Source organism: Jaculus jaculus, chromosome 6, assembly GCF_020740685.1.
Source record: "Jaculus jaculus isolate mJacJac1 chromosome 6, mJacJac1.mat.Y.cur, whole genome shotgun sequence".
NCBI classification, from domain to species: domain Eukaryota; kingdom Metazoa; phylum Chordata; class Mammalia; order Rodentia; family Dipodidae; genus Jaculus; species Jaculus jaculus.
In genome coordinates, this window is record NC_059107.1 from 66,249,036 (window position 1) to 66,537,393 (window position 288,358).

The following is a 288,358-nucleotide window of genomic DNA, read 5'->3' on the forward strand; positions in this document are numbered from 1 at the left end:
ACAGGTGTGCATCACCATGCCTAGCTAGGTTCCCCACCCCCACCCCGTTTGGTTTTCAATATATGAAGGTGTATGAAGATATGTTTTACCTCTTGTTCAATCAACCCTTTCTGTACTTGGTAGGTTGACCTAATCAAAGGTTAATGCTAAAAACATAGATGCATTTTCCCCCTATGAAATCCAGTGGTTATTCCAGACTTACAGCACTTTTAGGGCTAAAAGCCCCCAGGATGCTTCAGGCCTGTTAACTTGTGAGAAATCTTAATATTCAGTAGTTGAGGATTCCACAAATATGAACCTGAGGCAGAATCAAAAGTCTAAGCTGGATTTGATGGAAATACAGTTTCTTCAAATAGCACTGCCTGTTTTGGGGCTGGACACAGGAAACATTAGAGAGCGAGCTCCCTCAAAATTCTGAACATTGGGGGGCTGGAAAGTTGGCTCAGTGGTTAAAGGCGCTTGCTTGCAATGTCTGATTCCCCAGTGTCCATATAAAGCTAGATGCACATGGTGGAACAAGCATCTGGAGGAGTTCTGCAGTGGCAGGAGTCCCTGGCCTGCCCATACTCTCTCAAACATTTATTAAACATCTTATGAGCCAGGAAAATAACATGAATGTTAGGGAAGGTAACATTAATTCTCACATCTTTTTTTTTTTTTTTTTTTTGAGGTATGGTCTCGCTCTAATCCTGGCTGACCTAGAATTCATGTAGTCTCAGGGTGGCCTCGAACTAGCGGCGATCCTCGTACCTTTGCCTCTGGAATTAAATAGGCGTGCGCCACCACGCCTGGCTCTCACTTCAAAATTTCAAAGTACTATTATCTCCAGTGATTATGGAAGTAAGACTCAGACAGTTGGGTGGATTTGTGCACCATCACCCTGAAATTAACCCAAGGAACTGTGGTCCAAAACCCTAATTCAGAGGAAAACAAAACACAAAATGCTGCCCCCAAAACGAGGGTCGGGACTTCAGAGTGGAGGGCGCGGCCTTCGTCGCTATCTCCCTCGGGAGGAAAAGGCCGTACTTCCCGTTACCCTGGAGCTCAAAATTCAGGGTGAGCCTGCGACCGGGTCCTCTGGTCCTCGGTCCCCGAGGCTTTTGGACTCACCCCTCCGCGGGGAGCGGCTGCGACTGCGACCCATCGAAGCACTACTCCACCGATCGTCCTGGGAAAACCCGCGCAACAACTTCCGGGGCAACCGGACACGGAATCTTGATCACCGACTGGAAACGGTCGCTAGGAGCCGCTAGGGTTCCGGCTCCTGGAGAAAGCGGCTGTGTGAGCCCGCCCGGAGTCCAGGGCCCCGCCGCCCAGGCTGCGCTAGAACCAGTGTGCTGCTTTCTCACCCCTCTGCCTCGTTTTTGCCGCAACTTCCACCGCTTTGTACACTGTAGGCATTAAAAACACGCTGGTGTTCTTAGGAAAATGCATATAACTCATGAGGAAAGAATGCACTAAAGCTCACTGTCTGCCAACTGTAAGTAAAGAGCAGGGCTGGAGAGATGGCTTAGTGGTTTAGGCACTTTGCTTGCAAATTCGAAGGAGCCAGAACCCACGTAAGCCAGATGTGTAAGAATTGATAAGTCTGGGTCCCAGCAATCATTAAAGTCACAGAAATTACTGGGACATGTTGGCCTTGGAACGGCCTTTAGTACAGAGGAAATTAGTTTGGGTTGTAAATAACTTCCCAAACCACAACCGGATAAGGTCAGCCTCTTGCAGTAGCCATGCAAACCTGCTATCATCAAAGAACTAGTTAAAACCTAATAGTCCTACCTGGGAAAACAAGTCAACAATGGAAATGGCCCTGTTACATCCTTTTTCCCTCTTCCTCTCCCCATTCCCTGCCCTGCTTGTCGCTTTCCTTTAAAAATCTAGCTCAGCTGCTTCTGAGCCCAACAGCTTCAATCCCATGGGGAAGGCTTGCCATCCTTCAATATTTCCCTGCTCTCCAATAAGGAATAGCCTGTTGTATATTCTCTCTCTCTCTAACTCTAGGCTGTCCTAGTTGCTTCAGCCCCTATTCTAGTAACAAGATACACATGGTGGCACATGCATCTAGAGTTCATTTGCAGTGGCTGGAGGTGCTGGTGTGCCCATTCTCTCTATCTGCCTCTTTCTCTCTTATAAATAAATAAATACAATATTAAAAAAAAATAAGAAAGGGCTGGAGAGATCGCTTAGCAGTTAAGGCACTTCCCTGCAAAGCCAAAAGACCTCGGTTCAATTCCTCAGGACCCACATAAGCCAGATGCTCAAAGTAGCACATCCATCTGGAGTTCCTTTGTAGCAGCTGGAGGCCATAGCATCCCCATTCTTCCTCTTTATCTGCCTCTTTCTCTCCCTCTCTCTCTCTCTCTCTCTCAAATAAATAAAAATTACACACACACACACACATACATATTTTTTGGTTGTTTGTTTTTTTGAGGTAGGGTCTCACTCTAGCTCAGACTGATCTGGAATTCACTATGGAGTCTCAGGATAGTCTTGAATTCACAGCAACCCTCCTACCTCTGCCATCCAAGTGCTGGTATTAAGGCTTGTGCCACCATGCCTGCCTTTTTCTGTTTTTTTTTTTTTTTTTTTGAGGTAGGGTCTCACACTAGCCCAGGCTGACCTGGAATTCACTATGGATTCTCAGGGTGGCCTCGAACTCATGGCAATCCTCCTACCTCTGCCTCCCGAGTGCTGGGATTAAAGGCGTGAACCACCACGCCCGGCACCTGGCTTATTTGTAAGAAAGAGAAGCAAATGCTCTAACACACCATCCTACTACCGCAAAGTACCTCCCAGAAGACGCCAAAGCCTTCAAAGGCTCCTATGAAGCAGAGAAACAAAAGAATGGCTCTCTTGTCCTCACAAAGGCGAACCCTCTGCAGTATAACATAAATTTGAAACACCCAGATAGCTTAACCTAAGGAAAGCCATCTTAAGAGGCCCCCCACCACCATTTTCATAATAATAAAAGAAGACCTAGACTGGAGAGATGGCTTAGCAGTTAGGGCACTTCCCAAATACCCATGTAAGCCAGATACACAATGTGGCGCATGTATCTGGAGTTTGTTTGCAGTGGCTGGAAGCCCTGGAGCGCCCATTCTCTCTCCCTTTTCCCCTCTCTCAAATAAATAAATAAATAAATAATTTTTTTTTTTTAAAAAAAAAGGATCTCACCTAGGTTAAAGTTCTACACGGAGCCACATAAACAAGAGGATGTAGTGTCAGTTAAAATATTTGTTATTTGGTATTTGTTCCACCCCCTGTGCTAACTGCAAAATTCTGCTTTTTGTAATCATGCTTGCTTGCATTGATAAATAGGATTATTGGGAGGGGGTTGCTGGGGACTTTCCAGATCACTGTAAATGAATGGTTTTGTTTCTGACCATTGTAAAAGAATGTGGATTTTGGGCTGGAGAGATGGCTTAGCGGTAAAGCACTTGCCTGTGAAGCCTAAGGACCCTGGTTCGAGGCTCGATTCCCAGGACCCACGTTAGCCAGATGCACAAGAGGGTGCATGTGTCTGGAGTTCATTTGCAGTGGCAGGAGGCCCTGGCACGCCCGTTCTCTCTGTCTCTATCTGCCTCTTTATCTCTCTGTCACTTTCGAATAAATAAATAAAAATTTTAAAAAAAGAATGGATTTTTGCTCTGTAAACTCACTGATAAATTAAGATGGGGCTGCTCTCGACCTCAGTGGTTTGCTGTGAAGGGACACTCACCAGCTGGCTAATAAAGACTCTTCTTTTAAAATCCTTATTTGGGTGGTCTTGAACTTGATTTCTGGTCTAGGACTCGCTACAAATGTGCAAACCAGGACAGTCTTTAACCTCTACCTCTAATAGAATGAACTCTTTTTTTCCAGCTTTCCTTAGAAAAGCTGACAGCCTGGATTTTAGAATAAAGAACTAAGAAACAACCTGTCTACTAGTCTTGGGTGTGTCAGTTAAATGCATACTTTCCTTTCTGCTCTCTAGAAAGGAACCTGACTGCATTAACACCCAGGATTTCACAATAAGACCTGATTCCCAGACTCCCAAGAATTATCCTAGAATAAAAGTACTGTGCACTATGATGTGGAATAGGTTTCAAGGGATTAGGAGTTCCAGGCTTCAATGAGGAAGATATTCCTGAAGAAACACACCACTGATGATAGAAGACATTGTCCATAGAAAAGACAGGGGAAGTACGCAAAGTCAAGGGGACTGTACACTAAAGATTTAATAGTAAAGCAACATAGTGGTCAAAACACTTTTTCCCCTTTCTTTTTTCCTTGCCAGGGCGTTGGTCTCATCTGATGAAAACACTTCCAGAAACCCCTCTAGAACTTTCAAAAATGACTGGGTGTGGTAGGGCAAAAAACCCAGCTCTCACCTCAAACAGAATAAGACACTTTATTCTGGAACCAAATATGAGTGACCATCACCCAGGAACACAGTTTTAGTTGCTTCAAATTCCATGGTCCAATGTAATAACAATTTCATGAGGCTTTTATATTAATACAACAAAGAAAGTCACAAATCAAAACACTTTTCAAATACATTAGTGGAATTGTCAGGTAGGTGAGTTATGGTAAAGCAGTGAATTCTGCATTGTGAGGGGCAGGGTGCTGCTGACAGGTCTGACAAGTCTCTGTGAAAAAACCTCTAATGAGCAGACCTAAGAGAAGCCATCTTAGGCCACTCAGCCATCTTGACTTTCCCAAGGAACCATAAGAGATTAATAATTAGCACAGAACATTAATTACAAGAATGAGGATGTGGTCCCAGTAAGGTACCTGGTGTTTGCTCTTACCCTGAGGTCAAGATGTCCTGATATTTGGTATCTTCTTTGTAGCCTGTGCTAACTGCAAAAATTCTGCTTTTGTAATCATGCTTGCTTGCTTGCTCTTGCTAAAGACAATTGTGTGTGGAGGGGGTGGCTGGGTTTTTTCCAGATCACTGTAAAGGAATGTGGTTTTTGCCTTTAAAAACTCACTGTATAAGTAGGACTGGGCTGTTCTCCTTGCTATGAGGGGACAGATGCCAGCCAGCTTAATAAAGACTCTCATTGTTTAATTTAATTTGGGTAGTCTGTTCATTTCTGGTCTTGGACTCCCTGCATTTGGAGGCCCCTATGAGTCATTATATTCTTCTCCTTAAACTGACCCCCAAATCTGGTTTCACAGAGTCTTGACTCTACTCAGACTGTGGTTGGAGGCCCTAGGGGGAAGCTGCTCCAGAGAAGTTCCTCAGCCCAGGGACATTCTCCAGGCCTCAGGAGAAAGGAGTGGCACTCAGAAGATATCAACCCCGTGAGCAGATAATCATATGGTCTGAAAACCTCCAGAGGCAAGGGGGATTCAGTGGAAGGCTGGACTCAACACTACTTCCCGAATCCCGGGCAGTAGTGAGACATTGCCCCAACCCCTGGTGTGTCTGTTTTAGGTCTGTGTGACCACATGTCCGCATCTTTCTGTTTAGTGTTTGTTTTTCCCTTTTGTGCTTAACATTTTCAGATCCTCCTAGGAAACCAGCTGCAGAATCAAAACTTCAGCACAGGATAGACTAAGTGAGGTCAGGGGAAGACATTAGTAAAGGAAAGTGGAGGGAGGGCTAATCAAAACCTAAGAGGATATAAATAAGTCATATGGAAATCTACTTTTTTGAACAATGGAACACTCAGAAGCCATAGATTGTTACTAGAAAATTTTCAGTGCCAGGGATGGGATACCTTCCAGTGAGTTGTTGTCCAGGGAGGTCACTGATATCCCCCAAACATTACAGGGTATTGCTGAGGCTCTTGGTTTCCAACCAGGAATAGATGATAAGGCCTTATTGCTGAAGACTCCACACACATGGGTTGCAAGGTCACTGAGAAATCCTCCTGGAACTGAGCTGATAACTTCCTCCGTGTAGAACAGCTGACAGAAAGCTGAAAAAGCCAAGCTGCATGCAGCTCAATGGGAAAGAGAGAAATCACCAGTGAAGATACTGAACAGTAGACACTGAAAGCCTTAAATTTGGCCAGGCAGGCTAAATGAGCCAACGGATGCAATAGTGGCTTGTCTGCTATGGGAGGAACCAACCACTCTCTAATTGGACTGGAGGCCTGCTCCATGGGAGGGATTATATCCTTGATACTGAAAACCTCCAACAGGGGTTATCATGAGCCCTAGAGGTATAATGTCTGCTGGTGTGTAACTAAATGTATATACTATGCTCACCAAACTGCCTGGTAAGTGCTTCTCTTAATGTTCATACCAATATATTAATGCTACTTTCACTTTTGGTGAGAGAAGCTTCTCTTTTCAGATGGCAGTGACCTTGGGATGACACAGAAGGCACCATATTGCTGAGAAGAAGTAACAGAGGAGTGCTCAGCACTCTATCACATCTTCTAAGGCTCAGGGTTCATTGTGGAAGAGGTGGCAAAAAGAATGTAAGAGCCTAAGATAAGGTAGGACTCCTTACAACATGCTCATACCCATCAGCCAAGGAGTATAAATTCATCACACCAGAGTCCAAAGGACAGTGTCCTCAGCCAATTGTAGCAGCTAAAAGGTCACCAGGGACCCAGAGGTTTTGTTCCAAGTCAAGGTTCTGAGGACACCTGCCCCTGACAAAGATTACAGCCCTACTCTAGTCACTCCAGAAACTGACTAGTCTATGCATGGCAGAAGCTTGAGGAATTCAATGTGAGGTATAAAAACAAAAAGGACATGATATACACTGCCTGGTTGGGAAAGTTACATGTTAAAACATAGGGATTATGACTGGAAAGAGGAGAAAAAAATGTAATAAAAAAACCTAAAATCTGGACTGATACACTAAGCCACTATAAGAGTTAACTGATAAGGAGCTGAACTCCTTATGATGAATGGGTCAGTGAAGAAATCAAGAAGGTAATCAACAATTTAATTGAATAAAATTCTAATGAGAACACAACATACTGAAACTTTTGGGACACAATGAAGGCAGTGATAAGAGGGACATTTATAGCTTTAGGTGCCTATATTAAGAAATCAGAAAGGGGGCTGGAGAGATGGCTTAGCAGCTAAGGTACTTGCCTGCAAAGCCAAAGGACCTTTGTTTCATTCCCCAGGACCCAAGTAAGTCAGATGCTCACAGTGATGCATGTATCTGGAGTTCATTTACAGTAACTGAAGGCCCTTCACCCTTTCTCTCTCTCTCTCTTTGCCTCTTTCTCTCTTCTCAAATAAATACATAAAAATATTTTTAAAAATAAAATGAAAAAAAAACTAAAATAAAATAAAGGAAATTAGGAAGGTTGCAAGTAAACAACTTAATGCTTCACCTTAAGGTCTTGGAAAAAGAACAAGGCAAACCAAAAATCCATACATGGGAAGAAATAATAAAGATTAGAGCAGAAATTAGTGAAATAGAACCCCCCCAAAGTCCAAAGATTATATGAAACAAAAAGTTGGTTCTTTGAAAGAATAAACAAGATTGATAAACCCAGGATAGCAAATTGGACCAAAAGAGAGAAGAGACACAAATTAATAAAATTAGAGATGAAAAAGGCACCATCCAAACAGATACCAGAGAAATTTTAAAAAATCATAAGGACATATTCTAAGAATATATACTCTACTAAGTTTGAAAATCTGAAAGAAATGGCTGATTTCCTTGATTTATATGACCTACCAAAATTAAATCAAGATGAGATTAAACACTAAAATAGACCTATAACAAGTATGGAGACCTGAGCAGTTATCAAAATCTTCCAACTTGAAAAAAAAAAAAAAAAATTCAGGCCCAGATAGATTCACTTGTGAATTTTACCAGACCTTCATGGAATAACTAACACCAATGCTTCTCAAACTTTTCCATAAAATAGGAAAGGCAGGAATCCTACCAAACTCCTATGAAGCCAGCATCACCCTGATACCAAAAACCAGACAAGATAGATGAAAAAAAAGAAAAATTATACATCAAATTCTCTCATGAACATAGATACAAAAATTCTCAAAAAGTTATCGGCAAACAGAATACAAGAATATATTAGTAAGATCATTCACCCCGACCAAGTAAGCTTTATCCCAGAGATGCAAGGATGATTCAACATATGCATATTGATAAATGCTATTATATAAACATTATATAAATGGACTGAAAGACAAAATTCACATGATCATCTTAGTAGATGAAAAAGGCAGTTGACAAAATTCAACATGCCTTTATGATGAAAAGGCCTACTGAAACTGGGAATAGAAGGAACATATCTCAACATAATAAAGGCTATTTATGACAAACCTATAGCCAACATAATACTAAATGGAGAAAAACCTGAAGCCTTTCCACTAAAATCAGGAACAAGACAAGAGTATCAACTGTCTTTTATTTAATATAGTACTGGAAGTCTTAGCCATAGCAGTAAGGCAAGAGACACAGATACAACTGATACAAATTGGAAAGGAAAAGAGCAAGTTATCATTATTTGCAGATGATAAGATTCTATACATAAAGGACCCTAAAGACTCTACCAGGAAACTGTTAGAGCTGATAAACAACTATAGCCATGTAGCAGGATACAAAATTAACACACAGAAATCAATAGCCTTCCTATATGCTAATAACAAACACACAGAGGATGAAATAAGAGAAACATTCCCATTCACAATTACATAAAAAAAACAACAAAGTACCTTGGAATAAACCTAACCAAGATAGTGAAAGATCTCTAAAATGAAAGCTTTAAAACACTCAAGACAGAAATTGCAGAAGACACTAGGAAAAAGAAAGACATCCCTTGTTATTGGATTGGAAGAATCAATGTCAATCTTACCAAAAGCAATCTACACATTTAATGCAATCCCAATCAAAATTCCAATGGCATTCTTCACAAAAATAGAAAAAACAATCAATCCTAAATTTCACTTGGAAGCACAAAGAACCTTGAATGGCCAAAATAATTTTGAGCAAAAAAAATAAAGCTGGTGGTATCACCATACCTGATTTTAAGCTATATGATGGAGCAACAGTAACAAAAATACTGGCACAAAAGCAGACAAGTAGATTAGTGGAATAGAATAGAGGACCCTGATATAAGTCCAGGTAGCTACACCATCTGATCTTTGACAAAAATGCCAAAATACTCCAAAATACTCAATAAAAAGATAGCCTCTTCAGCAAATTGTGCTGGGAAAACTGGATATGTATCTATAGAAGGAATAAAATAGATCCTTATCTCTCTCCATGCTCAATAATTAAGTCCAAGTGGATCAAATACCTTAATCTCAAACTGCTAGAGGACAAAGTAGCAGAAACCCTTGAACACATTGGTATTGGCAAAGACTTTCTGGATATATCCCCAATTGCTCAGGAATTGCTTGGTCAACCACTGGGACCTCATGAAGTTACAATGCTTTTGCACAGCATAGGACTCTGTGAATAGTGCAAAGAGGCAACCTACAGAGTAGGATAAAATCTTTACCAATAATTCATCTGACAGAGGATAAATATCCAGAATATATAAAGAACTCAAAAAACCCAAATAATTAGAAATCAAACAACACAATGGGCGATGGAAATAAGTAGAGAGTTCTCAAAAGAAGAAATACAGATGTCATATAAACATCTAAAAATATGTTCTCCATCCCTAGCCATTAGGTAAATGCAAATTAAAACTTCTCTGAGATTCCATCTCACTCCTGTCAGAATGGCTACCATCATGAAAACAAATGACAATAATTGCTGGTGAGGATGTGGAAAAAGAGGAATCCTTCTACACTGATTGTGGGAATGTAATCTGGTACAGTCATTGTGGAAATCAGTGTAGAGGTTCTTAAGACACTTAAAAATAGTTTTACCATATGACCCAGCTATAGCACTCTTAGGGATATATCCTAAGAACTTGTCTCACTACCTTAGAGATAACTTGCTCAACCATGTTTTCTGCTGCTCTATTTACAATAGCTAGGAAATGGAACCAGCCTAGATGTCCCTCAGCTGATAAGTGGATAATGAAAATGTGGCACATTTATACAATGTAGTTATGCTCAGCAGTAAAGAAAAATGAAGTTATGAAATTTGCAGGAAACTGGATGGTCTGGAAGGGATTATACTTAGTGAGGTAATCCAGGCCCAGAAAGCCAAACATCACATGTTCTCTCTCATATGTGGATCCTAGATACAAATGATTGGACTTCTATCTGAGTTGGAATAAAACTCAGTATCAGAGGCCAGTAAGCTAGAAAGGGGATATAAAGGAAAAAGAAAGGGAGGGAGGGGGACTTAATAGGATGGTATTATATATATATATAAGCAGAAAAACAAATTACTGGGGGTAGAAAGGCCTAAGTGAAGTCAGGGAAAGAGATTAAGTAAATGAAAGGTGGGAGGAGGGCTAATCAAAATCTAAAAGGGTATGAATAAGTCATATGGAAACCTACTTTTCTGGACAGTGGAACACCCAAAAGCCATAGATTGTTACTAGAAAAATTTCAGTGCTAGGGATGGGATACTTTCCAGTGAGTTGTTGGCCAGGGAGGTCCCTGATGCCACCAAAACATTACAGGTTATTGCCAAGGTTCTTGGTTTCCCACCAGGAATAGATGGTAAGACCCTATTTTTGAAGACTCCACATACTTGGGCTGCAAGGTCGCTGAGAAATCCTGCTGGAGCTGAGCTGAAGACCTCCTCCCTGTAGGCCAGCTAACAGAAAGCTGGAAAAAGCTATGCTATATGCCATTTAATGGGAGAGAGAGAAATCACCATTGGAGATACTGAACGCTGGACACTGCAAGGCATAGATTTGGCCAAGCAGGCCATATGAGCCAACAGGTGCAATAGTGTCATGTCTGTTGTGGGGGAAATAAACTGCTATCTAATTGGAATGGAGGCTTGCTCCGTGGGAGGGAATACATACCTGATAATGAAAACTTACAACAGGGGTAGTCATGAACCCAAGGGCTGTAATATCTGCTGGTGTCTGGCTAAATGTATATACTATGCTCACCAAAGTGCCCAGTTCATACCCTTATATTAATGCTACTCTCACTTTTAGATGGCAGTGACCTTGGGATGACTCAGAAGGTACCATAGGGCTGAGAAGAAGTGACAGAGGAGTGCTCAGCACTGAAACACATCTGTCACACCTTCCAAGGCTCAGGGTCCATTGCAGAAAAGTTGGCAGAAAGAATATAAGATCCAAGGGGGGAGGGGTGGGTAGCACTCCTTAGAACGTGCTCTTCCAGGCACAAAATGGCCTGGATATCCATGACCCTGCAGTGCCTGACACTACCTACACAAGACCATCATAATAGCAAGAAAAGATGATGACATCAAAATAAAAGAGAGAGAGTAATTGAGATGGGAAAACATATGATAGAGAGTGGAGTTGCAAAGGGGAAAGTGCAGGGGGGGGGAGGGGGAGGGAGGGAATTACCATGGGTTATTGTCTATAAGTATGGAAGTTTTCAATTAAAAAAAAGTTTTAAAAAGCTGGGCGTGGTGGTGCACACCTTTAATCCCAGCACTTGGGAGGCAGAGGTAGGAGGATCACCATGAGTTCGAGGCCACCCTGAGACTACATAGTGAATTCCAGGTCAGCCTGAGCTACAGCAAGACCTTACCTGGAAAAAACAATAAAAACAAAACAAAAATTTTAAAAAAAGCCTGAGTGTCATCTTATATTTAAGTCTGTAATCCATTTTGAATTAATTTTGTTCAATTCTTAAGGTTTAGGCCAAGACTTACCAAATCTCTTGGTGCTGAATTTTGTCTAATCCCTTTTATTAATACTAGTTTTGATTTTTGTAGTCATTTTTATTATTTATTATACCATGATCATACTTACCTCCCACCACCCTCCCTTTCCCCCTTCCCAAATCCTCCCTTCCTTCTGAATTAAAAAAAAAAATCATAGATAAAGATTTTTTTTACATAGGTTATAGTCTTATATCCCCTCACTTCTAGTTCCCATTTCCCTGAGTACCCTCTTCAGTAGGGTCCTTGGTGTTCACTGAGGTGTAGTTAGGGCCTCTTAGTTACTGAGGAAGGGGGCTGTATCACAGCATCTTTCCACCTATCCTCTTGTTCTTACAATCTTCCTGCCCCCTCTTCTGCAGCAATCCCTAAGCTTTGGATGTGTTAGCAGTTTGTTTTTAGTGTTCAGACCTTTGTGTCCTCTGTATTTTTAAGATATGTTTCAATTCACCTCATGTTTGTTGCTATTTCTCTGGAGGTGCTTGTCAGGCTAGCCTTGGGAGCAATATTAGCATCCTTGCTTCCTCTGTAGTTTCTCTTGGACCCCAATAAATGTGGTAGAGGTGGCACTTTTGTGGAGAGCAGTTAGCTATATTTTGTTTAATTGGTGGATCGTGGGTCTCCCCAGCGTCCTCTTCCATCTGTAATATAAAAGATTCTCCAACCAAGGATGAGAGTAGCTTTGACTAAGGAGTGTATACCCATAAATTTGAGAGACATTTTGGTGAAGATACCCACTCATCTTGTCCAGAGAACAATGTAGGTTTCTCTCGGGGGAGGGGAGGTTGAGTTTCTTTCTGTGGGGCACTGACTTGGTTCCCAGTACCAGATATGGGCTTTGTCCCACTGAGTGTGCTTCATGTCTAATTGGAGGACAGTTGGTTACCTCCATGGGCTGTATGCCACTATTGCACAAGTGTGTTTCTTGTCTGTCTGGTGAGCTATGCAGTCTGCAGAGTCTCCTGCTTATTCATGCCTTCTGTGCACCTACTGAAATGATCATGTGGCTCTTGTGTTTACTTATGTGGTTTATTATGTTTATAGATTTGCATCAACTTTTAAATCTTTAAAAAATTTCCAATTCATTGATTTCAGCTCTGATCTTAACTATTTCTTTCTGAAATTCTTAGGATTGGGTTGTTCCTGTTTTTCCAATGCCTTTAGGTGGTTTGTTATTAATTTAAGATCTGTCTTTGTCATGAAGATGTTTAGTGCTATAAGTTATCCACTTAGGACTGCTTCCTTTGTGTCACATAAGTTCTAGTATGGTGTGTTTTCATTATTGTTCAGTTCTAGAAATTTTACAACTTCCTTTTTCATTTCTTCCATGACCCATTGTTTAATAGTGTGTTGTTCAGTCTCCATGAGTTAGTGGGTTTTTTTTGTTTGTTTGTTTGTTTCTGTTATTGTTTATTTCTAGCTTAAATGCATTGTGGTTGGATTGCAGGAAGTCATGGTCAATTTTTCTAAATTTTCGGGTGCTTGCTTTATGCACTAGGAAATGGTCAATTCTAGAGAAGGTTCTGTGAGAGCTGCTGAGAAGAATGCGTATTCTATGGAATTGGGGTGGAATGTTGTATGGATGTCTATTAGGTTTAATTGGTCTATTGTGTTGTTAAATTCCATTACTTCCCTGTTTATTTTCTGTTTGGATGATATGTCTATTGATGATAGTAGGGTACTGAAGTCCTCTACGAAGATGTTGTTGATATTTATTTCTGATTTGTTGTAAAGTAGGTTTTCTTTATAAAATGTGGTGCTCTTGTGTTTGGTGCATATAAATTTATGATTATCTTCTTGTTGGATCATTCCCTTGATAAGGAAAAAGTGGCCTTCTTTGTCTTTTTTGAAATTTCCTTTGGTTTAATGTCTATTTTGTCAGATATTAGTATAGCCACACCCACTTCTTATTTCCATTTGCTTTGAAGATCATTTCCCATCCTTTCACCCTAAGGAGGTGTCTATCCTTAAAGGTGAGGTGAGTTTTTTTGAAGATAGCAGATGGATAGGTCCATTTTTCTGATCCCTTCCATTATAAGGGATACTTTTGCTGGGTACAGTAGTTTTGGTTGGAAGCCATAATTTTTCAAGATTTGAAGAACTCCATTCCAAGTTCTTTTGGCTTTTAGAGTATCTACTGAAAAACCAGAGGTAATTCTGATGGACTTGCCTTTGTAAGTAATGAGCTTTTTCTTTCTTGCTGCTTCCAGCAGTTTCTCTTTGTTTTCATTGTTTAGAGTTCTAACTATGATGTGTCTTGGAGAGTTTCTTCTTTGGTCCTGTCTGTTTGGTGTTCTGTGAACTTCTTGTATCTGGATGGGTCTCCTTTCTTGGACTAGGGAATTTTTCTTCCCTATTTTTTTTTTTTTGAGGCAAGCCCAAGAGACTGGCCTTTTTTTTTTTTTTTTTTTTTTTTAAATGCAAGAGAGCAAGAGTGTGTGTGTGAGATAGAGAGAGAGACAGAGGCAATGGGCCAGGGCCTCCAGCCAGTGCAATTGAACTCCAGATGTGTGTGCCAGCTTGTGCAAATGTGGAACCTTGTGTGCTTCTGTCTGTGTGTCTGGCTTACATGGGACCTGGAGAGTCAAACATGGGTCCTTAGGCTTTGCAAGCAAGCACCTTAACCACTAAGCAATCTTTCCAGTTCTTTCTTCAATTTTGTTGAAGATGTTCTCTATGCCTGTTGCCTGAATTTATTTCCCTTCTTGTATACCTATAATCCAGATATTTGGTCTTTTTTTTTTTTCCTCTTCAATTCTGTTTTTAATTATTTTTAAAATTTTTATTAACATTTTCCATGATTACAAAATATATCCCATGGTAATTCCCTCCCTCCCCACCCCCACACTTTCCCATTTGAAATTCCATTCTCCATCATATTACCTCCCTATTACAATCATTGTAATTACATATATACAATATCAACCTATTAAGTATCCTCCTCCCTTCCTTTGTCTCCTTTTGGTCTTTTTTTTTTTTTTTTAACGCAAGCTCAACAGACTGGCCTTTTTTTTTTAATGCGAGAGCAAGAGAGAGAGGGGGAAAGGGGGGGGGGAATTGGCATGCCAGGGCCTCCAGCCACTGTAATTGAATTGCAGACACATGCCACCTTGTGCGCATGTATGACCTTGCATATGTCACCTTGTGTGTCTGGCTTATGTGGGATTTGGGGAGTTAAACATGGGTTCTTAGGCTTCACAGGCATATACCTTAACTGCTAAGCCATCTCTCCAGCCTAGATATTTGGTTTTTTAAAGGTATACCTACCACAGTTCCCTTAAATTGTTTGCATGACTTAAAAAAATTTTTATTTGAGAGAGGCAGGGAAAGAGAGAGAAGAGAGAGAGACAATGGAGAATGGGTTTGCCATGGCTTCCAACCGTAGCAAATGAACTCTAGATGCATGTGCCTCTATGTGCATCTGCCTTACATGGGTCCTGAGGAATTGAACCTGGGTCCTTAGGCTTTGCAGGCAAACACCTTAACTGCTAAGCCATCTCTCCTGCTCTCACATGACTTTTTGAACTTATCAAAATTTTTACACTCCTGATCAGTTTGTTTTTTCTTTGAGTTCTGAGGTTCTGTCTTCTACATGATCAACTCTTATTAGTGAGTTTCCAGAGAGGCTTTTACAAGCTCTATTTGACTTATTTCTCTGTTGCATTTTTCTGCATCATAGTCATCCTCTTATTGGGTTCCAATTTCAGGTAGAAGTTTGATTTTTGTGATGTTTCTTAGAATTCATTTTTGAATATGTTAATGTCTTCATTAAACTTAATCAGCTGATTGTTGAGGTCCTCTCTTTGTTACTTCACCTTTAATTCACTATCTGTCTCTTAAGATCTCTGATTTTCTTCAATTATGTTGATTGTTGAGGAGAGCTGTTTGTTGTCACTGATGAATCTGTTGCATTTCATTTATGCATTTGTTTTGTGGTGGTTGGCTTACAATTTTGTAATTCATTTGGTCACAGTCTCATTAATTTTAATAAGCTTTTTGTGCTTTTATTTTGGGAATCTGTGTGGTGTATCCGGTTTTCATTGGAGACTTCCACTGTAGGGCTAGGCATTTTTGGTGGAGACGTCTTGTTTTTTATTTAGTTGCATTGAGGTTTGTCCATCTTAGTGTAGATGTCTTGTTTTCTTATGGATGTAGCAGATGGTGGCTATTGTTCTGGTTAGATCCAGATGAGAGTGGGTTCACATTCTGGTTGGCCCTTGGGTCTGGAGAGGGTCTTCCTTGTGTGGGTTCTCTTAGTGGTGCTGGGTGAGACCCTGGGAGGCCTGGTAAAGTCAGTGGCTGAGCAGGGTTCCCACCCCCTCACCCCATGCTGCTACTTGCTTGCTGGCACTTGGTGATGGGATTGGCTGCAGCTGCTGGTAGCAGGTTCACAGTAGATCTCACTCTTGGGACTGTGCCTTATCAGGGGGTGTGGTTGGTCTCAACTTTGTCCTAACTCACTGAGCTCATGGATTGTCCAGAGGACACTGGTGCTTTGGTGAGGATCCCAACCCTTTGCATGCGTGGGTTATAAAGGGCTCTCACATAAGGTCCTATGGCTTATTGGTCAGTCAGTGTGGGATTCAGGCAGATCACTTGCTTGTGCACATCAACAGGAGAATGTGCAATGGTCTGGCAGCCTTGGCCCCTGTGGTCCCATTGTGCAGTTTGTGGCTGCGTGTTATAGAGCATGGGGGGGGGGTGCGGGAAATGGGATGGCCTTATTCCAGCTACACAACTGTGCGGGGGTTTGGGTCAGGAGACTGAGCCTGTGAGTCCCCAGATATGGCACTGCTGTGTTCAGGAAAGCCCATCTAGCTGTGTGAAGATTGGAATGCAGGCACCCTTTGTGTGGTGGTGCTGCCTTCTGCATGTTCCTAGGACACCACCCTCTGTGCACACACCCTCTACCACTTGTGTGAAGGTTTGGGAGACTTTCAGCACAGTGCCCTTCCAGCTGTGTGCCTCTTGAGGTCATTGATCTAGGGCCACTTGCCCCAGTTGTGTGCTGATCTCCCTTCTAAGAGGAAGGCTGGAAGGCCAATCACTCACCTGCCCTTCCCACCAGTATTTGGTCTGGGCAACTAGCCAAGTTGCATAGCACACTAGATTCTGGGAGATTTCCATTTGTGCACCCCTGTTCCTGTGGGGGGGGGGGTCTTAGACCCCTCTGGTACTGAAGCCCCATGACATTGATCCCTTTCTCAGCTTAAGATTAGTGTGGTTAGGAGTCCACCATCTTGACTGGAAGTAGCCCCCCCCTTTTTAGTATTACACTGAATTACATGAGTTCTTTTTTTTTTTCTTTTGTGTGTGTTACATGTGCATGCTTGTGTATGTGTTGGCACACTTATGTGTGCAGGAGCATGTACAATGTGCATGGGTATAGAGGTCAGTAGATGACATCAAGGCTTCCTCAGATGCTCTCCACCTTATTTTTTTGAGACAGGGTCTTACTAAATCTAGAGCTCACTGATTAGCTAGACTAGCTAGCTAGCAAGTCCTAATAGGCATATCCTAGCTTTGGCATTTTTCTTTTTTTAAGAACAAAACTCATAGCCAGGCATGGTGGCACATGCCTTTAATCCCAGCACTAGGGAGGCAGAGGTGTGGTAGGATTGCCATGAGTTTGAGGCCAGCCTGACACTATGTAGTGAATTCCAGGTCAGCCTGGGCTAGAGGGAGACCCTACCTTGAAAAAACAAAAAAAAAAAAAAAAAAGAAAACAAAACAAAAACCCACAAAATAAAACAAAAACTCATAGGCAAAGACTGGTAAAGGTTGCAAGGCAAGAGAGGACAAATACAAAAGCTCTGAGAAACAATAGTTTATATAATTTTTATTGTTTTTCTTTACAAGGTTGTCTCTCATTCTAGTCCAGGCTAACTAGACTCACTCTGTAGTTCTACGCTGGCCTTGAACTCACAATGACCCACCTACCTCTGCCTCTTGAGTGCTGGGATTAAATATGTGTGCCACCATACCTGGCTTCTCATGACACTATCAACTTCTCAAATGAGAACACAATCTACTTGTTCCAGAAGAAATAATTACCTTGTCTATATACATGGTCACAAACTATATTATACATAGTTCCAATTTGGCCAGCTAATTTAAGCAAAATAATTGTCTTTATTGATACACTCAAACTTTAATGATCTTTACTTCCAAGGTATATAAAAATTTATTCACATATTATTGGTTTTATATTTGAGTAGGTCAGGGTTCAATAGAGAAACAGAACCAATAGAATGTATATAATTACAAAAGCAGATTTATTAGTGTGGCATACAAGATACAGGTTGGAGAGTCCAATAATTGTTGTTTGCAGGCTGCTCAGTCCATGAGACTGGATATCTCAGCAAGTTGCAATCTGGTGCTGAAGGCCTGGAGTATTCCTGGAGAACTGCTAGTCTTCAGTCCATGTTGGCAGGCTAAAGCTGGGTTCTGATGTCAAGAGAATGGCAGCAACAGGGTGGATAAACTTACCAGCAAAGGGGGAAGAGGCAGGCAGGGAAAAGGATGGTTTTCCCTGAGATCTCTTGATATCTAGGCTGCCACAGGATGAGCTACCCACTCTGGGGGAGGTCTTCCTCCTTTAGTTCAATCCTTTTTGGAAACACCCTTACTGACCTGCCCAAGAATCAGGCCTCTTGACACCTGATCCAATCAAATTGGCAAGAGATTAACTGTCATAGTAGTTACAAGTTCACTTAAAATAATTATTTATTTACTTGCACTTGGATGTGCCAGGATCTCTTGCCACTGCAATCAAACACCTGTCCAGATTCATGTGGGTACTGGGGATTGAACTCAGGCCTGCTGAGGCTTTGCAAGCAAGCACTTTTAACCCCGAGCCTTCTCCCCAGATCCATATGCTTACTTTCTTGATATTGGGTTTTACTATGTAGCCCAACCTGCCTCAAACTTTCCATCCTCCTGAATGCTAGGATTACAGGTGTAAACCCTCATGCCCAGCTTTATATACATACATACATACATACATACATATATATATATATATATATATGTATATATATATATATGTATATATAAAGGGTAAAGGATCTCTTATGTTATTAAAAGAAAAAAAGCGTGCTCATCATGAGATGTATAATGGTAGCCAAAGATAAAATTAAAAAGTGAGCCAGGCGTGGTGGTGCACGCCTTTAATCCCAGCATTTGGGAGGTAGAGGTAAGAGGATGGCTGTGAGTTTGAGGCCACCCTGAGACTACAGATGGATTCCAGGTCAGCCTGAGTTAGAGTGGGACCCTACCTCAAATAAATAAACAAACAAAAAGAAATGTATCATTTTGATAGTCCAATCATCATATTAAAACCATATACATTACAGTTTGATGAGGGAGGAAGCATTAAAAGATTTCTTTATCTTTTGCTAAGGCTGCCTGCTTTCTGAGTTGTGGAACATTTTCTTTCCCTCTTTGGGAACCAGCCCAAATCCTAAGCCTGCTTGCCCTGATACTCTGGCACCCTTGCTCTCTCTGAAGACCCCCTTCCCACTATGCAACTACTAGAACACTTACATTGCTGAACCCACCTGCTATACTGATCACAACTTAGAAAGCATAACTTTCCCCCTCTCCTCTTAACCAGCTCCCTCCTCCAGGCAGCTGCTAAGACCTTCAGCTAACTGCCTGGTTTCTCTCTCAAGTTACAGTAAAACTGTCCTTGAGTTAAAACAGACAGACACACAAACAACAAATGAAGCAGGTAGGAGAAAAACCTAACTAGAAATTTTTAAAAATTTGATTTCAATTAAGTTTTTTTTGAGTCTTTTTTTTTTTTTTTAAAGTTTTTTTCAAGGTAGGGTTTCACTCTGGTCCAGGCTGACCTGGAATTCACTATGGAGTCTCAGGGTAGCCTCGAACTCGCGGCGGTCCTCCTACCTCTGCCTCCGGAGTGCTGGGATTAAAGGCGTGCACCACCACACCTGGCATTTTTTTGAGTCTTTTAAAATAAGATCTTTTACTTTTTGCAAATGAGCAGTTTTGAAATTACATAAAAATGATTACCATTTTAAAAACATAGTGAAAAGATACATTAAGCAAAAAAAAATTTACTCTGGAGGGAAAAATAGCATGGCTAGTTTCAAAACAGCTATAAAAATGCTAGCATACATAAATTATGGTGAGCATTACATCCTGTTTCTGAAAAAATAAGTTGTATTTTTATATTAATCCATTACAGCTTCTATATTAGGTCCACCAACTTCATGAAATCTCTATTAGTATGTATAACTCAAAGGCACTCAGTTCAGAGATTATAAAGTCCTGAGCTTAAGTAGGAAACAAAATTCACAAATAAATCTTGAACATAAATAATTCTAAAAATCAGAACATGAAAACGTTAACAATTTAACATTTGTACATAAATAACTCACAACCTAATAATAAAAGTACATAGAATGTCAAAGACAAAACCATGTAAGGCAAAGGAATGTCCTCAGAATCAAACTGATGTTTCCCTTATTCAAGTTTATTTGAAGTTGTAAAGCTGATTTGTTGCTTTTAAGATCCCAAGAAAATTAAGTTAAAAAATATGAAAGTGTTTTAAGTTTAGATTGAAAAATAGTTCCTAAACTTGGTCTCTAAAAGCATGAAAAATGATTTAAAAACAAGCAAAGACTGGAAAGTGATTAGACTAAATGGGGGAATCAAAACAAGCAACTGAAAAAAAAATTAAAGGATGGCTTTTAAAAGGCACAAATTGAAAGAACATTTATACTTGACCATTCAAATTATTCCTTTAACATTCTTTTAACAAAAATATGTCTACAGAAGAATAAATAAATAAAGTTCACTAATATTAGTCAGGATCAAAATTTAAGGTAAAATTTAAATTCATATTTTGTTACAAAGAAATATGAAACTAACCTACTGCAATTTCTTGATATTAAATTAAAAGCAAGAGTTGATATCCTCTAACATACATGGTTTGACAGTTTCTTGGTTTTCACATATGCATAGAAATCTGAGGGTAGAGGCACCTTCTGCATCGTCTGGATAGTTCACAAGGCCTTTTTCATTGTTAAGTCACCTTAGATGTGAATAGCAGTGGGGGCCATTACATTGAAGCTGGCCTAGAAAGTCCTCAAAGTGCTACTGTTTCTACCTGATGCGATCCTCAGTTTTCTGGATTTTCTGGGTGATGATTATTTTCAGTTTTTTTTTCTGGCGATATATACAAGAAGTTACAGCAGATATACAAAGGGAAGATCAGCAGCCTGCTGTCCAAGTTCATCACCACTTGCTCCTACAAGACAGGTTGGTTTGTAGGTTAAATGACAAACTATACAGCAATATTTAAAATATTAATTAAAAATAATCAAGCTTGTTGAAAAGGGATATGGTTCAGTGGTTAAAAGTGCTTGTTGTGCAAGCTGGATGACCAAGTTTAGATCCTCCAAAACCTACACAAAGCTAGATGTACATGCATATATAATCCAGTGCACCTTTAGCAATGGGAGGCAGAGAAAGAAGAATCCTAATGTTTGTAGGCCACCTAGCATGCTGTTCACAGCAGCCTGTCTCCTCAGAAAGACCAATGCTGCATGTTCTCTTCTCATATGTGGACCCTAACAGTTAGTTGCATCTGTTTATAAGTTGTAGTAAGCATCAGTAGCACTGCTAAGGAAGCTAGAATGAGGCTTGAAAAGAGAAGCAGAGGGAACAGAGGAGGCGATAGAAGACAGGCAAGTGAAGGGACTACATACAGCGGGTGGAAGAGCATGGGGTGGGGATGGGGGTGATCTTATGAATCTGTACCACACAAATCTATCTCTTCATTAGCTAATGCAGACTCTCTTAAGGAGGGAGTGAGAGAGATAGATAGTGACAGTTTGGGCAGAAACACCATGCAGGGGTGAAACCATAGGCTGGTAAATCCCAATGCCAGAATTGGGTTATATCCCACAGTGAGCTGTTGGTCAGAGAGGCCCATGAGCGCCCCCCCCCCCCCAGCAATGCAGACCACTGTGAAATCACTTGGTTATTCACCAGATCTCAATGGTAAGACCCTATTATTAAAGATACCACAGGCTGCAGCTGTAGGACATCAAGAGATCATGCCCAAACTGAGATGGAATTCATCTTCCTGATAGCTAGCTCTCATAGTGCTAGAAAGTGCTATGCAAGCAGCTAGGGGATAATGGTCACCAACAGTGTGAGCAAGCAATAAATTCTGCAAGCTACAAAATCAACCAGCCAGGCAAGATGCACACACCTGTACAATAGTGGCACATAGGTTATAGGGACTAATCCACTGCTTTCTGATTGGATATGAGGCCCACTCCATGGGAGGGAATTCATACCTGGTACTGAGAACCAGTCAGAAGCCTATGGATAGGAAGGTCACAGATCCTAGAGGGAAGCCTCCACGTTTTGGTTAAAAAGAGAGGTTATACCCATCAAAAAGTCCTCTATGGGCTTGTTTGATTCCTTATTATTTAACTTTTTGAGTTCTTTGTATATCCTAGATATTAATCCTCTATCAGATATACAGCTGGTGAAGATTTTTTCCCATTCTGTAGGTTGCCTCTTTGCTTTTTTCACTGTGTCCTTTGCAGTGTAAAATCTTTGTAATATCACGAGGTCCCAGTGATTAATCTGTGGTTTTATTGCCTGAGCAATTGGGGTTGTATTCAGAAAGTCTTTGCCAAGACCAATATGTTGAAGGGTTTCCCCTACTTTTTCCTCTAGCAGTTTCAGAGTTTCTGGTCTGATGTTAAGGTCTTTAATCCATTTGGACTTAATTCTTGTGCATTGAGAGAGAGAAGAATCTATTTTCATCTTTCTGCAGATACATATCCAGTTTTCCCAACACCATTTGCTTAAGAGGCTCTTTTCTCTAATGAGTATTTTGGGCATTTTTATCGAATATCAGGTGGCTATAGCTACTTGGGCTTACATCTGGGTCCTCTATTCTGTTCCACTGATCTACATGTCTGCTTTTGTGCCAGTACCACGCTGTTTTTGTTACTATGGCTCTGTAGTATAGGTTAAAATCAGGTATGGTGATACCACCAGCCTTATTTTTGTTGCTCAGTATTATTTTAGATATTCGAGGTTTTTTTGTGATTCCAAATGAATTTTTTGATTGTTTTTTCTATTTCCATGAAGAATGCTTTTGGAATTTTGATAGGGATTGCATTAAATGTGTACATTGCTTTTGGTAAGATTGCCATTTGCACAATATTGATTCTTCTAAAGCAGGAACAGGGGATGTTTCTCCACTTTCTAGTGTCTTCTGCAATTTATCGCTTGAGTGTTTTAAAGTTCTCGTTGTAGAGATCCTTTACTTCCTTCTTTAGGTTTATTCCAAGGTACTTTATTTTTTTTTGACGCAATTGTGAATGGGAGTGATTCTCTGATTCCATCCTCTGTGTGTTTGTTGTTAGCATATATGAAGGCTACTGATTTCTGTGTATTTATTTTGTATCCTGCTACATGGCTATAGGTTTTGATCAGCTCTAACAGTTTGCTAGTAGAGTCTTTAGGGTCCTTTATGTATAGAATCATGTCATCTGCAAATAATGATAACTTGATCTCTTCCTTTCCAATTTGTATCGTTTTTGTGTGTCTCTTGCCTTATTGCTATGGCTAAGACTTCCAGAACTATATTAAATAAAAGTGGGGACAGTGGACACCCTTGTCTTGTTCCTGATTTTAGTGGAAAAGCTTCCAGTTTTTCCCCATTTAGTAATATGTGGGCTGTTGGCTTGTCATAAATAGCTTTTATTATATTGAGATATATTCCTTCTATTCCCATTCTCTGTAGGACTTTCATCATGAAGGGATGTTGGATTTTGTCAAATGCTTTCTCTGCGTCCAATGAGATGATCATGTGATTTTTGTCCTTCAACCTGTTTATATAATGTATTACATTTATAGATTTGTGTATATTGAACCATCCCTGCATCTCTGGGATAAAGCCTACTTGGTCAGGGTGAATGATCTTTTTGATATACTCTTGTATTCTGTTTGCCAATATTTTGTTGAGAATATTTGCATCTATATTCATGAGGGAGATTGGTCTGTAATTTTCTTTTTTTGTTCTCTCTTTGCCTGGTTTTGGTATCAGGGTGATGCTGGCCTCATAGAAGGAATTTGGTAGAATTCTTTCTTTTTCTATTTCCTGGAAAAGCTTAAGAAGCAATGGTGTTAGCTCTTCCTTAAAGGTCTGGTAAAATTCAGCAGTGAATCCATCTGGGCCTGGCCTTTTTTTAGTTGGGAGATTATTGATAACTGTTCGGATCTCCATATTTGTTATAGGTCTATTTAAGTGATTCATCTCATTTTGATTTAATTTAGGTAGGTCACATAAATCAAGGAAATCATCCATTTCTTTCAGATTTTCATAATTTGTGGAGTATATGCTTTTATAGTATGTCCCTATGATTTTTGGAATTTCTCTTTTTCATCTCTGATTTTATTAATTTGTGTCTCTTCTCTCTTTCTTTTGGTCAGATTTGCTAAGGGTTTATCAATCTTGTTTATCCTTTCAGAGAACCAACTCTTTGTTTCATTAATTCTTTGGATTTTTTTTGTTTCTATTTCATTAATTTCTGCCCTAATCTTTATTATTTCTTCCCGCCTCGTGACTTTTGTTTGCCTTGTTCTTCTTTTTCAAAGGCTTTAAGGTGAAGCATTAGATCGTTTACTTGCGACCTTTCTAATTTCTTAATATAGGCACTTAAGGCTATAAATTTACCTCTTAGAACTGCCTTCATTGTGTCCCAGAGATTTTGGTATGTTGTGTTCTCAGTATCATTTGACTCTATAAATTTTTTGATTTCCTTCTTGATTTCTTTGTTGATCCATTCATCATTTAGTAGTGTATTGTTTAGTTTCCATGATTTTGTGTATGCACTATAGCCTTTCTTGTTACTGATTTGTAGTTTAATTCCATTGTGGTCAGATAGAATGCAAGGAATTATTTCAATTTTCCTGAATTTGTGAAGATTTGCTTTGTGTCCTAATATATATTATCTATTTTAGAGAATGTTCCATGTGCTGCTGAAAAGAATGTATATTCTGCAGCCTTTGGATGAAATGTCCTGTATATATCTGTTAGGTCCATTCCTTCTATGACCTCATTTAGTCCAGATGCCTTTCTGTTTATTTTTTCCCAGGATGACCTGTCAATTGATGAGAGTGGAGTGTTAAAGCCACCCACCACCACTGTGTTTGGTGTTATCTGTGACCTTAGTTCTAATGGTGTTTGTTTGATGAATTTGGGAGCCCCCATGTTAGGTGCATATATGTTTAGGATTATAATGTCCTCCTGTTGGAGTGTGCCCTTAATCAATATAAAGTGACCTTCTTTATCTTTTTTGACTAATGTTGGACTAAAGTCTACCTTGTCAGATATTAGGATAGCAACCCCTGCTTGTTTTCTAGGCCCATTTGCTTGAAACACCATCTTCCAACCTTTCACCCTAAGATAATGTCTATCCTTTGTAGAAAGGTGAGTTTCTTGGAGACAACAAATTGTAGGATCCTGCTTTTTAACCCAGTCTGCAAACCTATGTCTCTTCATTGGGGCATTGAGGCTGTTGATATTAAGAGATATTATTGAAAGGTGTGTATTTATGTTTGCCATTTCTTTATGTGTATGGTTTCGGTTCTACCTGTGCTCTCTTGTGTTAACTAGTATTTGAGTAGTGCTTGTTTTTTCTAGGTTCCTTATATGTGTGCTTTTCCTTTTCTTTAGCATGGAGGATTCTATCAAGTATTTTCTATAGAGCTGGTTTTGTCTTCAAATACTCCTTTAACCTGCTTTTGTCATGGAATGTCCTTATTTCTCTGTCTATTTGAATGGATAGCTTTGCAGGATAAAGTAACCTTGGTTGACAGTTGTTATCGTTTAGAAGCTGGAATATATCACAACAAGCCCTTCTGGCTTTAAAAGTTTGTGTTGAATAATCTGCTGTAATCCTGATGGGCTTGCTTTTGTAGGTAACTTGATTTTTCTCTCTAACTGCTTTCAATATATTTTCTTTGGTGTGTGTGTTTGGAAGTTTGATTATAATATGGCGAGGAGAGGTTCTTTCCAGGTTTTGTCTGGCTGGGGTTCTAAAGGCTTCCTGTATCTGCATTGGCACCTCTTTCCCAATTTGGGGAAATTTTTCTTCTATGATTTTTGTTGAAGACGCCTACTACGCCTTTGGCATGGAATTCTTCTCCTTCTACTATGCCCTGAATTCTTATTTTGATCTTTTCATAGTGTCCCAAATATCTTGAAATTCCCACTCATATTTTTCTATAAGTTTGTCTTTCTCTTTGTTGGACTGCATTAGGTCTGCCACCTGGTCTTCTAGCTTAGATATTTTGTGCTCTCCTTCATCCATTCTACTGGTGAGATTTTCTACAGAGTTTTTTATTTCATTAACTGTGTTCTTCATTGCTAGTAATTCTGACTGGTTTTTCTTTATTTTTTCTATTTCCTTATGTATGTCTTGTATTGCCTTCTTTACTTCATGAAATTGGTATCCTACATCTTCTTTGATTCCTTTGATGTCCTCTTTAAGTTCCTCTTTGACTCCTTTGATTTGTTCTCTAACTTCTTTGAACATATTTACAATCATTCTTTTGAAATCTTTCTCAGGCATTTTCTCTAACTCGTTCTAACTGGAGGTCATTTCTGATGCATTAATATTTTTTATTTTTATTTTTTTTGCTTTTTAGTGTTTCTTGTGTTATAATGTATATATTTTTGCATCTTGGATTAAGTTAATGTTTGGATTTTCTAGCTAGCTGGGTATTCTTAGCTGTATCAATTGATTTGATTTTATATATTTTCAGGGTAGAAGCTTAAGGTGTTAGGTGTGGCTCTTAAGATCCTGAGAGTATCTACAAAGGTGCTCCTAGGGGTTGAGTTTCCCTGCTATGGGAGTATTCAAGTAGGCTGAGTGGAATAAAATACAGGTAGATTCTAAAAGTTAACTAAACACTGTACCCATTCAATCAAAAACAGCACCAAGTATGTATGCCAGAGTAGTTATTATAACAACCAGATCCTCTATCAACATAGAGGTTAAGATTTCTGGTCTGTTGAGGGATCCAAGTCAGCTTGTGACCAAGTGAGACCTTTCCCTTGTGCAATCCCAGTTACCTTGGATGATTCTGGTCTCAGTCAAGTTGCCGCCTGGGTCGTCGGGCTGCTGTTCTGATTTCTGGAGCTGGGCACTGACTTTTCCTTCGGGGCAAACTGAGCCTGGCAACTGTGGCACCACAGATAGGCACCCCCGCTGCTGGAACTGCTTCTGCTAAAGCTGCCTGTGCTGGATCTGTCAGCAGATGAAGCTGCTGCTGCTGGGCCCACCAGTGCTGCTGCCTCTGCTGCTGCTGCCGCTACTGGGTCTGCTGTTGCTGGGGCCACTGTTACCGGTGCCGGAGGTGCTGATGTTGCTGCAGGACTCTGCTCCTGCTTGGATACCGCTGTCGGCCCAAATTGGCATGGCCCGGGACGCTGCTGTTTTCTGGAGCTGGGCTCAGGCGATGGGGGAGGGAAGGGAGCCGCAGCTACTCTGGTTCTTTTGCTGTTCCACATGTTCTTCTACCTCGTGGTCTGCTTCTCTGTTGCTCACTGCCACGTTTCCTGAGTTGAGGAGAGCACCGGTGTGAGTGGAAGCTCCCTGCACCTGTCTTTTCCTGCGGCTGGAGCCGAGACTGGAGGCTTTCTGGTGTGCCGCCGCAGCGGTTGGCGGAGCTGCCGGGGCCGCTTTTGCTGGCCTGTGCGGGCTCTGGATGCTCTGGATTTCTTCTATTTCCCGCTGCTGCTTCAATTTCCTATACACCTCACTTTTTAGTAAAAGTGTGTATTTTGCTGGGTTTTTTTTGGTCTTTTACCACCCAGGCTGCTTTAGCGTGGTACCTACGCCGCCGTCTTAACCGGAAGTCCCCCCTTTTTAAGCAAGTTTTAAAAAAATATTTAAAAAATTGTATTTATTCATTTATTTGAGAGGAAGAGGCAGAGAGAGAGAGGGAGGGGAGAGAGAGAGAGAGAGAGACGGACGGAGCGAGGGAGGGAGAGAAGGAGAGAATGGGCACGCCAGGGTCTTCAGCCACTGCAAACAAACTCTAGATCAATGCACCCCTTGTGCACCTGGCTTACATGGGTCCTGGTGAATTGAACCAGGATCCTTTGGCTTTGCAGGCAAGCACCTTAACCGCTAAGCCATCTCTCCAGCCCTAGCTGAGCACCTTTTAAAATCTGCTATTAAAATCTACTACTGGACATAAGGAAAATGAGCAACAGTAGTTGAGGAAAAAAAGGAAATGGCTATAGTATAAGCTCTAGTCCCTTTGAAGTCTACTTCAAACTTTGCTATAATAAAAATATAATAAAAAGGAAGTTTATATTGCTGCTTTTACCAAAGGTCATTCTATTTATTTTCAGAGTAATTCTCATGTTCCCACAAGCAGAGCTGTCACAATATGCACTACCTTAATTTCTTTTTTTTTTAGTTTGTTTGTTTTACGAGGTAATGTCACTAGCTCAGGCTGACATGACCTGAAATTCATGCCTGGTTTAACTGTTTTATTGTCCCCCCCCCCCCCCCCCCAGTTTGAGCTAGTATATTTAGTAACAGTCTTTTACAGTGTTGTATGGGCACCAGAGACACTATAAAAGTTACCTTTTTCAATTGAATGTACACAAATAAAGAGTTTGGGAAAGGTTGAAAAAAAGATGCTATGGTATGTATTTATTGATTAATAAAGCTACATATAACTGGCACACACCTTTACCACCAGAACTTGGGAGGCAGAGGTAGGAGGATCACTGTGACTTCAAGGCCACCCTGAGACTGACTACACAATGAATTCCAGGTCAGCCTGGACAAGGGCAAGACCCTATTTCAAAAAAGGTTACAGCTGGCATATGTCTCGTGCAGCTAAGCTCTCCCCACAGTCAACTACTATGTCACTATCCAGTTCTCAACACTGAGTTGGTCATGTAGAAAGTTAAAAAAAAAGATAAGGCCTACAGTGTGTTCCCATTGGATGTCAAGTCTCACAAGCAGCAGATGACAGAACATGAGAAAACTCTAATGACACTGACAGGGCCAGGGTTATTGTCCTCCTCAGCCTAATGGAGAAAGCTTGCATTCAACTATGTCCTAAGTATGATGCTTTGCATACTGTCACAAAATTGGACTCAGCTAAACTGGGGTCAGTTAGTTAACTCTAAATATTCACCTCATCATAAAAAGAAAATTAGCAGGCTGCAAAATAGTTAACAGTAAAATCCAATTTTGAATAAGGAAAAAAACGCCAGCAGTCAGTGACTTGTGACTTTTGTTTCTATTAAATTTTCTATGTTCCCCAGAACACCTATAACATATGGAAAACATACACATACAACTTCTTCAAACTGCACCCATGTTATGCGTTATGCCTCAGCTCTATCCACATTGAACTCTTCCAACCTCCTTTCAGTTCCAGAGTAGCTCAAAACTCCCTTTTCCCCAGCTCAAGCTTGGCTCTGGAATGCACACACTATTCCAGCACAGGTTTCCCTAAGCTGTCTTCCCTCTCTCCTTCCATCCTCACAACCATCCTTCAAACATACAGCACTGGTTAGGAGCTCTTCTCTATACTGCACTGCTCTGGGCTCATGCTACTTACAGTAGGTTATTCTACCACAAGTTCATGTGTGTTTCCTCCACAACATGCATACAACCCAGCTCTCAGTTGGCAGACAAATGTGTGTTGAATGAATACATCAAGAAATATTTGAGCCATGGCAATATAGACAACACACACACACACACATAGTTCCAGGTAGAAGGCAAAGGAAGGCATTATCCATTCAGTTCCAGAAAGACCAACAGAGAATTCTACAGTGAAAGATGTGAATGTAAACCTTCTTATTACATACCTGCTTTGAAAATAGATTCTCAAATAGTACGTACTATGTCTGTTTTTTTTTTTCTTCTTCTGTCTTTTCTTGTGGTGCTGTCCACTGAGCTACATCTCTAGCCATTCTACCATCTATAGCAATGGCTAAGAACCCTCAGTAAAAATGCAGTTAAGAGTCATTATACAAGACATGTAAGGCTACAGCTACTATTTCTAAGCATTTTTGCAATGCTAACTATGTTCTTTCTAGCTTGGGGAAACCTCTATCTTCTCATAATGCATGCCAATAACTCAGGCTCTGACTTCTTCGATGAGCAGAATGTCCTTTGTAATGCTGGCAAGTTTTTAACAGAAATAAACACTCTAATTTTACTTTCTGAAAATACTTTATCTTCTCATTATCATTTTGAAACTTTTACATACATTTGGATACATATATAGAACATTGTGGATATTTATCATCTTGAAAATCTAACGTTCTATAGAAAACTTTCTCTTTATGTTAGAAGCCATGGAGACAAGATTACTTCAAGACATATGTTGTTAATGTATCAATAAACACACCTATATACAAACTGGACAAGGCACTTAAGGTTCACAACTTTCTGAAGATGCATATGATTGAGTCTTTCTATCCCTCAAATCAAAGGATCCTTATGGGCTAGAGAGATGGCTTAGCAACTAAATTGTTTGCCTGCAAAGTCTAAAGACCCATGTTCTACTCTCCAGATCCCACATAAGCCAGACACACAAGGTGACAGCATATGAGGTCACATGCACACACAAGACGGTACATGTGTCTAGAGTTCAATTGCAGTGGCTGGAGGCCTAAAAAAAAAAAAGATCCTTGAGTTTTTTTGTGGTCCCAGTTATGGTTCTAAAGGTAGAGTATCCCTTATTGGAAGTACTCAAGATCAAATGTTTCAGATTTTACAGTTTTTCAAATTTGGAATATCTTAATTACTACATGATGGGAGGAAAGATTTTATTTTGGCTTAATGTCTCCCGAGGAAGCTTCATGAAGAAGGGCAAAGCATGATGTGACATCATTTCTGCCACAGAGGTGGAAAACAGCAAGAGTGTAAGCTGAACTGTGGTAATTGGGAGCTAGCTAGCTATAACACCCCAAAGCCTGTTCCTGATAACATACATTCTCCAGCAAGGCCCCACCTCCCAAATTGCCACTGGCTGACTTTATGGGAAACATCTGATTCAAACCATCACATTCCACTCCTGACCCCCAAACTAATTAACACCTCAAGATATAAAAATACATTCAGCCCAGTTTTAAAAACATCCATAATTTTTATCAAACCCAAACTGTTCAAAAGTATAAAATCCCAAGTCCCATCTAAGACTCAAAACAGTCCCTTAATTAATTCATTCTTTTCATGTATACTTCAAATACACACTCAAAGTAACTCTATACAATATTGTAAAAATAATCTTGATCATGAAACAGTTTTATACTACTATGCTCCAAAAGGTTTAGACTTGAACATCATTTCAGACCTCATATGTTTGGGTTAAGGACACTCATATAGTGACAGAATCAAGTGGAGATGTCCAGAACCAACCAGGGAAATTTCATCTTTACTTTGAAAAAACGTTGAACAGATCAAAATATCATTTTAATACCAATTCTACCTAGAAAATTTCAAAAGAAGATTCAAACACATAGATTATGAAGCAACAGCTAAATAATAAACATACCTGATCCTTTTCAAGTGTAAGTATTTGATAGCCAGTTGTTCTATTACCTATTAGTTTCCCACTACTATCAAAAGAGGCCAAGCGTAACCTAGAATTAAAAGAAAGCATGTTTTATTTATTATTTTTTTTAAATTTTTATTTATTTATTTATTTGAGAGCGACAGACACAAAGAGAAAGACAGATAGAGGGAGAGAGAGAGAATGGGCGCGCCAGGGCTTCCAGCCTCTGCAGACAAACTCCAGACGTGTGCGCCCCCTTGTGCATCTGGCTAATGTGGGACCTGGGGAACCGAGCCTCGAACCAGGGTCCTTAGGCTTCACAGGCAAGTGCTTAACCGCTAAGCCATCTCTCCAGCCCAGCATGTTTTATTTTTATGTGAAAGAGTGGAGAGATACAAAGAGAGTAATTATAGGTGAGCCAGGGTCTCCTGCTATTGCAAATGAACTTTAGATGCATGTGCCACTTTGTGCATTTGGCTTTACATAGGTACTGGGGAATTGAACCTGGGCTTGTCAGGTTTTGTAAGTGAATGCCTTTAACTACTGGACCACCTCTCCAGTCCCATGAAAGCATCATTAAAACAAAAAATATACACATACATTTATTTTATTTGGGGTGGGGGAGAGAGGAAAATGGGCACATCAGGGCCTCTAGCCACTGCAAATGAACTCGACACATATGCTACCTTGTGCATCTGGCTTTACATGGTTACTGGGAAATTGAACCAGGGTCTTTTGGCTTTGCTGGAAAGTACCTATTAACCTTTAAACCACCTCTCCAGTACAAAAGCATGATTTTTAAATCACAGACTAATCTAAACAAGCTCCCCTTCACAGTAATATTTTTTATTTTCCTAATTTCTTTAAGTTTACTACAAGCATCATCATTACTTTTGGCAATGTTATGGATCAAACCCAAGGCAAATACTCAACATGAGCTCATCCTCAGACCTTGGTTTTTAGAGATAAGGTCTCACTATGTGGCTCAGGCTGGCCTTAAACTTGTGATTCTCCTGAGTTCTCCTCAGGACAGTTGAGTATATATAAATGTGCCACCATGTAAGGCTAGTCCTTTATAAAAACTCTTTGAGGTCATCCCAAACTATAAAATGAATCCATTCAGATTTATAACCCTGTCATTCTATCTGAAATACAAAAATAATTTGTAAATGGCTTTTCATCATGGTAAGACGCAGGGAAACTTTGCCATACTAATCATTTTTGTTTACAACTTGTGACATTAAAAACATTCATGAACTGGAGAGATGGTTTAGTGGTTAAGGTGCTTGCCTGTGAAGCCTAAGGACCCAGATTTGATTCCCCAGAACCCATGTAAGCCAGATGCACAAAGTAGTACATGTATCTGGAGTTCATTTTCAGTGATTAGAGGCCCTGGCACATCCATTTTCTTGCTCTCAAATAAGTAAAAATAAAATATTTTTAAAAATTCATGGGCCAGGCGTGATGGCGCATGCCTTTAATTCCAGCACTTGGGAGGCAGAGGTAGGAGGATCGCCATGAGTTTGAGGCCACCCTGAGACTACATAGTGAATTCCAGGTCAGTGTGGGCTAGAGTAAGACCCTACCTCAAAAAACCAAAAACCAAAAACCAAAAACCAAAAACCAAAAAAAAAAAAAAAAAAAAAAAAAGGGCTCTGAGGAGATGGCTCAGAGGTTCAAAGCCTGTCAGTCTGGGTTAAATTCCCAAGCACCCATTTAAAGCCAGATGTACAAGGCGGCACATGAATCTGAGTTCCGTGTGCAACAAGAAGAGGCCCCAGTGCACCTATTCTCTCTTTCTCTTGAAAAAAGAAATTCCTGATGTTCCGCAGCCACCAATCACTTATCTCCAGATCGCTTCTTCATCTTCAGATGAAATTTTACCTATTAAACATTTTACTCTCTGTCTCTGCATCTGTCTATTCTAGGAACAGAAGTGGAAACACAGAATACATGTGTGACAAGCCTATTTCACTTCAGTGTGTGAGGTTCTTTCAAGTTTAATAAGACATTGAATTCTTTTGTTTTGTTTTGTTTTTCGAGGTAGGTTTTCACTCTTGCCCAAGCTGACCTGGAATTTACTATGCAGTCCTCAGTCTGCCCTTAAACTCAGAGCAATCCTCCTACCTCTGCTTCCCAAGTGCTGGGATTAAAGGTATGTGCCACCACTCTCAGCAAAAAAGGTGAATAATGTTCTACTTCATGTATGTTACCATATTTTAACCATTCATCTGTCAATGCACAAACAGGCAGCTTCCACCTTTTGGCTACTATGACCAATGCTACTACAAAGTGTACAAATATCTGAGTCTCTGCTTTTGATTCTTTTGGATATATACCCAGAAAAGGGACTTTTTATTTTATTTTGGAAAGCATCTTGTTTATTTTACAGTGGCTACAACATTGTCATGGCTACCAGCAGGGACATGGACAGCCTCATCTGTCCTAGTCACTATTTAGAGTAACAGGGGTAAAGTAGCATCTTACTGTGCTTTTAAAAAAAAACAAAAAAAAAACCATTTTATTTATTTATTTGACAGAGAAAGAGGGAGAGAGAGAATGGGCATGCCAGGGCCTTCAGCCACTGAAAACAAACTCCAGATACATGCACCCCCCTTGTGCATCTGGCTAACGTGTGTCCTGGGGAATCAAATCTGGGTCCTTTGGCTTTGCAGGCAAATGCCTTAATAGCTAAGCCATCCCTCCAGCCCTGTTTTTGTTTTTTTGAGGTAGGGTCTCATTCTCTAGCCCAGGCTAAACTGGAATTCACTATGTAGTCTCAGGGTAGCCTCAAACTCACAATGATCCATCTACCTCTGCCTCCTGAGTACTGGGATTAAAGGTGTGCACCACCATGCCCGGCCTTATTGTGGTTTTTATTGTTATTTCTCCAATGATCAATGATGTTGTACACCTTTTTTATTTGCTAGCTATTTGTACCTCTTTGGAGAAATTTTATATAAGTCCTTTGCTGTTTGTTTTGTAGTTTGCTGGGTGCTGAAGACTGGGTCAGAGTCTCATACAATCTGTAACTGTTCTGGCACTGCCTTTATACAGTTTTTCATTTTCATTTACTTTTCTTTTTTGGTTTTCTTTAAAAAGGGGGGGGGGTCTATGTTGCTAGTCTCAAACTTGTGAGCTTAAGTAATCCTCCTACCTCAGCTTCATAAACAGTTGATGCTACAGACCATATCTGACTGACTTTCTTTCCTTCCTTCCTTCCTTCCTTCCTTCCTTCCTTCCTTCCTTTCTCTCTCTCTTTCTTTTTTCCATTGCAGATTTTTAATTCTCTGTATTCTGAACATTAACTCCTATAGATAAGGTCTACAAATCTCTTTTCCAGCTCCACAGGCTGCCTTATCATTGTTGGTAGTTATTATTTGATGTGTAAGCCTTCAATTTTGATCAAGTCCAATTTATCTATTTTTCCTATTGGTATTATGTCTAAGAAATCAATGACAAATCACAAATGTCTGGAAGCCTCTGCCCTCTTTTCCCAAGAGTGTTACAGTATTAGGTCTTATGAAAACATGTTTCTCTCTCTCCAAGTGTTCACATATGTTACCATTCAGTTGCTGATCCATGTGTCTACACTCAGCACCCACTCCAATAAGAGCTTTTAGGCAGACATAGACAGGTGTGGCTTTCTTAGAAGAGCACCTTGTTGTATTTCTAGTTTGTTGTTGGTGATAGCTTCAGGCCCAGTCAGTTCTCTATTATTAATATCTAGCCTGTTCCTCCCTGACATCTCATCTTGATCAAGAATACATGCATAGGAATAAAGTCTCAATCAGTTCCAAGCAGTTTCCTGCCTAAGTATTATATCTTACTGGTGTAATGACCAAGATTTATTACATTTTTTAGCCTTCTTTGGGGTGAGGAGTGGGGTGCCATCCTACCTAAATGCTATGCTCCTTCGGGGCTGTAAACTGACAGATCCGCTACACGGCTGATTCAGTGTATTGCGTTTGAAAATGATGAACCGATTGGTGTAAGTTACAAGAAGGTCGAAGCCAAAGTTAAAACCTGTCCACCGCCAGCAGTACTAAGAAACACAAAAGAGATTTATTTCAGTTATCATATTAGTAATTCAGAAATAAAAGTTCAAGCTTTTTCCCTCTTAGTACACGTATCTCATTCTTTATATTTCTTTTTTAAAAAACTTTATTGACAGGTTCCATAAGTACAATCAACCATGATAATTCCTACTCCCATTATCCCTCTCTCAAATACACCCTGATTACAACAGTAATTCGATATTTCCCTGGTATATATTGAGCATATAGCACAAGTTTATGCTATAGTAGAATTACACATTTGTGTGGTGTGAGAAAAGATGAATGATACATGTGGAATGGAAGAGGCAGCCAGGAGAAAAGACAAGAGAGAGGAGATGACTTGCTGGAGGACAATATACAGAAGTGCCTCTACTTAAAAGGAAGTGACATAATCTAACTTGTATTTTCTTGCTGGTATATGGGAAATAGGATGTAAAGAAGCAAAAGTGAACAGGGAGCAATTGTGGGGCTACTCAGGAAAGGATAGCAACCTGGGCTGGGTGTTAGCAGAGGCATGGAAGGAACTTACACTGGAGACTGACCCTTGAGGGTTTTTTCTTTTGGTGGGGAGGGCTTGTGTATATGTGTTTATGTGTGTGGAGGCAATAGGTTAACACTGAGGTCTTCCTCAGTCACTCCCCACTTTATCCTTAGAGACAGGGTCTCTCATTGAACCTAGCTCTTTAGTTATCATTCAACTAGATGAGCTAGCTAGCCAGTTCTGTGGGTCCTCCTGTCTGCCTCCCAAGGGTTTCAGGAATATGCCACCACACTTGGCTTTTATGTGGGTGCTGTGGAATCTGAGTTCAGGTACTCATGCTTGCATGGCAAGGGATTTACTAACTGAGCCATCTCCCCAGCCCAAGAAATTTTTATGGACAACAAAAGTGGTGGGAAAGAAACAAGAGTCCACATAAATGCACGGCACAGTTTGAAGCCTGTGCAGTGATGAACAGAGGAGCTAGCTATGCAGTGGAGAATTCTTGGGAAATTATTTAGGGATGAAACTCAAGATCTCTACATGGGAATGTTTTAAGATGCTCTAGGTATCTGAAAGATATTCAGATGGATACCCAAATTTAGAGTCAGGAATTGTTCAGTGCATAGGCTATGCCATCAGGGGACTAGAAGAGCTCTCTTACAACTGAACATAGACTAGGACAGAATTCAAGGACTAAAGCTCAGTCACAGCAACATTCATTGAGAGAGAGAAGAATCTAGCAAAGATTTCAGAAGGAGCAACCAATGAGGCAGGAAGAAAACTGTTGAACATGTTACCCTGGAAGCCAAGTGGAAACAACTTTTACGAGTTGCTAAAAGCAACAAGAAGAATAGAACCCTACTTGCACTGGTCTTGTGGGCTCACTGCTGATGGCAGTTTCAGTGGACTCCTGCAAGTTCATTGGCGGGGATTCAGAAGACAGTGGAAAAGAGGAATTACTGAGGAAGAGCTGGAGGGGACTGTATAGCCAATATATTATACGTATATACTGTCAGAGTTACACACAAAATGAGAGTAATGCAATAGAAGAGAAAAGCCAGTGATGCAGGAAAGGAGGTAAAAACTGCAGAAGCAAGGCTTTTGTTAGGTCAGAACAGCAGGATCCAGGACACGGAGAGACTAGGGTGAGAGCCAGTAATTCAACACACAGCTGCAGTGGCAGAAGACTGGTGATAGGAGAGGATACACATAATCTAACTGCTGTAGGAGGTACTGCGAGAGTCATGTGAGAATCAGGGAGTAACACTGCCCTGACGAAAAGAAAAGGCAGAATCAGGGCTGGAGAGATGGCTTAGCAGTTAAGGCGTTTGCCTGAGAAGCCTAAGGACCCCAGTTCCATTGTCTAGGACCCACATAAGCCGGATGCACAAGGGGGCACATGCATTTGAAGTTTGTTTGCAGTGGCTAGAGTCGTTGGTGCGCCCATTTTCTTCCCCTCTCTACCTCCTTCTCTCATAAATAAATAAATAAATTTTAAAAATGCAAAGGCAGCCAGGTGTGGTGGTGCACGCCTTTAATCCCAGCACTCAGGAGAAGTATTATCCATGAGTTCCGAGGCCACCCTGAGACTACATAGTGAATTCCAGGTCAGCCTGAGCTAGAGTGAAACCCTACCTCACCCCCTCCCCCCCCCCAAAAAAAGCAAAGGCAGGATCAGAATGAGGTCAGACAGTGTGAGGATACGCTCACTGGGTGAAGGCAGGAAACTGCAAAAACCAGGTATGATACCTCAAACCTATAATACAAGCACTCTGTGGGTAGAGGCAGGTGAACTGGACATTCAAGGTCATTTCTGACTACACAGAGTTCAAGGTCAGCCTGGGATACATAAGACCCTATCTCAAAAAACCAAAAAGAACCATGTACTGGATATTGCAGTGTGGTCCAAAACTGTTAAGTCCAGGTTTTAGAGGAACAGACCTAGAATGATAAAAAGGAGATGGGATCTATAAGTGGGATGGTTGAAGTGGAGATTTCAAGGTGGACCCAATGATGCAAACACTGAGGAGGTGCTTATGGGAATGAGTGCATGAGCTGAAGAGGATCAAGATCACTGGAGAAGGTCAGGAACAGACAGTCTGAAACTACCAAGGCCAACAGCAGAGCTCATGTGGTAGCAGCAATTGCTTTAAAGGAGCTGTGGTCTAATGGGGGAATGAAAGAAGAAGGTTTGGAAGCAACAAAAAGGAATTATGCTTGTAATTCCTACTCTTTCATACTTTCAGTGTATCATAACTATAAGTAATTAACCTTTAAAAATGTTAAAATGAAGGTGAATTTGGGAGAAAAAGAACCAAAAGAGATTCAAAATAAGCTGAAATCTGTTAAAAGATAAAAACGATTATGGGCTGGGGAGATGGCTCAGCAGCTAAAGTTGCTTGTCTGAAAAGTCTGCCCAAGCTTAATTCCCTAGTACCTACGTAAAGCCAGATGCACCAAGTAGCACATACATCTGGAGCTTGTTTACAGTGTCAAGAGGCCCTAGTACACCCATTCTCATAGCCTCTCCCTCCCCGCTTGCAAATAAATACATAAAAATATCTTTAAAATGTTTAGGTAGGCTGCAAAATTAATTTGATATTACAGTTAGTTTTTAAAAAACACAAATAGAGCCGGGCATGGTGGTGCACGCCTTTAATCCCAGCACTCAAGAGGCAGAGGTAGCAGGATTACCGTTGAGTTCAAGGCCACCCTGAGACTATATAGTCAGGTGGGGTCAGAGTGAGACCCTACCTCAACCCCCCCCCCAAAAAAAAACACCACACAAGTAGAAACGGGATCTCTGGAGAAAGAGATAAATAGATAAATATTTTTTCTTTTGGGCAGGAAGGAGGGAATGTAAAATAAAGTGTATAACCATAAGAATATGACAATTTGCAGCATGTTCATAAAGTTATCAATGAAAGTTTTAAAAAAGGGGGCTAGAGAAGTGGCTCAGTGGATAAGGCACTTGTCTGCAAGGCCTAATGACCTTGGTTTGACTCCCCAGAACCCATATAAGCCATATGCACATGGTGGTACATGCGTCTAGAGTTCATTTGCAGTGGTCAGAGGCCTTGGCACATTCATTTCTTTCTCCCTCCTTGCAAATTCATAAGAATAACATTTTTAAAAAGTTAAAAAAATTTCATCACTTATATAAAACACATGTTGAGTTTGAAAGAACAAACCAATCTTGATATGGGGAGCAGTCCAAGGTGCTGAATATCTGATTTAGGCTGTCAAACAGACCACTTTTACGAATACCTAACAGCTCTCACATAATTTCTCTATGGTGGGAATGTAAACTGAGGGTGCATGTGCAGAGTAGGCTAGAACTCCAGGTTCCTTTCCCACCTCCAGTTCCATGGTCCCAGTATCCCGACTACCGGCTTGGGGCTGCCTGGACCCTGTGCAAGTGCTACTGAAGCAGGCCTTTGCTCCGCTTTCCGGATCGACCTGCCTGTGGGTCCCCAACTGCCAGATCCCTTGCTCCAGAGGGTGCTCACAGGGTGTAAGTAGGCTAGAGCTCCTGGTTCCTTTCTTACCTCCTAGTTCTCTGATCCCAGTACCCCTCCTGCTGGCTTGGGGTGGCTTGAAACTTGCCTGCTTGCTGCTAGAGAGGCCCCTTGCTCTGCCTTCCTGGATGAATGGCCCAGGGTCCCCAAGTCCAAGTTCCCTTGCTCCCGAGGGTGCATGTGCAGTGAGTAGGCCAGAGCTCCTGGTTTGTTCCTCACTTTCCAGTTCCTTGGTCCCAGTATCTATCATGCTGGCTTGGGCCTGCATGGACCCTGTGTAGATGCTGCTGAAGCAGGCCCCTTGCTCTGCCTTCCTGATTGATTCCAGGGTCCCCAACTCCTGGATACCCTGATCTGGAGGGTGCACCTTAGGCCAGAGTTCCTGGTTCCCCAGCTCCTAGTCCCCTGGCCCTAGCACCCCTGCTGCCAGCATGGGGCTGCCTGGGCCCTGTGTGCATGCTGCAGAAAGAAGTAGGCCCCTTATTCTGCTTTCCTGATTGAATGGCCCCTGGATCCCCAACAATGTATCTCCTGCTCCGAAGGGTGCACTCACAGAGCGCACAGCTCCTGGTTCGTTCCTCAATGCCCAGCTCCCTGGTTCAAGTACCCCTGCTGTGTGCTCTGGGTAGCCAGATCCCTGTGTGTGCACTGTGGAAGCAGGCGTTTTGCTCTGGCTCCCTGATTGGCCCCTGGGTCCCTGAATCTCTGTTCTCCATAGCCAGAAGGTGCACAGGCCACTGTGGAAGCTGGGCTCTCACTCCAGGCTCCCCAGTGCTGAAAAGTGAACACAAATGGAGTGAGTAGGCCTGAGCTCCCAGTTCCCCACCCCCTAGTTCCTCAGGTACCTTTGATGTACTTGCAATCTGTACGATCCGTGCCTCTGTGGTTATAACCCCACCCTATACAAATCCAATTCAGATTTCCCCAGGACCCACATAAGGCAGATGCACAAGGTGGCACATGCATCTGGAGTTCCTTTACACTTGCTGAAGGCCCTGGTGTGCCCACTCTCTCTCTCCCTTTATCTGCCTCTTTCTTTCTCCCTCTCTCTCTCTCAAATAAAAACACATTTAAAAAATATAAAAAGAACTACAACACTCACTTAAGATCCTACAAGGATAAATACTTGCTTCCTACTCAATAAAATAAGACTTTTCCCCGAGATGGGGAGACCATAATGCAAAAATACAACAAAATTCAGAAAAGTGAAAGATCTCCACCAAGGATGCCTGGTCCCATATGGAAGCCTCCAATGAAATCATAGAGGAAACAACAGAAGTTGAATCCCAATGAAAACACAACAAGCTATGTGACCCTGATCAAAAGAATTGCTGAAACTATCAAAAAACCAACAATTGCATAAATGAAATTGAGCTGAATCATATCATAGAACACTCAGCTTTTGTCAGTAGGCTTAACTGAAGAAAACCTTAGAAGCCTTAAAAGATATATAAATGAATTGAAAATTAGTCAAGAAATGGAAGATCTCAATAGCAAGCTGATTAAGCTCAACAGAGACTTGATCAAATGCAAGAATGAATTCCAAAAAGCATCAAAGAAATCAGAATTTGAACTAAGATCGTACCTCAAAAATACAGATGCACATGATGCAAAATAACACAACAGAAAACAAAAATCAAAAAGAAATTATAAAAATCTCTCCAGAAAAAAATCTCTCCAGAAACCCTCACTAACAGAGTTACTCATGTGGAAGACAGAAGCTCTGAGCTAGAAGACAAGACAGAAGAAATTGATTGGGAAGGCAGAAACTTTGCTAAGTCCAAAAAAATCAAGTGAATAGAACAAAGGGAACTGTGGGATACCCTAAAACGAACAAATATCCAGATCATGAGTATACCAGAAGGAGCGGGAATCCAGATATGAGGCAGAGAGACCATATTCAACAAAATTATTGAATAAAAATTTCCCAATCTCTCAAAAGGAGGCCCCATCCAGATACAAGAATGTCACCGAACACCAAACAGACAGGACCAAAGAAGAAACTCTCCAAGACACATCATAGTTAAAACTCAACAGTGAAAACAGAGTGTGCTAAAGGCGCAAGAGAGAAACAACTCACTACATACAAAGGCAATCCCATCAGAATCACCTCAGATTTCTCAATGGAAACTTTGAAAGCCAGAAGGGCCTAGAATGGAACACTTCAAAGTCTAAAAAAACTATGCCTTCTAACCCAAGCTACTCTACCCAGCAAAAGTATCCTTCATAATAGATGGTGAAAGGAAAACTTTCCATGATAAAAGCCAGCTCCATGATTATTTGAACACAAAGTCAAACCTACAGAGAATACTTCAGGGAATACTCTACACAGAAGGGTCAATCAATCAATCTCAGGAGCCAACAAGAAGATCACAACAATCAAAACTAGAGCAGGCTTAAAAAAGCACAAAGCCAAAGAAAGTGCACCAAACTCTGTCACCCCATCATGGCAGGGATTAAATCAAACCTCACAATTAGATACTGATGATCTTAATTCACCTACTAAAAGACACAAGTTAACAGTATGGATAAGAAAAATGGACCCTTCTATCTGCTGTCTTCAACAAACACACCTTACCACTAAAGAAAGACACCTCCTCAGGGTGAAAGGATGGAAAATGATATTCCCAGCAAATGGAAATAAGAAACAAATAGGTGTTGCTATATTAATATCTAATAAAATGGACTTCCAACCAAAAGTAATCAAAAAGGACAAAAAAAAAAAAGAAAAAAAAAAGAAAAGGCTACTTCTTACTCATCTAGGGAATGATCCAACATGAGGACACCAGAAACATAAATCAATATGCACCAAACACAGGTGCACCACAGTTTATAAAACAAAACCTACTTGACAACAAAAACAGAAATATACACCAACACCATCATAGTCAGAGACTTCAATACTCCATTATCATCAATAGACCAAAAATCAACAGGGAAATAACAGAGCTAAACACCACCATAGATCAACTAGAGTTAATGGACATCTACAGAACATTCTACCCCAGTTCTACAGAACACGCATTCTTCTCAGCAGCCCATGGAACCTTCTCCAAAATAGATCATATATTAGGCCATAAAGCATGCCTCCATAAATTCAGGAAAGTTGATATAACTTCCTGCATCATATCAGATTCTAATGCTTTAAAGCTAGAACTTAACAACAAGAGACACATCAGGAACTCCATCAGCTCCTGGAGACTAAATGACACACTTTTAAACAATGAATGGGTTGTGGAAGAAATAAAAAAAGAAACTAAAGTTTCTAGAATTGAATGATAATTAAAATACAACTTACCAAAATTAATGGGACACAATGAAGGCAGTTGTAAGGGGTAAATGCATTCATAACAAAGATGGAGACATACCAAATTAATAACCTAACCATTCACCAAAAGGCATTGGGAAAAAAAAAAAAAAGGAAAAATCCAACCCTAAATGCTCCAGACAGAAAGAAATAATCAAGATCAGAGCAGAAATTAATGACTTGGATAGTAAGAAAAGGATGAATGTAGAGCTATCAACAGACCCAGTTATTTTCTTACTAAGCATTTATGTTACATGCTCTATGAATCAATGTAGAGACATTTGTTCAACCATGTTTATAGCTGCTCAATTCATTATAGCCACAAACTGGAATCAACCCAGATGTCCATCACTGGATGAATAGATAATGAAGTTGTAGTACATATACACAATGGAATTCTATTCAGCAGTAAGAAAAAAGCTATACAATGACATTTGTAGAAAAACAGACTTGGAACAGATCATATCAGCGAACTCACACAGTCACAGAAAGACAAATGTCACATGGGGTCACTTATTGGTGGTGCCTAGCCTAACCTGGACCAGCTCGAGTTGCTAACATATCTGATAGGCAACTCAAGGCCCAGTCCATAGGGATGGAAGGGTTTAGGGGAAGGGAAAGTGGGGGGGGGGTGTTAAAAAAAAACACAAAAAACTAAATCTAAAATGAACTGGTACCATAGAAACCTTTATTCTTAGAGATAGACTAAAAGATATAATCCTCAAAAAGAGTAGCCTGAAAAAGGCACCTGAAAAGAAAGGCCCTAGAGAGCCTAAGCTTGAAAGAATTTTTTTTTTTTTCCTGACTCTGGCCTGTAACTCCCAGTACCAGAAACTGGTTGCTACCTACATTGAACTGTTGATCGGAGAGACCTATGAGGTCCTCAAATCAAGATAGCTTTCTGTCAAAGCACTACACTACACACCTGAAGCAAAAGGTAAGACATAATTGCTGAAGACCCCATATGCTGCTGACACAGAGCATGAACATACCTGGTCGGAATTTGGAAGAAAGTCAGTCCCCCAGACAGTTAGCCTGTCTAGTGCTAGAAAGCACTACATGAGCTACTGGGGGACAGTGGCTAACACCAGTCTAAGCAACCAGAGGTCCAAGCTATTCAGAAGCAAACATACTGACAGGATGTACATATGAGTGCAATAGTGGTACAGAACCTCAGTGGGTAATCAATAGTTTTCTGATTGGCTAAGAGATCCACTCAGTGCAAAGGAAACCTATATCTGGAACTGGGAACCACATCAGAATCCTAAGGAGACAATTATGTATGTTCTCCAGTGTCAAGCTTTCATTAGTCTTTGACTAAAAGAGTGGTTACATCCACCAAATTCTCCCCTAAATTAATAATGCTTATCCCATTTAAACTATGCTCACTTCACTCTTAATTGGAGAATATGTTCTTTTTCAGAAGGTAGCAAGACCTGAGGAGATAAACTATCCCTCTCACTTCAGCCAAGCCACAGCTGAAAGTACAGAGGAACTGGGGAGATAAGCAAGAGCGCTGTTTCCACGGTGAGCCTGACAATCAGTTCCAGGGTACAGGAGACAGACCCTGAGGATACTCAACACCTACCAAAGAAGAGATCCAGAAGCTCCTAACAGCTCATCACTGAAGTAGATTTAAACTCACCAACAATGGCTCAGGGAATTTTGCAGAAGTGGAAAGACTGTAATAGCCACAGGTAGACTCATCCTGCCCAGAAACATTCCCTCCCCCCCCAAAACAACTGACTGCTGCTCCCACAATGGATAAACCACAACCCCATAGGGAATACCTGCAACCCCACTAAGGAGGGTCCCCAGTGGAATGGGAGCAGGGATGAGGGAAAAGAGGGTACCAACACATGATGTATCCATACACAATATGTTGATAATAATAATAATAGATGGAAAAAAGAAAAAAAAATGATACAATGAAATTTGTAGGAAAATGGACTTAGAACAGATCATACTCAGTGAACACACAATTATTGAAAGACAAATGCCACATGTTCTCACTCATCTTCACTTCCTAACCTAGATCAGCTTGAGTTGCTGGCATACCTGATTGGCAACTTGAGGCCCAGTCAATAGGAATATGTGGTGGTTTGATTCAGGTGTCTCCCATAAACTTAGGTGTTCTGGATGCTAGTTTCACCAGCTGATGGAAATTGGAAATGAATGCCTCCTGGAGGCACAGAAAAAAATAAAACCTTTGGGTCTAACTGCTGCTTGTTCACCTGCAATTATTTGAGAGATTATATGAAATTGGGTCACTTGATCTGTACTGGGGCAACAGGAAGAATGCAGACTCTTTTGAAGGGGCTTGAGTGCTTAAGAAGTGTCTTGTTTTTAAAAGTCTGCTTTATTTCCCCCTGGATTAATAAACTAGCACCCTACTTGGTATTGTGAAGTATAAGAAATGCAGCAAAGAGGAGGTCATTGAGTGTTTTGGAAATGACCATAGGCAGTGTGAAGCAGGTTTGCTGGATGCCTGCATTGAAACCCCATGGGGCCATGAGGATGAACTGTAAGTTGCAGTGGAGACCAAGTGGATAGGATGGAAACACGAGATGTGATGCTAAGGAAAGATGCTGGCCCCAAATGCAGTTTTCCAGGACTGTAAGTAGCCTAGCTGGAGGTTGGAAGTGGAACTCCAGAGACTTGTTGCTAGTTAGGATTATTGGACTTGGAGACTTGTCACTCACTGGTTAGAGTTGTTGGTCTTGGAACTACAGAGTTTGATGTTTGCTCTATTTTAAATCTTATATTGGTTGAACATTTCTTTCCTATGCCCAATGCCATCTTTTGCAGTGTGAATGTTTATTATGTGTTATTATGGGTTTTAGGGGACTTTTTGGTATTATGGCTCAGTTAAAAGATCTTACGACTATGGAGATGTATAAACATCATTGGAATTGATAAAAACTATGGGGACTTTTAAAGTTGACTGAATGCACTATGTTTTACATCATCATGTGTCAGTTTATGGGGTCCAGGGGCAGAATGTGGTGGTTTGATTCAGGTGTCCCCCATAAACTTGGGTGTTCTGGAGGCTAGGTTCCCCAGCTGATGGAAATTGGAAATGAAAGCCTCCTGGAGGCAGTATATTGTTGGGGGCAGGCTTATGGGTACTATAGCCAGTTTCCCCATGCAGTGTTTGGCATCCTTTCCTGTTGCTATAGTCCACCTTATGTCAGCCAGGGGTGATTTCCACCCTCTGTTCATGCCATTGTTTGTTTTACCATCATGGAGCTTCCCCTTTGAGACTGAAAGCCTAAAATAAACCTCTTTTTTCTCCCACAGGCTGTTTTTGGTTGGGTGATTTCTACCAGCAATGTGAACCTGACTGCAACAGGATAGAAGGGATTGGGGGGAGGGGAAGGGATTATGGGGAGGAAATCAATACAAAACCAAACCCCAAGTGAACTAGTATCATAGAAACCTTTCTCCTTGAAGGTAGACTACAAGATACAGCCCTCAATAGGAATATTGGGGTTGTGACCCAAAAGAAGGGCCCTGGAGAGGGTGATGAAGTCTAACCTTAAAAAACTTTGGCTCTGGTACTCACAGTACCAGAAGTGGGTACTAACCACATTGAGCTATTGGTTGGAGAGACTTATGATGTCCACAAAACAAGACTTTTGCCAAAGTATTCAGTGCCTGAGGTAAAAGATAAATAAGACCCTATTGCTAAAGATAGCATATGCTGCTGACACAGAACATAGCTAGAATCTGGAAGAGAGCCAGTCCCCAGACAGTTAGCCTGTCTAGTGCTGGAAAGCACTACATGAACTACTGGAGAAAGTAGCCAAAAACAATGTGTGCAAGCAGCAGTCTAAGCTACTTAGAAACAACCAGCCTGAGAAGAAGTACACATTAGTACAGTGGTAGCATACAGCCTTGGTGGGTAACCAATGGCTTTCTGATTGGCTAAGAGATCTGGTCAGTGGAAAGGAGCCCATATCTGGAACTGGGGACCAGGTCTGAATCCTATGGAGACAAAGATTATGTTCTCAAATGTCTAGCTTCCACTAGTCTTCGGCTAAAAGAGGGACTACGTCCATCTAACTCTCCCTAAAGTAATAACACTTACTCAATTTAACCTATGCTGACTTTATGTTGGAGAATCTGTTTTTCTTTTTCAGAAGGCAGTAAGACCCGGGGAGATAAACCACCTCTTGCATCTCAGTCAAGGTCCAGGAGAAACCACAAGGGAAGTGGGGCTATGAGCTTCCATGGTGAACCTGACAAGAAGTGCCAGGGTGAAGGAGACAGATGCTGAGAATACTTAACACATAACAAAGCAGAAATCCAGAGGCTCCTAATAAATAGCTCATCACTGAAGTAAACTTAAAACACACCCACCATGCTCAGGGAATTTTGTGGAAGAAGGGTGGAAAGACTGTAAGAGACACAGATTGGGACAGCATGCCCAGAGGCATTCCCTTCCCCCAGTAACTGACTGCTGCTCCCATAATGTATAACTCACAACCCTGTGGAGAATACCAGCAACCCAGCCCACTGAGGAGGGACCCCTGCAGAATTGTGACAGGGAGGGGGAAAAAAAGGGCACCAACATATTATGTATTCATAGAAAGTATGTTCTTTTTTTTTTTTTTGGTTTTTCAAAGTAGGGTCTTGCTCTAGTTCAGGGTGACCTGGAATTCAATATGTAGTCTCAGGGTGGCCTTGAACTCAGGGCGATCCTCCTACCTCTGCCTCCCGAGTGCTTGGATTAAAGGCGTGCACCACCATGCCCGGCCACAGCATGTTCTTAAAAAAAAAAAAAAAAAAAAAAAAAAAAAAAATTTCTCTATCTTCATTTCTGTGTTGCTGAGGGATCCTCCTCTCCAATCTCTTATTTGAGCTCCAAACTTTAAGTTCAAGCTGAGTAACCCCTGAGCATGGTGGCTTTAATTCTTTTCCCAGGCCCTCATGCTACAGAAATGATCAAAGAAGTTTCTGAAGCATGATAGGTGGCATGATTTATATGTAAAGTGCATTATAGTAATTGAAAGTTCCTTGACATTTGCTCTACACTTTTACTAGGAAAAATTGCAAATATATTAAAGTAGAAAGATGAGAGCAAGAAAAAAAAAAAAAAACAAGACAAATTTTCTTAAAAATATGAGATTAAGAGTCACTCATACTTACTTCACCATCCTTGGCAAGCTTTCTACCACACCGCATGCTATTTCCCTCTAGTTCTTCTTTGTTGATTTCTTGAGGCCTAAAATAATACATAAGACATGAGCTTACACAGAAAACAGTCAACTAGTAATTGAAAAAGAAATGTGAAGTTAACAGAATAGAACATCTCACTAAGTTATTTAAGCTTTAAAATCATTACTTTTGGGAGAGATAAGAAAGTACTTGGTTTTGCGTATAACTCAGTGGTTGAAGGTTTGCCTATTATGCACCAACTTTTTATTCAAAAACTCAGTACTAAAACCAAGAAAGAATCAACTGACTAAATCTAGCCTATTACTTATGTTAAACACAAAATCTTCAATGTTTTAACACTTAGTTGTCCTAACTTATAGATTACTTTAGAGAGTTCAACCAAACCAGAGAAGGAAAAAATGTCTATGAGAAATTTTGTTTACTAGTTAAATACCATACTAAAGTCTAACTATGAAGTTAAAAATGGAACTCTGTTATTCCTGAGATAAGACGTAACTTGGGATCATTTACTGCACCCCTTCCCCAACCCTTTTGTTTTGTGTTGCTTTTTTGAGATAATACCTTGCTATCCTCCTCCCCAGGCAGGACTTGAACTCACGATTCCCTCCTACCTCAGTCTCCTAAGTGTTGGAAATATAGGTGTGTACCATCATACCCAGCTTAACACAGTTTACAAATAAACTTTCATGAAGTGTAACTTGACATGACCAATATCTCATAGAGAAGCTGTATAATTTAATCTATTACTCAGTTGGTTCCTTAAAAGCTTTAATCAATGATTTTTATTTGGACTGGAGACTCCATGGTAGAGCACTTAGCTTAGTATGTGCCAAGCCATAGGTTCAATCCCCAACCTTACAGAAACAGTATCATGTCATACACTTACCCCACTTCACTGTCTTGTTCTGCCCGGAGCATAGCAAGCCACTGCTGCTTATACACTGAAGACAGCCATTCTAAAGTATAAACATCAATTAACAAGCAATTGACAAAATAGGTACTTCTACATTTACATGTTAAAAAAAAAACAGCTATTTAAGAAGCAGGTAGAGATATTATACAAACATGCTGTAACAATAGGGCTTAAAAGGATCTTTAACATGGTAAAGGACATCCAGCTTTGCCTCAGATTAGACTATTTAAATAAACTTTTTAAAATTAAAAACATGTGCTTGGGACTGGGGAAAGGCTCAGTGAGTAAAGTGCTTACCATACTAGCATGAGGACCTGAGTTTGGATCTCCAGTATCTATATAAAAGCCAGGCATGGTGGTGCTTACTTGTAATCCTAGCATTGGTGACAGGTGGCTCCCTAGGGTTTGCTGGCTAGCTAGTCTAGTTGAATCAGTGAGCTCTAGATTCAGTGCAAGACTGTGTCAAAAAGTAATGGGGAGAGCAACAGATGAAGACATCCAACATTGACCTCTGGCATGTACACCACACACACATTAAAAATAAACCAACAAAACATGTGCTTGTAGCTGGACATGGTGGGGGTCAAGTGCCCATTGTTCTGCAAAGATGAAGGTTCAGGAGCTGGGATCAAAATAATGAGGTAGAGTATGGTAGTTTGCATTTATGTCCCTCATAGACTCAAGATGTTTTATTATAACTTGTAACTTGGATTCCCAGCTCCCTGACTGGAAAGTTTCACTGGGGATGGATTCTGGTGTCTAGACCTTAGGTGTGTTTTGGGGGTGAATATGAATTTCAGCCTAAAGATATACAGAGAGGTTTTCTTTTTAATTTCTTTAAATAATTTTATTTATTTGAGAGAGACAGAGAGAAAGAGACACAGAGAAAGACAGAATGAGCACACCAGTGCCTCTAGCCACTGCAAACATACTCCAGATGCATGTGCCATCCTATGCATCTGGCTTACATGGGTCCTGGGTAATTGGATCCTTTGGTTTTGCAGGCAAGCACCTTAACTGTTAAGCCATCTCTCTAGCTCTATAGAGGTTGTTTTTAATTTTTTTTTCTGATTTATTTTTATTTATTAGAGACAGAGACAGGGACAGAAGGAGAGAGAGAGGGAGGGAGAATATGGGTATACCAGGGCCTCTAGCCACTACAACTGAACTCCAGATGCATGTGCCACCACGTGCCTCTGGCTCACATGGGACCTGGACCTGGAGAATCAAACCTGGGTCCTCAGCCTTCACAGGCAAGAATCTTAACCAGTAAGCCATCTCTCCAGCCCCCTATAGAGAAGTTTTGAACTCTGGTTATGCTGGCTGTTTGGTGGTGTCTCTCTTCTTGGATTTATGAATGGGAGCCAATTCCTTCAGCCATTTGATGGAACTTCCCCTGGATCTGTAAGCCTGAAATAAACCCCTTCCTCCCATGTGTCTTGTTTGGGTGGTTATTCCAGCAATGTAGAGTTGACTACAACACAGTATTAAAAAGGTTTCTCATACACACCAGATTATGTGATGGGTTTAGGGGGATAGTGGGTTAATCAAGTATTCAAGTCTTACGAACATGGAGAAAGATGAGGAGTCAGGAGAGAAAGGCCTGGGAGTCTGATCACATGTAATATTGGTGTCTGGAAAGGAACCTGAGGTACTAGAAATGTGAATACTTCGATCTCCTGGCCAGCTATTACCTGGTATAAGACTACAAAGTTTTTTACGGAAATAAAAGAACATCTTTGGAGAAAGCAAAATAAAGAGAAAGAAGAGATAACAGATTGAAATTTTGTTGACCCCGATTCCAGGGCAAATAAAAGGAAGGTTTGGAGGCATGGTAATAAGACACAAGCATAAGAGGAAGAGAGATATGGCAATGAGAATACAGAATAAGATAGATAATGACATGACTTAAGGTAAAACTCATAATAAATAGCTAATATAAATATCATGAAGTGGAACAAAATTACACCTAAGTTTTCTAAAAATATTTATTATTTATTTACTTGAGTGTGTGTGTATTAAGAGGGTGGAAGGGACAGAGAGAAAGAGGGAGAGAGAGAGAAAGGGAGGGAGGGAGGGAAAGAGAACACACATGCCAGGGTTTCCTGCCTCTGCAAACTCCAGATACATATAGCACTTGTACATCTGGTTTTATATGGGTACTGGGAAATTGTACCTGGACCACAAGTGCCTTTACCCACTGAGTCATCTCTCCAAGTCCTAATTTTTTTTTTCAATCTATCATCTCCCTTTATCCATCCCTCTATCTTCCTCCCTCTAGCAACTTATGTATATGGGGGAGGGAGGGATGGGGATAGAACCTAGGGTATTGTGCATGATATGCAAGAGCTCTACCACTGAGATATATCCCCAGCTCTCAGTTTATTTCAGAGATGACACTTTTATTTTTTCCCTTAGATAGTGTCTCACTTTATCCCAGGCTTACCTGGGTCTCACTCTGTAGTCTCAGGCTGGCCTTGAACTCATGGTGATCCTCCCACTTCTGCCTCCCAAGTGCTGGGATTAAAGATATACACTAACATGCCCAAGTGACACGTTTTCTTATTAGCAGTATATACTAATCTATGTCTTGAATGTGAGTTCTGCTCCCTCACAAATAGTATGTCATTTAGTTTTAAATTATATATATATATTTTAATTTTTTAAAAAATATTTTATTTTTGTGCCAGACGTGGTGGCACACACCTTTAATCCCAGCACTCGGGAGGCAGAGGTAGGAGGACTGCTGTGAGTTTGAGGCTACCCTGAGACTACAGAGTGAATCAGGTCAGCCTGGGCTACAGTGAGACCTTACCTCGGGAAACAAAACAAAACAAAAATGTTTTATTTTTATTTATTTGAGAGAAAAAAAGAGGCAGAGAGTGAGGGAGGGGATAAAGAGAAAGAGGCAGAGACAGGGAGAGAGAATGGGTGCGCCAGGGCCTCCAGCCACTGCAAACAAACTCCAGGCGCTTATGCTCCCTTGTGCAGCTGGCTTATGTGGGCCCTGGAGAATAGAACCTGGGTCCTTTGGCTTTGGCTTTGCAAGCAAGCACCTTAACTGATAAGCCATCTCTCCAGTCTCATTCTGATTTTAAAACTTTAACTTTTTTTTTTTTTTTTCGAGGTAGGGTCTCACTCTGGTCCAGGCTGACCTGGAATTAACTCTGTAGTCTCAGGGTGGCCTTGAACTCATGGCGATCCTCCTACCTCTGCCTCCCGAGTGCTGGGATTAAAGGCGTGCGCCACCACGCCCGGCAAAACTTTAACTTTTATTTAGATATACAGAAAAACCTGTTTAAATTTGTAAGATGGAATATTGTGAAATTTCTAAAAAGCTTTCTCCTATCATTTTAAATCAGAAAAAAAAAAGCTAAAATCTGGCTACAGATCTAAATTATTATTTTTTAAATTAATTAATTAATTAATTATTTTATTTATTTGAGAGCAACAGACACAGAGAAAGACAGATAGAGGGAGAGAGAGAGAATGGGCGCGACAGGGCTTCCAGCCTCTGCAAATGAACTCCAGACGCGTGCGCCCCCTTGTACATCTGGCTAACATGGGACCTGGGGAACCGAGCCTCGAACCGGGGTCCTTAGGCTTCACAGGCAAGCGCTTAACCACTAAGCCATCTCTCCAGCCCGAGATCTAAATTATTTTTGATTTTCTATCAAATAAAATATTTCATACCAGAGATGCTTGTTCATTTGCACCCAGACATACCTAAAACACTTTAGATCATCCTTTATTTTCCAAGCTTTTAAAACATATTTCTAAAGAGTCAGAAGAAGAAGTTCAATTAGAATGGCATATATAGTGGTTTTGACATGGATTATTACATCACTGCTAAGGCTGGGTGCCTGCCACATACTAAAACCATTACAGAGATGTGGTCTTTCTACTTCTTTTTTGTTTTTGTTTTACGAGGTAGGGTCTTACTCTGGTCCAGGCTAACCTGAAAATCATTATGTAGTTTCAGGGTGGCCTCGAACTCACAGCAATCCTCCTACCTCTGCCTCCCAAGTGCTGGGATTAAAGGTGTGCACCACCACGCCTGGCTTGTCTTTCTACATCTTATTTGCTTATATAGTACTAAGCATTTTTGGAGAGGCTATGTGTATACTACACAGGGTCTTGAACATGCCAGGCAAATACTCATATGATCATATATGACTAAACACAATCTGCCACAAATGCTGAAGATTTAACAGAAAATTAATTTGGTAGTTATTTCAAAAGATTTAAATTATAATTAGCAAATATATTTGATTGAATCTGACATTTAAGACTAATAATAAAAAAAGAAAAGTCAAATATGGTGGTACATTCCTGTAATCCTAATACTTGGGAAGCAGAAATATGAAGATTGTAGCAAATTTCAGGCCACTCTGGTATACATAGAAAATTCCAAGCCATCCAGAGTTACACATCCAGAGTTACCTTGTCTCAGAAAACAAAGCAAATCAAAACAAATAAGAAAAACTGAAAGCCGGGCATGGTGGTGCACGCCTTTAATCCCAGCACTTGGGAGGCAGAGGTAGGAGAATTGCCATGAGTTCAAGGCCACCCTGAGATGACATAGTTAATTCCAGGTCAGCCTGGACCAGAGTGAGACCCTACCTCGAAAAGCCAAAAAAAAAAAAAAGAAAAAAAGGAAAAACTGAAAAATGAGTTAATTTAAAAAAATTATTTGAGAGAGGGAGAATAAGGCAGACACACAGAGAGAATGGGCATGCCACAGCCTCCTGTCACTGCAAACAAACTACAGACGCATGCACCACTTCATGCATTTGGCTTTAGTGGGTACTGTGGGATCAAACTTAGGTCATCAGGCATTGCAAGCAAATACCTTTAACCATTGAGCCATCTCTCCAGCCCCCAAATGAGCAAATTTAAGAACTAATAGAAAAAGCAGGGATGACTTTTTAAAAAAAAAAATTTTTGTTTTATTTATTTGAGAGCGAGCAAGTGAGTGAGTGAGCAAGGGAGAGATAGAATGGGTGCATGCCAGGGCCTCTAGCCACTGCAAACAAACTCCAGATGCGCGCACCCCCTTGTGCATCTGGCTAACATGGCTCCTGGGGAATCGAGCCTCGAACTGGGGTCCTTAGGCTTCACAGGCAAGCGCTTAGCCGCTAAGCCATGTCTCCAGCCCAGGGATGACTTTTAAACACATTAAAAAAAAATTAAAGTCTGATCCAAAAAGTGTACTGGTTTATCAAATGAAAAAAAAAGCAGGCATAGTAGCACATACCTTTACTCTCAGCACCCAGGAAGCAGAGGTAGGAGGAGCATTGTGAGTTTGAGTCTAGCCTAGGACTACAGAGTGAGTTCCAGGTCAGCATGGACTAGAGTGAAGTCCTTATCACAGACAGACAGACAAATAAACAAACAAACAAACAGGCTGGTACTAAGACTCAACTGGTAGACTGCTTGCTTAGCATGCATGGGGCCCTGGGTTTAATCCCTAGTACTATATAAAAACTGGGTGTAGTGCACTGCCTGGAATCCCTGTACTAAAGATATGGAGGCAGGAGAATCAGACATTCAGGGTCACCCTCAGCTATACAGTGAGTACAAAGCCAAACTGAATTACATGCTACTTTGTCTCAACTGAACATACAAACAAAAAACAGATCATATTACAAAATACTAATTGGCCAGTTTTGCTATTTAAGTATTGTGGAGACTATTAATGAAATACAATATGGGAAAATACACAATGTGAGCACAGGAAATTATATACTATGATTTCATTTTGGCATAAAAATGTGGTTTTTTTTTTTGGGGGGGGGTGTTTCAAGGTAATGTCATGGCCTAGCCCAGGCTGACCTGGAATTCACTACGTAGTCTCAGAGTGGTTTCAACTCATGGTAATCTTCCTACCTCTGCTCCCAAGTGCTGGGATTAAAGGCATGTGCCACCATGCTCGGCCTAACTATGTGTACTTTTTAAGGATTAAGATAATTTCTCCATGATTTTTTTCCCTACAACATATAGTAAATAATTTGTTTTTATTTTATTTTATTTTTTTTTTGACGGGGCAGGGCGTGTTTATTATGATAGGAAAGACTACTCCCTAGGAATTTTAACAAACAAGAACATTTTGCTGGGAGAACAAGACACTAGGATACAAAATTACAAGTGTTTTAACACCAGGTCTGTCCCCAGCTCCACCAAGAAGTGGAAAGACAGTTGAAGCAAACAGGCAATTCTGTAAAACTAGACTTAGAAACCCTACAAATCTGATTAAAATCTAAAACTTGTTTTGCTTTAAAAAATTTAGTATATCAAAAGGCCTGCTTTAGTGACATGCTAAAATCCCACCAAAAAATAACCCCAACACCCCCTTGTCAGTAACAAAGTTGACCAGCCAACTCATACTTCTAAACCCACGTGTGGACAAGTGTTGTGTGTCTTCTAGAGTTAGACACGGGGCTCAGAGACTGCAAGTAATGTGTACCTATCGCCTGCAAAAAATAGGCAGGGAAATCCTGGTAAAATGAGGAACAGTCCCAAATAACCAATTTTTCTAGTACTATGTTCCCCACTGCTACTTCCTTTACTTACAAAGGGGACCCTTGAACCAAATAATTTACCTCACATTTGGCACCCAGTGACCAGGATGTTTGTTTTCTTTAGAAAAACACACATATCCACAACCCTTATATAATTTTTTTGTTTTTACATTTAAATATAAAAATACTACTTTGCTTTGTGTTATAAATGGAGGACCAGGCAGTAAAGAACTTTTCTTCTCTTAAGGTAGGACAGCCATCTGTTGTCGCTGAGCTGCTGTTTGGGAAGGGTGTGGGTGGCTCCAAGCAAGAGAAACACAAGAGGTAAACTAACCCCCAGTTCTTGCTCTTCTCCTAAGCTCCACTAGTGAGAGTTGGTTTAATCTTAAGAACTGAAGGAGACATGCCATCCTAAGTAGTCAGGCCTGCCCTTCCAGCTGTCCTTTAGAGGAAGTTCTCCCCTCCTTCACACACTGCTTTGTGCGGAGGTGGCATCTACCAGACAAGCTCACCTCCAGAGAGAAGCAGTCACCACCTTTCCCTGCGCCCACCCACACATCAGAAAGGAAGAAAACGGGGGCTGGGTACATGGAGATTAAGAACTTGACCCCTCTATCCTGACCAAGAAAAGCAAGGTTCACTGGGCATGAGGAATAAAAAGACCTTGAAATCCCACTTTTGAGTAATGAGGATAATTAAGACACCAGGGAGAGGGAGAGTTGCAGTGGGATGAAGAGCTGGGAAGGGCTCAGTCGCTGGAAGCATCGTCCCCTTAGTTTTTATACTGGAAGGGCTCGTGGCCAGTCTCGTTGAGAAGACACGTACGGATGATGGCCTCTGTCACTGCAAAGGGGTCGCAGTTGGCAGAAGGGCGCCGGTCTTCGAAATAACCCCTCTTCTCCTGGCCGACAGACCGGGGAATGCGGATGCTGGCGCTGCGGTTGGCAACACCGGCGGAAAAGTCGTTGATGTTGGAGGTCTCGTGGAAGCCAGTCAGGCGCCGGGCATTGTCCAGGCCTCCCTTGGAATCGTAGGCACGGATGTGGTACTGGTGCCGCTTGCTGAGTTTCTCAATGGCCTCCTCAATGTACTTCAGGCCATTCTCCTCCCGCGTGGCCTTTGTGCTGAAGTTGGTATGGCAGCCTGCGCCGTTCCAGTTCCCAGGAATGGGCTTAGGGTCAAAGGTTGCAATCACGCCAAAGTCTTCACATACACGATGTAAGATAAAGCGGGCCACCCACAGGTGATCTCCCATGCGGATTCCTTCACAGGGTCCAATTTGGAATTCCCACTGGGCAGGCATTTGTTCCTGTGATCTTGACTCCGGCATACAAGCAGGCCCAGTAGTGAGCCTCCACGATTTCTCTGCTATAGGCTTTGTCAGCTCCCACGCCACAGTAATACGGGCCTTGGGGCCCAGGGAAGCCATTGGAAGGCCAACCAAAGGGGTGCCCATCTGTCCCCATGAGAGTGTATTCCTGCTCCATTCCAAACCAGGGGTGCTGGTTGCTGACCATGTCCATGATCCGCTTACAGGTGTGCCTTAAATTGGTCTCAGCAGGCTTCCGATTATACTTGAAAACTTCACAGAATACCAGCTTGTTGGGATCCTTGCGGAAAGGGTCACGGAACATGGCAACTGGGAGGAGGTACATGTCACTGTTGGAGCCTTCAGACTGGAAAGTGCTAGAGCCATCAAAATTCCATTCCAGCAACTCTTCTACACACTCAGGCTCACAGTCCAGGGTGCGGGTCTTGCAGCGCAGCCCTTCTCCGGTACCATCGATCCAGACATACATGGCTTGGACTTTCTTGCCCTGAGGCAGGGCCATGTACATCTGCTTGATGCCTTTGTTCAAGCTGGAACTTGCTGAGGTGGCCATGGTGGAAGGCGTTCTGGGCGGCTGCGGGTCGGCAGGAAGGAAGGTGGGCAGGCGGCGAGAGCGAGGTGGAGAGAGAGCGCGGAGAGGAGATCGATGTACGGTTCAGACGCTGCGCTCGGCTCCCATTCTCGGCTCTGCCTGTTTTTATTCTTATTTATTTATTTGACAGTGACAGACAGAGAAAGAGGCAGATAGAGAAAGAGAATGGGTGTGCCAGGGCCTCCAGCCACTACAAACGAACTCCTGATGTATGCACCCCCTGTGCATCTATCTGGCTAACGTGGATCCTGGGGAAACGAGCCTTGAACTGGGGTCCTTAAGACTTCACAGGCAAGCGCTTAACTGCTAAGCCATCTCTCCAGCCCCAATATATATTAAATGTTATAATAAGAGAAGCATTATTTAACATCAAGAACTCACCATGTTTCCTTACCTGTAGGTACTAAAGAGTCCTGTTCAATGATCCTTGCAGAAGCCAAGTCACTAATAATATACTGTAACCGTAAGTGTCTGAACACCGATATGAATGGTTTTCCTTGCTCAGTTTCAAGAAAGGTCATCCCTTCAAAATCTGTTAAAAAAAAAAAAAAGTTTAAATTAAATAGTATTCTTATCGCGGAAGAGGTGGCAGAAAGAATATAGAAGCCAAAGGAAGGGTAGGACTCCTTATAATGTGCTCCCTGACAGAAAATGGCCTGGATATCCATGACCTCACAGTGCCTGACACTACCTACACAAGACCATCATAATAGGAGGAAAAGATCATGACCTCAAAATAAAAGAGCAACTGATTGAAATGGAGAGAATGGAGTTTCAAAGGGGAAAGTGGGGGGAGGGCAGGTATTACCATGGGGTATTTTTTGTAATCATGGTAGTTGTTAATGAAAAAAAAATTGTTTTGAAAAGAAAAAAAATAGTTATTCTTCTCCAGCTATTCATTTTATGGACATTATTATTATGGCCAGCAAGGTAGGAGAGGCATATGTGAGGAAAGTACTCAGGATTAGACTGTCTCTATGAAGTGCTTTCACAAGGACTGGCACATCAGTGAACCTAGAACCCAGAAGGCTCCTGCTGAGTTTTCACAAAATACCCAGGACAGGACAGCTTCTGATGCTTCTGATTCCATCTAGTTCATATATTCTCTGCTGCAACATCAGATAAGGCAGTTATTAGAGATTTGTAACCTATGAGGAGTATTACTTATTACTAAAATAATTAATGTTTGCAAAATCTATGAGTAATTTTTTTCTCTTATGGAAAGTCGAATGTTATTTTTTTAAAAAATTTTTTATTTATTTATTTGAGAGCGATAGACACAGAGAGAAAGACAGATAGAGGGAGAGAGAGAATGGGCGCGCCAGGGCTTCCAGCCTCTGCAAACGAACTCCAGACGCATGCGCCCCCTTGTGCATCTGGCTAACGTGGGACCTGGGGAACCGAGCCTCGAACCGGGGTCCTTAGGCTTCACAGGCAAGCGCTTAACCGCTAAGCCATCTCTCCAGCCCTCGAATGTTATTTTTAATAATTGCTGCATTCCAACGTGCTCTTATGAATGGGAACAAAATGTCCAGTTACTTCTATCAATTAGGAATTTATACACAATAAACCTTAGTTTGTTTTCTGTTAAACAAAGTATACCCATTGGAGTATATTCAGCCCTGTTGTTATTATTGGTAAGGGAAAAAGGTGAAAGTTGCCATTTCATAGACTCCTATCTCAAACCATGCTTCACATAAACAGTTTCCTTTGAACTAGAAAGGTGTTCTCCACTAAAATATTTTATGAAAATTGTGAAAAGACAACCTATGCAAAAGTTTTCCACAATTTTCAGTTTGAACTAGGATTTCATTATGTACTCTAAACTGGCTTTGAACTCTAGGTCCTCCTACCAGCCTCTAGAGTTCCAAGATTATAGATGTGTTCCACCAGACCCAGCTCTTAATTCTTTTCTTTTTTCCAAGGCAGGGTCTCACTCTGTAGTCCCATGCTGGCCTCAAACTCATGGTGATCCTTCTACCTCTGCCTCATGAGTGCTGGGATTAAGGGTGTGTGCCACCAAGCTAGGGTCAAATTTTTTATCTCATTCTTTTCTACTCCTACGGCATCTTTCAAGAGTCAAGCAGAGCAAGTAAGAAAGTACACTTATTAAACATTGGGGCTGAGTGGACAAAGGCGCTTGCTTCTAAGCTTGCTAGCATGAGTTCAATTTCCCAGTACACACAGAACAGTCTGATACCATGTGATGTATGCATCTATACTTCCAACATACCTATGGCAATGGGTAGTGGAGCCATAAGAATCTGGAAAGCTTGTGGGCCAGTTAAGACATGCACACATGTAGTGGCAAAAACAAGTGAAACCCTGTCTCAAGCAAGGAAGAAGGAGAGAACAAACACCACAAAGCTGTTCTGAGATCCCAACACACATGCTGTAGTACTCAGGTGCCCTCTCCCAAACCATACAAATACATATATACACACATAACAAAACTAACAGTTACTTTGCCCATATATATGTGCAGACTATGACAGGTTTATATCTTGTCTCTTTATCTCATGGGTCCTTTTCAAAGTGGGTAAATCAAAGTGATTAAAGAGACTGAGGTAGAAGAAGGTCTGTGAGTTCAAGGCCAGCCTGGGGCTACAAAGTAAGTTCCAGATCAGCCCCTGAACTACAGTGAGATGTTACCTTGAATTTTAAAAGAAAAAAAAAAGTCTGGAGCAATGGCTCAGAGTTGCTTGTTAGCAAAGTCTGATGGTCTGGGTTTGAAAATTCCCCAGTACCCATGTAAAGCCAGATGCACAAAGTGACACTTGCATCTGGAGTCCATTTGCAGTGGCAGGAGGCCCTAAGGGCATCCATTTCCTCTCTCATTGTTTCCTTGAAAACAAATTTTAAAAAAATGAGGGCTGGAGAGATGGCTCAGAAGTTAAAGATGCTTGCTAGCAAAGCCTGATGGTCTGAGTTTGATTTCTCAGTACCCATTATAAACGTTATAAAGCCTCTGATGCACAAAGTGGTGCATACATCTGGAGTTCATCCGCAGTGGTAAGAGGCCCTGGCATGCCCATACCATCTCTCAAATAAATAAATAAAAATATTAAAAATTATTATTATTATTATTTTTGGTTTTTCAAGGTGGGGTCTCACTCTAGCTCAGGCTGACCTGGAATTCACTATGTAGTCTCAGGGTGGCCTTGAACTCATGGTATCTCCTACCTCTGCCTCCCAAGTGCTGGGATTAAAGGCATGTGCCACCACGCCTGGCAAAAAAATTTATTCTTTTTAAAAATTATTTATTTATTTGAGAAAGCGAGAGAGGGAAAGAAGCTGAGAGAGAGAGAGAGAGGGAGAGAGAGACAATGGGCCTCCAGACACTGCAAATGAACTCCAAATGCATGCACCACCTTGTGCCTCTGGCTTATGTGAGTCCTAGGAAATTGAACCGAGGTCCTTTGGCTTTGTAGGCACATGCCTTAAGCGCTAAGCCATCTCTCCAGACCTCTATTTTTTTTTTTAATTAAGTATATACTTTGTATGGAGACATTTGTGTTGGTAACCTCCTCCCTTACCCCAATTCACTGAGGGCCCGCCTCAGTGGGATTGCTGATATTCCTTAAGGGATTGTGGGTTTTGAGTTATGATAGCAGCAGTTATTGGGGAGGGGGGGTTAAACTTTTTTTTTTTTTTTAATGACTGGCTCATTTACTTTTGTAAGAAATCATGAAATCAAAACAATTATGTTTAAAGATACCTTGCCAGAAACCATGTGGCCATTCTAACTGTATTAGCTGAACCAATGGCAGTCTGAAAAGTCAAATAATGAAGAAAACTTAAAGAGATATGCCAATAGTTAAAGAGTCAGAGACCTTCTATTTCTTGAGTATGCATCATTTATGCAACCTTAGACCTGTTTGATCTCAATGGACTCATAGAGACATACATTGAAAAACAGTGTTGGAGTTAAGGTGGGGAGGACGATTCCAGGCTGAGACCTGAGTTGACCAGAGGTTCCTTTGCTCTTGCAGTGTACCCCTAGAACACAGCAGCTTCTGGTTATGCCAACATTTATCCAGCACCAGTTCCCACTGAATCCTTTGTCTTCCTAACTTTTTCATCTGATGTTTCTTTTAGATGTCTTTCCCTGTTTTAAATTCTTTCTTCTCCTTTATAATTTTTATAATGTAACAATAAAGTATAATTTAAGATATAAATCGTATTTTGTTCTTTAAGTAAATTAGATTTCATTGATATGGTCCTTTACATATTATTAGTCCAGGCACTTAACAGAAAAACAAACAAACAAACATTGGCTTTGAGCTAGGAAACTTATTTATGTAATCTTTTTAAGATCTCATGTAGCTTAGGCTGACCTTGAATTCACCATGCACTTGAGAGTAACCTGATTTGTCTTGCCTCCATCTCTTAAGTGCTGGGATTATAGATGTACAGCCCTTTACCTGGCTTATATAAAATATTTTTTTAAAAAACATTTTGAAAAATATGTATTTAGCTTGAAATCAGGCAATTCAGACTAACCTGTGTCATGAAAAATGCTACAAATCAGAGACTATTTCTCATAGAACACCACAGATATATATGCAAGCAGGACACAGTAACTCATACCTGTAATCCCAGCCCTTCGGAGGGTGAAACAGAAGGACTGCTATTAGTTTTGAGGTCAGCTTAAGCTACATGGTGAGTTCCAGGCCAGCTTGGGCTATAAAATGAGACCTTGTCTCGAAAACAAAGAGCACCCAAAATAAAAACCAAAATAACAAGAAAACAAACAAAAAGCAGTTGATCTTTACCAATCTTTAGTTGTTTCCACTGTGACAGAAAGAAGTTATGGATGCTATTCCTGTAAGACAGCAGTCCACATGCCCATACCTAAGTATCTATTTCTAGTCAATGATACACAGAAGCCTCTCCATAGGCCTCCATGTTAATCTTGCCTGATAGACGGGGCATGAGTTATCAGGGAAAAGTCAGTGAGTTCAAACAAACAACAAATATAATCACCAAGGTCTATTGGTAACAAAAATGGGGAAACCCACAGTTTTAGAGGAATTAAGTACAGTTCAGACATTCCTAGGTAAGGGCATTTTTCTTATCTAGCCTTGATTTTCTCAACAGGCTGAATTAGAAATTTGCTAAGGTCCTTTCTAGCTCTACAAGTCTGTGAACATGTCAGGGCCTGATTTTAATAAAATTTCATCAAAAAGGTGTGGGGGAAGAAAAGTCAATGAAAATTTCAGGCATACCCTTTTTCCATTTGGAAAACCAGACATCTGTTTCTGTCAAAAGCTGTTTTAAAGATCCATTCCAAGAAGGCACCAGTTGAAGGAACATCCACTAGGTTAAAAAAAATCAAAAAAGCTTCATCATCTTATAATTATATTTTCAAGTTGCCCCATCATTAGAGATAGTATCTAACAGACTTCAGTTTTATAAGCAACTGAAATAATGCAGAACTATTTTAAGCTTTAAATTCATCATAACATAAAATTGAAGCCCGGTGATAAAAACCGGATATATATGTACTAAGAAGCAAGCTAGTCCCTGAAAAGCATTAATGATCACAAATGGAACCTGGACCTTCACTATTTTTCAGATAACCCCAGGGGGCCTCCTTTCTCCACCCACCTTCTATACACTGGGGTTACAAGTGTGGCCACCTCTTTAACATGGGTCTTGGGTCTGAACTTGGGCCCTCAGGTTTGCATGGCAAGTGGTATCACTTACTGAGCCCTCCCTTCAGTCCCATCAATACCTTTTTTAAAGCTGTATATACATCCATCTCCACTTGCATCACAAATAAATTAGATGAACCAATGAGCTGTTTCATAACGTTTATACTGGAAAAGACAAAACACAGGAGTGAGCTTTATCATCCACCTGCAGCCTAAAAGACTTTGGTGGAACTAACATCACTGTCTATTATTAAATAAAAATACAGAATTAAAAACAGCAGCAGGCCAGGTGTGGTGGCGCATGTCTTTAATCCCAGCACGTGGGAGGCAGAGGTAGGAGGATCTTGCAGAATTCAAGGCCACCCTGAGACTACACAGTGAATTCTACAGCGAGAACCTAGCCAACCCCACCAAAAAACACCAAGCAAACAAAAAATCCCTGGGCAAACCCATCCAAACATAATGCTTTTAATATAGAAACTGATGAAAGGCCTTGATCTGTTCATTAGTAAGTTTACAGCAAGGGGATGTGCTCCTTCTGGTAAAGCAGCAGCTTTCTATCGTCACATTTCTATGTGAACAATGTAACAAAAGACACTTGTTAAAACTTACTAAGACAACTAAATCTTCAAAGCAATATGTCTTCTTTTTTCCTTTTCTGAGGCACAGTGTTGTTACATAGCCCAGGCTGTCCTCAAGCTCACTATCCTCCTGTCTTACATTTCCCAGTGCTAGAATTATAAGCATGAGCCACTATACCTTACTTGAAATAATCTGTAATCTGTAAAGATTCAGACAAAAAAATGTTTATATGTTTAAATTTGGAGTGGAAATATCACTGGTTGGGTGTTCTGTTTCTCCTTTTATTCCCCTTTCCTTTAAGCTAAATCCACCCTAAAAAGCTTTTGGGTTTTAGATTACTATGACCAGCTTTATTCTGGAAAAAGCTCACTGAGTTGATGAAGGAAAAGTTAGTGTGTGTCTGGCAGTTACTGATCACTTGTTTATGCCATCTCCACATGATGGATGTGTCATATGGCAAAGGAAAGAAAAGAATCCCAAGCACCCCAAGATTGGTGGTCTAGCCATGAAAAAAAAACCCATTTCTATAAACTGTTTTATTTAAAAACTTTGAGTTTCATTTATTCCATAATGTATTTAAACATAAAAACATGTAACTTCATCACACCTTTTCTACCCCAAAATTAAAACCAGCATTTTAGTCAGCTGTAAAACAGTAAGACTTTAGTTTGAGTAATCCTGAAATGTGGACCCTAAAGTCTTTAAAAATCATTTCATCCAGATTTTGTCCACCCTATAACAGATAACTCAGCCTCATTCTACAGAAGACTGGCAGCAGAAAACATGGCACAACCATCTCTGTATTCTTCGTTAACACTGAATAGTGCATCCTTAATCTATAAGGAACATTCAAAAAATGTTCACTGAACAAAGCAAAGAATGAGTGACACATAAGTAGAATTAATTTGTAAGGCCAACTTAACCATGAATTTAATTTCAGTAAACTCAGTAAAAATTTAAAAAATTTCTCAATTTCTCATGATAAAGATGGCTTTCAAATGATAAATTTTAGATTCTCTAAAGGCCTAACTGAAGTAAAGTAGCATCTGAAACTGCTGTCCAGTCTTATAGCTGCAATGGAATTCTCGGTTAAAATAGGGGCTAGAGAGATGGCTTAGCAGTTAAGGCATTTGCCTGAAAAGCCAAAGGACCCAATTTCAATTCCTCAGGACCCACGTAAGCCAGATGCACAGAGGTACATGCATCTGGAGTTCATTTGCAGTGGCTACAGGCCCTCGTGTGCCCATTCTCTCTTTTCTCTCCATCTTTCTCTACTCTCTGCTTGCAAATAAATAATAATAAAAAAATTGGTTAAAGTAATACAAATCAATTTTGCCACTTACAACAAAGAAATATGTATATGTTTCTTCAGTTCAAAGACGACTTAATACCTTTCATTAAATTGTTTACTTTTTCATAAGTAACATTTTTGTATTCTACAAAAACATCTTAAATACTTAAGCAAGGGTGCCCAGCTAGCTCAGTTAGCAGAGAATGAGACTCTTAAATATTTGAACAAACGAAAAGCATTTATTTTAGGATCATTAATGGTAAAGTTATTTAGAATTCAAATACCTGAGTTCTTTAAAAAGTTCAACACTCTGGTGAGTCATCAAATTATTTAGAAGCCACTCAAGGCACCTGAAATAAAACACCTAATTATTATTTTGTGTATCATGTACTTACAATTTACTGAGTAGTGTTAGAGTTAAAAACTATTAATCATGCCATGCTGTGCTCAAACTTTACCTTAATAATCTAAAAGTATTGTTTCTGTCAGTAGTTATGAAAGAAATATTCTTTTTCTATTAATAGAATTATTTCTAATTAGTGAAACAATGTTTGTTACATAGTTTATGAAGGAGCTTACATATTTCTGTAAGTTTCTATAAAACCTAAAATCTATAATTCTCAAGATTTCAAAAAATATTGCTAGTAATTACTAATAATGTCTATTATGCCACTTCTTAAATACTTTTACTAGAATATGGACTATAAAGAGTGGCCACAACTTTTAAAAGCACATATAACCCACCCATGTTACTCACAAAGGCACTTCTGAGGAATTTACTAATTAGTCCAAAAGTGGGGGAGGGGGGGCTTTTAAATTAACAAGATTCTATCCTTTAATCTTCCTTCCCTCCCTCCTTCCTTTTGTTTTCTGAGGTAGGGCCTAGCTCTAGCCCAGGCTGACCTGGAATCCTCAAACTCACAGCAATCCTCCTACCTCTGCCTCCTGAGTGCTGGGATTAATGGCATGCACCACCAAGCCCAGCCTGCTTGCTTCTTTCTCTGTCTCTCTTTACATTCTCTTAAGAAACCAGAGCAACCAAATCCCCATAAGTAGGATGGGAGAAAAACAAAACAAGAAAACCAACTCACTTTTTTTTTACAGAATCTAATCCATAGGTCCCTGCTGATGTGTAATAGCCACACACAGTTTTCACATTAATTGTTTCCTTCATTGTCTCACCACATTGTTGTATTAAACCATCCTGTAAATATAAATAAGTGCTGGAAAAGGCCCATTTCATGTGGAGAAAAAATTAGCTCTAATATGTGCTTTTATGTATTAAAAGAAAACAATGACAACATAATAAAACAGGAAGAAAACTCAGTAAGACTAAGTTTTTTCTAAGTCCATTAAAAATCTGAAAAAAAATCTAGCAAGTATTCAATTAAATACTTGGAATTGAAAAATAGAAAGCAGGGGATAGGGAACAGAGGGAAAGAAATATTTGCTTTTGAACCCAGGCTCACAAGCTTTGCAAACAAGTGTCTTTAACTTCTGAGCCATCTTCCCAGCTCTATTATTCTCTTTATCTTCTATTTTTTTCCTTCTCTCGAGACTTTTGCAGATTTCTTTGGCAGTTTTGCCTGTCCATTTTCCTTCCCTAGTTTTTCAAGGTAGGGTCTCACTCTAGCCCAGGTTGACCTAGAATTCACTATGCATTCTCAGGCTGGCTTCAAATTCATAGCAATCCTCTTACCTCTCTCTCCTGAGTGCTGAGATAAAAGGTGTGCACCACTACACCCAGCTTTGCCTGTCCTTTTTAAGTTAAAAGCATTTTTTATTTTTGCATGTGTGTTTGTGCATATATGAAGACCAGAGGTTGACATCAGATGTCTTCCTCAGTTTCTCTCTACCTTATTATTATAAATACTTTTAAACTTCACTAAGCATTGTTCTATTAATTTATATTATTTGCCTGTCTGGTCCTTGGTTAGCTATAATATAATGTATAGTTTGAGGCCAACCTGAGACTACAGAGTGACTTCCAGGTCAGCCTGTAGGTGAGACCCTACCTCAAAAAAAAAAAAAAAAAAAAAAAAGAACTCACAGCGATCCTCCTACCTCTGCCTCCTGAGTGCTGGGATTAAAGGCGTGCACTATCACACCTGACTTCCACCTTTTTTTTTCTTTTAGTCCACCTCATATTTTGAGATCAGGTCTCTTATTGAACTCTGACCTTACTGTAGCCAGCAAGACCTACGGGATCCCCCTGACTATGCCTCCCTGATGCTGTGATTGCAGGTGTGTGCCATGACACTTGGCATTTATGTAAATGCTGAGGATCCAAACGCAGGTCTTAATGCTTGTGCAGCAAACACCTTATTTACTGAGCCATCTCCCCAGCCTTCAATTAAGAACTTTTTATAAACTTAGCTAACCAAGTGGTTAGCTAACCAAGGGCCTGACAGGCAAAAAATATAAAATTAATAGAGCAGCACTTAGTGAAGTTTAAAAGTATGAGCACATAATAGGCATATCTAAGACAAGCATATTGTAGCTTAAACAATTTAAAAAAATTTAATCTAAGATACTTTAATAAACTAAAGAATGAAAAGAATCAGGGCTGGAGAGATGGCTTAGCAGTTAAGGCATTTGCCTGTAAAGCCAAAGACCTCGGTTCAATTCCCCAGGACCCACATAAGCCAGATGTACAAGGGGGCACATGCATGTGGAGTTTGTTGCAGTGGCTGGAGGCCCTGGCACGCCTTTTCTCTCCCGCTCTCTGCCTCTTTCTCACTCTCAAATAAATAAAGTTTTTTTTTAAAAAAAAGAATGAAAAGAATGCTAGCTTTGGGCTGGAGAGATGGCTTAGTGGTTAAGTGCTTACCTGTGAAGCCTAAGGACCCCGGTTCGAGGCTCGGTTCCCCAGGTCCCACGTTAGCCAGATGCACAAGGGGGCGCATGCGTCTGGAGTTCGTTTGCAGAGGCTGGAAGCCCTGGCGCACCCATTCTCTCTCTCTTCCTCTATCTGTCTTTCTCTCTGTGTCTGTCGCTCTCAAATAAATAAATAAATAAATAAATAGAATGCTAGCGTTAAAAACATATGATTTATTTATTTAATTTATCTGAGAGAGAAAGAGCACACCTCTAGCCACTGCAGACAAACTTCAGATGCACGTGCCACCCTGTGCATTTGGCTTTACACAGGAACTGGGGAATTGAACCTGAGTCCTTTTGGCTTTGCAGGCAAGGGCTTCAAGTGCTAAGACATCTCCCTAGCCTGAAAAAATATATATACATATACATACATACATACATATATATGTGTGTGTGTGTGTATACATATATATATATATATATATATATATATATATATATATATATATATATAGTTTTTTGTTTTTTTTTTTTAGGTAGGGTCTCACTCTGGTCCAGGCTGACCTGGAATTAACTATGTAGCCTCAGGGTGGCCCTGAACTCACAGTGGCGATCCTCCTGCCTCTGCCTCCTGAGTACTGGGATTAAAAGCGTGTGCTACCATGCCTGGCTGAATATTGGTAGTTTTAATTCAAATTTCTGAAATATATTTATCATGCATATATGCTATTAAGAGTAAATTATAAAAATACTGAGAGAGTAGATTTAGAATAAGACCAAAATGATCAGTTAGAAAATAAGATATATTACTTGGAAATAAGTATTACAAAGATAAAAATATTCTGAAAACCAAATAATCTCAGTCACAAATATTGAGCAAGCTATTAATACTTCAAATAGATCGGCATTTATTTATTTGCCAGCAGAGAAGGAACAAAAGAAGGAAAGGAAAGAAGGAAGGGTGTGCTAGGACATCTTGCTGTTGCAAACTCCAGATGCATGAGCCACTTTGTGCATCTGTTTTTTTAATAATATTTTATTTTTCTTTACTTATTTGAGAGAGATAGAAATAGGCAGAGAGGGGGAGAGAGAATGGGTGTGCCAGGGCCTCCAGCTGCTGCAAACGAACTCCAGATGCATGCACCCCCTTGTGCATCTGGCTTACGTGGGTCCTGGGGAATTGAATCTGAGTTCTTTGGCTTTGCAGGCAAGCACCATAACCACTAAGCCATTTCTCCAGTCCCAGTGCATCTGGTTTTAGTGGGGTACTGGGGCGTTGAGCTCAGGCTGACAGGCTTTGCTGAGTCATCTCACCAGTCCCTTAATGGTTTTTTTTTTTTGTTGTTGTTTTTTTTTTTTTTTTTGAGGTAGGGTTTCACTCTAGCTTAAACTGACCTGGAATGTACTATGTAATCTCAGGGTGGCCTCACTGCGATCCTCCTATCTCTGCCTCCAAAATGCTGGGATTAAAGGTGTGTGCCATACCACCACACCACGCCCGGTATCCTAGTCCCTTAACTTTTAAAAGTCTTTTATTTCATTTATTTGCAAGGACAGGGAGAGAATAAATGAATGCACACATGAATGTGTGCCAAGGCCTCCAGCTGCTGCAAATGAACTCCAGATGCATGTGCCACTCTGTGCATCTGGCTCTACGTGGGCACTGGAGATTTGAACTGGGGTCATTAGCCTTTATAGGTGAGTGCCTTAATCACTGAGCAATCTTACCAGCCCAGCCCAACCCATAATTTTCTTTTCATTTTATTTCTTTTCTTTTCTTTTTTTTTTTTTTTTTGAGTAAAACAGAACATTGACTCTATTTGGGTTTTAAACTTACCTTAAGTCATTCTAGCCTCCTTCCTTTCCTCTTAACATGTTAAATGACATCCTAAAGGAGCAGACCTGCTTATTCTCTGGAGCAGCCCTTACTTCTTCTTTGTTTACTGCCACTACATTCATCTAGACTAATGTAGAAAGTTTTCCTTTTTTTTACTGTGTTCATGCATGAGCATGTATGTACATGCATGCACATGAGTGTGCAGTAAGCCATCTACCTTAATTTTATTTTTTGTTCTTTCTGAGGAAGGGTTTCACTCTAGCCCAAGCTATTCACTATGTAGTCTCAGGGTGGCCTCGAACTCAAGACAATCCTCCTACCTCTGTCTGAGTACTGGGATTAAAAGCGTGTGACACCATACCTAGCTTCACTTTGTTTTTTTTATATATATATATTTTTTTTTTGCTCATTTTTTTATTTATTTGAGAGCAATAGAGAGAGAGAGAGAGAGAGAGAGAGAAAGGCAGATAGAGAGAGAGGTAGAGAGAGAGAGAGAGAGAGAAAGAATGGGCGCGCCAGGGCCTCCAGCCACTGCAAACGAACTCCAGACGCATGTGCCACCTTGTGCATCTGGCTAACATGGGTCCTGGGGAACCAAGCCTCGAACCGGGGTCCTTAGGCTTCACAGGCAAGCGCTTAACTGCTAAGCCATCTCTCCAGCCCTTCACTTTGTTTTTTGATTACAGGTTATTTCACTGGTTTGGAGCTTGCTCGTTAGGCTAAACTGACTGGCCAGTGAGTCTCTGAGATTGCCTGTTCCCACTTCTGTAGGGATGGGGTTAAAGGAATATGCCAACATGCCCAGCTTAAAAAAGTTTTTTTTAGAAGAAAACATGGGTTCTGGGGATTAACTCAGGTCCTCATGCATGCATGGCAAGTCCTTTACTGAGCTATCTTCTTAGTCCTAAGTTTTTTTTAAATTTTTTTGGTCTTTAATGTTGTACTTCTCTTTCTTTCAATTCAGATCTTTCACACATTGTTCCTGAAATATTCTTTCATTTTGTTGTGTGGTGCTGGTTATAAAATCCAGGGCTTTGCATATACCAGGAAAGTATTTTATGATGGACCTATGCTCCCATTCCCCTGACATTTTATTTCTAAAATATAACTTTGTCTTTTCCCTAATTAAAATATTTCAAGCAAAGGAGAAAGTGGGGGGGGGGAGGGAATTAACATGGGATTTTTTTTATAATCATGGAAAATGCTAATAAAAATTAAAAAAAAAATATTTCAAGGGCACTTATAGGTAAGGGTTAAACTGCAATGTACAGAGGAGCTTTTTTTTCTCTCCCAAGGTAGGGTCTCACTCTAGCCCAAGCTGACCTGAAATTCACTATGGAGTCTCAGGGTGGCCTTGAACTCCTGACGATCCTCCTACCTCTGCCTCCCCAGTGCTGGGATTAAAGGCATGTGCCACCATGTCTGGCTTCAGAAGAGCTCTTATGATCTGGCTTTGTTCTCTTTCTCTCTAACTCTTCTTATATTTATGCTGGAGATATGGTCTTTAATTTTCCAATCCCCCATCATCTCACATTTCTATGCCTTACTCCGTTCCTTTTGTCTAAAATGCTCTTACTGCCCCCTCTCTTCAAACTTTGCAAACAAGCATATTTTCAAGACTCAATCTGGAAACATCACTTCCTTCTAAGACATCACCAGGTTGAACTGGCCATTCCCTTACTTTTAGGCATCCACTAAACCCTCTAAGATGCTTATTATTAACATCCCTCCAATACTAGAAAGCTCTTATTTCACACTTGGATTTGTGTATCAACCCTTTCACTCCTTCCCCCAAATATACTGTTAGGTTTCTAAGGTAGGAAGTAGATTTTTTTTTAATTGGACACAGATTATACATATTCAGGGAATACATATTCCTTTTCCTTTGGATCTCTATGTCTAGCTTGACATATTGCTCAATAAACTTTTGTTGAATGAATGTCATCTTACCAGTAGATTAAAATATGGTTTTACGTATGATTTCTTAATTAAGAAAAAGTATAAACAGCATTTAAGGGGTTTCTTTGAACCAGTGATCTAAATTGCTAGTTACAATCTGTTAACAGAAATCTGAAAATGAGCTCAAACAAATGAATTTTTCCATACTACAGCCTATTAAGATACATAGAAATGATTTGTATCTATTTCACACAAACATGAAGCCTCCTCAGTTGTAATTAATTGCTTCTGGTTATGGATTTTAAACAATCTATAACAAACAGTACATTCACATATTTAATTTTTACTTTATTTTTAAAATTTTTATTGACATTTTCCATGATTATAAAAAAAATCCCATGGTAATTCCCTCCCTCCCCGCCCCCACTTTCCCCTTTGAAATTCCATTCTCCATCATATTACCTCCCTATCTCAATCATTGTATTTACATATATACAATGTATATATTCATTTTTATTTTAAAAACTGCAAACACTAGTCTTTATTTTTGTTTTGGGGGGTGATATGCTGAAACAAAAATAACATTGTGATTTTTTTTAACAATGTGCAAACTTACCAATTGCAGCATACAAGCTGCTGCCAAAATGGCAACAACTCGACTGGGTTTTATTAAGACGTCATCTCGATACAGTGACCCAAATGCAACCTGCAGTGCTGAAAACCAAAGCACATATGCAGAATGAAGTATTAATTCCATGCAAAAGAATACTGCAGAAACAACTGACTGTCTTCACATGCAAGGACACCTGTTTCAAGCTGGCATGTCCAGAAAAGGGTAAGAGAAGCAGTCCTAATGGCAGTAATGGTGACTGATTGATGGTGTTAGTGACAATGTTGTAAATTATTTTATCAACCCTACCTGTATTCTTCGATATCTAATCTTGACTGTTACTTGTCAGAATTAAGACACCCTTGGAAGTAGTTCTAGAATATTCTCCTAAGTGAGCCAATCATTAAGTATAAATACACATATTCCATCACTCCATAGCAAGGATCTCAATCACTATGTAGCTCAAGCTGACCTTGAATTCATGACAATCACCCTGCCCCAGCCTCCTATGTACTGGAGTTACAGGAATGCACCACAAGGCTAGCTTCCATGACAAGTTTAATGCTCTTTCAGTACTTTACCACTGAGTATGGAAAAGCTCTTGGTTATGTCTATACCACACTAAAGTCCAGCTCCCCACAGCTATCTAAGCCTTTCCATCCTCCTTCCACTGCCACTTTCATCATTATTCTACATGGTTCGCTTTGTAAGTATCTCAAATTTTCTCTCTGCCCATGTATTAGGCACTGGGTACCTCTGTGAGGCACATAAAATAAGGCAAGCGAAAGGAGTTGTGGAATAGGAAAGAATAGTTTGACCTGGAGGCTTGTTAAACAGCTCTGAGATTCAAAACAATGCCTCATCTCCCCCAGCCTCTGCTAAGGATCCTTCCAGCGCCAAAAGAATACTGACTATGATTCATACACTTACTATCCCTAAAAGGATTTCCACATGCAAACTTTTTTCCTTTGTTTTTTGGTTTTTCAAGGTAGGGTCTCAGTCTAGCTCAGACTGACCTGCAATTCACTATGTAGTCTCAGGGTAGCCTTGAATTCATAGTGATCCTTCTACCTCAGCCTCCTGAGCGCTGGGATTAAAGGTGTGTGCCACCATGCCTGGCGGGATTTATTTCTCCCAGTGCTCAAATCCAGGACTCTGCATTGATGGCAAGTGCCCTTACCACTTGGCTACATCTCCATTATTCAATGTATAACTTTTCTTAAAGTAGGTTATGCTTTTTTCCTTTTCTCTACATTTTTCATATCCCAGGCCAACATGATAAAGCTCCCATACTGACAGTGACAAGGAGGAAAGCAACTGATAGCAAAAGAGTTACTGATACAAAACCATCACCGTTACACATAAAATGAAGCTCCTTTTTTCTAACCTACAAATCAGGAATATTTATTTTCTTCCCAAGGAATGAAAAGGTTGTTTTTATGATTTCGTATAATAGTAGTCATAAAGGTAGTACCTTCTACGTCAATATTCTGGTCAGGAATCTCCAGTTCAATAATATTCATGCTGGATTCTTTCCAGGAACCACTGAACATGCTAGAAAAATAGCCAGACTTAAAAAAAAAGGGGGGGGGGAGTCAATGGCTGTCCAGTGCTTTGCTTTCCAAATTATTTTCCCATTTCTAACTCCAAACAATTATCCTATCACAACTACCAACCATATTATTTCAAAAGAAAAAAAAATTGTCAGATAAATGTATAGTAGAAAACATTATCAGCTATATTGAAATACATGTTTAGTTTATACTGCTTTAACAAAACCTACCTCAAATTCTTATATTACTCTCAGAACTGAATTCTCATATTACTATTGAATGTGGTTAGCTTCTTAATTAGTTAAAACAATTTCTGGGCATACTTTCCTTCTTAATGAGGTTTTACATTCAAGGTTAGAAATTAAAACAGGTACTTGCTTGCAAAACCTAATTGACTGAGTTAGACTCCCCAGTATCCAAGTAAAGCCAGATACACAAACTGGAAGATGTGTCTGGAGTTGGTGTGCAGCAGTGGGAGGCCCTGGAACACCCATATTAATTCTCTCAAATACATAAATTAATTAAATTTAAAAAAGAGAAACTGTACTACTATATTTAAGCCTTTCTAACAAATATATGGCAGTGTGCATAATGGATATACAATAATGTACTCGGGAGACAAGAGGAAACTGAAAGTTCTCACAATCTGGTATCCCTACTGCAGCCTTAATGGTAATTAAAGATCCAGTACAGTCCCAAGTCAGTATTAAAGACTGCACACTAAATAAACCAGAGCTGGGCGTGGTGGCACATGCCTTTAATCCCAGCACTTGGGAGGCAGAGGTAGTAGGATCGCTATGAGTTCAAGGCCACCCTGAGACTACATAATGAATTCCAGGTCAGCCTGGGCTAGAGCAAGACCCTACCTTGAAAAACAAAACAAAACAAACAAAATCAGGGAAAATCCACAGTTTGGTTTATCTAACTAGAATGTAATGGACCTGAATTCTAGAATTCATCCCTCATAATTAGAATAACTGTACTTTAAACATTTAATTTTTATTTATTTGATTGGGGGGCCAGATAGATAAAAAATGGGCATGCCAGGGCCTCCAGCCATTGCAAATGAACTCCAGATGCACACGCCACCTTGTGCATCTGGCTTACGAGGGTCCTGCAGAATTAAATCCGGGTCCTTGCAGGTAAGCACCGTAACTGTTAAGCCATCTCCCCAGCCCCATTATTAGATTTTAGAATGGATCAAATATTAACCAGTTGATTTTTAAAGCTTTAGTTATATTCATTCCTTTGTATCTGTAGGGCATCACTTCCAGGGCCCTCTGTCAACAGTAAAACTCAGATGCTCAAGTCCCTTATATTTGCATTAACCTATGTATATCCTCTTATATACTTTATTTTCTTTTAGTATTTTAGTTGCAAATAGAGAGAAAGAGAGAGGTAGAGGGAGAGGGAGAAAAGGAGGGAAGGAGGGAAAGAGGCACGCCTAGGACCTCTTGTCACTACAAACTCTAGATGCATGTGCCACTTTGTGCATCTGGCTTTGCATCAGTACTAAGGAATCAAACCCAGGCTGTCAGGCTTTGTAAGCAAGTGTCTTTAAATGCCGAGCCATCACTCCAGCCCTTCTTGCATACTTTAAATTACTTATAGGCTGCTTATACTACCAAACTAATACAAAGAAAATGCTATATAAATAATTAGCTGGATTTTTAGGGAGTGACAAGTACGTGTTCAGCACAGTTGCAATTTTCTCTTTTCAAGTATTTTTATCTCAGAATTGCATCTGGGGATGTAGGACCTACAGACACTGAGGGCCACCTGTAATCAGAAGGCTCTGTGAGTACAGGAACAGACTTGGTTTCTGTCCACAAAGGACACACATGTATCAAGAGGCCTGAACTTTAATCAACAAAATTTCAACAGGGGTAGTTTTCCAGAGGCTGTCTCATCCTTGGTCAAACACAGATTTCTTTTTCTTTTTGAGACATTTAGAAGAAAGATGTGGCTATGATTAATATTCTGGTAATTCTCTGGAATGTATTCTTTTATTTCTTAAAAAAAATTGACCATATTCTTTTTTAAAATTAAAAAAAATATTTGAGAGAGGGGGAGCAGAGGCAGTGAGAGAAAGAAAAAGAGAGAGAGAACGGGTGCACCAGGGCCTCTAGCCACTGCAAAGAACTCAGGTGCAAGTGCCGCCTTGTATATCTGGATTTACGTGGATACTGGAGCACTGAACCTAGGTCCTTTAGCTTTGCAGGAAAATGTCTAAACCACTAAGCTATCTCCCAAGCCCCTATATTCTTTAAGTCAAAGTAAAGTTGTTTAAAAAGAAATAATTATAATTATGGAAAATGTTAATAAAAATTGTGAAAACAAAACAAAAAAAAGAAATAAACACATTTTGGGCTGGAGAGATGATTCAGTGGTTATGGTGCTTGCCTGCAAAGCCTAAGGACCCAGGTTCAATTCTCTAGTACCCATGTAAGCCAGATGTACAAGGTGGCACATGCATATAGAACTCACTTGCAATGGTTACAAGCCCTGGTGCGCCCATTCCCTCCCTCAAAAATGTGTGTGTGTGTGTGTAAAGAAATCTAACACATTTTGATTAAAATGTGAAAAAAAAATCCCCAAATGTTTTTGCTGGAATATTCTACTCTGTCTTTCTAGTCATTATTCTCCAAACAAAAAACACCTGCTCCACAGGTCCAGAGTTCACTAAGAAGATGAAGATGAAGGAATAAAATACCAAGATTTTAGCAACATTTTATTCTAGTTTAAAAACTCTATGACAGTTTAAAGGTTAAAATGGGTAGCAGACAGGAAAATTTTCAGAACAGAAGTCATATCAGGTACAATGGTTAAATGACAGTTTGCTGGTCTTGTCTTTAATACAACTGGATTTTCTAGAAGAGAAAGAAGGAAAAGTGTTAACTTTCCATTCACTTTCCTCCAAGCAACATTTCAGATCAATGGGTTAATATGAATCATAAACAAAACAAATTTAAAAATCTTAACTTTTAAAAGTATTTTATTTATTTGAGGGGGTGCAGAGAAAGAGTGAACAGGCCACTGCAAACAAACTCTAGATGCATGTGATACCTTGAACATCTGGCTTACATGGGCACTGGGGAATTGAACCTAGGTCCTTAGGCTTCGCAGGCAAGCGCCTTAACCACAAAGCCATCTCTCCAGCCCCAAATTTTAACTTTTAATGTTAAAGACTTTCTCCTCACTTGTCCCATCATATTAGCAGAAGAGGTGATGCGATGGTGGGCAGTGTGACAAAGAAGTGAACTCTAGTGAGACAACAGAACATGACTGAAAATTTTCACTTACTAAAACAGAAAAACAAAATACTTACTTGGCATAAATATATTTTGTGTAGGCTCCATTCTTCTCCAAGAGCACAGATCTTGATATCACTGTTTTCACCATTCAGAAACAATGTTTGATAAATATACTTAGATGTACTCTTTAATTTTTTCCTGTTAAGAAAAATACAAAAGCTATATACACACATACATACACACACACATACATATATAAATGACATATATGTTCAGTGGAAGAAAGCTAGCATGCACAAAGCTCTGGGTTCAATCCTCAGCACCAAAACAAAAAAAAAAAGTTTTTCTGATTTTGCATATATTTCAAAATATTCCTGTTGTTTAATTTCTGTGAGAATCCAGTGTGATATTATACATTCACACTTGACCATGTCTGGAAGAATAAATGATCATGGCAATTATCTCTGTGGCTCTCTACTGACAGCAGGTACACAGGGCAGCAGAAGAGGGAGACTTCTCTATTTGCCTTTTAAAAACTGAATTTTAACCAATTTAATTGTATATTCAATAAATTAAGGTTAAGTAGGCAATCACTTTTTGCTTAGTTATTTAGATACCAGTGCTATGAAGGATTTCAGTATGACTTCCATAATCTGCTATGCAACTAGAAAATGAAAATCCACAGTAAAAAATTCCTTACCCGAGTAATTTTAAAAATAATTTACAGCCAGGTGTGGTGGCACACACTTTTAATCCCAGCACTCAGGAGGCAGAGGTAGGAGGACTGCCACTGAGTTCAAGGCCACCCTGAGACTCCATAGTGAATTCCAGGTCAGCCTGGGCTACAGTGAGACCCTACCTCGAAAAACAAACAAAACACAACAAAACAAAACACAACAAAAAAATTTAGAGAGGCTGGGGAGAAGTCTCAGTTGGTAAAGCACTTGCCACGAGGACACAGTTTGGATGTGGCAGTTTGCCTGTAATCCCAGTGCTCCAGAGGAAAAGACCAGAACCCCAAATCTTGGTTCAAGAGAGAAACCATGTCAATAAAGTAGAGCGCAAACTAGGAAGACACTCAACTTTAACCTCTGGCTTCCAAATGTGTATACACACACATGCATGTGCCACGCATGTGAACAAACATACACTGACCACACATACACATATACACACACAACTCACAAAAAGAACTTCATGGGGCTGGAAATATAGCTCAACTGGTACAGTGTTGACTTTGTATGCATGAGGCATGTTTAATAAACCCCAGTACCTCCAAAACAGAAATGAAATTCACATTTCTTATTTCATTAACAAGTTAAACTAACTAGCTTTAAACTCATTGTTAAACTCATTGTTTCTCCCCCACTCGACAAATGGTCTGCCACCTTAGATCAAAGAAAAAATACTCAAATGAGCTGGGTTGGTGGTGCATGCCTTTAATCCCAGCACTCAGGAAGCAGAGGTAGGAGGATCACTGTGAATTTGAGACCACCCTGACACTGCATAATGAATTCCAGGTCAGCCTGGACTAGTGTGAGACCTTGCCTCGGAAAAAAAAACAACAAAAAAACAAAAAAAACCCACCTTAAATGAGAAATATTTAAGGGGCTACTCAGGAGGGTGAAGCTGCAAACTCTGAGCACCCCACCACTAACTTCATGATGAGCAGAGCCTATGTGAGCAAAGATACTGAATTTTTACATAAGGTTTATTTTCAAAACCCCCTGATTTTAAAAAGTTTGGCAAGGCTGGAGAGATTGCTTAGTGGTTAAGGTGCTTGCCTATGAAGCCTAAGGACCTAGGTTTGATTCCCCAGGAGCCTTGTAAGCCAGACGCACAAACTGGCATGTGTCTGGAGTTCATCTGCAGTGACTAGAGGCCCTGGCATGCCCATTCTCTCTCTGTCCCTCTCTGCCTCTTTCTCTCTCTCAATTAAATAAAGTATTTTTTTAAAGTTTGGTAATCATGGGGCTAGGGACTACTTGCTTACTAAGCATGAAAACCAGCACTGCAGAAACTGGTTGTGTGGCACGTACATACACTCCCAGTACTTGGGAGGTGTAGGCAGGAGGATCTGAAGGTCATCCCTGAAAATGGGTTACAGGAGACCCTACTTAAAAAAAAACAAAAACATACATACATATATGTTGACAACACTGTTGTAAGAAAAAGGGTAGAAGGGATTTATTAATTTTTAAAATGTGATCAATTCTTGTAACTCTCCTAGAAGTTAAAAACCTTATTGTTTCTTTAAAAATTTTTTCTGAGGCAAATCCAACGGACTGGCAAGCAAGAGAGAAAGGGAGAACTGGCACACCAGGGCATCCAGCCACTGCAATCAAACCCCAGATGTGTATGCCCCCTTGTGCTGTGCATCTGCTTATGTGAGACCTGGAAAACTGAACATGAGTCCTCAGGCTTTGCAGACAAGTGCCTTAACTGCTAAGCCATCTCTTCAGCCACAAAACTTATTTTTTAAAGAATTTTTAGGATAATCATTAAATTATTATATTTATTGAGGGAAATAGAGCCACGGAAAGGCATCCATGTGGCTACAGATCCCACATGGAGGGCCTGGGGAAAAATGCATGGAAAGAAAAGAGAAAAGTTCAAGGAGTTTCTGCCATGTGGAGAGCTGGAGGGGATAAAGAACCCATGAAGAGGATAAGGGCTGGGGGGGGGGGGCCTTCCCAGCTGGGCCTGGGTCAAGCCAGCCCAGGCCCAGCTGAAGGAAAAACCAAAGAATTTTTTTTTTCTGAGCATGGTAGTCCACACTAATCTGAGCACTTAGGTGGAGGCAGGAGGATCAGGAATCAGGTCAGCCTTGGCTACCTATGGAGTTTAGGGCCAACATGACACCCTATCAAAAAAAAAAAAAAAGAATGAAATAATTGTTTCATTGTCTGGAGCCTCTTCTTAGCAGTATTAATGTTAATAGCACACGTGACTGGAAGAGATGGCTTACTGTGTAAGCATGAGTACCCTAGTTCTGAGTCCCAACACCCACATAAAAATCTAGGCATGGTGGCATGCACTTGTAATCCTAGTGCTGGGAAGATGGAAATGAGAGAATCCTTGGGGCTACTGGCTAGCTAGTCTAGCCAAATTGCTAAGCTGTGGGTTCAGTGAGAGGCTGTCTTAGAAAATAAAATAGAAAACAATTGAAGAAGCACCTATTATTGACCTCTGGTCTACATATGCATGCATATATGTATGTATAAAATATATATGCATATATATATATAAATAAAAGCTGGGTGTTGTGGTGTGCACGTGTAGTCACAACTGCTTGGGAAGCTGAGCTAGGAATGAACACTTCATCGGTTTTGTCAGAAATAAGTGAGACAAAATATTTTTTGTTTTCTGACAGCAGAATGAGCTCAAATTTATTTTCCATCTTTCCTCAAATCATATTAAAGAATGAAAACATGAGGATACTGCTCAGTGGTGGAGCAGTGCTGGAAAGAGAAAAGTATGGTGGTGGAAAAAAGAAAGAAAAAAAGAACAAAGCATGAAAGAGAGGAAGAGCCAGGTGTGGTGGTGGCTCATGTTGGGGTTTACCCCAGCATCTGGAAGGCTGAGAAAAGGGGACTGTGAGTTCTAGACCAGCCTGGGCCAAGAAGGGAGTCTGTCTCAAAACCAAACAAACAGTAGTAGATGTACAACAGGATAAACATGTGAGTGGGCTGATGACTTGATGAGAGACTTCTAGGGATCTAGAAATCACAAGATAAACTACAATAAGAGCAGTGAATGACACAACCCAAAATACAGTATGAAGTGCTCAGAGGTTCCTATCCACCTTTCAGAACCTGAGGGTGGAGAGGAAGGATAGGGACTGAGCAGAGGTAGTAAATGACACAGGAGATAGGCCACTTGTTCTCCTAGTGGCTTCCCCATCTCCAAAAACACAGAGTATAGGTACCTGGACAAAACAAAACAAAATAAATTCCAAAGCTTTTCTAGAAAGAAATGGAAAGCTAGAAGGAGGAGTAAAGCTCTGGTGTAGGTGCCAGAGTTCTAAACACAACAATCTGTTAGCTGTTAGCTCCCAACTATTCACCCTAAGTAATGGTTCCCAAACTGTGTGTCAAAATACCACAGCGAATTCACACACAGACTTTTACTTTATATCGTGCCTTTTGGAGGCAGGGTCTCATGAAGCTCAGGCTGGTCTTGAACTTAGATCTTCCTGCTTTCACCTCCCTCCAAGTACTAGGATTATAGGTATGTGCTACAATGCCTGGCTGGAATATTTTTAAATTTAAGGAAACAAAACTTCTGTGTTTCAAACAAAATGTAATTTACCACTACTAAGCTGTCTGTTTGGATCTAACCATGAGGTGTTTCTTTTAGATCAGGTGTGCCATGAAAAATACTGAGATGGGGGGGAGGGAATTACCATGGGATTTTTTTTATAATCATGGAAAATGCTAATAAAAATTTTTTAAAAAGAAAAATATTGAGATACTAAAGGCACTGTGAATCAAGAAAGTCTAGCAGTCTATGCTCTAAAACAATGCATACTCCACCCATATCCAAATTAGTCTTCCTACTCAAGATTTACTGAATAGGATTTACTCACCAGACAGACACACACACACACAGAGCTACTCATACTTAATAGAACAAATGACAAAGATTACTACACATAAGAAAAATTAGTAGAGTGGGAGGAAAAGGAAGGGGGAAGGAAAAGGGAAGAAAGAGATGGAAGGAGGGAAGAGAAAAGGAGAGACAGATAGGCAGAAAAGCCCCAGAGGAAATATATAATACAGGGAAATGACAAAAAAAGAAAACACAGCCGGGCGTGGTGGTGCATGCCTTTAATCCCAGCACTTGGGAGGCAGAGGTAGATCAGCCTTGGGTTACAGCAAGACTCAAGACTCTATGGGGGGGGGGGGAAGGAAGGAAGGAAAACACAATCCAGGACTGGAGAGATGGCTCATCAGTTAAGGCACTTGCCTGCAAAGCCTAAGGACCCAGTTTTGATTCCCCAGTACCCATGTAAAGCCAGACAGACTAGGTGGCACATGTGCCTGGAGTTCGTGTGAGGTAGCTAGAGGCCCTGGTGCACCCATTCACTTTGATCTCTGCCTCTCTCTCTCTCTCAAATAAATAAACAATTCTCATCTATGTACTGGGATATGTTAAATTACTACATTTATAAGATAACAGGATGTGGCAATAAAAAACTACTCAGGAGCTGGACGTGGTGGCGCACACCTTTAATCTCAGCACTCGGAAGGCAGAGGCAGGTGGATCGCTGTGAGTTCAAGGTCCCTCTGAGACTGCATAGTGAGTTCCAGGTCAACCTGGACTAGAGTGAGACCCTACCTCGAAAAATCAATCAATCAATCAATCAATCAATCAATTACACAGAACAAGAGTTATTTTATTTGAAAGCTAGTATATAAGTCTCTAGACTGTGAGACTTCACCTATTCCAAAGCTGTCAAAAGACCCACACTTATGGACATTCTAGTTAAACTCTAAAATACCAAAGACAAAATTTCAAAAACCCCAGGAAGGGGGGAAAAAAGCCACCTGAAAGGAAAACAGAATTAGACCAGGACTAAATCTTATATCCACACTCAGGCCAAAGGACAATTAAGCAATATCACCAAAGATATGAAAAGTTACTATAAAGTACCATATCCAGTCAGAAGACAAAAACTAGACTTAGTTTAATATTTAAAGATGCACAAATTACCCCCACTTGCACTTTTTCTTGAGAAAATGCTTGGAAATACAGTACACTAAGATAAGTGAAAAAGATAATTGGCCAGGGAGATGACTTAGAGGATAAGAGCACTTGCCATGCAAGCATGAAGGCCTGATTCACACTGAGTTCAATCACTAGCACCCACACTGACAGCTGGGTTTGGCCATACTCACCTGTAGCCCCAGTCCTGTGGAGTTTTAGAGACCACAGATGCACTGGGGCTTTCTGGTCTGCCAGTCTGACCAAAAACGGCAGCTCCAAGTTTAGCAGGAGACTGTCTCAAGTGAACATGCGGATGAGGGATAGAGGAAGACATTCAATGTTCTCCTCTGGCTTCCTAAGGTGCACACATGGAACATACACACACTCCAAAAAAGAGAGAGATAACAGTAGTTTCAATCTCAGAGATGGTGTGAAGTCAGTCCAAGGATAACAACAGGCAAATCTAGATGGGAACAGGATAGAAGACCCTACAGGGAGCTGCAGGTTTGAGGAGATGGATTCTTCAAAAGATTTTTTTAAGGGGCTGGAGAAATGGCTTAGTGGTTAAGGTACTTGCCTAAAAAGCCAAAGGATCCACGTTCAACTCCCCAGAACCCACATAAGCCAGCTGCACAAGGGGGCGCATGCATCTGGAGTTCGTTAGCAGCGGCTGGAGGCCCTGGCACACTCATTCTTTCTCTCTTTCCCCCTTCCTATTTCTCTCTCTCTCAAATAAAAAAAAGAAAAATAGAATATTTTAAAAAAGTTTTTAAACTTTTAAAAGCTCAAGATATGATGAAAGAAAGAATATTATTATTTTTTAAACACTCAAATAACCCAAGCTGACAGTGAACTGTGATGATGCCCCCTCAGTTTCTAATTGCTGGTGTTATTCATGTCTTTCAACATCTAAACATTAAAGAGAATTATTCTTTTTTGTTTGTTTGTTTTAAGGTAGGGTCTCGCTCTAGTTCAGGCTGTCCTGGAATTCACTATGTAGTCTCAGGGTGGCCTTCCAAGTGCTGGGATTAAAGGTGTGCGCCATCACTCCCGGCTCACCTTCTTTTCTTAACAGGGGAGAAAAAGGGAAGTTGGAAATTCTAGGGCAGAAAGAAGTATATCTAAAAAAGACACTGACCAAATAAACAAATGAAAATGGCCCAACTGCCGGGCGTGGTGGCGCACGCCTTTAATCCCAGCACTCGGGAGGCAGAGGTAGGAGGATCGCCGTGAGTTCAAGGCCACCCTGAGACTCCATAGTGAATTCCAGGTCAGCCTGGACTAGAGTGAGACCCTACCTCGAGAAAAAAAAAAAAAATGGCCCAACCAGAAGCACTTGACAAGATGCAAGAGATTTCAGGAACTGAACATGTACCTTATTGTTTTGCTCTTTTCAGCACCAAATAAACCAAGCATGGTCGCACAGGCCTTGTAATGTCAGCACTCAGCAGGAGGATCAGAAGTTGAAAGTTTTCCTGTGCTATCAAGCAAGTTTGAGGCTGTTTTGGGATACATGACAGCCTGTCTCAAAAAATAAAAAAGATTCCACCTTCTATGAGATTAGAAATGTCTCCCACTTTGAATAGGCAATGGGCATGGGACCCATCAAGTATGACTTGTAATCGTAGCCCACAATCTGCAGTGAACTATATAACAATATATACTGTTTACAAAAATACAAATTTTAGACAAGCTATACTTAGAACAATCAAGACCCAGTGCAGAATAGTTTAACATTTTTGTTAATGTAAAAGACAGGCAATTAGAAAAAGTTGTAAGTGCTGACAGAAAGCTGGAAGAAGCCATTCTACATGTAGTTCAATGGGAGAAATAGATACCACCAGTGAAGATACTCAACAGTGGACACTGCAAGTCTTATAATTGGCCAGCCAGGCCAAATAAGCCAATGGGTGCAATAGTAGCAGGTCTGTCATGGTGGAAACCAACTGCCCTCCAACTGGACTGGAGGCCCACTCCATGGGGGGGGGGGAAACACATCCCTGATACTGAAAACTTAAAACAGGGGTAGTCATGAGCCCTAGGGGTGTAACATCTGCTGATGTCTGGAAAAATGTATATACTATGCTTATCAAACTGCACAGTAAGCCCTTCTCTTAATATTTATACCCTTATATTTACGCTACTCTCACTTTGGGTAGAGAATCTTCTCTTTTCAGATGGCAGGGACCTTGGGATGACTCAGAAGGTATCATAGTGCTGGAAAAGTGACTGGAGTACTGAGTAACATCTCGATCACACCTTCCAAGGCTCAGGGTCTAATGCAGAAGAGGCAGTGGAAAGAATGTAAGAGCCAAAGGCAGAGTAGGACTCCTTACAAAGTGCTCCCTCCACACATAAAATGGCCTGTATATCCATGACCTCGCCATGCCTGATACTACCTACACAAGACCATCATAAGAGGAGGAAAAGATCATGACATCAAAATAAGAGAGAGACTGATTAAGATGGGGAGGGGATATGATGGAGAATGGAATTTCAAAGGGGAAAGTGGGGGGGGAGGGTATTACCATGGGATATTTTTTATAATAATGGAAAACGTTAATAAAAATTGAGAAAAAAAGTTATAAGGTAGAGGGCAGGCTTGGAAGCTGAAGATTTTCATGAGCTACTTGGCTGCGTGGGAGAGAGCACAATATGCAACCTCAGAATGGGACCAGGGCTAACACACAAAAGTACAGGTCCTAATATCTTCTCACATCTACAGCTATATAAAGCCAAGTCATGCAGCTTCCACTAACACGCACATACTAAATTTTGACATGCATTTTTTTTCTTTTTAATGTTTATTTATTTGAGAGACTAAGAGAAAGACAGATGGCAAGAGAGTGAGCGTGGGCCCCACTAGGGCCTCCTGCCTGCAAACGAATTCCATGGACACCGGGGACTTGAACCTGGGCTGTCAAAGGCTTTGCAAGGAAGTGCCTTTAACCGTTAAGCCACCTCTTCAGCCTGCATTTTCTTTTTAAAAAATAGTTTTATTTATTTGATAGACAGACAGACACTTCAGGGGCGCCAAGGCCTTCTGTCACTGAAAAGAACTTCAGAAGCATGCAGTACTTTGTGTATTAGGCTTCACGTGAGTACTGGCGAATCAAACCCAGTCCGTCAGGCTTTGCAAATAAGCACCTTTAACCGATGAGCCATCTCTTTAGCTCCTTTCATTTAAAATCGTGGGTTTTTTTTTTTTTTTTTTTTTTTTGAGGTAGGGTCTTGCTCTAGCTCAGGCTGACCTGCAATTCACTATGTAGTCTCACAGCGACTTCAAACTCTGATCCTCCTACCTCTGCCTCCCAAATGCACCGCCACGCACGGCGAGTGAATTATTTTTGAATGTTTCATTTAAAAAATACTCTGATTCTACCAAGACCTTAAAAGTAAAAGAACAACTTGATTGTTTTTATTAAAATATATCCTGGTGTACATCCTACTTCACAAGTGAATTTTTTTTCATCTTTTCCCGCCAAAAGGTAAACAATCTGCGGCACTAGTACTCAGACCCACTGCCAAGGACTTAAACTGGTGCGTAGTTTGACTTTATTCCTAATTCCAGGAGAATGCATAGTACTGACCATCTAGCTTCACTTTTACAAAAGAAAATGGTGTTTAATTACTTCCTGTTCTTTTAGTAGGTAACAACAAAGGTGACCATCTCAAACACTATGATGTATGTGCCTTATTCCTCTTGATGCAAAACACGATACCTGAGGTTACTCACTTAGAGGGTGAGCTCTCCAGGAGACACAACCCCGGGCTTGGTGTTTCCAGTCTCAGGTTGAGAAAACAACCCGCCGGCGATCTGCGGTTCACGACGCAGAACGCCCCATTTCCCCAACCTCCCCGGAATGAAGCGGGATCTGCTAGGCACAGCAAAAGCTCGCGCACCGACCCCAGGAGGGCTCGGCACAGCGCCCACCCTCAGAGGCCGGACTTGCCCGCATTTCCCGTCAAGGGCACTTCCGCCCTTCACGGACACCGACGTCCTCCGGCCCAGCAGGTGCGGCGCTCCCTGGCGTACCTCCGAGGCGTGTTAAGGAGTCGCTGCTGCTGGTCACCCTCGTCCTCGTCCGTGTCGGAGTCGGGGTGACAGTAGCAGAAGGACCCGCTGCTGCGCTTGCGCTTGCGTCCGCCGGGACAGTAGCAGAAGCTGCGGTCGGCTGCATCGTGGCCAGCCTCCAGCCTCCGAGCGGAGCCCCCCACCCCAGGGCCCGGCTCCGGCTCCGGCTCCGGCTGCGCTCGGGCTCGGCCCGGCTGTCGCAGCACTCGGCTGCTCAGCGCGCCCATGGGAAGCGCGCTTCAGGGAGCGCAGCGACAGCGCTCTGCCGCCATGGCCCCGCCGCCTACGCGGCCACCGCCTCTCGCGCGGCCCCAACGGTTGCCACGAACGCCAGCGTCTCCATCCTCCGCCCCGCGCACTTAGGCCTCCAGCTCTCGCAACCGCGCGGGATGCAGGGCGCGTGCGCGCAGAGCCTCCGGAAGGAGAGCCAGTTACCTCGTGACGGACGGAGCCTGCGCGGGCCGGTGCGCATGCGCAGGAGCGCGCTGCAGTTTCCTCCGCCCTCCCCCCGCCCAGCTCCTCACTCGCAGCCCCCGGGGCGGTCTTCCAAGTTTGGCCTTAGTTCACCCAGGTTCAGTTAACGTGCCTCGGCCTCGGGCATCTTTTGCGGTGGTCCCCGAACAACTATTGTAAAATCTCAGGTGCCTTCCCCAAGTGTAATGTTCACTTATTTACTCAGAAGACAGCTCATCTTCAGTCCCTAAGAATCCAACTTGGCACCTGGGCTTTGGTGGCTGCCGTGAAGCAGCACCAGCAGGTCTAAGCCGTGTTGAGCGGTTCGGTCCTTCCAGGTTTCTCCAGATCGATTCCTAACCACTTTGCTGTGAACTGTGTAACTCACACAGCAGCTTCACATAGAGTTTCGGAAGAACATAAGAGTTGAAGACACTTGCTTTAGAAGTGTCCTAGGGGGCCTCTACTACGCTCTGAATGACCAATTTAATGGCCTCGTCCTTGGGCGCACTTTGGGAGCACTTAGTGCAGCGAATAAGCTGCATGTGCCCGCGGTCTTTCTTGGCTAGACCTTTGTTCCTTTACATTTTTATCATCTTGGAAGCCAGGGCCAGAAAAAAAATTTTTTTTTAAATCTTGGTTTTTGTTTTGTGAGGCTATGCAGACTGACCTTAAATAGGCTGGGATTCCTCCTGCCTCAGCCTTCCGTGAGCTGTGAATTAAGGTGTCAGCCACCATGCCAAACCTTTTGCTGCTTAAGTAAAATGTTTATAATCAGGTATTTTTAAATTTAAAATCTATTTATTTATTAGAGAGAGAAAGAATGGGCGAGCCAGGGCCTCTAGCCATTGCAAAGGAACTCCGGATGCAAGTGTCACCTTGTGCATCTGGTTTATGTTGGTACTAGAGAATTGAACCTGGGTCCTTACACTTCACAGGCAAGTGCCTTAACCACTAAGTCATCTCTCCAACCCATAATCAGGTATTTCAAATGGACTAATATTATCATACTTGAATCACATGCTCCCTACCCATTCAGCTTTTTTTGAGGCATAATGGATGACTCATTTAAAAATAGAATGATAAAAATAAGCCCCTTCTCATCCTCCATTTCTGTCTACCCCTTAGTGGTGGTGATCACAATCTTTAGAAAGAAGTAGATCATCATTCCCTTGCATGTCCTTGTATTATTCCCACACACAATGTATTTTCTTTTGCACATTTGGACATATAATTAAATGCAATCAGACCATTCCTATCATTTGTAACCTTTCTCCTCTTCCAAAATGACACTTTTGATAGTTTCTAGTTAATTTTCACTGCTTATTGTAAGATTGACCCATTATTTATTTACTCTCTTATTTGAAGGACTTAAAGTTAATTCTACTTTAGTGCTTTACAAATCATAAGTGAACATTGTGTGTAAGAGACTCACCAAGAAGGTGCCTAGAAATGGATTTTCCAGGAAATTTTCAACTTTATCAACTCTTGTCAAATTGCTCCAATTTACTCTGCCATTAGCAGTATATGTACTATGGGGGCACCAGAAGGCTGGTGTCTGATTCATCTCTGAGAAATTCCAACTGAGAGCACCTCAGTGAGGGAGCTTGGGTTAGAAATAGAAGAGAATGATGGCTGCAGTGTGATTCACTCAAATGCACAGAATCAACATAAAATGTGCAGAATTCATCTTAAATCTTGTCTGGGTACAAGGGCAAATAGACTTTAAAATGGAGAACCAGAAGACTCACCAAATTCCTAGGGGCTATAAAAGAAGCACATCTGCATTGGCAAAGAAACCTCAGATGAGTAGCTACCTGGGGATGGGACTACCAAGGGAAAACCCAAGATTATCCACAAGTATCAGCTATAAATATCTGCCACAGTTAAACACTGTCTGAGCAGTGATAGGCAAGAACTCTCTCTCTCTCTCTCTCTCTCTCTCTCTCTGTGTGTGTGTGTGTGTGTGTGTGTGTGCGCGCGCATGTGCGAGTGCACAGCCTAAACAGAAAAATAAGAGAAATGAGAAATCTACCATCTCCCCTTCCCATGAGCAACAGCCCGGAATTGAATGAAGGAAGAAGCTTCAACTGTAAACAGTATTTGGAATTTTGACTGGTTTTATTAATTAGTAAAATGACACTCCTTTAGGACCTCAAAGAACCAAAGAACCACACAGTAGGACTTCTTAAAACCTGAGAGCAAAAAAGAAAAGCTGTGACAGTATCCTCTTCATGTGCATCTAAGGACAAGAGGATAACCAGGTTTACTGACTAGATATAAATGGCCACAAGAGAAAAATAAAGCTGTTTCATAATTAGATCTCAAATCCACACTAGTTTAATGTAATCTAGGGTGGCTTTCTCACATATTCTAGAAAGCTTCTGGAAGCTTTAATAAACACAGTGTGTTTTAAATTCCTTTTGTGTGTGTGGGTATTATGTGTGTTTTTTCAGTGCTGGGGATTGAACTCAATCCAGGGACCCATGTATGCTAGAAAAGCACTCTACCACTGACCTATGTATCAGCCCCTGAAATTTGTTGTAAAATTGTTGTTAGTCATTTGTCATCTAAACATAAAACTTCTACTAAAACCAAAAGCAAAAACCTCGTAATACTTCCAAGGCCTAATGAAGTTGATGTGGGATTCCAAGGTGTTGAGGTGGTGCCCTTACTGCCTCTAGTTAAAGTTAATTGGAGTGACTACACTGAACTCACACTAGTCAAACAACCCTAAACTGAAAAGAATGTGATTATTTTACTCACCAAAATGCAATCCATGCTATAGAACAAAGGAGGCACTGACTCCTAGTACAACTAGGTACGCACATACATTTTCTTTATACATCTATAACTTGCTTTCTTTGTGGTTACGGGGGTTAGTCTGGCACATGCTAAGCACAGCTCTACTGTTGAGCTATACCACTAGCCTGACATGTAACAGTTAACACAAATAATCAGAGTAGAACAGAGTAACATTTCCAGAGAATAAGTTATCACTTTCTTCAATATCACTGAGTAGTGTTTGGCACATGTAAATAACCAGGCAAACATAAAACTAAGTGTCACAATTCCTTCAAAATAGGTCCTTCCAGCTGGGCATGGAGGCGCATACCTTTAATTCCAGCACTCCGGAGGCAGAGGTATGCCATGAATTTGAGGCCATCCTGAGACTACATAGTAAATTCCAGGTCAGCCTGGGCTAGACCGAGACCTTACCTTGAGAAAAAAAAAAAAGAATATATGAAGTGGAAAAGTCAATCAGAGAAAGAATACTCTTTACTTTAAAATTGCCAATTTTATTAAAAATATTTTATTTATTTGAGAGGTGTGTGTGTGTGATGTGTGAGCATACATGCGTGTGTACGTCTGGGTGCACTAGGGCCTCTTGCTGCTGCAAACTGTAGTCATATGCACCACATTGTTCATCTGGCTTTACATATGTACTAGAAATTGAACCACAGCAGATTTTGCAAGCAAGCACCTTTTACCTCTGAGCTATTTCCTCAGCCCCAAAGTCACCACTTATATTAAAATGATTTGTCTATGTTGCTTACAAACTAAACTTCTTAATTCAATCCAAGTACCCTTTTAGAATTATTATGAGGTTGAAAAGTCATAATACAAATGTGAGTTACTACAAATTAACAAAATAAAAAATATTCTAAAAATTATTTTTAGCAGAAAACGTTTCAAGCCATACACAATCCAGAAGTTTATACTATTACCAGAATGTCTGTATTTGAATCTTACTTTTTTCCATTCACTTTTAAACTTGCTTAGGACAACCATAATACTGTGGAATATTCAACATTGATAACTAGACATGATCTATTTAATCATATTTGAAATTAAACTTGTTTAGATGAGTTCATGATTTTTGTACACTTTACCTGGATAAAGTGATGTGAGTACAGGGTGAGAGGATGTCTCCCAAACCAAATTTAGGAATAATCAACTAACATTAACAGAACCAAAGAGGACCTTCATGAATGGTTTTGATCTATAACTATGTAAAATACAAAACTGAATGGGTATTCTTTTTAAAAACTATTTTATTTATGTATTTATTTATTTGAGAAAGAGAGACAGAAAGAGGCATATAGAAAGAATGGACACACCAGGGCCTCTAGCCACTGCAAATGAACTCCATACACAAGTGGCTCTGGCTTTATGTGGGCATTGGGGTATGCATCCAAGTCTTTAAGCTTTGGAGGCAAACACCTTAACTGCTGAGCCATCTCTCCAGCCCTGAATGGGTATTCTTACTAATTGATGCTCACAATTTCAAATTATTAACCATTCTAAAAAAGTGGGATCAAGCCGGGCGTGGTGATACACGCCTTTAATCCCAGCACTCGGGAGGCAGAGGTAGAAGGATTGCCATGAGTTCAAGGCCACCCTGAGATGACAGAGTTAATTCCAGGTCAGCCTGGACCAGAGTGAGACCCTACCTCGAAAAACAAAACAAAACAACAAAAAAAAAAAAGTAGGATCAGAGAAGAAAGTGATTCTAGAATAGTCTTATAAATGTACAATTTCTTTTTTTTTGATTTTTTGAGGTATAGCTTCACTGTAGCTCAGGCTGACCTCAAACTCTCACTATGTAGTCTCAGGGCAGGCTTGAACTCATGGCAATCCTCCTTCCTCTGCCTCCCAAGTGCTGGGATTAAAGGCGTGTGCCACCACACCCAGCTGCTTATAAGATTTTTACTGAAAACATGAAAATATAGTATACTTGATTTCTGTAAGATACAAATGAGATTATCTGTTTAAGAAAAAGGAAAACATTTAAATTTCTAATTTTAAAGCTCCATTTAGGACTTGTAAGCAATAATAGGTTTAAAGCAGCAAAATGACTAATTATATCTGATTATAATACAGTCATCATACTAGGAGACAACTGTAGACATTTTAATTGGAAGTTAGTATCTGAGGTAAAGCTTATAGCATTGAAGACAGGTGAAGTAAAAAAAAAAATTAGTGTTTAGAATTCTCCTTTCCTGGGAGTGCATTTCAATCATCTCCTCCACAGAGAATGAGCAGGACTTTCCTGTAGTCTCCGGATGTGTCACCCTGGGGAGGCGAGAGCAAAGTTACGGTCAGATTGAGTTGGTAGATGGCATACACAGTTTAAAGTCATCAATTGCTCTTGATTTGGCTACCTGATCCACTCAGTGGTACTAGACCCATAGCTGGAGCTGGGAAACAAGTCAGCACCATACCCTAACACAAGCCCACTCTACAATATCAAGCTACCATCAATCACGGGGTATAAGAGGGCCTACACCTATCATACTGTCTATCAAAAAAGTAAGTGTTATCTCAATTTTCCGGGTGCTAACTTACTCTCCGTTGGAGAATCTGCTTCTCTTTTCCAGATAGATGCAGATCCTATGGAGAGAGCTGCCCCAACATACCTCAAAAGGGGCCCAACTGAAACTAAGGACAACTGGCGAAGCAAGCAAGGGTGATGTTTTCCTGTGAACCGGATACCAGCACAAAGGGGAAGGAGAACAACGCAGAGAAAAATCAACTCCTACCAAATCAGAGAGCCAGAGCCTCAGAGGCCCCCAACACCTCAGCACTGAAGCAGACCAAAAATGAACCCAACATGGCTCAGGGAAATTTTGCGGAAGAGGGGCCGGAAAGAATGTCAGAGTCACATGTTGGGTCATGATTTGCAGAGATATTTATCATACCAATAACTGGGGGCTAACTCCACAATGCACTACCCATTTTCATCAACAAGGAGGGTCCAATGGGAGGGGGTAGATCACAGATGAGCCTAAACAATGGTACCAAACTGCCTGTATTTACTGAAAAGAAAACTAATAAATTAAATTAAAAAAAAAGTCATCTAAGTTAACTTTTTTGAAGTTTGGTTAGATTTTTCTCAGCATTTTAATTTTGCATTTTAAAAGTAATACTTGAACCTGGTGTGATTGTTCACACTTTTAATCCCAGCAGTGAAGAGGCTAAAGTAGGAGGATTGTCATGCGTTGAGGTCAGCCTGGGCTACAGTGAGACCCTGATTCAAAAAAAAAAAAAAAAAAGTAACAAAAGTAATACTTATTCAGTGTAGAAAATAAAGATATAAAAGGACATAAGAATCATCCACATATAATTCCACTATCTACAGTTTACTTCTGTCAATATTTTGAGTGTGTAAAATACTGGTTTTTTCTGTACATATAGATGTCTGTGTGATGAGACTGTAGTATTCTTCTATGCCCTGTTTTTGTGCTCGTTTTCTCTCTCCCTCTCTCTCTCCCTCCCTCCCTCTCTCTCTCTCTCTCTCTCTCTCTCTCTCTCTCTCTCTCTCTCTCTCTCTCTCTCTCTGTGTGTGTTTGTGTAGCTATGTATTGAATCTAGGGTTTCACACATGCTAGGCAAGTGCTCTATCACTATACTCCTAACCCCTGTATTCTGTCTTCTTTTAACTACAATATTATTTAATGGCTACAGAGTATTCTATAGTATATAGGTAAAAATAACTTATTTGACCATGCCCCCCCTCTTCCCCACTGTTGGATATTTATGCTGTTTCTAGTTTCCCTTTATAGTAAACAATGCCGAACAAGCATATTATAGATACATTTTTAAGCATTTTCTTCTTGATTTGTTTTGAATAACTTTTCTTGAAGTGAAATTAAAGGCTATGGTCTTTAACATTTTATTTATTTTAATTTATTTATGTGTGTGAGAGATAGAGAGAAAGGGAGAGGCACAGATGACAGAGAGAGAGAGAGAGAGAGAGAGAGACAGAGAGAATGGGTATACCAGGGCTTCTCTAGCCACTGCAAACAAACCCCAGATGCATGCACCCCCTTGGGTATCTGGCTTTATGGGTACTGGGGAATTGAACCTGGGTCTTCTGGCTTTGCAGGCAAATGCCTTAACTAAGCCATCTCTCTTGCCCTAGATCATACAGTTTAAGCCTTTTGATATGAGTTGCAAAATGGCCTTTTAGGAAGATCCTACAATTACATTGAAAGTTTGAGCTGGAGAAAGATGGCTCAGTGGTTAAGGTGTTTGCTCTGACACACCCATTCTCTCTATCTACCTCTTTGTCTCCTTCTCTCAAATAAATAAAAATATTTTTAAAGTACTATTTATTAATTTGCAAGGGGACAGAGAGAAAGAAAGAAAACATGAATAAATGAATGAATGAATGGTAGCACCTGGGTGTCTTGGTTTTGCAAACAAACTCCAGATTCATGCAATACTTTGTGCATCCGACTTTACATGGGTACTGGGGGAATCAAACTCAGACAGTTAGGCTTTGTGGGGAAGCACCTGAACTGCTCCTGCCAAACATGGAAATTTTTATGGTCTAATATAATGGATTTTTTTGTCCTTAGGATTGAATAATAATAATACTAATATCACATACTAATAGAGTGACCTACTTCATTTTCTATATTTCCCAAAAGTCCCCCCCCCATGGCCTTAAAAAAACGTTTTCAGGGCTGGAGAGATGGTTTAGTGAGTAAGGTGCTTGCCTGCAAAGCCAAAGGACCCAGGTTCGATTCCCCAGGACCACATAAGCCAGATGCACAAGGTGGCACATGTATCTGGAATTTGTTTGCAGCAGCTGAAGGCCCTGGCACACCCATTCACTCTCTATCTGCCTCTTTCTCTCTCTTTCAAATAATAAAATCAAAAGTTTTAAAAGAAGTTTTCACATGTCACTGTATTTTACTTGTTATTTCTAAACAACATTAAGTTAGATTTTGTATTTTTATGTAATCTGAACATTTATTATTAGGATTTAAGATTTTGTTTCGTTTTGTTTTTCAAGGTAGGGTCTTGCTCTATCTCAGGCAGACCTGGAATTTACTATGTAGTCTCAGGCTGGCCTCAAATTCACAGTGATCCTACCTGTGCCTCCTAAGTGCTAGAATTAAAGGCATTATGCTACCATGCCTGGCTTAGAACTTAGATTTTGTATTTTGTCATTTTAAAAAATAAATTACATGCTCCTATTCTGCTTCTTTTGTTTCTTTATATTATTTTTCAAAGTAGAGTGTCACTCTAGCCCAGGCTGACCTAGCACTAACTCTGTAGTCTTAAGCTAGCCTTGAACTCATAGGGATACTCCTACCTCTGCCTCCCAATTTAATCCTGGGATTTAGTCATGCTACCACGTCTGACTTGTTTCTTCATTTTTTATTAGTATTTTGAGACAGGCCCTCTCTGTGTAACCCAGGTCTTCCTTAAGCTTATGGTCACCCTGCCTCCAGATACTAGGGTTACAGGTTTGTACCACTATGCCCTACATTCTTGTTTCTTTCAATGTTGCTATTTTTCAGGACATTTAATTCACAGGTCCAATTCTATTGTGAAGTTTGCTATGTGGACAGCCCAGACTTCTTGAGAAACTGGTCTGTGTAATGTTTAGAAAACTCCTTGACAAGTCAAAGCCCAATAAGTAGTAAGGGTTCTTAGGGGTGTAAATAACTTTCTACCTATTCCATCTTCAGACTTCTGGATGTTTGGTACCAGGTAAGGAACAGTTATTCGGGTTAAATGACATGTTTTCCCACATTTCCAGCAGACATCAACTGACCTTGCATAGGATTCTGGCTTCAACTGCTTCTTTTATCATTATTAGGTAGACATTGAAATTGTGCTCTTTGAAGGTTTAGGCAACTGTAACCCTGTGGAGGTATAAATGCAATGCCCAGAAGCCATAAGTTGTAACCGAAAAGTTTCAGTGCCAGGATTGGGATACCTCTCATCGAGTATCTGGTCAGGAAGGTCCCTGAGATCCTCAAAACTATAGAGGCTATTACCAAGGTAAGACCTTGTTTCTGAAGGCATCACATACTTTGAATGCGGGACGGTGAGAAATCAAAGCAGAATTGAGCTGGAAGCCTCCTCCCTACTGACAAGTGGTCATAGTGCTGGAAAGTGCCATGCAGCCCGCTAAGGGAGAAAAGTCATTGACAGTCTTAACCAGCAGTGGACCCTGCAAGCTACATAACCGGCTACCTAAGGCAAGATGCATCCGCTAGTGTAAGAGTGGCCTGTCTGTTATGGGTGTAACCAACTGCTCTTTAATTGGATTTGAGGCCTGCTCTATAGGAAGGAATTCATGCCTAACTCTCGGAGGGTCACAAACCTCAGCAGGAAGTTACTACTGTTGTTTGGCTACGTGGATATATTATACCCACTAAATTGCCCTTAAATACTTAAATATGTTTATGCCTATATACTAGTGCTGCTCTAACCTTTGATCAGAGAGAGTTTCTTTTCAAATGGTGGGAGACTCAAAAACACATCAAAGTGCAGAGTGACGGTTGAGCTTATCACACACTTCAGTGCCTCAAGACAGTGGAAGAGGTGGTGGAAAAAATATAAGAATGAAAGGATGGGGAAGAGTGTTTGGGATCTTATCATTCAGATACAAAGTGTACTTAGGACCTCACAGTAGTTATCATTATGTGCACAAGATCTGCATAATACTGGGCTGACCAACAGATTGCTGTGAATGATGAAAGAGGACAGAGACAGTGGGAGAGCAAGTATTATACAGAAGAGGGAATAGTAGGAATAGAGGGGGTTGAGTGAAAAGAAATGGGGAGAGGAGGGAAAACGAGGGTGGTAGGAAGGGATTTCAGTTTTTTTAATTTTAACAAAAATAATGTTAAAAAGGAAATAGATTCTGGGCTACGGGGATGGCTCAGCAAGTAAGAGCTCTTGCTGTGCAAGCATGAGGGCCTGAGAAGGCCTGATTTGCCCTGAATTTGATTTTCTCAATACCCACATAAAAAGCTGTGTGTGAACATGCACACCTGTAACCCTAGTCCTGTGGGGAGCAGAGAGTAGGGGCTTACTGGTTAGCCAGTCTAACTGAATTTAAAAAAACACTAATGAGTTTTAAATATTGAGTACCTTTATTTTAATATAAGTTGCAAGATTATATAACTTTTTGTGGGGAACAGGATATTATTATGAAACCCAGGCTGGCCTTTAATTTATAATATTCCTGTCTCAGTTTCCTGAGACTAGGATGATAGGTCTGTATGACCACTCCTGGAGAATTTAGTGTTTAACAATGATATATTTATTACCTGGTTCACACAACTCAACAACTTAATATTTGTTGAGTAAAAGATTTAACAATTCAGGGCTGGAGAGATGGCCTACCAGCCCAGGTTCAATTTCCCAATACTCATGTCAAGCCAGTTGTACAAAGTGGCACTTGTGTCTGGAATTTGTTTGCAGTGGCAGGAGGCCCTGGTGTGCCTATTCTCATTGTTTTTTTTTTTTTCTCTTTCTCTTTCAAATAAATAATAATAAAACTTAACCATTCATTTTCTCAAACCAGTTACAGTTATACTTGCTAATAAATGCACATGTAAAAAGAGACAAGACAGAGCTGGAATGATGATCCAATGGATAAAATGCTCACCACAAGAATGAGGATCTACATTTAGATCTACTTAAAAAGATGGGCCAGGCATGGTGGCACACGCCTTTAATCCTAGCACCCGGGAGGCAGAGGTAGGAGGACTGCCCTGAGTTCAAGGCCACCCTGAGACTACATAGTGAATTCCAGGTCAGCCTGAGCTAGAGTGAGACCCTACCTCGATAAACCAAAAAAAAAAAAAAAAAAAAAAAAAAGATGGGCGTGATGGCATGAGCCTATATTCTCTTTGCTGAGAAGGCAGAGAAAGGAGAACTCCTATGCTATGACTTACTGGCTAGCTATCCTAGCTGAATCATTCAGTAGTTCTAGGTTCAACAAGATATCCTGTCTCAAAAAAAGAAATTGGGGGCTGGAGAGATAGCTGAGCATCCTGGGTTTAATCCTCCCAGTACTCACATAAAGCCAGATGTACAAAGCATATGTACTGAAGTATGTTTTTAGTGGCTAGAGACCCTGGTATGCTCATTCCCTCTCTCCTTGCAAATAAGCCTTAAGTTTGGCCAGCCAGGCTAAATGACTGAACAGATGCAATAGTGGCATGTCTGTTATGGGAGGAAAACAAATGCTTTCTAATTGGACTGGAGGCCCACTCCAGGAGGGGATACATGTCTGGTACTGAAAATCTAAACAAAAGCCTATGGCAGGGGAGGTCATGAGCCCTAGGAGTCTAATGTCTGATGTTGTATGGCTAAACGTATTATATATGATTCTCATCAAAGTTCCCTATAAGTACTTTTCTTAACATCCATCTGCATATATTAATGCTACTTTCACTTTTGGTTAGAGGAGCTTCTCTTTCCAGATCATGGTGACTACTGAAATGACCCAAAAGGCACCATAGTGCTGAGAAGAAGTGACAGAAGAGTATTCAGCACTGAAACATCTCTATCACACCTTCTAGGGCTCAGGATCCATTGTATAAGAGGTGGTGGAAAGATTGTAAGAGCCAAAGGAAAGGTAGGACTGCTTACAATGCAATTGTTCAGGCATAAATTGGCCTCAATATCCATGACCTTGTAATGCCTGATACCGCTTGCACAAAACCTTCAAAATAGGAAGAAAAGATGTTGACATCAAAATAAAAGAGAGACTAATTGAGAGAGGAAGGAGATATGATGGAGAGTGGATTTTTGAAAGGGAAAAAAAGCGAGGGGAAGGAATTATCATGGGTTATTATAATTATGGAAACTGTCAAGAAAAAACTTTTTAAAAACAAAAAAATTATTTTTATTTCTTACAAAAACCTTTAAAAACAAGACAAATATTTTCTTTTTATTTCTTAGAAAGAGGCAGAGAGAGAAGGAGGGAGAGTACACTAGGTCCTCTAGCTACAACAAACCAACTCCATATGCAGGCATCACCATGTGCATCTGGCTTACACAGATTCTGGGAAATTGAACTTGGGTCCTTAGGCTTTGTAGACAAGCACCTTAAATGCTAATCCATCTCTTCAGCAAGAAACTGTGCTCTTTAAAGTACATGTACAGAGTAACTAGGTCAGAGCTCCCTATTCATTCCCCACCTCCCAGTTCCTTGGTCCTGGTATCTCTGCCTCTGACTTGGGGAGGGCTGGACCCTGCATATGTGCTGCATAAGTAGGCATTTTGCTCTGGCTTCCTGATTGACCAGCCCTTGGGTCCCCCTGTTCCCCTGAGTCAGAGGGTGTATGGGACACTGTGGGAACTGACCTCTTGTTCCTAGCTGCCCATATCCCTGGCTCCTGGTTCCCCAACCCCTGACTCCCCTATGCTAATGAGTGCACAAAAATGGAGTGAGTAGGTCTGAGCTCCCAGTTCCCCACCTCCCAGTTCCTTGGGTACCTTTGATAGACTTGCAATCTCCACAATCTGCACATTTGCAGTTATAACCCCATCATATTCCAATCCACTTCACATTTAAAACAGAACGCTCAATGAAGTTTGTACAAGGACAAATACTTGCTTCCTCCTCAATAAAATAAGACTTTTACCCCAAGATGAGTAGACAATAATGCAAAAACAAACAAAAAACCAACAAAGTCAGATGACTTAGAGATTGCCACCAAAGATTCCAAGTCCTACAATGGAAGCTTCCAGTGAAAATAGAGAAAACAACAGAAATTGAATCCTAAAATAAAAACACAACAACCTGCCAGCTGTGCTGGTGCACGCCTTTAATCCCAGCACTCGGGAGGTAGAGGTAGGAGGATTGCTGTAAATTCGAGGCCACCCTGAGACTACATAGTTAATTCCAGGTCAGCCTGAGCCAAAGTAAAAAATTTGAAAAAAAAATTTTGAAAAAAAAAATACCAACAACCTATGTGACCCTAATTAAGAGAATTACTGAAATAGAAGCAAATGATCCCAAACCCACTAGCCACATAAATAAAATTGAGCAGAATCATCTCTTAGAGCACACAGCTTTTGTCACTAGTGAAGGAAACCAGAAAACCCTCAAAAGTGATATAAATGAACTGAAGATGAGTAAAAAAAAAAAAGAGGATCTCAATAACCAGCTGATTAGCTTAATGAAGGCAAGAATTCCAGGAAGCATCAAGAAAATCAGACCTCAAACTGAGATGGTACTTTAGAAAACAGATGGACATAATAAAAAAATAATAAAACCAAAAAAGGGAACTTTTATTTATTTATTTATTTTTGGTTTTTCAAGGTAGTGTCTCTCTCTAGTCGAGGCTAACCTGGAATTCACTATGCAGTCTCAGGGTGGCCTTGAACTCACGGCAATCCTCCTACCTTTGCCTCCCAAGTGCTGGGATTAAAGGCATGTGCCACCATGCCCAGCTCAAAGGGAACTTTTAAAAACCTCTTTAGAACCCTTCACTAACAGAGTCACTCGTGTGGAGGACAGAATCTCTGAGCTGGAAGACAAGACAGAAGAAATTGATCAGGAGTCCAAAAACTTTGCTAAGTTTAAACAATCATAGAAACAGAATACAAAGGAACTATGGGGTACCCTAAAATGGCCAAACATCTGGATCATGGGTATACCAAAAGGTGAAGAAATGCAGGCCAGAGGCATAGAGCACATGTTCAACAAAATTATTGAAGAAAAATTTCCCAATCTTGCAAAATACAGGCCCATCCAAATATAAGAAGCACACAGAACACCAGACAGGATCAAAGAAGAACCTCTCCAAAGCACATAATAGTTAAAACTCTCAATAATGAAAGCAAAGAGAAAGTGCTAAAAGCAGCAAGAGAGAAACGACTCAAGAAATATAAAGATAATTACATCAAACTTCCCAATGGAAACCCTGAAATCCATTAGGGCCTGGAATGGAGTACTTCAAAACTTAAAAAAATCTATGGCTTCTGACCCAAACTACTGTACCCAGTGAAAATATCCCTCATAGTAGATGGTGAAAGGAAAACTTTCCATGAAAAAAGTCAGCTCTATGATTACATGAACACAAAGCCAAACCTATAGAAAATATTTCAGAGAATACTCCACACAGAAGAGTCAAACAACCAATCTCAAGAGCCTATAAGAAGAAGATCACAATAAACAAAACTAGAGCAGTTCAAAAAAGTACAAAACCCAAGAAAGTATAAAACCCCATAAAGCACCCCTACATGGCAGGGATTAAATCGAATCTCAAAGTTATAATTGTAACTATAAATGGTCTTAACTTGCCCATCAAGAGACACAAGTTAACAGGGTAGATCAACAAAATGGACCCTTCCATCTGCTGTTTTCCAGAAACCCATTTTGGGCTGGAGAGAAGGCTTAATGGTTAAGGCCTATGCCTGTGAAGCCTAAGAACCCGGTTTGATTCTCCAGGTCCCACGTAAGCCAGATGCACATGGTGGCTCATGCATCTGGAGTTCATTTGCAGTGGCTAGAGGCCCTGGCATGCCCATTCTCACTTTCTCTATCTCTCTCTCCCTCTTTCTGTCTCTAATAAATAAATAAAAAATAAAATAATTTTTTTAAAAAAGAAACCCATCTCACCACTAAAGACAGACACCTCTTCATGGTGAAAGGATGAAAAATGATATTCTAAGCAAATGGAAATATGAAACATGCAGGTGTTGCTACATTAATATCTGATAAAATACACAGGTGCACCACAGTTTATAAATCAAAACCTACCTAACAACAAAACAGAAATACACACCAACACCATCATAGTTGGGGACTTCAGTACTCCACTATCATCAATGAAAGATCATCCAAGCAGAAAATCAACAGGGAAATAATAGAGCTCAACATCATCATAGATCAGTAAGATCTAATGGACATCTACAAAATATTCCACTCCAATTCTACAGAATACACATTGTTCTCCACAGCCCATGGGCTCTTCTTCAAAATAAATCACATATTTGGCCATAAAACATACCTCCATAAATTCAGAAAAACTGATGTAACTTCTTGTATTATCCAATTATACAATGTTTTAAAGCTAGAAATTATCAGCAAGAGACACACCAGGAATTCCACCAGCCCCTGGAGACTGAACAACACACTTTTAAACAATGAACGGGTTGTGGAGGAAATAAAAAAAGAAATTGTAAAATTTCTAGAATTGAATAATAGTGAAAACACAACTTACCAAAACTTATGAGACACAATGAAGGCAATCCTAAGGGGAAAATTCATAACACTAAGTGCCTTCATAATAAAGATGGAGAGACTGCAAATCAATCATCCACCTAAAGGCATTGGAAGAATCCAATCCTATGAGCACCAAATGGAAAGAAATAATCAAGAAAAGAGAAGAAATTAATGAATTGGATAGTAAGAAAACAAGTAAGAAAATTGATAAAATGAGCTGCTGGTTCTTTGAAAAAATAAACAAGATTGATAAACCCTTGGCCATCATTAGGACTCACTTACAAAACCTTTGCTCCAAAAATTGGATAATCTGAAAAGAAATGGATGAATTACTAGATACATACCACCTACAAAACTAAACTCAGAGCAGATATATCTCCTAAACTAATCTACCACATTTATAAGATTGAAAAGGTAATCAAAAATCTCCCTAAAAAGAAAAGTCTAGGATTGAATGGCTTTTGGGGGGAATTCTATCAAACCTTCATTGAAGAACTGAAACCAATTTTTCTTAAACTGTTTCATATAATTGTAATCCTTCCCAACTTTTTATGAAGGTAACATCACCCTAATACCAACAGAGATACAACAAGAAAAGAAAACTGTAGGCCTATATCCCTAATGAACTTAGATGCAAAGATCATGAATAAAATCCTGAAAACTGAATTCAACAACACATCAAAAGCATTATCCACCTTGATCAAATAGGACTCATCCCAGGGACACAGGGATGGCTCAACATAATATACCACATAAATAAACTTAATCACAAAAACCACATGATCATTTTAATAGATGCAGAGAAGGCCTTTGATAAAATACAGTATCACTTCATGATCAAACACTGGAGAGAATAGGCATGGACAGTTTATATCTCAATACAATAAAAGCTATGTATATAAAACCCAAATCATACTTAATGGAAAAAGACTCAAGGAATTCCCATTGAGATCAGAAACAAGACAGGGGTGCCCACTCTTATCACTGCTGTTCAACATAGTACTAGAAGTCCTAGCTTAAGCAATAAAAAGAACAAATAAAAGGGATACAAATTGGAAAGAGAGAAATCAAATTAGCCCTATTTTCAGATGACATTATCCTATATATAAGTGATCTGAAAGTCTCCATCTCAAAATGTGTAAGGTGATTAATTCCTTCAGCAAAGTGGTAGGATACAAAATCAACATACAAAATATCAGTAGGCTTTCTATATGCAAAGGACAAATATACAGAGAAAGAAATCAGTGAGACTGTCCCATTTTCACTAGCAATAAAAAATTAAGTACCTTGGAATAATACTAACCAAGGATGCAAAAGACCTATATAATGAAAACATAAAAATACTCAAGAAAGAAAATGAGTGGGACTTGAGGAGATGGAAAGACTTCCCATGCTCCTGGATAGGTAGAACTAGTATTGTGAAAATGGCAATTGTACCAAAAGAAATACACAGATTTAATGCAATACCAATAAAAACCCACCATCATTCTTCACAGAGAGAAAAAAAAATCTTCAAAATTCATATGGAATGGAGCAGGCCTCAGCTATCCTTAGCAAAATAAAAACCTCTGACAGTATCAACATACCTGATCTAAAGCTATATTACAAAGTCATAGAAACAAAAACATCATGGTATTGGCATAAAAACATACACATAGATGAATGGAACAGAACTGAAGACCTGGACCTTAGGTCAATAGCTGCAGCTACTTGATCTTTGACTAAGGTGCCAATAACATGACTTGAGAAAAAAATAGCATGTTCAACAAATGGTGCTGAACAAATTAGTAACCACATACAGAAAAATGAAACTAGACCCAGTCATCTCACCATGCACAAAAATCAAATCCAAATGGATTAAAGACCTCAATATAAGACCTAAACTCTTCAACTTCTGGAAGAACAAATAGGAGGAACTCTCCATGATACAGGAGTGGGGAAGGACTTCCTGAACAATACCTCAGTAGCCCAGGAAATTAAACAATCTCTCAACCAATGGGGTCTCATAACGACAAACAGCTTTTGTACAGACAAACATACCATAAGCAGAGTCAGGAGACTGCTCAGAGAATGGGAAAAAATTTTCATCAGCTATACCATCGACAGAGGCCTAATATCTAGAACCTACCAAGAACTCAAAAAAAAAACACTAAACAATAAACAATCAAACAACCCATTGAAAAAATGGGGCACAGAACTGAATAGGAAGTTCTCAGAGGAAGAAATACAAATGGCAAACACACAATTAAGAAGAGGTTCAATGGGCTGGAGAGATGGCTCAGTGGTTAAGCGCTTGCCTGTGAAGCCTAAGGACCCCGGTTCAAGGCTCAATTCCCCAGAACCCACGTTAGCCAGATGCACAAGGGGGCGCACATGTTTGGAGTTCGTTTACAGTGGCTGGATGCCCTGGCATGCCCATTCTCTCTCTCTCTCTCTCTCTCTCTCTCTCTCTCTCTTTCTTTCTGCCTCTCTCTCTCTCTCTCTCTCTCTCTCTCTATTGCTCTCAAATAAATAAATTTTAAAAAAATTTAAAAAAATAGAAGAGGTTCAATATCCCTAACCATCAGGGTAATACACATTAAAGCAATTGTGAGATTCCACCTTACTCCAGTAAGGATGGCAATCATTAAGAATCAAACAATAACAAATGTTGGTGAGGATGTGGGGAAAGGGAAACCCTCATCCACTTTTGGTGTGAATGGAAACTTGTACAACCACTATGGAAATTAATATGGAGATGCCTGAAAAAGATGAATTAGAACCACAAACAGACCTTGTTATTCCCTTACTGGGCATTTACCCTAAATGCTCCACACTTAACTACAGAGTTATTTGCTCAACCTTATTTATGGCTGCTCAATTCATAATAGCTAAGAACTGGAATCAACCCAAGTGCTCATCATTGGACAAATGGATAATGAAGTTGTAGTAATATACACAATGGAATTTACATTGTGTATATTACAGTGAAATTTGTAGGAAGTTGGATGGATTTAGAACAGATATAATTCAGTGAACACATACAATCACAGAAAAATAAACAACTAGTATTCTCACTCATCTGAGGTTCCTATCCTGGATCAGCTTGAGTGCTGGCATACTACATGGGCAACGTGAGACCCAGACAATAGGGTTGAAAGAGTTTGGAAGGAAAGGAAGAGAGGGTGGGAGTAAATCAACACAAAAGTAAACCCCAAATGAACTGGTACAATAGAAAACTTTCTCCTTGAAGGTAGACTAAAAGATATAACTCCCAAGAGGAGTACAGGGGGATGATCTGAAAACATGTACCCTGGAGATGGTGGGATGAACCCTAATCCTAAAAAGTTTTGGCTGACCTGTAACTTACAGTACCAGAAATAGGTGCTACCCACACTGAGCTGTTAATTTGGAGATCTATGAAGTCCCTAAAACAAGACAAGCTTCTGTCAAAGCACCCAATTACCCACTGAAGGTAAAAGGTAAGACCCTATTGCTTTAGGCACCACACCTTACTGACACACAGCATGAAGATACCTGGCTGGAATCCAAGAGGGAGCCAGTCTTGGACAGCCCAGGTGAAGCAAGACTGCCAGGACTCACCTTGATGAAGGAGTACAGAGACTTTCCGTAGAGTCTCTTGAAGTTTGCCCGTATGTCCAGCATGTCGATCTCTGCTCGGGAAACCATCACTCTGATGAGGGTGCTGTCATCAGTGCCTAAGCCCTAAGGAAGAGATAAGATCCCATGTCAGAGAGGCCAGCTATTCCTCATCCAACATGGTAAGGATGTGGATGACTTTCATGTTGTCCCTTCCTGTATGACTTCAGAAGGCAGAGGACATCCTCACTTCTTATCACAGGAGTCAAGGTTCTACACAGCCCACTTTTCCAGCACTCTATTTTTACCCAAGGATGTTGCTCTTTCTATCTAGAGACACTCTGTGCTGTCTAGACTGCCTACCTCACCTACACCCTTACACCCATCCAGTGAAAAGCTTCTTTGAAGGTCTTGCTTAAATATGTCAACTTTTTTTTTTTTTAATACAGGATTTTGCTATATAGTCCAAGCTGGCCTCAAAATTTCAAACCTGCTGTCTCAACCTCCCAAGTACTAGGACTATAGATGTGTACAATTATGTTTGGCTCCAACTTCATTATATGTTCTTGTTTGCTTTGCTTTTGAGACAGAGTTTCATGTAGCCCAGGATAGCCTTGAACTCTTGTCCTTCTGCCTCACTTCCCAAGTATTAGTATTACAGGCATGTACCACCATGTCTATTCTTATTCTTTTCAAATTCCCCCAAATTCTAGGAAGATAACTCAGTAATTAAAGGTATTTGTTTGCAAAGTCTATCAGCCTGGGTTTGATTCTTCAGATGCAAAAAGTAGCATATGGGAGAGAGCTGTTTACACCAAAACTACTCCTGAAAGTCTTTTACTTTGTGTGCTCACCCACCCCTGCTGCCTGGGCACCTTCAGGGAAACTGTGGCCGGCCCCTGGAGTGAGGACCCAGGAACGCACAGCTGGTGCCTGAACAGGGACCTATGAGATGGACAGGGTAGGTGAGTGTTCTCCCTGAGGGAGTGGGAGACATCAGCCCATGTGGCCTTGCCTCCATGTTTTTGAGGGCTGGTAGGTTTCTCTTTTTCCTCCTTTATTTTCTGTTTATGCCGTTGCATGGGACCAGACACGATGAACTAGAAACTGATGTCTCTTTGCTGAGGCCACTCTTTGGTATTGACTGAAGGTCAGTCATCCTCTGCCCACTGGGTGTTAGCAAAAAACCCTCTATTTCTCTTTCCTCCAACAGACGGAAGCTATTTTTCTCTTTTTCCTCCTTTAATATTGTCTCCCACCAATTACAGGCTTTTCTGAAAGCTAAGGGAATTAAATTCTCCCAGAGGGAGGCCAGCTTCTTTTGGGAAGTCCTCCAGGTTGCCCCCTGGATTATGTCTGGGCATCCATGTGGCCCAGACACATGGACTCGTATAGCTTATCTGGCTAGGAAATGAAAAGTTCAGGAAGCAAATTTCCCCTCACTCCCTTTAAGCAGCCAACCTGCAATCCAGCTTCGCAAGTGCTCCAAAGTGGCTTGAGTCAGAGTCAGGCAGTGGGCTCGCACGTCCCCAGACAATGGTGCCTCAGCCTGTGCAGGGGCCATATCTCTGCCTCCTCTCCCAGCAACTCCCTGCGGCCCCTCTCTTTTCCCAGTGGCTCTCCTGCAGGCCTCCTCCTTCTCCAGTGGCCTCCTGGTAGTCCTGGAGGCCCCCTCTGTTCCCAATAGTCCCTTCTTTCCCCTTTGGATAACCAGAGGACTTGGGCCTGCAGGCCAGCAGTCGCCTCCACCATTACTCCCACATGTACCAGACCAGACTCTGGGTGAGTGCCCAGGAGCTGGGTGGGGCTGATGCAAAGGTGTATGCAAGCCCTGCCCAGCCACTGCAGTGCTGGCACCAAGAAGTGGCAAGAAAAAAAACAAAGGTCACATTTAACTAAAGCCTATGGTGAGCTTAAGTTTTACACAAACAATGCCATACTTTGTTACATGATATCATAAATATAATTACTGAGTTTATGTTTTAGGAAACTTCAACTTACATAGAGGATTACTGAAAACAACAGAATTCTCTCTGAAGTGGTGACTTACAATTTGTCAGGTATCTAAAAGGAGGAGGCAACTGAACTGACTATAGGCCAGCCTGCCTCAACTCAGCAACAAAATTTACCTTAAGTTATTCCTAATAAAAGCATTTCTGCTTCAGCACTACATACCCGCTGGGGAGGATCCCGCCATTTGGCACCTAACGTGGGGCTCTGGTAACCCGGCAGACTAGTGGCCCATGAGAGGCATTCGTTGAGGAGGTAATCAGTGTACATGTGCAGGTGAGCGTACCCTCATAAGTTATGAGGCAGTCTTCATATTTAATGCGTTAAACTTTGCTTCTATAACCTGTACTTGTTTGTGAACATCTCTTCTTTCCCTTTCTCTTTCCTTTCACTTTCAGTTCGCCGGCGGCTTTTATATTTCTAAATGGGGCCTAGCAATCTACATCTGCAGCTTTTGTATTTCTGAAGGCTTGTGCTTCTCTCTCTCTCTGCTTGGGCCTGTGAAGGCAGGCCAGCTTTTTCTGCCATTATGAAACTTCCCCTGGATCTGTAAGCTTCAATAAATATCCCTTTCTCAATAACTGTACCTGGTCTGGAGGTTATCTCAGCAAACCTAAAGCTGTCTGATAAGTGGACTAAAATGAACCTGACCATGTGGATGTTAATCTTATGGAATATTTGTTTGGAGGAATAGGCATGGACTTGGTGCTTGCACCTGAAGGTGTCCTCTGGCGTGGTAAGCCAAATTTTATGGACTATTCTGATGAGAGTCTGAGAATGCTAAATACAGACAGCATTAAACTTCAAGGCTTGGCTTATGAGCTTTCTAAGGGAAAGGAAAGACTGCAGGGGCCTTTGTTGGAACTGTGCTACTGACATTAGGGCTGGCTGCATCCTGTTGCAAAAGCCCAGAGAGTTTAATCAAAGTTAAAGTTGTAATGGACTGATGTGCTTAGCTAGAGATATTGGACTGAGAGATTTAAGATTTTTTTGGTTTGGTTTGGTTTTTCGAGGTAGGGTTTCACTCTAGCCCAGGCTGACCTGTCATTCCCTATGGAGCCTGAGGGTGGCCTAAAACTATGGTAATCCTCCTACCTCTGCCTCCCGAGTACTGGGATTAAAGGGGTGCACCACCACGCCCGGCAGAGATTTAAGATTTTAAGCTAAAAAACCTCAAGCAAGTTAAAATTACAGGCACTGAGACTAAAAATGTTTACTCTGTGCCTTTATATGTTAAAAGTGTTCAACTTGTTTAATTTTACAGATCTTAATATCTTAAATTGGTCAAGACTTTGGGGACCTTTAAAATTAAACTGAGTACAATTTATATATAATGTGTAATGGTTATAAATCTATTGGGAGCCAAGGACAAAATGTGGTAATTTAAATAGATGGCCCCCCTCCTGGCAGTTTGTGCCTGGCCCTCCCCTACTGGGAGTTGGCAGGCAGTCCACCTCCTGGGAGACTGCCAGGTGGCTCCCTTGGACTGACCAAGGTGGAGACAGGGGGAGAAGTCCACCCTCTCATTGTGACTGGGCTCACTGATATTTTTCTTTCAGTTGATACCTTTTCCCATGCCTGCTGGGCATAGGCACACGCCAGGGAAAAATCACATTCCACAGGCATCCCATACAACCCCCCCGGGGCCAAGCTACCCTTAAAAGATATAATCAGACTCTCAAGTCTTAATTACAATAACAAAAGGGGGAATCCTTACTCCCACACGACCAACTAAAAAAGGCATTATTTACCCTAAATATTTTAGATTTTTCTAAAAAGATAAACAATTATCCCCTTTTCAAAAACATTGGTCCTCATTCGTTACCTACAGTTCTATCTGGGAAAGATGGAGGAACCCATTGACCGGGGCCTGGAGAACAGACCCGCTCCTCACAGCAGGGAGAGGGTTTAAATGTGTCTTCCCTCAAGATAAAAAAAGACCCATTTGGATATAGGCTTGTACTTTTTTTTTTTATTTTTTGTTTTTTAATGATTTTATTTTTTCTAATTTTAGAATTTTAATTTCCTGTAGCACCTTGGCAATATTAAAAACAAATACAAATACAGGATATTCAAACATTTTATGCATGGGCATGTGCTATACCATTCATGGGGGACAGCTGTGACAACAGGAACAAATTTAAGCTACGGACAAAATAGAAGGCAGGTAACTGGTTCTGGCATCCTCAACCCCAACACTTAGGAGATGTCACTCAAGGGACACCTGAATTGGTTTAAAAAACAAGAACAAATCAACATTGATGTGAATATTTCTTTATATTACTCATCAGTGTTCTGTGCTGTAAAACTAAAAGTGAAACCATTTCATAATGCAAATAACTCTTTTGGAGTGTCATGTAGATTTTCGATGGACTTGTATTATTACTTCTAGAAAATATAAAGACAGTCAACACCGTTGGAAAATGCATTTAAGAGCTATTTGACATGATAATATTTCCTTGGATCTGATTCAGTTGCATTCAGAGATTTTGTCTTTGCAAAATAATCATCTTATTTTTGATGCAGTTAAAGCTGCTGATGACTTAATATCTGCTTTTAAGTCTGCCTTGCCTGGATGGAATTCTCTCACTTCTTGGGTAGGAAGCTTTACTGCTATGGGTGCTTGTCTTTTACTCATTCTGTGTCTACTGCCCATACTTGTTAAATGCCTTTTGAGATCCATTATGGGTATCCATGCAGAAGTACATGGGATACAGCTACAGACCGACCCCAGCTTCCTGAGACATTATCTTAAAGCCCCTGCAACAGCTGGTAATCAAAGACGGGTAAGATTCTCTTGAGTTAGGTCAACCTAAGACAGGGCATAAATGATGGAATTCATGTACCGATGATTGGTAAGGCCTAAATATCGTAGAGGACAACCTAAGACAGTCTTTCTAAAATGAGGCCCAGAAGGGCCTGGTTCATAAAATAAAATTTAAAAATTTTTAAAAAAAATTAAATTTTAAAAAAAGGGAAAAGGAATTGTCTGGAGCCATTTGGCTGGCATTGTATCCATAGCTCTGGGCCATTTGACAGCAAGACTTTAGCACCTACATGTAAGCAAGATTATACACATTCAGTGTTACTGATAAGAGCTGGCCATTCCTTAAGATTTATGTTTACATGGCTGAGATCAAAGGGTTTGTGTGTTTCCCAACCTTGGGATAATATTTTGTACTGAGAAGTGATTAAAGTGCAAAAACTCTGTAACAGAAAGGAGTTTTTGATAGAAACTTGTGTGAAGCTCATGGAATTTTTGTCCATGGAAAAAGTTTGTAAAAAGAAAAAGACCCATTTGGGTACCAGCTAGAGACCCACAATATCTAGGCCTCCCTGGCTGCTTGCAGTACAGTTGCCCATATGACCTTAAAAATTGCTCAGCCACCTTCCCCATCCCCGTCCAGCTTTTCCCAATGTTTCCTCTGGAACTTGCATTTGGGCCCCACCTTCACCTAATAATTCCAGTATAGATGTGGGGTACATTCATCCTTCCTTACGTACTTTTAACACAACTGAGTCCAGTGCTCAATGCTGCCCGCCTTCTGGAATGGTTTATGTTTGTGGAGGTGGGATGGCCTATAACTTTCTGCCCACCAATTGGATGGGCCTTTGTGCCCCAGCCACCTTAATCCCAGATGTAGATATCATTCCTGGAAGCTAGATTCCCTGGCTGAGGTAGTCCTACTAATGGCTGAAAAGGGAGGCATATACTTGTTTTTACAGGAAAAAATGCTGCTTTTATGCCAATAAATTGGAAATCGTGCAGGACAAGATTAAGAGGCTCCAGGAAGACTTGGAGAGGAAGCGACAGGACCCCCAGGACAGCACACTGTGGACAGGCTTACATGGCTTCTTACCCTACCTCCTCCCTTGTCTTAGGCCCTTCCTTCCCCTCCTCCTTATCCTCATGGTGGGCCTTGTGTAATTAACAAAGTTATACAATTCATTCACCAGTGGCTAGAGGCAAAACTCCTTCAGGTTGAGATATACTACCACAGGCTGGCAACTCAGGAATTGAGATCCTCAGATGACCCACTGCCACCTCCTCTGCCCTCCATGTGACCAATGACAGGTAAGATCTCAGACTGACTGAGACAACCTAAGACAGGCCATGGAATGGGTTCTCGGCAAGCTAAATGCATGGTACCCAGTGACAGATAAGATCCCCAGAGGGGGACAACCTAAGACAGGGGCCATGGTGACTAATGCTCTTACAAAAACAAGAGGGGGAGATGTTGGCCCCTGAAAGGCCTGGGCATGAGGCCTAGTGGAATTTCCTGACCCTAGCTAAAGTTTGGTGATCTGCCTCAGACTCTGAAAGACACCTAATGGCTTCTGGCCTGCTACTTCTGCACAGGAGTTGGAATTATCATTTTAATAGTCACAGTTTACTATTGGCCCTTACCTTTCCCCCCATCCTAAAATCCCCACCTTTGTCCCCAACATCTTATAGGCAACTGCTTATAACAATAAAGTGAATTCCTGCTTCCACAAGGAAAAAAAAAATAATTTCCAAGTGTGTTACTGGTATTAATGATGTAAGATCGTCTTTTAACTACTTGCTTGTCTGTGAGTAATAGGATTAATCAATTTGGTATAGTTTCTCTTAATAGTCTTATAAATAAGATGGTTAATTATTGGGTAAAATGAGTTTATTGAAGGAACTGGGAAGGAATTTTTCAATGTTGGACATAAAATGCTCCTTAAAAATGCTTTTTGAAGCTGGGCATGGTGGCACACATGCCTTTATTCTCAGCACTCAGGAGGCAGAGGTAGGAGGATCTCCATGAGTTCGAGGCCACCCTGAAAGTACATAGTGAATTCCAGGTAAGCCTGGACCACAGAGAGACTCCACCTCAAAAAACAAAAAATGCTTTTTGAGTGGTACTTAAATCAAAACGTTAAAGTATGTGGATAAAGATGTGCATGTGTAGGAAAGAATTTTCAGGCTAAACCTAAACACCATGCCTAAAGTTAGAGATTTTTCTCAACTGTTCACAAACTCTTAAGAAAGAAAAAAACTAATTTTCAAGCTAAAATATGTTGGAATAGTTTGTGTAAGATTTATCAAATTTAAGTCATGGGTAAGACATAAAGTTCTTTTATGTTAATAAAAATTTCTCTGGTACATAAAATCAATAGTTATCAAGATTAAGCCAAAATCATTGGTTGTCAAATGGCCTCTTTTCTTTAAAAAAAAAAAAAAAGATTTGTCAAGGGTTATATTAAAAATTAGCTAGATGTTTTGGCTCAGCAAAGGACTAGATTCTGCTCTATTGTATGTGAAGCAATTGTCTCATTTTTGCCATCTTAAGTCCAGTACTTATAACAAAATTAACTCTTAAGACATATTCCCTACTTTAGAGTACAGCCTCATGTTCAAACAATGGTCTTCATCTGAGAAAAAAAATTTCAAGCTCTGTGGTTCTATTTCCAATATTCTCTGGGTAATTGGTACCCACACAGGTATCTGAACTAATCAATGATGTTTTCAAACACAGGTGCTAAGACTTTATACTGTCTTACTTGTCCTTTTCTGACAATTTCTAGGTTAAATTAATTAGTTTATAAAGTAATTAGTATTGTTTTCAAGACTGGTAACAGGTTTTGCCTGTATTTATAGCTATTAAATATTTAAAGTGTAAGATGTCTCTACTTTCTATGCCTCAGACATATGGCTTATGCTTCCACAGGAAAACAAAAATTTTAAAGGCTGGACAAAATGATTTTAGAAGCTTTGTGCCAGTCTTTAACTAAATCTATTTCAGTAATCAAATGTGCTCTATATGTACATACATCCAGGTTGGTGTAACTTCCTTTCTAAGTGTGTTAATTACCTATGTAAAAGCCAAAGCCAGTTGGAATCATTAGAGCAAAAAGGGACAATATTTTGGCATGTGATCCCAGGTCATGAGGCCATTGGAGATGATGGGACACTTCTACACTGGCCCCCTGCTAAGTCACCTGTTTTCCTGAGTAGGGAAGATACGGAGATCCAAATAAAACTGGTGTACAGTCTAAAACAGGAGAGTCACAATTAAGGAGCAATCAGTCCTCCTGACTTCCCAAAGAAGGAAAAACTAGTTGGCCAGCATGGCCCTGATTCATTCTGACAGAAAACACCAGTAAACTATAGGGCTACTCCTGAGTCCCTAAAGTCTCTTTGGAGAGCCATTAGTGACCTCCAAAATTAATCCTTAATTAAATTTCGGCTATCTGCATGGTCTTAAACACTCAGAGAGAAATGTATAACCAAAGATTAAAAAAACCCTTAAATATTCAAATGGCCTATTAAGTAATACAACAAAAGCTTTCCAAGAGGGGAAACAAAGAAGACATCTTTTTCCCATAGTTCTAATTCTATAATAATAATAATAATAAACCTATACATGTCAAAAGGGTTATTTTCAAATCTAGAATACATAAATAAGTTCTGAGGCCAAAAAATTATATTTATACAGCCTTTAATGACACCCAGTAGCTCTGTATTATCAAGGTTAAATGTTGTGTCTATGTTTCTGATAACTCTGCTAACATCTTGTCTGTTTTACAAACCATGTCGAATCCTACTGTGACATTTGATGAACAGTTCTGGAAGAAAATCTCAGCCAGCTCATGCTCAGATGGTCCTGAGACAATCCAAGCCTGTCTACCTGGATTCCCTTGACCTCAAAAAGGACCAGTTTGTTGTGTGCTTACTTTTCATTAACTCCTTACTTTCATTCTTTCTACCCAATGTTCTCTTCCAAGACTATCTTCCTACACTCTGGGGTCCATTAGCATAGTTCCCCTCTCTGGGAGAGACTCTAAGTACCACAACTTCATGTCCCATTCAGTAGGAAGTAGTAAGGATCTGACATCTTCATGTTCCTTGTCCCCTAACAGCAATTAGAGTGTCTTCTCATGACACGGAGAAATAAAGGGGGATAGAATTCTGGTGACTGGACCCCTGGAGGTAAAAAGGACAAGAAAATTTTTCTTATCTCTTGCCTACTTCCAAAGAACTGTTTTTCCATGTGTGCTTCATGTCCCTGGCTCTGCAAAGGACAGGCCTTGCCCTCTTTGATGCCAGTCAAGTTATGTCTCTGCCTGTCCAGCTCTAAGCCGATCAGAGCTGAATGCCTGCTCAATATTTCCATAATCAGAACCAGTTGTGTCAAGACACCTTCTCTCCTTTGATGCAAAAGGAGTAACCACCCCATGCATATATATTTCCTCAACCACTTATTGTTCTCCAGTCTTGACTGCTTCACAGGTGTATCTCAAAAAAAAAAAAAAAAAAAAATCAGCCTACTCTGCCTGAGCCAAAGGCCAATGCCAACCAAAAAGAGATCTTCATCCCTCTAGAGGCTGGTGGGCCTTGGTGTGACACTGTCTCTGGGTGTCTCCTATGACCAATATCCTCAAATCTCTCCAGAGACAATTGAACTTTCTCGTGGGTGTGGTACTTCAAAACTGCCTAACCTTAGACTTCATTACTGCTGGACATGAATGGTCTTGGAAAAGGAATATTGATTTTTTTGTTGTTAATGAATCAAATGTTGTTAAGTTGATTGACTGCTACAAGCCTGAGGACCCCACCACCTGGTTCTTTAACCCTTTAGTTGCTTGGCTTCTCCTTAGCCCCCTCCTTACTATAGGAACCCTATTGCTTATAGCCCCCTGTCTCATCAAATTTCTCAGATAACAAATGACTAATATTGCTAAGGTTGCTACCAATCAGGTCCTTGTACACCCCCTAACTAGATCTGGACATATGGTAAATTATTAAGAATTCATTTGGGATGACAGTGCCCCATTATAAAAACAAAGGGGGAGTTGTCAGGCACTGCCAGGCACAGGCTGGAACCTTTGGGAGAGGGACCTGAGCTGCCAGGCACAGCTAAGGACTCCCAGGCTACAGGAGGCCACTCCATCTCCAAGCCCGGCACACCTGAACTCAGGTTTTGCCCATAGCCCTGTGACCTTTGGCCAACTGCCTAGGAAAATCCTTATCAGACAGCACCTTCACATAGCCCATCCCCCTGAGACCCTAGATCACCTGACCCTCTCCCCTATCATTGCCTACGTGCTGGAATGAATGTTTCCATAGGAACATTGTACATCAAATCCCCTTAGATGTTTATAAACCCATTTCCCTGACAATAAACTGAGAGAGCTGTTCACACCAAAAGAAAAAAGTGGCATACGGTGGTTTGAATCAGTTATCCCCCATAAACTACTCTGTTCTGAATGCTTTGTCCCAAGCTGGTAGCAATTTGAGTGGGGAGTCTTGCTGAAGGAGGCATGCTATGGGGGGCAGGCTTAGGGGTGTTATAGCCAGCTCCCCCTGCCAGAGTTTGGCTCATTCTCTTGCTGCTGTTTTTTTTTTTTAATATTTTACTTTTATTTATTTATGAGAGAGAGAGAGAGAGAGAGAGAGAGAGAGAGAGAGAGAGAGAGAAGGTATGCCAGGGCCTCTATCCTCAGCAAACTCTAGATGCATGTGCTACCATGTGCATCTGGGCTTACACGGGTTCTGGGAAGTCGAACCTGGGTCCTTAGCCTTCGCAGGGAAGTGCCTTAACTGCTAAGCCATCTCTCTAGCCCATTGCTGCTGCTTTTAATCTGCTGTGATAAAAGTGATATCCAACCTTTGCTCATGCCATGCTTTCCCCTACCATTATGAAACTTCCCCCTTGAAACTATAAAGCAAAATAAAACCTTTTCTCCCAACAGGTACTTTGGGTCAGGTACTTTATCTCAGCAATATGAAGGTAACTGCAACAGGAAATTAGTACAGGTGGAGGGGGGTTGTAGAGTCACTGAGTGTAGGCCCAATGGAGTCATGGGGATAAACCATTATTTGCTGTGGAGACCCTAGCTTTATGGAGATGCCAGAACTATGAGAGAGCTACCAAGAATAGCTGCTGTCTAAGATTGTTTCTCTGGGCAATAAGCAACCCAGATGGAGGGTTAGAATTGGAACCCCAGAGACATTATTTACGGTCCCAGATGGACATGGTTGCTTTTAGATCTTGTATTGATTTAATCTTTCCTTGCTATGCCCAATGCCATCTTTTACAGTGTGAATGTTTACTCTGTGCCATCATGTGCTGTGCATTCTGGTTTTACAGGCTCAAAGTTAAGAGGCCTTGGATTATGGATATGTTTGAATAGCAGCAGGATTATTAAAACTATGGGAACTATTAAAGCTGACTATTTGAATGCATTGCATTTTACATCATGAATGGTCATCAGTTTATGGGTGTCAGGGGTAGAATATGGTGGTTTGAATCAGATGTTCTCCATAAATTCATGTGTTGGGAATGCTTTGTCCTTAGCTGGTGAAAATTTGGGAGGGAGAGTCTTGTTGGAGGGAGGTGTGCTATTGGGGACAGTCTTGGTGGTGTTATAACCAGCTCCCCCTTTCCAGAATTCAGCTCACTATCCTACTGCTGTTTTCTACCTGCTGTGGCAGATGTTATGTCCAGCCTCTTCTCATGCCACACTTTCCCTTGCTATCATGAAGCTTCCCCTCAAGACTACATGCCAAAATAAAAATCAGCTATTTTTGGTCAGGTGCTTTGTCCCAGCAACATTAATGTAACTGCAACATGACACATACATCTGAAATTTGTTTGCATCAGCAAAAGGCCCTTGTGTGCCCATTCTCTCTCTCTCTCTCTTTCTCTCCTTCTATCTCTCCTCGCAAATACAAATATTATAAAAAGAAATTCCACCAAGTACACATTCAAAATACGCCCTTTCCACCATGTTCCTATAATATTTGGAACTTGAACTGCTGTCTTAAATTCTATAGTATTATTGATGTTTTGTACATGATTGTTTTATCTGTAAGACATTCTGTAAGAACAAGGGCTCAACACCAGGCATGGTGCTATAGCCTGTAACCTCAGCACTAGGAAGAATCCTTGGCTACATAGTGAGTTCCAGACCAGCTTGGACTGTATGAGACTGGTCTCAAAACAACAACAACAACAAAAAAAAAAAAAAAAAAAAAAGAGCAGGGGCATAGGCCCATTTTTAGTTTGCACTCTTTCCCCTGATCCACCAATGAATCAAGGTCCTCCATAACATTTAAATGTAACCAGTAAAGCTCATCTTAGCTCGATGCCTAAATTACATGCCCAATGTTATAAGAAAACCTGATCCAGGTCACCATGCAGATGACCTGTTGAGTGAGACCCTCCCAACAACTCAGAGCTTTCTGCTTTACTTAATTTCCTAAAATAAGCCTTGCTTAATTGGCCCTTCTGTTGAGCCCACACTTGTTAATTCTTTGCAAGCTGTAAGACAATGAGTCAGAGCTACTTACTTGAGAGGATCCATCACTCTTAAAACTAGTAGTAGTATGGCAGAGCATGCCTTTAATTATAGCAGTCAAGAGGCTGAATAGGAAGGTCACCATGAGGTCAAGGCCATTCTGGAATACTAGTGAGTTCCAGGTCAGTTTAGGCTACAGTTAGACCCTGATTTAAAACCAACTAGCTAACACACTCATTTACCAACTTTTAACTTTAGATATATACAAAATACAATAAAAATATCAAATTTAGAGTCCAGTCATTGGGCTGCCTGGAAGCAGTTGCAGTTGCACTTGCCACTGCACTTGCTTTGCACGCCTTGTGTTCCACCACTGTGTGTGCTGGAGGAATGGCCCACAAGCAGATTTACTACTCAGACAAGTACTTCAGCAAGCACTACAAGTACCAGCCTGTCATGTTACCCAGAGAACTTTCCAACTAGTACCTAAAATGTCTTATGTCTGAACAGGAGTGGAAGAGACCTGGTGTCCAACAGAGTATAGGATGGGCTCATTACATGATTCATGAACCAGAACCACACATTCTTCTCTTCAGACCTCTTCCAAAGGAACCAAAAAAAAAAATGAAGTACATCTGAGTTCCTCAAATCTTTTTCCAAATGAATGTACATGGTGGGTATTTGACAAATGTACAAATGATTCATCCATACCTGTCATGAGCTGTATTCTTCACAGTAACAGAGCTCAGTAAATGCAACTGCAAGTAGGTTATTATAAGTTGCTTAAGACAGTTTCTTCTATGCAGTTTTTCTCTTAATATAAGTGCCTATTTGACTTTACCTGTTATTTTTTTTAAATAAAAGTTTGTATGTTTCATTAAAAAAACCCTCAAATTTACAAAATTAAAAAAAAAAAAAGAAGCTGGACATAGTAGTGCACATCCTTACTCCCAGCACTTGGGAGGCCTCAGAGGTAAGAAAACTGCTAGTAGTTCAAGGCCAGCCTGGGACTACAGAGTAAGTTCGAGGTTGTCCTGGACTAGAGTGAGACCTTACCTCAGAAAAATAAAAAGGAGCAAGGTCCAATTTTCATCCTTCTTGGCCTCTCCTGGTCCCTGGCAGGAGCGCTTACACATACTACAACTCTGGGTTTCAGAGTATGGCTTGCATCCTTGCTCTACTACTTCCTCTTACCACATCCCAGTTTTCCCACTTGTAAACTGAGATTAAGAGCCACTGCCCCATAGGGCTGTTGTGGGGGTAAAATTAGTCCAAATATATAAAGCATTAAGAACAGGGATTCACATATCATGAATATTCAATATATATCATTTAATATTCTTAGCAGCAATACTCAGTATATAAAAAGTTGAGCTGGATACTTCAGGGTGAAATTTGGGTGGGAATATAGGCAAACCTAAAAAGGTGAACAAAAGATATGTCAAAGTCATTCAGATGCTAAACAAAGTCGTTTACCTTCATAGATTTATAAAGTTTTTCAGCAAAAAAGGCTGGTTTGTTCCTCATGCACTTCACTGAAACAGAAAAACAAACAGAAATGAAAAGATAAAACCTAAGAAAAAAATAAAAGTGGCATGTTCCCTCTATTTCTACCAAGTATCAAGAAATACATCTTGATTGTTTTGCCAGAGAAATTTTAGCTAACCAATGTTTCATGAATATAGACTACATTCTTGGATGGGAAGGAGCCTCAGTTTACCATCTATTTCTTAGAGAGCAATTAATGAATGCCACTGTGGTAGCCTCAAGTGTTTGTGATTAAGTTTTGCTACTTAGTCCCCACTTACTAGAGTCCAACTAGAAGTCCAACCCTGCTTGTTCAGAGACAATTCCTGCTTGTGGGTGCTTGCTTCCTCTCTTTCTTCTGTGGATGGTGAAGTGAGCCAGCTTCTTCTGCCATGATGATGCTTCCCCTGAAAACTATAAGTCTGAAAGAAACCCTTTCTTCCCATAAGCTACTTCTGGTCAGTTGTTTGTCCTCACAATATGAAGGTAACTGCAACAACCCTCAAAGCAGAGGGTGGTCCATAGTTTCAAAATGATTATTATGTATACTACCATATAAGACAGCTATGAGTTCAACCCATTCATAGACTTGTAAGATGCAGCTAATACTGTATTATCTCCCTTATGAAATATAAAAGCATAGAAAATAGAAACATAAAAGCTTCATGGCACAAGAGATCAGGTTGTATGTAATATTTCTTGTTTAAAATTCTATAACATGGGCTGGAGAGATGGCTTAGCGGTTAAGGCGCTTGTCTGCAAAGTTTAAAAACTCATGTTCAGGCATGGCTGGAAGCCAGGAAAGAGTCAGTCCCCAGACAGTCAGCGTGTCTAGTGCCAGAAGGTGCTACATGGGCAACTGGGGGAAATGACCAATATCTGTCCAAGCAACTCATGATCTAGCCTAATTAGCAACAAATAACCTGATGTGATGCTCACAAAAGTGCAATAGTGGCACACAGCCATGGTGGGGAACCAACTGCTCTTGATTTGGATAACTGATCCCCTCAGTGGTATGAGACCCATAGCTGGAGCTGGGAAACAAGTCAGAACCATATCCAAACATAAGCCCACTCTCCAATATCAATCATCATCAATCATCAATCATGGGGTACAAGAGGGCCTACCACTATTAAACTCTCTATAAAAAAAAGTAAGGGCTATCTCATTTGTCCTGGTGCTAACTTGCTCTCCATTGGAGAATCTGCTTCTCTTTTTCAGATAGATGCAGATCCTAAGGAGAGAGCCACCCCATCATACCTCAAAAGTGCCCCAACTGAAACTAAGGAAAATTGGCAAAACAAGCAAGGGTGCTGTTTTCCTGATGAACTGGATACCAGCACAAGGGGGAAGGAGACCAACGCAGAGAAAAATCAACTCCTACCAAATCAGAGAGCCAGAGCCTCAGAGGCCCCCAACACCTCAGCACTGAAGCAGACCAAAAATGAACCCAACATGGCTCAGGGAAATTTTGCGGAAGAGGGGGCGGAAAGAATGTCAGAGTCACATGTTGGGTCATGAGATGCAGAGACATTTATTGTACCAATAACTGTGGACTAACTCCACAATGCACGACCCAATTACATCAACGAGGAGGGTCCATTGGGAGGGGGCAGATCATGGATGAACCTAAACAATGGTACCAAACTGCCTGTATTTGCTGAAAAGAAAACTAGTAAATTAAAAAAAAAACTCATGTTCAAATCTCCAGGTCCCACATAACCCGACTGTCTCTCTCTTTCACATTCTCTCGCTGTCTGCTTCTTTTGTTTTCTCTCTCTCTCAAAAAAAAAAAAAATCTAGAACATTAGCATATATGACGGCAACATCTGTAATTCTAGCTTCTTGGGAGGCTGAGGTGCAGATCATCAGTTGAACCCAGGGAGTTCCAAACCAGCTTAGGAAACTTAGTGAGAATCAATTAAAAAATATCTGTAGACACACAGAAGATCTCGAGGAGTTAGTTTCAGCCTGCTTGCCATTGCAAAGTACACCCTTCCCTTCCTGCTTAGGACATTTCTCAGTTTGCCATAAGCAGTCTCTTCACCAGTCAACCTCTGGGACAGTGAGGTCAGCCCGGGACTACATCTCCCAGCAAGCACAGCTGCAGGGGCCACCCTGGTATTCAGGGGGAGGGCACAGGTTCAAGAAGAGCGCTTGGTTTGGGTGGCATCGGAATGTGGGTCCTTCCAGAGGCTTGGGTCACCCTGAGCCTCGGACTCTGGTTCTCAGATCCAGGGGCTAAGTTACAGGTCTCAGGTGAGTGGAAGAGTTGAAGATGCTGGCAGAGAGGGTTGGATGACACGTGGAACGGAGCTAGCGTGTAGAAAGAACTGTCTTGAGTGTTTACTGATATCTGTGGGACTCCAGAGAAGGCACAGAATTCAATAGCGCAAACCTTACCAGAAAGTTTGACCCCACTTTTGTTATTTATTTTGAGACAAGGTATCATGTAGCCTAAACTGGTCTCGAACTTGCTACCTAAAGGCTGGATGATCTTGAATTCCTTGCCCTCCAGCTCACTAATGTTTGCACCTGTATGCACTTCTGGGGATGAAATCCATTTGCGTGAGTGAATGTCTGTGCCAGAGCACCAGGGTTTCTTGCTGCATTGCTGCAAATAAATGCTGCTAGGTTTTATGGGAGACACGGGTAATGAATCCAAGCCCGCAGCCTTTGCAAACAAGCACCTTTAAGTGCATGATCTTCCTGCCTCTACAACTCTTGCTGTAGCTACCTTAAACTCTGTAGCCTAGGCTGGACTCAAACTCATAATCTTTCTGCCTCATCTTTTTTTTTTTTTTTTTTTGAGGTAGCGTGTCGCTGTAACCAAGCTGACCTGAAACTCATTCACTATGTAGTCTCAGGGTGGCCTTGAACTCACTGCAATCCTCCTATTTCTGCCTCTTGAGTGCTGGGATGAAAGGCATGCACCACCACGCCTGGCTCTGCTCACCACTATCACCACCATTTCCTCCTCTTCCTCCTCCTCCTTTTTTCTGCCTTGACTTCTTAAGTACTATTCTTACCTTGTGATTACTGTTTTAAAAGATTGACTAGAGTTTTACAGGCAAAGAGGAGATGGATAATATAAGTAGATGAGACAGTATGAACATGGAAATGAACATGTTCAATCACTCAACATGTACTATCTGGTGAAGGCAGAAAAAAAATCATTAGTAAATAGAGAGGTGGTACACATCTATAATCCCAGCCCTCAGGAGGTGGAATCACGAGGATCACAAACAAATTTAAGGTCCTCCTTGGCTCTTTAGGGAGTTGAGGGAAGAATGAGACCCTATCTCCAAAACATATATGTATATGTTTGGGGTTGGGGAGATGACTCCAAGGTTAAAAGCACAGCCTGCTCTTGCCCCAGTTTGTTTCCCCAGCACCCATGTGAAGCCAAACAGCCAGTGGTTCATGTATCTGGACTTTATTTGCAATGGTAAGAGAGCTTGGTGCCAACACACACATACATCAAAGAGTTATCTTTCATTCAGGGTATGAATAGGCTTAAGACTTTTAATCTTGGGAAATCACTGGAAGATTTTTAAGAAGACAAGTCATATAACTAGATCTATTTCTCCTCACCACTACTTTATTGCTGTGTTGAGGATTAAACCAAGGGCTTCAAGTTAAGCAAGCGTTCTACTGCTGAGTTACATCCCAAGTCTCCCATCCTTTTATTTAATTTTAATTTTGAGACAAGGTCTCCTTAAGTTGTTCTGGCTAGCCTTAAACTGCCTCCGTAGCCCAGGCAGACCTTGAACTTCCCATCCTCCTGCCTCAAGTGTCCTGAATAACTAGGTTTACAGTTCTGTGCCTGCAAGTCTGGCTGTGGGGCACTTTAAAACTGACAAAGTTTTTGTTTAATCCATATAGTTGTAGCATTGAAGAATAAAATTCAGGAGAGAAAGAAAAGAAAACACCTAAGAAGCACTTGAAGTATTTCAGACAAGAGATAAAGGTTTAAGAGTTCAGGAAACATTTTGCATTTAGAAAGAACCAAGCTGAGTATAGATAGTAGTTGGTATAATAATGAATTGCCTTCCATGCTACAGCTACCCATCTCTCCCTCCTGTTTTCAGGTACCTTCTGCTTAGAGCATCTCCAAGTATACAGACTTTCCTAGCTGAATAAAAATCACATGACTTTTATTTTTAAAAAAATCTGGAATGTACCATTAATGACTGAAATGACTTTAATCTTGGAAAAATACAATTCTATATCTCTTGATAATGAGGAGGAAAATCAATAGATTGTTTCTATAGCCCTTACCAGCTTACCTATGGCCAGCAGAGCATCTTCAAAGCTACCAGATGTTTCAGATTTTATACTCTGTTCAATATCCTTTTGTGATATCCTTTTGTACTCATCGAACACTACAAACAATAACAAAATGGCATAATTAAAAAAAATACAGGAAGTTAAATTTATGGAGAGAATGAACCCACTGAAGCATTTATACTATTTATTATTTGGCAAATTTCAGAACAAAACCAATGAGGACCCAGACAGGATGTAGTCCAGTGGACTGAGTTCTTTTGCAGTAGCTAGAGGCCATGGCATGATCATTCTCTCCCTCTCTTTCTGTAGCCCCCCCACCATAAGTAAAATATTAAAGAAAAGAAGAAGGTATCATTCTGTAACAGCCTTGGCATTCACCCATATGCTAGTCTTCCTTTTGGCTCATCACAAGTACAGCAATGCAGCCTCTTTAAAACTGAGTCACACTGGGTAACAGCTGGCTGTATCTTTTAATATACATTAGCCTTGTGGTTTTTGTTTTTTGGCAAATATTTTTGAATGCTGTGAATATTTTCTCTTGCCAGGGGCCTTCCTTAAGCAGAGATTTGTTTGGTTTATCTCCTTAGTCATCTTCTTTGCCCTTATCCATGTAATCCTCACAGGTAGTCAAGCAAGGGACACCCACATCCAGCAACATATACCATAACCTCTACCAAGCAGGTAAGCAGTTCTCTCAGATAGGACCCTTTAGGACTGCCTTCCTGGGAGTCTTTAAATTGGACAAAAGCACCATCATTTTTACCCTTAAAGAACTTAGACTCACCTGGAACCCTGTCAAACTTCTGGGCATAATGTCTACAGACTATAATTTAGCTAATATGAAGCAGAAGTTAAATATTAGCACTTTAAAAAATACATTTTATTTACTCATTTATTTGAGAGAGAAAAAGGCAGAGAGAGAAAAAGAGTGTATGGGCATTCCAGGGCCTCTAGCCACTACAAACAAACTACAGATGCAGGCACCACCTTGTGTCTCTGGCTTACATGGGTACTGGGGAATTGAATCTGGGTCCTTAGCCTTCACAAGTAAATGCCTTTACTGGTAAGCCATCTCTCTAGCCCCCCAAATTAGCATTTTTATTGGAGCAAGCTCTGCTTATAAATAAAATCCATGACTCGGGATGTCCCCAGAATCACCTCATCACCTTAACTTCTAGTCTTCCTTCAATTTTGCCACTAATATTTTTCATTCTTTGTCTTGTCAACGTATGTTTGCTAGAATAAAAAAAACCCAACTGAAGGACAACTAAACTTGGCCCTTGCTAGAGCTGTTTGCATTCCCCAGTATGCCCAGCCAAGATGCATGTGGAGACTGCCAGTGCACAGGGTAGGTCATTCAGTGTTCAAATCAGAGCTATCTGTCACACCATTCATGCCCATTCAGTCACACAGATATACCCCCAGATCCTGCAAGCCTGTAGTGGGGATCTGGCCCATTTGGCACTGTCCCCTCTCCACTGACCACTCACCAGCCCCCATCCTGAGTATGAACAACTAGACTAGGCCCACTCACACTGCTTGCACCCCTCAATATGCCCAGCCAAGACCCCTATACAGACTGTTCACAAATCTTACAAGAGTGAGGCCTAATACAGGAGGCACACAGAACACCACATAGAGAGATGCAGAGAGGAAATTCCCCATGTCACATTACGGTTAAAACATTAAACACAGAAAACAAAGAATATTAAAAGCTTCTAGAGAAAAACAGCTCATTACTTAGAAAGGTAAACCCATCAGAATTATACCCCATTTTCCAATGGAAACTCTAAAATCCAGAAGGGCTTGGAATGAAGTATTTCAAAATTTCAAAGATCGTGGCTGCCAACCTACTATACCCAAAACTTTATCCTTCATAATAGAAGATTAAAGAAGAACTTTCTATGATAAAAGCCAGATTTATGAATATATATGAGTACTAAGGCAGCCCTATAGAGAATATTGGCTGAAGTACTTCAACTAAAGAAGAGAACAAATATACTCAAGAGGCTACATGAGGGAATAACAATAATCAAAACAAGAATAGACATGAAGCTGGGCATGGTGGCGCACACCTTTACTCCCAGCACTTGGGAGGCAGAGGTAGGAGGATCATGGTGAGTACGAGGCCACCCTAAAACTACATAGTGAATTCCAGGTCAGCCTGGGTTAGTAAGACCCTACCTCAAAAAAAAAAAAAAAAAAAAAGAATAAACATGAAAGTAAATGAAGACTAAAAATAATTCTACAAAATCTTCAACTTGATAGTGATTAACTCACACCTCAATTAAAACTCTGAATATCAATTAACTCAATTCCTCAATCAAAAACAAAACAAATAAACAACAACAACAAAAAAGAAACACAAGTTAACAGGCTGGATCAGAAAACTGGATCCCATCCATTTTCTGTCTAAAAGAAACCCACCTTACCATTAAAGACAGACACCTTTCACCACAGAGTGAAAGAATGGGAAAAGACAGTCCAAGCAAATGAAATTGGAAACAATTAGGTGGGACTTTACTAATATGTGACAAACTAGATTTTAAGCCAAAAGTAATTAAAAGAGAGAAAGAAGGCCACTTTATACTCAACAAGGTAACAATTCACCAAATGTTATAAAGCAAAACCTGGGCTGGAGAGATGGCTTAGCGGTTAAGCGCTTGCCTGTGAAGCCTAAGGACCCTGGTTCGAGGCTCGGTTCCCCAGGTCCCACGTTAGCCAGATGCACAAGGGGGCACACGCATCTGGAGTTCGTTTGCAGTGGCTGGAAGCCCTGGCTTGCCCATTCTCTCTCTCTCCCTCTATCTGTCTTTCTCTCTGTCTGTCACTCTCAAATAAATAAAAAATGAACAAAAAATATTTTTAAAAAAAAAAAAAGCAAAACCTACTAGATATTAAATCAGAAATAAATCCCAACACAGTTGAAACAACCTCAACAGACCTAACGGAAGCCATCTTGACATTCTCCAGGAGCTATAGGAGAATAAAAAATTAACGCAAAACAATAGCTACAAGTCTGAGGGTATTATTCCAATAAAGATATCTGGTGTTAGTCTTACCCTAAAGTCCAGGCTACCTGGTACCCTTATCTTGCCCTTATCTGGTGCTTGCTCTGCATTAACTGCCAAATTCAGCTTTTGTAAACCATGCTTGCTTGCTCTTGCAAAATTAGATGCGACAAAAAAAATTTGCAAATCAAATCCAACAACACATCAAAAGAATCATCTACCTAAATCTAGTAGATTTCATTTCAGGGATGCAGGGATGGTTCAATATGTTGAAATTGGCAAACATAATACAGCATATAAATAGACTTAAGGATAGAAATCACAGAACCATCTCAACAGATGCAGAAAATTCTTTGACAAACTACAGCAGCATCCCTTCGTGATTAAAACATTGGAGAGACTAGGGAGAGAGATCATATCTCGACATAATAAAGACTATATATAACAGACCATATCATAATAAATGGAGAAAAAGCTGAAGAATTTCCACTAAGGTCTGGAATAAGACAGGGGTGTCCACTCTCTACACTGCTATTTAATATAGTACTTGAAGTCTTTGCTAGAGTGATATGGCACAAGAAAGAAATGAAAGGGATAAAAATTAGGAAGGTAGCAATTAAACTATCTTTATTTGAAGATAATATGATTCTGTACTTGAGACCTAAGAAAACTTCTAGAGCTGATAAACTCAGCAAAGTGGTAGAATATAAAATCACACAAAATCAGTAGCCTATTTATCAATGACAAACATATTGAGAAAGAAATCAGAGAAGCAGTCCTATTTATAATAGCCACAAAAAAGTATTTTAGAATATCCCTATCCAGGAAAATGAAAGACTTCTACAGTAAAAATATTCAAACATCCAGGAAAGAAACTGAGGAAGACACAACATGAGAAGATGGAAAGCTCTCCCATGCTGATGGATTAAAAGAAATAATATCATGAAAATGACCATCCTATCAAAAGCAATATACAGATTCATTGCAATTCCAATCAACATTCTAGTACCATTCTTCATAGAAATAGAAAAAATAGGCTCAAAATTCATATGGAAGCACGCACACACCCAAAGCCTTACATAGCCAAAAATTTCTTCACCATGGACTGGAGAAATGGCTCAGTGGTTAAGGCAAATGCTTAATGACTCAGGTTCGATTTCCCGGTACCCACTTACAACCAGATGCACAAAGTGGTGCATGCACCTGGAGTTCATTTGCAGTGGCTAGAGGCTCTGACACATCCATTATTTCTCCTTCCCTCCTTCCCCTCTCTCTCCTTGCAAACAAACAAAATATCTTCAGCAAAAAGAATACTGCTGGTGACATCACCATAACTGATTTCTAGATGTACGACAAAGACATAGTAATAAAAAAAAAAAAAACCATGGCACTTCCACACAGCAGATACATAGATAATGGAATAGAAGATCCAGGTATAAGTTCTAGTAACTACAGTCACCTGATCCTTGACAAAGGGGCCAAAACCGTGCATCAGTAAAACCAACATTTTCAACAAATGGCAGTGGAGAACTGGATAACCACATGTGGAAGAATGAATCTAAACCTTCTCTCACCTTGCATAAAAATCAACTTAAAATGAATCAAGGATGTCAATATAAGACATGAAACCATAAAGTGATTACAGAAGAAAGTAGGGAGACTACTCCAAGATATAGGCATAGGGAAAGACTTTCTAAATATGACCCCAGTACCTCAGGGAATACAAAAATTGTTGGGATCTCATAAAAATGAAAAGCTATTGTATAGCTAAGTAAACCATCAACAGAATCAATAGACAACTACAGAATGAGAGAAAATGTTCACCAGGTACACATCTGATAGAGGTTTAATATACAGAATACATAAAGAACTCAAAAAACTAAGTAATAAAATATCAAACAACTTTAAAAATCAGGGAACTGAACAGAGAATTCTCAAAGCAACAAATACAAATGGCCCATAAATATCTAAAAAGATCTTTAACATCTTTAGGAACCAGGGAAATGCAAACTGAAAACACTATGAGATTCAATCCTTTCAGATTGGTTATCATCAAAAACTCAAATGACAACAAATACTGGTGAAGGTGTGGGGGAAAAGGAACGCCCTGCGAACACTGGTGGGAGGACAAACAGCCACTAGGTAAATTAATGGGGAGGTTCTGCAAAATTCTAATAGTGGATCTACCATTTTATCCAGCTATTCCATTCCTGGGCATATACCTAATGACTCTACTCTTTTTGTTCAGCCATGTTTGTTGCTGCTCTAGTCACAATAGCTAGAAAACAGAATCAGCAGATGCCCATCAGCTGGTGAATGGATAGTGAAGATGTGGACCATATACAATAGAATTCTCAGCAGTAAGGAAAAATGAAATTATGAAAATTTCAGGAAAATAGATGGGCCTTGAAAAAATTATACTAAGTGAGGTTCAAATAGACAAATGCTACATGTTCCCTTTCATATGCAGATCCTAACAGGAAATAGTTTGATTTATTTATAAGTTGTAGTAATCATCACTAGTACTGGTAAGGAAGCTAGAATGAGACTTGAAGAGAGGAGAAGCAGGGAAGAATCAGAGAAGATAGTCAGGCAAGTGGAAGACAAAATAGAGTGAGGAGAAGGGTCTTGGAGAAACAAGTAAGGAAGGAAGGGGATGAGGGAGATATTCAAAACTAAAGATGGCATGAGTCAGTACCATTAAAACGTACCTCTTTGGGGCTGGAGAAATTGCTTAGTGGTTAGCGCTTGCCTGTGAAGCCTAAGGACCCTGGTTTGAGGCTTGATTCCCCAGGACCCACATAAGCCAGATGCACAAAGGGGTGCATGTGTCTGGAGTTCGTTTGCAGTGGCTGGAGGCCCTGATGTGCCTATTCTCTCTCTCTTTCTCTCCCTCTTTCTCTGTCTGTCACTCTCAAATAAATAAAACAAAAGTACCTCTTTGTTAGCTAATTAAAAGATATAACTCTCTTAAAGATACAGATAGGGAACAGAAGTACCCTGCAGGGCTGGAGAAAGCTTTATCCTAAAACTACATGCAATTGCTTATAAATCTCAGTGCCAGAATTGGGCTACTCTCCACAGTGAGCTGTTGGTCAGAGAGGCCCATGAAGCCCCCCAAACAATGCAGACCATTGTCAAAGCACTTGGTTACCCACCAAAACTAAATGGTAAGACCCTACTGCTGAAGACACCACAAACTATGGTCACAAGACATTGAGAGATGAAACTAGAACTGATGGAAGCCACCCCCCCACCCGCTGGCTAGTCTTCATAGCACTGGGAAATACTATGAGAGCTGCTGTGGATGCAAGTGACCAACAGTGTGAACAAGCAGCCAGGCAAGATGTACCCACTGGTACAACAGTGGCACATACATAGGTTATGGTTGTAATCAATTGCTCTCTGACTGGATTTGAGCCCACTCATAGAAGAGAATTCATACAAGTCAGAAGCTTATGGTTTGGAAGGTCATGAACACTAGAGGCAAGCTTCCATTTAGGCTATTTTAGGCTAAGGATGGACTATGAACATTGGTATCTTAGAAACAGGAATGCCAAACTTTTACCAATGTAACCTTTCAGAAATTGGCCCTCCTTCATGTCATTCTATTTACACACTTCTGAGATAATACTATAAGACAGTTTTCTGCACCAAGCAATGGGGGAAGGCTATTGATAATTCTGGCCACATGGTATTCAGTGTCTTTTATCTCTCTGGGAAGTAAAGTGCGTACCATGCAGCAGATGGTTTCGATTCCGGGAGCAGAGGATACTTAGAAATTTCACTTCATCTGTTCCCCATCTCTTCTCTCCAGCTTCATACAGGTCCTGAGCCCAAACAAAACATGAGATTAAACACCAAAGAGGATGTGCCAGGACCCATGCAAATATTTCCAAATCTCCAAGAGTTGAGCTAACTGTGTTCATTTTGTTAGTTGGAAAGAAAAGCAATGAACACTTGCACACATGTGTGCACACACACATGTACACACCATAATTCCCACTTTACCTTTACAATGGTACAGAAAATGTTACACAGTCAATAGAAGCCATACTTTAAATTGTACATTTTGATCTTTTCACAGGCTAGGTATATGCAGTATGGTATTTTTTTCAAAATGGGAGGGCAGCAATGAGTCACAGCTCCTAGTCAGCTACACAATAATAAGGGCAGACAAGGGCTAAGCTCAGATGTTGAGCAGATTCACGTATTAAATGCATCTTCCACTTACAGTAAGTTTATTCATATAAACACATATTCTATTGACTCTGTTTTGGGGATCCCTGCCTAATGCACTAATTACTTCAATTAATGTATGTGGGAGTGATGCTAATTTCCATCACTGAAGCATACATGTAGCTCCTATGAGGTCTATAGGGATGTTGGCTTTTGGAGTGGCCTGTCTACTAAAACCCAGTGGCTAGTCTCTGAGAAGCCCAAGACACACATACTAAACTCTCGTCTAAGGAAAGCAATAGGTTCTTTTCTGCATAAGCCATATTGGTTTATAACTCACACACAGAGTGAAACCAACACTTCATTATGTTTGGGTGTTGGTTAAGAATACAGTTTAGGGCTGGAGAGATTGCTTAGTGGTTAAGGCATTTGCCTGCAAAGCCAAAGGACCCAGGTTTGATTCCCCAGGACCCATGTTAGTCAAATGTACAAGGAGGCACACGTCTGGAGTTCATTTGCAGTGGCTGGAGACTCTGGCATGCCCATTCTCTCTCTCTCTCTCTCTCTCTCTCTCCCTCTCTCTCTCTCTCTCTCTCTCTCTCTCTCTCTCTTTGCCTTCCTCTTCCTCTGTCAAATAAAAAAAAAAAAACATTTTAGAAAAGAATAGTCTACAGCACTTGGGAGACAGAGGTAGGAGGATCACTGTGAGTTTGAAGCGACCCTGAGACTACTTAGTGAATTCCATGTCAGCCTGAGCTAGAGTAAGACCCTACCTCAGAAAACAAAAAAAATTAAAAAAAAATACAGTCTAGATGCAAATCTCAGTTAATCCATTTATTATGTCTGAGTTTGAACAAGAAAATTTTCTCTAAGCCTCAGTTTCCTTATCTGTAAAATGGGGATCCAAACCCTAAGGTTATTGTGAAGATTCAATGCTATACTTTGTATAAAATCATGGGATGGTATTTACTTTTATTGGACAATGGAGAGAGAGAGTGGGGGGGGGGAAGAACAGGTATACACATGCCATAGTATGTGCATGGAGATCAGAGAACAAACCTTTAGTACCTGTCTTCACCTTCTATCTTGTTTGAAGCAGAGTCTCTTGTTCATTGCTCTGAGCTACTTGGGAAATTCTCTGCCTCCCATCTCACCACAAGCATGCCGGAGTTACAGACACTTGGTGCTACTTGCATCTGGCTTTGCATTCTGGGAATCTGAACTCAGGTACTCATGCTTGTGCAGCAAGTACTTTAGTTGCTATGCCATCTCTGCAACCAAATGATCTATTTTATTTTAGTTTAGTTTTCTTATTGACAACTTTGATAATTGTAAAAATAACCAATAGTAATTCCCTCACTCCCCCTGCACCTTCCCCTTTGAAATTCCACTCTCCATCATATCCCCTTCCCCCTCTCAATCAGTCTCTCCTTTATTTCTTCCTATTATGATGATCTTGTGTAGGTAGTTACAGGCACTGTGAGGTCATGGATATCTAGGCAATTTTGTGTCTGGAGAAGCAAGTTGTAAGGAGTCCTACCCTTCCTTTGGCTCTTACATTCTTTCCACCACCTCTTTTGCAATGGACCCTGAGCCTTGGAAGGTGTGATAGAGATATTGCAGTGCTGGCACTCCTCTGTCACTTCTCAGCACCATGGTGCCTTCTGAGTCAACCTAAAGTCACTGCCATCAGAAAAGAGAAGCTTCTTTAACCAAAAGTGAGAGTAGCATTAATATATGGGTATGAACATTAAGAGAAGCTCTTACTGGGCAATTTGGTGAGCATAGTATATACATTTAGCCAGACACCAGCAGATGTTACATGACTACCCCTGTTGTAGGTTTCCAATATCAGGGATGTATTCATTCCCATGGAACAGGCCTCCAGTCAAATTAGAGGGCAGCTGGTTTCCCCCATAACAGATGTGCCACTAGTGCACCCCCGGGCTCATTTGGCCTGGCTGGCTAAATATAAGGCTTGCAGTGTCCACTGTTGAGTATCTTCATGGGTGACTTCTCTCTCTTCCATTTAACTGCATGCAGCATGGCTTTTGGTCAGCTGGTCTACATGTAGGAGGTTTTTAGCTTGGCTCCATTAGGATTTCTTAGTGACCTTGCAGCCAAAGTATGTGGCGTCTTCAGCAATAGGGTCTATTCCTGGTGGGAAAACAAAGGCCTTGGCAATGGCCTATAATGTTTTGGGGGCATCAGGGACCTCCCTGGCCAACAACTCACTGGAAGGTATCCCATCCCTAACACTGAGAATTCCTTAGCAACAGTCTATGGCTCCTGAGTATTGCATTATATAGAAAAGTAGGTTCCCATATGATTTATTTATATCCTCTTAGATTTTGATGAGTCTTCTCTCTCTCTTTCCTTTACTTAGTCTCTTCCCCTGATCTCACTTAGGCCTTTTCACCCCCATTAATCAGTTCTTCTACTTACATATATACAATACCATCCTATTAAGTCCCCCCACTCCCTCCCTTTCTATTCCCTTTACAACTCCTTTCTAGCTTACTGGACTCTGCTACTGAGTTTTCTTCCTACTTAAATAGAAGTCCAATCATGTGTAGCTAGGATCCACATATGAGAGAGAATATGTGACGTTTGGCTTTCTGAGCCTGGATTCTAGCTACTTTCCAGATCCATCCAGTTTCCTGCAAATTTCATAACTTCATTTTTCTTTACTGCTGAGTAGAAATCCATTGTATAAATGTGTGATATCATCATTATCCACTCATCAATTGAGGGACATCTAGGCTGGTTCCATTTCCTAGCTATTGTGAATGGAGTGGCAATCAACATGGTTGAACAAGTATCTCTAAGGTAGTGAGATGAGTCCTTAGGATATATGCCTAGGAGTAGAATAGCTGGGTCATATGGTAGATCTATTTTTAGCTGTCTCAGGAACCTTCACACTTATTTCCACAATGGCTGGATCAGATTGCATTCCCACCAACAGTGTAGAAGGGTTCCTCTTATTCTGCATCCTTGGCAGCATTTATAGTCATTTGTTTTCATCATGGTAACCAATGTCACAGGAGTGAGATGGATTGTCAATGTAGTTTTGATCTGCATTTCACTGATGACTAGGGATGTAGAATTTTTTTTTAAGATGTTTATATGACATCTATATTTCTTCTTTTGAGAACTCTCTAGTTCCATAGCTAATTTTTTAATTGGATTGTTTGATTTCTTATTATTTAATTTTTTGAGTTCCTTGTATATCCGAGATGTTAATCCTCTATCAGATGTACTTCTGGCAAAGACTTTCTCCCATTCTGTATGTTGCCGCTTTGCTCTATTCACAGTGTCTTTTGCTGTACAAAAGCTTTGTAATCTCATGAGGTCCCAGTGGTTGATCTGTGGTTTTAATTGCTGAACAACTGGGGTTATATTCAGAAAGTCTTTGCCAATACCAATATGTTGAAGGGTTCCCCTGCTTTTTCCTCTAGCAGTTTTAGAGTTTCAGGTCTGACATTAAGACCTTTGATCCATCTGGACTTAATTCTTGTGCATGGATAAAGATAAGGATCTACTTTCACCTTTCTACAGGTACATATCCAGTTTTTCCAGCACCGTTTGCTGAAGAGGCTGTCTATTCTCCAATGAGTATTTTTGGTATTTTTTGTCAAAGATCAGGTGGCTATAGCTACCTTACATGTGGGTACTTTATTCTGCTTCATTGATCTACATCAATGCCAGCACCATGCTATTTTTGTTACTATGGCTCTGTAGTATAGGTTAAAATCAGGTATGGTGATACCACCAGCCTTGTTTTTGTTGCTCAAAATTATTTTGGCCATTCAAGGTTCTTTGTGCTTCCAAATGAAATTTAGGATTGCTTTTTCTATTTCCGTAAAGAATGCCATTGGAATTTTGATGGGGACTGCATTAAATGTGTATATGGCTTTTGGTAAGATTGCCATCTTCATCATATTGATTCTTTCAATCATTGCAGAGATCCTTCACATCCTCAGTTAGGTTTATTACAAGGTACTTTTTAAATTTATTTTGATTCATTTGTGCATGGGAGTGATTCTCTGAGTTCATCCTCTGTGTGTTTGTTGTTAGCATATAGGAATGCTACTGATTTCTGTGTGTTTGCATCTTGCTATATGGCTATAGGTGATTATCAGCTCTAACAGTTTGCTGAGTCTTTAGGATCCTTTATGTATAGAACCATTTCATCTGCAAATAATGATAACTTTATCTCTTAATTTCCAATCTACATCCCTTTTATGTGCATCTCTTGCCTTATTGCTATGGCTAAAACTTCCAGTACTGTATTAAATAAAAGTGGGGACATTGGCACCCTTTTCTCATTCCTGATTTTAGTGGAAAATCTTCAAGATTTTCCCATTTAGTAATATGTTGGCTGTAGGCTTGTCATAAGTAGCCTTTATTATATTGAGATATGTTTCTTCTATTCCCAGTCTCTGCAGGACTTTTATCATGGAGGAATGTTGGGTTTTGTCAATGCATTCTCTGCATCTAATGAGAAGATCATGTGATTTTTGTTCTTCAGTCCATTTATATAATATGTTACATTTATTGATTTGTGTATGTTGAACCATCCCTGTATACCTGGAATAAAGCCTACTTGGTCAGGGTGAATGATCTTTCTGATGTATTCTTGTATTCTGTTTGCCAATATTTTGTTCAGAATTTTTGCATCTATGTTCATGAGGGAGATTGATCTGTTATTTTCTCTTTTATTGTTCTATCTTTGCCTACTTTTGGTATCAGGGTGATGCTGGCTTTACAGAGTTTGGTAGGATTCCTTCTTTTTCTATTTTCTGGAATAGTTTAAGAAGAAACAGTGTTAGTTCTTCCCTGAAGGTCTGGTAAAATTTGCCAGTGAATAAATCTGGGCCTGGGCTTTTTTTAGTTGGGAGATTTTTGATAACTGCTGGGATCTCCATACTTGTTATATGTCTATTTAAGTGATTAATCTCATCTTGATTTAATTTTGTAGGTCACATGAATCAATGAAATCATCCTAGTCTTTCAGATTTTCAAACTCAGTGGAGTATATGTACTTATAGTATATCCCTATGATTTTTTGAATTTCTCTGGTATCTGTTGTGATGGTGCCCTTTTCATCTCTAATTTTATTAATTTGTGTCTCTTCTCTCTTTCTTTTGGTCAGATTTGTTAATGGTTTATAATTCTTGTTTATGCTTTTAAAGAACCAACTCTTTGTTTCACTGATTCTTTGGATTTTTTTGTTTTGTTTTGTTTCTATTTCATGAATGTCTGCCCTAATTTTCATTATTTCTTCCCATCTAATGATTTTCAGTTTTTCTTTCTCCAAGCCTTTAAGGTGAAGCATTAAGTTGTTTACTTGCGACCTTTCTAACTTCTTTTCTTTTTCTTTCTTTCTATTTATTTTTATTTTTTAGGTTTTCGAGGTAGGGTCTCATTCTAGGCCAGGCTGACCTGGAATTTACTAGGGGGGCCTTGAACTCACAGCGATCCGCCTACCTCTGCCTCCCGAGTGCTGCGATTAAAAGCGTGCACCACTCCCAGCTTCTAATTTCTTAACATAGGCACTTAAAGCTATAAATTTCCCTCTTAGGACTACCTTCATTATGTCCCAAAGGTTTTGGTATGTTGTGTTCTCATTATCATTTGACTCTATGAATTTTTTGGTATCCTTCTTGATTTCTTCATTGACCCATTCATCATTTAGTAGTGTATTGTTTAGTTTCCATGATTTTGTGTATTCTCTATAGCTTTTCTTGCTATTGATTTGTAGTTTGATCCCACTATGACCAGATAGAGTGCAAGGGATTATTTCAATTTCCATGTATTTGTTAAGATTTGCTTTGCACCCTAATAGATGGCCTATTTTAGAGAATATTCCAAGTGCTGCTGAAAGGAATGTGTATTCTGCAGCATTTGGATTAAATGTCCTGCACATATCTGTTAGGTCCATTTCTTCTATGACCTCATTTAATCCAGATGCCTCTCTGTTCATTTTTTTTCTGGGATGACCTGTCAATTGATGAGAGTGGGGTGTTGAAGTCACCCACTACAACTGTGCTTTGTGTTATCTGTGACCTTACTTCTAATAGTGTTTGTTTGATGAAGTTGGGAACCCCATGTGACCTTCCTTATGTTTTTAATGTTGGACTGAAGTCTACCTTGCCAGATATGAGGATAGCAACCTCTGCTTGTTTTCTAGGTCCATTTGCTTAGAACACTGTTTCTATCTAACCTTTAACCCTAAGATAGTGTGTGTCCTTTGTAGAAAGGTGAGTTTCTTGGAGGCAACAAATTGAAGAATCCTGATTTTTTAATTTATTTTATTTTATTATTATTATTATTATTTTTGGTTTTTCAAGGTAGGGTCTCATTGTTGCCCAGGATGACCTGGAATTCACTCTTAGTCTCAGGGTGGCCTCGAACTCATAGTAATCCTCCTACCTTTGCCTCCCAAGTGCTGGGATTAAAGGCGTGCGCCACCACGCCCAGCAGGATCCTGGTTTTTAACTCAGTCTTCAAACCTATGTCTTGTGTTTGGGGCATTGAGACTATTGATGCTAAGAGTTATTACTGAAAGGTGTGTGTTTATTTTTATCATTTTTCTTGTTTTGTAATTTATTTGATAGAGAAAGAGGCAGATAAGGAAAGAGAAAAAATGGTACATCAGTATCTCCAGCCACTGTAAATGAATGCCATATGCATGTGCCATCTTGTATATCTGGCTTTACGTGAGTACTGGGAAGTTGAACCTGGGTCCTTTAGCTCTGCTGGTGTCATAACCACTGAGGCATCTCTCCAGCCCCAGGATCCATTTTTTTTAAATAAGGTACCATCACCGATGCTATCTGGCCTCAGGGGTTGGCACCAGGTCAACCATCAGTGGGATGGATGCCAGGGCTGCAACTACCTTTTGAGCTTTTACACAGATCCTATCTAACGTTATCTCTGAGGAAGTGTGCACACTGAGCAGAGCGAGGGCAGGTTCCTTCCCCTCTAAGTGACTCAGAAGATACTTAGTAATGTCTGGGTTTATAGCTCAGAGTAAAGCACTTGCCCATCATGGGTCAGGACCTGGGTTTGATCCCTAGCAATACAAAAAGAGAACTCAAAACAAAACCACTAAGTGCTTCTCTGGGATCATCACACAACAAAGAAGCAAGAAGCTTGGAACCCAGGAATGCAGATATGAATGCTGTCCAATTCCACCTCAAGTCCCAGGTACCCTTGCAAGAAGTATGTGTTATTAAGAATTGTCCATGATGTTTTTCACAACATTCTCTAGCTTCACTAATATACTCTGAAACAGAAGAGGCTATCTACCAACTTAAACCTGTATTAGGGAACAAACTAAAAGAAGGAACTTGTACTTCAACCAACCTGGGCATCCTGTCTCATGAGCGTGTCATCCAAGTAATTCCCTTCATCCCTGCCACCCTGAGGACCAAGCAAACAAACAAACAAAATGAGTGAACATTCACATAGATGTTGGGTCACTGTTACACAGAGGCCTGGGAGCCCAAGGTCATGATAATGAGACAAACTGCCATAAGATGTAGGTATTCAGGCTTAAGGAGGCAGAAATAGTGCCCCACAATGTTCTTGCTCTATTACCAGGGCTAGAGTCTGTGCCTGGTGATGGTTCCCAGCAGAGTCAAGCCCCACTGTGAACCCTCATCTTGTACAGATGTCTTACCAGTAAGGGGAGATCCCCTCTTCTTTCCTCCCAGCATCCCCTCACCACAACATATATTCCTAGATGACTCAGTCTTCTCAAATGCTCAGTCTACATTGATCAAGTTCAACCAAAAGGATTAGAAGAGAAGATAAGGGAATGCAGAGCCTGACAATTGGAGCAGATACAGTGCAACCTTCCAAACACAGAAAGCCCACCATGTCACTAGAAAACCTTAGGCTTTAAGTTTCAGAGCAGTGAAACAGGACATCCCCTCCATTTTGCTAGACTAGTCTTACTGATCTCATAATTTTCTATAGTCCAAGCCAGCCTCATAAGGGAAGTAAGTGTGGAAAGAAAGGGGAAAACTTGGAAGAGGAAACTGGAAGACATTGTTTAGGTAAATATCAGAACTGAGAGTGAGGAAGAAATTAAGGACCAACTCCACAGTTTCTTTTTTGGTGTGAGAGGAACAGCAATAGTATTACCAGACAGGCAAGTCAGGGAGCTGGAGGGAAAATGAGATCAAGTTTTGGTGATGGTAGAATTATTTATATTGAAACATCTGAAATGCAGTGGGAGACAGAAGTCTCAGACTCAGAAATGTAGCCCGGGATAAAGATAGGGATCATGCTGAGTATCTTGAGCATCTGCCCTTTCTTTTCTGGTAGTCCTATTCTGTCCCCAACCCTTTCCCTTGCCCAGTCCTGACTTTTTTTTTTTTTTTTCTCAACTAACTACCTGGTCTCTAGCCTCCTGTTCCTTACATCTTCTACTCAACACATCATCTTCCACTCTCTAACCTTAAGTGACTCCCTATGTTGCTTGCCAAATAAAGTGTGAATTCTTCCTAATGGACTCCCAGTCAATCCTTACAGCTTGCTTTTGTTCAACCTGTGGTTCCTTGAATACAGCCACATTCTCTGTTTTCTTCCTCTGTTCTTGCTGTTCTTTCTGCCTAGAATATGCCTACCCATATCACTGCCTCTAGGAATCCTAGTGATCCTTCAGGTCCTCTTTGAACAGCTTCTCTGTCAAGAAGCCTTTATTTCCAAAGCAAACTCTTGAATCTTTCTTTGGTTAGGCACCTCATCTTTGGCACTCAATATTTTTGTGCTTTCCAGGACTCTACAGACCTGCTATATTCCCTTAAGACAGTATAAACTTTTAAAGCGCAGAAAGTCCTCCCAGTCATCTCTATAAGTTATTGCACATTGTAATAGAGATACATGTATGTATTTGGAACTTAGGAATAGTGAATTAAAGTAGAATAAATGTGTGGGCATACATGACTAGCCAGGGTCTCTAGGGAGAAATAAGATAACAGAGAGGCCCAAGAACAACGTTTAAGAAATATCTATGTTAGGGGACTGAAGGGATAGAGAGTGAACATTTCTTTTTTCTTTTTTTTCCTATTGAGAATGAACATTTCAATATAACCTAACCCCATCAGAAGCTGTAACAAAGGGAGTGACTCACAGCTGACAGAGACACCAGCACTCGTTGGAACATGAACGATGTATCAGAGTAAATGTCTTCTTCAAGGCTCCGTCCATATTCTAGAAAGAGAATGGAATAGTGTACAAGCACAGTGAAGAGTCCCGCCCAACACAGTCACTCTCCAGCAAGTCCTGTACCTCCACAACCAGCTTGTTTAACTGAAGCAACTCTCCCTGAAGAACTTCTGTGCATATAACTGCAAAAATTAAACCAGTAGCCAGGAATGGTGGTGCACACCTTTAATTCCAGCACCTGGGAGGCAGAAGTAAGAGGATCACTGTGAGCGCAGCCCAGCCTGGAGCTAGAGTTCCAGGCTAGCATTTGCTAGAGTGAGACCCTACCTCTAAACAAACAAACAAACAAACAGACAAAAATTAAACCAACAAATGGCCAAGGTGCTTCATCTTATCATTATATGTTCCTTAAGGTGATGGGGTAGAGAAGGTGGGTCACAATCTTTGTTTGGGCACCTAGTATCTGTAGCTGTCTGCACAGGACTGAGTGTAGCTGTTGAACAGCCACCATGTGTCATGAAGGAAGGCAGCAGCACAAAGGTTCTGAGGTGTGCTCGTCCATAGCTTCTGGGAGAAGCCTGCTTGAGTCAGATGTTGGGGCTGGGGGACTGAATCCAAAACCTACATGAGACAGACGTTGGAGTCCAGGGACTAAGTCCAAAATCTGTATGGGGCATATATCAGGATCTGAGAGCTAAATCCAAAACCCATGTGGGGCAGATGTCAGGGTCCAGGAACTAAATACAAGTCTCCAGGGTTTATTCTCTTATTTTGAAAATGCAGCAAACCCCCCTACAGTGTGATTTTTCTTTCTACAAAAGTCAACTGGATCTGGGGACATCGTATAGTAGTACAGCACTCACTGAACTTATATCAGAAGCTGGGTTATCCATAATACCCTGGAAGGGGTGTGTGATTAAAAAAAATACTGTAGAAAACGGGAAAATAGTAAAATGACGGTAAGAAAGTTCTACCACAATCTAGACACTCAGAAATAATAATCACTGGTAACTTTTGGGGGAATATTTTTGTCACTTTCTCTTATATAGACCTTTTCTTTTAAAAAAAAAAAAAGTAGGTATAGGGCTGGAGAGATTGTTCAGTGGTTAAGGTGTTTGCCTAAAAAGCTTAACAATGCAGGTTCAATTTCCCAGTACCCATGTAAAGTCAGATGCAAAGTGCTGCATGTTTCTGAAGTTTGTTTCTAGTGTCTAGAGGCCCTGGCATGCTCATTCTCTATTTGCAAATAAATAAATAAAAATAGTTTTTAAAAAGTAGGTATAGTGGTATATACTTATAATTCTAGTGCTTGGGAGGGTGAAGCAAGAGAATTGTGAATTTGAGGATAGCATAGCTCCCATTTCAAAAAATAAAGCTCTAGTTTATCATTTAAAAAATATTTGCATTTATTTATTTAGAGAGATAGAAGCAGAGAGGAAGAGGCAGAGGGAGAGAGAATATGGGTGCACTAGGGCCTCCTGCCACGGCAAATGAACTCCAGACACATGCATGACTTTTGCATCTGGCTTTACATGACTATTGGGGAATCAGACTTGGACCATCAGGCTTTGCAAGCAAGCTCCTTTAACCACTGAGCCACCTCTCTAGCCCGTATCTTTTTTTTTTTTTCAGACATGGTCTCACAGTGTAGCCCTTGCTGGTCTGAGATTCACTACATAGCCCAGGACAGCTTCAAACTGTTGGCAATCCTCCTGCCTCAGGCTCCTGTGCTAGGATTACAGATATAAGCTGTCACATAAATCTGACTAGGATATTATTTTTGACTTCTTTCTCCACTTATCTATATCAATTTATCTATGCTATTTTTGTGATTTTGTGTCTTTTTTTTTTTCATTTGAAAGAGAATGTGAATGGGCATGCCAAGGCCTCTTGTCACTGCAAATAAACTCCAGATGCACGTGCCACTTTGTGCATCTGGCTTTACCTGGGTACTGGGGTACTGAACTGACCCATCAGACTTTGCAAGCAAAACCCTTTAAGTGCTTAGCCATTTCCCAAGCTTCTATTTTGTGTAATTTAAAATTATTTTTAAAATATGTTTTAATGGCTACATAATTCTCCACTGTGAGTATACTATATATTATTTACCAATCTATTACTGGTGGATATTTTTAACTAATATAAACAATGCTAAATAAATACCATGCAATCTAGCCTGTTACGCACTTTTTGTTGTTGTTGTGGTTTTTTGAGGTAGGGCCTTACTCTAGTCCACGCTGACCTGGAATTAACTATGTAGTCTCAGGGTGGCCTCGAACTCATGGAGACCCTCCTACCTCTGCCTCCTGAGTGCTGGGATTAAAGGTGTGTGACACCATGCCTGGCCTGTTATGCGTCTTTTTAAAGTTTTTATTTTTTTAATTTTTAATTTTTATTTATTTATTAGGGACAGACAGAAAGGGAGAGAGAGTGAGAATGGGTGAACCAGGGCCTCTAGACATTGCAAATGAACTCCAGATGCTACAGTCACCATGTGTATCTGGCTTACATGGGACTTGGAGAATTGAACCTGGGTCTAGTCTCCATAGGCATATACCTTAACTGCTGCTAAGCCATCTCTCCAGCCCCTGTGTTTTTTGTTTTTTTTTTTTTTTTTTTCCTATTCTTAAGGAAAAAGGCATCCTTTAAAAAAGTTATTCCTTTTTTGTTGTTGCTGTTGAGGTAAGCCCAACAGACTGGCTTTTTTTTTAATGCAGAGGTTGGGGAGGGAGAGATTTGGCACTCCAAGGTCTCCAACCACTGTAATCGAACTCTAGACATGTGCACCACCTACTGGGCATGTGCAACCTTGCACGCTTGTGTCACTTTGTGCATCTGGCTTAAATGAGACCTGGAGAGTGATTCTCAGGCTGGAGAGGTGGTTAAGATACTTGCTTGCAAAGCCTAAGTACCCAGGTTTGATTCCTCAGTACCCATGTAAGCCAGATGCAAAAGGTGGCACATGTATCTGGAGTTTGTTTGCAGTGGCTACAGGCCCTGGCATGCCCATTCTCTCTCTCTCTCTCTCTGCTTCTTTCTCCCTCAAATAAATAAATGAAATATTTTTAAAGTGATTCTTTTTATATTGTTTTATTTGTGGTATTAGGATAGAACCTAATGACCTAGACCCTTGACCTAGGCAAGCACTCTGCTACTGAACTGCGCCTCTACCCCAAGGCTTGGATTTTTAAAAGGTTCTTCATACACATCATCCTCCAGAGTTTGTTTCTTTGAGATAGAATCTTATGTAGCCCAGACTGGTCTTGAGCTCAATGTGTAGTTGAGGATGACCTTGAACTCCTGATCCTCCTGCCTAGCCCAGAGTGTTGGGATTATAGGCATGTACCTCTAAGCTCAATTTCTCTAAGATCTCTAAGACAAAAATAAATGTGTTAGTGTCCTGACCTGTCTGGAGGTCAGAAACTGGTTCAGTTGCTCCAGGCTGCAGATCATTTCTGGAAATACTGATGCACCTTTTTTTTTTTCTTTTTCTTTTTGAGACAAAGTCTCATTCTGGAGCCAAGGCTGGCTTGAAACACTTGACCTTCTGTCTCAGTCTCCTGGCAATGCCAGGACTTTGAACAAATATCTGGTTCTTTGTTCATAAAGAACAACCTTCCATTTCCAGGGTAATAAAACATTGCCATGGATGGCTGAGGCAGAGTGATACCTTCTCTAAGAAGCCCCAGTCACTGGCCTAGACAAGGAATCTGCCTCAAAGCAGAGCCTGGCCCTAAGGATCCCCACAGTCAGTGTGTCTATGAAGAGATTTTAGTTGGTGATAACCAGTCACTCTCATTCTTGCATCACCAGAAACTTCAGCTAGAGCCTCCGAGGGTGCTACATACGCTGCTGGTAGGCCTGGCTGATGAGCCGGATCTCCTCAGGGGTACGCGAGGCGAGGATCTCAATCAGACAGCCCTCGTCTGTGCCGGCTCCCTAAACATGAGGCCAGAGGAGAGAACGGGATGAGCCAGTGTACACAGCTGATGTACAATTTTTATGTTTTCATGTACCAGTTAAAAAATAATACAATTAAATAAAAAGAAAAAGAAACCCTGAGTCCTAGACTCTGAAGGGATACAGACATGAATTAGCAGAATAAACAGCTAGCCCACTGTGTTCTAGCATAGGATTTATTAACTTTCTGGGGGGAGCAGAGGAGTTTCCACTTTTAATTTCTTTCTTTTGGTTTTTCAGGTAGGGTCTTGGGCTAGTCCAGGCAGACCTGTAAAGCACTATGTAGTCTCAGGGTGGCCTCAAACTCATGGCAGTCCTCCTACCTCTGCCTCCCTAGTGCTGGGATTAAAGGTGTGCCCCACCACGCCTGGCTTAATTTATTTAAGACCAGACTTGTTGACAAATACATCAACAGTGTGCTGGAGTTTCAGCACTGCTGAAAGTCCTCATAGAATGTGGCTCCCTCTAGGGCACTGCAGTGTTCATGGCTGCTCTCTCCTCCTGTGGGGATGTTCTTTGCAGAAGTCACTGTTCTTTGATATATTTTCCATGTAGAAAACATGGAGCCTGAAGTCATGTTGACAGTTAGAGCAGGTCATCCCCAAACCCATGCCATTACCAAAGGTAAGGCCATTCTTATTTTAAAGAAGATCAGTGTGAAAACAATTCTCAGTCCAAAACCAGTACCTATCTTTGTGACTGTACCCACTTCCTGCGGGAGGGTTGCCTCTGATGTGTTCTTTACACACTGCTGCAGCTTTCAGATTTGTTAACTTTTAACTGTCTTTTTCTAACCCAGTGTGGTCACCATAAGTACTATTACTAAAAACAAACATTTGTGTAGACCATTTACCATTGGTTCTTATTATAACAAATTAGGTAGTTTCTGCCTCAGGGGTCTTAATCTTTCCTTGACCTCTGTCTGCTCTTCTTCTGGGCAGAATGTTCTGGCAAAGACTTTGTGATCACCTTGGTTTCCCAGAACCAACTCAGAACCTTCCTCAAGGTACAGTATGTACTGACATGCAGAGGAAGGTATTGTACTTGCATTTCATATTTGGTCCCTGCAAACCAGCTTCCTCCCTCCCCCCTCAACCCCTGCCAGGTCCCAGAGGGCTGTCAAGTAAGGAAGCCAAGGATGCTTATATCAACTTTAAGCTGACAGCAGACCCAAAATCTATGTAGTGTTGGCCATAATGTTTATGTTCAAGAATAGCTTACACAACAAGGAAGTTTCTAGAACTGTACAATGGTTCAGCAGTAGAGCATAGAAATGCAAGCCTCAGGCCTTAGGTTTCACCTGCAGCACTGCAGACAGACAACTATAGCTATTCCGCACTCAGCCACAGGAAAGAGAAACTTAAAAAAATATTTATTTATTTATTTGAGGGAGAGTGAAAAAGGCAGATAGAGAATGGGTACTACATGACTTCCAGACACTGTAAACAAACTCCAGATGCCTGTACTACCTTGTGCATCTGGCTTCTGTGGGTACTGGGGAATTGAACCTAGGTCCTTAGGTTTCACAAGCAAGTGCCTTAACAACTAAGCCAATTCTCCAGCCTGAGAAAACTTTTTAGCAAACAATTTTTACGTTTTTTCTTTTGCTTTTTGTTTTTTTGAAGGAGGCTCTCACTCTAGCCCAAGCTGATCTGGAATGATCTGGAATTCATTCTGTAGCCCAGGTTTGCCTTGAACTCATGGTTCCTCCTACCTCATCCTCCCGAGTGATAGAATTAAAGGCAAGCATCATCATCCTTGGCAAAAACAATTTTTAAATTACAACTGCTGAATAGTTTTCAAATTGTCATTGTGGGGAAAACCTCTCTCCTTTCACTTCCCTTCTTTTAAAAAGCCTAAGCCACAGTTTGCGGAGGTAGAGTGTCATGTGTGCATAAAGGGCACCAGGCTCAAGGGGAGGACGGCAAACCTTCATGGCCTTTCTCAGCTCCTGCACGTCATATAGCAGGGTGGGTGTCATCAGCCCCAAGATCACCTGCTCGAAGTTGCCGCTTAGTTCTGACTTCAAGTCGTCTATCAGGTCCTGCAACAGAAGACAGTGGTCCAGATTATCTGCTTCTGTTACTCTTCAGTGTGGTGTGGGGACATATGGGACCTACATGACCCTTCCAGGGGCAGGGAAAGTCAAAACTATGTTGTTCACAGTAATACCAAGACATTCTTTTCTTGTTCCTGTCAACCTCTCAGGAGTGTAGTGTCATTTGACATGCTTGCACATCTACAACCATGTCAAAAATACTCCCTACTTTTCCAACTATTTATTATCTATGCAAGGCCAAATTTTCTTCATATACCTCAAACAAAACCACATACCAAAACAAATTGAGTGTAGAAGCAGACATAAGAACACAGCCATTTGTTTTAAGGCAGGCACTAAAGAGATTTGCAAAAAGTAAAATGCTAACTTTCTCATTAAACTTCATTTTGGAATATATAGTTATTTTTCACAATTCTCATAGTAATAAGCTATTTATTTATTTAGGCTGGGAATGAACCCTGGATATTGCACATACATCCCACCCCATTTTTAAAAATAAATTAATTACATATCTTAACATCTCTCTTCCTCCTCTTCCTTTTTATTTTTCTCTTCCTTTCTCACTTTCCCTCTTTCTCTTATCTTTTGAGACAGGGTCTCAGCATGTAGTCTAGTCAAAATTCTCCTATGCCAGCCTCCTAAGTGCTGTGATTACAGGCATGTGCTACCATGCTGGTTCCTTTTATTTTTATTTATTTATCTGAAAGAGAGAAAGAGGCAGAGAAAGAGAGAGAGAGAGAGAGAAAATGAGCGTGCCAGGGCATCCAGCCACTGCAAACGAACTCCAGACACATGAGCCACCTTGTGCATCTGGCTTATGTGGATCCTGGGGAAATCGAACCTGGGTTCTCTGGCTTTGCAGGCAAGAGCCTTAAATGCTAAGCCATCTCTCCAGCTCCTATGCTGGTTTCTTACTTTTCATTTTTAACATGGTAACTATCAATAGCTACAATCTTCAAAAACTAAAAAAGGCCTCAGTAATTTAAGAGTGTAATAGTGGGTCTGAGTTCAAAACATTTGTGGACATTAACTTAAACACATTTGCATACTTACACATTTGCTGGATATATTTTCATTCCAAGTCAATAGTGAATACCTTTGACCTTTTTGTTTGTTTGTTTGTTTGCTTGCTTTGTTTTTGTTTGTTTTTTCAAGGTAGGGTCTTTCTCTAGCCCAAGCTGACCTGGAATTCACTATGCAGTCTCAGGCTGGCCTGGAACTCATAGCAATTCTCCCACCTTAGTTTCCCAAGTGCTGGGATTAAAGGCATGTGCCACCATGCCCAGCAGAAAGAGAGAGAGAGAGGAAGAGAAAGGGGGGGGGGGAAGAATGGGCACACCAGGGCCTCTAGTCCCTGCAAACAAACTCCAGATGCATGTGCTACTTTGTGCATCTGGCTTTATGTGGGCACTGGGGAATTGAACTCAGGTCATTAGGCTTAACCGCTTGGCCATATCTTCAGCCCCACATGTGACATTTTTTGGGTTTTGTTTTGTTTCAAGAATATCTTCTCTAATGTTATTTTTAAAAAATAATATTACTATTATTTGACATAATAATTGTATATATTTGTGAGGTTCAGTGTGACACTTTAATACTTCCAGTATTTGTCCATCACATTAAGGTGACTGGCATACCTATTCTCTCAGATATTTGTCCATTTCTTTGTGTTGAGAATATGCAAAGTCCTCTCTTCCAGCTACTTTGAAATATTCAATTTGTTGCTGTCAACCATAGTTATCCTACTGTGCTGTAGAACATTCCTTCTATCCAACTGTTGCTCTGAACCCGTTAACCACCCTCCCTAACTCATACCCTTCCCAAGCTCTGGTGGTGACCACTATTTCCAGGAACATCTTTGAACAAGACAAAAAACCATGTTTTAAAACACAGGACTACTTCAGGGATCTAGCTCAGGAGGAGGCCATGCTGCCTGATAAGATTTTGAGCACTTGCCATAGCAGGAGATAACACATACCCTGCCAGTACTGCTTTTGTAGGCTGTCCGGATTTCTTGGCGCTGGGCTGTGTTCCGATAGGCCAAAATGCTGATAATGGCATCTTCATCAGTGCCTATAGGCAAGATAGACACAATGAGGAGCATAATTTGAGAGAGGCATGAGAAATGGATTTCTTTAGTGGATACTATCTCCACCTCCCAACTCTGGGGTTCTAGGCATGTGCTAACACCCCAGCAGTTTACATGGGTGCTGAGATTGAAGTCAGGTCCTTGTGCTTGCACAACCAGCCATCTCCCAGCCCTAACTGCATTTTAAAATCTGTACTCCTACTTTCATTGAAAATGAAAAAGCTTGTAAAGCTGTCTTTTCTCATCTCCAGGGGTTGCCATGACAGAACACACTACCAAAATTTAAAGTTACTAATTACAAGTTACAAATAGCCAAAGTTTTGCTTGTCTAATGCTTATAGCAGCTTTTTCACAAAGTGACTTTATGATGATTTTTCAGATTGGTCCCTCATCTTTGTAATAGCTTGGTATATGTGGGAAGATTTCTGCCTTCTCATTCTTTATGATTTATAGGGTGCTGTGGTTTGTTACAGACTTGGTTCTACTGAAATACTGCAGGGAGAAATGAAGAGTGTAAGTTCACTATAGTCATCCTTTGCAAGATTAAAGACCCTGGGAACATGAGGTCTAGGGAGAAACTACAGAATTTTAAGTTTGTACACAACCTTCAGAATTCTCAGCTGGAGAAGAGTGTTCTGTTTGGCTCACCTCCTGATGTGAATGCTATCATCCTTCCTCCAGTTGGCCATGTTTGTACCTTCAAAATAGCTTTGATTTGCATTTTTAATGTTCTCCCTTCCTCCATATCCAGATTTCTTGCTAAACCATGCAAAATTTTGCTCTACAACCTTTTCTGTGTCCGTGCCTTGTTTCTGAACTCCTCACCCTCTCATGCCAGTCCAGGATTTCTGGGCCTCTTCTTAGGCAACTGCAAAAATCTGCTAACTTCTTAGCTACTGATTGGTCTCCTCTAGGCCTTGGTAGGTTCATTTTCCTAAGAGAAAAATTCTCAGTATGGTCCTGGCCTACTCATAAGCACTCAACTGCTCCACATGGTCTGCTGAATTTACTAAGTAGCTACCACCTGGCATAGTAGCTCTCTACTGCAAATACATACAGAAACAGAGGGTAGTCAGATTCACAGGTTTAGTTCCTTTCCTAAAAAAAATATTTATTAGAGACCAAGAGAGGGAGAGAGAATATAGGTGCACCAAGGCCTCAAGTCACTGCAAACGAACTCTAGATGCATGCACCATCATGTTCATCTGGCTTACGTGGGATCTGGAGAATTGAACCTGGGTCCTTAGGCTTCACAGGCAAGCACCTTAACTGCTAAACCATCCCTCCAGTTCCCCCCTTTTTTTATTTGTTTGCTTGCTTTCTTGTTTCAAGCATTCACTATTTAGCTCAGGCTGATTTTAAACTCTTAATCTCCCTGCCTCTGCTAAGCTAGTGCTGGGGTTCTGTCCTTGGATCAGATTTAGCTCTTGAATTTCTTTCTTTCTTTCCTTCTTTCTTTCTTTCTTTTTTGTTTTTTTGTTTGTTTATTTGTTTGTTTTTGTTTTGTTTTTTTGAGGTAGGTCTCACTGTAGCTCAGGCTGACCTGGAATTCACTATGCAGTCTCAGGGTAACCTCAAACTCATAGTGATCCTCCTACCTCTGCCTCCTGAGCGCTGGGATTAAAGGCGTGCGCCACCACGCCCGGCAGCTCTTGAATATCTGTTTTATCCACTCGCCTCTCTCCACACACTCTTCTGAATCCCTTCATTACCAGACTGTTGGTTGCATGTCTCCCTAGGCCCCTCCACTTAGCACACTGATTCTGGCACCTGTGTTTTCCAGGTGGCTTTCTCAGTAGCAGTCTCAGTACCTCCCTTTGGCATCTGCCATGGCAGAGAGCCCCCATACAGCCTACTCTAGCTTTGCATGCCTTCCCCACTGTAAGCAATCACTCCTCTGCTCAGATGCAACTTACCTAAAACATGTTCTCTTCTCAGCATTTATTGAAACTTAACTTATTTCCCAGTGGCCATCTCAAATTTTATACACTCTAAAGTTTTTTTTTTAACCAAAAAACTTTTTATTTCAAAATATATAAAGGTATATAGTTAAAACTGTGAAATTGCATAAGAGTACTAATTAGGGGAATTAAGCTTTAAAAATCAAGGCCTTCCTCTGTTATAAAGTGTTTTTCCTCAGTACACATTAAATTGTTTCCAAATCATCTCTAGATGTAAGTCCACAATGAGATCCCCCCACACCTCTCCTCAATGCCTGCTAAGCAGGAGTGCTGCCTTTGCTACTTGCTACACTATACATTAAATTATCTCTAAAATGACTTTATACAGATCAAATGGCATTAACTGAAGTACAATCTCAGTAATGATAAATGCATTTATTTAGATGTTTAAGCTCTTGCACTAACTTTTTACAAGCTGGTGAACACTGACAAATTATTTCTCCCACAGAACTACAACCACACATTCCTAGACAGTATAAATATATGGTTGAACTCACATTAAAACACATCACCATTTTATCAATTACATAATAAAACAAATTATCAAGTATCCAATTATTAAGTTACATAGCTCAAAAGGCATGTCAAATATTAGATGTCTGCTCAGTTCGTTAGCAGACCCCACTTTTTTGCAAGTTTGGAAAGAGGAAAATCATAATTCAAACCAAAAAAAAGCTGGTAAAGAACTTTTGTTAAGTATGGAAAAAATTAAGTATTTCAGAAATTTTGATTAAGAATTGTTTACAACAAAGCATCTCTACCTTTATAAACATTTACTAAATTAAAGAGCACATTCTCTGCTATACAAGACAAAGGCAACATCTGACTGAGATATTGAACAGCCTCTCTCCCATTCTTTCTTCAGGCCCTCCCTGTTCATGTGCACCTCAGAGTGCAAATATTAAATTAACTAGAAGGCTTTTTGTTTGTCTGGAGACATTAAACACATGTGCTTCTTCAACAATGCAGATTTTCAAAATGGAGGTTTTTTCATAATAGCATAAAAGACAGAATGAGGGCTGGAGATATGGCTTAGCAGTTAAGCGCTTGCCTATGAAGCCTAAGGACCCCGGTTCGAGGCTCAATTCCCCAGGACCCACGTTAGCCAGATGCACAAGGGGGCGCATGTGTCTGGAGTTTGTTTGCAGCGGTTGGAGGCCCTGGTGCACCCATTCTCTCTCTCTGCCTCTTTCTCTCTGTTGCTTTCAAATAATAACAAAAAATGAAACAAGGGCTGGAGAGATGGCTTAGCGGTTAAGCGCTTGCCTGTGAAGCCTAAGGACCCCAGTTCGAGGCTCGGTTCCCCAGGTCCCACGTTAGCCAGATGCACAAGGGGGCGCACGCGTCTGGAGTTCGGTTGCAGTGGCTAGAAGCCCTGGCGCGCCCATTCTCTCTCTTTCCCTCTACCTGTCTTTCTCTCTCTGTCTGTCGCTCTCAAATAAATAAATAAAAATATTAAAAAAAAAATGAAACAAAAAAGTAGAAAAAAAAATAAATTTAAAAAAAAAGATAGAATTACATTAAATAATCACCAAAAGAGTTGGTTAAAAAAAAAAATCAACACTTGAGCAAATCTGATGTGTACTGGTATGAATGTGGGAAATGTAAACATAAAGTGAGCAGAAAACTATATATAGGCCCTACATTTGAAATGACTGAAGGAATGAACCACCCAGGGTCTAGTGTCCTTAGCTCCTGAACGTTGGTTCTGTGTGAAACTAAAAATGTACAATGTTGTGCTGAACGCTTTGGCAACTAATTGTCCTACATGTTTTAGGTACTGACAAGATTTTGCCGCAGGGAACATTTAAAGACACCCATGGCCACATGATTTTAGGAAAGGTCAATTGGTACAAATAATAATCACATTTTAAATGCTAACCAGCAAGAATCTTTCTCTAAGTGTCCAAATAAGTTGATCATAACCCAAACTTAGAGGTTGCAATTCTGTCAAGCTTATAGCCTGGGAAAACACTCCTATGGACTTCATTAGAATTATTCACCAAGCCAAAATGTTGGCTAATTATGTATGACAAAACAGGTCTTGTCTGAAGTTCCACATCCAATTCAATAGCATCAGGCACCCCAGTTTTATTGGATACAACAGTTGTTTCTATGACTATTGGAGTCTTTGAAGCGCAGCCGCATTTTAGGATGATACTTCTGCAAATACAAAAGTTGCTTGCTATTGAAAGCACCACGCCGCTTTTGTCTTATGAACTGTACTGCATCTTCATATTTCATACCACCTTCAATTAATGCTAGGGCAACAAGCACTGGAGCTCTCCCAAGTCCTGCAACACAATGCACAGCAATACAACAACCAGGTTCTTCACGAAACTTGATTTTTACAAGACTAAACCAGTCATCAACAATCTGGTTGGAAGGTGGTGCACCATCATCAAAAGGCCAATCAAGAACACGAATGCCTTCTTTCTCCACAAGAGCAGTGTCGTAAGTTGCTTCACATACTCTTACTATTGTGGTCACTCCATACTTCTTAACTTCCTCTACAAATTTATTTAAGGTTGCATTGGTTGGATTGTGAGTAATAAGGAATCTCATGTTCTCGTATGTGACTTCCACAGGAGCAGGGCGGTTCATTCAAGCCATGTTAATTTAGTTTAAAAAACAGAAACAAAAAAACACCCAATAGGGTTATGAAAGAATTAAAAAAAACTGAATACAGAAATGGAGCAAAAAAAAAAAAAAGTGAAGTCTACTTCAATATACTCCACTTAAACTTCTCAGTGCTTTTGAGTATGGAGCTGAGAGAAATGGGAAATGAAAGGAAACTCCTAATAAGAAGCAGCAACTCTTCAATCCAGTAATACTGAGGCGATACAAAGAAGTGCACTGAGGTTTACCCCGTCCAGGTCTGAGCGCTTGCTAAAGCTCTGGATCTCACTTCAACACTGCTGTGTCCGGGCTAACCACTCTTATGGGGGCTTCTTGGTGGAGTAGTAATGTCTCTACAGTTCACTTGTCTGCATAGAGGTCATGCTGTGCCTGGCAGTAATCTCCACTGCCCTTCAGAAGAAACTCCATAAATGTGTGACCAAGAACACCACAGCACGGAGAAATATGTCTACTCATTGAAGATTATGGCCTAATCATACAGCCGGTCCTGAGGCTGCGGTGGCCGAAGGGCAAGAGGCGGGGGCGGTGGTGCAGGTGGTGGGGGCACCAGACTACCATGCAGTCAGTTTTTTTTTTTTTGATGTTCCCAAATGAAAGGTGATCTCACAATGTTAAAAAAATATTTGGCTGGAGGGATGGCTTAGCTATTAAGGCATTTGTCTGCAAAGCCAAAGGACCCTGGTTCCATTCCTCAGGACCCACGTTAGCCAGATGCACAAGGGGCGCACGTGTCTGGAGTTCGTTTGCAGTGGCTGGAGGCCCTGGCCTGCCCATTCTCTCTCTCCCTCTCTTTCTCTGTCAAGTAAATAAATAAAAAAAATTTAAATATATATGTATATATATATATTTGTAGTGTGTGTGTGAACACCAGGGTCTCTTACCACTAAAAACAAATGTCAGATGTATTACTGGTGCCTGACTTTATGTGGGTGCTGGAAATCAAACTTGGGCTGCTGGCTTTGCAAGCATGCGTCTTTAACCACTGGGCCACTTCCCCAGCCCAATCTCCTCTTTTAGAGTAGAGTCACAATATTTTTTTTTAAGGCAGAGTTTTGAGAATAAAGACATCTGTGCTTATCCTAGAATGTTGGAAACAGTTTGTGATGTCTATTCTCCTGTTGTTACGGGGAGGGGGGTTCTAATATTCATCTATAGTTTCAAACTAGCCAGAATGTCTCCTGCTTCTGAGATAGGGAGTTGCTGTCTATTTTGTTTTGTTTAAGATATTATCTGCATAAACTCTGCATGAACTTTTGTACAAAGAGCTGTTCTAATAAAAGTTCTGAAGCCTGCTGAGTCTGAGCTCCCTGGGCAAAAGAAAATGCCTGGAGTCTCTTGGTTTGGTTGGCTTGCCCCATACTTAGCTCAATCCCGTGGCTCTAGTCATTCAGGACCCAGAAATAGGCTCAGTTAGCACCAGCAGGTGACAACACCAACAGGGTGGCACCCAAATGTGGGGCACCACGTCTAATCAGAGTGGAACTGCCAAGGGGTTATGGAGAGGTACGCAGTTCTGGTAAAGCATGTCATGAACCCACTCCATACCACCAGGGGAACCATGGGTCAAGCCCCGAGTAAAAGGAAGGATTATATGTGCCTACCACGCAGCATGCTAAAAGCATCAGGAACAGAAAAAAAAAAAAGAGAGAGAGAGAGAGAGAGAGAGAGAGAAATTTTTATGAATTCTCTGAACATATAGAAATATATTGCTACTATCTCCACAGGGCACTCTGGATACAACAATGGAAGGAAGTTTTAAAACCTTTTTTATTTACATTTATTTATTTATTTGACAGAGATGAGGGGGGGAGAGAGAGAGGGAGGGCGGGAGAGAATGGGCATGCCAGAGCCTCTGGCCACTGCAAACAAAATCCAGATACATAGGTCCCCTTGTGCATCTGACTAATGTGGGTCCTGGGGAATCGAATCTGAGTCCTTTGCAGGCAAACACCTTAACCGCTAAGCCATCCCTCCAGCCCTAAAATCTTTTAAGCAAACTCACTGAGGAGACGTGAAATTATTCCTTTAAATATTTGGTCTTTGTGCAATCTTATTGTTTTATCTCTCCAGCCATTACAAACTGCTATCCCACTGGTGACTGGAGACCTTAAGGGTTCCACAGGCACTGCAGAAGATAAAATTGTGAGGAGGATGATCTGACCTCTGTTCCACCATGTCTTTCATTCTCAGAATACACTGAGGAAGATGATAAACCACCATTCGCCTATGTGCACTCTGTGGTAAAATCACGTTTCAAGTCAACAGATTAAAAAATATTTCTCAGCACTGGATCCAGAAACTAAAGGAGAACTTCAAAGGATTCAGTCTTGAGGACACTCCCTAATAATATAAGCCACCATCAGTAAGTAATGAGGAAATGAAGACAGGGAGCACAGACTCCAATATAAAATATGGGACAGGCCCAGTCAAAGGATAAGGAACGATATATTCAAACTTGAAAAAAAAAAAAACTGAGCCAGGCAGGGTGGTGCACGCCTTTAATTCTAATGCTTGGAAGGTAAAAGTAGGAGGATTGCTGTAAGTTCGAGGCCACCCTGAGACTACACAGTGAATTCCATGTCAGATGGGGCTAGAGCAAGACCCTACCTCAGAAAAACCAAAAAGAAAGAAAAAAATTAATAATAATTTATTAAAAGGAGAGGAACCAATATTCAAGTTAAACAGCTGCAGCAAGAGGATCAAGAAAAATTATGTGTCTTCTGTTTTAAAGGGAAAAACAGGATTCTAAATATATATAAATTTGTGGCCACTTTAATTTTTCATTATATTTTTAGTATACCAACTTAAAGTATGGATGTGTGTGAATGTGACTGTTTTAATGATATATTTTTTAAAAGGCTTATAAGTACATATATATAAACTTAAGTAGTCCTAATTTTTTAAAACCTGTCAAAATGTTATTTTTAGACTTACAATATGATTCATGAAATCTTAAATGTTACTTGTTCAGGTGATATAATATTCATTAGTATCTTCAGATGGAAGTTTCATCAAGTCATAAAGGTTAATATTAGATGCATAAATTTTGATGACTTCCTTCCAAAACAGGTTTTACAATAATTGTATTTACTTTTTGAATTAAATCATAGCTAATAAAAATATTAAATAGCTCTAATATACATTAAAGGTTCTTTAGGTTTTTTAAATTTTATTTTTATTTTATTTCTTTGAGAGAGAAATAGAAAGAGGCATATACAGAAAGAGAGAGAGAGGGAGAGAATGGGCATGCCAGAGCATTCAGCCACTGTAAACGAACTCCAGACACATGTGCCACCTTGTGCATCTGGATTATGTGGGTCCTGGCTTCTCAGACAAATGCCTTAACTGCTAAGCCATCTCTCCAGCCCCAAAGATTGATTGATTACAATGGATTTATTTTCCAGGATTGATATACAAGTGTTGCAGTCAGGTTTGCATTGCTTGCAGTTTGTGGGAAAAAAAGGTTTATTTTGGCTTACAGTCTTGAGGGAAAGCCACCCCTAATAATACACTGCCTCCAGGAGGTGTTTATTTCCAAACTCCATCAGCTGGGAACCTAGCATTCGGAACACCTAGGTTTATGGGGGACACTGAATTAAACCATATAGAAATCATATAGAAAAATACTGCTGTTAATCTAGATTTCTTCTAGACATACAAAAATTGACATAATGACTTATTCCAGTTTTCAGTTTTCTTTGGATAATTAACATATTTCAGTGAATAATATATTTGTCTATAGAAGTATACAGACTAACCATTAAAAATGTTTTATAACAAGAATGCCAAGATGTTATACTGCCCTGTTTTTGGAATTACTTAAATGTTATGAAGATAATAATAGTAATTTAATTTTAAACTGACAACACATTTAAAAGCTATAAAATTTATTTGGTCTTTGTGACTAGGAATATATATATATATATATTTATATATATATATATATTACTGATATGGTAATTTTGACTTATAAATGAGTACTCATATAAATAAAAAAAAAGTAAATTATCATAAGTATGTATTAATTGAAAAACATTATTCAGGAAGCTATAATACTAAAAAAAGAACAGGGAATTGATGATCCTCTGTAACTCAGGATGGCTAGCTTTCAATGTCAAATACCCTTCAGAGGGAACCCAAAAAGTAATTAAGAATATACTCAGGGAAAATGAAAAATTCTCCTACTCTTGGAAAAAAAGTTGTAAAACAACAAGGTCAGGGAGCTGATCTGGAGCCCTGAGAAAAGTTCAAATCTCTCCCTGGAACAGTTCAGCTACAGTCAGACCAGAGGCTTCAAGGGCAGATGAATTACTGGTGGGTTAAATGATGAATGGAGAAAAACCAGGATGAAAGTCTTGCTGCAAGTTTATGCTAAGCCTCTGAGCTTAATATGGATGAGATGTTCAGGCAGATCTGAAGGGGTTTTCATTCTGAAATTGCTTCTAGCTCTATGCTAATGCCAGGAATGACACACTTTGTTCTTCCATGCCTTTTGGCTCCAAAAGACATCTGTTTAAACAAAAAACTTGAAAGCAGGGCGTGGTGGCACACACTTTTTTTTTAATTTAAATTAAATTAAATTAATTTTTTTCTAGATTTTTTAAGCATTTTCCATGATTATAACAAATACCCCATGATAATACCCTCCCTCCCCCCACTTTCCCCTTTGAAATTCCATTCTCCATCATATCCCCTCCCAATCTCAATCAGTCTCTCTTTTATTTTGATGTCATGATCTTTCCCTCCTCTTATGATAGTCTTCTGTAAAACTGTCAGGCACTATGAGGTCATGGATATTGAGGCCATTTTATCTCTGGAGGAGCATGTTGTAAGGACTCCTACCCTTCCTTTGGCTCTTACATTCTTTCCATGACCTCTTCCACATTAGACCCTGAGTCTTCGAAGGTGTGATCAAGATGTTACTTGGTACTCTAGTCACGTTGTTCCAACACCATGATACCTTCTGAGTTGTCCCAAGGTCACTGCAATCTGAAAAGAGAAGATTCTCTACCGAAAGTGAGAGTAGCATTAATATAAGGGTACAAATATTGAGAGAAGTGCTTACTGGGCAGTTTGATAAGCATAGTATATATATACACTTATCCAGACATCAGCAGATGTTACAACCCTAGGACTCATGACTACCCCTGTTTAAAGTTTTCAGTATCAAGGATATATTCCCTCCCTTGGAGCAGGCCTCCAGTCCAATTGGAGGGCAGTTGGTTTCCACCATGACAGACATGCCACTATTGCACCTGTTGGCACATTTGGCATGGTTGGCCAATTATAAGGCTTGCAGTGTCCGTTGTTGAGTATCTTCACTGTTGGTATCTCTTTCTCCCACTGAACTGCATGTAGAATGGCTTCTTCCAGCTTTCTGTCAACTTGTCTACATGGAGGTTATCAGCTCAGTTCCAGCAGGATTTCTCAGTGGTCTTGCAGCCCAAGTATGTGGAGTCTTCAGCAATAGGGTCTTCCCACCTATTCCAGGTGGGAAACCAAGGGCCTTGGCAATGGCCTATAATGTTTTGGGGGCATCAGGGACCTCTCTGGCCAACAACTCACTGGAAGGTATCCAATCCTTGGCACTGAAAATTTTCTACCAATGATCTACAGATCCTGAGTGTTCCATTGTCCCAAACCAGAGGATTCCATATGATTTATTTATATCCTCTGAGATATTGATTAGCCCTCCCTCCACCTTTCCTTTACTCAATCTCCTCCCCTGACTTCACTTTGGGCCTTTTCACCCCGTTAATCTATTATCCTACTTACATATATACAATACCAACCTATTAAGTACCCTCCTGCCATCCATTCTCTTCCCTTTATATTGACTTTTTAGCTTTCTGGACTCTGCTACTGAGTTTTTTCCTTCTCATACAGAAGCCCAATCATCTGTAGCTAGTATCCACATATGAGAGAGAACATGCAACACTTGGCTTTCTGGGTCTGGGTTACCTCACTTAGTATAATCCTTTCCAGATTTATCCATTTTCCTGCAAACTTCATAACTTCATTTTCTTTTTTTTTCTTTTTCTTTTCACAATTTTTATTAACATTTTCCATGATTATAAAAAATATTCCATAGTAATACCCTCCCCCCCCACGTTCCCCTTTGAAATTCCATTCTCCATCATATTACCTCCCTATCTCAATCATTCTACTTACATATACACAATACCAACCTATTATGTACCCTCCTCGCTTCCTTTCGCTTCCCTTTATATCTCCTTTTTAACTTACTGGCCTCTGCTACTAAATATTTGACTTCTCATGCAGAAGCCCAATCATCTGTAGCTAGGATCCACATATGAGGGAGAACATGTGGCGCTTGGATTTCTGGGCCTGGGTTACCTCACTTAGTAAAATCCTTTCCAGATCCATCCAAATTTCTGCAATATTCATAACTTCATTTTTGTTTACCACTGAGTAGAACTCCATTGAATAAATGTGCCACATCTTCATTATCCACTCATGAGTTGAGGGACATCTAGGCTGGTTCCATTTGCCACCTATTTGAGCAGCCATAAACATGGTTGAGCATGTACTTCTAAGGAAATGAGATGAGTCCTTAGAATATAGGCCTAGGAGTACTATAGCTGGGTCATGTGGTAAATCAATCTTTAGCTGTTTTAGGAACCTCCACACTAATTTCCACAATGGCTGGACTAGATTCTATTCCCACCAACAGTGTAGAAGGACTCCTCTTTTTCCACATTCTCACCAGCATTTATGATCATTTGTTTTCATGATGGTAGCCAATCTGACAGAAGTGAGATGGAATCTCAATCTGTTTATTTTTTTTTCACTTTTTCATTCTTTTTTTTTTATACATTTCTATTAACATTTTCCATGATTATAAAATATATCCCATGGTAATTCCCTCCCTCCCCACCCCCACACTTTCCCATTTGAAATTCCATTCTCCATCATATTACCTCTCCATTACAATCATTGTAATTACATATATACAGTATCAACATATTAAGTATCCTCCTCCCTTCCTTTCTCCACCCTTTATGTCTCCTTTTAAACTTACTGGCCTCTGCTACTAAGTATTTTCATTCTCACGCAGAAGCCCAGTCATCTGTAGCTAGGATCCACATATGAGAGAGAACATGTGGCGCTTGGCTTTCTGGGTCTGGGTTACCTCACTTAGTATAATACTTTCCAGGTCCATCCATTATTCTGCAAATTTCATAACTTCATTTTTCTTTACCGCTGAGTAGAACTGCATTGTATAAATGTGCCACATCTTGATTATCCACTCATCTCTTGATAGACATCTAGGCTGGTTCCATTTCCCAGCTATTATAAATTGAGCAGCAATAAACATGGTTGAGCACGTACTTCTAAGGAAATGTGATGAGTCTTTTGGATATATGCCTAGGAGTGCTATAGCTGGGTCATATGGTAGATCAATCTCTAGCTGTTTTAGGAACCTCCACACTGTTTTCCACAATGGCTGGACCAGATTGCATTCCCACCAGCAGTGCAGAAGGGTTCCTTTTTTTCCACATCCCCGCCAACATTTATGATCATTTGTTTTCATGATGGTGGCCAATCTGACAAGAGTGAGATGGAAACTCAAAGTAGTTTTAATCTACATTTCCCTGATGACTAGTGACGTAGAACATTTTTTTAGATGCTTATATGCCATTTGTATTTCTTCCTTTGAGAACTCTCTATTTAGCTCCATAGCCCATTTTTTGATTGGCTTGTTTGATTCCTTATTATTTAACTTTTTGAGTTCTTTGTATATCCTAGATATTAATCCTTTATCAGATATATAGCTGGCGAAAATTTTTTCCCATTCTGTAGGTTGCCTCTTTGCTTATTTCACTGTGTCCTTCGCAGTGCAAAATCTTTGTAATTTCATGAGATCCCAGTGGTTAATCTGTGCTTTTATTGCCTGAGCAATTGGGGTTGTATTCAGAAAGTCTTTGCCAAGACCAATATGTTGAAGGGTTTCCCCTACTTTTTCCTCTAGCACTTTCAGAGTTTCTGTTCTGATGTTAAGGTCTTTTATCCATTTGGACTTAATTCTTGTGCATTGAGAGAGAGAAGAATCTATTTTCATCCTTCTGCAGATATACATCCAGTTTTCCCAACACCATTTGCTGAAGAGGCTGTCTCTTCTCCAATGAGTATTTTGGGCATTTTTATCAAATATCAGGTGGCTATACCTACTTGGGCTTACATCTGGATCCTCTATTCTGTTCCACTGATCTACATGTCTGCTTTTGTGCCAGTACCATGCTGTTTTTGTTACTATGGCTCTGTAGTATAGGTTAAAATCAGGTATGGTGATACCACCAGCCTCTTTTTTGTTGCTCAGTATTATTTTAGATATTCGAGGTTTTTTGTGATTCCAAATGAATTTTTGGAATGTTTTTTCTATTTCTATGAAGAAAGCCTTTGGAATTTTGATAGGAATTGCATTAAATGTGTAGACTGCTTTAGGTAAGATTGCCATTTTCACAATATTGATTCTTCCAATCCAGGAACAAGGGATGTTTCTCCACTTTCTAGTGTCTTCTGCAATTTATCGCTTGAGTGTTTTAAAGTTCTCATTGTAGAGATTCTTTACTTCCTTCGTTAGGTTTATTCCCAGGTACTTTATTTTTTTTGATGCAATTGTGAATGGGAGTGATTCTCTGATTTCATCCTCTGTGTGTTTGTTGTTAGCATATATGAAGGCTACTGATTTCTGTGTATTTATTTTGTATCCTGCTACATTGCTGTAGGTTTTGATCAGCTCTAACAGCTTGCTAGTAGAGTCTTTAGGGTCCTTTATGTATAGAATCATGTCATCTGCAAATAATGATAACTTGATTTCTTCCTTTCCAATTTGTATCCCTATTATGTGTGTCTCTTGCCTTATTGCTATGGCTAAGACTTCCAAAACTATATTAAATAAAAGTGGGGACAGTGGACACCCTTGTCTTGTTCCTGATTTTAGTGGAAAAGCTTCCAGTTTTTCCCCATTTAGTAATATGTTGGCTGTAGGCTTATCATAAATAGCCTTTATTATGTTGAGATATGTTCCTTCTATTCCCAGTCTCTGTAGGACTTTTATCATGAAGGGATGTTGGATTTTGTCAAATGCTTTCTCTGCATCTAATGAGATGATCATGTGATTTTTGTCCTTCAACCCGTTTATGTAATGTATTACATTTATAGATTTGCGTATGTTGAACCATCCCTGCATCTCTGGGATAAAGCCTACTTGGTCAGGGTGAATGATCTTTTTGATATACTCTTGTATTCTGTTTGCCAATATTTTGTTGAGAATTTTTGCATCTATGTTCATGAGGGAGATTGGTCTGTAATTTTCTTTTTTTGTTCTGTCTTTGCCTGGTTTTGGTATCAGGGTGATGCTGGCCTCATAGAAGGAGTTTGGTAGAATTCCTTCTTTTTCTATTTCCTGGAAAAGCTTAAGAAGCAATGGTGTTAGCTCTTCCTTAAAAGTCTGGTAAAATTCAGCAGTGAATCCATCCGGGCCTGGGCTTTTTTAGTTGGGAGATTATGGTAACTGTTCGGATCTCCATGTTTGTTATAGGTCTATTTAAGTGATTAATCTCATTTTGATTTAATTTAGGTAGGTCATAAAGATCAAGGAAATCATCCATTTCTTTCAGATTTTCATACTTTGGGGAGTATATGCTTTCATAGTATGTCCCTATGGTTTTCTGAATTTCTCTGGAATCTGTTGTGATGTTACCTTGTTCATCTCTGATTTTATTAATTTGTGTCTCTTCTCTCTCTCTTTTGGTCAGATTTGCTAAGGGTTTATCAATCTTGTTTATCCTTTCAAAGAACCAACTCTTTGTTTCATTAATTCTTTGGATTGTTCTTTTTGTTTCTATTTCATTAATTTCTGCCCTAATCTTTATTATTTCTTCCCATCTACTGATTTTTGGTTTGCCTTGTTCTTCTTTTTCCAAGGCTTTAAGGTGAAGCATTAGGTCGTTTACTTGCGACCTTTCTAATTTCTTTTCTTTTTTTTTTTTTTTAATTTTTATTAACATATTCCATGATTATAAAATATATCCCATGGTAATTCCCTCCCTCCCCACCCCCACACTTTCCCGTTTGAAATTCCATTCTCAATCATATTACCTCCCCATTACAATCATTGTAATTACATATATACAATATCAACCTATTAAGTATCCTCCTCCCTTCCTTTCTCCACCCTTTATGTCTCCTTTTCAGCTTACTGGCCTCTGCTACTAAGTATTTTCATTCTCACACAGAAGCCCAGTCATCTGTAGCTAGGATCCCCATATGAGGGAGAACATGTGGCGCTTGGCTTTCTGGGCCTGGGTTACCTGACTTAGTATAATACTTTCCAGGTCCATCCATTTTTCTGCAAATTTCATAACTTCATTTTTCTTTACCGCTGAGTAGAACTCCATTGTATAAATGTACCACATCTTCATTATCCACTCATCTGTTGAGGGACATCTAGGCTGGTTCCATTTCCCAGCTATTATAAATTGAGCAGCAATAAACATGGTTGAGCATGTACTTCTAAGGAAATGAGATGAATCCTTTGGATATATGCCTAGGAGTGCTATAGCTGGGTCATATGGTAGATCAATCTCTAGCTGCTTTAGGAACCTCCACACTGTTTTCCACAATGGCTGGACCAGATTGCATTCCCACCAGCAGTGCAGAAGGGTTCCTTTTTTTCCACATCCCCGCCAACATTTATGATCATTTGTTTTCATGATGGTGGCCAATCTGACAGGAGTGAGATGGAATCTCAATGTAGTTTTAATCTGCATTTCCCTGATGACTAGTGACGTAGAACATTTTTTTAGGTGCTTATATGCCATTTGTATTTCTTCCTTTGAGAACTCTCTATTTAGCTCCTTAGCCCATTTTTTGATTGGCCTGTTTGATTCCTTATTAGTTAACTTTTTGAGTTCTTTGTATATCCTAGATATTAATCCTTTATCAGATATATAGCTGGCGAAGATTTTTTCCCATTCTGTAGGTTGCCTCTTTGCTTTTTTCACTGTGTCCTTTGCGGTGCAAAATCTTTGTAATTTCATTAGGTCCCAGTGGTTAATCTGTGGTTTTATTGCCTGAGCAATTGGGGTTGTATTTAGAAAGTCTTTGCCAAGACCAATATGTTGGAGGGTTTCCCCTACTTTTTCCTCTAGCAGTTTCAAAGTTTCCGGTCTGATGTTAAGGTCTTTAATCCATTTGGACTTAATTCTTGTGCATGGCGAGAGAGAAGAATCTATTTTCATCCTTCTGCAGATATTTATCCAGTTTTCAAAACACCATTTGCTGAAGAGGCTGTCTCTTCTCCAATGAGTATTTTTGGCATTTTTATCGAATATCAGGTGGCTATAGCTACTTGGGCTTACATCTGGGTCCTCTATTCTGTTCCACTGATCTACATGTCTGTTTTTGTGCCAGTACCATGCTGTTTTTGTTACTATGGCTCTGTAGTATAGGTTAAAATCAGGTATGGTGATACCACCAGCCTCTTTTTTGTTGCTCAGTATTATTTTAGATATTCGAGGTTTTTTATGATTCCAAATGAATTTTTGGATTGTTTTTTCTATTTCCATGAAGAAAGCCTTTGGAATTTTGATAGGGATTGCATTAAATGTGTAGATTGCTTTAGGTAAGATTGCCATTTTCACGATATTGATTCTTCCAAGCCAGGAACAAGGGATGTTTCTCCACTTTCTAGTGTCTTCTGCAATTTCTCGCTTGAGTGTCTTAAAGTTCTCATTGTATAGATTCTTTACTTCCTTAGTTAGGTTTATTCCAAGGTATTTTATTTTTTTTGATGCAATTGTGAATGGGAGTGATTCTCTGATTTCATCCTCTGTGTGTTTGTTGTTAGCATATATGAAGGCTACTGATTTCTGTGTATTTATTTTGTATCCTGCTACATTGCTGTAGGTTTTGATTAGCTCTAACAGCTTGCTAGTAGAGTCTTTAGGGTCCTTTATGTATAGAATCATGTCATCTGCAAATAATGATAACTTGATTTCTTCCTTTCCAATTTGTATCCCTTTTATGTGTGTCTCTTGCCTTATTGCTATGGCTAAGACTTCCAAAACTATATTAAATAGAAGTGGAGACAGTGGACACCCTTGTCTTGTTCCTGATTTTAGTGGAAAAGCTTCCAGTTTTTCCCCATTTAGTAATATGTTGGCTGTAGGCTTGTCATAAATAGCCTTTATTATATTGAGATATGTTCCTTCTATTCCCAGTCTCTGTAGGACTTTTATCATGAAGGGATGTTGGATTTTGTCAAATGCTTTCTCTGCATCTAATGAGATGATCATGTGATTTTTGTCCTTCAACCCATTTATGTAATGTATTACATTTATAGATTTGCGTATGTTGAACCATCCCTGCATCTCTGGGATAAAGCCTACTTGGTCAGGGTGAATGATCTTTTTGATATACTCTTGTATTCTGTTTGCCAATATTTTGTTGAGAATTTTTGCATCTATGTTCATGAGGGAGATTGGTCTGTAATTTTCTTTTTTTGTTCTATCTTTGCCTGGTTTTGGTATCAGGGTGATGCTGGCCTCATAGAAGGAGTTTGGTAGGATTCCTTCTTTTTCTATTTCCTGGAAAAGCTTAAGAAGCAATGGTGTTAGCTCTTCCTTAAAAGTCTGGTAAAATTCAGCAGTGAATCCATCCGGGCCTGGGCTTTTTTTAGTTGGGAGATTATTGATAACTGCTCGGATCTCCATGTTTCTTATAGGTCTATTTAAGTGATTAATCTCATTTTGATTTAATTTAGGTAGGTCATATAGATCAAGGAAATCATCCATTTCTTTCAGATTTTCATACTTTGTGGAGTATATGCTTTTATAGTATGTCCCTATAATTTTTTGAATTTCTCTGGAATCTGTTGTGATGTTACCTTGTTCATCTCTGATTTTATTAATTTGTGTCTCTTCTCTCTTTCTTTTGGTCAGATTTGCTAAGGGTTTATCAATCTTGTTTATCCTTTCAAAGAACCAACTCTTTGTTTCATTAATTCTTTGGATTGTTCTTTTTGTTTCTATTTCATTAATTTCTGCCCTAATCTTTATTATTTCTTCCCATCTACTGATTTTTGGTTTGCCTTGTTCTTCTTTTTCCAAGGCTTTAAGGTGAAGCATTAGGTCGTTTACTTGCGACCTTTCTAATTTCTTAATATAGGCACTCAAGGCTATAATTTCACCTCTTAGAACTGCCTTCATTGTGTCCCAGAGATTTTGGTATGTTATGTTCTCATTATCATTTGACTCTATAAATTTTTTGATTTCCTTTTTGATTTCTTCATTGACCCATTCATCATTTAGTAGTGTATTGTTTAGTTTCCATGATTTTGTGTATGCTCTATAGCCTTTCTGGCTACTGATTAGTAGTTTAATTCCATTGTGGTCAGATAGAATGCAAGGAATTATTTCAATTTTCCTGAATTTGTGAAGATTTTCTTTGTGTCCTAACATATAGTCTATTTTAGAGAATGTTCCATGTTCTGCTGAAAAGAATGTATAGTCTGCAGCCTTTGGATGAAATGTCCTGTATATATCAGTTATGTCCATTCCTTCTATGACCTCATTTAGTCCAGATGCCTCTCTGTGTATTCTTTCCTGGGATGACCTGTCAATTGATGAGAGTGGGGTGTTAAAGTCAACCACCACCACTGTGTTTGGTGTTATCTGTGACCTTAGTTCTAATAGTGTTTGTTTGACGAATTTGGGAGCCCCCATGTTAGGTGCATATATGTTTAGGATTGTAATGTCCTCCTGTTGGAGGGTGCCCTTAATCAAAATAAAGTGACCTTCCTTATCTTTCTTAACTAATGTCGGACTAAAGTCTACCCTGTCTGATATTAGGATAGCAACCCCTGCTTGTTTTCTAGGCCCATTTGCTTGAAACACCATCTTCCAACCTTTCACCCTAAGATAATGTCTGTCCTTTGTAGAAAGGTGAGTTTCTTGGAGACAACAAATTGTAGGATCCTGCTTTTTAACCCAGTCTGCAAATCTATGTCTTTTCGTTGGGGCGTTGAGGCTGTTGATATTAAGAGATATTATTGAAAGGTGTGTATTTGTGTTTGCCATTTTTGTGTGTGTGTGTGTGTTTCTGGTTCTACCTGAGCTCTCTTCTGTTAACTAGTATTTGAGTATTGCTTGTTTTTTCTAAGTTCCTTATATGTGTGCTTTTCCTTTTCTTCAGCATGGAGGATTCTATCAAGTTTTTCTGTAGAGCTAGTTTTGTCTTCAAATACTCCTTTAACCTGCTTTTCATGGAATGTCTTTATTTCTCCATCTATTTGAATGGATAACTTTGCAGGATAATGTAACCTTGGTTGACAGTTGTTATCTTTCAGAACCTGGAATATATCACTCCAAGCCCTTCTGGCTTTAAAAGTTTGTGTTGAATAATCTGCTGTAATCCTGATGGGCTTCCTTTTGTAGGTACCTTGGTTTGTCTCTCTAACTGCTTTCAATATTTTTTCTTTGGTGTGTGTGTTTGGAAGTTTGATTATAATATGGTGAGGAGAGGTTCTTTCTGGGTTTTGTCTGGCTGGGGTTCTAAAGGCTTCCTGTATCTGCATTGGCACCTCTTTCCCAATTTGGGGGAAATTTTCTTCCATGATTTTGTTGACGACGCCTACTATGCCTCTGGAGTGGAGTTCTTCTCCTTCTACTATGCCCTGAATTCTTATATTGGATCTTTTCATAGTGTCCCGATTATCTTGAAATTCCCACTCATACTTTTCTATAAGTTTGTCTTTCTCTTTGTTGGACTGCATTAGGTCTGCCACCTGGTCTTCTAGCTTAGATAGTCTGTCCTCTCCCTCATCCATCCTACTGGTGAGATTTTCTACAGAGTTTTTTATTTCATTAACTGTGTTCTTAATTGCTATTAATTCTGACTGGTTTTTCTTTATTATTTCTATTTCCTTATTTATGTCTTGTATTGCCTTCTTTATTTCATGAAATTGGTGTCCTGCATCTTCTTTGATTCCTTTGATTTCCTCTTTGATTTCTTCTTTGATTGTTTTGATGTGTTCTTTGACCTCTTTGAACATATTTATAATCATCTTTTGAGCTCTTTCTCAGGCATTTCCTCTAACTCTTTCTCACTGGAGGACATTTCTGATGCATTAATACTTTTAGGATGATTTATATCATCTTGCTTTTTAGTGTTTCTTGTGTTATAATGTATATATTTTTGCATCTTGGATTAAGTTAATGCTTGGATTTTCTAGCTAGCTGTGTATTCTTAGCTGTATCAATTGATTTGATGTAATATATTTTCAGGGTAGGACCTTAAGGTGTTAGGTGTGGCTCTTAAGACTCTTAGAGTATCTACAAAGATGTTCTAAGGGGTTGAGTTTCCCTGCTATGGGAGTATTCAAGTAGGCTGATTGGAATAAAATACAGGTAGATTCTAAAATTTAACTAAACACTGTACACATTCAATCAAAAACAGCCCCGAGTATGTATGCAAGAGTAGTTATTATAACGACCAGATCCTCTATCAACAAGGAGGTTAAGATTTCTGGTCTGTTGATGGATCCAAGTTAGCTTGTGACCAAGTGAGACCCTTCCCTGGTGCAATTCCAGTTACCTTGGATGATTTTGGTCCCAGTCAAGTTGCTGCCTGGGCTGTCGGGCTGCTGTTCTGATTTCTGGAGCTGGGCACTTGCTTTGCCCACGGGGCAAACCAAGCCTGGCAAGTGTGGCCCTGCAGATCAGCACCCCTGGTGCTGGAACAGCTGCTGCTCAAGCTGCCCCTGCTGGGACTGTAGCCACTGCTGCTGAAGGTGTTGCTGCTAGACCCACTGCTGCTGCTGCCTCTGCTGCTGCTGTAGCTGCCACTGCTGGAGCCACCACTGCTGCTGACGCTGCTGTTGCTGTGTCTACTGCCGCTGCTCCCCCTGAAGCTGCTGCTGCCGAGTCTGCTGCTCCTGCCACTCCTGGGTCTGCTTCTGCGGGGGCCGCTGTTACCGGTGCTGGAGCCGCTGATGTTGCTGCCGAACTCTGCTCCTGCTTGGGTCCCGCTGTTGGCATGGCCAGGTCTCGGGCTGCTGTTCTGTTCGCCGGAGCTGTGCTCAGGCGGTGGGGGAGGGAATGGAGCCGCAGCTGCTTTGGTTCTCTCGCTGCTCCAAGCGTTCTTCTACCTCGCGGTCTGCTCCTCCGTTGCTCGCTGCCGCTCTCCCCTCACGTTTCCCGAGTTGCGGAGAGCGTGGTGTGAGGGGAAGCTCCCGCATCTGGCTTTTCCTGCAGCTGGAGCCGAGTCTGGCGGCTTTCTGGTATGCCGCGGCCGCGACGGTTGGCCGAACTGCCGGAGCCGCTTTTTCCGCCTGTGCAGGCTCTGGATGCTCTGGAACTCTTCTACTTCTCCACTGCCGCTTCAATTTCCTATACAACTCACTTTTTAGTAAAAGTGTGTATTTTGCTGAGCTTTTTTGTTTTTTCCCCCCTAGGCTGCTTTGGCGTGGTACCTACGCCGCCATCTTAACCGGAAGTCCCTCAATGTAGTTTTAATCTGCATTTCCCTGATGACTAGGGATGTAGAACAATTTTATAGATGCTTATACGCCAACCATATTTCCTCTTTTGAGAACTCACTATTTAACTCCTTAGCCCATTTTTTAATTGGACTGTTTGATTCCTTATTATTTAACTTTTTGAGTTCTTTGTATATCCTAGATAATAATCCTCTATCAGATATATAGCCGGCAAAGATGTTTTCCCATTCTGTAGGATACCTCTTTGCTTTATTCACAGTGTCCTTTGCAGTACAAAATCTTTGTAATTTCATGAGGTCCCAGTGGTTAATCTGTGGTTTTATTGCCTGAACAATTGGGGTTGTATTCAGAAAGTCTTTGCCAAGACCAATATGTTGAAGGGTTTCCACTACTATTTCCTCTAGCATTTTCAGAGTTTCCAGTCTGATTTTAAGGTCTTTAATCCATTTGGACTTAATTCTTGTGCATGGAGAGAGAGAAGAATCTATTTTCATCCTTCTACAGATACATATCCAGTTTTCCTAACACCATTTGCTGAAGAGGCTGTCTTTTCTCCAATGAGTAGTTTTGGTATTTTTATCGAATATCAGGTGGCTATAGCTACTTGGGCTTACATCTGGGTCCTCTATTCTGTTCCACTGATCTCCATGTCTGTTTTTGTGCCAATACCACACTGTTTTTGTTACTATGGCCCTGTAGTATAGGTTAAAATCAGGTATAGTGATGCCAGCAGACTTATTTTTGTTCCTAGTATTATTTTAGATATTCGAGATTTTTTTGTGATTCCAAATGAATTTTTGGATTGTTTTTTCTATTTCCCTGAAGAATACCTTTGGAATTTTGATGGGGATTGCATTAAATGTGTACATTGCTTTTGGTAAGTTTGCCATTTTCACAATATTGATTCTTCCAATCCAGGAACAAGGGATGTTTCTCCACTTTCTAGTGTCTTCTGCAATTTCTCGCTTCAGTGTCTTAATGTTTTCATTGTAGAGATTCTTAACTTCCTTGGTTAGGTTTATTTTCAGGTACTTTATTTTCTTTGATGTAATTGTGAATGGGAGTGATTTTCTGATTTCATCCTGTGTGTTTGTTGTTAACATATATGAAGGCTAGTGATTTCTGTGTATTTATTTTGTATCCTGCTACATGAGTGTGGGTTTTTATCAGCTCTAACAATTTGCTAGTAGAGTTTTTAGGGTCCTGTATGTATAGAATCATGTCATCTGCAAATAATGATAACTTGATCTCTTCCTTTCCAATTTGTACCCTTTTTATGTGTGTCTCTTGCCTTATTGCTATGGCTAAGACTTCCAGTACTATATTAAATAAAAGTGAGAACAGTGGACACCCTTGTCTTGTTCCTGATTTTAGAGAAAAAGCTTTCAGTTTTTCCCCATTTAGTATTATGTTGGCTGTAGGCTTGTCATAAATAGCTTTTATTATATTGAGATATGTTCCTTCTATTCCTAGTCTCTGTAGGAGTTTTATCATGAAGGGATGTTGGATTTTATCAAATGCTTTCTCTGTGTCCAATGAGATGATCATGTGATTTTTGTCCTTCCGTCCATTTATATAATGTATTACATTTATCAATTTGCGCATATTGAACCATACCTGCATCTCTGGGATAAAGCCTATTTAGTCTGGGTGAATGATCTTTCTGATATATTCTTGTATTCTGTTTGCCAATATTTGGTTGAGAATTTTCGCATCTATGTTCATAAGGGAGACTGGTCTGTAATTCTCTTTTTTTGTTCTATCTTTGCCTGGTTTTGGTATCAGGGTGATGCTGGCTTCATAGAAGGAGTTTGGTAGAATTACTTCTTTTTCTATTTTATGGAAAATCTTAAGAAGCCATGGTGTTAGCTCTTCCCTGAAGGTCTGGTAAAATTCAGCAGCTAATTCATCTGGGCTTTTTTTAGTTGGGAGGTTTTTGATAACTGTTTGGATCTCCATGCTTGTTATAGGTCTATTAAGTGATTAATCTCATCTTGATTTAATTTAGGTAGGTCATATAAATCAAGGAGATCATCCATTTCCTTCAGATTTTCATACTTTGTGGAGCATATGCTTTCATAGTATGTCCCTATGATTTTTTGAATTTCTCTGGCATCTGTTGTGATGTTACCTTTTTCATCTCTAATTTTATTAATTTGTGTCTCTTCTCTCTTTGTTTTGGTCAGATTTGCTAAGGGTTTATCAATCTTGTTTATCTTTTTAAAGAACCAACTCTTTGTTTCATTGATTCTTTGGATTGTTTTTTTGTTTCTATTTCATTAATTTCTGCCCTAATCTTTATTATTTCTTCCTGTCTGCTGATTTTGGGTTTACCTTGTTCTTCTTTTTCCAAGGCTTTAAGGTGAAGTATTAAGTCATTTACTTGCAGCCTTTCTAATTTTTAAAAAATTTTTTAAATTTTTATTAACATTTTCCATGATTATAAAAAAATATCCCATGGTAATTCCCTCCCTCCCCACCCCACACTTTCCCCTTTGAAATTCCATTTCTAATTTCTTAATATAGGCACTTAAAACTATAAATTTACCTCTTAGGACTGCCTTCATTGTGTTCCAGGGATTTTGGTATGTTGTTTTCTCATTATTGATTGACTCATAATTTTTTGTTTTCCCTCTTGATTTCTTCATTGACCCATTCATCATTTAGTAATGTGTTGTTTAATTTCCGTGATTTTGTGTATGCTCGATAGCCTTTCTTGCTATTGATTTGTAGTTTGATTCCATTGTGGTCAGATAGAATGCAAGGAATTATTTCAATTTTCCTGTATTTGTTAAGATTTGCTGTCCTTGAACTCACAGTGATCCTTTCTCAGCCTCCCTGATGCTGAGATTAAAGGTGTGTGCCACCATGCCCAACAACCTTGAATTTCTTATCTTTCTCCCTCTACTTCCTGAGCATTAGGATCACACACCACTATGACCAGTTTCTGCAGTGCTAAATATCAAATCCAGGGCTTGGTACATAGTAGGCAAGCACTATACCAATTGAACTATATTCCTATCCCCGCAATGGATTCTCACTCATGCTCCTCTGGCACTCTCACATCATGAACTATGTATAGCTACCTTTGTGCATCCTTAGCTATGCTAGCACCCATGATCTACTAGTTTCAAAAAACATTATTTATTTATTTGAGAGAGAGAAAGAAAAAATGGGCATGTTAGGGCATCCAGCCACTGAAAACAAACTCCAGACACATGTACCACCTTGTGTATCTGGCTTACCTGGGTCCTGGGGAATCAAACCTGGGTCCTTTGGCTTTGTAGCAAGCTGCCTTACCTGATAAGCCATCTCTCCAGCCTGACTACTAGTTTTACAAAGGAATTCATGATTGTTTCAGTAGTGCTGGGAACTGAACCCACGCCCTCATAATGCTAGACAAGCAATCTACCACAGTGTCTCACCCACTCACAGGACTAAGCTTTAATAATCCTTGTCTTCTCTGATAGTCCATCTCATATTGGCTCACAACTAGTGAGCACTTAAAGGTTGTTATTGAGTGTGCCAAAGGTCTTCTGATTTTTATTATGGGGATTCTTGTTGTGGCAGTGCTATGTAGCTCATACTACGATCTATAGTGTTCTTACTGAATACAGAAGAATTAGGATGAAACTAAAAAATAAATAAATAAAGAGTGAAAAGAAAACTGGTGAGCCCAGCATATTTTCCACTTTATTTACAAGTAAATGAGAAAATGAGAAGAATGTATAAATTCAGGACAATGTTCCATCAGAGGTGGGCAGCACAGTGGCTTAGAATCTGTGAACTCAGTTAACCTAAGGTTGCCCACCTAAGATTTCATAGAATCTTGACTCTTGTAAATTCTGAGGCCCTGGGCAAACCAGCTCACCTTTCCATGTCACAGCTTCTTATGAGTAGAACAAGCTATTGTCAGGATTAAAAGCAAATTCTTTGTGAAGCCCCTGTTTTTATGTTTGATGCATAGTAAAGATTATTAAACACTTGTTATTATGGTTATTCTTATTATTTTTTTAAATTTTTATTTATTTATTTGAGAGCAACAGACAGAGAGAAACAGGGGGAGAGAGAGAGAAAGAATGGGCGCGCCAAGGCTTCCAGCCACTGCAAACAAACTCCAGACTTGTGCGCCCCCTTGTGCATCTGGCTAACGTGGGTCCTGAGGAATCAAGCCTTGAAACGGGGCCCTTAGGCTTCACAGGCAATCGCTTAACTGCTGAGCGTTCTCTCCAGCCCATGGTTATTTTTATTAATAGCACTCAGAGTAAATAAAATAAACTTTTTTTTTTTTTGCTAGAAAGACTGAGAAATAAGGTGTCATAACCAAGTGTTTTCACCTAAATCTCACAAAATCTAAATAATAGCTAGGAATCAGGGATACTTCTGGGTTCAAAAGTCCACCAGGTAGGGCAGGGAAGATGACTCACTTGGTAAAGTAATTGATCCACAAACATGAGGACCTACTTGAGTTTAGATCTCCAGAACCTGTGTAAAATGCTGGGCATGGGGTTGTGTGACTATATTCCCTGCAATGGGGAGGCAGAAACAGAAGGGTTCTGGGATTATAGGTATAACCCCCCATAAGTGGAACTTCCATGGGTTGTGGGGATCCAAACTCTGGGCCTCATGCTTGTGTAGCAAGTTCTTTTACCACTGAATCTTCTTCCTAGCTCCTTTCACTAAATTTTCTTTTAAAAAATTTTTTAAAAAATTTATTTATTGGAGAGAGAGAGAGAAGGAGGCAGATAGAGAGAGAATAAGTGCACCAGGACCTCCAGCCACTGCAAATGAACTCCAGATGCATGCACCACCTTGGGCTTATATGGGTACTGGGGAATTGAACCTGGATAGTAAGGCTTTGCAGGCAAGTGCTTTAACTGCTAAGCCATCTCTCGAGTCTCCCTCTCTGTATTTTCTTAAAAGGTGACCTGCTTGGCCTAGCAAGATGGTTCCATTGGTATAATCCTTGATGCACACTATGAGGACCCAAGTTTGGATTTCCAGTACACATGACCTGGTAGCATGTACCTATAATTCCAGTGATGAGGAAGTGGGTACAGGGAATACTTTGTGTTTGCTGGCTAGATAGTCTAGCCAACTTGCTGAACTCCAGGCTCAGTGAGAAATTTGATCAGAAAAAATAAGGGATGGAGGAAGATACCTGATGTCAACCTCTGGCCTAAACACAAACACATACATACACACACACACACACACACACACACACATACACACAGGACCTACTCAGGATTACCAGTGCACGTAACTCTCTCCTCTGTGTACAACACTCAAGGGAATGTTCTTGGTCAGCAGGATATTTACCAAGTCCTTTCATGGCCTTCCTCAGGGCTTGGGCATCCTCAGAGGCATTGAATCCAGAAGCAGCTTTGATGGTACCTCCTTTGGTTGCCTGAGAGCACAGAGAATGACATGATCAGAAGCAGTATCTCATTCAGCAAACAATTGCAGGCATCTACCAGAGTGCAGGCTCTATTCCAGGTATCAGGACTATACAGTGACTATGAAGGATGAGGCACTGGCCCTCATGAAGCTGATGCTCTAGGTGAGGGAGGGCAAACAATATTCAAGCCAAAAGATAAAACAGTCCATAAAGTGTGTGGTGTGAGAGGTGCTACAAAGCAGACAGAGAGGTCCCTGATGGGGCTGCTTGGAGGAGTGTCAGGTTGGTTGCCATGAGGCAGCAAACTGTACAAAAATGAAGGAAAGTGGTACAGGCAGAGGAAACAGCTAGTGTAAAGGCCCTTAGACAGGAACTTGCTTCTAGGGAGGAGTTAGGCAGAGGCCAGAAGTCTCCTATGAAGTCACTTTGTACCTCCCCCAAATAAAAACAAAACAATTAAATCTGGAATCAATCACATCTCCGGAGCCAAAACAAATTTATGGTAAAGTCAGGTATGATGGTGATGCCTTTAATTCCAGCACTTGGGAGGAAGAGGTAGGATGATAACTTGGAGTTTGAAGCCAGCCTTTAATCCTAACACTTGGAAGGGAGAGGTAGGAGGATTTCCATGACTTCAAGACCACCCTGAGGCTACATAGTGAATTCCAGGTCAGCCTGGACTAGAGTGAGACTCTACCTCAGAAAAAATTTTAAAAACAGGTCACCCTAGGTTACATGAAATCCTGTCTCAAAACACCAAAACAAAACAAAAAGTAACAAGGGGCTTAGTTATTTAGGTGCTTGCCTGGGAAGCCTAAGGACCCAGGTTCAATTACCCAGTACCCATGTAAGCCAGATGCACAAGGTGGTGCATGAAAACTTAGTTGGAACCTGAATCAGGATGAGAAAATATGACATTTATAAGACAATTGGAAATTTCAACTTCATCTTAATTTTTATTACACTAATGAGTTAGTCTTAAAATCCTTGCATTTGAGAGATATTTGCTCAACCATATTTATAGCTACTCAATACATAATAGCTAAGAACTGAAATCAACCCAGGCACCAATCATTGGATGAATAAATAACCAAGCTGTGGTACATCTGCATGATGGAATTCTACTCAGCAGTAAGCAAAACTGACACAGGGTAGTCATGAGCCTTACAGGTGTAACATCTGTTGCTGTCTGGCTAAATGTATACACTATGCTCACCAAATTTCCCAGTAAGCACTTTTCTTAATGTTCATACCCATATATTAATGCTACTCTCACTTTTGGTTAGAGAAGCTTCTCTTTTCAGATGATGGTGACTTTGGGATGACTCAGAAGGCACTGTAGTGCTGAAGTGGCAGAGGAGTGCTCAGTACTGAAATATCTCTATCACACCTTACAAAGCTCACAGTCCATTGCAGAAGAGGCGGCCAAAAGAATGTAAGAGCCAAAGGAGGGGTATGACTCCTTACAATGTGCTCTTCCAGACACAAAATGGCCTGGATATCCATGACCTTTCAGTGCCTGACACTATCTACACAAGACCATCATAATAAGAGGAAAAGATGATGATACCAAAATAAAAGGTAGACTGATTGAGAGGGGGAGTGGTATGATGGAGAGTGGAGCTGCAAAGGGGAAAATTGGGGGGACAGAATTACCATTGTTTATTGTCTATAATTATGAAAGTTATCAATAAAAAATAAGAATTGATAGAATGAAATTTGTAGAAAAATGGTTGCACATGGGACAGATCATACTCAGCGAACTCACAAAATAACAGAATGACAATTGCTGCATGGTCTGCGGTTCCTAACCTGGATCAGCCTGAGTTGCAGACATACCTGATAGGCTATTTGAGGCCCAGACAGTAATGAGGGAATGGCTTGGGGGAAGAGGAGGGAAAGAGTGGGGGGGAACATAAAACTGAAACTAAAATGCACTGGTACCATAGAAACCTTTATCCTTGAAGATAGAATAAAAGATTGAAGAACCTTCAACAGAAGCATGGGAGAAGCACCTGAAAAGAAGGGCCCCGAAGAGGGTGGGATGAAAGCTAACCTTAAAATTTTTTTTCTCCTTTTATTTTCACCCTTGGCTCTGACCTGTAAGTCTTAATACCAGGATACAGTTACCAACCACAATGAGCTGTTGATTGGAGAGACCTACAAGGTTCCCCCAAACAAGATATACTTCTGTCAAAGCACTTGTTTACCCACTTGAATTAAATGGTAAGACCCTACTGCTGAAGACACCATATGCTGTCAGCATGGAACACAGACTGGCTGGAATCTGTAAGACAGCCAGACCCCAGACTACATGAGCTACTGGGGGAAAGTGGCCAACAACTGACTGAGCAACCCAGCATCTAAGCAACTCAGAAGCAAATACCCTGACATGATGTACACACAAATACAACAGTGGCACACAGCCTTGGTGGGTAACCAACAGCTTTCTGATTGGCTAAGAGATCCATTTAGTGTAAAGGAACCCATATCTGGAACTGGGAACCAGGTCAGAATCATATTCAGACAAAGATTTTGCTTTCTAATGTCAAGCTCCCACTAATCTTGGACTAAAAGAGGGACTACATCCATTAAATTCTTTGTAAATTAATAACACTTGTCCCATTTAACCTGTGTTGACTTCACTCTCCACTGAAGAATCTCCTTCTCTTTTTCAGACAGGAGTGAGATCCAAGGAGATAAACTACCCATCACATGTCAGCCTAGCCCCAGCTGAAACCACAGAGGAAGTAGGGAGAAAAGCATGAGTTCTGCTTCCACGGTGAACCTGTTATCAGCACCAGGGTGAAGGAGACAGACACTGAGAATACTCAACACCTACCAAAGCAGAGATCCAGAGGTTCCTAAGAGTCCATCATGAAGTAGACTTAAAACACACCCAACATGGCTTACAGAATTTTGCAAAGGAGGGGCCAGAAAGACTGTTAGAGCCACAAATTATGACATCATGCCCAGAGGCATTGCCTCTTCCAATAACTGACTGTTGCTCCCACAAGCATAACCCACAATCCACACTGGGATGACCGGCAACTCCAATGAGGAGGGACCCCTTCGAAAAGGGGACAAGTAAGAGGGAAAGGCATGATTTTTCCATACTAAGCATGCCAATAATTAATTAAAAAGTTAAAAAAAAAAGTAAAATAAAATAAAAAAGAAATTGAGGACAAAACCCATGGAAAGACAACTTCTGTTCTTGGATTGGAATAATTAATATTATTATAATTTGCATATTAAAATCATTTTTAGGTTTGATAATGGCATTATCATTGTATTTTCTTTTTTATTACTTATTTTATTTTTCTTAATTAGTTTTGTACTCAGTGAATACAGTCAAGTTGGTACCATTGTTAGCCTCCTCCCTGTCCTTCCCCTTCCCCTGACTCCTCCTTGTTGAGGTATATGGGTCATGCATTGTGGAATTAGCCCTAAGTTATGGGTAGGAGGAAATGTCTCTGTATCATGACCCAACATTTGGCTCTGACATTCTTTCTGCCCACTCTTCCACAAATTTCCCTGAGCCATGTTGGGTTCATTTTAGGTCTGCTTCAGTGATGAGGTCTTGGGAGCCTCTGTGTCTCTGGATATCTGATTGGTAGGAGTTGATTGTTCTCTGTGTCAATCTCCTTTGCCCTTGTGTTGGTACCAGGTTCACCAATAAAACAGCACCCTTGCTTGTTTCACCAATTATTCTTAGTTTCAGCTGGGGCCCTTCTGAGGTATGATGGGGTGGTTCTGTCCTTAGAATCTGTGTCTACCTGAAAAAGAGAAGCAGATTCTCTGATAGAGTAAAGTTAGCACCAGACAAATGGGATAACCCTTATTTTTATAGAGAGAATTTAATAGGTGTAGGCCCTCTTGTAGCCCACAATTGGTGGTAGTTTGATAATGGAGAGCAGGCTTATGTTTGGATATGTTTCTGACTTGTTTCCCAGCTCCAGCTATGGGTTCAGTTCCACTGAGTAGATCAGTTAGCCACATCAAGAGCAGTTGGTTTCCCACCATAGCTGTGCGCCACTATTGCGCTTGTGTGAGCATCACGGCAGGTTGTTTGCTACTAAGTAGGTTAGACCATGAATTGCTTGGACAGATATTGGCCATTTTCCCCCAGTCACCCATGTAGCACCTTCTGGCACTAGACATACTGACTGTCTGGGAACTGACTCTCTTCCAGCTTCCAGCCATGTCACTCCATGTTACGTGTCAACAGCATATGGAGTCTTCAGCAGTAGGGTCTTACCACTAACCTTTGGTGAGTCATCAAGTACTCTGACAGAAATCTGTCATTCTTTTTTTTTTTTTTTTTTTTGGATTTTCAAGATAGGGTCTCACTCTAGCCCAGGCTGATGTGGAATTCACTATGGAGTCTCAGGGTGGCCTTGAACACATGTGATCCTCCTACCTCTACCTCCTGAGTGCTAGGATTAAAGGCATGCACCACCACGCCCAGCTTAGAAATCTAGCAATCCTTTAAGAAACCTTGTATGTCTCTCTGATCAAAAGCTCATTGTAGATGATAGCCACCTGCTTGTACTAGGAGTTACAGGTCAGTGCCCACGAAGAGAAGGATGAAAAAGATAAGTAATATAAAAGAGTTAGAGAGAAGAGGGGGAGAGAGAGAGAGAGAGAGAAAGAATGAGAGAGAGAAGCTGTAGAAGATTAAGGTCAGTCTTCATTGTACCCTGTCCAATGCCTTGTGACTCAGTTGTTCCCTCTAAGGGTCTGGTGAAGGTTCAACCATTTGGTCTGCTTTTTAGAATGTAGAATTTTATGGTACCATTGCCATTTGGGTCCAGATTTGTGTCCTCCATACTCTGCCTTGACCTCCTCTCCCTCCCCACCATCCCTATTGTCTGGTCCTGGAGATGCTTGCTGGGTATGTAAGGCATCTTGGGTAGATTCAGGTTAGGTGCTGTAGATGAGTGAGACTATGCAGCAATTATCTTTCTGTGATCGGGTACGTTCACTGAGAATGATCTTTTCCAGGTTCAACCATTTTTCTTCAAATTTCATTGTGTCATTTTTTTCTTACTGCTGTGTAGAATTCCATTGTGTAGATATACCGCATCTTAGTTATCCATTCATCTAGTGAGGGACATCTGGGTTGATTCCAGATCTTAGCTATTACATTGAGCCACTATAAACATGGTTGAGCAAATCTCTCTGGACTGAGGTTTGAAGGTTTTAGGGTACATGCCCAGTAAGGGAATAACTGGGTCTGTTGATAACTTTATAGTCAGCTTTTTTAGGAGTCTCCATATTGCTTTCCAAAATGGTTGTACCATCTTACATTCCACCAACAGTGGAATTTCTATTTCTCCACATCCTTGCCAACACTTATTTTCATTTGATTTTTTGATGTTTGCATTCCTTACTGGGGTAATGTGAAATCTCATAGATGTTTTAATTTGCATTTCCCTGATGACTAGTGATGATGAAAATTTTCTTAAGTGTGTGTTTGCCATTTGTATTTCTTCCTTTGTGAACTGCCTGTTCAGCTGTTTGCCCCATTTTGTGAGTGGGTTGTTTGACTTTTTATTATTTAGGTTTTTGAGTTCTTTGTAGATTTTAGACACTAGGCCTCTGTCAGTTGAATATTCAGCAAACATTTTCTCCCATTCTATGGGTAATCTATTGGTTTTGCTTATTGTATATTTGTCTGTGAAGAAACTCTTCAGCTTCATGTGATCTCATTGGTTGAGTGATTGTTTAAGATCCTGTGCTTACCGACCTGACCCTCCAGGAGGCTCTCGGTGAGCGTGGCCTCCGCAGACTGCAGCTGCCAGCGCTGCGATGCAAGGAAGAAACGGTTCTGAAATTTGAAGGTGGTGAGGTGGGTCTGGAAAGGGTGGTGCCAGAATTCTACATAAAGATGAGTTTTAAACATTGCTCTTCAGAGGAAGAGGAAGCATCTGTTTTGGTGGGGGGTACCTCATGTCCATGTCAGTGAGGAGCAAAAAGAAGTAGCCACTGTCTCTTCAACACCAGTGCACCTCAACAAGCAGGTCTCAGCTTCAGTGTGCTATTTCGGGAGATAAATGCTGCATTATGATAATTAAAAGGAATTTTAATGAACCATCTACTACATTTTTTAAGTTAGATAATCAGTTTCAAAAGGAGGATTCAGGTTATTTCAACTTTGTTTTTAAAAATGGCTGCATCAGAAAAAATATCTAATTTTTTTTTATTAAACTGTTTCATCACTTGTTAAAAATGTATTTTGGATTTGCTGAGTTTGGTAACATTGTTTTACCTACTGTTGTACTGCCACAGCTTATAGACTTTTAGTTTCCTAAAGAGAAAAATTACCTTTTTACTACAAAGCCTTTGTGTATGGCCAGTTTTTCTGTTTGGGAAAACTTAAAGATTTACTGTGGTTAGTCCTACAGAAGAAATGTGGATTTGATAAACTAGTGCCTATGATTTTAACTTATGTTTGATATATAGTAGTAGGTTTATGGATGTTATTTTGTGCCAACAGCCCAGAATTGTCACTTATATGTAAGCAGAAAGCTATAACTCTGCTTCCAAAGTTATTTAATTTTTTCAGTGTTTGAATGTTATTTTTTGTAAGTGTGTTAATAAAAGTGTAAAGAGTTGGAAAAATGTAAATATTCTTAACTCAAAAAAAAAAAAAAGATCCTGTGCTACTGGGGTTTTGTTCAGGAAGTCTTTTTCTATTCTTGCATCATGGAAAGTTCCTCCTATATTTTCTTCCAGTAGTAGCAAAATTTCTGGTCTTATGTTGAGGTCTTTGATCCATTTAGACTTGAGTGTTGTGCATGGCGAGATGTGTGGATCAAGCTTCAATTTCCTACATATGGTTATCCAGTTTGTCCAGCACCATTTGTTGAAGATGCTCTTTTTTCCAGCCTATATTGTTAGGGCCTTTGTCAAATATCAAGTAGCTATAGTTGCTTGACCAAAAGTCCCGGTCCTCAAGTCTATTCCATTGGACTATACTCCTGTTTTTATGCCAGTATCATGCTGTTTTTATTACTATGGCTTTGTCATATAGCTTTAGACCAGGTATGGTGATGCCTCCAGAGGTATTTCCTTTGCTGAGGATATGTTTGGATATCTGAGGCCTTCTGCCTTTCCGTTTGAATTTTGAGATCATTTTTTTCTATCTCTGTGAAGAACAATGTTGGAATTTTAATTGGAACTGCATTAAATCTGTATATTGCCTTTGGTAGGATTGCCATTTTCACAATGTTAATTCTGCCTATCCAGGAGCATGGGAGGTCTTTCCATTTTCTCAAGTCCTACTCAATTTCTTTGAGTATTTTTATGTTTTCATTTTATAGATCTTTCACTTCCTTGGTTAACGTTACTCCAAGGTATCTTATTTTATTTTTGTTGCTATTGGAAGTGGGACCATGTCCCATACTTCTTTCTCTGTATCTTTGTCATTTCAATATAGAAAGGCTACTGATTTTGTGCATTGATTTTGTATCCTGCTACTTTGCTAAAGGAGTTAATCACCTTCAAAAGTTTTGGGGTGGAGTATCTCAGGTCTCTTACATATAGAATCATGTCATCTGCAAATAGAGCTAATTTAACTTCTTCCTTTCCAAACTGTATCCCTTTTATTTCTTTCTCCTGTCTTATTTCTTGAGCTAAGACTTCCAGTACTATATTGAAAAGCATAGATGAATGTGGACACCACTGTCTTGTTTCTGATCTCAATGGTAATTCTTCCAGTCTCTCTCAATTAAGTATTATTTGCGCTAAAGCTTTGTATATAGCCTTAAATTTGTTAAGATATGAACAGACCATGCCATTTCTCTCCAATGTTTTGATCATGAAGTGATGTATTTTTTCAAAGGCCTTTTCTGCATCTATCAAAATGATCATTTGGTTTTTGTGTTTCATCTTGTTTATATGGTGTATTACATTGACAAATTTCCATATGTTGAACCACTCCTGCATTACTGGATGAGTCACACTTGATCAAGGTGGATAATGCTTTTGATGTGTTGTTGGATTTGGTCTGAGAGGATTTTGTTCAGGACTTTTGCATCTAAGTTCATCAGGGAAATAGAACCGTAGTCTTCTTTTCTTGTGGCATCTCTAAATGGCTTTGGAATTAGGGTGATACTAGCTTCATAGAAGGAGTTGAGGAGCTTTCCCTGTTCTTCAGTTGTGTGGCACAGTTTGAGAAAGATTGGTTTCAGTTCTTCCATGAAGGTTTGATAGAATTCAACTGAGAAGCCATCTGGTCCTGGACTCCTCTTTATGGGGAGGCTTTTATTACCTTTTCAAACTCAATGGAGATTAATCTGCTCTGAGTTTAGCTTTGGTAGATAGTATATGTCCAGGAATTTATCCATTTCCTCCATATTATCCAGTTTTGTGGAGTAGAGGTTTTTGAAATAAATCCTGATGAGTCTCCCAATTTCATTTATGTCTGTTTTGATCTCTCCTTTTTCATTTGAATTTTGTTAATTTGAAGCTTCTTTTTATTTTATTTTATTTATTTATTTTTTTGCTTGATCAAATTGGCCAGGGGTATGTCAGTCTTTTTCATCTTTCAAAGAATCAGCTCTTTGTTTCATCAATTTTCTTAGTTTCTGATTTATTAATTTCTGCTCTGATCTTAATTATTTCTCTCCATCTGGAGCTTTTTGGGTTGAATTCTTCTTGCTTTTCCTGTGCCTTTAGGTGGATGGTTAGGTTATTGATTTGAGATCTCTTTGTCCTTGTTATGAAGCCATTTAGTGCTATGAATTTTCCTCCAAGTACCACCTTCATTGTGTTCCATAAGTTTTGGTACAATCTCATCATCATTCATTTCTACAAATTTCACAATTTCACTTTTTGTTTCGTTCACTACCCATTTATTGTTTGAAAGTGTGCTGTTCAGTTTCCAGGAGCTGATGGGATTCTTGGTGGGTCTTTTGTAGTTAATATCTAGCAATATAGCATTGTGATCTGATATCATGCAGGGAATTATGTCAATCTTCCTAAGTATATGGAGGCAGGCTTTATGACTCAGTATATGATCTATTTCAGAGAATGTTCTATGAGCTGCTGAAAAGAATGTGTAATCTGTTGATTCGGGATAGAATGTTCTGTAGATGTCCATTAGATATAAATAATCTATGGTTTTGTTGAGCTCTCTTACTTCCCTGTTGAGTTTCTGTTTGGGTGATCTATCTATTACTGATAATGATATATTGAAGTCCCCAACTATGATGGTGTTGGTGGTTATTTCTGTTTTATTGTCAAGTAGGTTTTGCTTTATGAACAGTGGTGTCCCTGTGTTTGGTGCATAAAGATTTATGATTGTGATATCCCTTGATAACTAGGAAGTGGCCTTTGTCTTTCTTGATTATTTTTGGTTTGAAGTCTATTTTATCCAATATTAGTATAGCTATGCCTGCTTGCTTCTTATTCCCATTTGCTTGGAATATCATTTTCCACCCTTTCACCCTGAGGAGGTGTCTGTCTTTAGTGGTGAGGTGCATTTCTTGAAGACAACAGATTGAGGAATCTAATTTTCTGATCCATCCTGTTAGCTTGTGTCTCTTGATGGGTGAATTAAGGCCATTAATATTTAGGGTAATGACTCTGAGGTTTGATTTGATCCCTGCCATATTGTGTTGGTATATGTGGGTTGGTGTTTTCATGGACTTTGAAGTTAATTGTTCTCTGAGTTTGGTTATTGTGATCTGCTTCTTGTAGGCATTTGAGGTTGATTATTTGATTCTTCTGTGTGGAGAATTTCCTGAAATAATCTCTGTAGGTTTGGTAGTATGTTCATATAATTGTAAAGCTGAGTTTTGTCATGGCAAGTTGTTCACCATCTATTAAGAGGGATACTTTTGGTGAGTAAAGTAGTTTGGGTTGGAAGCCATAGGTTCTTAGACTTTGCAGTGTTCTATTCTAAGCCCTTCTGGCTTTCAGGGTTTCCATTGAGAAGTCTGAAGTAATTCTGATGGGGTTACCTTTAAAAGTGATGTGCTTTTTTTCCCATAGCTGCTTTTAGGATTTTCTCTTTGGCGTCCATGTTTAGAGTCTTAATGAAAATACATCTTGGAGAGTTTCTCCTTTGGTCCAATCTCTTTGGAGTTCTAATGCTAATGCTCCTTGTATCTTGACAGGCCTTTCTTTTGAGAGAGTGGGAAAGTTTTCTTCGATTATTTTGTTAAATAAGTTCTCCATGCCTTTGGTCTAAATTTCTTACCCTTTTGGTATTCCCATGATCTGGATGTTAGAACATTTAAGGGTATCCCACAATTTCCTCATGCTCTGCTCACAGAAATTTTTGAACTCTTGAACTATTTCTTCTGTCATGTCTTCCAGAACAGAGTTTCTATCCTCCACATGGCTGACTCTATTCTTGAGAGCTTCTAAAGAGTTTTGGGCTTGTTCAATTAGATTTTCATTTTCTACTACTTTTCTATGTTTCATTTCCATCCCTATATTAAGCTCCCTTTTCACATCATTTTCTGATTTTCTTGATGCTTCTTGGAATTCATTCTTGCATTTCTTTATGTCTTCATTTAGCATTACCAGCTGATTTTTGAGGTTTTTTTTTCACTCTTTTTCATCTCTCTTAACTCTCTTTGAACTCCTTCCATTTTCTTATCTATTAGGTCTAGTCTAGTGATGGCAGCACCCACATGATTATCAGTCCTTTGTTGCTTTCTTGCAAGTTCTACCAGTAGCTTGGTCAGGCTTGCATTGCTCATAGCTTCATTTTGATGTTCTGATCCTAATGTCTCGTGTATGTGTTGATTAGAGACATTCATTGTAGGACTGGGTGATCTTCCTGGATTTACTTGCATTTGATTTTTCATGTTATTTCTTTTGTGCTGTGGTCTGCCCATCACAGTCTATGGGCAGGGAGAGTAGGACTGTGGTCTCCATGGGTGGGGGAAGTGGTGCCTCTTTGAGGAGCTGGCCTGAGCTAGCAGGCAGGCAAGCAGAAGGCCAGAGCAGTCCTGTGCTCCCATGTGGTTGGGCAAATCAGCCTGGGCTCCTGCATGGCAGGCCACTAGAGCAGACTGAACTTGTGCATGGTGGGCTGCCAAAGCAGCCTGAGCTCATGCACGGCAGGTCACCGTCCACACAGATGGGTAGGCAGCTGGTGGCAGCAGATGGGGGATTGGGCCTGAGCTTGTGCAGGTGGATGGGCAGAACGAGCTTGAGCTTGCACGTGGGCAGGCGAAATGGGCCTGAGCTCACGTGTGGATGGGTGGATGGCAGGAGCAGCAAGTGTGTAAATGGGCAGAACAGGAACCAGTGGATGGGTGGTGTGCATGCAATGGGCAGATGGATGGATTGAGCCTGAGCTCACGCAGGCCAGCAGGTGGAGCCTGCCCAAGGTCACGCGTGGGCAGAGGTACCAGGGCAATTGCCCCTGTGCAGTGAGGCAAGTGGAACTATGCTGGCCTGCATCCCCTTCCCTACAGTAAGCGTGGGAGTATCCTGTGGCTGGGACTATGGCTATGGCAGCTGTTTGGGTGGATTGGGGGACTGGTGGGCTACCCAAGAGGGAGGGAATCAGCCAATTCCCCTTTTTTCCCCTCTGTGCTCTCCCACTGGCAAGCTATTAGAGATTGCTCTCCCCTAAAAGACCCAATGAATCCTTAATACCTTGCCTTTTTTTCCCGGGGAGGTGCAGCATGGTTAGGTGGTCGCCATCTTGACCAGAAGTCTGTATTTTCTTTTTTGTTTAAACTTTTTCATTGATAACTTCCATAACTATAGGCAATAAACCATGATAATTCCCTCTCCTCCCCTCCTTCCTCTTCATAAATCCACTCTCCATCATATCCCCTTCCTCTCTCAATTAGTCTTTTATTTTGATGTCATCATATTTTCCTCCTATTATGAGGGTCTTGTAAAGGTAGTGCTAGGCACTGTAAAGTGGATATTGAGATATGGATATTGAGGCCAATTTCTGTCTGAATGATTGCATTGTAAGCAGTCCTACCCTTCCCTTGACTCTTATATTCTTTCTGCCACCTCTTCCACAATGGACCCTGAGCCTTGGAGGGTGTAACAGTGATATTTCAGTCCTGAGCACTCCTCTGTCACTTCTTTTCAGCACTATGATGTCTTTTGGGTCATCTCCAATGATCACTGTCATCTGAAAAGAGAAGCTTCTCTAGCCAAAAGTGAGAGTAGCATTAATATATGGGTATGAATGTTAACAGAAGTGCCTCAAGGGCAGTTTGGTGAGTATAATATATGCACTTAGCCAGACAAGAGGAGATATTACACTCCGAAGTCTCATAACCTCCTCTGCCATAGGATTTTGTTTAGGTTTTCAGTACCAGGCATGTATTCCCTGCCACAGAATGGGCCTCTAGTCCTATTAGAAAGTAGTTGATTTTTCCCATAACAGATATGCCACTATTGCACCTGTTTGATCATTTGGCCTGGGCTGGCCACACTTAAGGCTTGCAGTGTCCACTATTTTCATCAGTGACGTTTATGTCCTCTGTCCCCCACAGGGCTGCATGCAGTATAGCTTTTTCCAGCTTTCTGTTGGCTGGTATAAAGAGAGGAGGTTTTCAGCTCAGATCCAGGTTGACTTCTCAGTGACTTTGTAGCCTAAGCATGTGTAGCCTTCAGCAACAGGATCTTACCATCTAGTTCTGGTAGGGAACCAAGAGCCTTGGCAATAACCTGTAATGTTTTAGGGGCATCAGGGACCTCCCTGGGTAACAACTCAGTGGAACAGATCCCATTCCTGGCACAGAAATTTTTTTTCCAGTAACAATCTATGGCTTCTGGATGTGCCATTATCTAAAAATTAGGTTTCCATATACCTTATTCATAACATCATGAATTTTGATTAGCCCCCACCCTTCTTTAACTCAATCTCTTCCCATTCACTTAGGCCATTGCATCCCTAGTAATCTGTTCATCTACTTACCCATATGTAATACCTTACCTTTAAGTTCTCCCCTCTCTTGACTCTATTGTAGTCCTTTTCTTACTGGCCTCTGCTACTGATTTTTACTCCAACTCATATACAATTCTAAAAATTTGTAGTTAAGATGAACATATGAGAGAGAACATGTGACATTTGGCTTTCTGGACCTGGGTTACCACACTTAGTATAATCCTTTTCATTATCCATCCATTTCCCTGCAAATTTCACAATTTCGTTTTTTCTTACCACTGAATAGAACTCCATTGTATAAGAAATGTTTTTGTTGTTCTTGTTTGTTTCTTTAATTTTAGAGGGAGAGACAGAGGAAGAAATAGAGAATTGGCATGCCAGGGCCTCTGCATTTGAACCACTGCAATTGAACTCCAGAAGCTTATGCCACCTAGGGGGCATCCCTGCACTTGCCTCACCTTTGTGCATCTGGCTTATGTGGGATCTGGAGACAGATTCAATAGGGGTCCTTAGGCCACTGTATAAATGTACCACATCTTCATTACCCATTCATTAGTTGAGGAGATTTAGGCTGGTTCAATTTCCTAGCTATTGTGAAATAGCAGCAATAAACATGGTTGAGCAAGTATCTCTAAGGTAGTGAGATGAGTCCTCAGGGTATATGCCTGGGAGTGCTATAGCTGGGTCATATCTAATTTTAGCTGTCTCAGGAACCCCACACTGATTTTCACAATGACTGTAGCAGATTGCATTCCCACCAACAGTGTAAAAGGGTTTCTCTTTTTCTGCAACCTTACCAGCATTTATTGTCATTTGTTTTCTTTTTTTTTGGTTTTTTGAGGTAGGGTCTCACTCTGGTCCAGGCTGACCTGGAATTAACTCTGTAGTCTCAGGGTGGCCTTGAACTCATGGCAATCCTCCTACCTCTGCCTCCCAAGTGCTGGGATTAAAGGCATGTGCCACCATGCCCGGCTATATTTGTTTTCTTGATGATAGCCATTCTGACAATAAGATGAAATCTCAAAGTGAGTTTAATTTGCATTTCCCTGATGGCTAAGGATGTAGAACATTTTTAGATGTTTATATGCCATCTTTATTTCTTTTCTTGAGAACTCTCTATTTAGTTCCATAGACCATTTTTTAAAATTTATTTATTTATTTATTTGAGAGCGACAGACACAGAGAGAAAGACAAATAGAGGGAGAGAGAGAGAATGGGTGTGCCAGGGCTTCTAGCCTCTGCAAACGAACTTCAGACGCGTGCGCCCTTTTGCATCTGGCTAATGTGGGACCTGGGGAACCAAGCCTCGAACTGGGGTCCTTAGGCTTCACAGGCAAGCACTTAACTGCTAAGCCACCTCTCCAGCCCAATTTTTTAACTGGGTTGTTTGATTTATTAGTATTTAATTTTCTGGGTTCTTTGTACATCCTAGATATAATGCTCTGTCAGATGTATAAATGGCAAAGATTTTCTCCCATTCTGTAGGTTGCCTCTGCTCTATTCACAGTGTCCTTTGCTGTACAAAAGCTGTTTAATTTCATGAGGTCTCAGTGGTTGGTTAGTGGTTTTATTTCCTGTGCAACTGGGGTTATATTCAGAAAGCCACTGTGGATGCAAATATGTTGGAGTGTTTTCCCTCTAGGAGTTTCAGAGTTTCAGGTCTGATATTAAAGTTTTTAATACATTTGGACTTGATTCTTGTGCATGAAGAGATAAGGATCTATTTTCATCCTTTTACATATAGATATCCAGTTTTCCCAACAACATTTATTGAAGAGGCTGTCTTTTCTCCAGTGAATATTTTTGGCTTTTTTTTGAAAATTAGATGGCTATAGTCGCCTGGGTTTACATCTGGGTCTCTGTTCTGTTCCATTGATCTACATATCTGTCTTTGTGCCAGTACCATGCTGTTTTTGTTACTATGGCTTAAAATCAGGTATGGTGATTTCACTAGCCTTATTTTTGTTGCTCAAATTTTTGGTTATATGAGGTTTTTGTGTGCTTTCAAATGAATTTTAGGATTGTTCTTGTCTTCTTCTCCCTCTTCTGTTTTTTTTTTTTTTTTTTTTTTTTTTTTTTTTTTTTTTTTGAGGAAGGGTCTCACTCTGGCTCAGGCTGACCTGGATTTAACTATGTAGTCTCAAGGTGGCCTCAAGTTCACACTGATCCTCCTACCTCTGCCTCCCAAGTGCTGGGTTAAAGGTGTGCACCACCACACCCAGCCTAGGATTGTTTTCTATTTCAGTAAAAAAAAGTCATTTGAATTTTGATGGGGGTTGCATTAAATGTGTAGATTGCTTCTGGTACGATTGACATTTTCACAATATTGAAACTTCCAATACAAGAATATGGGATATATTTCCATTTCCTAGTATCTTCTGCAATTTCTCTCTTGAGTGTTTTAAAGTTTTCATTGTAGTGATCCTTCACTTTCTTGGTTAGGTTTGTTCTAAGGTACTTCATTTTTTTGTTTTTTGAGGCAATCATGAATGGGAGTGATTCCCTGATTTCATCCTTGGCATGCTTGTTGTTAGTATAGAAAAACTACTCATTTCTGTGTGTTTATTTTGTATCCTGCTACTTTGCTAAAAGTGTTTATCAGCTCTGGCAGCTTGCTGGTAGTCTTTAGGGTTCTTTATGTATAGAATCATATATCATCTGCAAATAATGATAATTTGATGTCTTCCTTTCCAATTTGTATTTATTTTATAAGTGTCTTTTGCCTTACTGCTATAGCTAAGACTTCTAGTACTATATTAAATAAAAGTGGGGATAGTGGAACCCTTGTCTTGTTCCTGATTATCATTGTATTTTCTTTTTGTTAAACTTTTTATTAGTAATTTTCTTTTCTTTTTTTGTTTATTTATTTGAGAGCAACAGACAAAGAGGCAGATAGATAGAGAATGGGCATGTCAGGGCCTCCAGCTACTGCAAACAAACTCCAGACACATGCGCCATCTTGTGCATCTGTCTTACGTGGGTCCTGAGGTATTGAGCCTCGAAATAGGGTCCTTAGGCTTCACAGGCAAGCACTTAACCACTAAGCCATCTCTCCAGCCCTCTTTTCTTTTTTTTTTTTTTCAGCAGGGTCTTACTCTACCCAAGGCTGACTTGGAACTTACTCTGTAGCTCAGGCTGGCCTTGTATTTATGGCAATCCTCCTACCTCAGCCTCCTGATGCTGGGATTAAGGGTGTGCCTAGCTATGTGCCACCATGCCCAGCTGTATTTTCTTTTTTAGGAGCTTTACCCTGTCAGTTTTGAGACCCTCCCTCAAACAAAACAAAACAAAACAAGTCCCTCAAATAAAAACTGGGGAATGAAATGATAAGGTATAAAAGTCTACTTCAAACTAACATAGGTTGGAGCAGAAGTAAGTAGAGATAAAGAAGAAATAAAATTGATTATGAGTTAATAATTAGTGATAAGTGTAAAATATAAATAATTAGTTAGATAATATCAGCATTGGAGTTCACTAAGAATGGACCTTCTCTCATTACCAACCTCCTTCTCCCCCTACTTGCTGTGTCCCTGATAACACATTAATTTTATTATTTATTACTTTTAAAAAACTTTATTTTTATTTATTTATTTGAGAAAGAGAGAGAGAAAGAGGCAGAGAGAGAATGGGCACGCCAGGGCCTCTAGCCACCACAAACAAACTCCAGACACATGTGCCCCCTTGTGCATCTGGCTAACGTGGGTCCTGGAGAATCAAACATGGGTCCTTTGGCTTTGCAAGTAAACGCCTTAATCACTAAGCCATCTCTCCAGCCCCAATTTTTTATTTTTAAATGTTTCTTATTTTGTTATTTTGTTAGTGTGTCCACATATGTGTATGTGTGTGCAGATGCATATGCCCATAAGCACATATGTGGAGGACAAAGGAAAATGTCAGGCATCTTCTTCTATCATTCTTCTGCAATATTTTCTCGAGATGGGAGTGTCTCACTGAGCTTACTGTTTGTGGTCAGACTGGCTGATGGGAGAGTCCTGCCCCAGCGATCCTCGCCTCTGCCACATTCAGTGCTTGGGTGACAGCTGTACATGGCTATGGCTAGCTTCTTATCCATGTGGGGCAGATAGAACTCAGCTCCTTATGCTTGGGCAGCAAGTGCTCTTATACACTGAGCCATTTCCCTAGAATCACACACTAATTTAACTGAAAGGAAGAATGTCATAATTATCCCTCTTTAGAATATGAAATACCTCATGAAAGGATAAAAGTATCACAATTGTCCCGCCTCAAGACTTAAAACACTACATGAAAGAGCAGTTTTAGGTAGACTATAAGAGGAACATGGAGTTAGCAGGGCTGGCTGAGGTTCATCAGGGAAGACTATTTTCTCTGATAAAGATGACTAATTTTTTAAAATATATTTTATTTATTTATTTATGTATTTGAGAGAGAGAAAGAGGTAGAGAAGGAGAGAGAGAATGGGTGTGCCAGGGCCTCTAGCCACTGCAAAAGAACTCCAGATGTGTGTGCCCCCTTGTGCATCTGGCTTATGTGGGTCCTAGAGAATTGAACCAGGATCCTTTGGCTTTGCAGGCAAATGCCTTAACTGCTAAGGTATCTCTCCAGCCCAAGATGACTAATTTTTTTAAGTTAATTAATTAATTGTTATTATTTTATTATTTTGTTTTTGAGAGAGAAAGAGGCAGAGAGAGATTGATAATGGGTATGCCAGGGCCTTTCAGCTATTGTGAATGAACTCCAGACACGTGTGCCCCCTTGTGCACATGTGCAACACTGCACGTTTGTGTCATTGTGCGTCTGGCTAAGTGGGACCTGTAGATTCAAACGTGTTCTTAGGCTTTGCAGGCAAGTACCTTAACTACTAAGCCATCTCTCCAGCCTTAATTTATTTTTTAATATTTTATTTAGTTATTTATTTGAGAGAGCAGGACAGAGAGAGAGAGAGAATGTGCACACTAGGAGCTACCCACTGCAAACTAACTCCAGATGCATGTTCTACCCTGTCCATCTGGCTTTACATGGGTCCCGGAGAATTGAACCTGGGTCTTTTAGTTGTGCAGATGGTTATTTTTTTTATAGCTTTATTTCTTTCCTTTCATTAGCTTTATTTCCTTCTTTCCTCCCTACCTTCACCTTTCCATTTTCTTTCTTGCTTGTTTGCTTTCTTCTTTTGAGACAGTCTCTAGTCTCTGCTGGCCTTGAACTCACTCACTGTGGTTTTGCATATGAAATATCTTTCTATTGCCTCATATGTTTTGCATAGTTGGTCTCCAGCTGCTGGCAGTTTGGGACGTGGGAGGAGGTGTGTTGCTGAGGGTGGGCTTTGGGGTAATAAAGTCCAGCTCCACGCCCAGTAGACTAGACTACTTATAGACTACCTCCTCTGAGACATATGATGCTCAGTTGTCTGTACCATGATTTCCCTGCCATAATGCAGCTTTTCCTCAAGTCTGTAAAATGTCTTCCATCAGCTGCTTTTGATTGGATTTTTTCCCCAAGAGTGTAACTACAGAATTGCTATATAGTGAAGGATTACTTTGATTTTCTGATGTTTCTGCCTCCATCTTACCTCCCCAGTGCTGAGATTATAGGCATGTGTCAATATGCCAAGTATGTGGTATTGGAGATAAGGAGATCAGAGGATCAGAAATTTAAGGTCACTGCTCAACTACATAGCAATTTCAAGGTCAGCATGGACTATAAGAGACCTTGTCTCAAAAAGAAGAGGAAAGGGAAGAGGAGGAGGGGGAAGAAGAAGAGGAGGAAGAAGAAGAGGATTTCCCAGGTTGCTGTAGGGGAGATAGAGACCAGTTGAGAGCCTGGGCCAAGACTGCTAGTGAGGAGTGAAGGTGAACTAGGTGAATACACTAAAATGGAAACAATCAGGTACTACAGGTATTTTCTAACAAGGGTGACAAAACTTGCTGATTGACTGACATGAGGAATGGGGGAGTGAAAAACATCAAATGTAACTCTACATCATTTTCTCTGAGCAGCATAGTGGAGAGTGGTAATATTTATCCAGAAGAACACAGGGTGGAGGAGGGAGGACAACAAGATTTAGGGTGGTGGTGGGGATTTAGAAATTTTATTTTAAAAATGGAAAGTTCAAGGCAAGGCATGTTGTCTCATACCTATAGTCCCAGCATTTTGGAGGCTGAAATAGAAGGATCATGAGTTTGAAGCCAGCCTGGGATATAGAGTGAGTTCCAGGCCAGCTTAAGCAAGAGTGAGACCTTCAAAAATATGGGGTCTGGAGAGATTGTTAAGTGGTTAAAGGTGCTTGCTTGCAAAACCTGACACCCTAGGTTTGATTAGTCAGCACCCAAGTAAAGCCAGATGCACAATGTGGCTGGCACATGCATCTGGAGTTCATCTGTAGTAGCAGGAGGCCCTGGTATGCCCATATTCACTGTCTGCACCACCTCTCAGTATGCGTATCTCTCTCAGATAAAATAAGTAAAAAATATTTAAAAATATGTCAAGTCCATTAAACACCTATGTTAAACATCCACAAAGAACTTATGTGGAGGTGTCCACAGGACAGATGGCTAACCAAGACAAATCTAGAGGTCAGATCCAAAGTCATATATCTAGAAGGCACAATATTTAGATGGTATTGGATGAAATAACCAAGGGAGGAATGAAGAATGAGGACAGTGGTCTTAGGACCAGCCTGAGTCTCGAAGACAGAGCATGTCTAGTAAAGACTGAGAGCCCAACAAGCATGACTGACTGAGAGGGAGCTATCTGAAGAGGAAGGGAAACCCAGAGGTGGAGGACAGAGGCAGTGGTCAGTGTACCTACTATGGTAAAAAGCCTCTTGGGAGAAGCACAGATATGGGAGTGAGGTAGACCAGACCTGAGTCTTGTCTTCAATCCTTTCCAGCTATATGCTAGAAAATTTCTTTTTTCTCACCTGGGTATTTGGAATAATTGAATCAACTCACAGCCTTGTTGCAATAATGAGACAAGAAAGTACTTAACATAGAACTTAGGAAAAAATAAATACTAAAATAAAAACAGACTAGATAACAGCCATCATCATCAAATCATCTAAATGCCATCAGAAATATAATAGATTCTTTGATCTCTTTCTTATTTATTTGATAGAGAAAGGGAAAGAGAGAGAGAGAGAATGGATGCACCAGGGCCTCCAGCCACTGCAAACAAATACCGGACATGTATACCCCCTTGTGCATCTGGCTAATATGGGTCCTGGGGAATCGAACCTGGGTCCTTTGGCTTTGCAGGCAAACGCCTTAACTGCTAAGCCATCCCTCCAGCCGTCTTTGATCTCTTTCTTATAATACTCCTCAATGCAAGCCAGTGGGGCAGTACCAAAGCAGAAAGTAGAGCATTTGTGTAAGGTGGCAAAACTGATGTTGAACAGAGCTGAAGATTTCTCATGATTTCATTGGATCCAAGAGCAAAATTTAAGAATGCAGGGTTAGAATTTTTATGCCCTTATGGCATTTCTCAAAAACCAGACTTGAGGTCTATATGTGAAACCTTGACCTGAACTTTTTCTTCCCACTGTCCCACTGTGTCCCATCCAAGTCCCTACATGCCACAGGTCATGAGCTCCTCTGCTGATGTCAATGTGAGTACTTAGTCATCACCTCCGTGTATCTGACCAAGTACAGCAGAGACCTGTGACATCTAGTGCCTGAGGTACTGTTACCAGTTCAGGTGCATTCCCCACAGTGCTGCAGTCCTGGCTCCCAGTATCACAGAATGAGACTGCATTGGGAAACAAGGCTATTGTAAACATAATTAGTTATAATGAAGTGAGAGTGTAGGCTGGGCCTGAAACCCATAGGATGGGTGTCCTTAGAGGACGACAGATACAGGGAAAATGATGACAAAGTTAGAGTTGGACTTAGGCAGCAACCAAGGAGCCCTAAGACTGCTGCAAAGCCCCCTAAACTAGGAAGGGGCAAGTAAGACTCCTCATAAGTCTCAGATAGTGTGGTCACAGTGACACCTTGATTTTGGAGGTTTGGCTTCCAGAGTTCCAGAGCTGTGAGTCACCTGATTTGTGTCGCTTTGTCTTCAGTAGCCTTTGGAACCGATAACATGCTCACTTTTTTTCTTCTATCAGTAACAAGTGAATTGGTAATTTACTGTAAAAATTTGAATGTGTCCTAACTTAAGTCTTTGATCCCACTCGTGTGTGTGTGTGTGTGTGTGTGTGTGTGTGTGTGTGTGTGTGTACACACTCTTGTATTCATGGTGCTGTGAATGGGACCTCATAATTTCTATACCTAGCCTTCTTTCTTCCTTTCTCTCTCTCTCTCTCTCTTTTTTTTTTTTTGTTTGTTTGTTTTGTTTTGTTTTTGAGGTAGGGTCTTGCTCTAGTCCAGGCTGACCTGGAATTCACTATGTAGTCTTGGCTTTGAACTCAAGGTGATCCTCCTACCTCTGACTCCCGAGTGCTGGGATTAAAGGTGTGTGCCACCATGCCCAGCTCTTCTTTTTTCTTTTTCTTTCTTTTTTTAATGCAAGAATAAGAGAAAGAGAATTTACATGCCAGGGCCTCTAGCCACTACAACTGAACTCCAGACACATGTGCACCCTTGTGCACATGTGCAACCTTTTGTGCTTGCATCACTTTGTGTGTCTGGCTTATGTGGGACCTGGAGAGTCAAACATCGGTCCTTAGGCTTATAGGCAAGCTCCTTAACTGCTAAGCCATCTCTCCAGCCCAACTTTCTTCTTTTAAAAAAATACTTATTCGAAAGTACAGGGGAAGAGAAAATAGGTGTGCCAGGAACTCTTGCCACTGCAAATAAACTGCAGAAGCATGCACCACTTTGAACATGTGGATTTACCTGTATACCCAACTTGGTGAATCAAATGTTGACCAGGGTTCTTTGGAATTCTGGCACAGACATGCTTTGGATGGTAGTCAAACACTGTTCAAGCATAAAGCAAACTGTGCTTTCAAGAACACTATTAGAGGGACTGCAAAGGTGATGTGGTTTACTCATTAACATTATAAACAATTCCTTTTTTCCAGGAAAAAGGTTAAGAATATTTTGTTAGTCTTATAAGTATCAGCATTGGTTAAATTCTAGGGCACAGGGCACCATTATTTGTTCATCTATTCATATGTCCAAGAAAGGCTGGCTGTGGTAGAAAAAGAAACTCAGAGCATGAAGAGAAAGAATGACAAGGAAATGGCTAGAAGTATGTGGAGTTACTACTATATTAACATACAAGTTGATAAGCATCAGAAAGCTCAGAATACAAGACATGGGAATATTAATGAGCAAGGGAGAGGACTGGAGCAAGGGACTCCTATCGCACAGCAGCATGAAAGAGCTGCAAAACCTGCAGTGCTCAGAGCACTCAGACACAAGGATCTACCTTCTCTGACTCCACTGACAGAATGTGCTAGAACAGGCAAAACTAATCTATGGAGTAATAATCAGATGAAGAGCAGCTGTGTTTCTTCAGGCAGTGAAGACATGGAGAACAGAGTGAGGCCCTTCCTGAAAAGACCATGAAATTACTTCTACTTTCTGGGATGATGGAACATCATATCTTGATGAAGGAATGGGTTCATGAGTTCTCTCACCTGTCAAACTCTACAAGCTCTCTCTGTCTCACCTTCTTTCTCTCCCTCCCTGCAAATTAAGTAAAATAAAATATATGGTCATGCCAAGTATGCTAGTACATTCCTGTAATCCCAGCATTGAAAGCTGACCCATGAGGATTGTGGTTGGAGGCCAGCTTAGATGACACAGTGAGACCTTATCTAAAAATTAAAACCAGGGCTGGAGAGATGGCTTAGCGGTTAAGCGCTTGCCTGTGAAGCCTAAGGACCCCGGTTCGAGGCTCGGTTCCCAGGTCCCACGTTAGCCAGATGCACAAGGGGGCACTCGCGTCTGGAGTTCGTTTGCAGAGGCTGGAAGCCCTGGCGCGCCCATTCTCTCTCTCTCCCTCTATCTGTCTTTCTCTCTGTGTCTGTCGCTCTCAAATAAATAAATAAAAATTAAAACCAAAATCAAATGAACAAGTAAAAACATAAGTAAAGAATTTAGAAAACTCAAAATTAAGAAGAAAAATAAAATGCCTCTAATTTATAGTAAATGACTCTAACATGATGCTACTAGAGTAGATAACTATAAATTTTACCACCAGAAAATGTAATTTAAACATCTCTTAGTAAAGAGATAAGAGTAAGTTGAGTAGAGTGAATGCATGACTTTTATATTCTACTTCATGGATCATTTTATCCTAAGCTTTTCCTGTACTAAGTGGGAGGAAGCAGAATACAAGCTGTTATTTATGCTATGACTCCTGCAATTATACAATGTCACATATGAATACTGTCTAATCTAAAATGGTGTAGATTACCTGAAAATTTCAATATTGAAAGTACATCATGCGATTTTCTTCTCTTTTGAAAACCTGTATCTGTCCAGTAAAATAATAGCTATGGTGGAAAAACAGGTTCTGAGAGGAAAGGTGATAGCAACTGAGGTAATTCTTTAGAACACCAAAGCTGAGAGCTTGCTAGGAAATAATATTCCTTTAAATTTGGTTCTCAGGACTAATGTGGAACTCTTTTGCCTCAGTCTCCAGAAAGGATACCACAAACATTACTGATTAAATGTTCTCCATGTCTAGAGGGAATCAAGCAACAAGAAATGGATATTAAATTAAATCATAATAAATTTGGGGGTAAATACAAGTAAGCCTTTATCAGGGATCATGAAGAGAATTCTAGAATATTTGATGCAAAAAAAAAAAGAGTTGACAGTCTTATGTGTTTAGGATGGCTTCCATATGTAGCACCCTAAAGGAAGGCATCTAGACCAGGCTGGAGTGGTAATTCTTCTCCAGGTGTAAGATTCTACTATTATTCCCAGAAGACTGGGGATGGTATCACCTATTTTTCAGAAATTTCCTTTGGGTGGAAGAACAGATGGCTGGCCTTGGGCACAGTGTTTACAGTTCAGAAAATCAGCTTTAACCTGTGCACTGAACTTAACATACTCCCAGAGGAATTTCATCCCATGCCTATTTCAAAGATCAAATCACCAAGTCCCACCACACAGAAGGCAGGAGGCAGATGGTGAATGGTGCTAAGACACATACCTCCCAATGAGCCTGAAATGATACCACTGTTCCAAGTATGAGAAAAGGTCCCTCCTGGTAGTAGAATATGCCTTTCCTTTTTATCTTTCTTACTGCTATAAAATTAACAGTATTGTGTCCACAGAGAGAAAACCACACCTCATTTCTATGTTCTCAGGATGTTAAAGGGCTCTTTCTGTGAATTAATTTTCAGGTTTAAGTTACTCACACCCATTGAACTGCCTTTTCATGTCTTTCTTTCTCTCCTTCCCTTTGTTAAGCAAACAGTACTTTGTTAAGCCACCCTGTGTAAGTACACATCCTGTACCTGCCTGTGACTGGCGCCAGGTGGGGTGAGGCACTTTGTCACTTACCATAGCCATGGTTCTATGTCAAGTTCAGAGTTCAGTCAGTGCAGCAAAAGCTTCTCTGTGAAAAAAGCAGAGTGGGAAAGACTATAATGAGGAGAGTGGCATTACCATCATACATCAGGTTATTGTGGTGGTCTGCATGAAGATAAGTGCAGAGCAAATGACAACTTCCTCAAAGGTCAGCTATGGGTTACCAAAGAATAGGACTGGGCTAATCATTAAAATGAAACTGTTTGAACAGTCAGATTTATTATGCTAAGAAAATAACTTTTCGACTTGTTCTTCTGTCTGAAGACACACCACAGCAACAATTCCTATTGTTTTGTTGGGGTAAGATGCTCAAACCAGACACAGATTGAACTATACGGTGTGGTGGATTAGATGAGGGGTCCCCTTGAAGAGCAGAGATGATCCACCTGCATCAGGAAGGCAGAGTACCTCAGTCTATGCTATGTGTGTGTATGTGTGCACATTTGTGCACAAGTTGACAGACTAACAGCCTATACAACAGCATAATCTTCACTTCACACGGGCTGTTTTCCTTACACTGTTTCAGGACTTAGGATGTTCTGTCTTCTCTTGTGCTACTTTATATATTTAACTTCGTCCTCAGTGTTCATTGCCAGTTTCTTCAAGAAAGCTTGAATCCTGACACAGTTTTTCCATTTGTTAAAAATGCAAAAATTTCATTTTGGGAGAGCACTTTTGTGAGGTTCTCCCATCAGGGGTATGCCAACTGCATTCCAATCTATTTCTAAGTCATATGGACAAGGCCTTCAACACTCAAAGAGTCATCCTGGAACCAAGAGTTCCAGTATCCTAGGAGATTGTAAGCCCAGATCCCACACACAAAGGTAAGACAAGTGCAAGGTTGCACATGTCCACTAGGTAGCTCAAGTGTCTGGAGTTTGACTATGGTGGCTGAGGCCTTGGCACACCAAGTCTATCTCTGTCTGTCCCTGTCTCTCTAAAATAAAAATAAAAAATAAAGAAAGGATCAGAACTGGGTGTGGTATTGCATACCTTTAATCCTAGCACTCAGGAGGCTAAAGCAGAAAGATTATGAGTTTGAGGCCAACCTGAGGTACGTATTTCAAATAACAGACTGTCTCATAAAACAAAACTAATGAGCAGCATCTCAGGCTTCTACTCCAGACCTACTGATTTGAGAGTTTTGAAGTCCATGAAGGGATTACATGTCTATAAAGTTGCAAGAGACACAAGGCCAGTGGACTCCAACTTTTGGTCCTTGTTCAAGTTATCAAAAATTAAAAATACAAACTCAGTCCGTAGGTATAGAAGTTGTCAATAAAAAAAAATACATATATATATATTATTGTATATGTATTTTATGTATATATATATATGTGTGTGTGTGTGTGTGTGTGTGTGTGTGTGTGTATACATATATTTTAAATACAGACTCAGAGAAGGGTAAGCTGTGAATTATGAGGGTGATTTTAGGGAGAATTAGGATCCAGAGGGAAGGTTAGAAGGGAAGCTTCAAGCCAAAATAAATTTTCTCCCATGCTGGAAGAGGGAGGGGAGGTGGAAAAGAAATCTCCCTCACATAGGGAAAGCTTTGAGAACATGCACACACACACACACACACACACACACACAAAGAGAGAGAGAGAGAGAGAGAGAGAGAGAGAGAGAGAGAGAGAGAGAGAGAGAGGGAGGGAGGGAGGGAGGGAGGAGAGAGTGAAAATAAAACAGGAAATCACACCAAATAAGGAAAGTGCCTGGATTAAAACAAACAAACAAAACCTCTTTCTCCCTTTCCCCCTTTCCAGTCAGGTTGGGAAGGGGAAGAGGAGACCCACAGAGACTATCTCATCACATAAGGAAAGAGCCAAGTGACTACCACAGGGTCTAAGGGAGCAAGGGCCAAGGGGCAAAGAAGCAAGAAGAGACTTACACACATTGCCAGCCCCATTTATATAGCTCAAGCATCCAATTAGGATGAGCCTCATCATCAGACTCAGGTGTATAAGGGAGAGACCTGATTGGGTGGTTAGCTCAAGAGGCTGATGCAGCAAGGGCCAGCCCACAGGTGTGCTAAGCCCAAGGAGGAAGTGCTGTTGAGGAATTATTGCTTGCAGCCATCTTGGATGAGACTGGGTCAGACACAGGTTCTAGTTTTGTCAGGGCAGGCAAGGTGGCATACATGTTCTCCTTGGGCCTCTGTCTCTAGCTGACTTCCTATAAAAAAGCTACCTTGTTCTTATTCCCTATCACTACTAAATCTTCATTTTTTTTCTTCTTTCTCCTTCCTTCCTTTCCTCCTGCTTTCTTTCTTGCATATGTACAGACGTGTACCCCCATACATATGCATGTGGTGGCCAGAGGAAGACATTTGGTGTCCTCTTTTCTTGTCCTTCTGCCTTAGTTACTGCAAGACAGTCTGTCACTGAATCTGGAGTTCCCAGTTTTCAGTTAGCATTAGTTGACCAACAAGCCCCAGTGGTCCTCCTGTCTCTGCCCCAGTAGGCACTAGTATTACAAGCATATGTGGCCATGACAAGCTTTTATTTTTTGGCCTTTTTCAAGGCAGGGTCACACTCTAGCCCAGGCAATCTAGAACTTGCTCTGTAGTCACAGGTTGACCTCAAACTCAGTTATTCTCCTGCCTCTTTCTCCCAAGTGTTGAGATTAAAGGGGTGTGTCACCATGCCCAACCCATGACTGGCTTTTATAATTTTTATTTATTTTAAAATTTTGTTTGTGTACATGTGCTCTGTGTGTGTGTGTGTGTGTTTGGTATATTTACATGGGTCTTGCCGAATCTGGCCCTCTCAGGCCCTCATGCTTATAAACAAGCACTAATACCTGCTGAACCATTTCCTTAGCCTCTGTCTAGCTTTTTACATGGGTGTTAAGACTCAAACTCAGGTTCTCATACTTACACAGCCATCTCCCTAGCTCCCATATCCTTATTTTAACAAGATTTCCCAAATCACTATCTTCCCAGAAATTTGAAAACACTGGCCTAAGCAACCTGGCCATAAAGCACTTCTTAATGCTAATGAAGTCCCTCTTAGCTCACATTATTAGCCCCAGAGCAGACTGAGTCATCCTCTCCTCTCAGCCTCCAGCATTCTCCAGCCCAATTCTGACCTGCCTGGTTTCCTACCATTCACTGAAGACCAATCCCACATTACACAAGGGTCAGCCCCTTCTTAGAGCAAAAGTCATGTAAATTGGGAGCACTGTCTAGGCTTGTTTTAAAGGTCTGATAAAGCCAGAAAAATGGGGAACTGTCTGGTTAGAGGTGGGCCTATATTGTAGATGATGAGAAAAGAGTGGTGAGCTTCATATTAACTATAGAGACATGTCAGAATAAAAGAAATGTTGTAGCAAGGCACTATACCATAGGGAAATTGGAGTGAGAGACTATATGGAATGAGGGGCAAGGTTCAGGAAGGCTACAGAGATGGCTACAGGAAGAGCCAGGGAGATGAGAGAATAGAAGATCCATGAAATTCCCTGAAGCAAAGCTTTATTAGATGTGTGGATTCATGGATTGTAAAATCCATTCATTCAACCACCATTCATAAAGCACTTATATACTATAGACACTTTCAGTTGATAGAGATAGCACAGTGGGTTAGACAGGAGTCTGTTTTCAATAAGCCAACAAGGAAAGAGAGGAAAAATAAACACATGAATACACAGATACTAGCAAAATGGAAATATAACTGGAAAATTACATACAGCAGGGATGAGCAAAACACAGGAACTTGAATTCTAACTCTAAAATGCTAATTCTGCCTCTGCAGCCTAAAATCTAAGAATGCTTTTCACATTTTCAAATAGTTTCCAAAAGACGGAGAACCAAAGAAGAAGGAAGTAGAAGCAAAAGGAGGAGGAGGAGGGCTAGGACAACCTGTTCAGTTGGTAAAGTACTTGCTACTAAAGTGTGAGGACTTGAGTTAGGATCCCCAGAATCCATGGTAAGTGCTGGGCATTGCGGTATATGCAGTATATGTGGTAATCCCAGAACTCAAGAGGTAGGGGCAGGCAGATCCCCAAGGCAAACTGGTTAGATGAGGTGAGTCAGTGACTTCTGGGTTTTTTTGTTTTTTTGGTTTTTTTTTTTCTAGGTAGGGTCTCACTCTAGCCCAGGCTGACCTGGAATTCACTCTGCAGTCTCAGGGTGGCCTTGAACTCACAGTGATCCTCCTACCTCTACCTCCCGAGTGCTGGGATTAAAGGTGTGTGCCACCATGCCCAGTTGAATTCTGGGCTTAATGAGAGATCTTGGCTCAACAAATAAGGTGGAAAACAGCAGAGGGAGACACCCAACACTGATCTCATCTTCCACATGCATGTGCACACACACACACACACACACACACGTACAAAAGGAGGAGGAAGAGAAATAATAAACCATGATGTAAAAACTGCATGAAATTCAAACTTCAGTATTGGTCACAAATCTGCCTCCCCATACATTTTAAGTTTGGCTTAAGGTTTCTTCGAACGTAGTGAACTGAATGTGAAAACAGACTGTAAACTACTCTCCTAATAAGCAGCTGACTCTCGGCCAACCATCTGTTCAAATCATCTTCAAATGGCGCTCTGGTAGTATAGTGGTGAATACAGCTGCCTTCCAAACCATCTTCAGTAAGACAGACTAGAGCAGTAGCCAGTCCAGTTGTGTCTTGTACCTCACTTCTACATTCTGGTTCTAAGTAAACCAGTCCAGGTTGCAGAGTGGGCACTCTGAATTATGCTTGATCTAGATTGCTGCCTGGCTTCAGCATTCTTTTCTTCTTCTTCTTTTTTATTAAGTAGGAACTTTGAACTTTGTATGAACACATCATGTGTTGGTACCACCATTTCCCTCCTCCCTGACCCTATTCCACTGAGGGCCCTCCTCAGTGGGGATGCTGGTATTCACCATGGGGTTGTGGGTCAGGAGTTGTGAAAGCAGGGGAGGGGGCAATGCTACAGATATCCCTCCCAGTCTGTGGTCCTTATAATCTTTATGGCCCCTCTACTGCAAAGTTTCCTGATGGGTATGTTTTAAGTCTACTTTAGTAGAAGGCCTCTAAAGCAGTCTCAAGAGCCCATGTGTCTCTAATCTTCTCCTGCCTTTCAGTCTCTCCACTTTTGACTTTTCCTAAAGTCAGTAGTAGAAACCAAAATTCCTCTTCTCCAATATGGGTCACTGAAACAACATTTCTTCCCCTATATCAAGCTACAGGACCCAGGAGTAGTATGCTCTTTCCCTGAATTATTGTGTAAGAGCTAGCCCTAAACAAATTCTTGGACCTGCTTTGCTTGATAACCCATTCCTGATGGCTCTTGCCCTAAACCCAGGAGAAAGGTCTGCAATACAGGTTCAAGAAGATTCTGGGGCTGGAGAGATGGCTTAGCGGTTAAGCGCTTGCCTGTGAAGCCTAAGGACCCTGGTTCGAGGCTCGGTTCCCCAGGTCCCACGTTAGCCAGATGCACAAGGGAGCGCACGCGTCTGGAGTTCGTTTGCAGAGGCTGGAAGCCCTGGCGCGCCCATTCTCTCTCTCTCCCTCTATCTGTCTTTCTCTCTGTGTCTGTCGCTCCCAAATAAATAAATAAAAATTAAAAAAAAAAAAAAAAGAAGAATCTGAATACAGGGGTCATACTGGATTCTCTCTCTCTCTCAATCTCTCTCTTTTCAAAGGTAGGGTTTCACTCTAGCCCAGGCACTCACTGTAGTTGCAGGCTGGCCTTGAACTCATGGTGATCTTCTATTTCTGCTTCCAGAGTGCTGGGATTAAAGGAGTGTATCACTGGGATGGAGGAATGGCTTAGCAGTTAAGGCATTTGCCTGCAAAGCCAAAAGGCCCAAATTTGATTCCCCAGGACCCACATTAGCCAGATGCACAAGGAGGCACATGCATCTGGAGTTTGTTTGCAGTGGCTGGAGGCCCTGCCATGCCCATTCTCTCTCTTTCCCTCTTTCTCTGTCAAATAAATAAATAAATAAATAAATAATAAATTTTTTTAAACAAAGGAGTGCATCACCACATGTGGCCCATCCTGGATTCTCTACCTCAGTTTATTACCATTAGATCAGACTCTTCTGCCAGATTATATTTCCACACAGATATCCATTCCTCATCAAAGCTAAGCATCAAATCGGAATTTTCCTTGGGTGTTTTGTTTGTTGTTGTTGTTTTTATTTTTTTAAGGCACAATCTTACTCTAATTCAGGCTGACCTGAGCTCACTCTATAGGCCACCAGGCCAGCCTTGAACTCAGAGTAATCCCATCTTAGCCTCCCAACTGCTGGATTTAAAGGTATGAGCCACCACACCTGACCTGGGGTCTTCAGGATTCCAGTGCCATAGAAAACTCTGATTAAATGAATTTATTAAGATTTTCTCTTGTTAAACTTTTTTATTATAGGAGTGTTGAATGAACTTCATGATGGTAAAAGAAAGGAATCATACTGCTCTGTCTCACATGGTGCCAGAAGTGAGGTGTTGAAAGGACAGCAAGCTGGGTGTGGGAGCATATGCCTATCAGCCCAGCACTTGGGAAGTGGAGGCAGGAGAATCACGAATTCAAGGTTATTCTCAGCTACACACCAAGTCCAAGGTGAGTGTGGGCTATAGATTCAAACCCTGCCTAAAAGAAACAAACAAATGAACAAACAAGCAAGCAAGCCAGGCATGGTAATACACATCTGAAGTCCCACACTTGGGAGGTGGAGGCTGGAGGATGAGAAGCTGAATGTCAGTTTGGGCTACATGAGACCCTGTCTTAAAAAGAACAAAACAAAACATAAAAAGCACTTAGTTAGACCTTAATGGTATGGAGTCTGAGCATTGACCATGACCCTCAGAACCATCCCCAAGGGAAAAATTATGCTAGGATTAAAGAAAGTACTTCTAAGAACTCTGTTACCAAGAAGACAGTATCTGTAGGAGGAGGGCGGAGCCAAGAAACTGCTGAACCAAGAAGGATTAGCTCAGGGACCTGCTTCATCCTGTAGATGTGAGTAATCAGCTTCTCAAGGAGCCTGAATTGTGATTAGCTTAGGGAGTCTTTGGTTTCCAATGCTACAGAGCAGAACATGTTTGGGTTGGTACAAGACCCATAGCTTGGTGCTGAGGAGATGGCTCAGTGGTTAAGAGTGCTTTCTGTACAAGCTTGAGGACTCGAATTTGGTCCCTAGCACTCACAAAAAAATGACACAAAAAGTATGGAAGAGATGGCTTAGCAGCTAAGGCACTAACCTAAGAAGCCTAAGGACCCAGGTTTGATTCCCCAGTACCCACATAAGCCAGAGGCACAAGGTAACACATGCATCTGGAATTCATTTGCAGTAGCTGGAGGCCCTGGAGTACCCATTCTCTCTTTCTCCATCTCCCTCTGTGTCACTTTCCCAAATAAATAATTCTTTTAAAAAGACACAAAAAAGACAGGTATGACTATGCATCCCTGTGACTCTAGTGCTGATGGAGGAGGGCAGAATAGAAGGATTGCTGGTGCTCACTGGTCAGCCAGTCTAATAAAAACAAAAAGGTAGCTACAGGTTAAATGAGTGAATGTGTTCCAAGGAAATAAGACAGAAAAGGAGACTCACTGTCTTCCTCTGGATTCTACACACATGCTCACAGAGTGCACAGCATACAAACACAAGTACATAAAACACACAAACAACACAGTTTTGTAAAGGCATAAAGCTGGCTATGACATCACAGTGGATGTCCATGGTCTAGAAACAATGCCACTCTGAGGAAACGTCAACTTGGTTTACCACATGAAAGCTACTATAAGATCTAATTACTCTCAGAAGGTGAGACTTTCCTTCTCCCCTACAAATGCCAGTGAAGGGAGATGGCTTAGCATTTAAGATGCTTGGCTGTGAAGCCTGAGGACCCAAGTTTGATTCCCCAGGACACATGTAAGCCAGATGCACATGGTGGCCATGCGTCTGGAGTTCATTTGCAGTGGCTAGAGGCCCTGGAGCACCCATTCTCTCTCTCTCAAAACTCTTAAAGATGATTAATTCCTTCAGCAAAGTAGCAGGATCCAAAATCAATGCACAAAAACCAGTAGCCTTTCTATATGCAAAGGACAAAGATACAGAGAAAGAACTTAGCAACATTGCTCCATTTTCGATAGCAACAACAATAACAAAAATACCTTGGAATAACACTAACCAAGGATGTGAAAGACTTACATGATGAAAACATAAAAACGCTCAAGAAGGAAATTGAGGAGGACTTGAGAAGATGGAAAGACCTCCCATGCTCCTGGGTAGTCAGAATTAACATTGTGAAAATGGCAATCCTACCAAAAGCAATATATAGATTTAAATGCAATACTAATAAAAATACCAGCATTATTCTTCAGAAAAAAATTAGGAAAAATAGTAGGAAAAATTATCTCAAAATTCATATGGAATGGCAGCAGGCCTTGGATATCCAAGCACAAAGCACACTCTCAGCAAAAGAAACAATACTGGAGGCATCACTATACCTGATCTAAAGCTATAATACAAAGCCATAGTAACAAAAACAGCATGGTACTGTCAGAAAAAAACAGGAATATAGACCAATGGAACAGAATTAAGGATCCAGAATTTAGGTCAAGTAACTACAGGTACTTGATCTTTGACAAAGGCCCTAATAATGTGGACTGGAGAAAAGACAGCATCTTCATCAAATGGTACTGGGCAAACTGGATAACCATATGCAGAAAAATGAAACTAGACTCAAACATCTTGCTATGCACAAAAATCAACAAATCAAAGACCTCAATATAAGACTGGAAACTCTGCTACTACTGGAAGAAAAAATAGGAGGAACTTTCCATGATACAGTAGCTCAGGAACTTAATCACGCAACCATTGGGATCTCATGAAGCTAAAACATTTTTTCACAGACAAACATTCCATAAGCAGAGCCAACAGACTACCTATTCAATGGGAGGAAAATTTTGCAGGCTATACAACTGACAGAGGCCTAATTTCTAGAATCTACAAAGAACTCAAAAACCTAAAAAATAAAAAAAATCAAACAATGCACTTAGAAAATGGGGCAAAGAACTGTACAGGGAGTTCTCAGAGGAAGAAGTACAAATGGCTAACACACACTTAAGAAAATGTTCAACATCCCTAACCATTAGGGAAATGAAAATTAAAACAGCTATGAGATTCCACATTAACCTAGTAAAGATAGCAAACATTAAAAAAGTCAAATGAAAACAAATGTTGGCAAGGATGTGGAGAAATAGGAACACTTATTCACTGTTGGTGGGAACATAAGCTGGTACAACCACTATGAAAAGCAATATGGAGACTCCTAAAAAGGTTGGCTATAGAGTTACCAACAGACCCAGTTATTCCCTTACTGGGCACTTACCCTAAAAGTTCTATATCTCAGTTCAGAGATATTTGCTCAACCATGTTTATAGCTGCTTAATTCATAATATCTAAGAGCTGGAATCAACCCAGATGTCCATCATTGAATGAATGGATAACCAAGATGTGGACTTCTACTCAGCAGTCAGAAAAAATGACACATTTGTAGGATAATGGTCCAACTTGGAACAGATCATACTCAGTGAATTCGCCCAATCCCAGAAAGACAATTGCTGCATGTTCTCACTCATCTACGGCTCCTAACCTGGATCAGCCCATGATGCTGACATACCTAATAGGAGTCTTGAGGATGGAACAATAGGGAAGGTAGGGCTTAAAAGAGAGGAGGGAGGGTAAGGGTTGGGGGGGCACAAAACTGAACCCAAATGGAACTGGTACCATAAAGTCCTATGTCCTGGAAGACATCTTGACCAAAAGGTTGAACCCTCATCAGGACCTTAGAAGGAACAAGTGAATCGAAGGGCCCTGGAAAGGGTGAGATGAAACCTAACCTTAATTTCTCCTGTTTATTTATTTTTCTTTCTTTTTTTTTTAATAAATGTTTTCTTTCTCTTTCTTCTTTCTTTTCCTTTTGTGCTGGCCTGTAACTCTCAGTACCAGGATGAGGATAACACCCACAATGAGCTGTTGATCAGAGACCTACAAGATTTCCCAAAAGAAGACAGGCTTCTGCTAGAGTACTTGATTACCCACCAGATGTTAATGGTAAGTCCCTACTGCTGAAGACACCATATGCTGTCAGTATGGAACATGGAGAGACCTGGCCAGAATCTGGAAGAGAGCCAGTCCCCAGACAATTAGCCTGTCTAGTGCTAGAAGGTGATACATTAGCTACTAGGGGAAAGTGGCCAACATCTGTCTGAGCAACTTAAGGTCTAAACTACTCAGAAGCAAACAACCTGACATGATGCTTACACAAGTGCAATAGTGGCACACAGCCATGGTGGGGGACCAACTGCTCTTTATTTGGCTAACTGATCCCCTCAGTGGTATGGGACCCATAGCAAGAGCTGGGAAACAAGTCAGAACCATATCCAAACATAAGCCCACTCTCCATTATCAAGCTCCCACCAATCTTGGGCTACAAGAGGGCCTATACCCATTAAATTCTCTTTAAACTAACAATAGTTATCCTATTTAACCTGTTCTGACCTCACTCTCTGTTGGAAAATCTGGGTCTCTTTTTCAGATGGAAGCAGAACCTGAGGATAGAAGCAGCCCATCACATTTTGCTAGGGCCCCAGCTGAAACCATAGAGGAATTGAGGTAATGAGTGAGAATTCTGCTTTCTCTGTGAACCTGATATCAGCACAAGAGTGAAGGAGATAGACACTGAGAACACTCAACTCCTACCAAACCAGAGATCCAGAGGCTCCTATGAGCCTATCACTGAAGTAGACCTAAAACGAACCCAACATGGCTCAGGGAATTTCACGGATGAGGGGGCAGAAAGATTGGTAGAGCCACAAGTTGGGACATTATGCACAGAGATACTGCCTCTTCATCATAACTGACTGCACCCCCACAAGGCACGACCCACAATCCCTATGGGAATAACTGGCATCCCCAACAAGGAGGCTCCCTTTGGAGGGAGGCAGGTATGAGGGTAAGGATGGTACCAACAAGTGCTGCTTACATACCGAATATGTCCATAACTAATAAAAATATTTTATTTATTTTCAAAGAGGGAGGAAATGAGCATTCCAGGACCTCTTGCCACTGCAAACAAATTCCAGATGCATGTGCCACTTTGTGCATCTGGCTTATGTGGAGACTGCGGAATTGAACCCAGGTTATCAGGTATTACAAGCAAATATCTTTAATCCCTGAGCCATCTTTCCAGCCCTCTAATATTTTTATTTTTATAAAATATTTTTATTTTTATACATGAGATAGAAATAAAAAGAGAGATAGAGAAAGTTAATATGGGTGTGCCAGGGCCTCCTGTAGCTGCAAATGAACTCCAGAAGTACATACCACTTTGTGTATCTAGCTTTTATGGACACTGAGGAAGTCAAATCCAGGCTGTCAGGCTTTGCAAGAAAGCACCTTTAACCACTGAGCCATCTCCCCAGGCCTCAAATTTCTTTTTTATTAACTTTTTTTATTGACAACTTCTGTAATTATAGACCATAAACCATAATTCCCTCCCCTCTCCCACCTTCCTTTTCACAAATCCACTTGCCATCAGATCCTCTCCCCTCTCAATTATTCTCTATTTTATTTTGATATCATCATCTTTTCCTTCAATTATGAGGATCCTGTGTAAGTGTACCAGGCATTGCACAGTTATGGGTATCCAGACCATTTTGTGTCTGGAAGACTGAGTTGTAAGAAGTTATATTCTTTAGTTCTTATATTCCTTCTGCCACCTCTTCCACATGGACCCTAAACCTTAGAGGGCATGATATAGATATTTCACTGCTGAACACTCTTTTGTCACTTCTACTCAGGATTATGGTGCCTTTTGAGTCATCCTAGAGGTCACTGCCATCTGAAAAGGGAAGCTTCTCTAACCCAAAATTGGGAGTAGCATTAGTATATGAGTATCAACATTAAGAGAAGTGCTTATTGGGCCATTTGGTGAGCATAATATATGCATTTAACCAGATACCAGTGGGCATTACAAGCCTAGGGCTCATAATCTCCTGTGTCATAGGTTACCAGTACCAGGCATTTATTTCCTCCTCTAGAGCAGTCCTCCAGTCCAATTAGTGAGCTGCTGGTTTCCCTCATATCAGCCATGCCACTATCGAACCCATTGGCTCATTTGGCCTGGCTGGCCAAAATTAAGGCTTGCAATATCCACTGTTGTTTATCTTTAGTGATGATTTCTCTCGCCCATAGGGCTGCATGCAGCATAAATTTTTCAAGCTTTCTGTAAGCTTGTCTAGGGAGAAGGTTTTCAGCCCAGCTCCAGCTTGATTTCTCAGTGACCTGAAAGCCCAAATATGTGGTGTCCTTAGCAGTAGGATCAATTTCTAGTGGCAAAACAAGAGCCTTAGCAATGGCCTGTAATGTTTTGGGGGAATCAGGGACCTCTCTGGCCAACAACTCATTGGAAGATATTCCATCCCTGGTACTGAACTTTTTTCTAGCAATAATCTATGGCTTCTGGGTGCACCTTTGTCCCAAAAAGTAGGTTTCCATATGGTTTATTCCTACCCTCTTAAATTTTGATTAACCATCCTCTACCCATCCTTTACTCAATCTCTTCCCCTGACCTCAGGCCATTCCACTCCCAGTTTTTGTTTTTTGTTTTTTGGGTTTTTTTTGTTATTTATTTGAGAGAAAAAGAGGAGAGAGAGAAGGACAAATGGACATACCAGGGCCCTCTGCCACTGCTAATAAACTCCAGACACATATGCTCTGGACATCAGCTGGTTACATGGGTCTGCTCTTCAGATCAGCTGTGCTGGATGCTGTATGGGGGAGGGATGGCTCTGATCTCTTGGTGTCCTAAAGTCTCAAGTGGTCCCTGGTGCTGGCATATAAGAGAAGCAGGCCTGTGCCTGAAGTTGTTCAGGAGCTGCTCAGCTGGACCTTGATGTCTTCTTCAAGTTTATTAATTAATTAATTTATTTATTTATTTTATTTATTTTTTATTTTGCAAGGCCAGTATGAGTAGAAAAATCCCTTTCCAGTCATTCTGCTCTTTATGGCTCCAGCAGGGCCCAGCAAGTAGAAGATCTTCCCTGAGACCACCTTCCCTCCATTTTCCAAGTCAAAAATGAAGGCTTGAGGCCAGATCCCTGCCTTTCAGCTCCTCCCAGTTCCATGGTTTGGGTTCCTTGCCAGATGGTATGTGAGTGGGCGTGGTATGGAGTGAGCAGGCCATATCCCTGCTTCCCAGTTCCCCTGTCCAGGTTCCCTGCACTGAAGGGTGTGTGGGTGGACATGGTTGAGTAGGCCAGATCCCTGCTTCCCAGCTTCTCCCAGTTCCCTGGGCTGGGTTTCCTGCAATGGAGGGTGTGCAGGTGGGTGTGGTGTGGAGTGAGTAGGCCGGATCTCTGTTCCTGGTTCCTACTAGTTCCCTGATCTGGGATCCCTGGATTGTAAGGTGTAGGCAGGCACGGAGTGTACAGAGTAGGCCATGTCCCTGTTTCTTAGCTCCTCTCAGTTCCTTGGTCGGGGTTCCCTGTGCCAGAGAGTGTGCAAGCAGGTGTGGTGTAGAGTGAGTAGGCCAAATCCCTGTTTCCCACTTCCTCCAAGTTCCCCGGTCCCAGTACATCTCATTGTGCCTTGCTTAGGGAGGCCTGGACCCTGTGTGGACTGTAAAATCAGGCCTTTTCCTGACTGGCCACAGGGTACCAACAACTCTGTTCACCTAAGTCAGAGGGTGCACGGACCAAAGGACAAGAACTTGCTTCCTGCTCAATAAAATAAACAGTCTCCCTAAAATGGATAGACCACAATGCAAAAAAGCCAATGAAAATCAGAAAACTGAGAGATCTCCACCAAGGATGCCTAATCCTACAATGGAAGCCTCCAATGAAACCATAGAGAAATCAACAGAAACTCAATCCCAAAATAAAAACACAACAACCAATGAGGCCCTGGTCAAAAGAATCACTGTACTGGAAGGAAACCATCAAAGAACCAACAATTGCATCAATGAAACTGAACAGAATTATCTCTTAGAGTATTCAACTTTTGACAGTAGGCTTAACTTGATTGAAGAAAATGTTAGAACTATCAAGGGATATTAATGAATTGAAGGTTAGTCAAGAAAGGGAAGATCTCAACAACCAATTGATTAAATTTAATGAAGACTAGACTTAATGAAGAATGAATTCCAGGAAGTACCAAGAAAGTCAGAACTTGAACTGAAATCTTACCTCAAAAAAAGAGCCAGACACAATGCAAAACAACGCACAAAAAAAGCAAAAATCAAATAGAAACTATAAAAACCTCTCTAGAACCCTTCAACAAAAGAGCTACTCATGTGGAAGACAGAACCTCTGACCTGGGAGACAAGACAGAAGAAAGTGATCAGGAGGCCAAAAACTTTGATAAGTTCAAAAAAATCAAGTGAACAGAATACCAGGGAACTGTGGGATCTCCTAAAACAACCTAACATTGGGATCACGGGTATAGCAGAAGTTAAGGAAATCCACGCTAGAGGCATAGAGAACATATTAAACCAAATTACTGAAGAAAATTTTCTGAATCTCGCAAAAGAGAGGCCCATCCAGATACATGAAGCCCACAGAACACCAAACACATAGGACAAAAGAAGAAACTCTCCAAGGTACATCATAGTTAAAACTGTTAACAATGAAAACAAAGAGAGTGTTAAAAGCAGCAAGTAAGAAACAGCTCACAACAAACAAAGGCAGTCCCATCAGAATTATGTCACATTTCTCAATGGAAACCCTGAAAGCCAGAAGTGCCTGGAATGGAACACTTCAAAGTCTAAAAAACAATGGCTTCCAACCCAAGCTACTCTACCCAGCAAAAGTATCCTTCATAATAGATTGTGAAAGGAAAACTTTCCATAAAAAAAACTCAACTCTTATGATTATATGAACACAAAGGCAAACCTACAGAGAATACTTGAGGGAATAATCCATACAAAACAGTCAAATAACCAATCTCAAGAGGCAACAAGAAGATCATAATAACGAAAAATAGGCCAGGCTCAACATAGTACAAAACATAAGAAAGCATCAAACCCTATAAAACACCTCATCATGGCAGGGATTAATTTGAACCTCACATTAATAACCTTAAATATTAATGGTCATAACTGGCCCATCAAAAGACAAAAGTTGGACTTCCGGTAAAGATGGTGGCATAGGAACCACGCCAAAGCAGCCTGGGGGGAAAAAGACCAAAAAAATTCAGCAAAATACACACTTTTACTAAAAAGTGAGGTGTATAGGAAATTGAAGTGGCAGCAGAGAAGTAGAAGAGTTCCAGAGCATCCAGAGCCTGCACAGGCGGGAAAAGCAGCTCCGGCAGCTCGGCCAACCACCGCGGCCGCAGCACACCACAAAGCCGCCAGACTCGGCTCCAGCCGCAGGAAAAGCCAGGTGCAGGAGCTTCCCCTCACACCGTGCTCTCTGCAACTCGGGAAACGTGAGGGGAGAGCGGCAGCGAGCAAAGGAGGAGCAGACCGCGAGGTAGAAGAACGCTTGGAGCAGCGAGAGAACCAGAGCAGCTGCAGCTCCCTCCCCTCCCCCACCAGTATTTCAAGCAAATGGGCCTAGAAAACAAGCAGGGGTTGCTATCCTAATAGCAGACAGGGTAGACATTAGTCCGACGTTAGTCAAGAAAGATAAGGAAGGTCACTTTATATTGATTAAGGGCACACTTCAACAGGAGGACATTACAATCCTAAACATATATGCACCTAACATGGGGGCTCCCAAATTCGTCAAACAAACACTATTAGAACTAAGGTCACAGATAACACCAAACACAGTGGTGGTGGGTGACTTTAACACCCCACTCTCATCAATTGACAGGTCATACCGGGAAAGAATAAACAGAGAGGCATCTGGACTAAATGAGGTCATAGAAGGAATGGACTTAACAGATATATACAGGACATTTCATCCAAAGGCTGCAGAATATTCATTCTTTTCAGCAGAACATGGAACATTCTCTAAAATAGACTATATGTTAGGACACAAAGAAAATCTTCACAAATTCAGGAAAATTGAAATAATTCCTTGCATTCTATCTGACCACAATGGAATTAAACTACTAATCAGTAGCCAGAAAGGCTATAGAGCATACACAAAATCATGGAAACTAAACAATACACTACTAAATGATGAATGGGTCAATGAAGAAATCAAAAAGGAAATCAAAAAATTTATAGAGTCAAATGATAATGAGAACACAACATACCAAAATCTCTGGGACACAATGAAGGCAGTTCTAAGAGGTAAATTTATAGCCTTAAGTGCCTATATTAAGAAATTAGAAAGGTCGCAAGTAAACGACCTAATGCTTCACCTTAAAGCCTTGGAAAAAGAAGAACAAGGCAAACCAAAAATCAGTAGACGGGAAGAAATAATAAAGATTAGGGCAGAAATTAATGAAATAGAAACAAAAAGAACAATCCAAAGAATTAATGAAACAAAGAGTTGGTTCTTTGAAAGGATAAACAAGATTGATAAACCCTTAGCAAATCTGACCAAAAGAAAGAGAGAAGAGACACAAATTAATAAAATCAGAGATGAACAAGGTAACATCACAACAGATTCCAGAGAAATTCAGAAAACCATAGGGACATACTATAAAAGCATATACTCCCCAAAGTATGAAAATCTGAAAGAAATGGATGATTTCCTTGATCTCTATGACCTACCTAAATTAAATCAAAATGAGATTAATCACTTAAATAGACCTATAACAAACATGGAGATCCGAACAGTGATCAATAATCTCCCAACTAAAAAAAGCCCAGGCCCGGATGGATTCACTGCTGAATTTTACCAGACTTTTAAGGAAGAGCTAACACCATTGCTTCTTAAGCTTTTCCAGGAAATAGAAAAAGAAGGAATTCTACCAAACTCCTTCTATGAGGCCAGCATCACCCTGATACCAAAACCAGGCAAAGACAGAACAAAAAAAGAAAATTACAGACCAATCTCCCTCATGAACATAGATGCAAAAATTCTCAACAAAATATTGGCAAACAGAATACAAGAGTTTATCAAAAAGATCATTCACCCTGACCAAGTAGGCTTTATCCCAGAGATGCAGGGATGGTTCAACATACGCAAATCTATAAATGTAATACATTACATAAACGGGTTGAAGGACAAAAATCAGATGATCATCTCATTGGACGCAGAGAAAGCATTTGACAAAATCCAACATCCCTTCATGATAAAAGTCCTACAGAGACTGGGAATAGAAGGAACATATCTCAATATAATAAAGGCTATTTATGACAAGCCTACAGCCAACATATTACTAAATGGGGAAAAACTGGAAGCTTTTCCACTAAAATCAGGAACAAGACAAGGGTGTCCACTGTCCCCACTTTTATTTAATATAGTTTTGGAAGTCTTAGCCATAGCAATAAGGCAAGAGACACACATAAAAGGGATACAAATTGGAAAGGAAGAGATCAAGTTATCATTATTTGCAGATGACATGATTCTATACATAAAGGACCCTAAAGACTCTACTAGCAAGCTGTTAGAGCTGATCAAAACCTACAGCAATGTAGCAGGATACAAAATAAATACACAGAAATCAGTAGCCTTCATATATGCTAACAACAAACACACAGAGGATGAAATCAGAGAATCACTCCCATTCACAATTGCATCAAAAAAAATGAAGTACCTTGGAATAAACCTAACCAAGGAAGTAAAGAATCTATACAATGAGAATTTTAAAACACTCAAGCAAGAAATTGCAGAAGACACTAGAAAGTGGAGAAACATCCCTTGTTCCTAGATTGGAAGAATTAATATTGTGAAAATGGCAATCTTACCTAAAGCAATCTACACATTTAATGCAATCCCTATCAAAATTCCAAAGGCTCTCTTCATGGAAATAGAAAAAATAATCCAAATATTCATTTGGAATCACAAAAAAACCTCGAATATCTAAAATAATACTGAGCAACAAAAAAGAGGCTGGTGGTATCACCATACCTGATTTTAACCTATACTACAGAGCCATAGTAACAAAAACAGCATGGCACTGGCACAAAAACAGACATGTAGATCAGTGGAACAGAATAGAGGACCCAGATGTAAGCCCAAGTAGCTATAGCCACCTGATATTCGATAAAAATGCCAAAAATACTCATTGGAGAACAGACAGCTTCTTCAGCAAATGGTGTTTTGAAAACTGGATATATATCTGCAGAAAGATGAAAATAGATTCTTCTCTCTCGCCATGCACAAGAATTAAGTCCAAATGGATTAAAGACCTTAACATCAGACCAGAAACTCTGAAACTGCTAGAGGAAAAAGTAGGGGAAACCTTTCAACATATTGGTCTTGGCAAAGACTTTCTGAATACAACCCCAATTGCTCAGGCAATAAAACCACAGATTAACCCCTGGGACCTAATGAAATTACAAAGATTTTGCACCGCAAAGGACACAGTGAAAAAAGCAAAGAGGCAACCTACAGAAGGGGAAAAAATTTTCGCCAGCTATATATCTGATAAAGCATTAATATCTAGGATATAGAAAGAATTCAAAAAGTTAAATAATAAAGAATCAAACAAGCCAATCAAAAAATGGGCTATGGAGCTAAATAGAGAGTTCTCAAAGGAAGAAATACGAATGGCATATAAGCATCTAAAAAAATGTTCTACGTCACTAGTCATCAGGGAAATGCAAATTAAAACTACATTGAGATTCCATCTCACTCCTGTCAGATTGGCCACCATCATGAAAACAAATGATCATAAATGTTGGCGGGGATGTGGAAAAAAAGGAACCCTTCTGCACTGCTGGTGGGAATGCAATCTAGTCCAGCCATTGTGGAAAACAGTGTGGAGGTTCCTAAAACAGCTAGAGATTGATCTACCATATGACCCAGCTATAGCACTCCTAGGCATATATCCAACGGACTCATCTCATTTCCTTAGAAGTACGTGCTCAACCATGTTTGTCACTGCTCAATTTATAATAGCTGGGAAATGGAACCAGCCTTGATGTCCCTGAACAGATGAGTGGATAATGAAGATGTGGCGCATTTATACAATGGAGTTCTACTCAGCGGTAAAGAAAAATGAAGTTATGAAATTTGCAGAAAAATGGATGGACCTGGGAAGTATTATACTAAGTGAGGTAACCCAGACCCAGAAAGCCAAGTGCCACATGTTCTCTCTCATATGTGGATCCTAGCTACAGATGACTGGGCTTCTGCGTGAGAATGAAAATACTTAGTAGCAGAGGCCAGTAAGGTAAAAAGGAGACATAAAGGGTAGAGAAAGGAAGGGAGGAGGATACTTAATAGGTTGATATTGTATATATGTAATTACAAGGATTGTAATGGGGAGGTAATATGATGGAGAATGGAATTTCAAATGGGAAAGTGTGGGGGTGGGGAGGGAGGGAATTACCATGGGATATATTTTATAATCATGGAAAATGTTAATAAAAATTTTAAAAAAATTTTAAAAAAAGACAAAAGTTATGGTGGATTAAAAAATACTGGGCCCTTCTATCTGCTGTCTTCAAGAAACCCACCTCACCACTAAAGATAGTCACCTCCTCATGGTGAAAAGACGGAAAATGCTATTCCAAGCAAATGTAAATAAAAGATGAAATGGGTGTTTCTATATTAATAATATCTGATTAAACAGACTTCAAACCAAAAGTAATCAAAAAGGGCAAAGAAAGCCATTTCTTATCAAGGGAATGATCCAACATGAGCACATCACAATCATAAATATATATGTGTCAAACACAGATACACCAACTTATAAAACAAAATCTACTCAACAATAAAACAAAAATAAACACCAACACCATCATAGTCACAGACCTCAATACTCCACTATCATCAATAGACAGATAATCCAAGCAGAAAATCAACAGGGAAATAATAAAGCTCAACAACATCATAGACTAGGCCTAACAAACAACTACAGAACTTTCCACCTCAATTCTATAGAATACATATTCTTCTCAGTAGCCCATGGAACCTTCTCCAAAACTGACCATATATTAGGTCAGAAAGCATGTCTCCATAAAGTCAGGAAAACTGAAGTAACTTCCTGTATTATATCAGACCACAATGCTTTAAATCTAGAAATCAATAACAAGAGACACATCAAGAACTCCACCAGCATCTGGAAACTGAACAACACACTTTTAAACAATGAGTGGGTCATGGAAGAAACCAAAAAAGAAATTGGAAAATTCCTAGAATTGAAAGGCAGAAATGCCTTCATTACAAAGACACAGAGAGATCCCAAATTAATAACCTAATTGTCCATCTAAAGGCACTAGAGAAACAAGAAGAATCCAACCTGAAGAGCTCCAGACATAAACAAATAGTCAAGATTATAGCAAAAATTAATGATTTGGAAAATAAGAAAATAATTTTAGAAATTAATGAAACAGGGCTGGAGAGATGGCTTAGCGGTTAAGTGCTTGCCTGTGAAGCCTAAGGACCCCGGTTTGAGGCTCGATCCCCCAGGACCCATGTTAGCCAGATGCACAAGGGGGCACACACGTCTGGAGTCCATTTGCAGTGGCTGGAGGCCCTGGCGCGCCCATTCTCCCTCTCTCTATTTGCCTCTTTCTCTCTCTGTCTGTTGCTCTCAAATAAATAAATAAATAAATAAAAATTTAAAAAAAGAAATTAATGAAACAAAGAACTCATTCTTTGAAAAAATAAACAAGATTGACAATACTTGGCCAATTTAACCAAGCAATAAAAAAGAGAAGTCTCTAATTAGCAAAATCAGATATGAAAAATGAGAGATCACAATAGACAACAATGAAATTGGAAGAATCATCAGGGCATACTTCCAAAACCTCTACTCCACAAAACTGAATAATCTGGAAGAAATGGATGAATTCCGAGACACATACCACCTACCAAAACTAAACTCAGAGCAGATTAATATCCTAAGAAAACCTATCACATCCATGAAGTTTAGAAAAGGTAATCAAAAATCTCCAAGGGCTGGAGAGATGGCTTAGTGGTTAAGCGCTTGCCTGTGAAGCCTAAGGATCCCGGTTTGAGGCTCGATTCTCCAGGACCCACATTAGCCAGATGCACAAGGGGGCGCATGTGTCTGGAGTTGGTTTGCAGTTGCTGGAGGCCCTGGCACGCCCATTCTGTCTCTCTCTCTATCTGCCTCTTTCTCTCTGTCTGTCATTTTCAAATAAATAAAAATAAACAACAACAACAAAAAAATTTTTTTTTAAATCTCCCCAAAAGAAAAGTCCAGGACTAGATGACTTCTCAGCTGAATTCTATGAAACCTTCACTGAAGACCTGAAACCAAGTTTTCTCAAACTGTTTTGCATAATCATAGACCAGGGAATCTTCCCCAACTTCTTTTATGAAGCTAGCATCACTGTAATACCAAACCAGACAGAGATGTAACAAGAAAAGAAAATTATAGGCCAATATCCCTGGTGACCTTAGACACAAAGATCTTGAACAAAATTCTTGCAACCCAAATTCAACAACACATCAAAAGCATTATCCATCTTAGCCGGGCGTGGTGGTGCACGCCTTTAATCCCAGCACTCGGGAGGCAGAGGTAGGAGGATCGCCGAGAGTTCAGGCCACCCTGAGACTACATAGTGAATTCCAGGTCAGCCTGAGCCAGAGTGAAACCCTACCTCGAAAAACCAAAAAAAAAAAAAAAAAAAAAAAAAGCATTATCCATCTTGACCAAGTAGGCTTCATTCGAGGGATGCAGGGATGGTTCAACATATGGAATTCCATCAACGTAATACATGACATAAATAAACTTAACCATAAGAACCACATGATCATTTCAATTGATGCAGAGAAGGCCTTCAACAAAATACAACACTTCATGATCAAAATGCTGGAGAGAATAAGCATGGAGTGTTTATATCTCAACACAATAAAGGTTATATATAAGGCACCCAAAGCACAAATAATTCTTAATGGGGAAAGACTCAAGGAGTTCCCACTGAGATTGGGAACAAGACAGGGGTGCCCACTCTCACCTCTGCTCTTCAATATAGTACTAGAAGTATTAGTCCAAGCAATTAGGAGAAAGAAATAAAAGGGATTCAAATTGAAAAGGAAGAAGTCGAGTTAGCTCTATTTGCAGATGACATGATCCTGTACACAAGAGACCTGAAAGTCTCCATCTCAAAACTTCTAAAGGTGATTAATTTCTTCAGTAAAGTTGCAGGACACAAAATCAATGCAAAAAAATCTATATGCAAAGGAAAAAATATACAGAGAAAGAAATCAGTGAGGCTGTCTCATTTTTCAATAGCAACAAAAAAATTAATACCTTTGAATAAAACTAACCAAAAATGTGAAAGACCTATAAAATGAAAACATAAAAACACTCAAGAAAAACAGAGGAGGACTTGAGAAGATGGAAAGACCTCCCATGCTCCTGGATAGATAGAATTAATATTTGTGAAAAAGGCAATTCTAGCAAAAGGAAAATATGGATTTAAAGCAATACCAACAAAAATACCAGTATTACTCTTCAAAGAGATTGAAAAAATGATTTCAAAATTCATATGGAATGGCAGCAGATCTTGGATATCCAAATATATCCTCAGGGGGAAAAAAAACCCACCTCTGGAGTTATCACCACACTGGATCTAAAGCTGTATTACAAAGCCACAGTAACAAAAACAGCATGGTAGTGGAATAAAAACAGAAACATAGACCAATGGCATAGAATTGAAGACCTAGACCTTATGTCAAGTAACTACATCTTCTTGATCTTTGACAAAGGTGCCAATAATGTAGACTGGAGAAAAGACAGTACTTTCAATAAATGGTGTTGGAAAAATTGGATGACCATATGTAGAAAAATGAAATTAGACTCACTCATTTCTCCAAGTCCAAAGGAATTAAAGATATTAATGTAAGACTTGAAACCCTTCAACTACTGGAACAAAAAAAAAAAAAAAAAAATGGGAGGCATGCTCCATGATATAAGACTGGGAAAAGACTTCCTGAACCCAACCTCAGAAGCCCAGGAAATTAAACAAGCACTCAACCAATGTGATTTCATAAAGCTAAAAAGATTTTGCACAGACAAATATACCATAAGCAGAACCAATGATTACCCACTGAGTGGGAGAAAATCTTTGCCAGCTATACCACTAAGAGAAGTCTAATATCTAGAATCTACAAAGAACTCAAAAAACTAAACAATAAAAATAATCAAACAACCCACTCCAAATGTGGGGCAGAGAACTGAATAGGGAGTTCTCAGAGGAAGAATTACAAATGGCTAATACACACTTAAGAAAATGTTCAACATCCCTAACCATTAGGAAACTGCAAACTAAAATAACTATGAGATTCCACCTTATCCCAGTAAGGATAGCAAACATTAAAAAAAAAAAAAATCAAATGAAAGTGAATTTTGGCAAGGATATGGAGAAACAGGAACCCTCATTCACGGTTGGTGAGAATGTAAGCGGGTACGACCACTATGGAAAGCAATATGGAGACTCATGAAGAGGATGAATATAGAGTTACCAACAGACCCTGTTCTTCCCTTACTGGTAAATACCCTAAAAGCTTCATACCTCAGTTGAGAGGTATTTTCTCTGCCATGCTTATTGCTGCTCAATTCATAACTGCTAAGAACTGGAATCAACCCAGATGCCCATCATTGGATGAACAGATAAACAAGATGTGGTATACCTATATGATGGAATTCTACTCAGCAGTAATAAAAAATGACAGTGAAATTTGTAGAGAAATGGTCGAACTTGGAACAGATCATACTTAGCAAACTCAATCACAGAAAGAAAATAGTCACATGGTCTCATGCATTTGCATTTCCTAACCTGGAACAGCCTAAGTAGATGACATACATGAACAGCATCTCAAGGCTTGGACATTAGGGAGGGTATGGCTTGGGGAAAGGGGAAGGGTGGTGGGTGGGTGGGGGACAAAAAACTGAACCTCAATTGAACTGGTACCATAGAAACATATATCCTGGAAGTCAGACTGAAAGTTTGAACCCTCAGTAGGACTTTAGGGGGAATACCTGAATTGAAGGGTCCTGGAGAGGGTGAGACAAAACCTAACATTAAATTTCTCCTGTTTATCTTTCTTCTCTGTCTTCTTCTTTTTTCTTTTCTCTTGGTGCTGGCCTGTAATTCCCTGTACCAGGATGCAGTCAACATCCACAATAAGCTGTTGATTGGACAGACCTACAGGTCTCCCAAAACAAACAAGACAGACTTCTGTCAAAGCACTTGATTACTCAGCAGAGGTTCATGGTAAGACTCTGCTGCTGAAGACACCATACACTGTTGGCACAGACCATGGAGAGACCTCACTGGAATCCAGAAGAGAGCCAATCCCCAGTTAGACCATCTAGTGCTGGAAGGTGCTACATGACCTGGGGTGGGAAGTGGCTAAGCAACTTGAAGTCTAAGCTACTCAGAAGTAAACAACCTGACATGCTCACACAAGTGCAATACTGGCACACAGCCATGGTGGGTAAACAACTGCTCTTGAATTGGTTAATGGATTCACTCACTAGAAAGGAAACCATATCTGGAACTGGGAAACAAGTCAGAATCATATCTAGATAATCCTAAATCAAGCTCCCACTAATCTTGGTCTACGCCCTTTAAATTCTCTCTAAATTAATAACGGTTCTCCCATTTAATCAGTGCTGACTTCACTCTCCATTATAAAACCTACTTCTCTTTTTCAGATGGGAGCAGGACCTGAGAAGATAAATGACCCAGAACATTTCACTCCAGCCCCAGCTGAAACCACAGAGGAATTGGGGAAATGAACAAGAGTTCTGCTTTCTCAGTGAATCTGATATCAGCACAAGGGTGAAGGAGATGGACACTAAGGACACTCAACACCTACCAAACCAGAGCTCTAGATTCTCCTAAGTGCCCATCACTGAAGTAGACTTAAAATGCTCCCAGCATGGCTCAGGGAATTTTGCGGAAGAGGGGGTAGAAAGATTGTTAGAGCCACAAGTCGGGACATGTTGCACAGAGACATTGCCTCTCCCCCATAACTGACTGCTGACCCCATAATGCATGACCCACAATCCCCATGGGGTTGACCTGCATACCCAAAGAGGAGAGCCTCTTCAGAAAAGGGGCAGGGGGGTGGAGAAATGGCTTAGTGGTTAAGCGCTTGCCTGTGAAGCCTAAGGACCCCGGTTTGAGGCTTGATTCCCCAGGACCCATGTTAGCCAGATGTACAAGGGGGCTCACGTGTCTGAAGTTCATTTGCAGTGGCTGGAGGCCCTGGCGTGACCATTCTCTCTCTCTATCTGCCTCTTCCTCTCTCTGTCTGTTGCTCTCAAATAAATAAATAAAAATAAAAATCTTTAAAAAAGGGGCAGGGATGACAGGAAGGATGGTACCAACATGTGTTGTTTATATACCAAGTATGTCCATATCTATTAAAAATAAACAAAGGCTTAGCAAAGCATGTTAACTTGGCTGAGTTCATGGTCAGCTGTGCCAGACTAGGATAAAACCCTCAGTCTTTCCTGTTTGGTTTTTGTTTGTTTGTTTGTTTGTTTGTGAGTGAGTCTCATTCTGTAGCATAGGCTAACCAAAATTCACTATGTAATTCTGACTGGCTTTGAACTTATAGCAATCCATCTGGCTCAGCCTTCTGGGTGCTAAAAAAAATTTTTTTTTTTTTTGAGGTAGATTCTCACTCTAGCCCAGGCTACCTGGGCTATGTAGTCTCAGGCTGGCCTCAAACTCATAAAGATCCTCCTACCTCTGTCCCACCACCTGCCCAAGTACTGGGATCAAAGGCATTAGCTACCAAGAGTGGAGCAGGGGAGAGAATGGGTGATTCAGAGCCTCTAACCCCTGCAAACAAACTCCAGATTCATGTACCACTTTGTGCATCTGGCTTTCTGTGGGTACTAGAGAAATGAACTCTGGTCATCAGGCTTTGAAGGCAAGCCCCTTAACAGCTAAGCCATCTCTCCAGCTCCATAATCAACTCTTTAACATAAACAAACATAACAATTAGTAGCGTGTGTGTGTGTGTGTGTGTGTGTGTGTGTGTGTGTGTGTGTGTACACTTGGTCTGTCCTATTTGAAAGCTGGTTGAATGATATAACAAAAACTGTGGTAAATTGTATATTATACTACAAGGCAGAGTTAAGAATCTACATTTATCAGGGCTGGATAGATGGATTGGGGGTTGAAGGGGCTTGCCTATAAAACGTGATGGCCTGGGTTCAATTCTTTAGTACCCAAGTAAAGCCAGATACACAAAGTGGTCCATGTTTCTGGAGTTTATTTACAGTGGCAGGAGGCTCTGGTGTGCCCTTTCTATCTCCCTCTTTCTCTCTTCTTGCAAATAAATAAATATATTTTTTAATTTGTTTATTTTTTTATTTATTACAGAAAGAGAGAGTGTGTGTGCGCAAAGGGCGCACCAGGGCCTCTACCCACTGCAAACAAACTCCAGATGCATGTGCCACCATGTGCACCTGGCTTATGTGAGACGTGGAGAATTGAACCTGGGTTCTTAGGCTTTGCAGGCAAGCACCTTAACTGGTAATTCATCTCTCCAATCCCATATATATATATATCCTCATCATACTGAAGGGAGACAGAAATTGGCTAGGCAGTCAAGGTAACAGAACACCCAAAATGAATTTTTTTTTTCCTTGACTAAAAGCAGGAAACGCCACTAAGCTTATAGAAACCTGGATATTACACCCTCTAGGAACGATTTCTAGATTAAGTTTGCACCCTTCCTAGAAGGAGGAAACTCTGATCCTCACCTAAGATTACTGACAAAGCTATAAAATCTGGTGTTTCCATAGTAACCTGTAAACCTGGTTTCTCTCATGTAGCCACTGCCCATACAAAACACAGATCTGAGTCTCTAGGTGGGCTTCTCAAACCCCCTCTTGCCTCTCTGGGCTCCTCTTTGCTTCTTTCTCCTATGCTCTAGGCTTAAGCCCCCTTCTTCCTAAAGTTTTAAGCTATAATAAAATTTTTCTGAACCTTGTCCTCTGTTCCGTGGATTTCATTCTTCAAATTCATAGGACAAGGATCTGGGAACACCCTAAATTATTGGTTCATGGGAGTACAAGGAACCAAAAATTCATGTATCAATACTTTAGATTTTTGTCTTTTGTTGTTATTTGAGCAATTTAGCACTGCCTATAAACTGGAGAGATTTAGAATTCTAGTTGGATGAAGTTTTTATTCTAGGGGCTAGGAAAAATAGCTAGGTAGTTAAAAGTATTGGTGCATAAGCCTGATAACTCTAACCACTTAAGATCTATTCATTTCATGGTATTAATAAATAAAACCAGATAATGACACAAAAACAAAAGAAAATTATAGACCTATCTCCTTGATAAACATAACATAAAAATTGTCAATAAGGCCACATATGGTGGCCCATGCCTTTAATCCTAACACTCAAGAGGCAGAGGTAGGAGGAGCACTGTTACTGGTCAACCTGGGACTACTACAGATTTGAGTTTTAGGTCACCTTGGGCTAAAGTGAAACCCTGCCTCAAAACAAAACAAAACAAAATCCCAATTAAATATTTGCATTTCAAATTCAAGAACACATAAGAGGTTTGGAGAGATGGTTTAGCAGTTAAAGCATGCCAGCCCAGTACCCACATAAAGTCAGGTGGTGCATATGTCTGGAGTTTGTAGTGCTAGGAGGTTCTGGCACACCCATACTATCTCTCTCAAATAAATTTTAAAAAAATTAAGAAAGAACACATAAGGTGGTGTGTTTGGGGTCTGTGTGCTCCAGAAAGCAGTGAGAACCAAGGACAAGCAACATCTATCAATAAGACATGGATAGCTGACTCCCTGTCAGCAGATGAACCTCCCTTCACACAGCAGCCAGGGTCCAGGTGAAACCACAGAGGAACTGGTGAGGTGAGCAAGAGTGCTGCTTCCATGGTGAGCCTGACAACCTGAGCCAGGGGGATGGAGATAGACAGTGAGGAAGCGCACCAAAGCAGAAATCCAGAAGCTGCTGAGAGCTCAACACCAAAGTAGAATTAAGCACACCCATCATGGTTCTGGGGAATTTTGTAGAATAGGGAGCGGAAAGAATGTTAAGAGCCACAGGGCAGGAGGGAGGGAATATCCAGAGGCATTGCCCTCCCCCCAGTAATGACTGACTGCTGCTCTTGTATCTCATAACCCACAATTCCATGGTGAATACCAGCAATTCCACTAAGAGAAGCCTCAATGGAGTAGGAGCAGGTAGGGCAGAAATTATGGTACCAACTCTTGATGTATCCATACAAAGTCTCCACTTAATAATAATAGTAATAAAAAGAACACATAATAAAGATAATTTGCCATGACCAAGTTAGCTTTATCCTAGAGCTTCAGGAATGGCTCAAAATACGTAGATCAGTAAATGTAATTCATCACATAAATGGACTCAAGGACAGATATCACATGATCATCTCAATTGATGCAGAAAAAGCCTTTGACAAAAATTGAACATCCTTCCATGATTAAAAACCCTGGAGAGATTAGAGGTGGAGGGAACATATCACAATACAATAAAGGCTACATATGACAAGCATATACAAAATCATGCTAAATGGAGAAAAACTCAGATCTGGAACAAGGCAAGAGTGACCACTCTCTCTATTCCTATTCAATATAGTGTTTGAAGTCTTAGAACAAAAAGACAAGAGGACATAAAAAAGACATAAATAGGAAAAGAAGTCAAGGTGCCCTTGTTTCCAGATGGTATAGCTCTATACATAAAAGACTCTGAAGTCTTCATGAGAAAATTCCTAACGCTGATAAGCACTTTCAGCAAAGTGGCAGAATACAAAATCAACACATAAAAACCAGTAGCCTTCCTATGTACCAATGATAAACATACTGAGAAAGAAATCAGGGAAACAATCCCATTCACATTAGGCTCAAGAAAAATAAAATGCTTTTGAATAAACCAAATCAAGGAAACACCTGAACACTGAAAGGGTATTTTTATACATCCACTATATGTATTCGTTGCTGAAGATTAAACCTAGAGCTTCACAGTAATAGGCAAATGCTCTATCACTAGGCTATATCCTCTGCCACCATTTTAAAACAATGTAAACTTGCTATCTACTTTTGTTTGTCCCAGTTTTTCTTGCCACAATTATAATCACTGTCTATATAACAATTCCTACTCTTTCCATTGAGCTTTTAATATTCGTACAATCACCATATTTATCACTTTAGTTTGCAGAATCTGCACTATTCCATCACACCAACTTTCATGTAGCTTAGGCTGGACTTGAACTCACTGTATAGCCACTGCTGATCTTCCTGCCTTCACTTCCCAAGAGTTGCTATTACAAGTGTGTGGTGCCACATCCAGCTTTTGATTTTTTTTAGTTAGCATACAAAAAAATGGATTTCATTATGACATTTTCATACATATATATCATTGTACCCTTTCCCTCTTTTGATCTATTTTTTGTGAGCATTTCATTATTTTCCAAATATTTAAGAATATGTGAAACTCCACCACTCACAAGCAGCTGGCTTCCTTGCTCAATTAATTAACTGCTTTATAATTTAACATTTAGATCTAAGATTGAACCTTGTTATTTTTAAAATATTTTATTTATTTATTTATTTGAAAGAGAGCGAGGGAGGCAGATACACACACACACATACATATATATACATACATATATATATATGTATATATATATATACATATACACACATACATATGGAGATTATATATATATATATGGAGAGAAAGAGAGAGAGAAAGGGTACACCAGGGCTCCCAGCCACTGTAAACAAACTCCAAACACATGTGCCACCTTGGGCATCTGGCTTTACGTGGTGACTGGGGAATTGAACCTGGCTCCTTGACTTGGCTGGCAAGTGCCTTAATCACTAAGCTATCACTCCAGCTGTGAACCTTATTATTGACTCATCTTTTACATTTTTTTAAATTTAAAAAATTTCTTTTTCTACTTATATTCTTCTTTTTAAGTTCTCAATTTGTATTTTTTTTGCTCTTATTTGGGATTCCAGTGCTTTACTACGTATATATTATAAAATTTAATATTTTATAACTAAAACTAATTCTGATGGCAAGGCTCTTCTTAATTGGATATATGACCCATATAAATGGGCCTGCCATGTGTGTAATCTCTGTCTTGCCTAGTCATTCCCCTTCCAGGCTGGCAGGGAAGGGTGGGGGAATTTCTTCTTATGTGCCTGGGTATTTCCCTGCTTGTTTTCTACATGTATATTGCCTTGGATTTCCCTATGTCTCCTTTCTCCCCTCTCCCCTGAATACTAATTCTCCCTAAAATAAACCTCAAAAACCTTTTCAGAGTCCATTGTTTTTAATTCTTTGCTAAATAAGATAAAAAACTAAAAGTTGGGGTTCACAGGCCAAGGTATTCCTCCATGGACCCCCAAAATCCTTCATTACCTCTATGGGGCAAGGAGTCCCTTCATGCAGAGGAACATATATATCTACAGTGAGGGGGTGGATACAGGTTGGGATGTTCCTACTCTATGATGTCACATTACTCATGCTCTGTGTGACATTTAGGCCTGAAGGGTTAGGTGAGAGGCTGGGGTAGAACCTAGAAGGTTTTCACACAATAACCTGCAGTCTGGACTTTAGCTGTGCCATTTATTTTCTACCTTATGAAAAGGTAGCTGTGGGGAAAGCCCCACAAATCCTGTTTCTAAAGGAGTTAATCTGTAGGTGAATGTATTCATCCAGATAACATTCAATGCAGTTCTATGGCAAGCAGTCTCCACCAAAAACATTATGGCAACTTATAACCTCAAGCAACTTGAAACTGTGCAAAATACTCTTCAAACTGGACATGGTAGGTCACATCTATAATTCCAAACTTTGAAGGCTGAGGTAGGTATACTGCTATAAACTCTATGCCAGCTTGTGCTACAGAGTAAAACTCTGTCTCAAAATCAACGAATAGGGCTTGACAGCTTGCTCCATAGTTAAAGACACTTGCTTGCAAAGCCTGAGAGCCTGGGTTCAGTTCCCTAGTACTCATGTAAAGTGAAATGCACAAAGTAGTGCATATATCTGGAGTTTGTTTGCAGTGACAAAAAGCCTGGGTGTGCCCATATTCTTTTTTTCTCTCTCTCTTCCCTTGCAAATAAATAATAAAAAATATTTTTTAAAACCAACAAAATAAAGCCAGGCATGGTGGCTCATGCATTTAATCCCAGCACTCAGGAGGCAGAGGTAGAAGGATTGCTGTGAGTTCGAGAACACCCTGAGACTCCATAGTGAATTCCAAGTCAGCCCGGACTAGAGTGAAACCCTACTTCGAAAAACAAAAAAACAAAAACACAAAACAAAACAAAACAAAAAAAAAATGCTGGGTATGGTGGCACACACCTTTAATCCCAGCACTTGGGAGGCAGAGGTAGGAAGATCACTGGTGAGTTCAAGGCCACCCTGATACTATGTAGTGAATGGGCTAGAGTGAGACCCTACCTCGAAAAGAAAAAAAAAAAAGTAATTAAACAACAATGAAACAAAATATCAGGAAAGCACCATTCAAGGTTGGTGCTTAAGATTCCCAAAGCAAAATCTCAGCGCAACTCAACCATTCAAACACAACCAAACACTAACAAATTACTCCCTGTAAAACCATGTTAAAGAAGACAGGCAGTCACGGATAATAAAAGGACCAGAATGAGACCATGGAGTCAAACAGCACAAAAGAACCCCATGCTATGCCTTCTTCTTGACACTCCTAAGTGTCACCTCCTCAGGTCCCGGATATTCCCAGGCACTGAATGAAAACAGAGGAACCAATTAGAGTGGTGGGGTAACTAAAAATATCAAAAAAGGATGAGCTGCCAGGCGTGGTGGCACACGCCTTTAATCCCAGCACTTGGGAGGCAGACGTAGGAGGACTGCCATGAGTTTAAGGCCTGAGACCACATAGTGAATTCCAGGTTAGCCTGGGCCAGAGTGAGACCCTACCTCAAAAAAATGAAAACAAAAACAAACAAACAACAACAAAAGGATGAACTAACTAGATGGAAGGGAGGGTCTTGGATCTTTATAAAAACCCTATGAAGCCCATGTGATGGGACTCCCAGCTCTGGAACCCTCCCATTCTGATGGGAGCTTTCTGCTTTGTTTGAATAAACTCTGTTTGCTTTACTATATCTGCTGTCCTCCAATTATTGGACTGAAAAAGAACACTGTGACTCCTAGACCAGGTTTTCTCCAACAGGTCCTAGAAATCCCATTTCTTTTATTTTTAAGGTGTAAAGAGATTTTATTAGATTACAAAAAGGAAAGACGAGAGTGTATAAAGCAGCCCTGCCCTTGAGAAGGCAAGAGCACAGTAAAGCTTCCAGGAGAGAGCTCCTACCCATGAAAAGGCAGGAAGGGATAAAGGCCCAGAAATCCTGTTTCTAAGGGAGTTAACCTGTATGTGAAAGTACTCAACCATCTCTGTTTCACTTATATTAAACAACAAAAAACCACTAATTAGGGGATGGTGAGATGGTTCAGTATGTAAGAGCACTTGCTGTACAAGCATGAGGACCTATGTGCAATACCCAGCACTCATGTAAAAAGCCAGGCACGGCCATGCAAGCCTGCAGCCCCCTGTATGAGGATCACTTTGGTTAGACGGGTTAGCTCCAGGTTCAGTGAGAGACTGTCTCAATGAGATAAAGTAGAGGACACCAGATATCCTTTGGCTTCCACACAGCCTCACACCTGCACACACATACACACATCAGTACATACTGTGCATACTATACACACACAACAAAGAAACCGAGAGAGAGAAAACCTTTAGTTGGAGCTAAACTGCTGAACAATATAAGACCGAGTTAGTTTGGAGTGGGGAGGTGGAGTGGAGTGAGGAATCACAAAGTAGATGTATTCGGTATATCAAAGAATGCTATTCTTGAGAATGGAAAGGTTTTGAGATTTTCCTTATTAGACAGAGTTTTAGTCTTTACTGCATTACCTAGACAAAGCAATGACAGACCAAAGTCCCAGTGGAAGGTCGCATGTTTTGTCAATGTTTTATTCAGTTTAAAGAGTATGCACATATTCATAAAAATGTTTTCAAAGCACAGCTTCTCAAAGTGTGGTCCAAAGAACACCAACATCACAATCATCCTGGGAACCCCTTTAAATAGGTAGGTTCCAGCATCCCAATCTGTCACAATACATCAGAATTTTGGGTAGTGACCTACCAGGGTATGCTGTCACACATTTGAAATCCCAGCACTCAGAGGGTGAGAAAGGAGAATCACAAATTTGAGGTTAGCCTAGGTTATATAGTAACAACAACAAAAGAAATTCCTGTTGAGGAATGAGGCAAGAAACTGAATACTATGTCATGCAGGCTTCTTAAGGGATTTTGATAATAACCTGATGTGACTAAGGCTTTAGAAATCTTTACAGCTCTATCAGTAAAGTACAGCAGAGCCTCTGCTTAGGCTGCCTCTCACCAACTCCAAGGCCACCCAGCAATGGGTTTCAAAAGCCACTCCCAGACGGCTTTTGAGAAGAAGGTGGAGATTGAAACACTACAGGAGCTATGCCGTTTCCTTGGCTAGGCAGACAAGTAGGAAAAGAAGAGCCCCTGGTATATTCTAATCCAAGATGGTAAAGAGGATGACCCCACTTCCTCCTCCTTAGCCTGGGAGAATTTTTCACACTGGTGGGTTTTCTGTGACCTGTGCAATACCGGATGCATTATGAACTAATCAGCAATGTTCACCTTCATTTACGCTAACCAATCATGAACTCTGGACTGGCAGGTTTACCCCATTTGATAAAAGTCCAACATCCCTGGTGGATTTTCCAGTTCCAGAATCACCTCCTCCCAGATAAGTCTATTTTGTTTGCTTTCTTTTCCTCTCACTTTAAATAAACTTTATTCTTTTTTTTTAAAAAAAAAAAGGAAGAAAATTCTTCAAATTCAACCAGAACACTTTTTAAAATTCCAATACAACTCTCCTCAATACCATAGGAGTGAATTTATTCCCTAGTCCATATGCCAAACCCCTCTAGAATTTACGGACTGCTAGCTTACACCTCCATATCTAATGCAGCTCTTCTTTTCTGATCAAAACAGCTCCATCTTTTTGGTGGGAGGGAAGGGGATGGGTTGGTTTGGCTCTTTTTTGTTTTTGTGTGGTGCTAGAGATCAAACCCAAGGCCTGGTGCATGTTAGGCAAAACATTCTACCACTGAGCTACATCCCAGCCCTGCTCCAGTTTTTTTCAACATTATTTCACATGGCACCCTGACCAGAAGAAAGTTGAATAGGAAAAGAAAAACACCTATGTAGATTTAGTTAATGTGGTACTAATATGATGTATCTATACAATTTGTTACTTAAAAAAAAAAAAGTTTTAGTTAATGGGCCAGGATACCACAAACCCAAGTTCCAGGTAACTATCAACTAACTCTGACATAGTGTGGTGGGACAGGGATGATAAGAGATGGCTGGCCTCACACCCCAGTTCACAAGTAGTCTAACCTTGACCAAGAACCAGGACTTCAAGATTTCGATACTTCTCTGTAAAATCAGGTTGATATCCCATCTCAGGTTGAAGTGAAGGTGAAATGAATGAGGCTAGGAGCAACGACCATTGCTCAGAGTCATTCCACTGGAGACATTATGGTGCCTATTGAACTACCTCAACACATAGCCCTAACTCATCAGAACCCCCAAGGGCTACATTTGGCAAAAATCACAGCCCCCAAATCCAAGCAATGCCTTTTTGATGTTTCCTGTTTTATTTTATTATTTTTTTTTTATTGGTTTTTCGAGGTAGCGTCTCACTCTGGTCCAGGCTGACCTGGAATTAACTTTGTCATCTCAGGGTGGCCTTGAACTCATGGCAATCCTCCTACCTCTGCCTCCCGAGTGCTGGGATCAAAGGCGATGTTTCCTGTTTTAGATTTAAAAGGTATATTACTTTTTTGGACTCTCCTCCAAAATTTATCTGTGAGTATTTTAATATGGCTCAAACATTTGAAGAAAGCTGACACCCAAGGAAAATCCCTCATTGACTTCAGATACTCTTTGGCACATGTGTCCCTCCTTCCCTCACTATACACACACTCACTCATTCACCTCGGTCTGCTTTGAAGACCAGGCTCAGCCTACAAGCATATAAGCAAGGCCAGGAGGAAAAAATGCTGGGCACAGAAAAATCAAGGGGTTCAAGAGTGGCTATGGAAGACAAGGAGATTCACTCTATTGAGTGCTAAGGACTGGTGGGGTCCAGTTTGAAGAGTATATTTTCAGAGAAAAATGGTCTTTAACCAAACACAAGGACTTCTAGGAGGAAATTCAGTTCACTCTAGTAGGTGTGTGTGTTCTGGTGTGTGACCGGAAGTCTGATTTGATCTGCCTTTGACAAAACAGGGACCAGGGAAGTCACTTATTCTTGGTGGCTGTAGATGCCATCTCTCCATCCCGTCCCAGTCCCTTTTCTTGCTTGCTTACTTTTCTCAGCCTTCCCATCCTATGAGAATTCACTGGCAGTTAAAGAGTTGGGCTTGATTACTCCTTACTTCACATATGAGAGGGAGTAGAGTGTTCAGAGTTGAAGTGGAACGGATCATTGGGAGGATGACACTCTACCCATCCTTTCACCACCAGCAGGAAAGCCCAGGTGCCAATTTTCTTGCAAAGTGCCGGTTACTCAGAGCCCATCTGAGGCTTGTTTCCACTTCGGGAGTACATCAAGCCAGCAGACATCCTCTTGGCTCTGAACCCCTCAGCTGGCCAGGGCCAGTAGGAAAGCATGAGATTGCTACTGGCAGACACTGGTCATGGAGATCTTATTAATATTCATATGTGTCAGGCATTGTGACAAGGCCACTCAGTACAGGAGGGGACACTAGGAGAAGGCAACTTTCTTAAAGAAGGAAAAAGTAAAACCAAGAGGTGTTGAACTGAGCTTCAAGGAGTATTAACACAATCCTTTCTGCTTAATGCCCAAACCCCAAGCATGGACTCGGTGAGTAACTGCTGTGGTGTGACTGCCATGGTGACTAGTGTAACTCGCTGTGCTCCCGCGAGCCGCGGTGCGCGCGCTCGCCTTCCCCTTGCGCGCCGCCCGCCGCTCCCCGGCGCCGAGTCCGCCCACGAGCCCGCGGCCCACGCGCGTCCCCCGGGCTTGGCCAGGAAGCCCCGCGATCTGTTCCCGGCTCCAGGTCCCTGAGCCCAAGACCCGGTGCTGGTGCCGCAGCCCAGCACCCCCGACTCGAGTTCAGAACTGCGGCCTGAGCTCAAGACCACCGCGGTGGCGCCTTACCTCCAGTGCGGAGACCAGCTGCAGGGCGGCGGCGGCCACACCCTCTTCCCCAGAACCCGCCCGCTGGAGGTGGAGACTGACCCGAGTTCCTGGTGGTTCCGGGGCGGCCGGATGCGAAGTCCCGGCGAGGCGGCTCGCCGCCCGTGTCGCGCCTGGCCGGCCTCTGCGCCCGGGGCGCCGCTCACGGCCCGCGGACGTGGGTCCCCTGCGGAGTCGCACAGCCTGCGGGGTCCACGGGGCACGGCCGGTGCGCCCCGGGGCCTGCTGTGCACTGGGCGCGGACCAGCAGCCTACGCCTCTCCGGAGCTGCCAAGGCAGCCTTTTCTCTCTTCCCCAACACTACCTAGTTTTCAGAAGTCTCCCAGGAGTTCCACATTTTCCTTAAGAAAGACAGTCCCTTTTCCAGAGCTCCCTGAGGGATGTGCGACCCTTTGGGACTGAGGTTGTGAGCAGAAGCCCCATTTTGCTTCTGAGGTCGGAATTTTGGGCCTCCTTTATATGCCAATGCACTGATGATATATGAGACTATTGGGGTGTCTCCAGATGTCATGAATTCAAAGAATTGAAATCTACATACAGGGTAAAGTTTAGAAAGACTTCATTAGACTAAGAAAGGGGAAGAAGAGAGTATGGAGAGATCCTACTTATGAGAAGGAAAGAGTGGATGAACTATGCCTAGAGACCCAAATAGGGGTCAAATATGTGCTGAATGGGGTCTCAGCTAATCAACCCTGATGTCAAGTTTGGGGTGGGCTGAGCTAACCAGCTACAATGCCAGGTTCAGTTTTAAGCCGGATCCTTCTTTGACCTCTAGCAAAGTGAAGACTTTAAGGGCAAACTCAAGGATATTCCCTGACTGCCAGCATTCTTCACAGCTAAGGTTATGGCCTGTGGGCAGCTGCACTTGCTCTTCGCAAGACACTCCCGCTGAGGGCACAAGTCTCTGACAAGTCTGGCAAAGCCCTGTCTTTCTGGCACACAGGTGCTCTCAAATGTTTGAAGAACCAATTTGACTGCAGGCAAATTCTGATGTCATTTAACAAAGGGTGGGACATTTTGGGCAATGTTTTCTACAGCAGACCTCAGCCCCTGACTGTTATTTCATGAACTAGTAACTAGAAGAGGTGGCTTACTGTGGTTAAGGGGATCAGTTTGGATCTAGACTTGGGCTTGTCCTTTACATTTGATAGCCTAAATGTTTCTAAGCTTCAGTTTAGGATTTCACCTTGAGGGAATAAAATTTATCGAACAAGCAGAAAGAATGAAATAAGGAAAATCTATTTCCAAAGGGCTGGATATGTGCTTGCCTAGTGTGCACCAAGCCCTGGATCCCATGGCCAGCACTTGTAGTCCCGGCATTCTCAATGTGAAGGCAAAGTTCAAGGTCGTCCCTGACCACACACGGAGTTTGAAACCAGGTTGGGCTACATGAGACCATGTCAAATATATAATAAAATAATTAATAATAACAACAACAACAAGGAAAGAAGAAATAAAGCAGAGGCTGCTAGAACCCAGCTGTGCTAACCTTTGCTACTCGGGTGCTCCCATCCATCAGCTCCTTGCTGCCTCTGAAAGGATAAAAGTTGCCATATTTCTGCTGCTCTGTTTTCTAGCTGCTTTGCTAACTTGCCTTTTTAAGCTTCTGTAATATGGCTTGCTTGCTATTGCACTGAATCACAGAACTGCCATTTTGCAACTGCCTCCATTTTGTAAAAAGTATGCAACTACCTCCATTTTGTAAAAAGTATACCATAAGGACCTGGCCCTTTGTACGCCCTACCCAATCAGAGGGACCCTCACGAGCCCGCCTCATGGGCCCCACCCAATCAGGGGAACCCACGGCTGAAAAGCCCCTATGACTCTGCATACCTATAGTTTTCAGCCTTTATAAGCTGACCAAACACGTGGCTAGGGGCTCTTCACCTTTCCTCCTGCGAGAGGAATCTGTGTTGAGCCCCGATGCATCGGAATCAATAAACCTCGTGCGGTTTGCATTGAGAGCGTCCTGCGTGAGTGTTCTTGGGGTCCCGTAGACAGCCCTGAGCGGGGACCCCTCCGGGGAACCCCACATTTGGCGAGCCAGCCAGGAGTCTCTACAGGACCCCAGACCTCATCTAGGACCCCTCAGAGGTAAGAGGCGCCTCCCGTCTTGTCTGTGTATGTCTGTACTTTTATATCTGTCCTCTGGAAAAATTCTCGATTTCAACCGGTTTCAGTATCTGGATGCCTTCCCTTTGGGTGCTCTGAGTTGGGGCTGACGGGCCTGAGAACCACCACCCAGCAATCTGGAGGACGCTCCTGATTGCCCCCAGGAGACAGGTTTTTCTGTCTCCTATCTGAAGAACTCGGATCGAGTTCGCCTCTGTCGGGAAGCATCATCTGGGTCCCGCTCGCCGCCATCTGCTTCAGTTTCGTTTTTACTCGAGCAGCGATCGGGCCACCTTTGTCTCTTTGTTCTCGGTGTTCTCCAGATCCTTTTGTTCTCCTATCTCTTTTATTCCCCTTCCAACATGGGACAGACTATCTCAATCCCTTTGGACTTGACTTTAGCTCACTGGACTGACGTTAAGAGCTGAGCTCATAATTTATCTGTTGAAATAAAGAAAGGAAAATGGCAAACTCTATGTGAGGGAGAAGGGACTATGTTTAATGTTGGATGGCCCCGAGGAGGGACCTTTAACCCAGATCTTACCAGGGGATGATCCAACTCAGAGACCTCTGCCACCCCTACAATATTGGCCTTTCTCCTCCGCAGACCTTTATAATTGGAAGGCCAACCACCCTCCCTTCTCGGAGGACCCCTCAAAATTAACTGCACTCATGGAATCCCTAGTTTTCTCCCACCAGCCCACATGGTTGCCAGCAGTTACTCCAGACCCTCTTCACGACCGAGGAGAGGGAACGTATCCTGTTGGAAGCCAGAAAGAACGTCCCTGGTGACGACGGGCGCCCAACGTGGCGGCTCGAGGCACGGACCCCTGCTGGACGGAAAGCCCCCAGCACATGAGCTCCGGGGTCACCGCTTCTCCGCCCAAGAAGACGGCAAGACCTGGTAAGTTTTCCCTCTTCATTCCGTCCCATCAAGATGGGCCATTCATTGTCTAAAGAGGCTTCTTTCATAAAGGATTTAAAAGCCTCTCTCAGAGAGCGAGGAATACGGGTAAAGAAAAAGGATCTTATACAGTTTTTTATTTTTGTTGATAAGACATGTCCATGGTTTATGATTGATGGACCTAACATTCATCCCAAGAAATGACAAAGGGTTAGTAAAGAATTAAATCAAAAACTTACTACTGAAAAAAATGGCAAAGAGTCAACACCTCTGTCTCCTGTGTGAGATATGTGTCGACCCCAGAGCTCTGGTTTCCTGAATAAAGCCTCATGCTTTTGCAGCAAGTTGGGTCTCCTGTGTGTCTTTGGGTGCATGCTATCTCGAGACTTGAGTGAAGGTCTCCCTCTGGGGGTCTTTCAATTGAGGACTCGTCCAGGGATTTGCACGTCCACCCAGGACTCCGGAGACCCCCTTGGAGGTAAACAATGTAAATGTCTGCAGCGCTGCTTGTCTGAGTGTTTGTCTGAGTGTTTGAGTGATTTCTGTTGCTCTGATCTGTTTTAATTTCGGTTTGGGCAGCTGTTGTTCAGGACCGTGAGGACCTGACAATGGTGGTTGGCAGGACCACAGGCTGCAATCCTGGGGGACGCCCCAGGATCTGAGGAGAGTCAGGGTGGCTGACAGTCTCCTATCTGGTAAAGGAAGATTGTGTATTTCTCCTTCAGGAGAAACCACGGAGGCATCTTCCATCTGAAACTGCATTTGGTTTTCTGTTCTGGACGCATCGGAGGTGTCACGGTTTTTTGTTTCTTTTTGTCAGTATCTATTTTGTGTTTGTTTGTGGACTCTTGTTTCTAGTTATGGTACAGACTGTGACGACCCCCCTGACTCTGACGGTATCTCATTTCTCTGAAGTTAGAAGTAAGGCTCATAACTTATCTGTAAAAATTAAAAAAGGTAAATAACAGACTTTCTGCTCCTTTGAGTGGCTGCCAGAGGGAGCATTTGATCTAACCATTATTTCTGCTGTTAAGAATATTGTTTTTCAGAAGGGACCCATTCTCACCCAGATCAACAGCCATACATCCTGGTCTGGGAGAGCCTAATGATGGATCCCCCGGCATGGGTCAAGCCCTGGATCCACCCCCGCCACGGTCAGGCTCCCAAGTCCTGGCAGTGGCCCAACAAGCCACGAGAAAACCAAGCCGAATGGCCACAGACCCCTCGGCTCAGCCCAAAATATATCCTGAAATAGAGGACCCTCCCGAGTGGCCCTCTGCCCCGATTCCATCTCCCCCACCTTAGCCCCCTGCTCTCCCCGCTCCAGCTTTGGCTGAGGGAGGAGGAGATGGGCCCACTGCAGGGACTAGAAACTGAAGGACCTGATTCTACCGTATGAGCCTTTGGTCCTCCCCCTGACCTAGCATGTCTCAGGCCCAAATGAGCAGCCTACCTAGCTCCCAAATGAGATTGATGTGGGATTCCCTCTCACCCGACCTGAATGGAATTACAACTCAGCAGAAGGTAGGGAGCAACTGACAGTCTACCACCAGGCTCTGATGGCAGGTCTCAGGGGGGCTGCTCGCCACCCCATGAATCTGGCTAAAGTAACCTCCCTCTATCTTTTTAGAATGCTTGATGGAGGCTTCCCAGAGATATACTCCTTTTGACCTTACTTCTCCCGGTCAACAGGCAGTGATAACAATGACATAGATAAGGCAGTCCACTCCAGACATTAAAAGCAAGACAAGAAAGGAACTTAGATAGGATATTGGCTACAGTGATTAAAAAAAAAGAAAAAAAAAAACCCGAGGGCTTTAGGAAGCCCCTTGAGAAGGATCAATGTACGTATTGCAAGGAAAGAGGATGTTGGGTTCGCGAATGCCCCAAAAGGAAAGAAACTGGGAAGGAATTTTTCAATGTTGGGACATAGAGTGCTTGTTAAAAATGTCTTTTGAGTGGTACTTAGATCAGAATGTTAAAGTATGTAAATAAAGATGTGTGGATATAAAAAAATATATATATATATATGTGGATATAAAAAATATATTTTCAGGCTGAAGTATGTTGGGATAGTTTGCTTGAGCTTTATCAAATTTAAGTCATGGGTAAAACATAAAATTGTTTTATGTTAATAAAAATTTCTGTGGTGCATGAAATCAATAGTTATCAAGTTTAAGCCAGAATCATTGGTTGTCAAATAATGGTTTTTTTCTTTCAAAAAGATTTATCAAGGGTTATATTAATATTTAGCTAGCTGTTTGGGCTCAGAAAAGACCAGATTCTACTTTGTTGTATGTAAAGTAACTATCTCAATTTTGGCATCTTAAGTCCAGTGCTTATAACAAAATTAACCCTTAAGACATATTCCCTACTTTAGGGCACAGCCTCATGCTCAAACAATGGTCCTCATATGAAAAAAAAAAAAAAAAAAAAAATCAAACTCCACGGTTCTGTTTCCAATGTTCTCTGGGTAATTTGTACCCACACAGGTATCTAAACTAATCAAAGATGTTTTCACACAGGTGCTAAGATGTTATATTGTCTTACTTGTTTTCTACGTTAAATGAATTAAGTTTGTAAATCAACTGGTACTGTTTTCAAGACTGGTAACAGGTTCTGCCTATACTTATAAATGTTGGATATTTAAAATGGGAGATGTGCCTACTTTCTATACCTCAGATATATATATGACTTATGCTACCACAGTACAACAAAAATTTTAAAGATAGGACAAAATGATTTTAGAAGCCCTGTGCCATTCTTTAGTTAAGTCTATTTCAGTAATTAAATGTGCTCTATATGTATGTACATCCAAGCTGGTGTAACTTCCTTTCTAAGTGTGTTAATCACCTATGTAGAAGCCAAAGCCAATTGGAATCATCGGAGTAAAAAGTGTCAATATTTTGGCCTGTGCTCCCATGTCATGAGGCCACTGGAGATGATGGGACACTTCTACACTGGCCCCCTGGTAAGTCACCTGTCTTCCTGAGCAGGGAGGATATGGAGACCCAAACAAAAGTGGTGTACAATGTAAAACAGGAGAGTCACAATTGAGGAGCAATCAGTCCTCCTGACTTCCCAAAGAAGGGAAAACTACCTGGCCAGCATGGCCCTGACTCATCCTAACAGGCAAAAGACACCAGTAAGCTACGGGGCTACTCCTGTGTCCCTAAAGTCTCTTTGGAGAGCCATTAATGACCTCCAAAATTAATCCTTAATTAACTTTTGGCTATCTACAAGGTCTTAAACACTCAGAGAGAAATGTATAACCAAAGATTAAAAAAAAATAGCTCTTTATTATTAAGATTAAATGTTATGTATATGTTTCTGATAACTCTGCTAGCATCTCATCTGTTTTACAAGCCATGTTAAATACTACTGTGCCATTTAATGAACAGTCCTGAAAGAAGATCTCAGCCAGCTCATCCTCAGATGGTCCTGAGATGATCCAAGCCTGTCTACCTGGATTCCCTCGACCTGCAAAAAGACCAGTTTGCTGTGTGTTCACTTCTCAGTAACTCCTTACTTTTATTCTTTCCAAAGTTATCTTTCAAGATTATCTTCCTACACTCTGGGGTACATTAAAATAGTTCCCCTCTCTAGGAGAGATTCTCTAACTGCAACAAGTCTCCACTTCGTGTCCCGTTCAGCAGGAAGTAGTAAATGATCTGATGTCTTCGACCCAGTCCCCTAAAGCAGTTAGAGTGTCTTCTCATGAGAGGGAGAAATAAAAGGGAAATAGACTGTCTATACCATACGTTCCTGTTGTCATAGATAAAGTTTACTTAAAATAAGTTTATTTAAAGTTCCTCAAATAAAATTATAGAGCTTGGTTGAAATGCCATACAGATTAGGACCTCCCTTTTATGAGGGAATTGCCATCCTTACATCTCCTGTGTCTACTAACAGTGCAGAGGGATTATTCTGGCACTCTGCCCCAGAGGGGGGTATTACTCTTGCATCCATTTCCGGCCTCGGACTGTGTCTATTAGGCCCTGATATGCTCCCTCCTCTGACTCTTGAACCGGTATGCAACCAAACTGCTATTATCAATGACTCCTTTATATATATTAAAGCCCCTAGTAACTCCTATCTTTCTTGTTCCATGGGGCTGACTCCCTTTATTGTCAACAAGGACTTTTTACAGACTAAGGACTATTGTGTTGTAGTTATAGTTTTGCCACGATTTTTCATTCATGATTCTGAAAGTTTTACATCTACTATAGATTAAGGCATTGCCATTAAACCAAATAGAGAGCCTTTAACTGCCCTCACCCTGACTGTGCTCCTGGGACTTGGTGTTATGGGAGCAAGAACAGGCATTGCCTCGCTGGTACCACCTCCCAACAGCATTTTTCACAACTCAGTGCCTTAGTGGACAGAGATCTTAACCTCATACATGAGGGGATACAAGATCTCAAAGATTCTTTGGCCTCGCTCTCTGAGGTTGTACTTCAAAACCGGAGAGGGCTAGATTTGGTATTCTTAAAGGAAGGGGGACTCTGTGTAGCCCTCAAAGAAGAATGTTGTTTTACTTAGATAAGACTGGGCTAATACAAAATAGCCTTGATAAAGTTAAAAAAAAAAATCTAGAGGAAAAATTGGTTTTCCACATCTCCCTGGCTAACTACTTTGCTTCCCAGTCTTTTATGCCCTTTTGTTGGATTCCTTTTGCTTATCTCCTTTGGCCCCTGGGACTTCAGATGACTAACCAGTTTCATTAAGAGTCAGGTAGATTCTGCAATCAAGCTGGTTACTACCATCGCCTCGCACAGAAGAAACATCTGCCGCTGACCTGCCAAAAGAACAAGACAACCCCCCATCTCGACCCTTAATAATGGGGTTGGGTGTTGCAGGAGCAGGCACAGGCATAGCTTCCCTTGTCACCTCCAACCACTCAGCTTAGCAATAGACAAGGATCTACAAGAGTTACAGTCAGGAATGCAGAACCTAAAGGACTCGGTTTCTTCACTTTCAGAGGTTGTGTTACAGAATAGAAGAGGCCTAGATTTATTATTTTTACAACAGGGGGGACTCTGTGCAGCTCTAAAAGAAGAGTGCTGCTTCTATGCAGACAAGACTGGATTAGTAGAAAACAGCTTGCAGAAAGTACGAGGAAGCCTAGAACAACGCAAACGGGAGAGACAACAGAACCAGTTTTGGTATGAATCTTGGTTCACCAGGTCCCCCTGGATGACTACTTTGATCTCCACCTTGCTAGGGCCACTTATCATCTTAATTCTCCTCTTCACCTTTGGTCCATGAATAATAAATAGATTAGTTACCTTTATTAGAGAAAGGATCAGCACTGTCCAAGTCATGATACTTAAACAACAGTACCAGTCTCTTGCAGAAACTGAAATTCCATGATTGGAATTATGACAAAGAAAAGGGGGAAATGAAAGGATAAAAGTTGCCATATTTCTGCTGCTCTGTTTTCTAGCTGCTTTGCTAACTTGCCTTTTTAAGCTTCTGTAATATGGCTTGCTTGCTATTGCACTGAATCACAGAACTGCCATTTTGCAACTGCCTCCATTTTGTAAAAAGTATGCAACTACCTCCATTTTGTAAAAAGTATACCATAAGGACCTGGCCCTTTGTACGCCCTACCCAATCAGAGGGACCCTCACGAGCCCGCCTCATGGGCCCCACCCAATCAGGGGAACCCACGGCTGAAAAGCCCCTATGACTCTGCATACCTATAGTTTTCAGCCTTTATAAGCTGACCAAACACGTGGCTAGGGGCTCTTCACCTTTCCTCCTGCGAGAGGAATCTGTGTTGAGCCCCGATGCATCGGAATCAATAAACCTCGTGCGGTTTGCATTGAGAGCGTCCTGCGTGAGTGTTCTTGGGGTCCCGTAGACAGCCCTGAGCGGGGACCCCTCCGGGGAACCCCACACCTCTTTTTCCAAAAACTGCCCTGGGACCAGGTGGAGAAGCCACAGACTGAGGCTTTTATGGGATTCAAAAGGTCAGAGCTCCCCAGGTATCAGACTGAGGTTAACTCCAGCAGGAACCAAAACTGGGCATCCTATAGGCCCTATACTACTTTTTCCATTTGCTATCAAGTTTCTGCTGAGCGTGTCCTCACAAAAGCACTACAGTAGCAGCCTACATCTGGCTCTGCATCAAGGGAACCTGGTCTAAGACAGAGTATTTTAAAAGTTAATAGAATTAGCCCGATGTGGTGGCCCACGCCTTTAATCCCAGCACTTGGGAGGCAGAAGTAGGAGGAAGGCTGTGAGCTTGAGGCCACTCTGAGACTGCAGAGTGAATTCCAGGTCAGCCTGGGCTAGAGTGAGACCCTACCTCGAAAAACCAAAAAAAAAAAAAAGTCTTAGACTTCAAATTAAATTTACCAGAATGTATTCATGTATTTATTTCAGATCCATCTTGAAGTTGAACTAAAGCAAGAGTAGGTTTTTTGTTTTGAAATCTTACAATAGGTCTGGAACTGCAGCTCAGCAATAAAGTGCATACTTAGCATACACAAGGTCCTGGGTTCAACCTCAGCACCACATAAAAATAAACTATCTTTCAAGGAAAAGAAAACGTGAGCAGGAAAAATAACAAAACTTTAGGAACTGGAAAGCAGAGAGATAGGTGACAATTTCTGGCCTGAGAAAGTAAAGTCTTACACCAGAAGCAGAAAGAAGTAGAGTGCCAGGTGCCTGTGAAAGCAGATACACAGGTAGGGATGAAATGATTAAGATCTACTGTAAGCAGGCTCAGGTGGCCACTAGTGTCCTGTCTATTCTTCTCAACTATTAGCACTCCTTCTTCACCAGGCAGGAGACTGGAAGCACCTTCTCCAAAAGGGCTAACAAAGAGAACCCCTAGAGTATGGGGGCAGTGAAGATGTGATGGTTAATCTCTGCTTGTCAATTTGACATGGTTTAAGATCACCATGGATACAAATCTCTTGGCACATCTGTCAAGGATTTTCTAGATGACATTAATTGAGGTAGGAAGACACACCCTTGCAATGAGTGGTGCCATTTCATGGGCTGGGAGTCCTGAAGAAAGCTGGCTGGGCATCAGCATTGATTCCTCTATTTCCTCCCTACTGATGTGAATATGTGATGCTGGTTTCCTGCTCCTACCATACTTTCCCACCAGAATAGACTTCCCTTTGAAACTCTAAGCTGAAAATAAACACTTTTCCCTTCCTAAAGCTGGTCAGGTATTTTGTCCCAGGGATGAGAAAGAAACTGACACACAAGGATCTATAGTTGTCAAAGGTAACCTAGCAAACTTAGTGACTTAGAACAATGATCACTTCATCATTTAGGTTTCAAAGAAAAGGGTTCCATCTGTGTGTGTGTGTGTGCGCGCGCGCGCGTGCGCGCGTGCGCATTCATGCTCACTCACACATGTGCTTTAAAAGGTTCCACAGCCATCTTTATGCTGAGATTAACACACACCTGGAATACTGAAATGAAAGAGCTATTTAAAATGAAGATGATGAATGTTGAACTTCTCAATATTCTCTACTGCCTGAATCCTAGAAAACTAGCTCTAGGATTATACTCAGTGAGTTGGGAAGATTGGAGACTCTGTTTTTGGGAACGGAAGAGTAAAAAAACCAAAGATGCTCTCATCATTTAAAGAAAGTGTTACTAAGCACACCCTGCTAAACCCCACCTGCTTGCAAGCATAGACAGATCTCCCAGGAAGCTTTGTCTGTCTCATTCTTATGGTTGCTTGATAAAGTGCATGTAGCAGACAGCTTCAGGTTCACTGAGATGAACTTCCAGACCAGGCACAGTTATGGAGGAAGGGATTTATTGACGCTCACAGATCCAGGGGAAGTTCCATAATGGCAGAAGAAGCTGGCCTGCCTTCACAGGTCCAAACAGAGAGAAGCACAAGCCTAAAGGTCAAAAGTCACAGCACACTTCAGGAACTCCAGTTAGGCACACTTTGCATATCTTTGGATTGAAATCGGAAACCCACCCAGTGACATTGCCTCCAGCCAGGTAGCCAGCAGATGCAAACTACAAACAATAGAGAACTGAATATATTGGGGGCCATCTATTCTATTCAAACCACCACAGTGCAGGACACTTAGTTAAGTCTGATGTGATGATGCACACCTGCAACCCTAGCACTTGGGAGGTGGAGGCAGAAGGACCGGAAATTCAAGGCCAGCCAGCCTCAGCTACATAGTGAGATCAAGGCCAATCTTGGATAAGAAAAACAAACTGAATTTCTAATGAATAATAATATGTTTACAAAGTTTAACATTCACATACTGGGCTGGAGGATGGCTTGGTAGTTAAGGCACTCACCTGCCAAGCCTAAGGTCTGATCCCCTAGTACACAAGTAAGCCAGATACACAAGGTGACACATAAATCTGGAGTTCATTTGCAGTTGCTAGAGGCCCTGGCACACCCATTCTATCCCACACACATACACACACAAATTAATTAATTAATTAGCATTCTTGCACTGAGAATCTCTTAAATATTTAATGGGGTATACTTTTGCTAAATATTGTTTGTTACTTCTATGAAATTCAAACAAAATATCCTGTTGTGTTTTGCTAAATTTGGCCCACTTAAGAGCAGATATCCAAAGGTCATCAGACTTTAAGGAAGAATGTGACATGAAATTTAAAACACTTTGGACTTGGGAGATGGCTCAGCATGTAAGAAAGCTTACTGTGCAAGCATGAATACCAGAGTTTGATCTCCAGCACCCAGTAGTAATGGTAACTGAGTTCCAGAGCTGAAGAGGTGGGAGACAGGAAGATCACTTGGGCTTTCTGATTAGCCAGTTTAACTAAAAAAATGGGAACTCCAGCTCAGTGAGAGACTAATGGAAATAAGATGGAAGAGTGATAGATATCTGACATCTTTTAGCCTCCACAGGTGTGCACATAGGGCATACTCAACTGTACACACATGTGCATATACACAACATACTACACACAAAATAAAATATATATATATTTTTTTTATTTGAGAGAAAGAGAAGGTGTGGGTATGGGAGCACCAGGGGCCTCTTGCCACTGCAAATGAACTCCAGTCATGTGTGCCACTTTGTGAGTCTGACTTTACATGGCTAGTGGGTAAATGAACCCTGACCAGCACCTTTGCAAGGGAGAACCTTTAACCACTAGATAATCTCACCAGCCCACAAATAAATTTCTTCTTCTTGTCATCCTTGCGTGGCATGGCAAAACTTGGAGAGCTGCAGAGAGCACTGTGGCTTCACTACGATGTCAGAGAAAAAGCCCATTTTTTTTTTTCAAGTGTCAGTGGTGAAGCTACCATAGGTGCTGCTCTCCATTGGGTACAATGGCTTGGCCTTGGACAGTGTACCATACATCAGGGACTGGTGCACATTTCCACTGCAAATGGTTTATTGCTTTCCTTTAAGTTGGAACAAAGTTTTAGCAGTAGAATTGACATAGGAATTTGAGGTTGAGGGAAAACCTGTGAACCCCAACTTTTGGGTCCTTATGTTATTTTAGCAAAGAATTGATAAAACAAATTCTGAGTGGGATCAATTATGAATTATTGTTTATTAGAGGGGGAATTAAGATGCCCCACTACTGGTGAAGATGCATGAACAGGTTCAACTCAACTGACTGTACATTTGGAAAAATAAAATTTTATTAAGTAAAAAAAATGGATATGATGAGCATATAACACAACAATGAGGATGGCTCTGCTCTTCCAGTGGAGATTCTTTGGTGACTACATATGTCCCATTCCCCCTCCTGTCACACTCCTGCCCACCGCTTGGTCACAAGCTACTGTATGTCCATCCCAAGGGGATTACTGCATGCTCCTAGTCCCCTCTGCCTTCTGTCCCAACCCTCCCCCAAAATGTTTCAGGCTGGGTGGGGAGAGAACAGGTACGTAGTGGGGCCTGTTAGTTTCCTCAGCACACTCAAGACAATGAGGGTTCTGGCTTCCCTTTCTAACTCTTGGTAGGTATTTTCCAACACAGGCCAGCCAGGGGAAGAGAGGCTGGACTGCTCCCTGGGAAGGCTCCACCCTGAGCCACTTGGTGGCAGTATTCCTGAGCCTCTGTCCTTAGGACTCCATAGGACCTTTCTCACCACCTTGCAGAGCTACCAGTCTCCTGTTCCTCTTGTCTGTCTCTGCTCCTTAAGTTGGGTTAGGTGAGGACAGGAGGGAATGGCCATTGTAACAACTTAGGAAACAAGCCAGAGAAGGCACAGAGAAATTCCAAGGTAGCTGGCACTGCTCTCTCCTCTCATGCTTCTCCCAATACCATGCCCTACCTCTGTGCTCTAGGTCGCCTGGTACCTGAGAGAGGCTGGCCTCAAGCTGTAGAGGAAGGAAAAGCCTTAGTCTCACACATGCACACACCACACACACACACAAAGTTCTCTAAGACCCTCTCCCTGAAGTGCTAAGCAGTCAGAAGAATCATATTCAGCAGCCAGGGAGATTGAAGGAGAAGTCCCTAGCTCCTTGGAGCTATAGGGTTAACTACGGATAACAAGACTGGGCCTCAGGTGGCACAGCCAGGCTGGAGTCACTGGGACAGGGAGCCATAAACTATATATAAGTTTTAATTACAGGTGTCATTTCAAGGACAACTTACTAGCTCTTTTAGTTAAACTTTAAAAAAAAAAAAAACCTTTTTATTGACAACCTCTGTACATAGAAACAATACACCATGATCATAACCCCCTTCTACCACTCTCCCTTTTTTTTGTTTTATTTTCATTTATTTATTTGAGAGAGAGAGAAAGAGGCAGATAGAAAGAGAGAGAATGGGCATGTCAGGGACTCCAGCCACTGCAAAATGTTGGGCCTTGAGAAGCCCAGGCATGAGGCCTACTGGAATTTTCTGAGCCTAGCTAAAGTTTGGTGACCTGTCTCTGGCCAACTAGGACTCAGCAAGATACCTAATGGCTTCTTGCCTGCTACTTCCATGCAGGAGCTGAAATTATCATTTCAATAGTCACAGTTTACTATCGGACCTCACTTCTTCCCCCATCCTAAAATCCCCGCCTTCATCCCCAACATTATATAGGCAACTGCTTGTAATAATAAAGCAAGTTCCTGAGAGTTCCTGCTTCCACAAGACTCCCGACTCAGGGTGGTTTTTCTCCAGTGACTAGGAGAGGTTCTGAGTCATCAGACGCTCATCCTTCTCCTCAACCCCTTGGGAGGAATCAGCGGACCTGGTTCCTCCTCAGCATTACCTACCCACCCGGGAGGAGCCCCGCCTCTGGCGCCCAATGTGGGGCTCCAGGAACCTGGCCGACTAGTGCCCCATGAGAGGCATTTATTGAGGAGGTAATCAGTATACATGTGCAGGTGAGCATACCCTCATAAGTTATGAGGCAGTCTTTATATTTAATGCACTAAACTTTGCTTCTATAACCTGTACTTGTTTGTCAACATCTCTTTGTTCTCTTTCTCTTTCCTTTCACTTTCAGTTCCCTGGCGGCTTTTGTATTTCTGAATGGGGCCTAGCAGGCTGCATCTGCGGCTTTTGTATTTCTGAAGGCTTGTTGCCCCAGCCAGCGGGGAGTTGAACAAGGACCCGAGGGGAAGATAACCTGAATGATAAAAGGCAAACAGACACAAGAAGGAGACCATGCTAGATGTTTGTCAATGCCTCAGAGTCATCATTTTTTACACAGTGGTTATATAGGGGAAGAAAAAGGAGGGTAATAAGCTGGCTGATGTGATTTAGGGCTTTGGAATTGTCAGGAAACCTAGAGGGGATGTAATCAGGTGTTCATCTAATCTTTCCTCAATGGCTTAACATCCTGACTGCACCAGGCTTCACATCCTGACCATAAACTGGCCTTTTGCAAAAGATAAGATTCTGTAAGCAGTCTGCTGACTGACATTCCAGAAGTACCTAACAGAAAGCTGGATGGGCCAGCTTTCTGAGTAATGAATGAGTCAGCTTATGAGAGGCCCAGGCAAAATGGAGAGGGTTTTGCTCTATGGCTCCCGACAGCTTGTGCTTCTCTTTCTCTCTCTTCTTGGGCCTGTGAAGGCAGGCCAGCTTTTTCTGCTACTATGGAACTTCCCCTGGATCTGTAAGCTTCAATAAATATTCCTTTCTCCATAACTGTACCTGGTCTGGAAGTTTACCTCATGAAATCTAAAGCTGTCTGATAAGTGGAGTGAGATGAACCTGACTATGTGGATGTTGATCTTTTGGAAGCTTTGTTTTGGAGGAATAGACATGAACTTGGTGCTTACAACTGAAGTTGTCTTCTGGAGTGGTAAGCCACATTTTATGGACTATTCTGATGAGAGTCTGAAAATTCTAAATACAAACAACATTAAACTTCAAGGCTTGGCTTATGAGCTTTCTTGCTACGTCCACGGCGACCTTGCCTGTGTAGCAAGCAGAGATGCTTCTGTACTGGATGAGAGCTGAGGACAGAGGGCCAGCACTCCTCAGAGGGATGCCCCCAGTGACCCCTTGGCAGTCAGTTACTGTAATGGTTCCTGCTGCCCATGAAGTCACGACGACCTGATTACTGGTGCCAATGAGCTATTTTCTGCGCTCTGTTTCTTTCCTGCTCCCTTCTAGTTGTTTGTCAAAGAACAGCTAGTTTCTATGCTACGCTTACTATTAATCATGCACACAATCAAAGTAACAATTTGAGTATTGAATGTGCCCCTCCTATGATTAGGGCAATGGAGGAAATGTATAACTCTACTAAGAATAAAAAATTAACTCTAGAACAGTTTTTAGATGGTATAAAGTAAAAACAGCTTATGATGTTTGAGAACGATACTGAGCCTGAGAATATGAAAGTAGAAATGTTGATCGGTAGTGTTCATAAGAAGCATGACAGTTCTGCAGTAAAGGAGTTACAAAACTTAGGCATTCCCACCAGGAAACTTCCTGGGGGATATGTTCAATACTTGATCAAGGGCAGATGGTGGACTCCTAGAGCTGGAATCTACTTAGTTCCACTCCCCTATGAGGGAGGATATGATGAATTCAGTAATAGATGGGTGAATTATGAAGAAAAAAGGAGGCTATGGCATTCTCTTCCATTTATGGGAACGCTTAACAAGGAAGCGTAAGCCTTGGTGTTTATACAGTCCTTGGGGTATAAGAAATAAGTAACCTGTTATTCACCTTACACCTTTTACCCTAGTTTCTGTTCGTATAATGTTGTGGTCAATGGTGCGAGACATCCTTCTTAAAAAATGGGTACATTTCCTGCCTGATAAACACTACACGTATGCTTAGAGTAGAACAATACTTAAGATTGTTTAGATTAATGATTTCTGAGATCACTTGTTGGCTTGCTAAGTTTCCCTGTTCAATCTGTATAAAACCTTCATGAAACCTTCAGTAAATTGCAGCAGCATATTCTACCTAGAGTGCGTCTGTCTGTCATTTCCTCGCCGAATCCCGAGTTCTCCTTGAGCCTTCGCCCTTGTTCTCCCTTGGTCCTGATCTCCCCGAGAGTCAGTCCGTGGCACTTTCTAAGGAAAAAGAAAGACTGCAGGGGACTTTGTTGAAACTGGACTACTGACATAAGGGCTGGCTGCAGCCTACTGCCCAGGCCCAGAGAGTTTGATCAAGGTTAAATTTGTAATGGACTGATGTGTTTAGCTAGAGATATTGGAGTAAAAGATTAAAATTTTTTATTTTTTATTTTTTTGTTGTTTGTTTTGGTTTTTTGAGGTAGGGTTTCACTGTAGCCCAGGCTAACGTGGAATTCCTTATGGAATCTCAGGGTGGCCTAAAACTCATAGTAATCCTCCTACCTCCACCTTCCAAGTTCTGGGATTAAAGGCTTACCTCACCATGCCCAGCTGAGATTTAAGGTTTTAAACTTAAAAAGAAACCAAAACCTCAAAAAAGTTAAAATTACAGACACTAAGATGAATTTTAGGTTATGATGGCTCAGTTTATATTTTTTTTGTCTCTCCTTGCTATGCCTTATACCAGTTAAAAATGTGTACTCTGTGCCTTTATATGTTTAAAGTGTTTACCTTGTTTGATTTTACTGGTCTTCATATGTTAAATTGGTCAATACTGTGGGGACTTTTAAAATTAAGCTGAGTACAATTTATATATAATGTGTGATAGTTATAAATCTATTGGGAGCCAAGGACAAAATGTGGTAATTTAAATAGATGGCCCCCCTTCTGACAGCTTGTGCCTGGCCCTCCCCTACTGGGAGTTGGTGGACAATCCACGTCCTGGGAGACTGCCACGTGGCTCTGTTGGACTGACCCAGGTGGGGACAGGGAAGAAGTCTGCCCTCTCATGGTAACTGGGCTCACAGATATTTTTCCTTCACTCGATACCTTTTCCTACACCTGCTGGGCATCGACACATGCCAGGGAAAAATCTAAACATACAATTAGCCATATGCTTCAATACTTTGCCTCCCTTGGACTACCTGACCAAATTAAAACAGATAATGGACCCTGCTTCATAAACAAGGCCTTTATAGATTTTCTCCAGACCTGGAAAAAAATCTCACATTCCACAGACATCCCATACAACCCCCAGGACCACACTATCATTAAAAGATATAATCAAACTCTCAAATCTCAATTACAAAACAAAAGGGGGAATCCTTACCCTCACACGACCAACTAAAAAGGACATTATTTAACCTAAATATTTTAATTTTTTCTAACAATTTATAATGTGTGATGGTTATAAATTGATTAGGGATGGAATGTGGTAACATAAATAGATGGCCCCCAATATATTCAATTGTTTATTTGCTCGTAGTCTACCTTCTACAACCACCTTGCTAGAGTTAGTGCCATTGTGTGGATCTTAAGGTGTGATGGTGGGTTTCAAATTTCAATCTAAAGATATGCAAAGTGTGCCTAGCAGGAGTCCTCAAGTGTGCAGTGGCTTTTGGCTTTAGGCTTGTACTTTTAATGTCTAATTATCATTCATACTCACAGCTTTAAAGTAGATCTTGAGAAAGTTCAAACTGTGCCTCCCTTTAAGATCTTGGACTCAGTCCTTACCCTAGATACAGTTTCACCTGTTAGATACTCAATATACTAGGGTTAAAAGTTAGAACTCTTTTGGAATGTCATGTAGATTTTCAATGGATTTGTGTTACTTCTAAAAAATATGACAGTCAACAGCGTTTGGAAAATACATTTAAGAAATATTTGACATAATGATAATATTTCCTTGGATCTGATTCAGTTACATTCAGAGATTTTGTCTTTGCAAAATAATCATCTTACTTTTGATGTAGCTAAAGCTGCTCATGACTTAATATCTACTTTTAAGTCTGCCTTGACTGGATGGAATTCTCTCACTTCTTGGAATGGAAGTTTTGCTACTACAGGTGTTTGTCTTTTGCTCATTCTGTGTCTGCTGCCCATACTTGTTAAATGCCTTTTGAGATACATTATAGATATCCATGCATAAGTACATGGGCTACAGCTACAGACCTGACCCCAGCTTCCTGAGACATTATCTTAAAGCTCCTGCAGAGGGTGGTAGTCAAAGACAGTAAGATTCTCTTGAGTTAGGTCAACCTAAGACAGGGCATGAATGATGGAATTCATGTACCAATGACGGGTAAGGCCTAAATATCGTAAGACAGGCACAGTCTTCAGCACTGAGACCCAAAAGGTCCTGGTTCACTAAAAAAAAAAAAAGGAAGGGGGGGAGATGGAATTGTCTGGAGCCATTTGGCTGGCCATAGCTCTGGGCCATTTGACAACAAGACTTTACCACCTACATGTAAGCAAGATTATACCCATTCAGTGTAACTGATAAGAGCTGGCCATTCCTTAAGATTTATGTTTGTATTGCTGAAATCAAACGGTTTGTTTGTTTCTCAACCTTAGGATAATCTTTTGTACTGAGAAGTGATTGAAATACAAAAACTGAAACTGTGTCTGGTTTGGAAGTTCATTCTAGCAATGTGAAGCTGATTGCAACAGAATTGGTACCAGAGAGTGGGGTGTTGCTGCTCAGTGGATTTTGGTCTTTTGGAAATTTTGTTCTGAAGGAATGGGCATGGACTTGGTATTTGCAACCAAAACATCTTCCAGAGCAGTAAGCCAAATTTTATGGGCTATTCTGGTGAGAGTTTGGAAATTCTAAGGCCAGAGAGAACTGTATTTGGAAGTTTTGCTCATGAACTTTCTGAGGAAAAGGAAAGACTGCAGAGAACTTTGCTGGAACTGGAATACTGGCGTAAGGGCTTGCTGCATTCTGCTGCTCATGCCCAGAGAATTTAATCAAGGTTTAATTTGTCATGGACTGATATAATTGGCTGAAGATATAGAACTGAGAAATTTAAGATTTAATGTTGGCAAAACTCAAGCAAGTTTAAAATTACTGGCACTGAAACTGGTTGCTGAAGCTAATATTGTTAAGGATGGCATGACCGTTTTACATTGAAACATGGAAAAGATGCCTGAGGAAAAACTACATGGTAAACTAATTTGAAAGGATTTGACTGAAAGGAAGGAACCTGCTTTGCATGGTCATGATTTATTTCATCCTTGAATCAAGAATATGACTGTGTCCTGCACACCTGGTATTGGTTTCATAAGTGTGGGAAATGTGTGGAGTGAGCCATGAATTGCATATGGTTCCAGAAGCTGTTGCTTAGAAGTATATAGGCAGGTTATGATGACCCTGATGGGCTAGGAAGTCATTGGAATATGAACCCTGGTTTGCATGGAGACTTGAAGATATTTTGGATATACCAGAACTGTGCAAGGGCTACCATGGAATGTTGTTGGTTTGAGATGGAAGTTATTCCTAGCTATTCAGCCCAGCTGGAGGTGTATAATTGGGAAATCCAAAGAGTATTAATCATTGGTTGTGATATTGGACTTGAACTGCAGATGTTTGATGTTTGCTTGATGGTTATCGAGTTTGCATTGGTTCAGTCTCTCCTTGTTATGCCTTATAGTAGTTGGAAATGTTTATGCCATTATATGCTGGAAGTATGTAACTTGTTTTGGTTTTATAGGACTTACAGCTAAGAGACAATCTTAAATCTCAGATGAGACTTGGGACTTTGGAATTATCTTAAGTTGGTTAAGGCTATGGGACCTTTGACATTGAAAACAATATACAGTGTGAGATGGTTATGAATCTATTAGTGGCCAGAGGCAGAATGGGGCAGTTTGAATGGATATCCCCCAATAGATTCAGTTTTATTTAAGCTTTGGTGTCACTGTGGGTGGATCCTATGGACCAAGGTGTGGTGATGGATCTACAATTCCAGACTTAAAGATATACAGACAGCTTGAGTATTTGTGTGTGTGTGTGTGTGTGGGGGGGTTATAGTTCCTGGACTGTGCTTGCTTATGGTGCTGGTGATGGTATTTCTCTCTGTGTGGACTTGTGAAAGGGTCCTGCTTCTTCCACCATTATGGAACTTCCCCTGGATCTGCAAAGTTCAAATACATTCCTTTCTTAAAATAACTATGTCTGGTCTGGAGATTCATCCCAACAATGTAAATCTATTGCACCTCTCAATAGCCATTTATTGCCCTCTTCTGTGTCTGAACTAACATCCTGGTGACTCTGTTTTATCAGGTGTACTCCTTTTTGGAGTATAAGAACAGACACCCAGCTTGCACCAACCCAAGAGCTAAAAATGTCATTAGATGGCACTTGAAAGCTATGGTAGAGATTCCCTCATTTTTCTGTAATCCTCCTCTCTGATGGTCAGCCAATGTATTTGGAAAAAAAACCCTTTATTTATGACTTCCTTTTGTTCTGCAACTATAAAACCTTCATAAAATTGTTAACATGTTGGAACATGGAATTGAGGTAACCTAAATATGTGTTTCTGGGCCATGGTCATTTACATTTGGTTCCAGAATAAACTGCTTTTTATCCTCTTTGAGGTGGGAGCTGTGTCTTTTGTGTGACAGCAGTCTGATTTAGTGTTTTATTCTCCATATCCTCCGGATTTCTGCTTTTATGGGTTTTGATTGATCACCATGTCTGTCACCATTGCCTATTGCATGGAGCTGATTGCCAGGCTAGTAGTAAGAGCAGTATTAAGGCCAGTTTATGATCAGAGTGTGAAGCCTGGTGCAGTCAGGATGTTAAGCCATTGAGGCAAGATTAGGTGAACACCTAATTACATCCCCTCTAGGTTTCCTGACAACTCCTTGCCCTGTCCACGTCCCTTTCCCCCTACAACCCTATATAAATCTACATGTAAGAATAAACTCTCAAGGCCTTGACAAACATGTAGCATGGTCTCCTTCTTGTGTCTGTTTGCCTTTTTTCAGGTTAATTTTACCCTCATTTCCTTGTTCAACTCCCCGCTGGCTGGGGCAAGTGGTGCCCAATGAACATGAGGCACGAGGTACAAAGAAAGACCTGAACGTCGCTCAAAGTGGACGGCCATCCCAGCCATTGGACCGCCACCCCACTGGAGGGGTGAGTGAAGGTCTGCATAGAGGTCACTACAGGCAATTCACCTGTAATACAGACCTGCACCGTGATCGATGCAGAAAAAGCCCGCCTGTGAAACTGATCCATTTTAGGTAAGTGATGAATTTTAGGCAATTAAAGTAAAGACTATTGAGTCAGATTTTCAAGACACAAGAATTGCGGGATTTCCTTTTTGCACTTCTCTTCCTCCTTTTACTTTCGGTTGGTGCCATCACGTGGAATTGCAACATAGCGACAGGGCAACTGAAGTCTCTTGGCCAGGGCTACCCTCTGGCATTGGCTGAAGGCCCCTAGCTCCCTGTGCAAATCCTGACAGCCCGTTCAGGCGTTGGCAAAGACCTCCTATCTAGCCTCTCTTCCTATCAACAAAACTGGGTATGCAACAGCCAGTAAATGTTCTTAGAGCAGCTGCCAGTTCTTAAAATTACAGTCAGGCTCACATCAGGCCCATCGGGGAACCCCTCATGCCGGTTCTCTGACTGGGAATGTTGCCCTCTGGTCTTACCATTTCTCCTCTTTCCTTTTCCATTATGGGACAGACCCTAAGTAAGCATAAATTGTTGAAAGGCTTAAAACTTCTCTCAAGGCACAAGGAACATGGGTTAAAGAAAAAAGATAAAGATTTAACGAAGATTAAAAAGGAGCTAATTGCCATGTTAAGATATTTTAAAACACAAGGAATTGAGATTGCTTCAAGTTCTTTTTGATTTTATCAGGAGGATATGTTCTTTTTATATGTGTGTATATGTGTTTATGTGTGCTCATTGTGCTTGCTAGTCGTGTCATGTTTGTGACTGTTTGTAACTAAAGAGATGAGATGGACACAGGTGACATTCCTTTCTCTTCTAGAGAACCATTTCAAGGAAATCAAAGGCCTAAGCATAGAAATTAAAAAGGAAAAGAGGGAAAGTTAAATGTCTTTTACAGGAGTGAATTTGCCAGATATTTGTTCTAGATCAAGTTCACCTTACATAGATTATTGAAAACAACAAAACTTCCTCTAAAGAGGTAACTTATAATTTGTCAGATATATTTTTAAAAAGATTGTAATGTCCTGTTATTTAAAAGGAAGATGAAACTGATTTGACTTCTGAGCCAGACTGCACAATTTGCCTTAGCTACTCCTAATAAAAAATCATTCCCAAGTGTGTTATTGGTATTAATGATATAAAATTGTATTAAGACTGTATTAAGACTAGGATTAATGGATTTGGTGTAATTTTTTAATAGCCTTATAAGAAAGATAATCGCTTCTCAACCTTTTGGCTAAGATCAAGTGTAGTGTCTGTTCTTATCAGATATCTGTTCTTATCTGATACATCCTCCTATCCGAGGACAATCTATTAAGTGGATATATATACATAAATATATGTAATTCAAACTCCATGGTTCTGTTTCCAATGTTCTGATGATTGCTTTTGGCATACAAATACAAAAAAAAAATACCTTTGCCAAAGCCATGTGGAAAAATCCTTTAACTTTAAAATGGAATGGCCCAGACCCAGTACTCATTTGGGGCCGAGGATCAGTATGTTTGTCTGACACCAAAAAAAATGCTACCAGAGAGACTTGTAAAACAAGCTGATGATCCTCCAGTGCCATCTCACATATCCAAGGAAGAAACACTTCCCTGAGAGAATCTCCTTTTTCCCTAACAGGACAAAGCTGGATGGACCTCTACTTACCTTAATCCTCTCACTCATAATTGGACCCATTATTATAATTAAAATCATGTCTTTTATATGTCAACAGATTAAAGCCATTAAGGTGCAGCCTTTACAGGTCCATTATCACAGACTGGAGCTGGCCGATCAAGGTGTTGCCACTGAAGACCTGCCACCTGTAGCTGTCACTCTCCCTTGATCTTACATTCTGTACTTATTTACTATACTGCTGTCCTCTACAACTCTGCTAAAGCTGCGGTCTACCTGTCTTGGCCAAATAGCTACCCCTCCTTTAGGAGCTGCATAGGATTCAGACCGATGCATATAAGCTCACAATAAAGTGAGTGTGATATGGAGGTTGGTACCATAACTGTTATCACTAAGGCCGTGCCTCGCTCTCTGGCCACACAGCCCTGCCTCCCCTCCCCAAAAGTTACCAAGGGCCAAAGATTGGGGGAAAAAGACATCCCATGGGAGGAGTCAGGTCCCAACTCCCCCAGTTGATGACTGAAGATGTTAAACATCCCTGTTGTAGTCATGTTCGCATTGCTAGCATAAATTACCCAACCAAGAGCAGCTTGTAGGAAAAAGGTTTATTTTGGCTTACACACTCAAGTGGAATCTCCATGATGGCAGAGGAAAATGATGGCACGTGCCGAGGGTAGACATCACCCCTGACCAACATAATGTGGACAATAGCAACAGAAGAATGTGCCAAACACTGGCATGGAGAAACTGGCTATAACACCCATAAGCCCAACAACAGACTGCCTCCAGAATGTGAAATCTCCATCATCTTGGAACCTAGCATTCCAAACACCTAAGTTTATGGGTGATACCTGAAAGAAACCATCACATTCCACCCCTGACTCCCATAAGCTGATAACCATCCATGATATAAAATACAATGCATTCATCCAGCTTTAAAAGTTCCCATACTTTTTATGACTCCCAATGATGCTCAAACATACCCAAAGCCCAAAGTCTTATTTTGTCTGGTTTTATTTTTTGTTTTGTTATTTATTTATTTTTATTGACAACTTCCACAATTGTAAACAATATCCCATGATAATTCCCTCCCTCCCCCACAAAGTTTTTCTTTTGGCTATAAAGATAAAGACATTTATTCATGTTGCATTACTGCATTTCGAAGGCAGAAATACAGTTGTCTGTTTAGAACAATAGCAAATACACAATTTGCATACATAGGAAATCGCAATACTCAGCGTAACAGGTCTCTAGGACAGAAGCACTGTCATCCTAGCTGCTCACACCCAGCCCAGTGGTCAGCGGAGATGCTGCCAGGCTGAAGGCCAGCACAGCATGTCCTTTGCCCTTTGGTGCCTCTGATCTTTCCCAAAGGCCACTTTACATAGGTCACCAGCAACAAGATATACAGAGAAAAGCACAGCATGTGATGCTAGTCATAACTCCCAGACGAAGTAAACCCTCCCCAGACTCTCCATGAGAATGCTGACGGCAGGCAGCATCTCACAGGGCAGGCCCAGCAGTGCCTTGGTTGTAACTGGGCCCTGGGACAGCCCCCGGCAGAATGCTGGTCAGGAGTAGGGGAACAAGCAAAGCAGAATTTTCCTTGGTTCTTAGAATGAAAAATATACTTAACATGAACAAAATATAAGAGGGACACAAAAGAGAAAAGGTAGAATTGTGTTTCCAGCACAGGAGGTAATACAGAAGTTACCACTCAAGGCATTTGTCTCCTTTTTTTTACAGGCACTTTGGAAAAGTCAGGATCTGGGGATCAGAAAAAAAGGCTTTTGCATTTCCCCTAGCTCCTTTCAGTGCAGCCAGTCTTAGTTTTAATGACCTTGGTAAGGCATAAGAAGCCCACAGAAAAATACTCTTTGCATAGCTTGTTGCTTTTTCAGGAGGAGATAGCTTCTTACCAATACAAAAGCTCCTGGAAAAAGAAACAAGTTGGAATCTGATATGCTCAAAGCAATTCAAATACAGGTAGGATCAGGGCCAGCCATCAGCTCAGTCTCTGCATGCAGAGCTGGTTCAAGAACTAGGGCAAGGGTGGGGTCCTGGCTTCCACAAGCAAAGGACTGGTCTCTGGAATTAGGCAGCTGAATTTAGGATCTCAGGCTGGACCTGGCAAGTTGCTTGGTGTTCACTGCATCTCCTTTTATCTCACTCCAGTTCCCAGGCAGCTACACATCCCCAAAAGGGGCATGTTTGTGAATGACAACCCTGTGGGTTGGCCTCAAAGGGTGAGAGCACCTTCTAAAACCCTGAGGGGGCCAGGAGAATGAGAAGATTTAGGCACCAGAATTCTCAGGAGGAATGAGTGGATACAGCTGAATTTCCTCGATCTTTAATTGAAAGGCACAATGAATAGTCTTTTTTGATCCTGAGTGCCACATGCCAGTTTTACAGAATGCAGCAAAGGTAGAAGGGGAAAGGGAGGCAGAACAGTAAAAGGCAGGGCCAGGCAGGAAAGAAAATGCAGTGTGGATCAGGGAGTACAGCCCAGAGGCTCTTGGGAGGTCATCTCTGCCAAAACAGAGGTTACCTGCCACCCTCACCCCAACTAGGGAGGCAGAAGGCGCTAAGCGATGGTAAACAAACTGCTGTTCTTTTCAACCCCACAGTGTGGGGGCCTGAGGGGTCAGTTCCAGGAGGCTGAGGTTCCTTCCTCCCAGCCCTCCTGGGAGGGGCAGAGGTCTGGCAGGATAATGCTGAGTAGGAGGCCTTGCCCTAATCAAGGGACCCAACGGTGATTTTGCTCTTCATGAAATCTGGCCTGCCAGCTAAATCAGAGGCCATGCTTGTGGCCATTACAGCATACATTATTTTCCCCCTAAAAAATACTCAATTCCTTCCCTACATTTAAAATACCACAATAAAAAAACATAGGAAATTCAAGTTCACATAGCATGCCCAGAAAAATAAATTGTCATGACTTAACACTAAATAGCTATTCAACTTTGGATCAACACAAAAATCAAGCTATAGAATAATTAGAACTTGATTTGTTCTTTAAAAATACTACAAACTACTTAAAAAATTCTTTACCTTCAGAAATCAATCAACTAGAGACAGGCCACTGGGAGGGAGAGCACCCAGGGCTTCCGCCCGGATGCTAGCTTCCCGGGGACCCACACGCTAGCGGGACAGAAAGTTCAAGGCTCAAGTTTTTAAATTCTTATGCTACGAAAACACACACACATTTACACACAGTGATTGTAACAGTTGCATACCACTGAAAGAAGGTGTGAGAGGGGTAAAACATGGTTGAATTGTTGTGTTTCTCTGTTTAAAAATGAAAGCAGAAGAATGTCATGCCTATTTGAATTCAGTCAGCAGCAGTCTCCAATTTTTCATGAAGTAATAACATCACCATTTAAAGCAAAGTTCTTATCCATTTCATAATTTAGCAGATTTAACAGTGGGAATGTGCCCCACAGTCAAATTCTGAGCTGTGTATAGTTCTGACTCCTTGGGGGTGACACTGTAAACATGTTCAAGAAGACTCCCCCCAAAGGCTGATGGTCACTGACAAACTCCTTGAATGCCGAGCCAAGTTGGGGGGCAAATCATTCCTTCTGATCATCTGAAAGGGGCTGAATGACGAGTGAAGGGACCTGTGTCACTTAGACTTTACAAATGAGAGCTACCAGCCCAGCCGACTGACAGAGACACACACCAGAGGTTCCTGGCCATTCTCAGGTCTCTTATTTGTACCAAAATGCTAGCTTGTTGTCCCGATGTCCACTGTGATTTTGGTATACAATGGGTATCTCTTTATGTCCTACACCTGGTAAGTGAGTTCAAACCATCAAAGCGCATTGTCTCCTTTGTGTGGGCAATCCGGTAAAATCTCTGAGGATTGGGCTCATTTTTCTTGTCTCTTGAATGTCGGATCATGCGACACCTCCCTATCACAGCATTTGGGCAAGATATTGACATGCTTTTGTGAACTAACCTGTTAAAAAAAAAAAAGTCATCATGTTCTCCCCAGCCCCAGTAATTATTAGGAAATCCATTGATGGCAAGAAAGTGTTGTTTACTGAGGGCAGAGACTCCTCCAAAATACTGAACATATGGCAATCTAAATCTAAACTTATCCATCGTGACAGAAATGTGTCGTGGCTGTGAAAAGCACCTGTAGGCATTGTGGTCATCCATTGGAATTAGGTCTACATAGCTGAACGCAAAGCAGTTATAGTCATGAAGTCCTTCAAGGCTTCTTGAAAGCCAATTTTGAGGAGCTAAGCACGATTGAACATACTGCCTCCAGCCTGGTTGATCACATAGATGCCACAGTCCAATTGCTGGCGCTGCAGGATTGGATGTAAGTAATACAACCAATACTTGAGGTGTTCCTGTCGGTTGCGGAATGGAATAATGATAGCCGCCTTGTGAAGAGAGATGCAGTACTTGGGGTTGAAACTGCCACCCATCCTTATCTCCGGGTTTTGCTTTGCCAAAAGCTCCAGATCCACAGGAACAGTAAAGTCAATCGACAGGAGGCCAACGAGCAGCGGGGACTCTTCGGGGCACGCGGGCAACAACAGTGCCGTGGTGGGGGATAGGGGCACCGAGATCAGGTTGTCGGTCAGACTCTGCCCCTGCGGCTGCAGCGGCACCCCGATGAGCTGGGGCAGGCGGCGCAGGTGGACTGGCCAGGTAGTAGACGACGGTGGCTGTGGTGCCACGAGCAGGCGACAGGGGCTGCAGGGTGGAGCCGGGCATCACGGCGCTACCGCCCAGGAGTGGCTTCCCCCCAACAAAGTTTTAAAATTGAGCCATAATATCAAAAATAAACAAAGAAACCCATAATGGCACAGAATAAACATTCAGACTGCAAAAGACGGCATTGGGAAGAGCAAAGAAATACTCAACCAATACAAGATTTAAACAATTAGGGCCATCATTAAACTCTGCAGATTCAAGTCCAACAACTCTAGTCACTAACAAATCTCCAAGTCCAATAATTCTAACCAGCAACAAATCTCTGGAGTTTTAATTCTTCCCCTCCAGCTAAGTCCTGGAAAACTTCATCCAGGGACTGGCAGCTTTACTTAGCAGCCATGTCCTTGTCCCAGCATCTCCACGGGGACTCCACTACAATCCATGGTTCATCCTCACAGCTCCACTGGGTCTCCATGCAGGCATCCAGCAAACTTGCTACACACTGCCCAAGGCCAATTCCAAAACAAAAAAACTGTGTTGCCAATTCAATAATCCTCTCTTTTTGTATTTGTGCTCCATCATACCAAGTAGTGTGCCAATTTGTTAATCTGGGTGTGGGGTGGGGATAAAGCAAACTTTGAAGAACAAGATAATCCTTGAGCACACAGGCTCCTTCAAAAGAGTCTACATTTTTTTCCTGTTGCCTCAGTGCAGGTCAGCTGGCCCAATCTCAATGCTTGTAATCTTTCAAACAATTTCAGGTGAACAGGCAGCAGTTTAGCCCCAAAGCTTTCAATTTTTCTGTGCCATATACCTCTGCTCAATCCACTCCTATACAACGCAATCCTGAACAATTTCTCAGAACACAGACATAACAGCAAGCCTCTCACACAAACTGCTTCTAGCCCAGTCCAGACAAAGCTCATTTTCATCCACATAAACCAAACCTCACAGACCATAGTTCTACTGTATTCAGGTCTTGCAAATCTGACCAGAAGATTAAATCAAGCTGTATTTACAGCACTGCAAGGTGTCTCTTAGGCCAAGGTTTCAAATCCTTCCACATTCTTCTTGAAGATCATCTCCAGAAGGCCAATGCCACACAGTCAGGTGTCTAGCAGCAAATGACACCACTCCTTGGTACCAACATTATTGTTGCAGTCAGGTTCACATAACTGGCAGAAATTACCCAACCAAGAGCAGCTTCTGGGAAAAAGAGATTTATTTTGGCTTACAGGCTCGAGGAGAAGCTCCACGATGGCAGGGGAAAACGATGGCATGAGCAGAGTGGGGACATAACTCCGTGGCCAACATAAGGTGGACCATAGCAACAGGAGAGTGTGCCAAACACTGGCATGGGGAAACTGGCTGTAACACCCATAAGCCTGCCCCCAATAATACAGTGCCTCCAAGAGGTATTAATTCCCAAATCTCCATCAGCTGGGAACCTAGCATTCAATTCATAAACCTAAGTTTCTGGGGGGACACTTGAAACAAACCACAACAATCTCCTTAAATGTGTAATGACCATTTGTATTTCTTCCTTTGAGAACTCTCTGTTCAAATTCTCTACCCCATTTTTTGATTGGGTTGATTTATTGTTTAGTTTTTTTGAGTTCTTTGTAGATTCTAGACTTTTGTTTGAGGTAGAGCTGGTGAAAATTTTCTCCCACTCTTTGGGATGTCTATTGACTCTGCTTATGGTGTGCTTGTCTATACAGTAGGTATTTGTTTCAAGAGGTACCAGTAGATTAGTGCTGATCTTATTTTCTGTGCTATTGGGGTCTTATTCTTCCCCTATGCCTATATCATGGTGTGTTCTCCTTGTTTTTTATTCTAGTTCTTTTGTGCAAGGTGAGAGAAATAGGTATAATTTCATTCTTCTACAGGTGGTTATCCAATTTATACATCACCATTTGTTGAAGATGACTTTTTTCTTGTGAGCATTTTTGGATGCTTTATCAAATATCAGGTAGTTGTGGTTTCTTGGATTTAGAGATGGGCCTTCTATTCTATTCTATTGATCTATGTGTCTGTTATTGTACACACACCATGTTGTTTTAGTTACTATGGCTTTGTAGTATATCAAATCAAGTGTAGTGACACCACCATAGGTATTTCTTTTGTTGAGGATATTTTGGCTATCTGCAACCTTATGTTCTTCCATGTGAATTTTGAGACTATTTTTTTCCTCTGTGAAGAACATTGCTGCAATGTTCATTGCAATTGTGTTAAATCTAAATATTACTTTTGGTAGGATAGCCATTTTCACAATATTAATTCTCCCAATCCATGAGCATGGGAAGTCTTTCCAATTTCTTGTGTCCTCCTCAATTTCTTTCTTCCATTTTCTTTATATATGTTTTCACTTCCTTGGTAATTGCTATTCCAAGGTATTTAATTTTTTGTTGCTATTGAAAACAGGATGGCATCACTTAACTCTTTCTACATATGTTTGTCATTGGCATATTGGAAGGCTATTGAGTTTTATCCTGCCTCTTCACTGAAAGAAATTGTCACCTTTAGACTTTATGGAGAGAGTATTTAGGGTCTTATCATGTCATCTGAAAACAGGACTACTTTGAGTTCTTCCTTTCTAATTTGTATACCTTTTATTTTTTATTTTTATCTTTTTTGCTTGAGATGTGGTCCCTCCATTTCTAATCTCTCCAGCATTTTAATCATGAAATGGGTGTGGTATTTTTTCAAAGGCCTTTTCTGCATCTATTGAAATCATCATGTGATTCTTGTTTTTATGTGGTAAATTACATTTATTGATTTCAATATGTTGAAACACATCAGCATTCCTGGGTTGAAATCTACTTGATTGAGGTGGATAATTATTCTGATATGCTTTTTGATTCAGTTTGCAAGTATTTTAATTATTGAGAAATTTTATTTCTCAAGAATAGAAAATTATATTTATTATTATTTAATTATTTAATTAGGTAATTATTTATTATTATTTATTTATTATATATTTATTAAGGACATAGGTCTATAATTTTCTATTCTTGATGTTTCCCTGTCTGGTTAGGTGTTAGGGTAATGCTGATTTCACAGAAGATGTTTGGGAGCATTTCCACTTTTTCATTTACATGAAATAATTTCAGAAAAAGTAGTTCCAATTCTTGAATGAAGGTTTGGTAGAACTCTGCATTGACTCCATCTTGGCTTAGACTTTTTTGTTGGAAGGTTTTTTAATCACTTTTAAAATTTTGTTAGAAGTAATAAGCTTGTTCAGGTAGTCTATCAGTTATGGGTTTAGTTTTGGAAATCCATATTTAAGTTATTTGATATCTTTCTATTTTTTATATGTAGGCACTTGGTGCTATAAATGTCTCTTTTAGAACTCTTTTCATTGTATCTCACAAAATTTGGTATGCTGTGTTTTCATATTCATTCAATTCCATAAATTTATTGATTTACTTTCTGATTGTTTTAACAATCCATTCATGTTTAATACTGAGTTGTTCATTCCCAGAAGTTTGTGTTTTTTTTTGTTGGTATTGATTTCCAGACTTAATGAGTTGTGGTAAGATATAATATAGAGAATTATGTGAACTTTTCTGAATTTGTGAAGACATGCTTTAGGTCCTAATATATGACCTGCTTTGGAGAATGTTTCATGAGTAGTGGAGAAGAATCTACATTCAATAAAATTAGGGTAGAATGTTTTGTAGATGTCTGTTAAGTCCATTTGATCTATGGTGGTGTTTAGCTACATTGTTTCTCTGTTTATTTTATGCTTAGAGAGTCTGTCTCTTGATTATGAGATATTGAAGTCTCCAACTATTATTGGATTAGAATTTGTCTATGGTTCATTGTCTAGCAAATTTGGCTATATAAAATTAGGAACACTTGTGTTTGGTGTATATAGGTTTACTATTTTAATATCTTCTTGTTGAATTGTTCCTTTAAGAAGTACAAAGTGTGGGCTGGAGAGATGGCTTAGCGGTTAAGCGCTTGCCTGTGAAGCCTAAGGACCCCGGTTCGAGGCTCGGTTCCCCAGGTCCCACGTTAGCCAGATGCACAAGGGGGCGCACGCGTCTGGAGTTCGTTTGCAGAGGCTGGAAGCCCTGGCACGCCCACTCTCTCTCTCTCCCTCTATCTGTCTTTCTCTCTGTGTCTGTCACTCTCAAATAAAAAAATAATTAATTAAAAAAATTAAAAAAAAAAAAAAGAAGTACAAAGTGATCTTCTTTATCTCTTTTGATTACTTTTGGTTTAAAGTTAATTTTGTCAGAAATCAGTATAGACACTCCTGTTGGTTTCTTGTATCATTTTGCTTGGAATATTTTTGTGGTGGTTTGATTCAGGTGCCCTCATAAACTTAGGTGTTCTGAATGCTAGGTTCCCAGCTGATGGAGATTTGGGAATTAATGCTTCTTGGAGGCAATGTATTGTTGGGGGTTGGCTTATGGGTGTTATAGACAATTTCCCCATGCCAGTGTTTGGCACACTCTCCTGTTACTATTGTCGACGTTATGTTGGCCAGGAGCTGATGTCTACCCTCTGCTTATGTCATCATTTTCCCTGCCATTACAGACTCACTGCTGTGAGTCTGTAAGCCAAAATAAACCCTTTTCCCCCAGAAGCTGTTCTTGGTCAGGTGATTTCTGCCAGCAATGCAAATCTGACTGCAACAATGTTTTTCTATCCTTTCACTCTAAAGTGGTGTTTATCTTCAATTTTAAGGTAAGTTTCTTTTAGACAGTAAGTGGATGGATCCAACTTTCTGATCTAGCCTGTTAACCTGTGTCTTTTAATTGGGAAATTGACTCCAATAATATTCATTTATAATTATATTATGAAGTTGTTTTCTTGATCCTTGCATGTCTTTCTGTCAATTCTGGATTTGATGATTTCTTTTTCTCTCCTCATGTGCATGTTAATTCATCTCCTGAGTGTATTGTCAGTAGGGTTGACTGTGAGCACAACTAATCATAAAGCTGGTTTATATCATGGTGGTAGTTAGAATTAAGTTCCTTCCCCAATAGACTCCCATGTTTCATTAAAACTTGTAACCTGAATGCAGCTCCATGGGAGAGAGAGAAGGAGTCAGTGGAGATAAACAATGATGGACACTGCAAGGATTAAATTTGGCCAGCCAGGCCAAATGAGCCAACAGGTGCAATAGTGCCATGTCTATTATGGGGGAAATGAACCACTCTTCAATTGGACTGGAGGCCTGCTCCATGAGAGGGAATACATCCCTGATACTGAAAACCTATGACAGGAGGTCATGAGCGCTAGGGGGGTAATGCCTATTGGCATCTAGCTAAATACATATATTATGCTTACCAAACTGACCAGTAAGCACTTCTCATAATGTTCATACACATATAGTAATGATACTCTCACTTTTGGTTACAGAAGCTTCTCTTTTCAGCTGGCAGTAACCTTGGGATAACTCAAAAGGCACCATAGTGCTGAGAAGAAGTAACAGAGGAGGCCAGGCGTGGTGGTGCACACCTTTAATCCCGGCACTCAGGAAGCAGAGTTAGAAGGATCGTCATGAGTTCAAGGATACCCTGAGACTAAATAGTGAATTCCAGGTCAGCCTGGGCTAGAGGGAGACCCTACCTCAAAAACAAACAAAAAAAGAGGAGTGCCCAGCACTGAAACATCTCTATCACATCTTCCAATGCTCAGGGCCCATTATGGAAGAGATGGCAGAAAGAATGTAAGAACCAAAGGAAGGGTAGGACTCCTTACAACGTGCTCCCTCCAGACACAAAATGGCCTGGATATCCATGACCTCACAGTGCCCGACACTACTTATACAAGACCATCATAAGAGGAGGAAAAGATTGGTAATGCAAGTTTTATGGACTATTTTCATGAGAGTTTGAAAAGGCTAAGTGAAGAGAAAATTGTATTTGCAGGCTTTGCTTATGAACTTTCAAAGGAAACAGAAAGACCACAGAGAACTTTGTTAGAACTGGACTATTGTCATAAGAGCTTGCTGCTTTCTTCTGCCTGTGCCCAGAGAGTTTAGTCAAGGTTGAATATGAAAATAATTTTAAGGGCTTAGAGGAAGATTTGGAACTGAGAGATACACGATATAAAATTGGAAAAATTCAACTAAGTTTAAAATGCAGGCACAGAAACTCATTTTCAGTTACTAAAGCTGCTATTGTTAAGGATATTATCACCATTCAGGATGTCTCAACTAGTTTACATTAAAACAATGAAATAATGCCTGAATTCAGAAAATACTAAATGATAGAAATGCAGATTTCTCTCCTGAATTTCTTCATCTCTGCTTTGGTACTTTCTTTCTTCAGAAAAGCATATGGTGGATGTCATGTGTGTTTGTTCTGACTTACTCCATGTGTACATCTAAGTTCTACCCACATACTTACAGCTGTGCTCCCCTAAACCCTCAATTTCTCTTCTGCTTTGATACTTTCCATCTTTAGGAAATTACATGGTCGATGCCATGTGTGCTCTCTCTGAGCCTCTCTACATTTAAGTTCTACTTTCCATATGCTTGCCATTCTGTTCTAGCTTTTTTCTAAAGACCTCAATCTCCATTAAATTAACCTTAAAAACTACACAGTATTTCCACATGAGAGCACGTTTCCTACTTCCCACATGTCAAGCCTCCTTCTCTAGATCTCATTCTCCATTAAATAAACCCCACAATGTGTAATTTCTCCTTAAATAAACTTCACAATTCATAATTTATCCTTCTTGAGTCCATCTTTAATTCTTTTTTATTTTCATTTTAGAGAGAGAGAGAGGAAAGAGAAAGAGTGTGCCAGGCCTTCAGCCACTACAATTGAAATCCAGATGCTTGTGCCACCTAGTGGGCATGTGTGACCTTGTGCTTGCCTCACTTTGTGCAAATGGCTAACATGGGCTCTGGTGTGTCGAACATGGGTCCTTGGGCTTCACAGGCAAATAACTTAATGGATTAACCATTTCTCCAGCTGCTTCCTTAATTCTTTATTAAAGGTAGGACAGAACCCCAAACTTGAGACTCATAAACTGGGAGACCCCTCCTGTTGCAGTCAGGTTCACATTGCTGTTAGAATTCACCCAACTAGGAGCAGCTTGTGGGGAAAAGAAGTTTATTTTGGCTTACAGGCTTGAGGGGAAACCATGATGGCAGGAAAAAATGATGGCATGAGCAGAGTGGACATCTGTCGGGAGCTGTAGCTGCTCTTTGACTGTGGGAACTGCAGCTGGTCTTGGATCTCCAGGCACAGAGGCCTTATCATCCAGCCTTGGTAAAGCATACTTCAGAGACATTACTGACCTTGGTGGAGCAGACTTTGGACATGAATGCATTGTTTTGAGAAAGTTTTATTTTCTGTATATAAGCTTGTGTCTGCTTGAATAAATTTGAGCCTTGATCAGTGCTTGTCTTGGCTCCATTCCTTGTGTTCTTGTCTCAGGTTAATTCCCCCTCCCGCTTTCATGGTCTGTTTTGATTTGCGCAGCAGGTCGGCACAACATCACAACAGAGTGTGCCACACACTGGCATGGGGAAACTGGCTATAGCACCCATAAGCCTGCCCCCAGCAATACACTACCTCCAACAGGTGTTAATTCCCAAAATTCCATCAGCTGGGAACCTAGAATTCAGAACTCTTAAGTTTATGGGGGGCACATGAATTAAAAAACCACATTCCACCTCTGGCTCCCATAAATTGATAATCAACCATGATTTAAAATGCATTCATCCAACTTTAAAAGTCCACATAGTTTTTATCAGTTCCAATGATATTCATACATCCCCATCCCCATAATCTAAGGTGTTTTAACTGAGCCATAATACCAAAAATAATAACCTCAAAATACCCATAATGGCACAGAACATTCACACTGCGAAAGATTGCATTGGGCATAGCTAAGAAATATTCACATAATATAAGATTTTAAACAACCAGGGCAAAACCAAAAACAAAACAAAACAAACAAAAAAAAAAAAACCCCAAGAACTCTAGCCAGTGACAAGTCTCCAAGTCTGGTAATTGTAACCAGCAACAATTCTCTGGTATTCCAATTCCTCCTCTCTAGCTAGGCTACTCACAGTGCTGGACAACTTCATCAGGCCAGCAGCTTTCCTTAGCAGCCATATTATGGTCCTGGCATCTCCACTGCAATCCATGATACTCATGGCCCCATGGGGTCTCCATGCAGGCAACCAACAAACTTGCTTCACACTGTCCATGGCCAAAACACAAGACCGTGTTGAAAACTCAATTACCTTCTCTTTCCTGCATTCCTTATACTCCACAATACTAGGTAAGGTGCCAATTTGTTAATCCAAGGGGCAATAAAGCAGACTTTGAAGAATAGGACACTTCTTGAGCACTCAGGCCCCTTCAAAAGAGTCTACATTCTTCCTTTTGTCCCTGTGCAGTTCAGCTGGCCCAATTTCAAACGTTGCAGTTTCTCAACTGCAGCAGAATGGGCAGTGGTTTCACCCAAAGATTTTTCTTTCTGTGCCCTATCCCTCTGCTCACACCAGTTCATTTCTACACAAACAACCCTGCACAAATTCTCGGACACAGGCATAAGAGAAAGCTTCTCACACAAACTTCTAGACCAGTCCAAGCAAAGCTCTTTCTCACCCTCATAAGCGAAACCTCATAGTCCATAGTACTTACTGAATTCAAGTCTTGCAGCTCTGGCCAGAATCGTCAATCAAGCTGTACTTACAGCACTGCAAGGCATCTCTTACACCAAGGTTTCAAATCCTTCCACAATCCTCTTGAAAATCTGCTCCAAAAGGCCAAATCCACACAGTCAGATGTCTAGCACTAACCCCATTCCTGATACCACTTTACTGTTGCAGTCCTGTTCACATTGCTGGTAGAAATCACCCAACCAAGAGCAGATTCTGGAAAAAAAAAAGAGGTTTATTTTGGCTTACATGCTCGAGGGGAAACTCCATTATGGCAGGGGAAAATGATGACTTTTGAAGAGGGTAGACTTCACCCCCTGGCCAACATAAGGGGCACAATAGCAAGAGAAGAGTGTGCCAAACACTGACATGGGGAAACTGGCTAAAACATCCATAAAACCACCCCCAACAATACACCATCTCCAGGAGGATTTAATATTCAATTGCTATCAGCTGGGAACCTAGCATTCAGAACACCAAGTTTATGGGCAACACAAACCCCACACCTCCTGAACCCTAAAATCCTGCATCACTAACACTACCACTAACCCTAACCTTAGCCATAGCTCCCACCCTAAATGCACCCCTAAACAGCCCTAGCCATAACACTATCCTAACCCCAACCGTATCCTTCTAATCCTATCCCTATCCCAGGCATAGTCATTGAACTACTTCTAGTTCTAGCCCAATCCCATACCCTAAACTTAACAATTTAGCTCTAACTTCGCTCTACTCCTAACCCAAGTACTAACCTTAACCCTGACTGTAATCCTAACTCTAACAGTAAATCTAATCTAACACTTCTGTAGCCCTCACCCTGGCCCTAACAATGGTCCTACTCTTAGCTCCAGACCTATTACTGTAACCCTGGCCTTAAATCTGTCTCTAGTGTAACACTAAACCTAACCCTACCTCTAACCGTTTCTATATCCCTAAAAACAACTTTAAATACTTACCCTAGCCTTAAACCTAATGCTAAATCTGTCCTTAAACCTAAACCTGACACTTGCTTTAGCGCTAACACTAACTCGATCCCTAACATAAACCCTACCCTAATACTAGCCCATTAGCCCTTGATATCACACTGACACTGAACATAACCCTTGCCCTAAATATTCCTAATCCTAAATCTAATTGTAATCCTAGTCTTAGTCATAACCCTAGCATTAATTCTAACCCAAATTCTAACTCGACACTGAATGCTAACCCTAACTTTGCCCCGGCCAGCAGAACTTCAGTAGGAGCACGGATCCTAGAGAACCTGAAATGGAAGGGACAAGAGACACAAGGAACCGTCAGCAAGACAGGAGTCTTATCAAGCTGCAATTTTTATTTTTCTCAGGGCGCCTTTTTTTATACAGCAGAACAGGGGAGTTTGTCAGTAGTTTAGGTTTTGCTAAAATTCTGTTTTGACAGGATAAGGTCGTAGGCACAAGGCCACAGGATTAACGACTTTAACAAACAGCTGCAGGCTTTGTGACTTTCCACAACAGACAATTTATCACAAAATGGAGTCATTACTCAAGATAGAGGCACTTTTGGTTGCCTAGTTCCCAGAAGGCTGACCGTAAACTGGCCTTTTGCAAAAGATAACATTCTGTAAGCAGTCTGCTGACCAAGCAGGCCCAGGCAAAATGGAGAGACTTTTGCTCTATGGCTCCTGACATAACTTTAAACATACACTTAAATCTAACTCTAAAGCTAGCCCTAACCATAAATCTAATGATAGCCACAAACCTAACTTTTAACCTAGCCCTAATTCTAGCATGAGATAATAATCAATACCCTAACTCAAACCCTAACCTGAGAATAGCCTCAAATCTAATATAGCTCTAGCCCTCATCCTAAACATAACTCTAAACCTAAACCTAATCTTAGCCCTAACCTTAAATTTAAACTAGACCTAGCACTACCCATAGATCTAACCCTAACAAAATCCCTAATCCTAGTTTTAGTCTTGAAACCTAATACTAATCATAAACCTACACCTAGCCCTAGCCCAAACCCTTACCTTAACCTATAGCTAGCCTGAATCCCAAAGCTAACTGTGGTCTTAATCCAAACACCAACACCAGCCCCAACCTTTACGTTATCCTAACCCTAACTCTAACCCTAACCCTAACCCTAACCCTAACCCTAACCCTAACCCTAACCCTAACCCTAACCCTAACCCTAACCCTAGGACAAACCCTAACACTAATTTAACCCTAACCCTAAGTCAAACCTGAATCTAACCCTAACCTAGCCCTCATCTTAACCCTAACCAAAACAATAGCTCAGACCTGACTCTCACTTTGAGAGCAAACGCTAACAGCCTTAGCACCAACTAACCCAAACCCTAAACCTAGTTCTAACTTCACACATAAGTCCAACCTTACCCCTCCCCTAATCCTAACCCAAGCCCTTATCCTAACACTAACTTTATCCCTAAAACTAACCCTAAATCTAAACCTAGAACTAGCCATAACCTTAACACAAAACATAATGCAAACAATTAAACTACTTAATCCCCCCAATCCCTAACCTTGGCTATCCCCTAACCCAACTGTAACAAAGCCTAATCCTAACCGTAGTCATAACCATAGCCTTACTCCTAACCCTAATCCTATCTCTAGCATTTACACCGAGATCTAAATGTAACCTTACCACTAACCCTAGCCTTAACCTTAAAGGTAAACATAATCCTAAACCAAGCTCTAGACCTAGCCCATAGCCTTATCATAACCCTAACTCTAACCTGAGCCCTAGAAAAAACCTAACCCTAATCCTAGAGCAAGCCTTAGCCCTGATGCTAAACATGTTCACAGACTTAGCCCTAACCCCATCTGTTATCTTAAACCTTCCCAAGCCCTAACCCTATCCCTAGACCTAGACCTAACTATGGCCACAGCCATAACACTACCACTAACCTTAGACCAGAACTAAACCTAACCATAACTCTAACCTTAACCTTAACAATAACACTTAATCTTAACCCTTATAGTAGTCCTAAATCTAACTCTAATCCTAAACCTATCCCTAGTCCTAACTCAAATCCTAACTATAACCCTAGCACTGACCGTACATCTGCTCCTAATTCTAGCCTTAACACTTACCCTGACCTTAGCCGTGGCTCTAGCCAAACATAACCATAATCCTAAGATTAACCCTAACCCTACCATAACAGTAACCATAACCCTAGTCCTAACCTAACTTTGACTTAATCCTCACCTTAACTGTAACAATAACCCTAGCCCTAATCTTAACCCTAAATATAACTCAGACAATAACCCTCGTACTAGCACTAAATATAACCCTAATCCTAGTCCTAACCCTAAATATAACAATAATCTAGACCTAGCCCCAATTCTAACCCTAACCCTAAACCTAAACCTAATATGAGTACTTGAACTACCCTTAGCCCTAAATGTAACCTTAGCCTTAACCCTACCCCTATTCTTGAACCTGAAACTAACACTAATTCTAAAACCTAGTCCTAGCTCTAGTCCTGTCTATAAGCATATCCCAATGTTAACCTTAGTCCCAGCCTTAGTTCTAGCACTAAACCTAATCTTTTAACCTTTTCCATAGCCTTTGTAATAAGCTCTGACCATAGCTATAGAGTAATCACAACCCCTAGACCAGACCTAACACAAACCCTAACCAAACCAAACCTAAACCTTAACATTAACCATAACCCAAGTCCTAACTTGAACACTAGCAATAACCATAGTCTTAACTCTAACCCTAACCAAAACCCTAATGCCAAACCAAGCCTTAGCCCTAGCCCCAACACAAATGCCAACTCTAACCCTATCTTTACCTACCCCAAACCATAGCCTAAACGCAAAGCTTAACCCTAAACGTAACCCTAGCTCTAGCCCAAACCCTAACATTTTGCCTAAACCAAACCCTATCAAAAGCAACATTTCTAAGTCCTAGGACTAACCTTAACATTAAGCTTAATGCTAATCTACCCTAGGCCTAACACTAGCATTAACATTAACCCTAACTGTAATCTTAGCCCTAGCCCTAACACTAATACTAACCTTAAATCTAGCCTTAGTGCTAACACTAACCCCAAACCCAACCTTAATGCTAACTCTAACCCTAGTACTATCCTGAGATCTAGCTATAACCCTAGTTCAAGCAATAATCCAAACCCTAACCTTAACCTTATCTCTATATCAAGCTGTAATCCTAAAACTAACCTTAACACAAAACCTATCCTTAGCCATAGCCACAGTTTCACCCCAGCCCTAGCCCTAGATATAACCAAAACACGAGCCCTAGGCCTAGCCTTAACCCTAGTCCTAACCCTAACCCTAGTCATAGTAATAACAATGACCTTAACCCTAACACAATAGCCTTAAATAAGCCCTAACCCTAAAGCTAACCCTTGCCCTAATTAGTCACCTAATCCTATCCTTAGCTTAACCCTAGCAATAAACCTAAACCTAGCACTAACAATAAACAACACTAACCCCAGCCCTAGTGCTAAACTAACCATAGTGTTACAACTATCCCTAGACCTAGTCCTAACATAACCCTAACGAAACCTTAACCTAAGCCCTAATTCTAACACTTTCCCTAGCTCTAAACATAACTAGGCCCTATCCCTAGGCCTAATATTAAACTTAATTGTATCCTTAGCCTTAGCCCTAACACTTACCATTATCCTAACTCTAATGGTAACTTTAACCCAAGCAATAATCTTAACCCTAACACTAGCCCTAACCCTAACCCTTTATCTTAGCAGTAACACTAACAATAACACTAACCTAAAACCCTACCTTAGCTCTAGACCTAATCCTGGTCATAACCTGTGGCCTAACCTAAATCCTAGCCATAGCCATGACTAAAATATAGTCTTAACTTTAACCCTAACCCAAACTCTAACCTGAACCCTAGCTATAGCTCTAATTAAAATATAGTACTAACCCTAAGCAGAAACTTAATCTTAATCCAAGTACTAACACTAACCTTAAATATAGCCCTAGCCCAACTGTTAGCCATCAATCTAACCTTAGCATTAACTCTAATGCTAGTTTTAACCCCAAACATAACCCTAAAAACCCTACCCTTAGAGCTAATCCTAACACAAGCCATAGTGTTAACACTAAACTTAGCCTAAACTCAACTCTAACCCTAGCCTTATCCTAATCATAACCTCAATCCTGATTTAACCTTAATCTTAGCCCTTACACTAATCCTAACTCTAACCATAACCCTAACTCTAGGCTGCCCTTAACCCTAACCCTAAATCTAGCTGTAGCCCTAAATCTAATCCTAGCTTTAAACTTAAACATAAGCCTAAACCTAAGCCTAACACTAACAAACACATACTAAACTCAACACTAACCCAAGCCGTAACTGTAACACTAACCCTAACATAACCATAGCTGCAAGACTAACCTTAATCCTATTCTGAAATCTAATCCTAGCTCTAACTGTAACCCTACCCCTAGAACTACCCCTAACCCCAAATGCAATCTTAGCCCAAACCCTATCCCTAGCAGTAGGCCTAATCCTAACCCTAAATTTAACCATAGGCCTGCTCCTAACACTAAATCTAGCTCTAGCCCTAAACCTAACCTTAGCTTCAAGCTTTTAAACCTAAGCCTAACTCTAACACTAATGCAACTCTAAACATAACACTAGGCCAAGTCCTAACTATAATACTAACCATAATATAACTCTCACATAATCATAGTCCTAGGCATAACCTTTACTGTAACCCAAAATCTAGCATTAGCCCTAGCCCTAACACTAACACTAACCCTAGTACTACCCTTATGCAATCCTAGCCCCACCCTACCTTTACCCTAAACAGAACCCTAACCCTATTGGTTACAATACCCCAACCCTAACACTAACCCTAACCTCACCCTAACCCTAACCCTAGCCCTAACTGTTCTAGCCCTAGCCCTAGCCCTAGCCCTAACAACATAACACTATATTTAACTCTAGCCCTAACTTTAACGTTAACACTAGCCCTAATCTTTTATCTAACACAAACAATAATCCAGATCTGGCTTGCTGCTGTATAGGGTTTGCTGGCTGTTTGGTTGTTTCTCTGTGGTTGGATTTATGAAAGGGAGCTAGCTTCTTCTGCCATTGATGGAACTAGCTGAAATAAATTCCTTCCTCCCATAAATTGTGTCTGTTTGGAAGTTGGTCCCAGCAATGTGGAGCTTACTATGACAGAATTTGGTAGCAGGTGTAGGGTGTTACTGCACTATAAATCTGACCATGTGGATTTTTGTCTTTAGAACTTTTGTGCTGGTACTTGCAACTGCAAAAGCCTTACAGAGAGGCAAGCCAAATTTTATGGGCTATTCTGGTAAGAGTTTAAAAATGCTAGATACAGAGGAATTTTTGTTGGACTATAAATTTTCTAAAGGAAAAAAAAAAAAAGACAACATAGGACTTTGCTAAAACCAAGCTACTGACATGAAGTCTGGCTATGTTCTGCTCAAAGCTCAGAGTTTGAGCAAGTTTAAATTTTAAAAGCATGGATTGATGTGCTTTAGAGACAGTATAAAACTAAAAGGTGTACTATTTAAGGCTAAAAATTTCAGACTCCTGGTTCTCCTGTGTTGGAGTGTGCATGTGTGCAGAGGCCTGATTGCCAGTTCCCCAGCTGCCAATACTCCTGCTGCTGGTGTGGGCTGGTTGGACCTTGCACATGTGTTGTGGGAATAGGCCTGGGTTCCCTGTTTCCTGACTCCTGGTTCCCTAACTACTAGTTCCCCTGAAGTGGTGTGTATGTGCATGTGTAGTTATTGGCCTGAGCTCTTGGTTCCTCACGTCCCAGTTTCCCAGCACCCAGTACCCCTGTTGTGGGTGTGGACCTGCTTGGTCCCTGTTTGTATGCAGTGGGCGTTGGCCTGGTCTCTTAGTTCCCTGGCTTCTGATTTCCCAACTCCTGGTTTCCCTGAGCTGGAGGTTGCACAGGCATGAGTAGGCTTGGGGTCCTGGTTATGTGGCTCTTGGTTCCCTGGCTCTCAGTTGCCCTGCCACTGGTGTGGGGCTGGTTGGTCCGTACACTCCTATAGCATGAGTAGGCCTGGAATCCTAGGTCCATGGCTACTAGTTCCCTGACTCATGGTTCCTCTACTGCTGGTGTGGTGTGGCTTGGACCCTACATGAATGTGTAGTGAAAATAGGCCCCAGCTTCCTATTCCGTGGTGGAGAAGGTAGGGAACCACCAGATAACCACTTATGTTGTTGATGCAGGGTTTGGGGGCTCAGGAGGGGTGCCCAAGAACTTACGGTCTCAAAGTTTTGGGTTATACCTTAAAAAAATAATTAATAGAGGAAGAAAGCCTGCTAACTGGGACCAAGTAGCTGCTGCTGGGAAAGTGTTCACTAGGGGCAGCAAACTACAGGGGATAGCCTGCTCTCTGGGGGAAGGCTGGGGTCCAAGTGGGGGATTGGGGAAAGTGCTTTTGCTTCCAAGTTGCACAGGCAAGGCATGGCTGTGACCATAGGCTGAAGAGACTCTGGAACTACAAACCAGCTCTCATAACAGCCACCAACCCTGAGCTGCTGGAGCACTTGCAAACTCCATGACCAGCTTGTCTGCAGTTATAATCCCATCCCACCCCAATCCAGTTCAAGACAAAAACAGAACACTCACTGAAAACCCTACAAGGACATGTACTAGCTTCCTCCTTAATTAAAATAAGACTTTTATTCCAAGATGGGTAGACTCCCAACAACAACAACAACAACAACAAAAAAAAAAAGTCAACCAAGTGAAAGAGTGCCAGCAAGGATGCCTAGTTATGCAATGGAGGACTCCAATGAAAACATAGAAGAATCAGCAGAAATTGAATTCCAAAATAAAAGCACAGTACGCTATGCGACCCTGACCAAGTGAATTGCTGAACTAGAAGCAAATCATCAAAAAAAAAAAAAAAAAACAACAATCACATAAATGAAATGCACACAGCCTTTACCAATAGGCTTAACCTAATGGAGAAAATCCAGAGAGACATCAAAAGAGAGATAAATGAATTGAAGGTGAGTCAACAAATAGAGGATTTCAATAACCATCTGATTAAGCTTAATGAAGGCATGATAAAATGCAAAATGAATTCCAGGAAGTATCAAGAAAAATCAAACCTCTACCTGAAATTGTACCTTAAAAAAGAGATGGACAGGATGCAGAAAAACACAATAGAAAACAAACATCAAATAGGGCTTTTAGAAGCCTCTCTAGAAGCTTTAACTAACAGAGTCAATCATGTGGAGGACAGAACCTCCAAACTGGAATACAAAACAGAAGAAATTTATTGGGAGTCCAAAAAGTTCATGTGAACAGAATATGAGGTAAAAGTGGGGTATTTTATAATGACCAAACATATGGATCATGGATATATCAGAAGGGGTCACAGGTATAGAGTACATGGTCCACAAAATTATTGAAGAAAATTTTCCTAATTCATAAAAGAGAGGACCATTCAGATACAAGAAGCTCACAGAATATCAACCCGACAGGACAAAAGAAGAAACTCTCCAAGGTACATAACTGTTAAAACTCTGAACAATGAAAGCAAAGGGAGAGTGCTAAAAGCAGCAAGAGAGAAACACTCCTTAAATACAAAGGTAACTGTACCAGTATTATTTCAGACTTTTGAATGGAAACCATGCAAGGGTTTGTACTGGATCACTACAAAGCTATGCCTTGCAATACAAATTACTGTACCCAGTGAAAGTACCCCTGGAAAGGAAAACTTTCCATGACAAAATCCAGCTCTATGACTATATGAACACAAAGCCAAACCTACAGAGAATACTTCAGTAACAGAGAATACTTCAATAATTAAAACTAGAGCCGGCATGAAAACGTTAATGTAAGAAAGCCCATAGACCCTTTATCATGGCAGGGATTAAAACAAACCTCACAGTTATAACTTTAAATATTAATGGACTTAAGCCACACATAATAAGGGCAAGTCGGTATATAATTTGATAGTCACAGTCATAAAATATTATTAACAGAAGATGTAAGAAATTTCTGCATGTTCTAAATCTTTGTATACCTTGTTTGTAAATATATTTGCCCTAAAGTTTTATAAAATAGTTTCTGAATTTTAAAATTGCTGGATTATGCAACCTGCATTGCAGGTTGTCGGAGATTAAAGATTGTAATAATAATACATTTTGTAAATTTTAAGCAAAAAAGGTATTTTTATATTATATACTGTGTTCATCCTAATGGTTCTTGTTTTTACCTAGTCATGGAGATTCAGTAGTTGCCTTGGAACAATATTGAATTCTCTTATCTTAACCGGGATTAGAAGACTATCAGAACTAACATATGTTTCAGGACATTTGACCTGTCATTAAAGAACAGAACAAAACAGAAAAAAAAAAAAAAAGATACAAGGTGGATAAGGAAAATGGACCATTACATCTCTGCCTTCTACAAACCTACCTCACAATTGCAGATAGATACCTCCTTAGGGTGAAAAGCTAGAAAATGATTTTCAAAGCAAATGGAAATGAGAAATGAGCAGGTGTGCCTACATTAATATATGACAAAATCGACTTCAAGCCAAAAGTAGTTAAAAAAGACAAAGAAGGCCACTTTATACTCATAAAGGGAATGGCCCCACAAAAAGACATCACAGTCATAAATCTGTATGCACCAAATACAGATGCACCACATTTTGTAAAGCAAAACCTAATTGAAAACAAATCTGAAGTAAAGCTCCATACCATCATAGTATGGGACCTCAATAACCCACTATCATCATTATATAGATCATCCACAGAAAACCCCAAGTGATGGTTTCGTGGGTAAGCAGATGTCAGAACTTGTAGCAGTAGCAGAAAAAGTTCGTAATAATAGTGAGCCTCCCGAAGATAAACAAACTAGAGGCCTAGGGGGAAAAAAAAAAACAAAAACTGCTGGCTGCCATGGGAATACCCTGGGTAAATACTCAAGGGGGGGGGGGGATGCCTGTTGTCTCACACCCACAAGGAGACAATACTTAAAATTCCCCACCCTAGAACCTGGCAACAGGTACATGAGTTCTTGGGGTTGGTGGGGTTTTGTAGACTCATACCCAGATTCACAGAGACTTCCAAGCCTCTGTATGAGGCCACAAGGGGACAGAGAAATTCCCTTGAATGGACCCCAGAAAGGGAAAAGGCTTTCCTCCAGTTTAAAAAAGGCCCTCCTTTAAGCCCTGGCATTAGCTTTGCCAGACATCCACAAACTTAACCATCTTTTTTGACTTGAGACAAAAGGCAGCAGAAGGTATCTTCAAGGATAAAGGTTTTTACGATACCAGTTCATTTTGGATTAGTTTTGTGTTTGTTTTCCCACTCTCCCCTTCCCCTCCACCCAAACCCTTCCATTCCTATGGTCTGAGCCTTGAGTTCTGTATCAGGTATTTCAACAATCCAAGTAGGTCCAGGTTAGACACCACAGATTAGTGACACCATGCAGCATTAATCTTTCTGTGATTGTGTCAGTTCCCTGAGGATGATCTATTCTAAGTATGTCTATTTTCTACAAATTTCATTGTATCATTTTTTTTTCTTACTGCTGAGTAGAATTTCATTGTGTAAATGTACTACATTATCCATTCATCCAGTTATGGGTACCTAGGCTGATTCCAGATCTTAGCTAAAACAAATTGAGCAGCTATAAACATGATTGAGCAAATATCTCTGTAGTGATGCATGGAGCATTTAGGGTAAATGCCCAGTAAGGGAATAACTGGGTCTGTTGGTAGCTCTATTGTCATCCCTTTCAAGAATTCCTATATTGATTTCCATAATGGTTGTACAAGTTCACATTCCCACCAACATTGGATGATGGTTCCTCTTTCCTCACAATCTTGCCAACTTTTGTGGATAGATTTTTATTTTTTGAGTTCTTTGTAGATTCTAGATATTAGGCTTTTGCAAATGATATAGTTGGAAAAGATTTTCTCCCATTCAGTGGGCAGCCTATTGGCTATACTTAGAGCATACTTATCTATGCAAAAGCTTTTTAGCCTCATGAGATTCCATTGGTTGGTTGTTTAATTTAGTAGGTTATTGGGGTTTTGTTCAGAAAGTCTTTCCTCACTCTTTTTATGTTTTATTTTATTTTATTTATTTATTTATTTACTTATTTTTGCACATTTTTCTGCATCCTGTCCATCTCTTTTTTAAGGTACAATTTCAGTTCCCTTGTATTCTGTTCACTTGATTTTTTTGAACTTAGCAAAGATAAAGAGAAAGAGGGAGGGGGAAAGAGAGAGAAAGTGTGTGGGAATGGGCATGTCAGGGCCTCCAGCCACTGCAAACAAACTCCAGACACGTGCCTCCTTGTGCATCTGGCTAACTTGATCCTGGGTCCTTTGGTCTTGCAGGCCAATGCCTTAACCACTAAGCAATCCTTCCAGCTTCCCCACTCTGATATCATGGAGAGTTCTATTTCTTTTTTCTTCCAGTAAGAGAAGTGTATCAGGTCTTTATTGAGGCCTTTAATCCATTTGGACTTTATATTTTTATGGTGAGATGAATGAGAATTGTATATATGGTTATCCAATTTGTCCAGCACTATATGTTGAACATGCTGTCTTTTCTCCAATATACTTGAACAGTACCTTTGTCAAAGACCATGAAGCTGTAGTTACTTGACCTAAGGTCAAGGTCTTCAATTCTGTTCCATTGGTGTATATTTCTGTTTTTTTTTTTTTTTTTTTTTTTTTTTTGGTTTTTCGAGGTAGGGTCTCACTCTAGTCCAGGCTGACCTGGAATTGGCTCTGTCATCTCAGGGTGGCCTTGAACTCATGGCAATCCTGCTACCTCTGCCTCCTGAGTGCTGGGATTAAAGGCGTGCGCCACCACGCCCGGCTATATTTCTGTTTTTATGTGGGGCCTATACTATTTTTGTTATTGTGGCTTTGTAATATAGCTTTAGATCTGGTATAGTGATACCTGCAGAGGTGTTTCTTTTGATGAGGATATGTTTGGATATATGAGGCTTGCTGCCATTGAATTTTTACTGTTACTGCATTAAATCTGTACATTGCTTTTGGTAGAATTTCCATTTTCATAATATTAATTACCCAGGAAACTGGGAGATTTTTCCATCTACTCAAGTACTCCTTGATTTCTTCTTGAGTTTTTTAATGTTTTCATTATATAGGTCTTTCACATTCTCGATTAGTGTTATTCCAAGATATTTAATTTTTTTGTTGCTATTGAAAAATGGAGCTGTTTTGCTGATTTTTTTGATGCACCCAGTTAACTTTTGTTTTTGATGAGTAACTTAAGCCTGTTAATATTTAAGCTTATACCTGTGAGGTTGGATTTAATCCCTGGTATGGTGGGGTATTTTATGGGGTTTGGTGCTTCCTTGTGTTTTTTTAAACCTTTTTGAGCCTAGTCTAGTTTGGTTATTGTGCTCTTCTTGTAGGCTATTGAAATTGGTTTTTTGACTCTTCTGTGTGGATTATTCCATGAAGTATTCTCTGTAGGTTTGGCTTTGTGTTCATAGAATCATAGAGCTGAAATTTTCATGGAAAGTTTTCCTTTTACCATCTAGTATAAGGGATACTTTTGCTGGGTAGAGTATCTTGGGTTGGAAGCTATAATTTTTTAGACTTTGAAGTGTTCCATTCCAGGGCCCCTGGCTTTCAGGATTTCCATTGAGAAATCTGAGGTAATTCCGATAGGATTGCCTTTGTATGTTGTGAGTTGTTTCAGTCTTGCTGCTTTTAGCACCCTCTCTTTACTTTCATTGTTTTTATTTTATTTTTTTGTTTATTTTTATTTATTTATTTGAGAGCAACAGACAGAGAGAGTGAGCATGCCAGGGCCTCCACCCACTGCAAATAAACTCCAGATATGTGCGCCCCTTGTGTGTCTGGCTAACCTGAGCCCGGGGGAATTGAGCCTCGAACTGGGGTCCTTAGCCTTCACAGGCAAGTACGTAACCACTCAGCCATCTCTCCAGCCCTCATTGTTAAGTTTTAACTATTATGTACCTTGGAGAGTTTCTTCTTTGGTCCCATCTGTTTAGAGTTCTGTGTGCTTCTTGTATCTGGATAGGCCTCTGTTTTGAGATATTGGGAAATTTTTCTTCAATAGGTTTGTTGAATATGTTATCTATGCCACTTGTCTGGATTTCTTCTCATTCTGGTATACCCATAATCCAGAAGTTTGGCCATTTTAGGGTATCCCACAGTTCCCTTGTATTCTGTTCACTTGATTTTTTTGAACTTAGCAAAGTTTTTGAACTCCTGATCAAATTCTTCTGTTTTGTCTTTCAGGCCAGAGGTTCTGTCTTCTACATGAGTAACTCTGTTAGTGAGGAGTTCTAGAGAGGTTTTTATAAGCTCTATTTGATTTTTATTTTCTGTTGTGTTGTTTTGCATTGTATTCATCTCTTTTGAGGTACAATTTCAGTTTGAGTTCTGGTTTTCTTAATGCTTCCTGGAATTCATTCTTACATTTGATCAAGTCATCATTAAGGTTAATCAATCCAATCATGTACAATGGAGTTATAACTGCAGATGTGCAGATTGTTGAGATTGCAGGAACATCAAAGGTACTGGGGTAACTGGGATCTCAGGCCTACTCACTCCACCTGCATGTACTCTTCAGCACATGGGAATCATGGGTTGGGGAAACCAGGCACCAGAAGCTTGAGATCCAGAGGCAAGAGGCCTGCTCCTATAATGGCCTATGCACTTTCTGACTCAGGAATAGAGATGTTGGTACCCAGGGGCCATTCAGAATACCAGAGCAAAAGGCCTGTTTCCACAGCTCCCACACAGGGACTAGGCCTCTTCTAGCCAGGAGAGAAACCTGGGAGGAATCAGGGAACCAAGATCTGTCCTATTCACTCTAAGCCTGTTCCTGCAGGGTATCTGGCAGCTGAGGACCCAGGAGAACATTGATCAGGAAGGTAGAGCAAGGGGCCTGCTTCCACAGCAAGCTTGCAGGTTCCAAGCAGCCCCAAGCCAGCAGCAGGGGGCCCTATAGGAACCAGGAAACTTGGAGGAGCCCCAGGAAACAGGTATCTGGTCTACCCACTCTGTACCTGCTTCTCACAGCCTCTGGCACAGGGTATCCAGGAATTAGGGACCCAGGGTTACTTCAATCAGGAAGGCAGAGCAATGAGCCACTTCCACAGTAAGCTCACAGGGTCCAAGCAGCTGAGAGCTGATATTCTTTTTTAAAAAATATTTTAATTCAATTTTTATTTATTTATTTAAGAGAGACAGAGAGAGAAAGAGACAGAGAGAAAGAGAGAGAGAGAATGGGAGTGTCAGGTCCTCCAGCCACTGCAAATGAACTCTAGATGCGTGTGCCCTCTTGTGCATCTGGCTAATGTGGGTCCTGGGGAATCTAGCCTTGAACCAGGGTTCTTAGGTTTCACAAGCAAGTGAATAACCTCTAAGCCATCTCTCCAGCCTGAGAGCTGATATTCTTAAGTCAGTATTTAAGGTGTCCTTATTTATAATTCAGTTAACTGAGCTTAATATTGACTCCTATTGGAGTTCCATTTCCTTTTCTGGCACTAAAATAATAAAAAACATTTAGTTATGTCCACAAAACCTACAAATCCTAATTTGTAACATACCTGACCATTTCTATTCCAGTTATTAAAATATTTGGTACACAGCTGTGGCTTGGCTAAAGTGGAAGGGGTAATTTATCTCTGAGGGTCTCACTGCCTTCTGAAAAAGAAGAACATTCTTCAATGGAGAGTGAATTCAGCATAGTTTAAATGGGATAAGCTTTACTAATTTGGGGGGAATCTGATGTATGTGACCCCTCTTTTAGGCAGAGTCTAGTGAGAGTTTGACACTGAATGGCACAGTCTTTGTCTCCATAGGATTCTAATCTGGTTCCCAACTCCAGACATGGGTTCCTTCATACTAAGCAGACCTCTTAGCAAATCCGTAAGCTATTGCTTACCCACCAAGGCAGCGTCCCACTATTGCACTGATGTGTACATCCTGTCAGGGTGTTTGCTTCTGAGTAGCTTAGACCTCTGGTTGCTCAGACCATTATTGGATACTTTCCCCCAGTATCTCATGTAGCACTTCTTAGCACTAGACAGGCTAACTGTCTGGGGACTGGATCTTTTTCTGAATTCCAGCCAGGTCTCTCCATGCTCCATGTCAGCAGCATAGATTAAACCACAGTGGAATTGGGGAGACAAGCAAGAGTTCTTCTTCCATGCTGAACCTGATAATCAGCACCAACATGTAGGAGACAGACCCTGAGGATACTTAACAGCTACCAAAGAAGAGATCCAGAAGCTGTTAATTCATGACTGAAGTATATTAAAACTCACCAACCATGGCTCTGGGAATTTTGCAGAAGACGGGGTGAAAAAGATTGTAAGAGCCACAGGTTGAGACATCATGCCTAGAGGCATTTCTCCCCCGCCATAACTGAGTGCTGCTGCCACCATGCATAAACCACAACTCCATAGGGAATACCTGCAACCCCACTGAGGAGTGTCCACAATGCAATGGGGGCAGGGATGAGGGAAAATAGGGTACCAACACATGATGTATTCATATAAAATATGTTAATAATAATAATAATTAACATAAAAATATTTGGTGCACACACAAGAAGACATTTTGCTGTAAGATATCGTATTGTTATCGGATATTTTTTCTGTGATGTGACTATCCGTTTAATTTCCCACCTGAGGACCTCGTATAATACTAAGATAATAGTACAGATCAAGTTATTATCTACCAATAAGAGTTAAAATAGTTTGGGGCAGGAGAGATTGTTTTGTGGTAAAGGCACTTGTCTGTGAAACTTAAGGACTCAGGTTAGATTCCCTAGTACCCTTGTAAGCCTGAGGCACAAGGTGACACAGCCATCTGGAGTTCTTTTGCAGCTAGAGGTCCTGGTGCACCCATTTTCTCTCTCTCTCCCTCCCTCCCTCTCTCTCTCTCTCCCTCCCTCCCTCTCTCTCTCTCCCTCCCTCCCTCCCTCCCTCCCTCCCTCCCTCTCTCTCTCTACTTATCTATCTGACTCTATCAAATAAATAAATAAACTATTTTTAAAAAGTCATATAATTTGTATGTTATAAAGCCAATTTTCCAGGGACTTCTGGTTAACTTTTTTTTGTTTTGTTTTGTTTTGTTTTGTTTTCGAGGTAGCCCAGGCTGACCTGGAATTCACTGTGGCGTCTCAGGGTGGCCTCAAACTCATGGCAATCTGCCTACCTCTGCTTCCCGAGTGCTGGGATTAAAGGCATGCGCCACCACGCCCGGCTGACTTCTGGTTAAGATGGTGCTGTAGGAACCACACCAAAGCAGCCTAGGGGAGAAAAAGCCAAAAACAAAACAAACAAACAAACAAACAAACAAAAAAAGCCAGCAAAATACACACTTTTACTAAAAAGGGAGGTGTATAGGAAATTGAAACAGCAGCGGAGAAATAGGAGAGATCCAGAGCACCCAGAGCCCGCACAGGGAGGCAGAAGTGGCTCCAGCAGTGGCAGCACCAGGTCCATGGGGCTACAGCAGCCAGGCTCAGCTTGCGTCTCAGGAAAAGCCAGGTGAGGGGATTTTCCATTCACACTGGGGCTCTTTGCAAACTCAAGAAACGTGAAAGCAAATGGCAGTGAACAACAGAGGGGCAGATCACAAGGTAGAGGATCGCATGGACCAGCGAGAGAACTAGAGCCACCACCAACAGC

The 288,358-nt window shown here is 40.8% G+C and overlaps 3 protein-coding genes and 6 pseudogenes across 3 annotated transcripts in view; 2 read left to right on the forward strand and 7 right to left on the reverse strand.

Annotated features, from left to right (window-relative positions):
• The window catches only part of Snrnp27 (small nuclear ribonucleoprotein U4/U6.U5 subunit 27), a 17,176-nt gene extending 15,953 nt beyond the window's left edge, over positions 1-1,223 (reverse strand). Inside the window, exon 1 of the mRNA XM_004668322.2 lies at positions 1,111-1,223. Coding sequence (XP_004668379.1) covers positions 1,111-1,144 — 34 coding nt within the window. The 5' untranslated portion in view covers positions 1,145-1,223. The remainder of the gene's footprint in view (positions 1-1,110) is intronic.
• Positions 1,224-17,960: 16,737 nt separating this feature from the next.
• Gmcl1 (germ cell-less 1, spermatogenesis associated) lies at positions 17,961-86,836 on the reverse strand. The gene is made up of 14 exons (XM_045152496.1): positions 86,450-86,836; positions 76,779-76,902; positions 73,372-73,468; positions 71,904-72,001; positions 65,823-65,935; positions 65,016-65,081; positions 62,939-63,023; positions 62,430-62,520; positions 57,596-57,733; positions 48,732-48,801; positions 47,816-47,891; positions 35,200-35,345; positions 31,301-31,388; positions 17,961-20,978 (listed from the first exon to the last, which is right to left on the reverse strand). Exons 1-14 carry the CDS (start codon positions 86,713-86,715, stop codon positions 20,850-20,852), a joined length of 1,587 nt encoding a protein of 528 aa, XP_045008431.1. The 5' UTR covers positions 86,716-86,836; the 3' UTR covers positions 17,961-20,849.
• Positions 55,766-57,162, reverse strand: LOC123461573 (annotated as a pseudogene).
• Positions 86,837-87,159: 323 nt separating the features above from the next.
• On the reverse strand, positions 87,160-87,537 carry LOC101612314 (annotated as a pseudogene).
• Positions 87,538-90,219: 2,682 nt separating this feature from the next.
• Positions 90,220-235,342, reverse strand: Anxa4 (annexin A4). Its single transcript, XM_045153117.1, has 13 exons — positions 235,267-235,342; positions 198,938-198,992; positions 174,538-174,625; positions 147,979-148,073; positions 145,872-145,985; positions 143,830-143,920; positions 139,947-140,026; positions 138,173-138,229; positions 130,359-130,452; positions 123,611-123,706; positions 119,271-119,329; positions 105,519-105,641; positions 90,220-92,017 (listed from the first exon to the last, which is right to left on the reverse strand). The coding sequence occupies exons 2-13, from the start codon at positions 198,944-198,946 to the stop codon at positions 91,958-91,960; spliced, it is 966 nt and encodes a 321-aa protein (XP_045009052.1). The 5' UTR covers positions 198,947-198,992; positions 235,267-235,342; the 3' UTR covers positions 90,220-91,957.
• LOC105944758 lies at positions 118,185-118,433 on the forward strand (annotated as a pseudogene).
• LOC101613200 lies at positions 152,017-152,663 on the reverse strand (annotated as a pseudogene).
• A 22,626-nt stretch (positions 235,343-257,968) lies between the features above and the next one.
• LOC123461750 lies at positions 257,969-258,093 on the forward strand (annotated as a pseudogene).
• Positions 258,094-262,101: 4,008 nt separating this feature from the next.
• Positions 262,102-263,105, reverse strand: LOC101612910 (annotated as a pseudogene).
• Positions 263,106-288,358: the final 25,253 nt, after the last annotated feature.

Excerpts from the sequence above, each read along its gene's own strand:
- Gmcl1 (XM_045152496.1), bottom strand. The coding sequence starts at position 86,715 with ATGGGCGCGCTGAGCAGCCGAGTGCTGCGACAGCCGGGCCGAGCCCGA. Across the intron at positions 35,346-47,815 it reads AGCTTGCCAAGGATGGTGAA|TACTGCTGGCGGTGGACAGG; the intron begins GTAAGTATGAGT and ends TGTGTTTCTTAG. Across the intron at positions 20,979-31,300 it reads TTACACTTGAAAAGGATCAG|GAGCAAGTGGTGATGAACTT; the intron begins GTATGTTTATTA and ends CCTGTCTTGTAG.
- Anxa4 (XM_045153117.1), bottom strand. Across the intron at positions 138,230-139,946 it reads TGCTGGTGTCTCTGTCAGCT|GGTGGCAGGGATGAAGGGAA; the intron begins GTGAGTCACTCC and ends CTTGGTCCTCAG. Across the intron at positions 130,453-138,172 it reads TCATGAGACAGGATGCCCAG|GACCTGTATGAAGCTGGAGA; the intron begins GTTGGTTGAAGT and ends GTTTGGGCTCAG.